We start from the raw sequence: 262,088 nt of genomic DNA on the forward strand, positions 1-262,088 counted from the left end.
CAGGGAGCCTGCTTCCCCCTCTCTCTCTGCCTGCCTCTCTGCCTACTTGTGATCTCTGTCTGTCAAATAAATAAATAAAATCTTTAAAAAAAAAAAATTGCCAAAAATAGTAAGATTCTGGCATTGCCTCTGTAACCAACCCCCAGGGCAGATGCAGCCTTGTGAGCTATGGGACATTGCTTCTCTAGGGGCAGAAGGAATCCAGCTTTTCCTCAAAGCTCACCTGTTCCTGCCTTCTGGGGAGGCTCTTACATTCTCTGGCCCATAGCAGGGGACTATCCAAGAGTGGCAATGTCCCACTGACCAGGCCTCACCTTCTGCTGGGACTGTGCAAAGTAGACCTCAGCAAATTTCAACACCAGCACGTAGTCCCCCTCTTCTTTAACGGGCACTTCATAGCCAAAAGTCTCCTCATTGTACCGCTCTGTTTGATACAGGATCTGGTCCTCCGGGTTGGAACGCAGGATTGGCAGTTTCATACCATAGTCAGAGGCTGGGGACAAAAAACAAAGAGAGACCACATCAGAGGCAAGGCACACAAAAAGAGCAGAGACCCCAGAACTGCCATTCCCAGGGCAATGCTAGTAACCCTCCCAGGGTAAAGGACCACCCCTTCTCTGCCTAGCTCTAAAGAGACCGGACACAAAGGCAAGAATCAGAGAGCCACTACCAAGGAAGAATAAAGTGAAAGAAACCAAACACTAATAATCCCAACAGCTCCCTAACCCTCAGAGCAGAACTTTTAAAAAACCTATTAAAATGACTTTCCTCAACTGCACAGAGTGACAGGAAAACTACAGGCGATAGCTACAGCTCCTGACTCCCTGAAAACAGGAGCTTCAGAGAAACCTCATAAAACAGGGGGGATGGCCAAGAACTCTGCAAGACGATTAAGTTCAAAAAATGGTTTGTTTGTTTTTTTTCAATTCAGAGAAGCGCAAGAGTCTACAACAGTTTATGTTAGGAAAGTCATTTCTGCATTGTTTTTACTGTAAGTAAGATACAAGGTTAGCCGCTTTTTATAATTTTCATTCACAGAGTTCCAAGGCTGGTAAAGAAAAACATGCTCATAAAAAGAAGGGTGTGATGTTAATTTCCTTTACGTGTAAGTACCTAACTTCTCACAAACTCAAAAATACTCAATGTCACCTATTCTCTCTTGCACATCCCTCCAGTTAAACCTTTGGTTTAAGTTAAAACTTTTGAAGGAAAAAAGTTCCTATTGTGTCCCCAGCACCTAACAAGGTGGCTGGCACATAAGCAGGAACCAGTATGATTTGCTGAACGAACAAACAACAACAAAGGAGGTACCTGCGGACCAGTGAAGCCACGCTATTCTCTGCACAGGGCTAGAGCCAGCCTAGCAAGAAAAAAATCTGCCAAGGTCCAATGGCACCTTTGGCCTAAGATGCCGAAGTCCTTGGGGAGCCACCTTTCCCATTTCAGAGACTGACAAGGCTTATTGCAGGGTAAAAGTAAAAAAAAATGCCTGGGTGGCGCAGCTGGTAGAGCATGCAGCTCTTGATCTCAGAGTCATGAATATTCAAGCCCCATTTTGGGGATAGAGTTTACACTAAAAGAAAAAAAAAAAAAAAAAGGTAAAAAGTTACATACCCTGGGTCAATCTCCCGCCCCGTAACAAAGTAGACTGGGGTCTTTCCTCAAACATAAGACACCAACCATACTCCAGCCCCAGAGATGAACAGTTATGTTTCCTCCTTCCAAAAGTAGCTTCTCTGATTCCTTTATCATGTAAGCACAATGAGGCTTTCCAGTGCTCCATAAATCTACTTTCCAACTACAGACTTTGCAGTGATTTTGGTACAGGCTCAGTCTCTCCTCCAGCCTGGAATTAAGATTTCAAGACCACCTTCCAGTCTCACACAGGGACTCTGAAGACATTTGGCACCTAGATCCTTTGGGAGATGTCCACGAGCAGTCATCCCTGGAGCTTTATTTTCTGAACCACCAAAACTCCAAGGGGATCTTTTATCTCCAAGGGAGGTAAAAGAGTAACTAAAAGAGCCAGTGACTAAGGTCAAGCCCTCAAAAAAATAAACATAACTGTTAGTTCCTGTAAGTGAACAGTTAGCCATGACATCAGATGGACCTGATGAGACAATGCAACAGGAAACTCCTTGCACTTTTGTCTTCAGACTTTTTCCTTCTTACTTCTTCTCAAGAAATCAAAGAAGGGTGCTAAGAAGCACTACAAAGAATGCACTGCCAACATGCCTCAGCTCTTTCCCAGGCTCAAACCATTACACAAGGGCACAAACCCATAAAGATTAAAAAACTGCTATTTCTCTTCCACTTGAGTTCTAAGAATTTCCTTCTTCCATGAGAACCATGATTTCTACAAATTTGAACATTAACCAGATTTGTTTTTTAGATACAAACAAAATGTTGTGCATGTGTGGGGAATCTTCTTTTTTTTTCCTGCCGAGTGGAAAAAGTGAAAAACTGACAGTAATGTAATCTGTAACAGCCTTAGTCTCACAACTAAGAAAACTCAGCCATGTGAGTAAAAACTACTTAACAATCATGGAATTACCTTTAAATATTTTCCCTTTAAAACCCAAGTCGCTTTCCCAGGAGATCTGCCACATGTAAAGTTGCATTTGCCTAAGTCCCAAGAGACACAGCGGCAAAAAGGACATTTTTCTTTCTTCCTTAGACTTTATGTATTCACAGCTAAACAGATTTCTCTAAAATACAGTGAAGTGTACATAATCACCATACTGCTGAAACTGGCCCAATAGAATTCAGCCAGTTAACCAGAAAGGAAGGAGGCCAAAGGGCCTACATTTTGTCTGCTCCTGCTTAGTTCAGGACAATGGAGGAGCCAGGCTGCGTGAAAAATTCAGCCTGTTTTCCTGTAAGACAGGCCTGGATCTGAATTCTGGCTCTGCCGCCTATGATGTGATCTGGAACAAAATTATTTTCTCCAGGTCTTTTATCACCTGTAAAATGGGGCATACCACCAATCTGAATTCTCTACCTATGAAATTCTGCTACTTGGAGGGCACTGCAGATGAAGCCTGCCTCTTAGGTGACAGTATAGGGAGAGAATTCTAAACAAATCCCAAGCCTTGAGCAAATCAGAAGGAGCAGTGACTCTCTCATCCACTTTTAAGTTCCATTCTCCCCAAAGCCAGATCCCTCCCCAGCCAAAAGGAAGGTTGCCCAGCAAAGGGTCTTCCTTAGGCTTGCTGAATTAGTAATCTGTTGGGCTCATGCTCTAAGCCACCCTTTTACTCCTCTGGAACTATGATGTCCCCTAGCTGTAACTTCATGTAAAAGGTCATCAAGCACAGAAAAGAGACACTTTAACCCAAAGGACAGTTTTCAGATGGGGGCCACTGACTTCTAAAACAATGGTAAGTTATACTAAAAAAAGAAAACAAAGCCCACAGAGGTAAATCATGTTTTTCAAGGTCATACAAATGACCAGCAGGTATCTTTCTATGAAGAGGAAACAGCCTCTCCTAAAACCAAGCCAAGTTCTATGCTCTCAGGCCAAATAATGAAGTCTTTTCCTCCTCACTCAGGAGGAACCCAGAATGAGCAAGTTGAAAAGAACCTAGAACGTTCAGCATGCCAAAAAACCCAAGTTGAGCACTGCCGAAGCATAGTGGTACTCCCATCTGGTGAAGCACACAAGTTGAAAAAGCCTTTCCCAGGCTATAAGTATCTCCGATGAGCACTAGCTATCCTCAAGGCAGAATGAAATTGAATAAATATTATGGAGTGTCTATGAAAGCAAAAGCCACTAGGTGCCCTAGGCCACTCACAGTTACAAGAATGCTGAACTACAAAGACACTACAGAGAAACACCAAGTTCAAAAGCAGGCCAAACCCTTATCTGGATTAACTTGGCAACAAATACCTGAATTCAGTCAACATAAAATGAACTTTCTTCAGCACGCTAGAAGCAATACCACAGGCATGTGGTAAAGGAAATAAAACAGCAGTCCCTCCTGCAACCAGTGTAAAAAGCCGCATGAAGCAAGGGTCTCCAAGAACGTGGCACACCCCTCCTAACCAGTGCCAGAGAAGGGAAGGCAGAGTGAACAGCTACCCTTCCTTGGTGGTGCCAACTCCTTAGCACAGAAACAAATTAGAGAGCTGCCTCCTGAGAGTGAAAGCTGAATCACATTTCAGGCCCAGATCTAAGGCCACCAAAAATTACTCTCAGGAACCCAGTAAGCACAACCTTGCAATAGGCTGGTCCAAGCTGCAGCTGACGACGAGCCTCTACTCCTTGTCTATCCTTTCCTACTGCTACAATTCACGGTCCACGTTTGCCATACTCTGATGGAGTGGAGCAAGGGACCTCTCTGTTTATAGAGTGCCCCAAAGGCCGGGGTCCAAGATAGGGCTCCGGTACACATGGGCTTGGGTAGGTCTCGTGTAATTTTACCTGCTACAATAAACTCCAAAGAGTGCAACCATGAACCAATAACCTCAAGAATGTAGAGCCTAGCCTCACTGAATGCTGACCAGCAACAGCACATCCCCCTTCCCACCCCCAAAATCACCTACACCAGCAAATTAAAACCAGGATTTCCGAATAAGAGAAGCTGGGAACTAAACCTGTATTCTCAGCTTTTTCCTCCACACAATAAACCTAACAGGATAATGTAACCTACGTGAAGCCTGGTATCTGTTAAGTGAAAGAAACCATCTGCACGCTGTCCTCACCACTGCTATCTCAAGAGGCAAAGTCCACAAACGGTCTCGAGTTTCCTCAAGGGCTCCTTCCTCCCTGCCCACACCCATGAAGAAAGAGGAAGGGTCCAGAATGGAGATAGTAATGACCTCCTGCTTCTGTGAAGTCTGGCTTTGGCTGCTGTTACAGCTTGCTAAAGATTGGAGCCCTGACTCAGCTGAACCCAGGCTACTGAGACCTACATGCCAGGGCTAACTAAATTCCAAGACAAACATAGAACTTCAGAAAACAGCCCTGTGTCCCAACACTCTCACATGTATGGAAGCAATAAACTCACTAATAGAACAAACTCCAAGACACTGCAATTATCTTGGAAGAACGAAGTTAAACCCTTTCCTAAAAGCAAGAGCCAAATCTGGGCATCGTGGAAAGAATGAGAGAAAGTCTGTCTCTTGGTTTTCTGGAGATGGCGTACTGCCAATCTGGCAGCCTCTGAACCCAGCATACAACATAAATCTCCTTCCAACACACGAAGCAAGGAGCTTCCCTCTTAAACTGTTGTCCAATCCCATTTACAGAAGATACAGAGTCTAGGGCAGATTTTTTCCCAAAGTCTGGTCTGGGGATGACCAACATCAAAAGCTCCTGGTGCAGAAACGTGGGTTTAATCTATCAGGCCCAGAATTTGCATTTTTAACCAGCTCCACCGGCTATTCTTATACTAGCTTTGAGAACTGCGCAGCTCTCTAAAAACTGCTGTTGCTCCTCAGTTGAGTCAAAATCATTTTTCCCATATACTGAAATCCTACCTTTCAAGGCCGCTCAGGACAGGATCTACACACTGTGGGACAAAATACTCAAGATCTTACACTGGCGGACTGGTTGACACACTTAATCAGCCTCACGTGCAGGATGGCTTCAATATAAACCACCCTCTGAGGGGCCTCAACTTCCACCTTTAAGCACACAGATTCCCAGCTCTAAAGGGGAGGGGGGCGCGGAGGAGACTACAATCAAACTCTCCTGGCCCATCCTCTTCGAAGATTCCTTTCTAGGCTAAGGATCAAGCCCCGCTCCTGCAGAAGGGGTAAGGAAAGTGGCTGGTTTCTGGGATGGCAGGAATCTACCAGGAACCGTCTTGATAGGAGAGCAAAACCATCCCAGCCTGGGACTCCGATAACCGACAACCCGTGAGGCCTCGAGGTAGCAGGAGGCCGCCCTCGACTTTACTTTCCCAGATAGGGTGGAAGTGAGGGGTTAAGAAAATGCAGGATGTGAGGTCCAAATATAACTTCTCGCCAACTCTGCCTCAATCGTTCTTCGCAGCTTCGAGTCAGCGCCAGGCTTTGAGCTCGGACCGGGTCCCTGAGCAAACTGCAGAGAGACTTGGCTCCAGAGACGTGGCCCCAGGGTCGAGGAAGGAGCTCAGGGCCCGCAGCCCTCAGCCGGCTGCGCCCAGCACGGCAGGCCCTGATCCCACGGCTCGGCTGAGGGGCTCTCACCTCGGCCCACCCGGCCTTCCAAAGGGTCCTTGCGGAAGTGGATCCCGTGCACGTCCACATGCGCCTCGCCGCCCGCGTTGACGGCCCAAATGACGCTCTCGGGGAGCCCGGCCCCTGCCGAGCCGACCACACCGAGCCCCGGCCCCGGGAGCGCCGGCAGCAGCAGCAGCAGTAGCAGTCGCAGGAGCGCCACGGCGGCTCCCTCAACCGCCCGGCCCCCCAGCATGGCGGCCACCACAGCGAGGGCAGCCTCCGCCGACCCTCGTCCTCAGCCGGCCGCCAGGCCGCCCCGACTCAGAAAGACAGCGCCACGAGCCGCTCTGCCTCAGCCGCCGGGGACATGTCGCTCTCAGGCCTCCTTCTCAGCCACGGGTGCCGCCTCCCACCTCAGGAACAACCTACCCCGTCGCCCAGCCCCCGGCCACGATCCTGCAGCCAATCAGCGCCCGACCCTCATTAATTACCCATCACCCCGCCGGGAAACGCCCGTCCATTGGCTGCCAGGCGAGGGGAAGGGCGTGGCTACTCCCAGGCGCCGGCCCAACCATCAGGCTCGAGAGAGAGCGCGCGCAGAGGTTGGGAGTTCGGTTGAAGCGGCGGTTCAATGCGGAAGTGGCGGGGTGCAGCGCCCAGGCGGCCCCGGAATCCCGCAGCTGAATAGGAAAGGTGGCCTAGGAGGGAAGGTTTAGAGTAGGGCGCACTGACACGTCGCCAACACTTCCGGTGCTCCAGATCTTGGGACCGAATGGGCTCCGGAGGGGGCGTTGCCGACTTTTACGCCCCCTCTTCCTTTCTCAGGGAGAGGAATGAACATAAGCTCTAGTAGGAGTAGCAGTGGACTCTCTTCCGACCTGAGCCTCGGTCTTTTTCTCCCTGTGAGGCAGAAAACCCATCCTCCCTAGAGAGAGAGGCCACAAGCACAGGTCTTCAGGGCACAGGTCCCACGAGGACAACACCCTGCCCCCACCCCTTAGCGGGCTCAGGGCCGGTGGTAGCGTCCAGGAGGCCGTCCAATCAGAAGGCTCCAACGCAGCGGAAATGCGTGGCCTTGTGGGGGAGGGGCTCTCCAGGCTACCAGTGTATCCATGGCGACAGCCTCGTGCCGGCCCCAGCGACTCAGGGGCGGGATCGGGGCTTTCCCCGCCTTGCTGTTGGGAGTCGTGCGCGGTGCCCAGTCCGGAGATGTATGCTCCACCAGAGCTCCTTCTCTGCTCTTTGGCAGTTCACCCAGCACTTTGCTGCATTGGCGATCCCTGCACTGTGGTCGCTGTCCGAACTCCCCCCTTTTCAGACAGAGAAAGCGAGGCCCAGAGAGGGTCGCAGCGCTGGCCAAACGGTCACACCACAAGTTTAGGGCACAGCCAGGGCAAATTCTGCAAACACTTCGCGATCCTACTACTATGCTTGGCAGGTTTAACAGATAAAATACAGGAAGTGCAGTTCAGTTTGAATTTTAGATGAACAAGCAGGACATAAAATAATTCGTATTTTGTTTAAAATCCAAATTTAACTGGGATTTTTGCATTTTCTGGGACAGCCTTACCTACTACGTGCCAGGCAATGAGTTTTGTGCGGCAGCGAACAAAACACACCCATGGTCCTGAGTGAGAATTGCAGACTTTGAACCACCCAGTGCTCAATTATTTAGTTAGAACAAAAAGGAACAAAATGCGATATCAAAATGGAGAGTATCAGTGAGGGATTTAAGTGCCCCATAATTCTTTCCCCAGCCCCTAGGGTCAGATCCTACAGGAGTAACTTTTGGAGTATCCCTTCTTGGTTCCACTTCCTCCCTGTATCCAGCAAGGATCTGGACTGGGTTCCTGCCACAGACATGTTTCACTCCTCAAGGCACCTCTGGAGTCCTGTACTAGGATGTCTTATCCTACTCCCCATTCTCAAAACTCTTTGGGGGAACCTGATAAGTCAGTACTTGACTAGCCCTCAGAGCAGGGTATGGCATTAATGGGGATCACAGGTACAAAGAGGTGATGGGGGCTTCCTCCCTCCCAGGCAGTTGACCTGCAGAGCCCATGTTCTAGCCACATACTACCTCCAGGAGCTCATGTTTATTTTATTCTTAAGCCAGCCTCGTCCAGGAGAAACTATCACAAAAATGGATTAAATCTTTGGGGATGCTTCAAAAGACCTAACCTTGGGCCTCCTCTTTGTTCCCCAGATCCTTGGTCACCCCACAAGATGAATAAGATACTTAGCTAATCCTCGGTTGGGCTCCTCAGATTCCATTCCTGGCTGGGTTACCTGTGGACAGAGGAGCCTGGCCCAGTTTTTTGAGACTCAGTAGCTGATGGATTATACTACCTCTTTAGTAAAACACAAGTTCAGAGACCCAGAGGCATGATAAGCATGGAATCTGAGTTAGATGGCCTGGGTTCCAAGCCCTGCTCCACCATTTACTCACTGTGTAGCCTTGGGCAAGTGAAATACACCTGAGTTTTAGTTTGCTCAAGGCAAAAGTAGTTAGTTCCTACTTTGAAGGTCAATCTGAGGCTTATAGAAGGTAATGAAACCCTTTGACCAAGCAAGTTCACTCCATTTCACCCAAAAAATGAAAACATGTGTCCACAGAAAAACTTGTATACAAATGTTCATAGCAGCAAAAGTGGAAGCAACCCAAGAGCCCATCAACTGATGAATGGATAAACAAAATGTGGTCTACCTATACAATAAATTATTGTTGAACCAGAAAAAGTAATGAAATACTAATATACTTACAACATGGGTGAACCTTGAAAACATTACACTGAATGAAAGAAGCTAAACATAAAAGGCCACAAACTGTATTACTGAACTTATATAAAATGTTCAGAATAGGTAGATCTATAGAGACAGAATTGACCTAAAGTTATTTTAATAATTTACTTGAAGCACCCTCTCAGGATGGAGAACTTGCCCTCCATGGAAGGACAGGAACTGAGATTTTGGAGTCAGACAGACCTGAGTTCAGTTCCTTTCTCAGTGGCTTCCCAACTAGATCTGTTACTCCTTTTCTCTGTAATCACCTCTCTTCTAAAATGCTTATAAGATAATCTACCTAACAGTTGTTGTAAGGATTAACAATATTTTAACTCTGAATTATCTGAAAAAGAAATAAAGAAATCAATTCTATTTGCAACAGCATCAAAAACAATAATGGAGCACCTGGGTGGCTCAGTCAGTTAAGCATCCGACTCTTAGTTTCAGCTCAGGTCATAATCTCAGGGTTCTGAGATACAGCCCTGCCTCTGGTCCTATGCTCAGGGGAAGTCTGCTTAGGATTCTTTCCCTCCGTCTCCCTCTGCTCCTCCTCCTTGTGCACACACATTCTCTCTTTCTCTCTCAAATAAATCAATCTTGGGGGAGAAAAATGAAATACTTGAGGATAAACTTAACTAAGTGAAAGATCTCTGAAAACTATTAAGTCATCAGTGAAAGAAATTGAAGAAGACACAAATAAATGGAAAGATATTCCATGTTCATGGATTGGAAGAACTAACATTGTTAAAATGTCAATACTACCAAAAGCCATCTTTTTCAATCAGTTCAATCCCTGTGAAAATTCCAACGGCATTTTTGTACAGAAGTAGAAAAAACACTCCTAAAATCACAAAAGATCCCAAATAGCCAAAGAAATCTTGAGAAAGAAGAATAAAACAGGAAGCATCACAATTCCTGATTTCAAGCTATCCTATAAAGCTATAGTCATTGAAAAAAAAAAATTGGTGTCCATCAATTAATTCCCACTAAAATTGGAAAAATACAAAAAAATTTTGGGGCGCCTGGGTGGCTCAGTGGGTTGAGGCCTCTGCCTTCGGCTCAGGTCATGATCCCGGCCAGGGTCCTGGGATCGAGCCCCACATCGGGCTCTCTGCTCAGCGGGGAACCTGCTTCCTCCTCTCTCTCTGCCTGCCTCTCTGCCTCCTTGTGATCTCTGTCTGTCAAATGAATAAATAAAATCTTTAAAAAAAAAAGAAAAAAGAAAAATACAAAAAATTTTTGTAGACTTTTTTTTTTTTAATTTGTGGAAGAAAAACACACTTTTTGTGGAAAATATAGACAACTCAGAAGGGAATTTTAAAAAGATAAAATTCATTATAATTCACCAAAAATGGGGTAAAGCCTGTGACCCCGGGCCCTGATAGACATTTTCTGTATAACCATTAGTTCCCACCCACTTATTCTCACAACCACCAAAAGAAGTTGGGAAAATAATGTCCAGCATTTTGCAGATGCAAAGCTAAATTTCAGAAGGGTTAGGTGACTTGCCCACACAGTGAGGGCCAAAATCTGTTTGTTTTGTTGTTGTTGTTGTTGTTGTTGTTTCTCATCTAGTACTAAGCCTCTGAACCAGGCTACCTCTCAGATACCACTTGGTGCAAATCACAGCTCTGCCATTAAATACTGTGTGACTTCGGGTAAATTAATTCACCTCTTTGAGCCTCAGTTTCCTCATCTGTGAAATGGATAGAATAATTGTACATAGCTTGTATAATTATGAAAACTAAGAAGACATGTTTTAAACAAGAAAAACAAAAGGGACATGCTTTACAAGCTAGCTTGGTGGGCCCTGGAAGTCCATAGTTAAATGCTCAATAAATATTAGTCATGGGTGTTTGGGGGCATATAGCCCTGGATTTGAAGCCTAGCTCTACTGTTTTAAAGCCATGTGGCCTCAGGAAAGTCATTTCTCCTCTCGGGCCTTGGTTGCCTTATCTGTACAATGGAAATAATTAGAAGAAGCACCATACTAGGGTGATAGGACCTCTTAACAGAATGCCTGGCCCATAGTAGGTCCTCAGTGCACAGTAGCTATTAATTACATTAGAAGAAATAATTATAACATATAATACTGGCAACTGAATAAATAGAAAAGGTCTTGGCTAAAAAGTTGGGAAAACCCCTCCCACACACAGGAGAGGGGAAAAACCAAAGGGAACCAGAGTTCAAAAGTGGAAAATGGAGCAGCTGCTGGTAAGCCCCCAGAGGCAGTTTCACCTTGACCCACAAAACCGAAAAGAGGTGTGTCTTCCTGAACAGATAAGGATCAGAAGAACAAAGCATGCTATTAATTAAGTCTTGCCTATTTTAAGTTTATGGAATATTCTTTCCCTTCAAGATAAGCTCACAATTAAAGTTCAAAAGGTAAACACAGAAAGGGGGTGGAGGCTAGTCGTGCCTTCTGCTCAGCACCCACTGCCAACCCTTGGATTCAGAAGTGGGTGGTCTGGTCCCAAAGCCAAGTTTCCTTACCCAGGGCCTCTAGCCATCAGACAGCAGGGGAACCAGATCTACCCAGAGAGCCTGGGAACCAATCCCTGGTGTCTCCTGGCCCTGGCTCCCAGCAAGCAACTAGAATTGAACTTCAGGGGAGGGAGAATGGACTCGGCTTTTCCTCACTTCCCCCAGGAGGATATGAGTCATGGGGAAGAAGCCAGGCAGGACTGGGGTTGCCTAGGATGTGGACAGAAAAAGCAAGCGCCTTCCCATCTGGGTGGCCTTGGGCAAGTCACTTCCCTCCTGTATCTGGGTTCCCTCACCTGTAAATGAGGTGATAACAACCTTCAGCCTCCTAAGGTTGGAATGAGCATTATAGAAAGTAAAATTCGAGAGAGTGACTTCCATGGCCATCGGAAGTGCTCCACATAACCTAAATGTTATTATCTCCCAAATTCTTTTTATTGTGTTGAGGACACAATTTATGGAGACAGGAACATCAGGGAGTATTTCCTGTCTACTCAGGTGTGAGCTTGGCAAGTCACATCCCCTCCTTGAACCTTAGTCCCCTCATCTGTAAAACGAGGTGATTGTAAAGATGGAGTGAATTGATGAATTAAAAAAAAAAAACTTAACCTATATCCAGCAATAACACATAAATAAATAAAGCCCTGCTTTTTCCTTTCTGTTCTCTCCCCCAGAGCTGGGCAAATTAGGGAGGCGATAAGAAATATGATAGCCAGTGCTCACACATTGGCTTGTAAGCAGCTAGTTTAGTTGTCAGCAATCCCTTTATATCAGAACTTTCTATCATGATGGAAATGTACTACATTTGCCCCATCTAGAACAGTAGCCACTAGCAACCTATGGCTACGGAACATCTGAAAAGTGGTTGGTTTATATGTGCAGTACTAAATTTTTTTAAGGGAATTTTTTTTTAAGGATTTTATTTATTTATCAGAGAGAGAGAGGGAGAGAGAGCGAGCACAGGCAGACAGAATGGCAGGCAGAGGCAGAGGGAGAAGCAGGCTCCCTGCTGAGCAAGGAGCCCGATGTGGGACTCGATCCCAGGACACTGGGACCATGACCCAAGCCGAAGGCAGCTGCTTAACCAACTGAGCCACCCAGGCGTCCCTAAGGGAATTTTTTTTTTTAAAGATTGTATTTATTTATTTGACAGACAGAGATCACAAGTAGGCACAAGAGAGGCAGGTGGCGGGGGGCGGGGGGGAGCAGACTCCCTGCTGAGCAGAGAGCCTGATGCAGGGCTCGATCCCAGGACCTTGGGATCATGACCTGAGCTGAAGGCAGAGGCTTTAACCCACTGAGCCATCCAGGTGCCCCGAATTAATTTAAATTTAAATAGCCACATGTAGCTAGTGACTACCATGCTGGACAGTACAGTTTGGATTGTAAGCACCATGAAACCAGTCACTAAATCTTTCTTTTTGTCTTTCTATCCCAAACACCCAACAGAGGACCTGGCACATAGTATACGCTCAGTGTATATTTGCTGACTGAAAGAATTACCAGAAATACACACACACACACACACACACACACACACACAATGGAATATTATGCAACCATCAAAAAACCCTCAAATCTTGCCATTTGCAGTGACATGGATAAAACTAGAAGATATTATGCTAAATGAAATAAGTCAATTAGAGAAAGACAATTATCATATGATCTCACTGATATGAGGAATTTGAGAAACAAGACAGAGGATCATAGGGGAAGGGAGAGAAAATTGAAACAAGATAAAACCAGAGAGGGAGACAAACCATAAGAGTCTCTTAATCTCAGGGAATAGACTGAGGGTTGCTGGAGAGGAGAAGGGTGGGAGGGATGAGGTGGCTGGGTGATGGACATGGGGTTAGGCTATGTGCTATAGTGAGTGCTGTGAATTGTGTAAGACTGATGAATCACAGCCCTGTGCCCTTGAAAAAATACATTATATGTTAATTAATTAAAAAAAAAAAAGAATTACCAGAAGCAGGAACTGACCAAAAAACATTCCAAGATTTGTTTCCTTCTTTCTGCAGTTTCCAAGACTTACCTGTAAAATGGGGATAATAGGAGTTTCTTTCTCCTAGAGTTATAATGAGAATTCACAAGTTAATATTTGTAAAGGGCTTGCTAGAACGTCAGCAACAGAGCTGGTGTTGTACAAGTGTTTGTTAATTAAAATAAAACCCAGGGACACCTGGGTTGCTCAGTGGGTTAAGCCGCTGCCTTCGGCTCAGGTCATGATTCCGGGGTCCTGGGATCGAGTCCCGCATCGGGCTCTCTGCTCAGCAGGGGGCCTGCTTCCCTTCCTCTCTCTCTGCCTGCCTCTCTGCCTACTTGTGATTTCCCTCTGTCAAATAAAAAAATAAATAAATTAAAAAAAACCATCTAGGGGTGCCTGAGTGGGCTCAGTGCCTGAGTTAAGCCTCCGACTCTTGATTTTGGCTCAGGTCCTGATGTCAGGGTAGTGAAATTGAGCAAGCCCGGAGTCCCAGCTTCGTGCTCAGCGGGTAGTCTGCTCTCCTTCACCCTCTGCCTCTGCCCTCCACACCCCTCCCCCCATCCCAGCTCATGTTCTCTCTCTCCCTCTCTCAAATAAATAAATCTTAAAAAAAAAAAAATCTAGCCCAAGTGAATTTGTCTTTTACAGAACGTATCCATTATATTTAAATGTGGTCGCAAATGAAAGAAACTTTCCAAGGGATAATGGCTTAAAAGACACCTTTTTTTTCCTCTGGTAAAGGGCTCTGGAGGGGGTCTCCTAAAAGTTGTCAGGGACTCAGCCTCCTTCTATATTGGTGTTGCACTGACTCCACCTCAGTATTGGCTTCTTCCTCATGGTCCAAGATGGCTGCTCAGGCTCCAAGCTTCGAGGCCACATTCTAGCTACCTTGGAGGAAGAAAGGCAAAGGAACCCACGTCTTCCTTTTAAGGACACTTCCTGGAAACTGCACACACTTCTATCCCATCAACCAGAATGTGGGCACAGGCCACAACAAGCTGCAAAGAAGGCTGGGAAATGTAGTCTTGATCCTGAACATCACAAAAATTGAGAGTTTTATTACTAAGGAAGATGTAGAGAACAATGTTGATGGACACCCAGCAGCATCCCCCCAGAATTTGAGTTTCACCCTAGGATTTGGTTTTCAATGGCTGTTTTCAGAAGCCTCTGTAGCTACTAATGTACATGTGTATGGGACTCTTCGACCCACATTGGGCTTTCATGCCTGCTACCTGATCTGACCACTAAAACCCTTCCAGGCAAACATGTTGTTATTGTTGCTATGGTTATTATTTGGAACAGATGAGAAAATGGAAGCCTCACCAACTAGCTCCAGGTCCCAGAGATTGTACAAGATAGGTCAAGGACAAGAATCTAGGTCTGTCCAGCTCCCAATCCTTGGTCTGCTTCCCATTCCACAACACATGCCTTCACAACTTCACTGCCCCCACAGCACAGGAAATGACCCCAAAAGACCCAACACTGGAGTAGATCAAGACCTGAGGTCGGGAGAATCACCGAGGATGGGGTCTGGAGCCCTTCCTGCATCTGAGGGCAGCAGTGACAAATGCCGCCCTCTGGACCCCACGCTTACATCCATCTGACAAGTATTTACTGGGCATGCAGTACGCACCTGGCCAAGTGTAAGGGGTTCAGGAGACCCAGTGAAGAATGGGTCAGATAAGATCGGGCACATTCGTCCCTCACACACCAGTCTGGGAAAACAGGTGATAGAGGAGCAAACAAATATATTTATTTATATATTCATGGATTTTGTCCATTTATTCAATAAATAATTGCTTAAATATCTCCTTGACTGGAGGTACTGCAGTGAACAAGGCACAAGTGGTCTCTGCCAGGACAGAGCATCCTTTCTCATGAAGGGTAAGGGGGTGTCACACAATAAGCAGAAAACAAAAAATGTGTTGTAATAAAATAAACATAATATGTCAGGCCATGAATTTCATCTCTCTCTAAATAGTATAAATGGGATATAGCCATGGCTTCCTACCTTCCTTCAATAGGGAAGTCAAGGAGATATTGAAGCACAGTTCTCCCCTCACCCAAACGAGAAGGACCCAGCTATTGGAAGAAGTGCAGGGAAAAGCATTCTAGGCAGAAAGAACAGCATGTGTGAGGGTCTTGAGCCAGGCCCACCACTGAACATTGTACAGGGATCGTCTCTTTACCACCACCCCACCAGGCACATGCAATTATTATTGTTAATAATAGATAATGAGGCTCAGAGAGGAAGACGGACTACTTGAAAACATACAACTCTTTTTTTTTTTTTTTAAGATTTTTATTTATTTATTTGACAGCACAAGCAGGCAGAGAGGCAGGCAGGGAGAGAAGGAGGGGAAGCCCACTGAGCAGAGAGCCTGAGCCCAAGACCGTGAGATCATGACCTGAGCTAAAAGCAAAGGCTTAACCCACTGAGCCACCCAGGCATCCTGAAAACATACAACTCTTAACTCCCTTACATGGTAAAGCTGGGTTGCAAACCCAGGTTCACGTTACCACTGAAGCCCATGCCTCCGTCATGAGACTCAGCTCCTCTGAACTCTCTCTAAGAAAGACGGGCATTAGAGAGCATGGGATGGGAGCAGGTGGCAAGCAGCTCCAGAGGGGGTGAAGAGATATTCTGGTTCTGCAGCCTCGGCCACAGGCCGAGGTCACTTGGCAGGACCACACTGTGCGGACAGTCACTCCCTGGTCATAGAGCCAGATCCCCAGTTTAAGCTGATTATCTCGTCACTGTCCACAAAGAGGCTCTGCCACAGCAGTTACAGAATACCATAGCTGGCTCTCTTTCCCCCTTTCCTTGAGAGAGAATCATAGAAGCATGAGGACATATGGGAGAGATGGGTAGGGAAATGGGGAATAACAATACAACAATAATAGCAAAAACTTTTATAATGCTTCTGGTGCTAGGTACTGTCCCAAGCGCTTCCTTTATGCTAACTTGCTTAATCTTAGAAATGAACCTCTAACACCATTTTACAGGTAAGGAAACTGAGGCCCAGAGGGTCTTACCACTTACCTAAGATGACACAGCTGATAAATGGCAGCGCAGGGATTTGAACCCAGGCGGCTGACTCTGGAACTCACACTTCCTTTAGCCTTTTTATTACAAAAGAAGACAAACAGAAAAACACACAAAACAAATGAATAACCTTGTGAATTCTTATAAGGCAAACACCCTTGTAAGCAGCAACACGGATCAAGAACTAGAACTTTGCCAGAAAGCCCAGAAGCCCATCTGTGCTCCCCTCCCAGGCACAGTCCCTCCCGGCCCCTCTCTAAAGTCAACCGTAATTGGGATCTTTATAGGAAGGTTTGTTGTTCTTTTGTTGTTTGGGTTTTTTAAGGAAGAATTCCCTGTGTTTCTCTACAGTTTTCTCGCCTGAGTGTATATCCCTAGCCACTGGTGGTTAGTCAGCCCCATCTTTTAATTTGGTACCTTTTAAGTCTCTTTCAATCTACATGTTCTCCCTGCATCCCTCTCTTTTTCTTGTAATTTATTTATGGCTGTGGAGTTTCCCAGCCTGGATTTTGCTGGTGGAATACTCACGGTACAACTCAGCACGTTACTCTGTCCTCTGAGTTTTCTGCCAACTGCCCGCTGGATCTAGAGGCATGCCAGACTCAGGTTCTATCCTTTCTGGCAAGGGGGGAGGGGTTCTATCCTTTCTGGCAAGGGGGGAGGCGGGGCAGGGCACGTATTCTTCCATCAGGGGCATGGAATGTCTCTTTTCCTCCGTCTTTGATCAAAGCCCATGCTATTAACCGCATTGCTATAGAGATGCTTCCCGGGTGTCCTCAGCTGCTCCGTGATTTACTCCACCCCCTGGACATATCTGTCTCCAAAAGCGAGCCTTTTATAGGCACCACTGATTCTGCTGCCATGGGGCTGGCTGACACTTGAAAGCAGCCCTTCAGAGGTCCCACCTGAGCTTCTCCACACTCCAGGGGCTGTGCTGGATGGGTCCCTGCCTCCCAGATGAGCGTCATCTCTGTCTGCTCCTCCCTCCAGCCCCGTTCACCAGGCAGATGGAATTCTACTTCCAAGAGACCCACGTTCTCCCTGACCGCTGGGCCTTTGCTGACGCTGTTGCCTCAACCAGAAACACTCTTCCCCTGCCCTCCTCTGACTGAGCACGGCTGATCCTTCTGGTCCCAGCACATCTGTCCTTCCCATTCTATCCCCACCCTGCCAGATTACCTTTTACACAGCCCCTCTTCTCCCCGGCTAACCTGGTAAGTAGCCTAGTAAGCGGCAACAGTAACATTACACTATACCTGCTTGTTTTCTTAACCGTTTTCCCTGCTAGAGGCAGGGACCCTCTAACATCACAGGACCTGGCATAGAGTAGGGGGCACAGTGAATGTCTGCCCAATGCATGCTTGCACCGATGAATCACATGGAGGCAAATCTAGGCTCCGACCGAAGAAGCCTTCAGACCCTGAGAGCCCTTCTAAGATGACACACACCTAGTATCCCCCTCCACCCACCCCCTGCCCAGGGCGGGTAGTTAAGCAGCTGTGCAGATCACAGAAAGAACTCTCACCTGGGTGGCTCAGTCAGTTAAACAACTGACTTCAGCTCAGGTCCTGATCCCAGGGTTCTGAGATTGAGCCCCATGTTGGCCTCCCTGTTTGGGGGGGGGAGTCTGTTTCTCTTTCCCATTCCTAGCTCCTGCTCTCTCTCTCAAATTAATAAAATCTTTTTTAAAAAAAAGAAAAAAGAATTCCCACCTGAGATAGAGTCCATCCAGAAAAATGAGTCTTGGTTCTTGGAACACAGAAGAATCTCCTCTTCAAACAATCTTACTAGGAACCACTAAATAAAAGACAAGTTCAAGAGGAGGAGTCTGCATTTCAGCACTGGAGGAGGCAGAGGCCCAGCCCCTGGGCTTTCCCTTGTCCTGAGAACTAGGGTTTCTCTGAACAGTGGCCTGGGTTTATTTTCAAGTCGCTTTACCGTAGCCACTGTGTCTGCAATTAGGAGGTTACCACACTGGGGAAAGACGCATCCCAGCTGACAGCCTAACTCCACCACAGGGGTTCATCCCATCAGCTGACGGGGTGCCCACGGAAGCCCTCTTTCTATGAAGTAAGTTCTCCTCTGGCCCTCCAAGACTATTGCATTTCTGAAACCATGTAGATCGGAGGGCTCTGGGCCAAGCCAAGCCAAGAGAGGAGCAGGCAGAGCTGCAGGCCTGCCTTTCGGGGCGCAGAGCCAAGGGCTTAGTCTCGGAATTGGATTATGAGAGTGAATTTGGAACTCCCAGGCCCCCTTCCGCCCCGCCTGGCCTCAGGACACAGGGATTACCCAGGCCTCTGGCCAGGGGTCCTCAGTCCTTCCCACATTCCCTGCCAAGTCTGAGAACAAGAATCCTGCCTCTGCACAGGGAGTTGTCTGCCCACCACCCACTTCCAGCCTTTAGCCCAAAGCCTCCCCCAACCCCCACCCTGCTCTGGGAGCACACCTGCCTCCCACGTGTCTGGGATGATTTGTGGTATTTAAATCGTAGCCCAGCAGTTAGAAGGACTCACTTCAGTGCCCTTTCCTAGGGATAAGGCTTTTGTTCCACGAGAATGTACCGCCTGCCTCTAGAGCCACGGCTGGGGAATTTAATGCTTTGGTGAAATTCATATTCTCTGTTCTCTGGCAAAACTATTCATTATGCTTATGTCATGGGCACTCTTGATTTGTTGAGGCTTTTAAAAACCAAAGTGTGGTCCTCGGCTGGCAGCAAGAACACCCCCTGGGATCCTGTTAGAGATGCAAGTTCTCGGGCCCTGAATCAGAATCAGAATCACTAGGGTGGGGCCCAGATCCAAGGTTGAACAAAAATCTCCAGGTGACTGTCACACGCTGAAGTTTGAGAGCCACAGGCTTGGAGTACACAGATCCGTCCTACACACCTGTCTGCTTTCACCTTAACCCTGTCAACAATTCTGGGCAACTTCTACCCACTAACATCTCCCTTAGACTCCTTCAACCCTTCACTGACGGGAATTAGTGACAGTGATGACAAACGGGTCCTCTTTGAGACTGCCTTGCCGGCCTGTTCTGTGAATGGCGGCCCTTGGAGAGGAGCAATGCGATGTCCTTCCCGGGGATTTTATTAGCCTTTATTATTCCCCTACTACACGTGGGCTCAGAGAGGGGACATGACTGGCCCAAAGTTACACAGCAAATAAACCCAGGGCCTAACCACTCTGCTCTCCTGCGCCCCACTCTGCCAAGCAGGGGGAGCTGTTAGGACATCTGTTTCACACACACCCTGGGATTTCCTCCGTGGCAAACACCTTGTCATGGCGTCATGGCTTCCTCTGCTGACCTCCCCAGAGGACGCCAGGCCTCCTTTTTAGAGCCAACCACAGGTCCCTGCATTTTTCCCTCAGAAAAGCATCACAATTTGACCCACGTATTGAAGTACTTCGTGTCTGTCTTCCCGCCAGGAAGACAGGAAGTGGGCAGACCCTGCTGGATGCTCACCCGGGATCTATTCTCCTTTTCTTAGAGAGCCTGACTTTGCTTGGGGCAGCTGGGTACCCAGGCTCCCCTCCAGTTAGAGAGGTACGGAGACTCTGGCTTCGGAGATGACAGTGGGTCCCTAACAGTGCTTAGTAAATGCACGTTGAATGCAGGACTACAGGCCGGCTCTGGGCTCAGAGTTGGCACTCAGGAAATACGCATCGTCTGACCAGACCCAAAAAGCAAAAGACCCCCACAGCTGCCCTTGCCTTGGAAATACTTTTATTGGTTCTGAGAGAACAGGGCTGTGGCGAGCTGGGACGGGCACAGAGCGAAGGAGGGCGGCGAAAGGCTTTGCCCCGGGGCGGACATGCTGTGTGGGGGCTGCTGGCGGGCTCCCTGGCCCGCCCCGCCAGCAGCGGCTGGGTCCATGGCACTTGGCACCCGGCGTCACCTCTGCTGGCTTGGCACAGTGGCCTCCTCGGCGGCGGGCGCCCCCCGTTTCCAGTTGCAGGAATTGTGAGTCTTTCACAGTGCGGAGGGGTGGGGGTCCGGGGTGGGCACCTCCCCGGGGTGCAGGCAGGCCCCGTCCGCCAGTCCATCCTGGGCTCTCGGCGGCTGCGGCGGAGTGAGGCGCGCTCCGGCTCCTCTTCTCCCACCGGGGAGCTTGGCAGTCCTGGAGGGGCCCCTGCGGCCTCAGCGGGACATCATCCGGACAAACTCTGCGAAGGCACAGGACCAGGTGGGGAGAAAATAGCAGAGTCAGGCCCAGCTCAGGCTGCCCCTTCCAAGTCTTCTCGGGATCTGAGCCCCCCAACCATCACCACTGCCCCGCTGGGCCCCTCCAGCCATTCGGCTTCTTCCAATCCATCTTGTGCACAGCAGCTGGCGGGGGCCTGTCTTATCTACCTGGCCCCTCTGAAACCTCTCAGGGCTCCCCGTGGGAAAATGTCCAATATCCTGTTGCTGGCCTCAAGGCCCTCCATGCTGTGGCCCCAGCTGATGTCTCTCTCTCACAGTTCATTCTCCCCCCCAACCCCCCACCCCTGCCCCGCGCTCCAACCACGCTGATCTCCCTGTCAGGGCAGCTGGCACACTCACTCTCCCTCTGCCTCTCAGCTTGCCTACAACCTGTCTCTTCTCTCTCCTTTTCCTTTTAACTAGACTTGATTATTTGGAACAGTTTTAGGTTCCCGGCAAAATGATGCAGAAAGTACAGAGTTCCCATTCACAGGGGGCATGCCCCACCCATGCACAGCCTCCCCTACCATCACCACCCCGCACCAGAGAGGGACATGTGTTACAATCAATGAACTGACACGGATGTGTCATTACCCAGAGGCCACAGTAACACTCAGCTTCCCCCTCAATGCTGTCCATTCTGTGGGCTGGGGCAAATGCCTAAGGATGCGTATCCACCACTACAGGGTCCTACAGAACGGCCTCACAGCCCTAAAACTCCTCTGTGCTCCACCAGCTCAGCCCTCCCTCCCCCTAAACCCCTGGCAACCACTGATCTTTTCATCGTCTATAGTTTTGTCTTTTCGAGAATGTCATACAGTTGGAATCACGCACGATGTAGCCCTTTCAGATTGGCTTCTTTCACTTAGTGATATGCACTTAAGATTTCTCTGTGTCTTTTCGTGGTTTGATAGCTCATTTCTTTTTAGTGTGGATAATACTCCATTGTCACAGTTTATTATCCACTCACCAGCTGAAGGACACCTTGGTTACTTCCAGGTTTTGGCAACTGTAAATAAAGCTGCTATAAACATCCATGTGCAGGTTTCCGTGTGGACGTAAGTTTCAGTTCATTTGGGTGAATATCCCTTCCTTCTTTTTCACCTGGTTGGTCCTACTCATCCCTTAGGGTTCTACTGATTTATAGCCCCCTCCAGGAAGCCTTCCTTAATTCCCCCACCAGTTTGGCACAGATGCCGCCTCTGTGCCCCACAGCTTGCTGTATTTCCCCCAAAACAGCATGCACTATACTGTTGGCTTCTGTTTTCCTTGCTGGTCTTGGGCTCCTCAAGGCGGATCTCGGCATATGGTAGGTGTACGATACAAGCTAGAAGAATAAACGGGGGATGCTGGGCTTGTACGGAAGGGCCATTGTCTGTGGGGGGGGCACTACCATGACACAGGGTGACCTGGAATTTTCAGATCTGGTGGCAGCAAAGCCTCCTTTCCATGTAGCCACACTGTCTTCAAACTTGGAATCTACCTGCTCCTCAAGAAAGACAGCCCAACTTTTGTGTTCTGGATATACTCACACTCCAGTGCATGCTTATCTTGACTTTCTGCTCAGAATGCCAGTTCCTGGAGTAGAGAGTCAATGTTTTACCATATTTTTGCCCTGCATCCCATAGTTGTCCTGAATGGTGTCACGCAGTGTGACATAGGTGGTGGTTGAGATTCCAGGCCTGGCATAAGATCCAGCTCTGCGTCTTAATAGTGAGGCAATCTCAAGCAAATCGTATGACTTCTCTGAGCCTTAGAGTCCTCCTCTGCATCATGAGGCAATAAGAGTGCAATCCAGAGAGTTGTTGTGAGAATAAAACAACTGGAAGTGTACTTAGTACAGTGACTGGTACATAACATGTATACAATAAATGATAGCTATTGGGGTTATTACTGATTTATTTAAAAAAAAAAAAAACACTTTTACTGAGCATTAACTACGGCCAGGTACTGAATTATGAGGAAATACAGAGATCAGAGATAAAATGTTCTTCTCCAGAAGTTCTGTCAAGAGGAGATACAGCTAGCACTTGAGGGACAGTGTGAAGAACGAGAGAGAGCCTAAGGTGTTATAAAAGCCCAGGAAAGAGGAATTCAGCCTAGAACCAGTGATGAAGTTCCAGAGGAAGACCCACTGCTGAGTCTTGAGGGGTTAAGAGAATTTAGTCCAGGCGAAGAACAGAATAAAAACATCCTGACCAAAAGGACAGAGCATCCAAACGAGAGCTTGGCAGGATCATGGACCACAAGTACTGGGGTTTGGCTTTAAGGTAGAGAGTGAGTGAAGAAACAGCAGGATCTGCGACTGGGGAGGTGAGCTGTGGCCAATCTCAGGGGGCCTGAGTGTCAGACTAAGGAAAGGGGTGTTCCGAAAGTAGCGTGGATGGAGGGAGGAGTGGACAGATAATGCGTAGAGATGGATGGGGTCAGTAGACACAGGATGGATGGATGGATCGATCGATCGATTGCTTGATCGATGAGAAGATGGATGTAGATGGGGAAATGACTACAGACAAATCAACAGAAGTGTGGGTAGAGGCATAGATGGATGGAGATACACGAACGTATGAACAGAGACGCAGAAGTATAGATGTATGGACAGACAGTACATGGGTGACTGGATACCCGGAACAATGTGCAGAAGAATGAACAGATGCATAGATAGATCTATAAATGCATGAATAAACAGTAGTATGGATAACTGTTTAGAGACAGATGAGTGGATAGACACCTAGACACACAAAGAGATGGATGAATGAACATATGGAGAGAGAGATTTGGCAAGATGGACAAATGGATGGGGGTAGGAATGAATGGGAAGGTGGATTACAGGGATTCGTGGATGGAGGAGTAAGAGAATGGAAGGGTAGGAGCATGGACAGTTGGAATCATGATGGATACACAGCTGGGAGTCTCCATGGATCATCACTACTGCTTTGGCTTCTCTTCCACATTCAAGCCCCACCTACCTTCAAAGTCTACTCGTCCATCCCCATTGAGGTCCACGTCTCGGATGATTTCCTCTATGTCTCGGTGTCCCACCTGATGACCCAGGAGTTTCCTCATGGCCTCTCGCAACTCACTGGTGCTTATCTCTCCATCACCATTGGTATCAAACTAGAGAGGGCAGAGAGGAGAGAGGAAGAGCTACAACGTGGGGAATGTAGCATCGGATCCCAATGTTGGGCTCCTTTTCCAGCCTCGTTGTCCCCCTTTCCCCCAAAGACCCTTCTCTGTCCAAGCTCCTTCCCCTAGAATGCGATCCAGGGCTTGGATTTCCCTTGAAGTAACCATGCTGGGGTCGGAATTCTAACAACCCCTGCACCCCTGCCTGTCCAGTGTCCATTACTCACCTCTCGGAAAGCATCTCGCAGTTCCTTCACTCCAATCATATCTGCTGTTTCTGCCAGGAGTTTAGGTCCCATTAATTCTACGAAGTCATCAAAATCCACATGGCCACCCACTAGAGACAGAGGAAAGGGCTAGGTTATCCATCCAACCACTCACCATGTCTAGGCAATGGAAGGCACTGTGAACCCCTCCTTGACCTATCTAGTGCCAAGTCCAGGGTACAACCAAAGGCCAGATGAGGACAGAGAGGTGACGATGGACAGGTGGTCTGTCAAAGAATGGCTCAGGGGAGTGGCCAGGGTTAGGCCAAGGAAACCAGCCAGGAGGTGGACAGAAGTAGATACAGATGAAAGAAACAAACACTTTTGTTTGTTTGGGGTAGAGAGATGGGCAAAGAATTTCAGAGACAGAGAGCCAAAGACACACAAACAGAAAGGCAGAGAAAGAAGTTAGGAGCACCTGGCTCACTTGTCCCAAGCTTTACTCTTGTTGTGCCAATGGAAAGTCAACTCCAAGACCCCCCAGCAGGTAGGAGTGCTAGAGAACTGACTCCCCTCCCCCCCCCACCCAAAACATCTTTCAGCTAATGACTTAATACCTGGCTGGGGAGGTGAGGGCCCTAAGTTCAGGGCGCACACGCTGCACGGACTCCGGGAGCTGCCTAGTAAATGAGACTCGGCACTCTCCGTGCTAGCTGGCTTGAAAGACCACTCCCTGTGGCCTCCATCTCTTCATGGTCTCACCTCCCTGCTCCCTCCTGACGCTTCCCTTCACCTTCACATAAACTGCTCACACTCAAACCCTTGCTTCTGGGAGAACCCACACTGAGACAGAGAGCAATATAGGAGAATAATAGAGGAATAATATGCCTTCTGCTTAACAATCCCCATGTGCCGCCCACGTGTGGGACTGTTTGGCAGATATTCCCTCACAGACTTCCTGTGCTCCTCTCATTTTACAGTTTACACCAGAGAAAAGAGGCTCAGAGAGGCTAAGTGGTTTGCCCCAGCTCACAGAGCCCAGAAGAGATGGGCCCAGAACCGAGCCATGGGGCCGTGTGACTGCAGAGGATGGGGGTGGCGGGGACGGGAAGGGAAGGAGGTGCACCGGGGAAGGACTCACGGTTCATGTTGATCTGCTGGGACAGCTCGATGAGCTCCATCTCGGTGGGCATGTAGCCCATGGTCCGCATGCAGTTGCCCAGGTCCCGACAGTTGATGTAGCCGTCCTTGTCCTTGTCAAATTCTCGGAAGGCCTCTCGGAGCTCTGAGGAAAAGAATAAAAATGGGCATGGTTGAATGAAAGAAGAAAGGTGGGATCCCACAGAGCCTACGGGCAGAGGTGGCCTGAGTGCCCACCGGCCAAGACAGCCAGACCCTGGAGCCGCTGGGACTGCCTTGCTCTGACCCCTGGCCCCATAGAGAATGCCCAGTCCTGGATCAGGCCATGTCCCCAGGAGGCCAAGATGTCTCTGCCTCTCTTCCCAGCAATCTCCCTTCCCTCACCTTTCTGGACTGCTGAGCAACACTTTCGCCTTAGGGGCTGGGTCTTACCTTCGATCTCCTCTGGCCGCAGTGATCTGTCCTGAAACAAAAGAACATGTTCTGTTAGCAGCTGTGAGGTGCCTGGACATCACAAAATGCCCAACCTGGGGACCATCCAAGCGACACCAACCACCGGGTGGGGAGAGTGCCTGGACCATGTCTTTGAGGGAGAAAGGTACAGCCCCACATCTCCCACAGACACAGGAGATAACCAGGGACCCCAGAGCCCCATCTGTGTCCCCATTCCAGACACAAGAATGTTGTCAGGGAACAGAGTTGGTCTGGAGGCAAAAACCTGTAAATAAAGCAGGGTGGGCGGGTTGTTGTGGTCACAAAAGAGAAAAAGTCTGCAAGATAACGGGAGAAGGGCTGGAGGGACAGAAAGCTGGGACCAGACAGGATGCCCAAGAGGGAAGAAGAGGAGGAGGAGCCATGGGTGTGGAGGCAGAATTAGGGCTGTGCCCTGCTTCTTGGGCATGGCCCACCTTCTCCAACCTGACCCCCATCCTATACCTTGCCCCGTACTGGGACACAGCATAGGACCCTGGGGGCTGCCAGGGCTGGTGGCTGCCGCCGGGGTCCAAAGCACACATCTCCAGCTTTGAGCCGTGCCTAGGTCTCCTTGGGGACTCCAGGAAGCCCTGGGTCTAGGCATCCGAACAGATGGCAGAAAAGTCTCCAAAGAGCAGCCCGGAGGATGCCCCGGGGTAGGCTCTGGCTGGTGAGGTGCCAGCTACCCCAGGCCTTCCCAGGAGGCAGGCAGACTAGCACGAACTGCATGCCTACCAGCAGGACCTGTTCTATAGGCTCCAAAACTGGTGCCCAGTGCTCATCCGTCCCATGCGTCACAGCTCTATGACTTTGGGTGGGAGGAACGTGGGGCAGGGTGTGCCCGGCTGAGGAAGCACCTGCCAGCTGGGGGCACACCTATCGTGAACACAGACACGCAGGCGGGCCCCAGCATCTCAGCTGTGCCTGAGGCATCTCAGCTGTGCACACAGGCAGACCCTGACCCAACAGGGTCAAGGCAGGCAAGAGACAACTTCTGCCCACCCATTGTAAACTGGCCCCAGAGCAAGAGATGCCAGCTCCAGAAACTCTCAGATCTTCTAGAAAGGGGCCACTGAGGGACGCCTGGGTGGCTAGGTCAGTTAAGCGTCTGCCTTTGGCTCGGGTCATGATCCCAGGGTCCTGGGATCAAGTCCTGCATGAGGCTCCTTGCTCAGTAGGGAGCCTGCTTCTCCCTCTGCCAGCTGCTCCCCCTGCTTGTTCTCTCCCTCTCTGACAAGTAAATAAAAAATTTTTTAAAGGCAGGGGGTGCTGATGAGCAACATCTTGGGTGGCCAGAAAGGATGGTTTTTGCAATGCCCCATACTCCCAGCAAGGGAAGTGAGCAAGTAGACCAGTGTATGTGTGCATACACCCTAGGACAAGTCATCAGACCTGAGTCCTTTCCCACCCTTCAAGCCTCAAGCCACCTCCCACTTCTCTAAGACCTGGCTCTGCAGGACTGGAGAAGAACAGGTGCTGCTGACCCCCACTGCAGCCCCCTCCCCTTCTTGCAGAGCCGGAGCCAGGGAGCAGGAAAGCATTGCTCCATGTGCCTCTGGCAGAGCTGCTCTGGTGGAGCCCAGGTGGCTGGCCCTTGGATCGCCCACTCCCCTCGTGGAGCAGTGGGGGTATGTGCAGTAGAGCTGGGGATGCCCATCAGTGTGACAGGGAAACCATGAGCACCATTCCCAGGGGTCAGATGGGAAGAGAGCACACGCACACTTCTTTCTCCCCAACATCTGTGGTCTGGGAGAAGAGGTTGACCTCTGGAGTCAAACACAAGCTCAAAGTCCAGATCTGATACTTCCTAGCTGTGGGGCCTTGAGCAAGTCACTTGACCTCTGTGAGCCACAGTCTCCTCATCTGTAAAATAGGTTAATGCCAGTACCCATGTCACAGGGCCTTTGAGAGCATCTCATCCCCTGAGACAAGATATGTAAAGCGTTTCACATGTGGCATTCAGTAAGTAGAACCTGCAAATATTTGTGTCTGTAACAACATCATTATTACCCTCCTCCCTGTGACTGTTCAGACATCTAGAAGAGGCTGCACGGACATAGTAGCCACGTGTGGCTATTGAGATTAGAACCAGAAAGCAATGAAATGAACAATTCACTCAAATTGCAATAGCCACATTTCAAGTGCTCAATAGCCATGTGTACCTGGTGGCTACTGTATTGGGCAACACAGATCATAGACTGTTTCCCCCACTGTAGGATGGGCAGGCCTGTGTACTCAGTACTGCTGTTAAGAGAACAGGAAGCCTTGGAGTCAGACTCCCCAGAGTCAGACCACCCACTAATTGTTATCTTGAGCATGTTTGCCTCTCCAACTCATTTTCCTCATCTGTAAAATGGGGATGATAATAGGACTTACCTCTCGGAGTTGCTCTGAATCTTACAAGAGGCGACGCAAAGCTCTTAGCACAGAGCCTCGCACAGTGTATGTGCTCAAAAAAACAAGCAAGCAAGAAAACAGAATGTCACCTGTTCATTACTTCTTGCCAGTGGACGTGGACTCACCACTGCTTTGCAACCATGGGTGGGAGATTTTGGGCGGGGGGGTCAGGTTCGCAAGTTGAGGGCTTAGGAACTATCCATGAGGGCACACGCTTTGTTGCGGACAGAGCCCCTCTTCTTCCCAGCACCTCCTCATGCCCTCTGAAGCCAAGCTCGCTTCGGCTCCATGGGGGCCAACTTACGTACAGGCTGTCTGTTCTCAGCGAAGCCCTTGCGCAGGAAAATGCAGGCAGGGCCCAGCAGGTTGTGCATAACGGCGCAGTTCTGGGCCAGCATCAGGAGTGGTCCCGGGAGCTCACTGCTGGCTGCAAGCCCCTCCTCACTGGTCTGCACCACCTCGTAGCTGCTCTTCTCCTCCTGGCGCATCTTCAGCCAGCACCCAGCGAATACAAAAGAGAGGCAGGGGTCATCACCCTCTCCCACTGGCCCTCCTGGCCTCAGCCTGGCTCTGGGTCCTAGAAGGTGCTCTCCTCAGGAAGAGACCCTTGAGAGTCAAACAGTGGGGTTCAGAGAGCTCTCAGGATACACGGCAGGAGTCAAATCGGTTCAACAGATGGAGTCTCATCCTTGACTGCCACAGACGCTCTGGGGAGAGCTGGGTGGGGGGGGAACACCCGCTGTGTGGCACATGGGCACACACATGCTCAGGACACACACACGCACAGGATCACACACTCACATGCACGTGGAAGCTTACAGAGAGAAGGAGGTGCAGGGGGGCTTCTGCTCCAGCCAATGGGAAGTGCTCACTCAGAGACTAAGGAGTACCCGCCTTGGCCAAGATGCTCTTAAACAGATTTGCTGCCCTGCCCCCGCTGGACCCTACTGGAAGACAGTGAGGACAGTCCGAGCTGGGACCACGCAGAGCAGACTCACGCAGGCTGCTGGACGAAAGGCGCCAACACAGGGGCCTCGCTGATGGAACCAAGCAGGCAGGGGAAGAGGGAAGCCTGGGGCAAAATGGAGGCTGTCAGTCCCCTCTGAAGGGGCAGCGCTATTTAACTCAGTCCAGTGTTTCCTTCTGATTTAAAGCACTGGCTGGGCCAGGCAAAGCCCATCTGTGGGTCACATTCTTCCCAGTTTGCAGCCTCAAGACTAGACACTGTCTGCCCCCAGCAGCTCTCCTTCTTCCCCCTCCCATCTGTCTCTGGCTCTCCGCCCAGCTTGCCCGACCTCTAGAGGCTGAGGCAGGGGCCCTCTCTGCTTACCGAATATAGCTGTGCTCCCAGGCCCTGGTCCTCCCCTCCTCCTCTGTGATGGTTCCCATGCAGCTATAAAAAGTCAGCACTGCCCACAGACCGTCCCCTTAGGACAACTGCAGCAACCAGACACAACATTCTATTCCACGCTGGCCTCCCTAGGATGCCCAAGGCCCCCCAGCATCTAGGACAGGGCACTTTGCCTTCAGTCCTGAGCTCGGATACCTCCCTTCAGTGTGAAGACTTGGAGGCAAAACTTCCCAAGAAGAAACAGAGCAGCTAAATCTTGGAGGGCTGTCTTTGTCCTTGAACCCCAGGGCTGCAGACCCTACCCTTCCATCCTGCTGCAGGATCCTCCAGCTCACAGAAGGTCATGCCCAGGAGAAGATCCTGTGACCGAGGGGGTACCCTGTCCTCCAAGGCTGAGAAGAAGAACCAGCTCCCTGCCAGCTTATCTCGTCCTCCCCCTCCTCTCATCCCTCTCCTCCTCAAAGACCCACACTCTGGGGCTTCAGACTAGACTCCCTTCCAGTTTCCCAAGCCTCTTTTAGGCCTAGAGAGGGAGGAGTAGTATCCTGGTTCAGACCCTAGGCGAAGGTCCTCAGTGCAAAGCCCGAGTTCGATGAATGCAATAAGGGTGGGTCTTCAGTGGTCTCAGAACCTTAGAGAGGTCAGAGAGACCAAGGGCCATTCTGGTTTGACGTCTAAAAGAGTTCAGAGCCTCGCTGACACTCGCACAGGCTTCCAGGACCCAGGCTGCTAGAGTGAGGGCAGAACCAGAGAGACTTTCCCACCTGGGAGGCTGGCTAGGAGGAAGCCCGGGAGTAGAGAGCGGCTGGACCCCAAGAGGCAATCTCCCAAGATGTGTGTAGAGAATCAGCCTTTTTGCTTTTGGCTGAGTCTCGCACACTTGGCTCAGAGCGAACACAAGGCAGGAGGGAGGAGGCAGCAGGCAGCAAAGAACTCTGAAAGGCCACTTAGTACACTGGTTTGGTCTCCAACAGTCTTGGGGACAAATTCTGGCTCTGCCGCTTCCTTGCTATGTGACCTTGGACAGGTAACTTCACCTCTCTGTGTTCTAGTTTCCTTCTCTGCCCAGCGGGGAACAATGTGGCCACTTGCGGGATTCTTGTGAGAAATAAGTGAGCTACTGCATAGTGCCTGGAGCCTGGTTAGAGCTGAACACATGGAGTTGCCATGGGAATGACAATGACGGTGATGACGATGGTGGAGATGCAACATGAAAGATGCTGGGAGCCAGAAGGCATTTACTGCTGGCTCCAGAGGAAGTGGGAGAATATTTGCCAATCAGAGAAGAACTGAAAAGGGATGGAGAAGAACGTGTTCCCACAAAGGAGGCACCAGTGGTGGCTGGGGAATTTCCACTGCGTCTCTTGATCATAATACTGCCTGGCACCAAGTTGCCCGGGGAGGCTGCTGTTCTTCCCCGGCCAGTGATGGCACCCGACAGCCTGGTCCTGCACTGTACAAAGCCCACAGCAGGCCACCTCTCCTCGTTCCTGGCTCCCCGGTTACCACACTCAGAAGCCAAGTGGGCAGCAGCCCACAGGCTGACAGTGTCTCCTGGCACCGAGGGGACATCTCCCGAGTGTAGCATGGCAACAAGAGGGGTCAGCTGGCCTCATGACCCAACAGCTTTCTAACAATGCAAGCCGGCCAGGAGAAGGGAGGTCAGAGCTCTCGCTCCCCAAAGGTATTCAAGGACGAGTTAAATGAATAAGGGCTTGGCAAAGTGGGAGAGGAAATCACTGCGGTGAGTGGGAATCCAGACGACTTGTAAGGTCAGATGCAGGAATCTATGAAAAACACTTCTGACAGCAGGAAAGAGAGAGACAGCCCCTTAGGGAGGTTAAAATACAAATCAAATACCAGCTATGGATTCACACGGACTAGCATTTCAAAACTCTCAACTCCGCGTCCACTGGACTGTGTGGCCTTAGGAAAGCTCCTTTCTGTATGAAATAGCCAAGAGAACTACTTGGTGGGAAAGAGCAAATGAGATCAGAGATGCTGGGTGTGTTAGAGCAGCCCGGAAGAAAGCAATTATTACTGTCACAAACAAACACAACATTGAGTGCCATGTGCTTTATTGTCTTCTACCTTATTCCACCGACTTAAACAAAACCTCTCCTATTTTCCTTTTTCCCTCCACCCCTTCTCCGAACACCCAGAGTGGAAAAATTAGGATCATGATGTCGGTAACACTAGCTCCATTTACTGAGGACTCTGTTCCTGGCACTGTGCACAGCGTTTTATTTGCTTCCACCCCCCCTAAGAGGTAAATAATAGTATTTCCACCTGGTGGTTGGGGGAACTGAGGCCCAGAGAGGTCAAGTAACTTGCCCAAGGCCACACAGCTGGAAAGGAAGGATCTGAAAAGTGCGGTTCTTAAGCACTCTGTGGGGTACGGGAGAGATGGGCGGGGTGGGGCAAAGGGACGCTGCCTGTTCAAGTTCACCTCTTTAAGCTCCGGACAGAACTCCAGGGGAAACGCTTTCCCCCTGGTCCTCTAGACTAATTCAGGTCAGTTCCTGCTTCTCTGCAACAGCATGGAGGCCACCTGTGGTGCTAAAGTCTCCCCTAAGATGACAGATGATGTGGGTTGTATGCACAGAAGAAGCAGTCAACCCTCCGAAGGATCCAAGGGACCCGTGAAGATTAAAGAGAATTTGATGTGAGCGGCTTAGCTAAACGAGGAAGACGATGAGCAGAAAAGCCCGGAATGTCCTAAATTAAAAAGACTATCGAACCGACTCAGGAGGTGGTACAGGGTTAGGGGCAGAGATGCCATTAGTTAACCTGAGACCTTGGGTAAGTCACTTTACTCCAGTGGTAATCAAATTCCTTGACTGGAAAACAACAGAACTAGAGGAAAACATTGCTATCTTTCCTTCTTCCTTTAAATAATATCCATGAGTTTCTTCTCCAGCTTGACTACAGAGGGCTAGAAACACAGGCAGAGCCTACTTGAAGCAAAACCGGATAGATGTAAGCCGAGCTTTGCATAAAAAATGTTTTGAGGTGGTAATTTGCTTTCCAAGAGGAATTCTTGCAAAAGCATATTATCCTGGTGTATAAGCAATAATTCCACATCAAAAAGCGACTTACAGACACCTTTGCTCAACATCCGATTTCTCAGTGAAAACAATCCGGGGTTCTGAACCAGCCTGATCCTAGTTGAGATTCTCTGACCGGATTCAGGAATTACTGAAGGTAGCAGGACATATCCCAGTAGCAATGGGATCTACTTCAAGACCCACAAATCAGAAGGCTTAGAGACCACCACAGAGAAGACCAGAGACTTTCAAAGAGATGAATGACACCCGCCCCTGCCCCCGCCCGCTGCTACCCTACAGTTGGGAAGGAGCGGCAGGGTCAAAAGCCCAGATCAACTGTCTTCCTTTCCAGCAGCCCCGAGGGGGTCCACCCACTCACATTCTATGGACCTGTGCTTGTCATCTTATGGCCCAGGAACTACCTGGTTTCTTTCCTAAATCGTGTGCTAATTTCCAAACACAGCCCCCCATGTAGCTTTAAGTCCCAACTTAAGCTCAGAGCCTGAGACACAGAAAACCGGGGGGATTGGAGGGAATCTGGAGGTGGGAACAGGGACACAGCTCTCAACAAAACCCGTAAAAAGGATAGCAAGCTTCAGATGCCCATCCCCTCCGTCCCCAACTCTGGGACAGATGGCAAGATGCCCCCTTCCCCTGCCCCTGTCTTGGGAACTCCAGAGACATACCTTCCTTGAGAGATTTCTCAGTGGAGACTTGACACAGTTGCCCATCCTAAGCTGAGGCAGCCCCTCTCAGGATCCCCCGGTCCATGAAGGAGGCTCCTGGGGACTAAGAGACCTTAGTCCCTGTCACGGCCAACCCCAGCCTCTCTCTGCCTGCGCAGCTCTTCCTCCTGGCCCGTTCTGAGCCCTCTCTCTTGCGCGCGTGCTCTCTTACTCGTCTGCCTGCTCCTGCTCTCTGATTTTTTTTTTTTTTGTGGATTGTGTGTGTGTTTGTGTGTCTGGGTTTAACTTTCTGGACACTTTCTTAAGGAGATGAAGGCAGGAGGGGAAGAGTGCAGGGCACAGAGAAAATCGCCTGGGGAGCTGATGGCAGAGGGCAGCAAGCTGGGGAAGGCTGCCGGATCATCTACATCAGATTAGAGCTCAGTCCTCTCTCCGGTTCATTTCCCTTCCCTCAGCCCCTCCTCTCCTGCTGCCAAATCTGCAGAGAGATTGGTTCAGGGAGGGGGGCCCAGAATGGCAGCTGCAGCTGGGAATGAGGCCAGCAGACCCAGAAGGGGAAGCAGGCTAGTTTGGGCCACCAAAGCCAGGTTGCCTTCCAGCTCCCAGCCTTGTGTGTGCATACACACACACACACACACACACACACACACACACATCTGCACACAAACATGCATAAGCAAGCACTCAGGGACAAACAGACATCCTAACTGCCCCCTGGCAATTGCAGCTGGATTGAGAGCAGGCAGTTCCAGTTGAGGGCCTGGAAGATCTTGTGACATCCCCATCACGCTCCATTTTTCACACTTGCTTCATCACTGAAATGGGATGAGGCTCCGGGGCTGGAAGAAGCACAAGCTGAGCCAACAGCGGCGAGCAGATCCTTCTGCTCCCTTTGCTACTCGGGGTCTCTCCAACCCAAGAGAAACCAAAAGATGGAGATGAGGGAGCCTGATGGAGGTAGTGCTGGTGTGACAGAGGGCTGCCAACCTTCAAACAATCCTCTGCCTAATCCTGAGCGAGGATCTTTCAAGGCTTCCTTGGGCCGCAAAGCTGAGAGACCGCCCTTTGCAAAGTGGTCTTCAAGGTCCTACGACTGGAACTTTTTAGGTGAGTGGCTCTTCTTCGTCCCTCTTGGTTCCAGGTCTCATGAGAACTCATCTTCAGCCTCAGGTGTCACACCCAAGACCTACAGCCAGAGCCAGATGACCCAAGAGCAGAGGTGTCCCTGTTTCCCGGCAGCCAGCTTCTCCCAGCAGGGGGCACCAGAGAGGACATGGGAAGCCAAACTCTCCCTGCCCCTGATGAAACAGTCTCTGCACGCAGCGCTGAAAGTGTTTTCACTACGGAGAGGCTGCTTTTCCACGGACTTTTTGTCCAGCTTCAGTGCCTGGTCAAAAGCCCCATTACGGGAGTGGGTGGGCGCTGCCCAGAAGGTGCCACAGGCTCCCCACTCCCAGAGAGCCGTGGGAGGAAGTCCCTGGATAGCTCTTGACGTCTGTGCTGTTGCTGACGATGGAACGGTTTCATCAGGGGAGTTACTCAGCAGCCTTGTTTGGACCAAACCTCCAGAGGAGGTGCGAGAAGGAGGGGCAGCCCCTGAGGACAGAGGGAGGAGCCTGGGGGTGTTGACGCCCAAAGGGCAGGAAAGACACTGGGGAGCTGAAACTGAAGAGTGAGCAGCTAACATAAGTGCCTTCTCCAAAGATGTGTTGCTCCACAAGGGAGCATGAACCAGACTCTCTGCGGGACCCGGGGGTCAGAGTCATTAGACTCAGGTGCGTGAGAAGGGACAGCAGGCCTGGGGTTGAATCCTGGCTCTGTCACCAGCTTCAGACTTCTCACATTCCAGAGCTTCTGTTTCCTTGCCTGGAAAAGGGGGTTTCCCCTTATCTTGCTTATAAAGCAAATGTGGGCATGTACCTGGCGCACGATAAATACTCATGAGTAATTCTTAAAATGGAAAATAGAACTATCGTTTGTCCAGTTATATATGGGCCAGGCACTGTGCCTGGCTCTGGGAATGCTGTGGGGAGCAAGATAGGCATGGCCCCGGCTTTCAGGGGGCTTACACTCCAGCAGGCAGGCAAGAGCTGTTAAAGAGTTATGAATGCACTTACTGAATCACGTTTCAGGTAAATGCTATGAAGGCGGAAGGAAACACAAAACCTCCAAGAACGTGAGACAGAAGAATGTGACTTAGTCTGTAGGGGATCGGAAAAGACTTGGAGGTCAAGCCCAGGAAACCAGCCATCTGCAGACTCTTGACAAGCTGGGACTCACCAGGGACCCCAGAGGGAAGTCAGGTTAGGTTCCAGATACAAACCCAATTCATATTAACTACCTGGGCAGACATATGTAAAAGCAGCACAGTGTCAAGCAGAGAGTCTCAGTGCCAGGGGCAGGTGACTCTGATATAATAGCTGCAGGTGAACTCTGGACAAGGGTGGTGGTTAGTGCTCTGGGTTATTCTAATCTGCAGCCAGTGTTGAGGACCACAGACATGGATGCTAAGAGCCTGCAATGCAGGGGTAGACAGACCTGGGTTCAAATCTTGCCCTGTTGTCTAGCAAGCTCTATGACCTTGAGGACTTGTGAATCTTTCTGTGCCTCAGTTTCTTTATTAAATGGGTACATTAATAACCTTTCCCTCCTAGGGATGTTTTGAGGAGTTAATGAGATAATACACACAAAGGGCTTGGGCACACTGCCAGCCACCTAGAAGGTGCCCCTTTCCGCCCAGCATTGATCTTACAGGGCCAGCTGCTCCCACCTCTCCATACTCAGCTGAACACCCACTCCGTCAGACCTGGTGACTCCTGCCCCCTGCAGGCCAGCCCCGATCACAGCACCCGCTTGCCGACCTTGGAATATGCCTGTCCTTGGAAGCAGGAGACAGGAAACAGCAAAAACAGAACCCCAGGGAAAAGTCATGCACTTTGAATAAATCCCACCCTTCTTTACAGGGAAGGATGCTGACCCCAGCTTGAGGCTGAAGGCAGCAAGGGACTCAGGGGTTCAAACTCAGAGCTTCCCTTAAACTGGGCAGGTCAGGCCGAGGTGGTCCTGAGTGACAGGGATAACTGCGATCTGGAAGAAACAGGTGGCTTGACCTTTAGCAGGCATTTTTAAAAAGGGCTGAATGGTAGTGGCTTCTCTAAGGAGCAAAGCACATCACATAGCCCCACCTTCCTGGCACTCATCAATGTGGCAGCAGCCCCTGGGCCTCCGGAAGCCTACACTTCAAGTTCTGGAATGGAATAATAGGATCAGAGGGATGAGAAGGATAAACCCGGTGCTGATTATTCCCGATTAGGAGGGAGGCTGGCCTCCAGCCCTGATCAGTTCTATCACCAGTCTTCAAACTTAGATGACGCCCAGGGTGAACACACTCAGGGAAAGCTGGGTCGTAACCTGAGAGGTGCTTTGTGGATGCTTCTGACAAATAGGAAACACTCTCAGGTGACTTCCCACCCAACTGGTTCTTTAGAGATCACAGTCGTGTCATTTACTTACTGTGTGGCCTTTAGACAAGCCACTTCCCCCCTCTTAATACTGTCTCCTCATCTCTAACGTGGAAGGTGAGAATGCCAACCTTCACGGGTGGCTAAGAAGATACTAGGGCAATTGTTCAATGAGGTCTCGTCTGAGGTCTCAAGCACCCTTTTTGCTTCCCCCACACAGCCAGAGGCGAACGCAGCTGTCCTGGAGGACTCTGCAAGATTGATATCAACCCCAAGCTGACCTCTTTCCCCTTCCCCAGGCCCCAGGGGAAAGGCAGTAGGTGCTTCTCACCCAAGTAGGGAGAGACTTGGCAAGGAAAGAGTGAATAATATACACAGCCCTCATCCTAGGAACAAAGGCTTAGTATGATAGAATCTATTAGGACCAAACCCATGGTCTTTCTCCCTCATCTAAGCTGTAGGAATTAATACACCTCTGCAGACCAGAGGTTAGAGACACTTGTCATTCATTGACCTATTAGATACTGCGATCGTGCTATGTGCAAAGCAGCTTGGAAATTGGGCTAGTCTATTCAAGTTGGGAGAGATGTCTCTAGAGCTAGAAAAAGGTGAAGGATGGGACAGAGATGTGGGTTTTATACACATATGCCTCTTCTACAGGGGCTGTTTCTTCTCTAGTTTAGAGTAAGGAGCAGAAAAACTGCTCTTAAAATAGTTTTACAAGTCCCAACGCCAAGAGTTGCCCCAAATCATGCTTATTCTGAGTTAATGTCTGATACCACATCGCTCTAGGCTGCTAGGTGACATGTCCTTAGCTGGCCATGCAGAGGGTACTAGGGAAGGTCCCTTGTCATTCAGCTCCTTCCTTTAATGGCCTTTCTCGCCTGGCTCAGAGACAGCTTTCAAAGTAACGTACACAGGTCCATATTCAGTCACTCTATTAATAGTGTGAATGAAGGCTGCCCTTTTTTCCAGAACCTACTGGACCCAGACCATTTGACATAGTTAATCTTGTGTGGCCCTCATCAATAGCTCTGCAAGGTAGTTTTTGTCAATCTCAATTCTGGATGAACAAACCCAGACCACAAAGAGAGAGAGAGGGAAGAGGCCCAAGGTCACAGCAATGGGAAATGACAGCACTGGGATTGGAACCTACAACTCTACTTTCTCCCAAGCTACCATGTTACGACTTCAACTCAACACCACACCATCTGCCTGCAGGCAGTAAGGGTGCTCTGGAAGGTCACTGAAAGGATCTTAATTCCTGTTCCCCCTAATATGGGAGTCTATCTTGGTCCCTTCAGTGTCACTTTGAGTACTAACTCTCCCTGACCACATTACAAATGGAAAGAAGGAGGTCCTGGACAGCACTTGGTAGTTAATCAACAATAACAATGATGACAACAACAACAATAATAATAACGAATATCGATGGAGCCCTTGCTCTGGACCATGCACTGGCCAAAATCTGTATATACCTCCATTTCCCATTTAATTCCCCCCAAAACCCAGTGAGGTACTATGATTTTCCCTATTTTGCAAATAAAGAAACAGAAGCTTAATGAGGTTAAGCAATTCACTTAAGATTTAAAAAAAAAAAAAAAGACCTTGGGAGACATGAGAAATAGACCTCTCCAGGACTACATTTTGCCTTAAACAGATTTCTATCTGATGTTTTCCGTATTCCTGATCCCATGTCCCTTCTCTTGGTCCTGGCCCAGTCTCTAAGAACAGAAATCTCAGCGCAGAGGAGGGAAGGAAAGACAAATTCCTCTCTGTCTCAGGAGACCAGAGACTTGACCCAAAAGTCTCAGGCTCGGTTCTGTTGTCATTGCTGTTCAACCAGATGCCTTAGAGCTGTCAGCAGGAAGCCCAAACCCAACGTGCTGAGCTTTACAGAAAAAGTCTGCAGCTCCAGAGACCAGAGCTTCCAGAGGGAGGTGGTAAATATTTGATGGGACCTTCCAGCTCTTCCTGACTCAGGTGACCCTGGTGACATTTCAGAACACTGGACTGGAGGACAGTCTTCATTAATGACTAAGAAAGCAGAAGGAGGAAGAAAACCAGGTAGCTGAAATGCTCTGAGCTCACAAAGAGCCCAGGCAGGCAAATTCTGTTAAGACTGGGAAAAGAAGAGCTCTTTCTCTAGGAACGCAGTCATGTCAGCAACAAAATGAATAACCAGAAAGTGAGTGATTCTGTGCGAGTGACTCCCCCCTCACAAACTGCTAGACTATAAGCTCCCAATAGCCAGAAGCCCATCTGTCTTTTTCACTGGTGTCTCCCTCATGTCCCGCAAATGCCTGGGCAAAGTAGATGCCCCCAAATATCTGATACACGTTTGACCAGATGTCACCAATTCCACAACCCAGACCCGCTCCACAGACCCCCGCCCAGATACCTGATGCCTCCTACCTCATACATAAGCCACCTCCGTGAACTTCCAGCACGACACATCACTGCGCTAACGCCCAAAGCTCTACCTCCACATCTCTACTCTGGAGAACGGCTTCCAGCTAACTCTACTAACGAGGGCTCCCCACAGGAACAAAGCCGCACACCACTGCCCTGTCACACCGCACAGCAGCCCCACGCAATCCAAATCCATGTGCAGCTCCTTCATGTCAGACCTCAACCGGCCTCTGCCACCATGGAGTAGTATTTTGAAAAGGGATGTGCAGATCTGAAGCAGAACACACATGGCCTCCTTGGAACCCTGACCCTGCATGGCGAGCCAGGAGCCTCAAACGGCTACCCTACACTACATCCTAGCACAGAAATGCTCAGGGTCCCCTCTTCCTCCACACACCATGCAAACTCTGCCATCAGATCTCTGCATTACTCCCTCCTCGGCTGCCGCAGAACGGCCTCAATGCTGTGCCAATGAGTCTGAATTAATTATGGGCTCAGAACTAGAGGCAACCCTGGTTTTGCTCAGGAGTTCACAGGTTCCTTTCTGCAAACCTCCCTCCCCAGCAGCACACCCCAAAGTGGATTAGACCTGGATGAGAGGACAGAAGCTCAGCTTTCCAGGACCCTTGAGAGAAAGGCCTAGAGGAAAGAGAGTAGCCACTGGTGACCCCTTAATGACTTTTCTGACCCTAGAATGCATATCGACTAAGGCGAGGCTGTTATTATTCCACGTCCTGCGACCTGACACCTGCCCAACCGCCATCCTAGTGACATCCTGGGAGTGACAACCTCCTTAAAACACCCCCGAAGTACTGCTTTGAGCCACAGCTCTGTGTAGCCCTTCCTTGCCTACCCAGACGTCTCTCATTTCTCATATTTTTGAGTCTCCATCTAGCTCTCCTAACTTTTCCCAGATCTCTGGGACCACCACAGCCCATGACTAGTGTCCCCCATCCCCAAGCAAGGCTGCGTGCCCTGAGGTAGTCATTCTTATGCCCCAGACTCCAAACCCCTTGCTCCTTTGGGTCGCTCACTGGCAGTCTTGACAAGAGACCAAATAAGTGGATTTGGCGCCACCTGCTCCGAGCGCTCCTGCTGACCCCTGCAAGTCTCCGGACGGTTTGCGGCGGTCGTTCCCTTCCAAGACTGGCCTGTTCTGACGGGTGGAGGGCGGCGAGACGCTGGTGCCTCGCCCAGAAGAGGCCGGGAGCGTGGACAGCGCACAGGGTGCTGAATCAGGCACGGGGGAGGAGGAGTGCCGGCCAGGGCGCAGGGCTGCGGAACGACTACAGGGAGCGTGACCGGGGGCCGCGGGCAGCGGGAGGAGGGCTGTGGGCGCGCAGCCGTGCCAGGGTCCCGAGCGCCTTTCCCGGGAGCGCGGGCGGGAGGCGCGGCCCTTACCTGGCCGAAGGCGGAGCTGAGCATGGGGCGCAGCTGGTGGAGGAACGGGTCTGCCTCGGACGCGGCGGCTGGAGCGGAGTCTCCGCGACCCGGGGCTCGCAGCGAGCCCCGGAGGCCAAGCGCCGGGGACAGCCCCCGTTCCTCCCCATCCCGCCCGCGGGCCGGCGGCAGCGGCGACGGCGGCGAAGGTCGGGACGCCGCGGCCGGCAGCGCCTCCCGGGGCCTGCAGTGCGCCTGGGGGAGCCCGCGCCTGCTCTCCCGCGCGCCCTCCTCTCGCGGTGCCGGCCGGCACAGGGGCCTCCGCGAACTGGGGTCCCCGGACGGCGGCGGCGTGCCCGGGCCCGTGCCGGGCAGCCGGCGGCCAGGCAGCCCTGGCTCCCGGGCAGGGCCGTGGCGGGGAACCCGGCTGCCCCCGCTCGCCGCCTTCAGCAGCGACGTCTTGGACTCGCTTTTGGCGATGTGCGAGCTCATCGCGGCGGGGCCCGCGCTCGCATGGCCCGGCGGGGGCGGCGCGGTGCGGCGCGGCGCGGGGCCCCCCGCGGGCAGAGAGCGGGGCGCCCGGCGGGAGCCAAGCCCGAGGACGCGCTGGAGGCGGGCGCCGTCCCCCGGCCGCTTAAATGCGGCCCCGTCGCCACCGCCCATGTGACAGCGCAGCCTCTACGCCCGGAGCCCCGAGCTTCCCGGCGGCTGGCGGTGCGGATCTGGGGGGGCCGCCGGCTGTCCCCGGAGAGCCCACCCCCGGCTCCTCGGCGGCCCAGGTACCGCTGCGCCCCGCCCCTTTCCCCGCCCCTTGCTCGAGGAGCCCCGCTTCCGGGCGGCCCCTGGTGGCGGAGGGGGCACTGCGGCGCCGCGCCGGGAGCGCTAGGGAAGGGGCTTGGCAAATGGCCCCAAAGATGCCCGGACCTTGGTGGCCGGCAGTGCCCCTTAACACGCCGGAGACTCCCACAGTGACCCGGTGCCGCCGGAATCTCCAGAAATGCGGGAGGGGTGCACTCGCCAGGGGGTACAAGTTGGCAAGGAGGAGGTGCGGTAAACTGGCGACCTAAGGAGGAGGAAGGCACTCTATGACGGCACTACGTGCAGACACGGGAGCCAGGATGGCGTGGAAGGACACTGCTGGAAGGAGTGTCTAGGGAGTACTTCACCCACTCCACACCGTGGAGTGGGACCAGGATGACCCTGGTACAACAGCCAGAGAATTCTGTTTTCAAAACAGAAGAGAAGCCAGGTGGCATCTGTATAACCTGGACTTTGCAGGGCCTGGTGATCACCGAGTTTCAGGTAGGACCCATTTGCTGCCCCTCCGGCTGTTGTCCCCCCACCCCTGCGCACCCCACCTCCTCCTCCTTCTAGATGTTAGAAAAATCCCTGCTCTCAGTGAGCCCGGGAGCCACACAGGCCTCAGATCCTAGCTCTGCCACTTACCATCTTGGTAAGTGTCATCAACCTCTCTGAACCTTGTTTTTCTCTTCTCTTAGATGCAGGTAACAACCCTAACTAACTCCTTGGTAACATCCAATGACACCATGCATGTAAAGGGCCCTGGACAAGGACTTGAAACAGAGTACACAGGGAGCTGGTTAGTTCCCTTCCCTCTGCACCTCCTGAGGCCCCATCTGCCACTCTTGTCTAGTAATGGGATACTTGAGATTTGACGGGAGGGGGGGGTGTGTGTCGAATGGGGTGTGAACCTCCCAGGCTCTCCCTGTTCTGGTCTCTGGTCCTGATGCCATCCATGCATGAGAATCGGGCAAATGTGGTCACCGCTTGGCCTCAAAAGGACTGATGGACAGATTGCCAATATGCTACACTTTGACCGTGCCAAGGGTGGCCACTGCTTGTTTCTTTTATATCTCCATATGCAAGGAATTAAGAACAACAAACAAAATGGGCCAGAAAAGCAACTGCCAGAGACCAAAGTGAACAAGAGAAGTGTGGCAAATCTTTCCCAGCTCACCCAGAACGGACGGAACTGCAGAATCAAAGCCACCTGAGTTTCTGAGGCACACACTAAGGCAGGCTGGGGTGCAGCAGCCGAGAAGCCCCACTGCAACATCCGCTCCAGTATGAAGGCTGTAGAGGGCCCACCCTCTCAGAGTTTGGGGTCAATGTCTTACCTGTTCCAGCCCTCAGAATAATAATCTGGGTTCAGTCAGCAAGTGTACATTCTGTATAAATCACAGGAAAGAAAATACCTTATCAGATTCCCTCAGGAGCTGACGGGAGGGCAAGTCTTTGGAATAACAACTCTTGGTTGTCTTTCTGAAATTCCCTAAGTATTCTTTTTTTTTTTTTTAAGATATTATTTATTTATTTGACAGACAGAGATTACAAGTAGGCAGAGAAGCAGGCAGAGAGAGAGGAGGAAGCAGACTCCCTGCCAAGCAGAGAGCCCGATGTGGGGCTTGATCCTAGGACCCTGGGATCATGACCTGAGCCGAAGGCAGAGGCTTTAACCCTCTGAGCCACCCAGGCGCCCCTCTTCTTTTTTTTTTTTTAAGATTTTATTAATTATTTATTTGACAGAGAGAGACACAATGAGGGACGGAACTTAGGCAGGGGGAGTGGGAGAGGGAGAAGCAGGTACCCCGCTGAGCCCAGAGCCCAGTGTGGGGCTTCATCCCAGGACCCTGGGATCTCAACCTAAGCAGAATGCAGATGCTTAATGACTGAGCCACTCAGATGCCCCCCACTCAAGTATTCTTTAAAAAAAAAAAAGATTTTATTTATTTGATAGATCACAAGAAGGCAGAGAGGCAGGCAGAGAGAGAGGTGGAAGCAGGCTCCCCACTTAGCAGAGAGCCCGATGCGGGGCTCGATCCCAGGATCCTGGGATCATGACCTGAGCCGAAGGCAGAGGCTTTAACCCACTGAGCCACCCAGGCACCCCCCCTCAAGTATTCTTGACCTCTGTCACCAAGCAATTTCTGAAAATGTGATAAACCCAGTTGCATCACCTATGATATTAAATAAAAGCAATCAAGCTAATGCTCGTAGAACAAATGGATGAAACACTTGCACTCAGATCCTGGATCATCCTGGATATATGCCAAGATTCCATTTCATTTGTAAAATGGACTAATTTGTTCATTCACTTAAGGATTTCTAGAACCAGGCACCACGTTAGTCACCTGGGACAGAAAGATTCATCCATTCATTCAACGAACACTTGAGTGCCTGCCATTTGCCAGGCACTGTTCTAGGTACCACAGACATGGTCAGAGAGTCTCTCTCCTCATTGACAAATGAACAACTACATAAATGCGTGGGAAATCAATGGTGACAAACTGGTGGCATTTAGTGCCATAAAGAGAAATAAAGCAGGTAAGATAGGAGGGCGTAATGCAGGGTGATTAAGGAGGACTTCCCTGGGGACAGGACATCTGAGCAGGGACAACAGCGGGGTAATCAACAAGCCATGCATGCATCCAGGGGAAGAGCTTTCCTGGCAGAGGGGAGATGGTTCCTGAGCCCCAAGGAGAAAACAGCTTGGCATCGTCAAGGAGAAGCAAAGAGACAAATGGGGCTGGAGTGAGCAAGGGGGCGAGTGGTACAGATGAAATCAGAGGGGAAGCAGAGGCCAGACAGCCGGCAGCTTTGGGTTTTTTCTAAGTGTGAAGGAAAGCTGCTAGTGGGTTTGTGGTAGAGGAGGGGCATATGGTTGTTTACCTTGTTAAGAGATCACTGGCTGTTTTGCAGCGCGTCCTCTGTTGGACAGCAGTGTGGCAACGTGGATCCCGTCAGGTGCTGTCACATGGAACAGGTGGGACAGGATGGAGGCTTAACTAGAACGACTGGGGGGGAGGTGGTAGGAAGTGGTCAGATTCGGGAGATATTTAAAGAATGACAGTGCGATTCAGTCCCTGCTCTCAAGGAATTCACAGAAAAATCAAAAAAGGATGAAAGCCACTGTAATGTAATGGGAGACAGGCAATAAGGGAATGCCAAGCTGGGTATGAGAGCACCAAAACAGAACCTTTAGGGGAGCTGGGGAAGGCGTTGGAGAGGGTGACATTTGAGCTGTGTCTGGAGAAGTGAAATTCCACCAGGTGAATAAGGAAGGTAAAAGGAAGGTCATTCCAGGCAGAGGGAACAGCTTCAGTGAAGGTCTGGGAACATGGGCCTCCACGGTGTGTTTGGGAATCATTTGGGGACTGAGGGTGGGGGTGTGTGTTGAGGGCAGTGGACAAGGGCTAGAAGACTAGCCTGGAAAGGTGCTTGGAACTAAACTGCGAAGGAATTTGAATGTGACATTCAGGTGTGTGTCCTTTATTCTATCAACAATAGAGTCTTTGAAGGTTTTGCAAGTATATACAGGACACAGGCAGAACTGTGTTCTGATGCATCGTGGAGTGGACTAAAAGGACCTGAGCGAATTAGCATTGTCTTCACAAAAATGAGTGAGTGCCCGCACCGCCATGTGCCCTGTGAGCATCAGGAAGAGAGCCGTAGATAAATGGCCATTGTGCCTTTCTTTATGCATTTTAAGTCTGGCCGGGGAGGTAATAAGGACTAAATGTAGAGGCAGGGTCAGATTCAGGAAATGTTTTAGAAAATATTTCCCTGTCTTTAGAAAAGACAGGGAAAGTTCTGGGGGCACCTGGGTGGCTCAGTGGGTTGGACCTCTGCCTTCAGCTCAGGTCATGATCTCAGGGTCCTGGGATGGAGCCCACATCAGGCTCTCTGCTCAGCTGGGAGCCTGCTTCCCCCTCTCTCTGCCTGCCTTTCTGCCTACTTGTGATCTCTCTGTCTCTCTCTCTGTTAAATAAATAAATAAAATAAAATAAAATAAAATAAAAACAAGACAGGGAAAGTTCTGGATGTGGAAAAGAAGAACAGCCTGCCTTTCTGATTGTGAGATACAATGGGAATACAATTACGGCAAAGTATCCTGTCTCAGAGAAATAATTTTTAAATAACCCATATGGGTTATATACACCTTTAGTGCTTCAAGAACCTTTTCACATAAAACGTCTCACTTGCCCTTAAGTGTTATACAAATGGTAATGATTAAATAATTATATGTTGTAATATTATTTGACTGCATAAACCTTGGTCAAAGCGATGCAAAAGAAAAGCTGTGTTTGGAACACTAGAAAGACATCCCGGCATACGAGGGCGGTTAATTCGAGAAGATGGGTCTGAGACTGTGGCAGCCGTGTAGAGGGCACAGTGTGTTTAGCTGTCTGCATGTCTTATTTCTAAAAGAGGCCATTCAGAAGGAGTAAGGCAGGGTAAAGGCAAAATTCTGAAAAATGTACATGGGTCTCTGCTTTAATACGTCCCGCCCTGATAATGTCACGTCCCTGTAGCAAACTCCTCTCAAAAAAACTGTGCTTCCCTGACCAGGACTGTGTGTCATATTCAGAGTCCAGAAAAGGTTGTGGAGCGTTTGCACAGTGGTGTCTGAATTAATTCTCCGTGACGTTTCTTGTCTAGCTCGTTCCTTTCTGCTGTTGTCAGAATCAAATTCCGCACTTAATCTCTCCCTTGTTTTCAGATGACAAAATCACTGTTAGGTTTCAGAAAGCTGGGATTACAAAATGTTCTTATGGCTTTAAGTCCTCTGTGGTGATTAGGGAACTCAGGAAAGGATTGGATGAGAATTTTTTGTTGTTGTTTTTCACAGAGAAGGGGCAGCCGGTGGACTGAATAGGGGATCCCTTTCCAGAAATCTGCCTTTGGACCCAAATGTTCATCACTTAAGAGGATTCCAAGACTTTTAAAATAAAATGAAAAGGGATGTGGGTTACAGGAATATATGCATATGTCAAAGCTGAACTATACAAGTAAGACTGTACATCTCACCATGTATAAATCATAACTCAATAAAAAGATAAGGGACGCCTGGATGGCTCAGTCGTTGAGTGTCTGCCTTCAGCTCAGGTCATGATCTCAGGGTCCTGGGATCGAGCCCCACATCAGGCTCCCTGTTCAGCAGGAAGCCTACTTCTCCCACTCCCCCTGCTTGTGTTCCTGCTCTTGCTGTGTCTCTCTCTGTCAAATAAATAAATAAAATCTTAAAAATAAATAAAAAATCAATAACAAATCAATAAAAAGTTCAATCAAACAAGCAAGAATAGAGCAAAAATCACTAATACTGCCAAGTAGAACCAACTACTGGACTGTTGGAGGGATGTCAATTACGATATTCAAAATCGTAGCAACTGAACTCCGTTGGTTAAGAGCCTCTGACAGCGAGGTCAAGGTTGTCATGAGCTGATTCCTATGTAGGCCATTAGCTCTCCACGGTTTTGTGGGTGCAATTTGTACCACTCATCCTATCTAGCAAATTCTGTTTCCTGGTTTCAAGGACAAAGGAGAGAGAGAAAGTACAGAGGAAGGAAGTTCTGTCTGCTTCACAGGACTGGTCAGAAGTTACCATCTATGTTGTTGTTGTTGTTGTTGAAGTATAGTTGACCCCCAATGCTACGTGAGTTTCCAGCGTACAACAAAGTGATTTGACAAGTCCGTGGGTCATGCTGTGCTCACCACTCATGTAGCTACCTGCTACCCCAGACAAGGCCACTGCAGTGCCACTGACTATATTCTGTATGCTGTGCCTTTCATCTCTGTGACTGAATTCATTCCATGACTGGTTACCATCCTCTAAGAACAGTATATCTGATCTCCAAATGTTAGAACACATCAGGACCATCGGTTTCATGCAGAATAGTCCTCCCTTTCCTTCCTTTATCTAGAGCATTTCTCAGTCTCTCTGAGCTCTTGAGTGGAGGGAGGCAGGAGTCATGACCCCCCCCACCCCCATGCCTTACTCTTCTAACACGGTACCACACGGACTGTCCACATACAACACACCGGAAGTCACCATTACAACCGTGCAGTTTCCATGAGCTGAAATGCAACCCATGTTCGGGTGGCCTGACAGTGCTCCGAGCATGGTGGCCTCCTATATTACCCATCTCCCCCACCAGACTGTGTGCTCCATGAAAGCAGAGACAGGCCTGTTTCAGTCACTAACGGTTATTTAGCACCCAACGTAGTGACTGACACATCGTAGATGTTCACCTAATATTTAGTGCATGAGTAACAAATCAAAAGCAGCAAAACATTACTGTTTGTACAGAGATGAGTCCCCTGTGCTTGGACTTGGCCGTGGGTGGGGGTGGGAGCGATGGAATTGAAAGATGATTCGACACGGTTTGGTCTGGTTTTTCCCTTCAGAGAGATTGTTTCTGTGGTCTGTGTCTACAACCTGGATCCCGAGTGACCGGCCAGCAGGAAAGTTCACGTGACCTTTAGGGACCAGGTCTGTTTTTGCCACAGGCAGAAGGGTTCTATGCTCTAATTGCCTGGAGGTTTCATCCAAAACCAGAGTCAGCCAACAGTGCAGACTGTGAGCAGGGTGGTTACATCTGTGGCACTTGGAATTGTGCCTGGCCCTACGGCAAGGAGACCTCCTGGTACCATGGGGTTGGAAACAAGGTGGGTTCAGCAAAGGAAACGCAACACCGCCGCAGGAAATGGCAGCCCCACTCATGACTTCGCCCAAAGTGAGACCCTGTGGTCTGTACACTTAAGTAGTAGCAGAGGGATGGGAGGCCTCGGGAGCTCAAAGATAGAACTATTTGCCAACTCATGTGGAAGTATGTCGGTATTTCACGATCAAAAGGCCATACCAAGCACATATCTGCTGACTTTCAGTCCCCAGTATCGGCAGATACATCCCCCAGCACGGGATGTCTGAGAAGCCCCTCCTAACTCGGAAGCTGCAAGCTCCCCGTGTTCAGAGGAGATGGATATGCAGTGTCTCTGCCTGGACATGTAAACACTACGGCACTGGCTGACAGGACCTTGAGGGAAGGCTCCTCACCTTACAGAGTCCGAGATAATTTTCCTTTGGCAAGGCTGACATCATTGGCCTGAAGGTGGATTCTAGGCAACTGCCCTATCTGGAGAATAATCATTCCTGCTGGTGTATGAGTCACCGTGAGAGAAAAAGAAATTCAGAGACCTTCTGAAGCACATCTCTGCTCCCCCAGCACTGACAGCCAGCCAGCCCTGTCCCTGGGCTATGTGTAACCCAGCAACAAAGACGGGGACAGGGACTGGGCTTGGATGAGGAAGTCGAAGGTCTGGAGCTAAAACCCCGAAGACACTCAGCCATTAATGGAGGAGGGCTTTTAGAAAAGATCTGGCAAATTCTCTGCCCTTTCAACTTCACTTTCTGTTCTCTTTTTATCTGCTTTCGGCATTTCCAATTAATCTTGGAATGAGAGCCCAGGGCAAGAAGCCAGTGGTGCCTGAGGAATGCTAAAGAGCAAACTGATCCAGGGAAACAAATGCCAGCGAGGGACCCCACAGCAAAGAGACAGCCTCTGTGAGCAACTCTCCCGTTACCATGAGGCTTGCGAGGCGTGCGCGCGCGGGTCTCCGCATTGGCACCATCTGCCAATTCCTCAGGAGGACAGAACAAACCAGCGAGGCATGAAGATTAGATTATGTAATGCTGGAGGATTGCTGTTTTCAAAGAGGAAACAAATGGAACGAATTGATTTGCTTGTCAGAGCCCTGTCAGGAAAGGAGACCGCTCCCTCCTCCTCCAAGAGGACCTCATTAAAGAGGGGCATGATTTCACAGATTCAGAACATGTGAGACCACAATCAACTCCATTCATAAGAGCAAGTCCAGCTTCCAGAGCAGCACTGATATAACTCCTACTCTGTTCCCCTTGCCTGAAAATGACTGTTCACTATGACCTAGTAGCTACCCACATGGCAAGGAACACAACGGCCAGGAGCCTCCCCAGAGATTCAGAACCTGCCCGCTTTGCCTGAACTGACCTCATTTGCTTCTGGGGGAGCAGTATCTAATTTTGAGACCAGTGGGGTCATGTTTACTATTCAGAGCTCTGAACAGGTGCTTTGATAGAGTGGGGATGTGTTCTTAAAAATACATGCATCAGTGACACTGTATGGTGACAGATGGTGACTACACTCATCCTGGTGAGAGCTGAGTAATGTACGGAATTGTTGAATCACTGTGCTGTGCACCTGAAGCTAATAGAATATTGTATATCAACTATACTTTGATAATAAGTTTTTTTTTTTTTACAAACATGCATCAAGAAGGAAAATGCATTGCATGTCTGGGATTCTTCTGCCATTGCTGGATTTCTCGCAAAATGCCCAGCACAATGCTTATTATGGTATTTTTATGGTAGAAGAATGAACAAGTGAATGATAACCTTGAACCCACTACTATCTATAATGCTGTTCCTAAAGGTTTTTTTCTTACTAAAATACCAAGATTTAAATGTCAAGTCTTTTTTTTTTTTTTAAAGATTTTATTTATTTATTTGACAGAGAGAAATCACAAGTAGACTGAGAGGCAGGCAGAGAGAGAGAGAGAGGGAAGCAGACTTCCTGCTGAGCAGAGAGCCCGATGCGGGACTCGATCCCAGGACCCTGAGATCATGACCTGAGCCGAAGGCAGCGGCTTAACCCCCTGAGCCACCCAGGCGCCCCTAAATGTCAAGTCTTTACTCAAGAAGGAAATGAAGTCTTCTCTACCGGATATTTTCCATTTGCCCCTTCAGATCCACTTTTCTACCCATCCTGCTGTTTGCCCTGGGGTGCTCAGCTTTCTAAACTACATCAGTGCAAGGTGCAAGGTGCCTGGGTGGCTCAGTGGGTTAAGTATCTGCCTTTGGCTCAGGTCATGATCCCAGGGTCCTGGGATCAAGTTCAGGATCAGGCTCCTTGCTCAGTGGGGAGTCTGCTGCTCCCTCTCCCTCTGTGCTTTTTCTCTCAAATAAATACATAAATATGTTTTTAAAATCTACATCAACTCACTCCTTTGTCCTCTTAGCTTCCATTTGGGCACAGCAGAAGACTGGAGGGCAGAAGGAAGGTAAGGTCAAAGGGTCCTCCCACCCTACCCGCTGCAGTTCCCCCATACCAGATCACCTCGGGATCAGATAAGATTGTTTGTATCTATGGGGCGCCTGGGTGGCTCAGTGGGTTAAGCCGCTGCCTTCAGCTCAGGTCATGATCTCAGGGTCCTGGGATCGAGTCCCGCATCGGGCTCTCTGCTCAGCAGGGAGCCTGCTTCCCTCTCTCTCTCTCTGCCTGCCTCTCCGACTACTTGTGATTTCTCTCTGTCAAATAAATAAATAAAATCTTTAAAAAAAAAAAAAAAAGATTGTTTGTATCTATCAACAGCACATCACCACTCCTCCTCAAGGGGGTCCTCTTTCTGGGTTCCATCATTTCTCCCCCCTTTCAATATTCAGATCGAGAAGTGATAAAGACCAATGCTATGGCGAGCCTCCTGGTTACTGCATTATCTTTACGGTTTCCTGACACCCTACTGACCTTTGTACATAGTCTATTAAATCCTCCCCTAATTATCTAATTTGAGAGTGCCATCTGTTTCTTACAGACCCTGACTGATAAACCTACCATTGGTGTCAGTCTGTCCTAGGCCCTGCATGCAGTGTTTTTAAAAGGAGCGAAATTAATAATACAATATGCTACTACTTTATACTTATTCTCAACGTTCACCTTCTCACAAGGCTATAATAACAACTTAAAGATAAAACCTAATTCCTCTTTACAACATAATTGTGCAGTAGAGTTTGTATGAGCTAAATATAATTCAGAGAACAAGCTTTCTCATGTCATCAAAATTCATGTTAACAACTATAAAGCAAGAACCGCAGAACTGAGGCCCCCAACTTGAGATTTAGCAGAAAACATATTCCAGTATTTAAACCTATCACACAAATATTCAAAAGCCTATGATGTGGCCAGAAAAGCGGTGATCTTAGTAAAAAACAACAAAGAGGTGGGTTCTCACTTTGTGCAATTTGATCTCATTTTACGGGATAAATCTGCTCCTAAAGAAGTTCAATATGAATTTTATTTCCATAAATCAAAACACAGGTTGTACAATTGGGGCACGCTTAATATTTGAATAATCATTTGGAAAAATAATCACCTTTTGATCTTTTGAACCAAATCCAGATTTTTCATCCACCTGGGATACTTCAAATGAAATTTATCGTCCGTCTGCAGGGAGGATCGGTCTCCTTCCGTGCTCCTGGAATAGAAGTTGTGGAATGGAATTTAGAGGAAAGATAAGGGAACTACCATTTATAGAGCACATATAGAATGCTAAGCAGTTTGCATCTGTTAGCACATTTAATTCTGGAGGTATATATGTAGTCCATTGTTCTCTTATTCTCTACTTCTCAAAAAAAAAAAAAAATATTAGAATAGCAGGTGTGGAATTCAAAAATCCTTTTTTTTTTTTTTTTTTTTTTTTTTTGGAATGAGAAGGAAAGGCAAAGTATTCAATGCAGGACTATAAAGATCACATTATTCCGCAGCTTTAATGACTTCCCACTGGTTAGGATCAAGTCCAAAATTCTTCACGTGGCCACCATCCCTGCCTCAGGACTCTCGACCAGCCAGGCTTCTTCCCACTTGAAGGCCTTTGGCCTTTCTGTCCCTAGGACTGTCTGCAACCACTTCTCCCTTCTTTCCTCAGACTAACTCAGACTCTTCCCTCTGCTTTCCGCTCAGTTTACACTTCCCAGGGAATGTCTGTCTCCCCAGCTGGGCCTATGTCACTGTATCCCTAGTGCTGAAAAACAGACAAAGGCTGAACACTCACGGGTGCCTCTTCCTCCGAACGAGGAAGGGTCGCCCAGCAGGGCTGGCGGGCTTCACGGCGGCCCTATCTCCAACTCCCCTAGCAGGGGTTTGCCTTGGCCCCAGGAACAGGGCAAAGTCTCCCTCAAAAATAGAAAGGCCAAAAGAACTTCGCCTAGAAAGTCTTTGCTTTCTCTCTCTCAATCAAGCGCACTTCCAAGACCTGGAGTTCCAGCCGAGACGAGAACATAATAGTCCCATGTCGCCCAGCGGGAGCATGGCTTCCCTCCTGCCTCGCACCTGCGCACTTGTGTGGCACCGGCCACGTGATGTGGAAGGTGCGCGTGCGTGGGGAACTGTTCGTCATGTGATCTCTTTGCCCTAGCCCGGATGTTGGGGTATTTCAACCTGGTCTGCTGGAGGGATGAAGGAACTGGGAGAGGGGTTTGCGAGGTTACTTGGGAGGTCAGAGTGGGCATGGGATGTACTGAACCTCGACCGGCACCAGGCATTGGGCTGAAATATCTCAGTGAACACTGCCAGTGGCTCTGTGTAGTCTTAAGGGTTGATGTGACCGTTTTACAGATGGAGAAACTGAGACTTGTGTAGTAAAAACCAGGAACTTGTCTGAAAGCACAGTTAATGGCCCTCCTAGGATTTGAGCTCAATTTTCTCTGTCTCCCAAATATCCAAACCCTCTGACACCCTGGCTCATCCTTTGAAAGCCAAATTTTCCCAAAGTGGGCAGGAGTACTCTCTCTCCTTCCCTGTTAAACCTGAGCCAGCTGTCTGCCAGGATTCATGTCCTGGCTGTGTGACTTTGGGCAAGTCATGTCACTGCTTAGCCTCTGTTTCATCTGTAAAATGACAATATTGCCTTCTGCCCATTACTTATGAAGATTAACTTTCCAACAAAAATGTAGCAGTACCTACCAGATGACAGGTACTGTGCTAGGTAGGCCTGGGGTGTGCCAAAGCAGAAGAGATCGTGTAATTATGGGATAGTGTGTGAATATACCCTAATGCCCACCAATAATCTATACAGTGTGTTAGTTAATGGCAAGTGTCATGAAGAAAAATTGAGCAGGGTAGGGAGTAAGGAACGTATTGCACGGGTGCAGTTTTAGGCAGAATGGTCAGGGAAGGTCTCATGAAAAGTTGGCATTTGAGCAGAGACCTGAGGAGATGAAGGAGGAAGACCTGCCAGGGATTATTCTAGAAACCTGGGGAAGTTTGGACCCATCTCCCATTAAGAACAGATGAGATCTAAAAATGGGCCTGGCATCCCCATTGAAGCTCGCAGTTCTGCGGGCTTCCCTTATTGGAAGGTGGGCAGCTCTAGTGTGGGTTCCTCACAGCTGGTCCTGAGGAAGCGGAAACAGCCTGTTACAGGTATGGGGATTCACAGCCAACAAGCTCTTTCCTTGCATCTCCAGAGAAGTGAGTGTTTCCATTAGTTCATTTGAGAAGGGTCTGCCATGCCCTTGGAAATTTCTACTTTTTGCTTCGTTGGAAACAAAAAGAAGCAGGAAGACAGAATTAGGACCTGTGTTGACATTTTGCTGGAATGCCCTATCTCTACCAGGTTCCCAAATACATGTTGAGGCTTGCTTCACACAAATGCATCTGCTCAAAGCCCCTCACAGATACGAGAGTGCTGGCACATGCCCGCTCACAGGCTTGAACACTTTGCACAGAGCAGTCTAGTCTGGGAGAAAAATATCAAGCCGGGCCTTGGCCAGTTCCCCTTCTAGCAAGTATTCATTCTGAAAAAAAAAAAAAAAAAAAAAAAAAAAAAACAACAACTCAGGAGCTGGGCTGAAGGGAGAGAGCCCTCGGATTGTCCAGACTGAAAGGCCACAGAGTCCATAACAGACTGAGGCCCAGAGAGGTGAAGTGAGCTGTCCAAGCTTACACAGCAAGTCCACGAAAATCTCTGTGAACTCATGCAGTCTACAAATGTTCTGAGCTCTGTATAACCGCCAGGCACTGTGCTTGGCACTAGGGATACAGCAGTGGGCAAAAGAGACAGCAACTCCTGTTCTCTGGAACCGACATTCTAATAGAAGGAGACAGACAATAAAAAGGAGATATTAGTAATATATGTACTATAATAGATAATGGCAACTGTCATGGGGAAAAAACTGAGTAGGGAAACAGAATAAGGAGTGTATTGCATAGAAGCAGGGGTTTTTTTTGTTGTTGCTGTTCTTGTTTTGAGAGAGAGAGAGCGAGCGAGTACACATGCGGGTGCGCATGCACACGCTGGGGTGGGGTGGAGAGGCCGAGGCCGAGGGAGAGAAAGAATCTTAAGCAGGCTCCGCACTGAGCAGGGAGTCCAATGCAGGGCTCATGAACCTGAGTTCATGACCTAAGCCAAAATCAAGAGTTGGACACTAACCGACTTTGTCATCTAGGCATCCCTGCGTGGGCGCAGTTTGAAGCAGAATGGTCAGGGAAGGCCTCATGAGAAGGGGGCATTTGTGAAGAGACCCGAAGGAGGTAAGAGAGAAAACATGCCAGTATCTGGGGGAAGAGCGTCCCAAGAGGAGGAAACAGAGCAGCGGCCCCAAGGCAGGAACACACTAGTATGTTCCCAAGAGCAGCAAAGAGGCCTCTAGAGTGAAGTAGGCAGGAGGGAGGTGAGGAAGTCAGAAGATGCAGGGTCCAGATTGTGTATGAGTTTCTTAGGCCACTAATGAGGGCTTTGGCTTTTACTCCAAATGAGATGAAAAAGTACTGGAGAGTTTGGGGCAGAGAAATGATGTGATCTGACCCAATTAAAAAAAAAAAAAAAACACCCTGCAGGGGTGCCTGAGTGGCTCAGTCAGCTAAGCCTCTTCCTTCAACTCAGGTCATGATCCCGGGGTCCTGGGATCGAGTCCCGCATCAGGCTCCCTGTTCAGTGGGGCAGTCTGTTTCTCCTTCTGCTTCTCCCCTCTTCTCCCTCTGCTCCTCCTCTGCATGTGCTCTCTTGCTCTCTCGTTCTGCTGTCTCTCTCTCTCTCTAATTAATTGAATAATTAAAAAACAAAAACAAGAAGCCTGGAGCTGCTGCTCTTCATTCATTCAGTCATTCAAGCGTCTTAGGTGCCGGGCACTCTGCTGATGACAAGTGAGCCACGGGTCACTCACTCACTGGGATGTGCCTTTTGTGCTGATCGGAGCATCCAGACCAAGGAGAAAGGAGGCTCAGCGGGTGGCCTTCCCTCCACATGCCTTCCCCTCCTTGCCACACAGCCCTGGGAGAAGGGCCCCAGGTACCTGCAAGGCTCCATGCTCCAGAGGCTGCTAGAACCTGCAGGTTATAAATAGCATCCCCTGTGGCTGGGAATCAAGCTGCTCTGAGTGAGTCAGAGGCTCAGAGCCACAGCCCCTCAACCTGCAGCATCACTCCCTAACCCCACCACCCCCCACTCCCTCACAGACCTCTTCATGAAGGTCAGGCCTCTGCTTCTCACCATGACCCTCTGTGGCCCTGTCACTCCCCATTTGTCCCAGGCTCTACCTCTCATAGCTCCAGAAAAGCCCACTGATTCCCTAGTCCTCAGAGGCAGAATGGCATACTGTTGAAAAGCCCAAGATCTTGATGTGAGTCTACCTGGATTTCAGACCCAGGGCTGCTCCTTCTGGGCTGTGTGACCTTGGGCAAGTCACTTCCCCCTTGCACGCCACCTTTTCCTCACCCATAATAATAATAGTAAGATGATAATAATATGCTATTATGATAGTATTATGAAGACAATGATAATAGTCTACTTCCTGGAAATGGTATGGGGATGCAACACGATACCCCACCTAGAGTGTTTAGCCCAGAACCTGGGATATAGTAGTTATTCAGTTAACGGAGGGATGGTCTCTGTGAGTAATTAGATTAGAACTCAGAGAAAGGTAATAATAAATAAGAAAATGGCAGTTTTCACCTGTTCTGCTGAGCATCTACCACGGGTTTGAAGTTCAGGTTCCTGGCATGTAATGCTGCATCCCTAATCTTCATAACCAAGCAAACGTCACCATCTCCATCTTACAGGGGAAGAAATGAGATTCGGAGAGAGCCGTGACTTGTCCAAGCCACACAGTACCTGTGAGGCAGAACCTGACGTCAGCAGAAAAGGCACAGCCACCTCCCCTCAGGCCCCGGGGGCATGTGCAACTGCTTGTTCCTAGCCCACCCCCACGTGACAAAGCACTGGGAGTAGAGCGGTGGGGAGAAGGGGAGCAGGTGGGTGGGAGTGCAAAATATCTCTGCTTCCCCTGGCATCCCTTCCACTTCCTGAGATGAGAAGTTTTCTGCCACTCCCCAAAGCACAGATCAGCTCTCCTTTGGGTGCTATTGAGTAAAACTCTCTGCCTAACGGCTCCCAAAAAGATCTGCATAACAATTTTTCTGTGTCACACACATCGTTTAAAGATGAAGGTGATGGGGACAATTTGGCTTCATTGGCACCCCTACTTTGATCCTCCAGGGTTGTGTCTGGTCATCGCCCCAGGTCCCCAGGTTCCAGAGACACCCCCTCAAGTCCCCTCTTCCACCATGCTCAAGACATAAAATAGTAGAGGGGCGCCTGGGTGGCTCCATCAGTTAAGCATCTGCCTTCTGCTCAGGTCATGATCCCAGCCCCTGCTCAGGTCATGATCCCAGCCCCTGCTCAGCGAGGAGCCTGCTTCTCCCTCTGCTTGCTTTTCCCCCTGCTTGACCTTTCTCTCTCTCTGATAAATAAATAAATAAAATCTTCAAAAATATATCTTTAAAATAGTAGAAAGGGCATGTGCTTGGGAGTCAGACAAATCTGGGCTCCCTTCTGGCTTTGTCATTCCTAGCTGTGTGACCTTGAGCAAGTCACTTTACCTCTCTGAGCCTCATTCACTTATCCATTCATTCTAGTGAATGCATATTCAGCAACATCTATCATGTGCCAGGCTCTGCTGTAGACCCTGGTCCCATAGCAGGGGATTAGGGAGACAGAACCTCTGCCTTCGTGGGGCTTTCCTTTTGGTGGACGCAGAAGAGAGACATAAGCAAATAATTTCAGAAGTGATATGTGAGGGCACCTGGGTGTCTCAGTCGGTTAAACATCTGCCTTCGGGTCAGATTATGATCCCGGAGTCTTGGGATCGAGGTCCCGCATCAGGCTCCCTACTGAGTAGGGAGTCTGCTTCTCCCTTTACCCCACGCTTGTGATCTCACTCTCTCAAGCTCTCTTTCTCTTTCAAATAAATAATAAAATCTCTTTTTTTAAGATTTTATTTATTTATTTCACAGACAGAGATCACAAGTAGGCAGAGAGGCAGACAGAGAGAGAGGGAAGCAGGCTCCCTGCTGAGCAGGGAGCCCGATATGGGGCTCGATCCCAGGACCCTGGGATCATGACCTGAGCTGAAGGCAGAGGCTTAAACCACTGAGCCACCCAGGTGCCCCAAATAAATAATAAAATCTTAAGAAAAAAAAAAAAAGAAGAAGTGTTATGTGAATGAAGAAAATGAACCAAGGCAGCGTGCTCCTAACTGGGGTAGGTGTGAGGGTGAACTCTCAGACAAGGTGGTCAGGAAAATGTGGCGTCCCTTCTTCTGAACCTTGGGAAGGAGCCGGCCATGAGACCTTGAGGCAGAGGGAAGTGCAGGCACGTGGGCCTTGAGAGGGGAATGAGTTTGGTGTTGGAGCTGGCATGGTGGGAGTGAAGTGAGCCAGGGGGAGAGAGTGAGGAGATGAGGTCAGAGAGGTAGGTAGGGGCTAGATCGCAGAGCACCCAATGACGAGCATCCCAGCTTCTCTGCGTTTGTGCGCACTTGCTGAGATGATGCGTACATCTAGCCCAGGACCTGGCGTACAGCGGCTGCTCGATATGCAGTGGCTGTTATGATTATGAGCCTTCCTTGTCCTTCTCTTCCTCCTCCTCCCGGGGACCCTCATGTCCCTCCCCTGCCTCTCAGGCCCCTTCTGCCCCACCGTCTCTCTCTGGTCCCAGGAAAAGGACAAGGACACTGGCAAGGATCACAGCAGGAAGGAGGAAGCACTTCCCACCCTCTCACTCACCCCCTTCCTCCTCCAAACCCTCCCACTGCAGCCCAGTGATTTTCCTGCCTCTCACAGGCGATTTTATTAAACATCTCGAAAAAATATTCTCTCACTCCCTCTCTCTTTATTTATAAAAATCAACTTAACACCCTGCTCCTTTGTTCTATTTGGAAACTGGAACAGCCTGGTTTATATTTAGCCAAAATCCTGCTCCTTTCCCCACAGACTCCAGCACAGCCCGATGAGCTAGAGGGGCTAAGGAAGGAGGAGTAGGGAGGCTGGGGGAGGAAAGGGTGCTGCGAAGGACAGAGGATGCCCCAGAGGCCCAGGTCTCAGCAGAGTCCAAAGGACCTGGCAGGGTAGGAGCTGAAGAGTCCTTCCCAAGACGCGGGGTGCCCCAATCCAGGCTTTGCCCTTCGTTCTGTCACCCTCTAGTCCCATCCAGATGTCCCCAGAAGCAGAAAGACAGGGGAGATAGAATACAGAAAAGAAAAAACCCCAACCCCAGTCTGGAGTGAAGCTTAGAAAGGCAGTCAGTACAAGGCGGTCCTTCCAGGAGTGGGTCCTGGTTCAAATCCAAACTTTCCTCTGCCCCTCAGTAGCTGGCTGACCCTGGAAAGTTAACACATGCATTACAATATGTGGCACATGGCATGAGTCTGATAAACAATGGTTATTAATCACTGTGGGCTCAAGGAGAATGCTCACCTCCTCGAACCTCAAGGCTCCACTCAAAAGTTGCTTCCTCCATGAAGCCTACCCAGATTAACACCTATCTGAACAGTGAGCTAAACACTGGTGCGCTATGAGCAGGAATGTACAGGGCCTTCAGTGTGACCAGGAATGGAAACACACGATCGCCAGAAAGCATACTAAGTTCCAGAAGAGACTTCGGCTCCACTTGGGCAGGGCTAATTCTTTGTTTTCTGTTGTCCCTGGAGAGCTAATGACAACACCAGGCACGTGGAAAGACATCATAGAATAATGGTTAAGAATACAGAGGGGTAGGAGCACCTGGGTGGCTCAGTGGGTTAAGCATCTGCCTTAGGTTCAGGTCATGGTCTCAGGGTCCTGGGATCGAGCCCCACATGGAGGGTCTCTGTTCATCAGGGAGCCTGTTTCCCTCTCTCTCTCTCTCTGCCTGCCTCTCTGCCTACTTGTGATCTCTGTCTGTCAAATAAATAAAATCTTAAAAAAAAAAAAAAAAGAATACAGCTGGGTTAAGAAATTGTGGTGTTTCCATATAATGAGATACTATTCAGCCATAAAAAAGGAATCACATACTTCCACATGCCACAGTGTCAACCAGTCTCAAAAATGTTATGCTAAGTCAAAGAAGCCAGACATGAGAGGTCACATATTGCACAACCCCATTTATACAAAGTGTCCAGAATAGGTAAATCCATAGAGATGGAACGCAAATTGATGGTTGCCAGGAGCTGTGAGGAGGGAGAATGAGGGGTAACTTCTTAATGGGGACAGGGTTTCCTTGTGGGGTGAGAAAAGTGTTTGGGAACTGGGTAGAGGCAGTGGTTAGGCAATGCCACGGAACCACTCACTTTAAAAACGGCTAATTATATGTTAGGTGAATCTCACCTCAATTTTTTTTTTTTTAAAGGATGTATCTGGGGCCATTTCATGATCATGCCAATTGATGTGAGAAAACATTTGATAAAATCAACACCCATTCATGATTTAAAAACAAAAACACACTTGAGCAGGGCCAAAATAAAGAGAATTTCTTTAACCAGCTGAAGGGCAGGTTCAGAATACCTACAGATGGGGCACTTCGCTGGCTCCATCAGTAGATCAGGCAACTCCTGATCTCTAGGTCATGAGTTCAAGCCCCACGAAGAGATTACTTAAAATAAATTTTTGTAGGGGCACCGAAGTGACTCGGTTCGGTGTCCGACTCTTGGTTTCAACTGGGTTCAGGATCTCATGGGTCATGGGATCAAGCCCCGTGACATGCTCAGCGAGAATTCAGCTTAAAGATTCTCCCCCTCTGCCCCTCCCTTCACTCACTCTCTCTTTCTCTCTCTCAAACAGATAAATAAAATCTTTTTAAAATTAATAAAAAAGAGGGACACCTGGGTGGCTCTGTCAGTTAAGCGTCTGCCTTCAGCTCAGGTCATGATCCCAGGAGCCTGGGATCAAGTCCTATAGAGGGCTCCCTGCTCAGCGGGAAGCATTCTTCTCCCTCTGCCTGCTTCTCCTCCTGCTTGTGCCCTCTCTCTCTGACAAACAAATAAGATCTGAAATAAATAAGGAAATAAGAATTTTTCTTAAAATTTTCAATCTTTAAAACAAAATACCTGTAAGCCAGCATATGCTGAAAGTCTAAACACTTTTACCCCATGACTGGGAACAAGGCAAGAATATCTGCTCTATTTCTTTCTTTCTTTTTCTTGAGATTTATTTATTGATTTATTGATTTATTTGACAGACAGAGATCACAAGTAGGTGGGGGGCGGTAGGAAGCAGGCTCCTTGCTGAGCAGAGAGCCCAATGCGGGGCTCAGTCACAGAACCCTGAGACCAAGACCTGAGCCGAAGGCAGAGGCTTAACCCACTGAGCCACCCAGGCACCCCTATATGCTCTATTTCTATGCAACAGTGGACTGAAGGTCCTACCCAGGACAACAAGGGAAGAAAAAAAATGGGGAAAGGATGAAGTTAAATTGTGTTTATTTGCATGGGGTGCCTGGGTGGCTCAGTGGGTTAAAGCCTCTGCTTTCAGCTTGGGTCATGATCCCGGGGTCTTGGGATCGAGCCCCGCATCCGGCTCTCTGCAGGAGAGCCTGCTTCCTCCTCTCTCTCTCTCTGCCTGCATGTCTTCTACTTGTGATCTCTGTCTGTCAAATAAATAAATAAAATCTTAAAAAAAATTGTGTTTATTTGCAGATGGCATAGTTACACACATAGAACATCCTAGGAATTTATGAAACAAAACTATAAGAACTTTGTTTAACAAAATGAAAGGGTACAAGATAATATATAAAAATGCACTTCTCGGGAGCCTGGGTGGCTCAGTTGGTTAAGCAACTGTCTTCGGCTCAGGTCAGGATCCCGGAGTCCCAGGATCAAGTCCCACATCAGGCTCCCAGCTCCATGGGGAGTCTGCTTCTCCCTCTGACCTTCTCACCTCTCATGCTCTCTCTCACTGTCTCTCTCTCAGATAAATAAATAAAATCTTTTTTTTTTAAAATGCATTTCTCTATACCAGCAATGAATAATTGGGAAGTTAAATGCATGAAAACATCTCCATTAGCATCAAAAAAATATAAAATATTTAGGGATACAATTATAAAATATGCAAGATCTGTACACTGAAAACTATAAAATCTGAGAGAAATAAAAGACCTAAATAAATGGAGATATACCACATTCACCTATAAAGTTTCACTTCATCCCATAGTGAGTCTATAGATTCAGTACAATCCTGATCAAAATTTCAGCAGCTTTTTTTGTTGTGGTGGTAGAAATGATCAAGTAGATTCTAAAATGTATGTGGAAATGCAGACAAACTAGAAGAGCCAAAACAATTTTGAAAAATAGGAACAAAGTTACAACACCTGAGGCTACTTGATTTCAAAAATTGCTATAAGTCTGCAGTAATCAAGACAATGTGGTATTAGCCTAAAGACAGACATATAGATCAGTGAAACAGAATGAAGTCCAAAAATCCATACACATCCAATCAACTGATTTTGCCAAAGGTGTCAAGATGATTCAGTGGGGAAAAGAAGCTAGCACTAGAATAAACCTGTGCCAAAGCAGAAATGAACTGTGACCCCTACCTCACACCATATAAAAAACTCACTCTGAATGGATCAGAGACCTAAATGCAAAAACCCAAACCATAAAACTTCTAGAGAAAAGCATAAAAAAATCTTTGTGGCCTAGGGGTAGACAAAAATTTCTTAGGACACACAAAAGCACAAATAACAAAAGCGATTAATTGATAAATAGAACTTCATCAAAATTTTATACTGCTGTTCTTCAAAATATACTATTAAAAAATGAAACTGTAAGTCACAAGCTTACAGAAAATGTTCATTTTATGTGTGTGTATGTGTGTTGTGTGTGTATATCTCGCAAAGAAATTATGTCCACAATAAAGAGCTCTCAAAACTATATAATGAGAAAACAAATAACCCAGTAAAACAGAGGCAAAAGAATCAAACATATACTTCCCAAAAAAGAACATACAAATGGCCAGTATGTGCATGAAAATATGCTCAATATCTTTAGTTGACAGGGAAGTACAAATTAAAATTACAATAAGATATACACAGCTTAGGGGTGCCTGGGTGGCTCAGTCGGTTAAGTGTGCATATTTAGCTCAGGTCATGATCTCAGGGTCCTAGGATCGAGCCCCACATTGGGGTCCCAGCTCAATGGGGAGCCTGCTTCTCCCTCTCCCTCCACCACTCATGCTTTCTCTGACGCACCCTCTCTCTGTCTCTAGAATAAATTAAATTAAAATAAATTAGAAAGATATAAATAGATTAGAATGGCTAAAATTAACAGGACCGATGAAACAAAATATTGGTGAGGATATGAAACAACCGGAACCCACATACTCTGCTGGTGGGAGTATAAACTGGCACAATTACACTAGGAAAGTTTGGCAGTTTCTTATGAAGGTAAATATACACTGACCATTTGATCTAGCAGTTCCACTAGCTCTTTACTTGAGATAAATGAAACACAAGTCCATACAAAGAACATGAAGTCTGTGGCGCCTGGGTGGCTCAGTGGGTTAAAGCCTCTGCCTTCGGCTCAGGTCATGATCTCAGGGTCCTCGATCAAGCCCCGAATCGGGTTCTCTGCTCACCGGGGAGCCTGCTTCCCCCCCTCTCTCTGCCTGCCTCTCTGCCTCCTTGTGATCTCTTTCTCTGTCAAATAAATAAACAAAATCTTTAAAAAGAAGAAGAAGAACATGAAGTCCATATCAGCTTTATTCAGAATAGCCCCAAACTGGAAACAACCCAAGTGACATTGAACAGGAAACTAGTCAGGGACTTCTCTTATATCAATGCAGAATATTACTCAGCAATAAAAAAAGAAAATATTACCAATGCATGTAACAATATACTCGAACCTTGCAAACATTTTTGTTCAACAAAAGCAGCCAGTCACAAATGGAAATATACTGTGTGGTTTCATTTATATGAAGTTCGAAACAGACAAGACCATCTGTAGAGACAGAAAGCAGATCAGTGATTGGCTGCAGCAGAGCCCAGGAGGAATGGCCACAAAGGGGCATGAGGAAAAATTTGGGGGGTGGGTAGAAAAATGTTCTATAACTCCATTAGCATTTTTTACTGTATGTGAATTATACCCCAATAAAATTGATTTTTCTAAAAAAGACCACCTGTTGGTTAAGTATCCAACTCTTGGTTTTGGCTCAGGTTGTGATCTCCAGGTCGTGAGATAGAGCCCCGGCTCGGGCTCCACACTCAGCACAGAGTCAGCCTCAGACTCTCCCTCTACCTCTGGCCCTCTCCACTGTGCTCTCTCTCTTTCCCCCTCTCTAAAATAAATAAATCTTTAAAAAAAAATTTTTTTTTAAGACCACCTGGGTTGAGTTCCCGGCTTTGCTACTAACTAGCTGCATAATCTTGGGCACGTTATTTCATTTTTCTGTGCCTCTATTTTCCCAAAAGAAAAGTGACAATAGTAGTAACAATAATACTTATCTCATAGGATTTGTTTTGTTTTTTTGTTTGTTTATTGTTTTTTAAGTAGGCTCCATGTCCCCCAAACTCATGACCTTGAGAACAAGAGTCAGAGGCTCCACCATCTGAGCCCTCCAGTTGCCCCATGTTTGTTAGGTTTTTGTTTTGTTTCATTTTGTTTCATTAGATAAGCCCATAGGATTATTGAAAGGATTAAATGAGCAACAGTATTATGAACTGTGGGCGCCAACCTCTAAGAAGGACTCCGAGGGCTCCTGCCCCCATGGAGCCAATAGACCAACCTGTGTAACCCCTAGGATGTTTTCAAAATGATGGTCTGTGGTTTTGGAGACTAGGTCAGAAAACTCATTGAGACTTCTGCTCCTGGCTCACTCTTTCTGGAGGAAGCCAGCCGCCAAGTCATGAGGATTTTCAAGCAGCCCTGCAGAGAGGTCTGGATGGCAAGGAACTGAGGGCTTCTGCCAACAGCCAGTGCCAGCTCGCCAGCCATGGAAGGGAGCCAGCTGGATCCTGCACTCCCAGTTCAGCCTTCAGATGGCTGGCCACCAGCTTGACCGCAGCCTCAGGAGGGACCATGAGTCACAACCACACAGCTCAGCTGCTCCCGATTCTTGAACCCCAGAAACTGGGTGAGGTAAGAAATATTCATAAGCTTTTAAAACCGCTGAGTCCGGGGGTGACTTGTCATGCACCAGTGAACAACTAATATAAGCACTAATGGTAAGAGCTGACATTTTTGAGCACTTATCCATGTGACCTACGATGCCTACTAGGAGGGAAGAAACAGAGTATCTTCCATGCACCTGTCTAGAACCACTCTTCACCCTCTTCCACCCGGCTCTGTGCCTGTGGAGACTGACCTGTTCAGACTCAACAGTCTCCTCTGTCCTTTGGCTTTTCATCAGGTTTGGCCGATGGGGAGCCCCAGGGAGATATGCAAGGGCAAGGGAAGAGTGAGGTCGGAATAGTTCTTCCTGGGCTCCCTCACTGCAGGCCACCTCAGGCTGGCTCTGGTCCTCAGCAAAAGGTCACAGCTTCTCCCTCAAGGTGGTTCTTTCCATACAACCCCTCTGAGCTGGGGACTGCTCCCTTGGCAGCCAGGCTTCAGCAGGCAGGAGCTCTTGCACTGTAACTAGCCCGGGAACACACGATCCCTTGTGAATCCCCGACACCCCGCTGACGCCTAACTAGTCCCTTGATTCAGCCTCCCTCAATTATCCAATTTGAACGTGCCATCTGTTTCCTTCTGGGACTGACTGGCCACTGTAGTTAAAATCCCCTTACTTTAGAGAACAAAGCAGAAATTCGAAGAGGACCAAGGAGATAACTCAGAAACACATGGAAAAGCAACAGAGGCCACTCAGAGGTGTGCTCTGTAGGCAATGGTCACTGAAGACGCTTGTTGAATGAATGAATGAATGAATGAGTGAATAAATGAAATGACTTGGGGGGGTACCGGGAGGGTCTCACTTGTCCCACTTCCTTGAAGGCCATCGGTACTAAAACAGGATGTCAGCAGCTGAATCTTCAGCCAAGCAACTGATAGCTCCCCAGCCCAGCCCAGAGTTGGCTTCAGGAAGTCTTGCGTTGGAAGGATTAACACACAGCCTGGGACACCAAGGAAGCAGCCCCCCACCTCAGTGAGACTCAAGAGTTATTTTTGAAAAGCAAGCAAGGCCTGCGGGCGGCCCTGGCAGAGCACAGAGCTGGAAGAAAAAGCCAGAAGCAGAGAGAACAGACAGATACAGCGGAGCCCACGCCCCGTCCCTGTGACGTCAGCCCCACGCCCTGTGACATAACATGGCGGCAGCGGCAAGGAGGTGTCCTGCATCCCCTTGGAAATTTTTCTTATTAGCTGTGACAAGACCTGCATCCCATAAAATGTTTCCTTGGGAATTTTCGAGCCACTCCTACCCAGGCTGAATGACACAAGGGAATGCATTCCAACAGGAACAGGGAGTCAGATCACCAGCCAAAAATATTTGTGTCCAAATGGTGTGTGAGATTTTGCTCAAGTCTGGAAAAATCCTAAAACTGAAGGGAGGGTCACTGCGACGAGGCAGAGTCAGGGGCCAAGGAGTAGGAAAGAGTCGGAGTCAGGGGCCAAGGAGTAGGAAAGAGTCGGCATCCTTCACCCGGACAAAACGGTGGGAAGGCGGGACCAGCTGTGGGTCAGGGGAGGAGAGGAGCGGAGAGCAGGTGCTGCTGGCTGGAGTCTGAGCTGAGAGCTGCAGGGGGCCGAGAGCAAGCAGCCCGAACAGTAGCTAATGAACCCTGCAGTCGATGGGAGAGGGGTCTGCACTGGGGGAGTGGGGGGAGGTGGGAGGTCAGAGGCAGCCAGAGGGAGCCATCAAGACCCCAAAATAACTCCTGCTTCCGCTGGGAGGCTCTGGAACTAATCAAGATGGAGATAATCTGAAAATCCATCAGACAGAGGGTGCTGAGAGGGCTTGTGTCTCCAAGCAGCGATTGGAGGGCGAGGGAAATAAAGAAAAAAGATGTGGTTTGCAGTGAGGAGCCGTTGTCCTAGAAGACGGCGCTGACGGGAAAGCAAGGTCTTCCCAGGGTCCCCATCTGTGGAGTGCCTACTGCGTCCCCAGCGCTGTAACATCTGGCTAAGGATGGGAGCCCCAAAATCAGCCTGCCCGGGTATGAATCCCTGCTCTAGTTCTTGCTGGCTGTGGAATGTTGGGCAAGTCACTTCTTCCCCCATTCTGAGTCCTCCTCCTTACCTGGTAAATGGGGATAAAATTCATACCTGCCCTATAGAGTAAGAGAGAATCAGGATGTATGAGAACGTTGGATGGATGTATGAGAATGTTTAATAGGAATCTTTCCAGCAACCCTGAGGAGGCAGGGTGGTAGGCTTCCATCTCCTCATCTTACCAGGGGGTAAACTGAGGCTCAGAGAGCCCAAAGCTACATGGTTAATAAGTACAAGTGTCAAGAGCCTGATTCAGGTAAGTCAGAAGCGTGTTGATTCACTGGGCCCAGCTTCCCTGCTCCTGCCTAGTCCGCTAGCCCACAGACAGGGCCCAGCCCCCACCCACTACCTCTCTCCAGGCCCCCTCGAGGAAGGCAGATCCAGCATGGGTGCTGGAAACAACCTCCAGGTGAGACATGCAGGGTCCACTGGGGAGAACATAGCCTTCAACTCACTATATGACCTTGGCTGAGTCCTTTCCCTTCTCTGGGCCTCTGACTCAGCTGCTGAACAAGGGGCTGGAAGCAGGTGGTTGTAGACCGGGAGAGGCTAGGTTCTCGTTTGCTGTTCTCTCCCAGTGCCTGGTACAAGAGGCAGTGAAGAGGAGAGTAAGAAAGAGACTTGGGCGGGAGTGCCTGGGTGGCTCAGTCGATTAACCATCCAACTCTTGATTTTTCGGCTCAGGTCATAATCTTAGAGTTGTGCTCAGCTGCGAGTCTGTTTGAGATTCTCTCTCTCTCTCCCTCTGCCTCCTCCCCTGCTCGCTCATATGCACACATGCATGCTCTCTCTCTCAAATAAATAAATAAAATCTTAAAAAAAAGAAAAAGAAAGAAAGAAAAGAGACCCGGGCAGCCACAAAGCAGTGTTTCCTTCATGTTCCCTTCCCTTCATCTGGGGAATGGGTCTAGGCACAGAGAACAGCAGATGCAAAGGGCCGGAGTTGAGAGCAGTCATGGCATGTCTGGAGGTCTGCAAGCAGGATAATCTAGGAGCCCCATTAAATCATCCACTTAGTGATTCAACCAATTTCATTACTGTGAGGCAGACTTTGTTCCAAGTACTGGAGACAAGGCAGCGAACAACACGATGAAACCGTCTTTAGGGAGCTCACATTCTAATTGGGGGAAATGGGAAAAACCAAGTAAACACCCCCAACCAGGATAATTTCAGGATGGGACATGTGCTCTATGCATGATAGAAAATATCTGTAAAGCACCTAATAGGGACCAAGCACTGTGAGCAGGTGTTAAATAATGTCATCTTTACTATAGTCCTATGAGGTGTGTGCGATTATCTCTGTCCCCATTTTACAGCTAAGGAAGCTGGCGCTTAACTTGCCCAGTGCCCCACCGCTAGGAGGTGCAGAACTGAGATTTAAACCTAGGCCATCTGGCTCCCGTGTGCTGGCTCGCGGGGGACAGAGTTAAATAGGGCAACTCATTCAGGGAGGAGCACGCTAAAGAGGTAAAATTTGAGCTGAGACACCTGATAAGACACCAGCCATGGGAGTCCAGGAGGCAGAAGGTTCCAGATGGAGGCAACACTGACTGCAAAGGCCCTGAGGCAGCTAGGAGCTTAACAGGTTGGAAGAGGAGGAAGGAGGTCAGTTTCAGAGGGAGCGGACGGACAGAACAGGTCAGAGCGGTGCAGGCCGACGCGGGGAGGGAGGGAGGAGACACAGGAGATGTCCTGGGAGAGAAGCACAGTCTAAAGGGGCTGGCGGGGCACCGTCCTTTCCTCGCTTCAGCACCGTCCTTTCCTCGCTTCAGACCGATTTGGTCGAGGCAGAGCTGAGCTTTCCCCCAGGGTCTCTTGCTGGGAAAGAATTTCAGCTGGGCTGCCTGCCTGCTGTTCATCTGTTGCGGCACCTCCCCTAAGCGGCCACCTCCAAGACCGATGGGGACCAGAAGGACTCCTCTCATTTCTCACCACCCTTCCTAAATCCACACCCTCCCCAATGCCCCTGGCCTTGGGCTCCCCACAGATCCACCCTTGAGGGCCTCCTGTCCTCCAGCAGAGGCTAGACTGCCTTGCCCTTGCCCTCAGGGATCCCCTAGGCCTGAGTCTAGTCCAAGCCAAGTGAGAGTGTGGACTATTCCTCGGCCTGGCCTAGTCCTATAGGCCAGAGTTAGAATCCACATGGTGGTCTTGGGCAAGTGGCTTCTCCTCTCTCTATAAGCCTCAGTATCCTCATCCAAAAAATGGGAATAATGCTTCACAGGGTCACTGTGAGAATTAAATATAATGGGCCCAAGAGGGAGCTTTCTGGGGACTGGAAATGTTCTATAGTCTTACCTGGGAGGTGGTATATATATAATTTGATGAACTGTGTACTTTGGGTTTGTTCATTTTATACTATGACCATTAGAGCTCAGTTTTCTTTAATAAGTGTTAAGTGTCTGGCCCATGGTTAGCACGACATGAATGCTACCAATGTCAGTACTAGGTGTCCCGTAACTATCTGTTGGATGGATGAAAACTTTAGTATCCTTCCATATTTCATTTATCATGTATGCGATCTCCAGTGCTCTCAGTGCTTAGATGCTAAGGAGCTCACGCTTGACATGTCCAGGACTGAGTTCTTCCCTTCACCTAAGTCTTCCTCATCTGCTCAGATCAGAAACGTGGATGTCATTCCGCATGCCTTCTTCTCTTCCCTCCTTCCACAACCCCTCACAGCCAACCCATCCCCAGAACTGTCTCCAAGGAGAAACCCCAACAATTCCTTCCCCTCTCTGAAAGGTCATGCTGACCTCCAGCCAAGACATAGAGCTTAACCACATGCAAAAGAAGGAAGTTGGACCCTTACTTAGCTCACTCCATAGACAAAAGTTGACTCAATGGATCAATGACCTAAATATAAGAGCTAAAATGACAAAACAGAAGAAAACATAAGGGTAAATATTCATGACCTCAGATTTGGCCATGGGTTCTTAGATTTGACACCAAAAGCACAAGCAACAAAAGAAAAATAGATAAATGGGATGAAAAGCAAAAATTTGTGTGCATCAAAAGACATTATCAAGAAAGTCAAAGGGGGCTCCTCGCTGACTCAGTTGGCAGAGAATGTGACTCTCAATCTTAGGGTCATGAGTTCAAGCCCCCCATTGAGCATGAAGCTTACTTAAATTTTAAAACTTCCTTAAACTTTAAAAGAAAAAGTGAGTGGCACCTGGATGGCTCAGTGAGTTAAGTGTCTGACCCTTGATCTCAGCTCAGGTCTTGATCTCAGGGTCGTGAGTTCAGCCCCAGAGCCTAGCTCCATGCCGGGTGGCAGCCTACTTAAAAAAACAAGGGTACCTGGGTGGCTCAGTCAATTAAGCAACTGCCTTCAGCTCAGGTCATTTTGGGGTCCTGGTTTCGAGTCCCACATCAGACTCCTTGCTCAGCAGGGAGTCAGCTTCTCCTTCTCCCTCTGCCCCTCCTGCCTCCTAGTTCATGTTTTCTCTCTCTCTCTCAAATAAACAAATAAAATCTTTTTTTTTAAAGATTTTATTTGTTTATTTGACAGACAGAGATCACAAGTAGACAGAGAGGCAGGCAGAGAGCAAGAGAGGGAAGCAGGCTCCCTGCTGAGCAGAGAGCCCAATGTGGGACTCAATCCCAGGACCCTGAGATCATGACCTGAGCCAAAGGCAGCGGCTTAACCCACTGAGCCACCCAGGCGCCCTATAAATAAAATCTTTAAAAACAAAAACAAAAACAAAAAAACAATGAAAAGACAGCTACAGAATGGAAGGGAATGTTTGCAAATCATGTATCTGAGAAGGGTTTAGTATCCAGAACACATAAAAAGATAACAACCAAAGACAAACAACCCAAGTAAGAGAATGACAAAGAAGATATACAAAAGGCCAAAAAGCACATGAAAAAAAATGTTGCACATCATGGGTAACTAAGCAAATGCAAATCGAAACCATAAAGAGATTACTACCTCACATCTACTAGAATGGCTTCAATAAAAATAAAAATAAAGTTAGGTTATGGGCATTGGGGAGGGTACGTGCTAAATGTGTAAGCCTGATGATTCACGGACCTGTAGCCCTGGGGCAAATAATACATTATATGTTAATAAAAATAATTAGAAATAATTAAATAAATAAAATAAAGAGAAAACAGTAAGTGTGAGCAAGGATGTGGGGACATAGGAACCCTTATACATGCCAGTGGAAATGTAAAATGTTCAGCCACCGTGGAAAACAGCTTGGTAGTTCCTCGAAAAGTTAAAATAGAGCGACTGCATGACCCAGCAATTCCATTTCTAGGCATATACCTGAAAGATATTTATTTACTGACGTTCGCAGCTGCATGATTCACATTATGGTAGAAACAACCCAAACGTCTATCAACAGATGAATGAATAAATGAATTACGGTCTATGCATACAACAGGAAATTATTTGGCCATAAACAGGAATGAGCACCCATGGGTGCAATTTGGATGAACCTTGGAAACATGATGCTGGGTCAAAGAAGCCAGACACAAAGGTCTCATTTATAGGATTTCTTTTGCAGGAAATGTCTGGAAAAGGCAAATCCAGAGGGACAGAAAGCAGGTTGCCAGAGACCTGTGAACAGGAGATGGGGAGTAATGGCGTAACGGGGATCGAGTGTTCTTAGGAGGTGATTAGCCAGTGGAAATTAGGGAGAGATGTTGGTTGCAAAACGTCGTGAATGCCCTAAATCCCATTAAACTGTACAGAAGGAGGAGAAGGAAAAGGAGAAGCAGGAGCAGGAAAAGGAGGAGGAGGAGGAAGGCGGGGGAAGAGGAGGAGGAGAGGAAGGAGTGATGCTCCCCTAACCCTGAAATCAGGCTGGTCTTAGGGCTGGGTTTCACCCATCGGACGCAGCAGAAGTAATGTTTCTGAGACTTTTGAGCCCAGGCCTTAAGAAGCCTGGCTCAGAAGCCACCTGCTACTCTGTGAGAAGCATGAGCCTGCGTGGAGGTGAACTGCGTGGAGGTGAACTGAGGACCCCCCCCCCAGCCAACAGCCCCCGCTGAACTCCCAGCTGGCAGCCAGCAAGCCCTCCAGTCACCCCAGTGCCCCCAGCTGACACCACATGAAACAGAACAGCCCCATCACCCCCAGAGAATCCTAAAAAAATAAGTCTTTGCTTTAAGCCACCAAGTTTGGGGGTGATTTATTACACAGCGATATATAACCAATTCTGTCTAAAAACTTCACAAAGCTACCCCTGGCTCTCCACGCCCACCCCCAGCGCCCTAGGCCAGCTCTCTCGTCTCTCTCCAGGCAGCTGCCGCCTCCTCGCTGGCTCCCCTCCTTCAGTTCAGTCTCTTGAGGTTCCCCCTCCTCCAAAGCCGGAGGGAAACTTCTAGCCTTCCAGATAGCAGCCAAGCCCGTTCGTGTGGGCTGCAAGGCCCCAGATGCCCCGAGCCATCCATCTGTGCAGTCCTGGAGCCCTTCAGCCACACCTTCAGCCCCTACCACTCAGATTTCCTATAACCCAGCACTACCACAGCTGTCTCTATCTAGAACACTCTTTCCTACTCCCCTTCTCTTCTCTGGGCTCTCTTTTGCCTCTGGGCCTCAGCTCAGACATCACCACCTCCAGGAAGCCTTCTCTGATCTCCCAGACTGAGTTAGATACCTCCTCAGCGTACCTTGCCCCCTTTCTAACCCTCATGGGAGTAGCTGCCTCCGAATTGCTGGTGACATTTTAACAACCTGTCTTTTGCTGCACGGTGAGCAATTTCAGGGCAAGGACAAAGTTGTCTTTGTGTTCTCAGAGCCTAGTACAGGCCTGGCACATAGCAAGTACCCAAGGAAACCCAGGGGAATTAGGAAGTGCAGGCTGGGGACCACCGCACGTCTCATACAGGACTGTCTTGGGGCCTGGGTAACGACCATCAAGGCTGAGAGAGCAGAGCCCTCCCGCGTGCGCCCAACGCCTGACTGTGCCAATGGGAACGACTTGTCTGACTCGTCTGTCTCCCCAGTAAAGAGACAGTGACATGCAGTGGCTCTCTGAATGAGCTACACAGGCAGGCAGCTCGGGTTTCAAATCCTGATGGCTACCTCCTGGCTGTGTGGCCCTGAAGAAGTGACTTCACCTCTCTGAGCACATTCCCCTCATCCATGACATACAGCACGGTAATGGCTCCTCACAGAGAGGTATCGACAAGACGATATGGGTAAAAACGCTCAGCGCAGTAACTGGCACACGGGAGGCTCCCTGAAACGGCAGCTGGTCTCTTCTTCCACATGCTGAGCTGTAGGATCGGGGCCCAGCACTGTGCCTGGCACACGGCAGGCATTCAGCCAATGCCTTAGGAATGAATGAGGAAGGGATCTGGAGACAAAACAATAATCATCACAACAGTACACAAGTATGAACTCGTCCAGTCTTCGCGACCACTAAAGGAGGGGCCACTATCATGACGTGAATTTTACATGTAATAAGATTGAGGCCCAAGGGCACGCAGGGCTTCAGGAACGGAGGCTCGATTTGGACCCACAAAGTCTGAGCCGTTTCACCCTCCAGCCACCACCCAGACTGCCTCCCAACACCTCTCAAGGCCTGCTTCTCCTGTCAGCTTGGCTTCTAAGCAGCTTTGTGGTCTCAAACACGTGAGTTTCTCTCTGGGCCTCAGTTTCCCCACCTGCCAAGAAAGAACTGTAGGAGCCAGTGGGGAAGGCCACTTCCTATTGGCCTTAAGATCCAGGCTCCAGCCACTGTCTGGCCGAGGCTGGGGGCCTGCTGACCAGCCCGCCCTGGCCAAGGCCATACTTTCCATGGGCTGGACTGTCACAGGAGGTCTCTGGGATACTGACCACTGGGTTATCTCCCCACATGGGGAGGCGTCTGGCCTCTGCTTTTTCCTGTCCCCCTCCCCAGGGCCCCTGAGGAAAGCTGAGGCGGCCACCCCCAGATGTCTATTCCTGTCCCTGGCCTAGCGCCGTGCTGGGGAAGCAACAGCTATTTCGAGGCCTTTCTCCCTCCAAGCATAAGTGGTGGGAAGGCGCTGGGAACATCCCGAACTAGGAGGCCGCCCGTCGCCGCCTCACCCTGGATCTGGGCCACACCAGCCCTGCGGCTCTGCCCCTTCTTCCAGCTCTTGGCGACAAGTGATCAGTTCTGATCACGGCCACCACGAGGGGATAATCCAGGAGAACCAATTCCCAAGGACTTCTGCTAGAGGCTGGAGCACAGGGCAGCTGGGCCTGGCCCTTTCCAGAAAGGACCAAAGCAGCCACAGCTGGACACACCAGCTGCAAGGAGGACGGCTCTGAGCTTGAAACCGTGGGAGACAGTGTTCGGGGCAATGATATAAAAATACCTCACATTTCTTGAGAGCTTGTGAGGAGACAGGCCCTGTTCCAAGCACTTGACATGGAGGTAAGTCATTTAATCCTCACAGAGAGGAAAACTTCTCTGAGGTTCAGAGAGGGTGAATGACTCGCTCAAGGTCACACAGATGGTGAGTGGCTGAGTCGGGACTTGAGCACAGGCAAGCTGGCCCCAGCGTCCATGCTTTTAACGCTCTGAACCTTGCTTTTCTTCCCTCTGAAACTTGCAAGCCCGGGGGGCTAATATAAATTAGGGGAATGAGCACTGGCTTGAGAGTCAAGCCCCCTTGTCATTCCCAGTCATGCAGCTGGCCAGCGCATGCAGCGAGTTCGACTTCCTCGCCTACCAAATGCGGATGATACTACCCACTCCCAGGGTTGAGGTAAGGGTTAGCAATACCACACTTTGGCGACTCGGAGACTCCTCTAAATCAAGAAACCAACACTGGCACCTGGTAAAACAGTACGGTACAAAAGGGAACCCAGAAAAAGGGAGTTCCCCTCCTTCTGCACACCTTCAATTCTTCTCCCCAGAGGCACCTTCCATCAGTTGCTTTGGGGTCACTTTTTGGAAATTCTCCATGCACACGAAGACAGAGAAGTTATATTCGCATAGGGATTTAGAATCTGGGCTGCCAGGTACGGCTGCTTACTCTCTATGTGAAGCTTGGTCCAGTTACTGGTTCCCTCTGGACCTCCGTGTCCTCACCTGTCAATGAGTTACTGAAATTAAAATATCTCATGTAAAGGTAGCTGTGAGGGTTAAATGAGTCAATCCATGTAAAGTGCTTAGAACATTCTCTGGCCCACGGCTGTCCGATAAAGACTCACACACAGCGGATCCTTTCCGACAGACATCAAAATGGCCTTGTGCTATGAGAGACAATACTGCAAGACACATCCTCACTCACCTGTCATTTGGCACAAGTGCAAGAATCTCCGTGGGATAAATTCCTGGCGGAGAAATTGCTGGGTCAAACCGTAGTGCCCTTGTAATTTCAATTAATTTTTGGATGAGTGAACCCTCGCAGCAGGCAGGGCAGGGAGAGTGAGTATGGACGAGGAAGGAGTGCAATGCAATGTTCTGTCTCTGAGGCCCAGAGAGGGCCATGTCTGCACCCCCCCCCCCGCCCAAACCTGAAGGACGCAGCAGCTCCCTAAGCTCCAGGCCAAGCAGATGGAGAGTTGAATTTTATACAGATTGTTCCCATAAAGGTTTTACAGGGAATTGGTTGATTGGATTAGAGCGGCAGGAGCCCCTAATGACAGCAGCTGCTTAACAAAATGTTGAAGCGATACAATTTTCCTTTACCACCATCCACGATGGCAGCATCCACACCCTGGTAGGGACCCGCGAATGCCCAGGTCAACTCAGAATGACACCCCAATAGTCGGGTTCGCCTTCTCCCAACATCCATCTAGGTCCCCGACCTAGGTAGAGAGCAAGGGGTTAAGAGCACAGGTGTGTGGGGGGAGACAGAAAAGGTCTTTTGTCTGCTAAATTACTATGTGACCTTGGGCAAGTCATTTGCTCCCTGGCCTCTCAGAAGAATGGGACCTACTCTCCAGGGGTCGTCCTGAATGAAGTCAAACACGAAGTGCTTGCACAGTGCCCAGCACAGACAGCCTAATACATGGAAGCCCTGAAGATACAGATGAAGAAAAAAGGCAGCTACTGGGGGCACCACCCAAGAAAGGCCTGGGGACAAGGCACACGGTGCTAGCTCCCCAGCCCCATCTGAAGAGAACGATTTAGCAGTTGCCCCAACCACGTCCTAGGGAACGTTCCAAATGTCCCAGTCTGGAAAACGGGATGTGTGACTTAGGTTGCCAAGTAAGTTTTAAAGGCCTTGCCCAAGCTAGTATTCCATTTTGTGTCTGATCCCAAAGGGCAAATGGGAACTCCCGGGTGAGAGAGAGGCACCGGAAGGAAGTTTCCCAAGCACCCCCATCTTCCCGTCCTTGATCTGATCTGGGATCTACCCTTTCAGAGAAGTCCCAGGAGTAACAGCAGCAAATACCCCCACCCATCCAGGAAGAAGCTGAATCAGGGACGTGCCCAGCTTCGGAGTCAGATCACGATTAGCCTATCCCCGCCTGAGTTTTGTGCCTTTGAGTCCGAGCCTCAGCTGCCTTGCTCACTGCAAGGTGGAGACAACACGGGCGCAGTGGGAGAGGTTGGAGGAGCGACTGCCGGGCAGCGTCCTGCCCCGCGCCCGCATCCCGGGGACCCGCACCGCAGAGGCACAGGCGCGTCGCCGCCCAGCGCGTCCACGCCTCCACGGGCGGGTCCCCCCGCGGCCTCCCGCGCCGCGCGGCGGGGACCCGGGTGATTGCAAACAGCCGCCGGCCTCATTAGGAGACGTGTAATTAGCGGCTGGCGGAGCCGGAGCCTGCACCGGCTAATTACCGCGGGGAGCGGGCTGCGCCGCCCACGCCGCCGCCCGGGCCGCCGGGCCACCGCGGGTGTCTGGACCCCCCGTGTGGCCCGCGGGGGAGCCGGGCCCCGAGTGTTTGCTCCCGGGGCTACGCCCGGGGCGGGGAGCGGGGCGGGAGGGAGGAGCAGATCATTCACACAAACGGCGTGTACTCTGCACTCCCCGAGCCAGGCGTTTCGTCCCCGCTATCTCGTTTATCCCCTATTCACTCGTGAGCGCGGAGCCACCGTCATCCTGTTGCACAGCTGAGGAAACTCAGGTCTGGGGGCGTGAATTAACCTCCTCGGCGGCAAGTGGCTGGGAAACAGAGAAGGGACAGGCAAAACCGTGCACAAGGCCGCAGCCGCGTTGGCGACAGTAAGGACCCGAGCCGGAGGGCCCTGGGTTCGAATTCTAATCCAGCTCCTTTCTGGATGTGACTTTGGTCGGAGCCCCAACTACATCAATAAAATGGACGCGGTGTTGGGATTAAATGACTTGAAAGCTAGGAAATGTTGGAGTTATTTTAGGGACGGGAGGCGGAGGAAGGGGTGCTCTGAGGCTCGGGCTCTTCTCCGCGCACAATGGGCCTCTGACGCCCCCTTCTGGCCAACGGGGGGACACTAGCGAGTCCGTTTTGGTTAAACAGGTGGTTTTAGGTTAAGGAGAAACAGCGTAGACCGAGGTCTCTCAGCAGAGCTACTGCCCTCCCGCCACCCCGCCACCCCGCCACCCCGCCTCCCCCTCACCCCTTCCTTCCTCAGCATCCCTTCTTTAAGGTGGCAAAGAGCTGAGAGATGGGAAAATTGAGGATTCATTCCAGATTTTGCAAATACTTGGCCTCCCTTCATGGACCTCACAGGGCCAGCCAATTACACACTTCCACAAGTAGGGATGGATATAAAGATCAAGTTACAGGGGCGCCTGGGTGGCTCAGTGGGTTAGGCCTCTGCCTTGCGCTCAGGTCATGGCCTCAGGGTCTTGGGATCTGCACCATCGGGCTCTCTGCTCATTGGGGAGACTGCTTCCCCCTCTCTGCCTGCCTCTGCCTACTTGTGATCTCTCTGTCAAATAAATGGATAAAATCTTGAAGAAAAAAAAATAGATCAAGTTACAAACCTGTGCACCTGCGTGCTGGGTATAACAAAAAATTTGTAACTAATCTGAATGTCTATCATGGGAACATTGACTAATTTAACAGTGTTATATCCAAACAGTTCGATACTGTGCAGCTGAAAAATAACATTGCAGAATGGTTGGCATGAAAACACAATCAAACAAGAATGAATCTTAGAGCGTTATCATGAGTAAAAGGAGACACACACATACACACAGACAGAACCATATTGTTGGATTTTTATAAAAAGTTCAAAAACAGGAGTGCCTGGGTAGCTCAGTTAGTTAAGGGGCTGCCTTCAGCTCAGGTCATGATTCCAGGGTTCTAGGATGGAGCCCAGCCCCAAACAGGGCTCCCTGCTCAGTGGGGAGTCTGCTTCTTCCTCTCCCTCTGCCCCTCCTCCCTGCTTGTGCTCTCTCCCACTCTCTTTCTCAAATAAATTTTTTAAAATAATATCTTAAAATAAAATCTTTAAGGGGTACCCGTGTGGCTCAGCCATTAAACGTCTGCCTTGGGCTCAGGTCACGATTCGAGGGTCCTGGGATCGTGACCCGCATAAGGCTCCTGGCTCTGCTTGGAAGCCTGCTTCTCCCTCTCCCACACCCCCTGCTTGTGTTCCCTCTCTTGATGTTTCTCTGTCAAATAAATAAAATATTTTTTAAAATATATTTTAAAATAAATAAAGTTCAAGAACAGGCAAACCTGATCTTATCTTGATAAAGGTCAAACAGAGGCCACTTCTAGGAAGGTTTTGACTGGGAAGAAAGCAAGGAACCTTCTTGAGTGTGGAAATGCTCCCTCTTAATCTGGGTGGTAGTTACAAGAGTCTACACATATGTAAAAATTCACTGAGCCTTACACTTAATATGTACTTTATGCATAGTACACCTCAATAATTCAGTTGTTTTAAAAAAAGGATACTCGGGGCGCCTGGGTGGCTCAGTGGGTTAAAGCCTCTGCCTTTGGCTCAGGTCATGATCTCAGGGTCCTGGGATCAAGCCCGCATCAGGCTCTCTGCTCAGCAGGGAGCCTGCTTCCTCCTCTCTCTCTGCCTGCCTCTCTGCCTAGTTGTGATCTCTCTGTCAAATAAATAAATAAAACCTTAAAAAAAAAAAAAAGGATACTCAAGCAAAATAAAGTGCTAAGCAGTTTGATCCTATTCTTAATAAGGAAAAAAAAAAAAAAAAGAAAGATGTAATTTAACACGGGGCAGCAGTTCTAAGATTTTTATCTCAGGACCCCTGTATGTGCTTAAATTATTGAGGATCCCAAAGAGCTTTTGTTTTTATAGGATATATTGATACTTATCATGGATATTAAAACTGAGAAATGCAAAGATTCCAAGTAAATATAACAAAATTAAGTGTTTAGGACACAATGCAAAATCCCATCAGCCATCAGTGATAATATCAGCACATGTCACATAGTCTCCGGAAAACTGTCCACTCTGAGAAAATGAAAAAGGCAATTAACATCTTAGTATTATAATGGAAGTTATTTGACATTAGGGAAACCTGGAAAGAATCTCAGAAAACCCAGCGGTCCCTGGACTTCACTTTGAGGCCCTATGGCACAAGGGGAAAGAAAAGGAAGTAAATACACTACATGATAAATTAGTTTCTCTCGGTGTTGAGATTATTTTTATTTCCTTCTTTGTACTTTTCTATTTAAAAAAAAAAGTAAAATATAACAATCACGGATTGTTTTTGCCAACAAAAGCCGAGGCAATACTCCGGTTACCATAAGATTGTTGAAAGACCCAAATAGTAATAATATATTTGGCTGTACGAAAAAATTAAACCGATCTCCAACCTGAAACTAAAGGCCCGATTTTCCGTGTCAATCCCGGGCGTGTAAATGCAGGGTTTCGCCCTCAAAAGTCCCGCCGTCTAGCTTAGGGAGCGAATATAAGCGCATACACTACTTGATTGCAAGGTAATAGAGAGTACATATCCCGAGAGCCCCAAATGCAGCGGATGCACCTGCAAAGAACTGCAAACTTCGACCTGCTGCAGAAACACCCATCGCAACCACACGCCCTTAGATCGCGGAACCCCACTCCCAAACACCTAACTCAGCAAGGCGGTCAGCAAGGACGCATGCGCTCTACAAACGTAGAGGGAGGTAGGGCTTAAGGGAGACTGGCACGGGGATCTGCCTCCCAACCCTCTAGCCCCGCCTTCTTACCCTGCTTCCTCTCTGACTGGTTGCAAGACTGCGGAGGGTAATTTCCCATTGGCCACCAGCAAAACCGCAGATATCCGGTTTGGGAGCTGGGCCGCGGCGCGCGGAGGCCGCCATGGTGCGGTTTAAGCACAGGTAAGGGTCCCTTGCCTGCCCAACATCTCCTCCCCTACCGGGTCCCCCGCGGCCTTGGCCGCGCGCTCACTTTTCTGCTGCCCGCCGCAGGTACCTGCTCTGCGAGGTGGTTTCTGATGACCCCCGTTGCCGCCTGAGTCTGGAGGACCGAGTGCTGGGCGGCCTCATACGGGACACGATCGCCCGCGTGCACGGGACTTTCGGCGCAGCCTCCTGCTCCATCGGCTTCGCGGGTACGTGAGTGCTGCGGAACTAGGCGAACGGCGGGATTGGGAGGGAACGGGGGCCGGAAGAGGGAGAAAGAAAGAGTACGGGACACGGCAGGAGCTTCCAAACCCGATACACAGTCCTCACTGTACAGTATGTCCTCTTGAGGCCAATCGGAGTCTGAGCCCGAGTCTGCGTGAGTTCGAGGTTAGGCGGAGAGCTAAAAGCAGAAGGCGGTGGCACTTTGGGAAAGAATCGGCTTTATCAATTTCACGTGTGTATACTAGGATTGTGATTGAGCAAGATAATGAATTAAATGGGGGAGGACGGGTATAGTTCCGAGTTAAGTTACTTGGTTACACTAACATCCCATGGGGGGAAAATTGTCAAAATTACCTTTTTAAAAAAACCCTTAATACAGCAGATGAAATACAGAACCCACCATCGTATGTAGATGAGAGAGGGGATTCTTCTGACAAGGACGCTGTTTAGATATTTATTGGAGACAAATAGCGAGAGCGCAGCAGCAGGGAGGAGTGGGAGGAGCAGGCTCCATTCCAAGATCCTGGTATAAAGACCTGAGCTGAAGGCAGAGGTTTAACCGACTGTGCCACCCAAACTCCCCAGCCACGCTATTTAATGTTTAAATTCATTACATGTTTTAACCTTTGCTTAAAACTGAATACCGGAGAATTCATGCACATAGGCCCAGTTCATTTACATTGGGTCATTCGCAACCTCTTCAAGACCTACAGAATCCAGGGCGCCTGGGTGGCTCAGTGGGTTAAGCCTCTGCCTTCGGCTCAGGTCATGATCTCAGGGTCCTAGGATCGAGGTCTGCATTGGGCTCTCTGCTCAGCAGGGAGCCTGCTTCCCCCTCTCTCTCTGCCTGCCTCTCTGTCTACTTGTGATCTCTCTCTGTCAAATAAATAAATAAAATCTTAAAAAACAAAAAAAAGACCTACAGAACCCAGTTGCAATAGAACCTGTTTTTCAGGGGGCACCTGGCTCAGTCACCTAAGCATCTGCCTTTGGCTCTCATCTTGATCCCACAGTCCTTGAGTCCCTGCTCAAGGGGAACCTGCTTCTCCCTCTCCCTGCCATTCCCCCTGCTTGTGCTGTCAAACAAAATCTTAAAAAAATAACTTTTTTTAGCCAAGATTTCCCCTGAGGAAGATGGATCTCTGCCAGTCCCAGCCCCACTTATCAGCTAATCAGTGAATTAGAAGAGCATTTAAAATTCCAAATTCATTCTGATTGGTGTGCAAAGCCCTGGTGTGGTTTGTCCCTTTTTCATAAATAAATGTGTGTCCTAAGGGTTTGTTTCCTTCGGAAATATTTTACGCACTGATGCATCCCAAGTGCCACTGCCTGGCACATAGTAGAAGTTCAGTTACTCTAAGATTTTTAAATGAATCCAGAGTTTCCCAAAATATTTTTTTTTCCCCTGCTGTAGTGCGATACCTCAATGCCTATACTGGAGTAGTGCTACTTCGATGCCGGAAAGAATTCTACCACCTCGTGTGCTCAGCTCTTCCTTTCATCACATACTTGGAGAACAAAGGACACCGTTACCCGTGTTTTCTCAATACCTTACACGTGGGAGGTAGGGGTGCATGTGGTATGGCCACTGATTTTCAATAGTAACAGGTCCAGGGTTCAGTCTTGACAGGCAGGTAGGTCTTCCTGCTCTCCTGCCAAGAACAGGAGGCTTTCACCCAGCTCAGAAAGTCTTTGAGACAGACACCTTTCATGAGCTGTTGACCACAGAGTTCTTTCATGTGACAGGTACAATTAGAACATGCCAGAAGTTCCTGATTCATTACAACAGGAGACAGCTGTTGATCTTATTGCAGAACTGCACTGACGAAGGTAAGCAATGTTGGCCAGTGCCCACTGAGCAGTAACTAGCCTGGCTGAAAAGAGGGGACTCCCAAAGACCTCTTTCATCCCTGCTCTGCCTGCCTTTCCAGGAGAACGACAAGCTATCCAGAAGTCTGTCACCAGAAGCTGTTTACTAGAGGAGAGGTCAGATGAGGAGTTTTCGGAGAGTGGTGAGGAGGAGGCTGCTGAAGCAGTGGAGTGAACCTCTGCACGCTGTGCTGGGCCCGAGATTCAGGGCCCAGTTGTTGGAACAGAACATTCTGGGAGGCAGCAGCATCTGCTACAATTTTGGCAAAGTGGATGACTGCTCACCAGAGGCCAAGGTATCAGCTCAAAGTAGAGGACTTGTTCACTTAAACTGAAGTCACATTTACCTAGCGCTGCCGGGTTAAGTGGTCCTGCAGGTGGTGAACCCCCAGCAGTTACAGACATATCTGTGTCTAATTGCCTGGCTGAGTAGGTTTAATAAATGTACTTGGCAGGGCACCAGGGCTCAGTCGGTTAAGCATCCGACTCTTGGTTTTGGCTCAGGTCATGATCTCACAATTGTGGGCCTGAGCCCCAAGTTGGGCTTTGTGCTCAGCATGGAGTCCTTCGGATTCTCTCTCTTCCCTCTCTCCCTCTCCCCATCTCCTGCTCTATTTCAAATAAAATTTAAAAAATAAATACACTCACTTCTATAGCAGCCTTTTAGTATACTTAAGAAGTTTCATTTGGGGGGCACCTGGATGGCTCAGTGGGTTAAAGCATCTGCGTTCAGCTTAGGTCATGATCCCAGGGTCCTGGGATGGAGCCCTGCATGATCCCAGGGTCCTGGGATGGTTCTCTGCTCAGCAGGGAACCTGCTTCCTCCTCTCTGCCTGCCTCTCTGCCTACTTGTGATCTCTGTCAAATAAATAAATAAAATCTTTTAAAAAAAAATCTTTGGCTCCCACTTTGGCTGGGAGGTCTCCTTCCCCCGCTATCCCTGGCCTCAGTGGGAAGACTGGCTCCCTGTGATGCTAGATGTATAGCCTCCCACTTGAGGTCTTGTGGATGAACCCCTAAGCAGTCCAGGTTATTAGAGTAAAAGTATTAGTGAGACATGGCAGCTAAACTGGCACAAATCTATAGCTGGTTTCCATACTGACCTTAAAAATACCAGATTCCTTACCAATCCTTAATCAGGTAACAGGATAACAAACATGGTTCTTGCATTTTTCTTACCAGAGGGGGTGGTGGGGGTAGGGAGGAGGTGTGTGACAAAACCTGGCCTTGCCTGACATTACAAAGCCAAGCAGCAGCTGCCAACTTCTAGTAGTTTTCTGCAGTTCGCCCTTCCCTGTTGTCTCACCCCTGCTGGGCCACCTGAAACCAAGTAACACTTCCTCACTCACAGAGGTTAGGAGGGTTTGGATCCACTACTTACCAATGACATTTCTAGGATCTTTTATCTTGTATAATAAAACAGATGTTATTCAAAGTCCCTTACACATTTAACAGAAAGATCTGTAATGTTTGCTTCAACATGTCCCCTTATCTTCAGGGCTGAAACACGCTCATGCACCCAGGGCGGTTCCTGTCCCAGGATTTATGAACCTCTTTAAGAATGACAGGTAAAGCTAAGCCCAACTCAAGAACCCCTTAGTCCTGACACTAGGAAAGACACCGAGACCCTGTGACACCAGAGTGCTCAAGCTCACAGTAGCTGTTACTTTACCCTATTTAAGAAGTATGTCTAGCTAACCTGTAATGAACTTTAAAAACCCAGAAAGCTCACATTGCTTGTGCAGGTGATTTATTGCAACTATTTGCCTTCACATACCTAGAGGTCACTTTATTAAGCAGCAAAATTCACATCACTCAAATTCCACTCCAACCAAGGCACAGACTGCTCTAGACAACAGGGGGGCAGTGCACAGCACCACTGCTTTCAAACCTGTTCAGCTCTGCCTCCAGCTGTGCCAGATTCCTCTGCTCCTACAACTCAGGCCACTGTCACTCAAAATAAAGCTTCATCTAACAGTTGGCAGGTTCCAGGGCTGCTTTAGTGACAATTCCAGCTTTCCCTGCCAAATGAGCCACATACAAGTTGTAAAACCTTCTAGCACCTAGGTAAGCAGCCGCATCCTGGCCATTTCTCAGAAGAAAAACCAGTTCAAGCTGGGTGTCCTAAATCCATTTTATTCCCATCCTCTGTTTCTTTAACAAGAGGAAAACTAGACAGGAAAGGCTCTATTTTTAAAAGACGTGCTGAGTGGTATGTTGAAACCGTGACGCCCTGACATGTCAGCAGAGCAGTGGGCTGTGGGCTGCTCCAAGGAGTGGTGAAGGGACTCAAACTTACTTGGGTTGAGAAAAACCAATTATACATAGGTCCAAAACAATAACCCTGGTAACAAACTAAAAATCTAGGCAGGAAGAGATCTCTTGAGAGTGTCAATACTTTATTTTGGTGTAAAGACGGGAAGCTGGAAAATACACTGTATTTAAAATTTTCTTGGTTCCCCCTCACGCTGTGGAAACCCCCTCCCCCCAAGAGCTAATCTGTTCAAACTCAAATACTTAAAAATTACAGCAGCAAAACAGAAGCACAGAAGAAAGAAAACCAGATGGAGAAGGTAACCGGCCGGTAGTGTCACTTGGTGTGGACGACTGAGGTGCTGAACAGGAGCTTTTGTTTCTGTTTTTTTCTTTTCTTTCCTCCTTTGTCTTCTAAATGGAAACAAGAAAGAGCTTAGCTTTGAACGTTATCCCCCTGCCTCCAGCTTTAGTGACAATTACAGCCAGTTTTCACTCCTGAGAGTCCAGAGCGGCAGCGAAGGTTCTAGGGTGAGGACTGCCTGGATCCGGACACCAGTCCCCGCATGCTGCACTATTTGTCTGGGCAAGTCCCTTTACGTCCCTAGACCCATTTCTTCATCTGCTCTACCTGTGACAGTTCTACCCATTTAATATAGTTGTCGGGAGAATAAAATGAGCACAATGCCAAGCACAGAGAAGACACACCCTAAATGCTAATGTTCTTGTCTCACTGAATAGCCAGAGTGGTGTGGCCTTCAAGCCTGACTTCTCCAACTATTAGCCACCCTCTACCAAACAGGATTCTAAAATCTCCTCCACTATGTCTTAGAAGGGTAAAAATAAAGACCTTCTCAGAATTTCACATCCAGGCCTCAAGAATTTATGTGGGGTGGCGAAAAGGTCCTACCTGACATAGGAAGGGACTGTTAGCTGACACTACTAGCATGTGACCCTACAGGCTCAGAGGAAAAAGCCTAATCAGTGATGTCCACCACTAGATGCAGGTGGGAATGACAGCCCTGTACTGAGCACACATTTCTTTGCCTTTACCAGACAGGGGATCTGAAGAAGCTGGTGTGTCCAGTTTCATGAAGGCGGCTTCAATAGCTTGGCTGAAGGAGTTTTGGAAACTGGGCACAGGAACACGGTCTGAGTTATCACTCTCCCCATCACTGTCCACAGGAGCAGGAGGAACTAAGCTGTTTTCATCTATAAAATACCAGTGTTAGAATTTTAGAGAGGATTCTAGAGACTTTAACTTTCTGAAAGGGACCAAATTCCCCTCCACCAGAAGGTCATTCTCACCTTTTTTGGGAGTAGTTTTGGGCCACACATCTGCTTTTGCTTTTCCAACCCTCAGCATCTGCCAAGAGGGAAAGAAGAGAGACAAGAATTTAAGTAACCAGTCCAATTTCTCTTCTAGACTTGTGTCTCGACACTAACTAGCTAGAAGGTCAAAGAACTATCACCTTTGGGAAAAAAGGATTTTCCAGATACTTCTTTCCTCAATGCACTATTTTGGTCATGTTCTCTATAACCTGACCAGCAGATAGCAGTGAAATTCCCAAGGTGGAAGACCAAAGCCTGTTTTATTCCTTAGAAAAAGGTTGAAGAATAGTGCATAACAGCACAATAGGTTCTTACTCAGACTCTCAAGTTGACAATCCTGACTTTTGTGTGATTCTCTTGTTCTGGTAAGTTTTCCCGCTCTTCTTGGGACTCCTAAAAACATAAACCTCCTGGAATAAGCAGTGTGCAGTACCCTCCAGATTTCAAAATGAACCACCTGGCTATAGAATTCCAGTTACTAAAGGCCAAGAAAACCAGTTCAATAAGTTTAACTTTATCCTGCAACTGCCTTAATTACCCTTCAGTCTTTGCTTTTCCAACAGCTCCTTAATTATAAAATTTTAGATCCAGCCTCTATGTACAGTAAAATCAGAACAATCCCTCCTGCCCCTGAATGAGGAACTCTTTCATCTGGTCTGGCCAAGGCCAGTTTCTTAATTATCAAGGGCCAGTGTGAATCCCATCTGCAACACATGCTATGCTCAAAGCAGGGGGAATTGGGGTTTTTTTTTAAGCTTTTATTTATTTATTTGACAGAGGTCACAAGAACTTAATGCGGGCCTCAATCCCAGAACCCTGAGATCATGACCTGAGCAGAAGGCAGAGGCTTAACCCGCTGAGCCACCCAGGCACCCAAAGCAAGGGGAATTTTATTCCTGGAAAAATACCAGGAGACAAGCCCCACAAGATTCAAATAGGAATGTCTTGTCCTAAAGTGTGTGTCCCAAAGTGAGGTACAGTATTATTCAAACGGAGTTGGACTTGCAGAGGTTGATTTCCCTGAATAACATTTCTTTATCATGTACCACTTCGATGATCTTTTCCCTGGGAGTTCAGAGTCCAAATAGTAAGACATCTGAACCACCTTACTCTTAAAAGGTCATTAAAATACCTACCACCTATGTTTTATTCTTGCCAGAAATGTTTAAATGTTTAACCTGAACCCACTTATGAAAAAAGAAACCAACAAATCCAAACTCTAGACTCTATATACAACAGCTGGCCTGGATGCTTCAAAAATATCCATGCCATAGGAAGAAAATCAAACAAAACAAAAGAGAGAGGCTAGAGAAACTGTTACAGATCAAAGGACACTAAAGAGACTTGACAAATACATGCAATGAGCAATCTTTGGACATGACTGAAAACAATATAGGACCCTTGAGACATACGCAATGAGATATTCAGTTAGCTGAATTTCTTTGATGTGGTCATGACAACTGTGCTTATAAAGAAGAATGTCATTTGTGGGGCCACTTATATTTGGTAGTAAACTGTCATTCATGAGGTCTGTAACTGATTTTCAACATAAAAAGAGAAAGCAAACACAGCAAAATGCTAACAACTGGTGAACACAGATGAAAGGTAAAAGCGTTCATTATGCTATTCCTTCAACACATTGAAGTTTGAAGTTGTTCACCATTTAATTCTGAAAAAAAGCAAAAGCAATAAAACCTAGTTAAAAAAAAAAAACTAAAAACAACAACAACAAACTTAAGCATTTGACATAACTCCTGGGAGCCACTTGCATAATTATCACTTCTGAAGCCTACCAGTTAATGTTCAGGATTGCTCTCAATTATTTCTTTCTCCTTGACTTCAGGACTCTCCTAACCAAAGTCCAATTCCTGCTTATTTCTCAACACGCACTGCCATTTGTTGTGAGAAACATCCATTATCACCTGCTCTAAAGAACTGTTAAGCTAATGATTCCAAACTAGCCCCAAAAAAGTTAATACTAACTTCTAATGGGGGTGCTTGGCAAGCAATCCATCCATCTGAACTTAGTTATCTCAATGCAGGAATGCAGAGTGTTGGTTTGTGTTTTAAAGATTAAAAAAGTCATCTGACTCATTTTGTCTCATTGCATCTGAGAGAGCAAGCTGTGTCTGCTCAAACCCACTTGGTCTGAGATCCGGAAGTAGGGTTTCATGTATGTGCCACCAGTGTTTCCATCAGTATGGGAAGGATACAGGCTTCAGTAAATTGGATTCAGTGAACTTTCTTGAATGGGTCCTCCAAAAGACCTATCTTGATGTTAACTCATTGTACATAAAATAAAAATACTTCAATTACTGGGGGGAGAAAAAAAGATCTGACAACAAGTGTCACTAGCCTAGTGTTCCTCTAACCCACCTGCCTAAGAAAGCTGGTCTGGCTAGTTATAGGATAACCACAACCTCTCCTTTCCCAAAGTAAAGAGGAATGGTTTACTATATGTAATAGATACACACTACCTAAATCCAAGGTCCTAGAACTAGGGACCAGCTAAAATTGATTGATGTCTCCCCAGCCCCTACAACAGTGCTCATTACCCAAGTATCTAATGATTTGTTAAATAACTGAAGCTCTGATTCTCCCTAGCTACTCTTGATCTCTTTCCTTGGTAAGTCTATACAGTAACATCGGAGACTAAATCCAATAGATTTCCTCTTAAAGTTTTCCATGACTATTACCATTCATGCAACATTAACCTGTAAGTCTCCTCCTCCAACAGAAAGGATTTCCAGAAAGAACAAGCAGAGTTCATGTTAGATATCCTTGGGCTGTTTTACAATACAAGCAAAAGATTTACCTGGGCAAAGGAAGGGAAAGGAGAGTCTTCTTCCAGACTCCCAACGCAGAATGAAGGACTGCCCTGACTGGCAGTAGGTGACAGAGGGGTCAGCAAAAAGTCTGAAAGGAAACCAGAGACCTGATTATGTAAGTTAAGCTCCAAAGAGCTAGTCTATTCTTAACAAGAGAGAAAAGATGAACCCTGAATCGGGTCTGGATAATTACCAGCCCCACCTCTAAAAGCGAACCTGATCCAATTACCACTCTGCCGTCTTCTTATAAAGTCAAGAACATGGCCCCACTATTCACACTAGTGATCCACGGAGAAAAAAGTGGAGTACTCACAGTAATACTAGAAAGCATGGCAGCATCTGTTCCCACACTAAGAAAAACCCTTTCCAAAGCAGCTGACTCTCCAGGCCTAGGTATTGGGGACTATTATGGACTAGTTTTATGTGAATGAAAAAGTTCCAAGGAAAAGATAAAATGTAATCAGGTCAGCCTTTATGGTCCAGCCAGATGTCTCTGACCTGGGAATATTCAGTTAGAATCCAAAATACACATACACGAACAAAATCCAGTATGAAGATCCAAGCTTTTCCTTGATAAGCCCTAGATAATAGTCTTCTCCATCCTTATTGACCTCAAGGTGAGCAATTCCCACAGGTCTACCCACTGTCCTGATCATTGCTGGGAGGGAAGGGCCTAGTCACTCTCCAGGTGGCAGGCCGTCCCGCAGTCAGCCAGGGCTATTCAGTACGCTCATTCCTAGCACCATCCAACTGCTCTTCCTCAGGACATTAAAGTCCGTTCCTCAGAAAGGCTCGTATGATGAAAGCACATACACAAACACAATTTTTGTATCACAGATGATGTGGTCAATGTTCTGCCATAGTGCTCTGTATAGCAGCTCTCAAACTAAAGAGCATAATGGTCACAATGCAGGTTTCTGTCACATTCCTGTCACTAAGCCCCTGCCTTAGCCTCACGCTTCTCATCTGCAAAGTGATGACAGGCAAATGATCACAAGAGAATCACCAAGAGCTTTAAATATTCTGCTTTGGACATTTTATTAAAATGGCTGGCAAGAAATGTATTTTAATTATCAAAAACTACCATCCAGGAGGACGCTCAGAAAAGATAGCTCTTTGAAACAAAATTATGATTAACTCTTAAATGTTTAGCTTGATAATACATTAATACATTCTCTCTTTAAAAAAGTATTTTTAAAAGGCAAAAGCCTCTGAACAACCTCTAAATACTGACCTCACTCCCTAGAGTAAAACACCATTACCTGTTTGATTAGGTAATCATCTCAGTATTTTTCTACACATTCAGATATATGAACCCATAACGAAATGCTGTTTTTATGTTCTTTTTTTAAAATCCACAAATGTGGGGTGCCTGGCTAGCTCAGTTGGAAGAGTATACAACTATATCTCAGGGTCATGAGTTCAAACCCCACATCAGGCATGGAGCCTACTTAAAAAAAATAAGGAAAAAAAAAGTAAAACCCACCAGTGGTATCATATTTCGTCTTATTTGACGATGTCCTTTCATCTTAAAGGTCCACGCATTAGTTCATGAAGACGGCTACTCCCCTCTTCAATAGGTATAAAGTATTTCACAGTAGAGTATAAATGCTCTACAATTCAGCCATTACCTTAACAGCAGATTTCATAGGCTTCCCCCCTCCCCATTATAAGCAATGCTACAACAGAGACATGTACAAAGATGCTTAAGCATACAAGGGGATTATATCACAGGTACAAACTAGAAATAAAACAGATGGGTCACAGGGAAGAATCTAAGTTTAACTGTCCCGCCCTATGAACTACCTTGAGGTCTTGACATTTTCAGAAGACAGCGGGGTAAAAAGCAGTCAGTACAGCAAACACAAAACGTGGATCAAATAGTAAAATCTGACATATCTCAGAAATATATTAACTACTTAAAGTAATGTTAGTCACCTAAAGATCCCACCATGCTGAGTAGGTCAGAGTTGTACATTCAGATACCAGGACTTTGCTTTAAAGTCTGTGGCTGATGGCCAACTTTATTCTTTAAACCCCAACTCATTTACCTGCTTGGGAACCTGGACTTCTGCTAAGAGGAGAAAGGGAGAGGGCACCATGGCCCTCGGTGCTGGTGGGACCCAAAGCAGAATCAGAGGTGCAGGTATAGGAATTGAAGGCAGGAAACTGCTGTAGATTCTCTAGGGGAATGTGGACTTCTGGGTCTGCAAAGAAAAGAGGAGAATGGTAGACCCATTTAGAATATTCCTCAAATATTTTCCAACAGTTGAGGACAGTCAGAATGAATCCCCCAAGAGTCTTTTAAAAAAAGGGATGTAAAAAAAAAAAAAAAAAAAGGGGGGATGTAGGGGCACCTCGGTGGCTCAGTGGGTTAAAGCCTCTGCTTTCAGCTCAGGTCATGATCCCAGGGTCCTGGGATCGAGCCCCACATGGGGCTCTCTGCCCAGCAGGGAGCCTGCTTCCATTCCTGTCTCTCTGCCTGCCTCTCTGCCTACTTGTGATCTCTGTCTGTCAAATAAATAAATAAAATCTTTAAAAAAAAAAAAAAGGGGGATGTAAACACAGCTTTAAAACCAAAATTTTGGGACACCTAGGTGGTTCAGAGGCTTAACCATCTGACTCTTGATTTTAGCTCAGGTCTTAATCGTGTGGGTCCTGAGATCAAGACCCCCTGTGGGCTCTCCCCTCATAGGGGAGAGTCTGCTTGGGGACTCTCTCCCTCTGCCCTGTCCCCTCTATCTCCCCTTCCTCTCCCCTGCCCCACTTTCCTGTGCATGTACTCCTCTCTCACTGAAATACGTAAATCTTTTTTAAAAATTTTTAAATAAAAATAAATAAAATCTTTGTTCTAACTATTCCTATCTGAAGCCAGGTAATAGACATACAGCTTAACCACATTACTCTATATACTTGTCTCTGAATATTTCCATAATTTAAAAAAAAGCAAACCAAAAAAAGCTCATTCCTGAAACACCAGTTTTTCAAACATTTGGGAAATGTGCCAAACAGCTATATAACACTGGAACCCCAGTGTTATCCTAGTTATCCAAGTTTAAGAAGTAAAAAAGGGAAAGTAAAAAAATTTTTAAGATTTTTCTTAATTTGTTCATTTGAGACAGAGAGAACATGAACAGGGGAGAGAGGGAGAGGGAGAAGCAGACACCCCACCAAGCAGGGAGCCCGAAGTGACACTCAATCCCAGGACCCCAAGATCATGAACTAAGCTGAAGGCAGACACTTAACCGAGCCACCCAGGTGCCTCAAAGAAGTAAAATGTGTGTTTACCATACTGAATGTAGTCAAAAACAGTGAAGTCCTTTCCTGAGCTGAGGACTCAGTTCTTTGCTTCCTGGAGGATAAGCAGGCCCTCATGTCACACTACTCTCCTGGGTCCAATGAAGCTTACGTTGGAGTGGCAGATCAAAAGGCTCTGCACTTACTGGTGTGAAAATCTAACCTCCTGCATGTATTTCCTAGTTTGTCAAGGTTTCTACTCTGTCAGACTCCTTGGGAGACATGCTAAGCTAGGTATAGATGTCCCTTTAATACAAAGGTGGGATTAATGTTCCATCTAGAGTGCACAGGAGATAATTATCCACCAAATTCAGATTCCAATTCTCTTCCCAGAACATATTTTTTCACCCACTATGCCAAGGATGAATTTAATCTCATCCCTTATTAAGAGCTATGAGCTTTGACTAGAATTAACCCACTTAATTCTCAAATAGGCCTATGAAGGGGGTACCCTCATGATTCAGATTTAAGAGCTGAAAACATGTGGCAGGACTAAGATGTGAACCAAGCAGTCTGGGTCCTGGGCCCAAGCACTGAGTCTCTCTCCGATGATGCACAGCTGTACTAGTCAACCATGGGAGCTCCTGAACTTACACTTGCCCTGTTTCTTGTTCTCCTCCATCTCAATCCTGCGCTCCCGGCGCCGTTCCTCCCGAGCCTTCTTCTGGCGCTGACGCTTCCTCTTCTCAATGTCATCTGTGGGTTGGTCAGATGGTGAGGAGGTAGAACGAAGAAAATCTGGCCATTAACTCCTCCCAGGTGACTAGTAGATAAGGCCACATAAAGAGACAGCCAACTGGATGAATGGATGGAGTGTTTCTGGAGGTACGGAGGCTCATGATGGAGCTCCTTAATTCCTCCCACCCCGGGTTTCCAGTCAGAAGAACCCCTGAACTCCACTCTGAAAAGAAGCAGAGTGGGTGCATTCTTACCTGAAAATATCTCTAGGGTTTCCTTGGAGACCACAGGAGGCTGCAGAGCCAATTCACAGATACTGAACTCACAGGTGAGCGGCAGGTGAGAAAGGTATCTATGGCGCTGTCGAACATCCTACCATGCAAAAGGGACCAAAACTCAACTGACAGCGAGCCAGACTCAGAGCAGAGGTTCCCACCCCAGACAGCCAACAGTACGCCCACTCACACACAGCACTGGGGTTCAAAGAGCAGTACTCAAGTTATCACCATTTGACAAAGCCAAACAGAAACTGTCAGTCAACATTCAGTGAGGTAGAATGAGCAACCAAAAGCAGTGTTTAGGTTTGTGCTGCAAATGAATAAACTGAGCCTGGTAATAAATAATCTAAAGCTGATCAGCTATTTCTGATTTTCTGGGGCCTACAATTAAGCAGGGGGGGGGGTGGGGAGAACAAGGGGAGTTAAAGAGTATTGGATGGCAAAAAACCTAGAATCCATGGACAGAATTAATGGTAACTGGGAAGGCAAATAAAGCAGATTTCCCTACTAATAAAGATTGGCCTGAAATAGTAAAAAATTGAAGACCATTAATTTTTCTTTTCATTTTCTGCATGTTTATTTTTATTTACTTATTTGACAGAGATCACAAGTAGGCAGAGAGGCAGGCAGAGAGAGAGAGGAGGAAGCAGGCTTCCTGCTGAGCAGAGAGCCCAATGCGGGGCTCAATCCCAGGACCCTGGGATCATGACCTAAGCCGAAGGCAGAGGCTTTAACCCACTGAGCCACCCAGGCACCCCCATTTTCTGCATGTTTGATGTAAAGTTTATGGTACTCAATGAGTCTCTTATTTTGAGGCTTGTAACAAATTTTGTGATCAACACAGGGGTAACTCTCAAAGGGTAAAAACACGTATGTAAATTATCAGACAATAATTAACAGCTGTCTGCTAAGCCAAAAATGTGTTTCAAGGGGCGCCTAGGTGGCTCAGTGGGTTAAAGCCTCTGCCTTCAGCTCAGGTCATGATCCCAGGGTCCTGGGATCGAGCCCCGCATCTGGCTCTCTGCTCAGCAGGGGAGCCTGCTTCCTCCTCTCTCTTTCTCTCTCTGCCTGCCTCTCTGCCTACTTATGATCTATGTCAAATAAATAAAAAATTTTTAAATATCTTAAAAAAGAAATGTGTTTCAAGCTTGTATAACCTAGTGTAGAGCTTCCAAGAACTTTTCGATTCCTTGGACATTTTTCCCAAGCCATAAGGAAAAAGATAAAAACACTCATTTTGAATGAAAGTGAGAGACATCTGTACTCCCAAACCACAATAAATGAAACTGTTGAGCAGAGAGCAGTGGTGACTACCAGAAACCCAACATGGTAAGGGAGCACCGTTTAATCTCTTAGAACTTTGGGGGGACAATTATCAGTGACAAAAATGGACAAATACAAAAGCTATGATCCTTGAAGGATTGGGTGCATGGGCTGGCTAGGCCCATGTCAAAGAGATCATTCTGATGGCACCCCAGAACCGTAACCCTCGGGGCAGGTAGGACCTTACCTCGGACATGGAGTAGCCGGCAATCTCCACCACTACTGCCGAGATCTTCTCCGGGCTCTGCTCCAGGCTGCCGTACTCCCTCACAAGGCAGCGCACATTCACAGGATGCAGGAACATGTGCTGCCCGTCCTCCGCTGAAGACAAGCGGCTCTCTCACACAGCAATCTTGGCGGGTCCTCAAGCGAGGGCCCCCCACACAGCTAGGCCTGCCTCTCCCTCCCCAAAGCCAAAGGCACAACAGACCCAAGCCCATCTAGCAGCAATACCTCCTTCTGCTAAGAGGACAGGTCACCTCGCTGAAACCTCTCCATGGCAACCCAGCCCTCCTCTCAGGGACACTCACCTTGATAAAAGTAGTAACAAGGAGAGCTGCTCAGATGTGTAAAGCCTGGCTTGGTGATGGGTTCCTGCTGGCTGGACTCAGTACAAATGGTCCCCTCTCCCAGACTGTCATCTACTAACTCTGAGTCATCACAGGCCTCGGGCTCTGGTTCAGACACTGCTTCCTCTTCCTCCACCAGAGGGAGAGCAAGAGGATGAGGAGAGCCCAGAGAACAAACTTCGGTGGTCTCTTCATCAAAAGCAGACAGATACTCTAGCACACCCTGTTGGGACAAATTCTATATCAAAAGAAAGTTTATGTGGCAAGGTAGGCACGGGAACCAAGTTCTCCGGATGTCTTCCTTAGCTGTCACTGACTGAACATCCCTGGGTAAAGAACTAATAAGCACACAGAAAATACTCACAGCCCCCCCCCCCCCCAAAGTCCAGCACCTGCCACCTAAACAGCAACATTGAAGAACAGCAGCCATTTAGCCTCTAAGAAGGACACACTAACCTTCCTGGGTTGAAAAACGGACTCCTTCACCAAGGGAGCCATCAGCACCAGTTGTTCCAGAGCAGGCACAACACCAGGGACCTCCCTTCCGCTTTCGGTCAATCCTGACAGAGCTTCTTCCCGAGTCTTAGACCACCAGAGAGAAGACCAGAGAAATCAAAGTTTCCAGAAACACTGAGTTTAGCAAGGGCTTACAACGGACTCTCCCAACAGGAGCGTAAGTTAAAAGGCAACAAGACCCAATGGGAATTGTGCTCCCATTGCTCCCATCCCCGCTGTGGCTTTTTCTCCACACCATTCCTTTCATCTAGTCCTATATATTTTGATTATTTTGACTATTTTCAATCTTGGTCGTAAAACATAATTGCCAGGGGTGCCTGGTTTTCTAGTACTTAAAATCCTCATTCTTCAAAGGAAACAGGAAGCAAAAAGCACTTGGTACCCAAATGGGATGGTATTCTGCTTAGAATCTGTGGCAGTCACACTGACAACACAACACAAAAGCTTCCAGAACAAAAATCCAAGAACAGAGAACTAGTCTTCTTGTGTTTACAAGCTACGCTTCAAAAGCCCCAGTGCTAAAGGCAGGGGTATGGCCAACTCCCACCTAAACCTGGACTGCTCTACTTCTATATAGCTTTTCTTCTCTGAAATGCATTGGAACAAATACTCTGCATTATAGGGGGAAAAAACCCAAATGAAATACAGAGTACCCTGCTAAAGGAGGACTCAGGAAAGACAGGAATTCCAGCTTCGCCTCTTTTTAGTTATATGTCCTCAAGTAAATTACCTTGCTTAACCCATGACTCCATTTCCTCATCTATGAAAGGGGACAGCCATATCTATCACACCAGGAAATGACACTTAAGTGAGATAAATGTAAATACAGTACCATTGCATAGGGCCTGTCACATGCCAATCACTCAGTAAACAAGGGCTTTCACTGGTCTAATTTAAGATCTGCAATTCTCAAAATATGGTCTGAGGATGAACAAAATCAAAAACACCCTGGAACTCATGATAATGCAAATTATTAAGCCTACTTAGCCCAGACTTGACAGACTCCACCTCTCAGGGTGGAGCCCAACAACCAGGGATTCTGATGCCTATTAAAGGGTACAGAGCTTAGGAAATTCTGTTTCTGGGGAATTCCTGTTGCTCCAAATCCTCAGCAGGCACTCCTAAGCCCTGCTACATAGGCCATCCTACTTTCTGCAAAATGTCCCTCAAATAAAACATCTCTAAAAATAAATCCAAGTGTTTTTTTAGGGGAAAAAAAAAGCCTACCTTGCTTAACTCAGAAGGTAGTTAATCAAAGAGACTTCAGTGGCTCAATTAACTCCAAGATCATTTTAACTTCTTTCTTTCAGCTCCAGAGAGCATTTTACAAACCACTAGGTACCGGGTACCTGGGTGGCTCAGTTGGTTAAGCAACTGCTTTCAGTTCAGGTCATGACCCTGGAATCCCAGGATAAGTCCCACAATGGTCTCCCTGCTCAGTGGGGAATCTGCTTCTTCCTCTAACCCTCTCGCCTCTCATACTCTCTCTCCCCCTAATAAATAAAATCTTTAAAAAAAAAAAAAAAATACTAGGTAGCACCCCAAAAAAACACACAAAAAATACCCACTACGTCACCACTTCCCTCCCATTACCAAATCCCAGAGCAAACTGTCTTTTTTAGCCTTTCCCTGTTCATTATCATAAATGTGGGGCTAAGGTAACCTATCCCCACCACCCTACCTTGTTTCCAGGGCATTGGCTTACCTTGAGCTCCTGGATAGCTGCCTCAATAAAGCAGGACTCGGGAGTGTGCTTCTCCTCTGCCAGCTGCTGCTCTAGAGCTACCTTCTCTTCCTGAACCACCCGGTGCAGCACCTGCTCCTTAGAGGCCAGCAGTAACTTGGAGTACTGGCTGTGCTGTTCATCTACAGGAAAACCAGCAAGATCACAAAAATGCAACATTCAAAGCTTTGCAACCACCTGGCTACACAGCAACTTTTACACATACCTTTGTTGTAAAGATGGAAGTAATTTAGCATAATTTTCTAAAAACAATTTAATAATGACCTTAATACAAGGTTTCTAACTCTGACCCCATTTTATAAGTAATCTAAGAAAACAAAATATGCAGTTAAAAAAAATTTAGCCAAACAATATTCAATAATTACATCATCTATAATACCAAAAATACAACCAACCAGTATGTCCAATAATACAGAAATAGTTAATGACATGATGGCATATTCACTAAAGGGAATTTTGCAGACATTAAAAATGGTTTTCTGGGAGCATCTGGCTGGCTCAATTGGGAGAGCACACGACTCAATCTCCCGGTCGTGCTTTCGAGCCCCATGTTGGATACAGAGATTACTTAAAAATAAGCTTTAAAAAAATTTTTTTAAATAAAAATGGTTTTCTGAGGACATTTATTAACATGTAGAAATACTCACATTACATGAATAAAATGCAGACACCAAACTAGAAAATTTAATCCTAATCTTGCAGAAGTATACATGCACAGAAAAAAAAAATCTAGAATTTTGGGGTACCTCTGCATAAAAGGATCATGGAGGATTTATTTCCTTAACTTCCCTCTCCCATATTTTCTGTACTTTTTCAAAAGTTTTAAGATAATATTATCTTTTGAGAAACCCTTGAAATACCATTTCCCCACCCTCCCATCCTAGTACCCACCCAGAGATAACCATTTGCAAATTTCAATACGTAGTCATCAAATCTTTTTCTATACATTTATACCCATGTTCATTTATTTTTTTTTAAGATTTTATTTATTTATTTGACAGAGATCACACGTAGGCAGAGAGGCAGACGTTGGGGGGGGGGAGCAGGCTCCCTGCTGAGCAGAGAGCCCGATGGGAGACTCGATCCCAGGACCCTGGGATCATGACCTGAGCCAAAGGCAGAGGCTTTAACCCACTGAGCCACCCAGGTGCCCCACAGAGACCTAATTTTTGCCTTCTGTATTGTGTTCCACAGAATAATACACTCTACTTTGAGTAAATTCCTCATGGAATATTTAGCTTATTATCAACTTATATTACATTGGAATAAAAAAATCCTTATACATGCTCCTTGGTGCGAATAATTTCCTTATGATATTTAAGTATAAATGCTGGATCAAAGGTTGTGGGTTTGGTTTGTTTTTGTTTTTTTTTAATTTAAGTAATCTCTACACCCCCAAATTCACAATTGTAGCCACGTTCCTCCAGCTGAGTCAGCCAAGTGCCCCTGTGCACTTTAAATACTATCAAACTTTAAATACTATCACTTTAAATACTTTAAATACTATCAAATTTTAAATACTATCAAACTTCTCCCATCAAAAGACCACCAAGAACTCATTTGCCTTCCCCACCCATCCCACCCCGCTTTGAAACCTGGTGTTCCCAATGTTTTTTTCTCTTTTTCATGTGTGTCAATCTGATAGCCATTTTGATTTGCATAACTCTTAGCAAAATTAAATCTCTTATAATTCTTGGGAAGGATTCCAATATCCCTTTCTGGGAAATGCTTTGTACATGCTTAGCCTAGCTTGTTAATAAAATTCATAGAATACTTGCTCTCCCTCACTGACAATAAAATCTTTAAACTAATTAGTTAATTTAAAAATGTGTAAATCTTCCCTTAATTTTTCATCAGTTGACTTTAAGGAATCTTGTCAGATTTCATTCTTATAAAATCACATTTATTTAGCTTTTCTTTTATAACATCTATACAGTTTTATCCTGGTTCAAAAATTCATCCATACCTGAGGATTTATAAAGATACTGTCCCATATTTTTTCTTAAAAATTTTAAATTTTGGGGATGCCTGGGTGGCTAAGTTGGTTAAGCAACTGCCTTCAGCTCAGGTCATGATCCCAGCGTCCCGGGGCTCCTTGCTCAGTGGGAAGCCTGCTTCTCCCTCTGCCTCTGCCTGCCATTCTGTCTGCCTGTGCTCACTCTCTCTCCCTCTCTCTCTCTGACAAATAAATAAATAAAATCTTTAAAAAAATTTTTTTTAATTTTTAAAAATTCGATTACTTAATCCATGAGAAGTTGATTTTTATGAATGGTATAAGACAGGGATCTATTTTTTTTTTACTGTTTGAATACTATTTATTGAGAAGTATCTTTAGCCCAGATACTGAAATGCCACTTTAATCAATACTCATTTCTAGGGGCGCCTGGGTGGCTCAGTGGGTTAAGCCTCTGCCTTCGGCTCAGGTCATGGTCCTGGGATCGAGTCTCCCATCTGGCTCTCTGCTCGGCAGGGAGCCTGCTTTCCCCTCTCTCTCTGCCTGCCTCTCTGCCTACTGTGATCTCTCTCTCTGTCAAATAAATAAATAAAATCTTAAAAAAAAAAAAATACTAATTTCTGCATGGAATGCAGGACATAAAACCCTGTGCACATTCCCCACTGTGAGTACTTCTCACATTCTATTCTAATTGCTTGGCCACCATATGTCTCTTCTACTAGACTACTGAGTTCCTGGACAACAGGTGCGCAGACTGCTGACTGTGGAATCCTCAGGACCAGCCACTATTTCAACAAAATGAAAAACTGAGGGCCTTTGGTTGGCTCAGTCAGTTAAGCAGCTGCCTTCAGGTCAGGTCATGATCCTGGAGTCTCAGGACTGAGCCCTGTACTGGGCTCTCTGCTCAGTGGACAGCCTGCTTCTCCTCATGCTCTCTCCTGCTCTCTCAAATAAATGAATAAATCTTTAAAAAAATTAAAATATATAACTGAGCCATACTTGAAACTTGCAGAGAGTTAAGCCACTCTGCAAACTCCCCTCTAACCTACCAGAATCCTAAAACTGATGTGGAAATGCTAGAAATGGCCTGCTCAAAGGCTCAATTTCTAATGGAAAGATATACTCACAATAGCCTTGAAGGATGTACCCAAAATTATTTGCCCCCTAAATTAACAGAACTCACCTCCTAGATGAATAGGATGGTCTACATTCATCCATTTGGATTTGGGCAAAGCCAACAACACCCCTTTCTCCCTCTTCATCAGCTGCATTGTAATGGTATCACCAACAACATACTGCCGTGACTCTGTGGCAACAACACTGTAACATGGACATTTAGATGGAAAAGAGCAAGGAGTCAGCAGAAGGGGGATCTAATCTATTAAATGTCTCCATCTCACCTCTTGAGATCCTTCTTATGCACAGAACTGTAACAGATGGGACATTTACTCCAGGTCTTCTCACTCAGGGAAAGGTAGTGCAGAATGCATGCCCAGCAGAAGATGTGTCCACAACGGGTTATCTTGGCTGCAGTAGGTGGATATAGGCATATTGGGCAAGATGGCACTTCATGGCTACAAATACGCTGAAACAAAATAACGCCACAAGTTACACTGCTTTCAAACTGACATGGGGCTGTCAAAGTTAAAATCTTTCTCTCCAGGGCTCAGTGGCTGGAGCCTGGGTGGCTCAGTGGTTTAAGCCACTGCCTTCGGCTCAGGTCATGATCTCAGGGTCCTGGGATCGAGCCCCGCATCAGGCTCTCTGCTCAGTGGGGAGCCTGCTTCCCCCTCTCTCTCTCTGCCTGCCTCTCTGCCTATACTTGTGATCTCTCTCTCTGTCAAATAAGTAAATAAAATCTTTTTCTAAAAATGCACATACATGTATATGAATATAAATATAAATATAAACATAAATATAAAAAAGTAGATATATAATAACACTTTATATCATTAAGGAACCCATAATAATGGTTTAATATAATAACAAGGGGCACCTGGGTGGTTCAGTCAGTTACGCATCCTTTTTTTTTTTTAAAGACTGTATTTATTTATTTGAAAGAGAGAATGAGAAAGAGAAAGCACATAGCAGGGGAGGGTCAGAGGCAAGAGCAGACTCCCCACTGAGCAGGCAGCCTGATGCAGAACTCGGGGATCCCAGGACTCCAGGATCACGACCCAATCCAAAGCAGTCACTTAACCAACTGAGCCACCCCATAAGCACCCCACTCTTGATTTCAACTCAGGTTATGATTTCAGTATTCTGGGATCAAGCCCTATTTATCAAGCTCCCCACTCAGCATTGAGTCTGCTTGTCTCCTTCTCCCTAACCGCTCCATGCCATGTGCACACATGTGTGCATGCTTTCTCTCAGTAAGTAAATCTTATTTTTTTAAGATTTATTTATTTGACAAAGATCTCAAGTAGGTGGAGGGGCAGGAAGAGAGAAAGAGAGAGGAGGAAGCAGGCTCCCCAATGAGCAGAGAACCTGATGCGGGACTTGATCCCAGAATCCTGGGACTATGATCTGAGCCGATTGCAGAGGCTTTAACCCACTGAGCCACCCAGGCGCCCCAGTAAGTAAATCTTAAAAAATATATGTATGTACACACACACACACACACACACACAAACATATATAATAAGTACACAAGTATTTTAGGGGTTCCACAAAGGGAAAAAGTGACAGAAATCAATATAAGATCCCACTTTCTTTAAAAGATTTTATTTACTTATTAGAGAGAGAGAGAACACAAGCAGGGGGAAGAGGAAGAGGCAGGCTCCCCACTGAGCAGGGAGCCCGATGTCAGACTCAGTCCCAGGATCCTGGGATCGTGACCTGAGCTGAAGGCAAACCCTTAACTGAGGCACCCAGGCACCCCTATGATCCCATTTATAAAAAAAGATATACACACATACACAAAGGCATACAGAAGATCAAGAAGTAAGGTACCAGTAATTTTCCAACAGAGAAGTCAATGAGATTTTCACTTTCTATGCCTCTCTCTCTTTTTTTTTTTTAACCAATGTATATAAAACTTAGGCTTCACAGGACGAGTCATTTCTTTTCTTTTTTTTTTTTTTTTAAGATTTTTATTTATTTATTTGACAAAGAGATAGGGAGAGAGGGAACACAAGCAGGAGGAGCTGGAGAGGGAGAAGCAGGCTCCCCGCCAAGCAGGGAGCCCAACATGGGGCTCGATCCCAGAACGCCAGGATCATGACCCCAGCCGAAAGCAGACGCCCAACGACTGAGCCACCAAGATGCCCCTGGACTCATCATTTTCTGATGATTTTATGAATTTTCATACTTAATGGGAAGCCAGGCTTTGAGGCCTTTAGATTTTTTTGTTTTTTTAAAAATTTTATTTATTTATTTGACAGACAGAGATCACAAGTACGCAGAGAAGCAGGTAGAGAGAGAGGAAGGGAAGCAGGCTCCCAGCTGAGCAGAGAGCCCAATGCGGGGCTCGATCCCAGAACCCTGGGATCATGACCTAAGCCAAAGGCAGAGGCTTTAACCCACTGTGCCACACAGGCGCCCCAAGGCCTTTAGTTTTGAAAAGTATTCTATATCTCTATAAGCTAAGAGCAGCAAGAGAATACCTAAAGCTCCCAATTTAAACAGAAAACAAAATGCAGCAGTGGCTTAGATAGCAGTGCAGCTAGTGGCTCATTCACCCGTCACAAGACTGAGGCCTAACAGATTACTACAAATGGCTACCAATGAAGCCATATCCATGAGCCCATTCTAGGTCAGGAGGGTAACCAGAGTTCTTCATCTATTTCCCTAGTTACTTCTTCCCAGGAGAGGTTGTAGATAGCACTGCTTTTATATACCTTTTAGATGAGAGTCCTCTAATTTCCCAATCCTGCAGGCCAGCCAATAGGAGTGCACAAAACGAACTCCAGGAGAAACCAGCACTGATCTCTGGGGAATGTCTACAGTGCGGCCATGCAGAAAAACATATCAACAGTGAAACCAGCCAACAGCTGCTGTGTCACATGGTCCATTTCTTTAGTTCTCTCCCCCACATAGCTGAACTACTCACCACTTGTTCCACAAAGTCCCAGTTGACTAAGGTATCAGGATCAGCAAAATGAACTGTGTAGTCTTGGTCTTCAGACACTACAAATTGGCAGCTGGAAACAGGGATAGAGACAAGGAAAAGGCAGACTGTCAGAATCCACCGACCTGCCATCACCAAAAAGTCATTTACTTCCTTCACTTAGTAATCAAATACAGGCCATTAGCAGCCATGGTTTGTGAAGCACAGAACTAGGAGTTCAGCCTCAGTTTTTAGCCCTGGCTCTGGAGGGAATCCAGAGCTTGGCAAGAAGAAAGGAGTCTAAATCCATGAACTCTGTTTCTTCTGCTCCCAAGCCCAGCCAAGCTGCTGTAGGCCTCCCTTGGGCTAAAATTAACCCAGACTATGGCTCCATCAATCAGGAGGAAGCCAGATTTCCTTTGGCCCTGTGAGAAACCCCAGCGAACAGCTAATCTTCCATGCAGTAGAAAGCCTATTCGCACTCAATCATTTGATTACCAATTTACATAAAGTACTAACCAGTTACTTGAGTCTAGATCCAAGGTCAAATCTTACATTATAACTAATGACACACAAAAGGAAACAAAAGGCAATCAGTATTTGAGCAAATATATGCCAAACACTCCAACCTGTCATTCATTTTCCTCCTTTATAGAAGGAAGCAGAGTCTCAAAAGTGGCTAAACAAATTACCTAATTACCAAAATAAAATTTTGTACAAATTACCAAAATAAAATTTAAATCTGGGTCCAATTCAAAAGAAAATTTTTACTACATCATGACACGAAAGCATTATTTAATTTTAGCATTTATTAATATATTTAAGTAATATATTCTTCTAAGCACCAATAACATCTGCTTGAAAAGTTGTTTTTCAACACTTGCCACCCCCCTCACAAAGAGAGAGAGAGGAGAAAAAGAACCAAATCAAATCCTTTTCTACCACTCTCCCACAGCAATTTAAAAGAAGCTTCTGCTGGGGCACCTGGGCAGCTCAATCAGCTGAGCGTCTGCCTTTGGCTCAGGTCATGATCCCAGGGTTCTAGGATGGAGCCCTGTGTCAGACTCCCTGCTCAGAGGGGAGGTCTGCTTCTCCTTCTGTCCCTCACCCTGCTCTCTCTCTCTCTCAAATAAATAAATAAATTTTTACATGAAATAATATAAAAGAAGCTGCTTCTAAAGAAATAAAAGCTGCTTCTCAGCTCCAGCAATTGCCCAGAGGCTCAACTGCACTTTCCTCCTAAGAGCTGACATACTTACTTGGCCTGTAAAAAGAGTTCCTTGTTAAAAGGCTTATGCCCCCACTTGTTCCTTTTTCCCCAGCTGCCATGTCCACCGCCTTCAAAGTGACCCGCCTGGCCACGGGGTTCAAAAGTGAAATTCAACAAGTGGTTCAAATTGATCTTCTTCGGACCAGAGAACTGGGCAGGGCTAAACTCTGCCCTTTGAGCCTCTGCTACCTAGAACAAAAAAGAATCAAGCATTTCAGATTATTACTGACTTCTAGCAGAAACTAGCACAATCCCTCCTTCTACATAGCTTAAAATGCTAACTAAATGAAACACAGGCTTAAAGTAAACAATCTTCCTAGGAGAGAGTAATACAGAAAGTCCACCAAAATGTGGGTGGGAGTGAAGAGGGGGAACAGAGTCTTTAACATACAATGACTTAAACTGCTCAGCCTGCCCTGTGAAAAGGCAATTAACCATTAAGTGACAAAACCCAACAGAACTCCTCTAGCTCTCTTGAAGCACAAAGATTTATTTACTGGATTAGTCTTTTGACAGTCCCATAGGACTCCGACACCTTCACTCTTATTAGCTACCTGTTCTTTGGTTTGTTTCTGGCAAAAGTGAGTCTGTGGAACTATACTCTGGAGGCGGCTCGCAGGCAGCTAACTGCCATGGGCTTCAGGATCCTGCCAGAGCCCTCCTGTCTAAGACACACCCTGCTATTCGTTGTTAATTAAAACTGACAGAATTAGAACATGTAGGCAGACTACCTCTGTGTCCAGAAATAAACCCAATCGGCAGATTCAGAAGAAGTTTAGAAAGTGGCAAGAAACCACATGGGAGAAATACCACTGCACACAAAGATGGAAGAAATCATGCTGGGCTTTTTCAGTTTGTTTTTGTTTTCGGGTTTTTTTTTTGTTTGTTTTTAAAGATTTTATTTATTTATTTGACAGACAGAGATCACAAGTAGGCAGAGAGGCAGGCAGAGAGGAGGAAGCAGCCTCCCCGCTGAGCAGAGAGCCTGATGCGGGGCTCGATCCCAGGACCCTGGGATCATGACCTGAGCCGAAGGCAGAGGCTTTAACCCACTGAGCTACCCAGGTGACCCTGTTTTTGTTTTTTAAGATTTTCTTTATTGGGCACCTGGGTGGCTCAGTGGGTTAAAGCCTCTGCCTTCGGCTCAGGTCATGATCCCAGGGTTCTGGGATCGAGTCCCCTATCAGGCTCCCTGCTCAGCAGAGCCTGCTTCTCCCTCTCCCTCTGCCTGCTGCTCTATCTACTTGTGCTCTCTCTCTCTCAAATAAATAAATAAAATCTTTTCTTTTTTTAAAGAAGATAAATTTAAAAAACAAGATAAATAAATTTTTTTAAAAGGTTTCATTTATTTTTTTAACCGAGAGCAAGCAAGAACAGCAGGGGAAGCAGTAGGCAAAGGGAGAGGGAAACATAGGGTCCCCACCGAGCAAGGAGCCTGATGTGGGGCTCAATCCCAGGACCCTGGGATCATGACCTGAGCTGCAGAAAGACGCTTAGCCAACTGAGCCATCCAAGTGCCCCCTTTTTTTGGTTCTCTTAACATTACCAAACTGAAATGGAAGATACCTGTTTATATAAGTCAGCTAGTGCATTCCTTTTTTTTTTTTTTTTTTTTAAGATTTTACTTATTTATCTGACAGAGACACAGCAAGAGATGGAACACAAGCAAGGGGAGTGGGAGAGGGAGAAGCAGGCTTCCCACAGAGCAGGGAGCCCGATGCGGGGCTCGATCCCAGGACCCTTGGGATCATGACCTGAGCCAAAGGCAGACACTTAACAACAGAGCCACCCTGATGCCCCAGCTAGTCCATTTCCTAATCCAGTATCTTATCTGATGTTAAAAACACTTTGCCACGTCAGTCATATTAGCATATAGTCACTTTAAATGACTATATAGCACTACATCATAGAAGTATACTATAATGCCCCATGAAGGACACACTGTTCATAGTTTCTCCTCTGTAACAAAATGTTATGATAAACCTGTTTTTGGATAGATCTTTGTGCACAAATATTTGTCCACGTACAATTATTTCTTCTGAATGTATAGTAGGAATTACTAGGTCAAAGGAAAAGCAAATTTAAGGCGTTTGTTACTTAGTCTAATTTAGAGATTAGTAAACAGCACCTACACTTCATGAAGAATACAGGTGTGCCCAGGTGGCTCAGTCAGTTAAGCATCCAATTCCTGATTTTGGCTCAGGTTATTATCTCAGGGTTGTGAGATAGAGCCCCACTCAGGCTCCACATTCGGCACACAGTCTGCTTGAAACTCTCTCTCCCTCTCCCTCTTCTCCTCCCCCTGGCTCATGCTCGCTCTCTAAATAAATAAAATCATTAAAAAAGAAAATCTAAAGAGTACAGAAAGGGATATGGTGAAAAATACCTTACACTGCAGAGGCAACCAATATGGCCTGACATATCCAATGCGTATAAACCATAGTACAGGACCCTTGTAATTAAGTGGCAAACCATAAACAATTTCCTTTCATCTCAACAAAAGATCCCAGGAGACCACACCTCCCACTGTTTATGTAACTCACCACAGGAAGCTCAGGACTTCCAGTCATCTGTTTGTCTCTCATCCCCTGGATGCTCATTTCCATGTGGCTCTTCTATCCCCCTCATCAGTCTTCTACCCTCAATGCCCCAACCCTACATAAGAGCTTGTGCTCACTCAGCAAAATCCTCTGCACCTTCAACCTTCAATCATCACCTTGTTATCCTAGTTGGCCCACTGCCACGCTCTCCAATATTGCCCATCAAAATTCCTGATAAATTATCCTTCCAGGGGCACCTGGGTGGCTCAGTGGTTTAATGCCTCTGCCTTCGGCTCAGGTCATGATCCTGGGATCGAGCCCCACATCGGGCTCTCTGCTCAGTGGTCCTCTCTCTCTGCCTGCCTCTCTGCCTACTTGTGATCTCTGTCAAATAAATCAATAAAATCTTTAAAAAAAAAAAATTTATCCTTCCAAAACACTGACTGCTCAGTTCTTTGGTCCTCAACTCCTCCAATTAGCTTGCCCTCCACTCCACCTCATGCACTCAGTTCCCAAGACATACCATCTAGATCTGTGCCATCCTATACAGCAACCACTACTTGCCAGTGCCACACATGAAATACCATTTTAGCTATACTTGGTAAAAACATAAAAATTAATTTTACCATTTCTTTACTTTTTTAATGTGGCAACTAGAAAAGTTTCAATTATTTATGTGGCCTGCATTTCTACTGGACAGCACTGCTCTACATCTAGACCATTAAGGATAACAATCACATCTCTTCCAACATCCAAGCAGCAACTGCCTCCTTTCCTAGCTTGTTCCCTTCAGGCCTGAATCCACAACTCTTCAGCCCCACTAGGATCTCCAAAACAGTGATCCAACCCACCCCTACAATTTTGTTTCCTTACTTGGAGTAGATCCTATGGTCCATTTACCCCCTTCTCTTTGTCATCTGTACTTACCTGGCAAAAACCTTCCCGATTAATCCAACTCTGCTTATGTATTTCCATACCAGCACCAGAGAGTTATACACAAGAACACAACCACACCACACCAACCAGTCTCACTGAAGTAGGCTCTTAGGCTGCCTGGCAATATTACCACAACCAAATGACAATTCTGTACCCACTTAATTCCCTAGTCACCCAGACAATCCATTCCTCAAGGCTTCCAAGGCTCCTCTCTCAGCTCACCTTCCATATTTCACCAAGACAGTAAGAACAATCAAAAAAGAATTCCTGGGACGCCTGGGTGGCTCAGTTGGTTAAGCAGCTGCCTTCGGCTCAGGTCATGATCCCAGCGTCCTGGGATCGAGTCCCACATCGGGCTCCTTGCTCCGCAGGGAGCCTGCTTCTCCCTCTGACTCTGCCTTCCACTCTGTCTGCCTGTGCTCGCTCTCGCTCACTCTCTCTCTGACAAATAAATAAATAAAATCTTTAAAAAAAAAAAAAAAAAAAAAGAATTCCTAAATCCTCCTACCAGGTACTCTGTCCTCCTCCTGTGTACTGAGGATGAACAGGCAAAGCTCCTATCTAAGCCACTTGTACACAAAATCCCAACTCCTCAAGGACTCAAGGACACTGTTAAAGCAATTCTCCCCCTGTTCTCTGCATCATGTTCCCCCCTCACAGAACAATCCCATTACCAGAGATATGATGTAATTTCTCTAACTTTAAAACCTCTGGACTTCACACTCCCTCAAGCTACTGCCTCACCTCTGCTCCCCTTTAGAGCAAAGCCACCAGAAAGTACTGTCTAAACTTGCTATTCCTTCCTCCCTGTCTTTCATTTTCTCTAAATCTATGCCAATCAGGTTTTTATCCTTACCACTCCACCAAAGCAGCTCAAGGCCAACAACCTACCTTCCTATTATCAAATCTACTAGTCAACCAACTTACCTTCCTATTTATGAAATCTACTGGTCCACTTTCAGTCCTCATTTTCTGCCTATCCGCATAGGGCAAAACTAACTACTTTCTCCAAATGGCTTTCAGTTCTCTTCCTCCCTTTTTGCTGATCCCTCATGATCCTGACTCAAGCCTCAGTCCTTAAATCTCTTCCCTTTCTGCAGCACTCACTCCTTAATGACCCCACTTAGTTCCACAGGTGCAAACACCAAATGCACACAGACACCTAGCTCTAGCCTGGGTCTCTTCCTTCAAGTCCAAATCCCATTAACTGCCTATCTCTACTTAGAAATCCAGTAAACTGGGGCGCCTGGGTAGCTCAATGGGTTAAGCCTCTGCCTTCAGTTCAGGCCATGATCTCTGGGTCCTGGGGTCGAGCCCTGCATCCGGCTTTCTGCTCAGCAGGGAGCCTGCTTCCCCCCCACCCCTGCCTGCCTCTGCCTACTTGTGATCACTGTCAAATAAATAAATAAAATCTTAAAAAAAAAAAAAAAAAAAAAGGAAAAAAGAAATCCAGTAAACCTCTTCACATAAATGTATTTCCAAAACGAAGTTCTTTATCTCAACTCCCCTTCCCACCCCACAACCCCCAAACCCTGTACTTCTCTGGAAATCTTCCACACTTCAGCATATGGTATCTGAATTGAACTCCTGCCAAAAACATTCATTTTTTTACTCTGCTCAGACCCCATATCTAACATAATAAAAAAGTCATGTTGGCTCTACCTTCAAACATTAGCCTAAAGGGCACACCTCTCACCAACTACCGCTGTTTCAAAGTTTCCATCACTCTCACCAGAAACATCTTAACAGCCTCCTAACTAACCTCCTTGGTTCCACACTCCCCTTTAAAATTCCAAGTCAGATTACAGCACTTCTCTTCCTAAACCCCATATGGCTTCCCATCTCTCTGAACAAAAGGCAAAGTCCTGCAAGGCCCCACATGATCCGACCCCTCCTTCCCATTCTTTAGCTTCATTCCCTACTCCTCCTCCCAGGGAAGCCTACTTGTTTTACCTCAAACAAGCCAAAAACATTACCACCTCTAATCCCTTACTGCTTGTGCACTTGTTATTCCTTCTGGCTAAGACAATCTTCCTCAAAACTGTATGATGTGCTCCCATGCTCTTTCAGGACTCTACTCAAACTTCACCTCCTCGAGAGCAGCTTTCCTTAAGCACCTTCTAAAACCGTACCCTTGGGGAGCCTGGATGTCTCAGTTAGTTAACCGTGTGCCTTCAGCTCAGGTCATGATCCCAGGGTCCTGAGATAGAGCCCCACATCATGCTCCCCGCTCAGTGGGGGGAGTCTGCCTCTCCCTCTCCCAAACCCACACACACTCATGCATGCTCTCTCAAATAAATCTTTTTTTTTTTTTTTTCAAGATTCTATTTATTTGACAGAGAGAGACACAACGAGAAAGGGAACACAAGCAGGGGGAGAAGGAGAGAGAGAAGCAGGCTCCCTGCTGAGCAGGGAGCCAATGTGGGGCTTAATCCCGGAACTCCGGGATCTTGACTTGAACCAAAGACAGAGGCCCAACAACTGAGCCACCGAGTCGTCCTCAAATAAGTAAACTCTTTAAAAAAATAAAAAATAAAACTGTATTCTTTGTTATTCTCTATCCTAACTCTCTCATTCTACTTTTTGTCAATTCAATAAGCACGTACCTTCAGATTTACTATACAGAGGACCCCTCAACAATGCAGGCATTAGGAGCACCGACTGCCTGCACAATCAAAAACCCATGTATGACTGTTGACTCCCTCAAAACCTTAACTGCTAATAACATACTGTTGACTGGAAGCCTTACCAATAACAAACACTCAACGCATGTTTTATATATCATAGGCATTATATGTTGTATTTTTAAAATAAAGCTAGAGAAAAGGAAATGTCATTAAGAAAATCAAAACAAGGGGAGCCTGGGTGGCTCAATGGGTTAAACCCTCTGCCTTCAGCTCAGGTCATGATCCTTGGTTCCTGGGATCGAGCCCCGCATCACACTCTCTGCTTGGCAGGAAGCCTGCTTCCCCCCACCCCGCCAACCTCTCTGCCTACTTGTGATCTCTGTTTGTCAAATAAATAAAATCTTTAAAAAAAAAGGGGGGGGCGCCTGGGTGGCACAGTGGGTTAAAGCCTCTGCCTTCGGCTCAGGTCATGATCTCAGGGTCCTGGGATCGAGCCCCACATCGGGCTCTCTGCTCGGCAGGGAGCCTGCTTTCTCCTCTCTCTCTCTGGCTGCCTCTCTGCCTACTTGTGATTTCTGTCAAATAAATAAATAAAATCTTAAAAAAAAAAAAAAAGAAGGACACCTGGGTGACTCAGTGGGTTAAGCCGCTGCCCTCGGCTCGGGTCATGATCCCAGGGTCCTGGGATAGAGTCCCACATCGGGCTCCTTGCTCAGCGGGGAGCATGCTTCTCTCTCTGCCTCTGCCTCCTTGTGCTCTCTCTCTCTCTGACAAATAAATAAATAAAATCTTTTTTAAAAAATTTAAAATAAATAAATAAAATGTACTTAAAAAAAAAAAAAGAAAGAAAGAAAATCAAAACAAAGACACCTGGGTGGCTCAGTCAGTTAAGCGTCCAACTCTGGATTTGGATCATCAGCTCATGATCTCAGGGTTATAGGATCAAGCCCCACGTCATGCTCCATGCTCAGCATGGAGTCTGCATGAGATTCTCCCTCTGCCCCTCTCCCTAATCACACATTCTCTCAGTAAACAAAATCTTAAAAAGGTAGAGAAAATCAAATCACATTTACAGTACTGTATTATATTTATTAAAAAAAAAAAAAATCCACATAAGTGGACCCATGCAGTAGTCCAAACCTGTGTTTTTCAAGGTTCAAGTGTATAATCATTTATTATCTCCCTGAACTAGAATATAAGCTCCTGAGGGACAATATTCCACTCAGTATTGTATTCCAAACTGAATAGTATCTGATACACAGCAGAGGAGAACTAAATTCTTGGTGAATGAATGAATTCTTCTATAAATACATTAAATGTGTCTTATTCTATAATGGTTACATAATATGGAACATTCAAACAGGAAGACAATTTAACCAGTCCCTTGCTAATTAAAGTTGTTTCCTAGATCTTCTAACTACCAACAATGCTACAATTAACTTCCTTGTAAGGAAGTCTTTATGGACTTACAAAAGGATACCTAAGAAACTCCTAAAATCAGAGTACCTGGGACTAAGGATATAGCATGTGCATTCTGCTAGAAACAGGGCAAATGTCATTAATTAACTGAAGTCACAGGCGCCTGGGTGGCTCAGTGGGTTAAACTGCTGCCTTCGGCTCAGGTCATGATCTCAGGGTCATAGGACTGAGTCCCGCATCCGGCTCTCTGCTTAGCAGGGAGCCTGCTTCCCCCTCTCTCTCTGCCTGCCTGTCTGCCTACTTGTGATCTCTTGTCTATCAGATAAATAAATAAAATCTTTAAAAAAAAAAAAAATTAACTGAAGTCACTTTATTACTTAAATATTTAAGAGGTACCTCTAATTCAGGAGTGATGACAGAAGGATTATACAATGTAAGGTACCCCAAATTTGCTGCAATTTCTCACAATCCAGGATAATGATGTCTTCTTCCACCAAGGAAATCTCCCTAACTTTCAAGGGAAAAAAAGAGGCAAAGTTCCAAACCTAGTTAATCCTCAACTATTCAAGACTGCTTTGGTTATTTACTTTGTCATGTTTCTCTCCTCACCAACTGCTGAAAGACCTGGAGGAGGGGGGTGGAATCAGAACTCATGCATCTTATTTTAGAAAGACCATTCTTAAATTCCATACCTCATCTCGTCTTCCACCATTAAAAGAAGAGCTAAAGACTTTGCTGCTGCCGCCGCCCCTCTGTGGAGGCATCTTGTTAAAAGTTTTGCTTTTCTGTGAATTGGAGCGACGGGACTGGTTGCTAAAATTTTCATTTTTGGGATAGGAAGGTTCACGTTTGCGATTAAAACGCTTGGATCCACTTGAGTTCTTTCCATCTGAAAGCAAGAAATGCAAAGAATTAGTTAAGAAATGATACACAGGGCTCCTGGAGGATCAGTTGGAAGAGCATGTGATGCTTTATCTTGGGGTTGTAGGTTCAAGCATCCCCATCAGGTAGACACTACCTAAAAAAAAAATCTTTTAAAATAAACTAACAGGGATACCCGGCTGGCTCAGTCAGAAGAGCCTGGAACTCTTGATCTTAGGGTTTTAGGAAAATAAAATCTTTAAAAATAAAAATAAAAATAAAGGTAAGTAGACCCTTCCACAATCTCTAATAAGAAACCTCGGTTTGGGGGCGCCTGGGTGGCTCAGTGGTTTGGGCTGCTGCCTTTGGCTCGGGTCATGATCTCAGGGTCCTGGGATCGAGCCCCGCATCGGGCTCCCTGCTCCGCAGGAAGCCTGCTTCCCTCTCTCTCTCTCTCTGCCTGCCTCTCTGCCTACTTGTGATCTCCGTCTTTCAAATAAATAAATAAAATTAAAAAAAAAAAAAAAAAAAAAAAAAGAAACCTCGGTTTGGACCAGAGCTTTGGGCAAGACAATTCACAGTAAGGTAGTTTTTACTTTGGCTCTTTATTTTTGTTACAGATTGTATTTACTTATTTATTTGAGAGAGTGATCAAGTGAGAGAGAGAGAAAACGCGTGAGGAAGCATGAGCAGGGGAGAGGGAGAAGCAGAGGCGGACTGCCCACTGAGCAAGAAGCCCAATGCGGCGGCTCCATCCCAGAACCCCAGGATCACAACCCCAGCAGAAGGCAGATGCTCAACCCACTGAGCCACCCAGGTGTCCCAACTTTTTTTTTTAATTTATTTATTACAGAGATCACATGTAGTCAGAGAGGCAGGCAGAGAGCCCGATGTGGGACCCGATCCCAGGACCCTGGGATCATGACCAGAGCTGAAGGTAGAGGCTTTAACCCACTGAGCCACCCAGGTGCCCCCCAACTTTTTTTTTTTAAATGCCAAAGCCTGAAGGGTCCCTCCTTCAAGAGGGATACAAATGCAAATGAAACCACAGAGATTTTTAGTTCACAATATCTCTCTTTTTTACAGGGTTTAACAACTGCCCTTACAAAAGTCCACTTAGATGAAGTGATTAAAAAGTGCCTGGGGCACTCAGGCTGGCTCAGTCCACAGGGCATGCAACTCTTGATCTCAGGGTCCTAAGTTTGGGAGCACCACATTGGCCATACACCCTACTTTAAAAAAATTTTTTTTAATTAAAAAAAAAAGAAAAGAAAAAGAAAAAGGAGTCAGCCTATATCTGTTAGGAAAAAGTATTTTACCTGGAAGCAGGATAGAAGACATTATTCTCCTTAAATTACTACAACTTAGCGAGATTCTATAGTGCAAAGGCTTGGGCTAGGCTCTAGCAGGTACATTAGAAAGGCACAAAAAAAAATAGTATTTACATATACACTAGACATCAAACTGAGAAGCCATTAAATTGACAAAACAAAATTAAGTTGAGTTCTAAAAACATATTAGATCAGCATGAGTCATATTCTTTTAAAAAACATTTCTAGGAGCGCCTAGGTGGTTCAATCAAGCATCCGACTCTTGGTTTCCACTCAGGTCATAATCTCAGGGTTGTCAGACTGATCCCTGCAGCTCCGTATGGAGTGTGCTTAAGATTCTCTCTCCTTCTCTCTTTGCCCTCCCCCTGGCTCACTCTTTCTTCCCCCTCTCAAGTAAAATCTGAGAAAAAAATTTTTAAATATATTTCTTGCTTTTTTCCTCCAGTCATAAGAACACATGTTCAATTTTGAAATCTGGAAGAATAATTTAAATTTGCCCCTATCCACAGAATACCAACTTAGACACAGTGCATAATTTCCTTCCACTCTCCATTTCATCCACTTGCCACATCTCTCACAAAATGACAGACTTACAAAATATACTGTCTTCTATTACTCCATGAGCATTTTCATGCACCTCTAGTCTTCAAAGAATAATTAACAGCTGCACAGTCTACATATACTTACAATAGAATATAACCAATCTCCTACTGCTATATATTTAGGTGGTTTCTAGTTAACTAGTTAGCATTGGGAGCGTCTTTATATAGAGGACTGTGCGTACGATCACGTCAAATTCTCAAAATGAAATCAGCAGATTAAGTATGATCACTAAAGTCTTTTATGCATTCTCAAGTTTCTTTCTAAAACCATTGTACCGGGCGCCTGGGTGGTTCAGTGGGTCAAGCCTCTGCCTTCAGCTCAGGTCATGATCTCAGGGTCCTGGGATCGAGTCCCACATCGGGCTCTCTGCTTAGCAGGGAGCCTGCTTCCTCCTCTCTCTCTGCCTGCCTCTCTGGCTACTTGTGATCTCTATCAAATAAATAAATAAAATCTTTAAAAAAAAAAAAGTAAAACCATTGTACCTATTTATTTACATTTTAACAACATTGTAACAGAGAAAAGTCTAGGTCACTACATTATTGACAATGCCAAGTCGAATAAACTTTGTTAAACTGAAGGGTTTAAATTCTTGTTTTAAATTTTATTTTCTCTGACGAGTAGCAACAAATACTTTTTCAATCTGTTGACCATTTGTATTTTGTATAAAGAACACTTGTTTTGGGGGCGCCTGGGTGGCTCAGTGGGTTAAGCCCCTGACTTCAGCTCAGGTCATGATCTCAGGGTCCTGGGTTCAAGCCCCACATCACATCCCATTGGGCTTTCTGCTCAGCAGGGAGCCTGCTTCCCCCTCTCTGTCTGCTGCTCTGCCTCTGCCTACTTGTGATCTCTCTCTCTCTCTCTCTCTCTCTGTGTCAAATAAAATCTTAACCAAAAAAGAAAGAACACTTGTTTTTATTCTTTGCCCCATATTTTCTACTTGGGAGTCAAACTGCATAGATTGTTTAGTCCGCAATTGAAAGAAGAATCCTGACAAGACACATTTAACATGTGCCAAAGTTTATAAGCAAAAAAAAGGGAAAATGAAACCTATCTGAAGACCATATAAACCTAAATAACTAAATGTAGAAAAGGTCCCCAAATTAGTCTTTGGGCAAAAAAAGACTACTTTATCTTTCTTCTCCCTCTGCCCATTCCATGTTGTCTTTTTTTTTAATCTCGGAATAAAATTTATTTGTTAAAGGTTTTATTTATTTGAGAGACAACAAATGAGGGGGCGTGCAGAGGGAGAGGGAGAAGCAGACTCCCCACTGAGTAGGGAGCCCGATGTGGGGATGTGGCACTCGATCCCAGGACCCTGGGATCATAACCTGGGCTGAAGGAAGACGCTTGGCTGACTAAGCCATCCAGGCGCCTTCAGAATAAAATTTCTTTTATTTTAAAAAGATTTCTGTCCTGTGACGTGGATGGAACTAGAGGGTATCATGCTTAGTGAAATAACTCAATCGGAGAAAGACAACTATCATATGATCTCCCTGATATGAGAAAGTGGAGATGCAACATGGGGGGTTTAGGGGGTAGGAAAAGAATAAATGAAACAAGATGGGATTGGGAGGGAGACAAACCATAAGTGACTCTTAATATCACAAAACAAACTGAGGGTTGCTGGGGGGAAGGGGGTTGGGAGAAGGGGGTGGGGTTATGGACACTGGGGAGGGTATGTGCTATGGTGAGTGCTGTGAAGTGTGTAAACCTGGCGATTCACAGACCTGTACCCCTGGGGATAAAAATACATTATATGTTTACAAAAAAAATTTTTTTAATTAAATTTAAAAAAAAGATTTCCATCCTGTCTTAGATTTGTCTATATTCACTACATATCTTATTTCAACATGGAAATCTGACCAAATCAAGGCTGCATATTAATTTAATGGCTTTCATTTCAGCAGAAACTTAGAATGGAAGTTGGGGGACTCTTAATGAAGAAATCATTAGGCTTACGCTCAAACTTTAAGGAGGTGGTGCTTTAAAAATCAAGAGGATTCCACCATGAGCCTCAGAAACTACAAAGTTTCTCCCCCCAAATATAGCTTAATCCTGTTATATTAAAAATTAAAAATATGTAATTCAAGGGCACTTCTCCCTCTCTCTTTGCTGCTCCCCTGCTTGTGTTCTCTCTCTGTGTCAAATAAAAAAATCTTTAAAAAAAGAAAAGAATATATTGGGGCGCCTGGGTGGCTCAGTGGGTTAAAGCCTCTGCCTTAGGCTCAGGTCATGATCCCAGGGTCCTGGGATCAAGCCCCAAATTGGGCTCTCTGTTCAGCAGAGAGCCTGCTTCCCCCTCTCTCTGCCTGCCTCTCTCCCTACTTATGACCTCTGTCTGTCAAATAAATAAACAAAATCTTAAAAAAAAAAGAAGTGTGTGTGTGTGTCTGTATATATATATACACGTGTGTGTGTATATATAGATATATACACACACACGTAGAAAAATAGAGGGAGACATACACATACACACCAAGAAATAGACTCTTAACTAAGGTGAACAAACTGATGGTTACCAGAGGGGAAGTGGGGGTGGGGGTGAAATAGGTGAAGGGGATTAAAGAGTACACTTATCATGATAAGCACTGAGTAATAGATACAACTACTGAACCACTATATTGTACACCTGAAACTAATATATGTTAACTATACTGGAATTAAAAGTAAAATCTTAATTTAAAAAATTTTTTCTAGGGGCACATATATATCTGTGTGTGTTTGTATATATATAAATATATATATAGAAACAGGTCTGGAGGGGCACCTGGGTGGCTCAGTTAGTTAAGCGGCTGCCCTTGCCTCAGGTCATGATCCTGGGGTCCTGAGATCAAGTCCTTCATTGGGCTCCCTACTCAGCAGGGAGCCTGCTTCTCCCTCTCTCTGCCGCTCACCATGCTTGAGTGCTCTCTCTCTTTCTGTCAAATAAATAAATAAAATCTTAATAAAAGAAAAAAGAGGGGTGCCTGGGTGGCTCAGTGGGTTGAGCCTCTGCTTCTGGCTTGGGTCATGATCTCAGGGTCCTGGGATCGAGCCCCGCATCGGGCTCTCTGCCTGGCGGGGAACCTACTTCCCGCCCTCCTCTCCGCCAGCCTCTCTGCCTACCTGTGAGGCCTCTCTCTGTCATATAAATAAATGAAATCTTTTTTAAAAAGAAACAGAGCTGGAGGAGCACCTGGGTGGCTCAGTGAGTTAAAGCCTTTGCCTTCAGCTCAGGTCATGATCCCAGGGTCCTGGGATCAAGCCCCAGATCGGGCTCTCTCCTCCACAGGGAGCCTGCTTCCTCCTCTCTCTCTCTCTCTGCCTGCCTCTCTGCCTACTTATGATCTCTGTCAAATAAATAAATAAAATCTTAAAAAAAAAAAAAAAAAAGAAAGAAAGAAAGAAACAGATCTGGAAAGGCAATGTGCAGGCTGTTAAGACAGTTACCTTCGGAAAATACAGCTTCACTTTTACCTAATCAAGTGGTTTCCAATCCTGCCAGTTTGAAGGAATCACCCAGATAAGCTTTTAGGGGATCCCTATGCTCAGGTCTCACCCTCTTAAGATTCTGACTTAAGTATACAAAAAGTTCTGTATACTTACCGTTTGGGTAATTTTGAAAACTACTAAGTCCCTAGAAAAAATTATTTCTAGGTAAGATGACCAACTTATTTTATAGCAGACTAATAAATCCTAAGTAAAGATACCCTCAAAAAAAGAAAAGGAGGGGCACCTGGGTGGCTCAGTGGGTTAAGCCTCTGCCTTCAGCTCAGGTCATGATCTCGGGGTCCTGGGATTGAGCCCCGCATCAGGCTCCCTGCTCATCAGGGAGGCTGCTTCCTGGCCCCCACCAGCCTGCTGCTCTGTCTACCTGTGCGCTCGCTCGCTCTCTCTCTCTCTTCCCCCGTCAAAAAAAAGAAAATCTTAAAAAAAAAAAAAGAAAGAAAGAAAGAAAAGAAAAAGAAGAAGAAAGAAAGAAAAGGAAGCACAAGTTGATAAAATCAAAGTCTGAATTTTGAAATCAACCACTTCACACTTCCCTGTCACCAGCATGGCTTAAATGAGAGGTATGCCATCCTCTCCAAACCTGACCAAATCACAACCTGGGAGTTAACAGTCACAGGCGATGGCAGCAATGCAGAGAGCAGATGGTCACAGAAACTCTGCCAGGCTAGGTTTACTCCTACCAATCACCTTTCAATCCCAGGTAGGGAAACTGACCAGAATTTAACCTGAAGTTAGAACTTAAGAACTACACTTTTACCTACTATTTCAGTCAGCCACAGTTACTAACCAACACAGCATCACTGGTAACAGAAAGTGAAGCTTTAGTTCTCTCGCAAATGTTCTTAATTGTGGAGTTGATAATAAGATTTCAAATAAGTAGAAAATTCAGAGGAATAGGGGGTCCAAGCTAACTTCACCATGAGAACAAATGAGGGCTTATGAAAACAGGCAGGTACAGAAAACATGGATTTTCCAAACCTCATTACCGAAGACTGTTTCAGATGATACTGCATTTGACCCTAATACTTTCAATACAAGCACCTAATAGTTACATAGATTTAGGTAAAGCCAGATTCTACATTTGAACAAGAAAGTTCTATTTTTATTTCTTCACTTATTACCACACAGGCAAGGAAAGTTTCATCACATTTACAGAACTGCTCTCTGATGGACAGGGAACTGCTCATTTCTAAAACAGATTACAAAATGACCACATATGTATCACGATTTTAGCTGCTCAAACAAACTCCATCATCTTGTCTTCCAGTCGCCTAAAAGTATGAAGTTAGATAACTGAAGTTAGAGTCTGGCTTTATCTCCAGACCCAGGCAACAGGCAGCTAAAGACTGAAGGTACAGTCAGGCCTGTGACCCAGAGATAAAATTCGGAGTACGGTTTTTGGTATATCTCATAGACAACTTGTCAGGACACACATATGAATAACATGGGGGGTAGAATCTGTCCTCTTTTCTCTGAAAGCAGACAGCAATAAAGATGATCTGCTTCAGATTTTGGAAAAAGTCAAGTTCCTGGCAGAAACATATTCTCCACTATAAGTTTTAAATTTCCAAGTGGTGGTTCTCAGTCCTGGCTGCACAGAAGACTCACTTGCGAGACTTTTAAAACTGGATGCCAGGGCCCAAGGACCCAATCTAGACCTAAAAAATCAGAAAGAGGGGCGCCTGGGTGGTTCAGTTGTTGAGTGTCTGCTTTTGGCTCAGGTTGTGATCCCAGGGTCCTGGGAGCAGGGAAGCCTGCTTCTCTTTCTCCCATTCCCCCTGCTTCTGTTTCCTCTCTTGCTGTGCCTCTCTCTGTCATATAAACAAATAAAATATTTTTTAAAAAATCAGAAAGAATCCCTAGGGAAGAGTTCCACACATCCCTATTAAATAAATAAATAAATAAAATAAAAAAGAGCCTCAAGAAATTCTGATGCACAAGCCAGAGCTGAGAACTACAGAGGACGACTATCAAGACACATTCTCAAAGGGACAAGACTGTTGGTTAAATGACTCAAATCCAGAACTCAGGATCACAGAGTCAACAAGAGACTTGAAACCTTAATCCATGTCTCAGTTCTTCCACATCTCCCTAACAGAAAGGTCTCTACCAAATAACACATCTCAGTCTTTCCCTCCATTGCCAAATTAAAGGCCAAAATCTTTCCACAGTTAAATAATTTGGCATCATCAACATTTCTAGCTCTAGTTCTAACAGGTGGCACAACCTAGAGGTCAGAAAACCAGCCAGGAAGTTTCTGCTGCTGATTCATGCTGTAATCACAAGCAAGTTGCTTACCCATCACTCGGAGTAGTTGACAAGCACCCCTGGAGGGGCAACATATGGCCTTACAATAGAAACAACTGACAACGAATTAAATCCAGCTGAAATTAGTAATTCTTAATGAAAGAAAGAGAGAAGTGGTATAAAAAATGACACGTGCCAGGGCACCTGGGCGGTTCGGTGGGTTAAACCTCTGCCTTCGGCTCAGGTCATGGTCTCAGGGTCCTCAGATTGAGCCCCGAATCGGGAATCTCTGCTCAGCAGGGAGCCTGCTTCCCCCTCTCTCTCTGCCTGCTTGTGATCTCTGTCAAATAAATAAATAAAACCTTAAAAAAAAAAAATGACACATGCCAACAAACTGAGGGTTGCTGGGGGTGGGAGGGGAGAGAAGGGACAGGGTGTTGAGTGATGAACATTGGGGAGGATGTGTGTTATGGTGAGTGCTGTGAATTGTATAAGATTGATGATTCACAGACCTGTAACCCTGAAGCAAATAATACATTATATGTTAATAAAATTTAAAAATTTAAAAAATATATAATAAACCATATCTTATGTTAAAAAAGAATGGCAAGTGCCAAGTTACCTGCATACAAAGGGCAATTTATAAATACTGCCTAGAACTTTTTTTTTAAAGATTTTATTTATTTATCTGACAGAGACAGAGCATAAGCAGGGGGAGCAGCAAAGGGCGAGGGAAAACCTGGCTCCCTGCTCAGGACCCTGAGATTATGACCTGAGCCACAGGCAGACACTTAACCTGACTGAGCTACCCGGGTGCCCCTGCCTCAGACCTCCTAAGAATTCACTTGAGAGACACCTGCGTGGGTCAGTAGGTGAAACATCTGACTCCTGATTTCAGCTCAGGTCATGATCTCAGGGGTGTTATCGAGCCCCATGTAGAGCTCCACACTGGGCACAGAGCCTGCTAAGGATTCTCTCTCTCAGGGTGCCTGTTCCCTCTCTCGCTTTGTCTGCCAAATAAAGAAATTCTTTTTAAAAAGAAGGAAAGAAGGAAGTATGGATGGATTTAAAAAAAAAAAAGAAGAAAAGAAAAGAAAGAAAAAGAAAAAACCCTCGGGCGCCTGGGTGGCTCAGTTGGTCAAGCAACTGCCTTCAGCTCAGGTCATGATCCCAGAGTCCTGGGATCAAGTCTCACATTAGGCTCCCAGATCCATGGAGAGTCTGCTTCTCCCTCTGACCTTTTCTCTCTCTCTCTCACTATCTCTCTCTCAAATAAATAAATAAAATCTTAAAAAAAAATTCTCTCTCCCTCTGCTCTCCCCCCAGCCCTCCCCATCTCTCCCTCTCTTAAAAAAAACAAAAAACACTTGAACAAATCACTCTCACCCCCCTCTAAAGCCTCAGTTTTCTTGTCCATGATCTGAGGCTTATCCTCTACCCCACCTCCTCATAATGTCATGAAGATTAAGGGAAAACTTCTGTAAAATGCCTACCACAATGGTTAGCACAAAGTTACCATTATTATTTGGAAGACTACTATTATTAATATATCTAAATCATTCTTGTCAAAAGCACCCCCTAGACTTCCAACAAAGCCATATAAAACCAAGGACTTCAGCCAAAAGGCCCGGAAATTCTTATGACTTCTCTAAGTGGTTTTTATTAAAGGCTTAAGTCACCTCAATTTTCAAAGCCATCAAAAATCTCCAGGTCCATTTACAGCCCAGAAGCATTCTTCAAGGCAGATTACCACTAGTAATCTGGCTCCTAGTACCGGAATAAGAGGAAGTGTGTCAGGATAGTGCTTCGTATCACCAACCTCAAAATAACTGCTTCATAATACCTGACCTTCCCTTAACCTCCATGGTAGTATATCCCCCACCCAGGGGAATGGGGCAAGAGCCTGGTTCTGGGCCAGGATCCACTGTTTGTCCATAAACTGTGTAACCTCTCCTGCCTCTTTTTACTTTCTTTGCTCCTTCTAAATGACTTTCTCCAAACCCTAAACCACCTTTCTCCTCTGGGCCATATTCCTAGGCTATTCACTGTTAAGTGTTCTTAGAATTGTATCTTAGAACTATTGGAACAAAACTGTAGGAATATACCTAAGAAAAGGAGTGTTATGTGAATGTTTGAAGCAATTAGCCAAAGCAAAGAAACTGTGGTATGCCACTATGGCAGAAAAGATCAAGTAAATCCCAGGAGCCAAATTTACCTATTTCCGGCGTGCGTGAACTTAAGCCAACTGCAGGAACAAAGACTCAAGTGTATTAAACATGTAACTAGGAAGCAAATGACCATTTCTGTCATGCAGTTTAGAAAATAGAACAGACAGGGGTTTTTTCACCTGAAGTAGGGAAAGGAGAGAGGAAATGGGAATTAAATATTTAAAATCTGAACAATCCTTATTCTTGTTACTTTGACAAAAGAAGGCAAGTTATGTATTTTCACCTTACTTCCCCTTTCTTTCTTCAACTCAGTACTCTGAAACTCAAGAGGTCCTTTCAACAGTTTCCAGCAGAATCGAGTACATGAAGTGTTGGGTCAACTTCTGAAATACTACAGAAACCTCTTATGGAATTATGCTGAATTTGGGCCTACCGTTTTGTTAGAGCAACTCCCTAGAATCACTGTGTTAAGAGGTCCTAAATGATGTCTGCTGCCATGGTCTTAGCTGTAATGTTCTTAATGGAGCTTAGGCTATTCTTCAATTCAACCTTAAAAGTTAGCTAATATCCAGCGTTTCCTAAGCCATTTTTAATATCTACTTATTCTGCCTTTGATCTGTTCCTAAATGCATGCAGTGGATTATGGCTGATCAACTACAAACCTATCCTACCTATTTGCTAAAGGTACACAGCAGTAGCCAGGAAAGTAGGCACTGGCAATGGCAAACATGCACAAGTTTTCTAACATACTAAACAAAACCTAATGCTACCAGAGGGCACACTATATTTTATAAAACTTAGCAAAAAATCCTTTACAGGAGTTTTTACTTCCTTCCTCAGAAGCTTTATTTTTTTTTTTTTAAAGATTTTATTTATTTATTTGATAGACAGAGATCATGAGTAGGCAGAGAGGCAGGCAGAGAGAGAGAGAGGAGGAAGCAGGCTCCCTGCTGAGCAGAGAGCCCGATGTGGGACTCGATCCCAGGACCCTGAGATCATGACCCGGAGCCGAAGGCAGTGGCTTAACCCACTGAGCCACCCAGGCGCCCCCTCAGAAGCTTTAAATTAAGAAGGTGAACAAGTGTTTTAAGAGCATTCTACAGTATTTGTCATAAAAAAAAAAATCACTTTAGTCAGAATGAATCCAACAATAAGTATTCTATTAAGTTTATCTGAAACATTAACCCTGACAAGTATTTTCTGGTCAAACTATAACAGAAGTGTCTATCAACCTCTTGGGTAATCAGTTAGTTCTTTTTATTTTTTTTTTTTTTTAAGATTTTATTTATTTATTGACAGAGAGAAATCACAAGTAGATGGAGAGGCAGGCAGAGAGAGAGAGAGAGAGGGAAGCAGGCTCCCTGCTGAGCAGAGAGCCCGATGCGGGACTCGATCCCAGGACTCTGAGATCATGACCTGAGCCGAAGGCAGCGGCTTAACCCACTGAGCCACCCAGGCGCCTGGTAATCAGTTAGTTCTAATCAACAAATACAAAGTCAGGGACAAAGTAAAATGCTTTAAAATACTTCAGTTTTCTTGTTTGGATTGTCACAAACTTTCACTACTGCCTCACTTGAGAATAAACTCAAGGCATTTACTGCAAGCCCAGAAAAATTAGTTGACAATCTAGATAGCTAGAAAATCACCATCTTTATCTTTACATCTGGGAATAGAGTGCAAAAGCAGTTATTTATCAACCACACTGAGAAATACTCAGACCACACAAAACCAGCAGTTTTGGCCAAGAGGGCCAGCTACCCTCTATCTCTAGAGGGATCTGTGATAAAGCTACACAAGTACAAAACCCCCAAATTAATCTACATAATACTGCCTGAAAGTCCACACTAATCCCTGCTTAGATATTTAAAGCATTCTCTTACGATAAGACAACTGGACTCCACCTGGAATTCCACAATTAGTTTCTAGAAGCACTCAGCGTACCACGTAAAAAAGTTTGCTATATCCAACAGATCAATTCTGAACTCAAGTCAGCCTTACAGGTGTTTTTCCTCTTTGCATTTAAGCCTTATAGTTTTTAAATCTTAAAAAGTTTTAAACTGGACCTCCACATTTGGAGACTTCAAATCTTCACCTGTCTGCCACATATCTCCACTTCCACTGAAAACATCTTCCTACTCCTGCTGATATAATCACAGCACAAAATAGCAGAGATTTGTACACAGGCTTTGAAGTAAGATGGAGAACATTCGATTCCAGACTCTGCGAACACCTAAACTCCTGGCCTCTTGGCTTTTTCCTTCTTTAGAAATGAACAATTCCGGGGTGCCTGGGTGACTCAGTGTGTTAAGCCTCTGCCTTCAGCTCAGGTCATGATCGAGCCCCCCATCAGGCTCTCTGCTCAGCAGGGAGCCTGCTTTCCCCTCTCTGCCTGCCTCTCTACTTGTGATCTCTCTCTCTCAAATAAATAAAATTAAATTAAGAAAAAAAGAACAATTCCACCATACTGGACAGGTTAATAACTGTAGTATAAATAACAGAGGCATAAACCTACCCCACTCGCTGGCACATGGTAAGCCCTCAATAAATGGTAGCTATCATCACCATTATGGTCATAATACTGAGAAACATAACTACAAAAATGACAAAATCTTCCCTGTAAAAGGCCTCTAACCTACACAGCGAAATAGGCATGATGTGTATTTGGTGGATAATAGGTGTCAGGTATTCTTCTAAGCTCTTAGTTCATTTGCTCCCTAAGTTAATTTATTTAATTCTAATCATCTCCACATTTACAGAAAAGGAAACTTGGAAGCTCAAGGTCTGGCAGATCTAAAAAGACTGAAACAGAGCCCATGCTCTTAACCACTACTCCACAGGGAACAAAGCCATCTGAGGACGAATCCTGTTCAACAGAGAGATGGATCTGAAACCAGATTATTAAATATGAAATTTGAGTTTGAAAAGTCCTTGGGCCCCACCCTCCACTGTTTAAACTTGAATGCCATCCAATGCTAATTCAACATTAAAGGGTAGAACAAGTTGGTGGTTTAGGAGCTTGGACTGGTGAGTCAGACAACCAGGTCTTAAGGCCCGCCGTGAGGCACATACTGGCTGAGTGACCTTACCTTTTCTGAACCTCAGTTTCCTCATCCGCAAAATGGGGATAAGAGTAGCACCTACTTCACCCATCTGTTTCGTGTGTTAATGCAAGGTTAATGCAAGGATTCACGTAAACGACGCTGTACAGTGCCCATTAAGTTTTAATTTTCAAATAATTGGAGCCACGGAAAAGGGGACAAAGGTAGGAAACGATAATAGAAAGTGGGCTGTCCTTGTGACCCAGCAGACACCAGAGCGAGGATCCTCCCCAGCCGCAGGGGCAGTCGCCCCCCTCCCTCCCACCGCCCTTACCGCTCTTGGGTTTAGACTCGCCGGCCGGCCCCGCCGAGGCGGAGCGGGGCGGCTGTTGCCCTTTGCTGCTGCCCGAAGAGGCGGAGGAGCTGCTGGAGCCGCTGTTCTTGTCCATGTCGGAAGCGGTGGCGGCGGCGTTGGGGGAGCTCTGCGGCATCAACAGGGGCCTCGGCGGCGGCGGCGGTCGGAGCGGAGCGGGCGCGGCGGGGACCCAGGCTCATGGCGTTCGGGGCCGGCGGGGGTCGGCGGCGGCAGCGGTTCTCGGCCTTCATGGCGACATTTTTTCCCTGTTTCCTTCCTCGGCTTCTCAAACTGTAAAGAGAAGCGGCGGGCGGGGCTGTCGAGCCCAGCGGCGGCGGTGGTGACAGAGAAGGAGGAGGAGGCCGGGGCTCGGAGGTCCGGGCCGGGCCTGGCGGGGCGGAGGCTGCGGGGGAAGGGGAGGCGAGGGAGGGTGCGCGAGCCCCGCCGGCCGGCCGGACACGCTCTCCCGCCGCGGGGCAGGGGAGAGGGCTGGCTGTCTTGGTGTCGGGGACGTGTGTCTCCGACACAGCGACCGACACTCGCCTCTAGGCCGAGGCCGAGGTGCTCCGGGAATGGCGACGAGTCGCCAAACAGCATCTCGAAGAACCCGGATGGACTATATATATAGTGGCGATGTGGGAGTGACGCCTTCTGGGAAACGTAGTTTTCTATCTACATCCGGACCCAGTTATCCTGGGGCCGGGTTCCCCCCGCCCCGCCTTTGAAAGAATGATGGGACTTGTAGTTCAGGTTTTATAACGAGTATGCTAATGTGCATAATAATAAAATATGCACCAGTCATAATAATATAAAATGCACCAGTACTAATAACGAATCCAAACATTGGAATGCCTGTGGAATTTTTTTATTTGGTTCATTTATAGTTCTTATTCTAGTATCAATATCAAGGTATTTATGGCTCTTATTTTATCTCCCAATAAGAATAAGGGTAAAAATAATGACAAAACCCTACATTTAATATAACTTTACAGCACTTCTTCATACAGCACTTCATTTCATTGTTAATAAGTCATTTATTAATATAAGCCATCGTCAGTGCACCTGGGTGACTCAGTGGGTTTAGCAACTGACTCTTGGTTTCCCCGCACATCATGATTTCAGGGTTGTGAGATGGAGCCCCACCTCAGTCTCCAGGCTTGCAGAGCCTCCTTAAGATTCTATCTCCTTGTCACTCTGCTCCTCCCCTCCCCCACTTGCACGTGCTTTCTCTCTCTCTCAAGAAAAAATATATATGTCGTTGTTAATATTTCATCGTTAATAGGATTATCATTGAATGCTTATCATTAGCAGGCATTGCCGTGTGGGTTATATGGATTACCACACTTAATCCTCACATTAACTCAAATTTAAAGACAAGGAAACTGGTTCCAAAAGCTTAAATCAGTTACCCACCATCACATAGTGAATATGTGGTGTTCTCAGCAACCTATGAGATAAGCAGTTCTTCATTTTACAAATACGGACATTGAAACTTAGGAAATCTCACCACAGCCATCTGTACTTTAGAAAATTATTAATGATTCCTTTCAACCATAGCAGTTTGAGATTTGTAGGATCACATACACACATTGTTAAAGAGAGGAACAAGTAATTTTTCAGACTAACCACAGCTCGTTAGAAACCTATTATATGCCAGGCACTGCGCTGAGCACAAGGAAACCCCAAAATATATTCAGATTGAGGCCTTTAATAAACTCATTGTTTCCTAAGTGAATTAAGCAAATAAGAAACTACAGTGGTTAGGCAGTGCTCACCAAAGAGAGAGGCCATGTTCCGTTTAAGCCAAAATATCACGAAACCAATGGCTACAGAAGAGTCTAGCATCTCCTAAGCTCTCCTTCAGCTGCAAATGAACTCAAAACTCAAGGCCCAGCTAAGGGAGTTGAATATAACAACAGACAAGGAAACTTAAGTTGGTGATCAGAAAGCTACTATAATTTTTGTTCCCATTCCTCAATTGAAATCTTTCCAGAAAATCCAAGTCCAGATATTTCATAAACTGGAGAAAAAGTTCAGTGGGAAGTGCGATGTCTTTATTGCCCAGAGTTGCCTGAGCCAACTCAAAAAAGCTGTGAAAAAAAAAAAAAAGCAAGTGTTCAACTCTGACAGCTGTGCATGATACAATCCTGGAGGGCTGGGGCGCCTGGGTGACTCAGTGTGTTGGGGCCTCTACCTTCAGCTTGGGTCATGATCCTGGGGTCCTGGGATCCAGCCCTGCATCAGGCTCTCTGCTCAGCGGGGATCCTGCTTCCCCCTCTCTCTCTGCCTGCCTCTCTGCCTACTTGTGATCTCTGTCAAATAAATTTAAAAATCTTTTTTGATAAATAAATGAACAAACAAACAATCCTGGAGGGCTTAGTCTTCCCAAGTAAAACTATGGGCAAGAGAATCCATGTGAAACTGGATGGCAGCCAACTCACAAAAGTTCATTTGGATAAAACATAGCGGAACAATGTGGAACACAAGGGTGAAACTTTTCCTGCTGTCTGTAACAAGCTCACTAGCAAGGATGTTAATTTTGAATCCCCAGAGTTTCACTTGTAAACAAAAACATATCATTCACCCAAAAGAAAGGAAAGGAGAGAGGGAGGGAGAGAGTAGGGAAGAAAACTACAAAGGAAGATGGTAACAAGAGCTATAATAAAATTAACACAAAATGTTGACTATAGCAAAAGCTCCAAGGAGAGGTATACAAACAGCTGGGGGTGAGAGGGTAGAGGAGGGCTTCTCAGAGAGGTGTCGCTTGAACTGAGCATAGAAGAAGGATCAGTGGAATTTCAGCAGTCCTATATGAAAAAATAAATAGACAAAATCCTGGGCGCCTGGGTGGCTCAGTGGATTGAGCCGCTGCCTTCGGCTCGGGTCATGATCTCAGGGTCCTGGGATCGAGTCCCACATCGGGCTCTCTGCTCAGCAGGGAGCCTGCTTCCTCCTCTCTCTCTGCCTGCCTCTCTGCCTACTTGTGATCTCTGTCTGTCAAATAAATAAATAAAATATTTGAAAAAAAAATAGACAAAATCTTAGAATTCCCCTAATTGAGTCCTTTTCAGCTCCGTATCCATCATTGCATGCAATACAAAACATTAATAAGTAATGTATGTATAAGTCAGTTTCTTGAAATTAACAGTTTTAACTGGAATAAGGAAAATTAGATACTAATTTCACATTTTTAAATTTCCTTAAAATGGCCTTCATCATTCCTTGCCCTGCTTCACCTCTTGCAGGTTTTTCCTCCACAAGTCATATTGAAATGAGAACAAATACATAATGTTGGTTTGGAACCTAACTTTGATGTCTAGAAGGAACAGCCCCAAAGCCTGAGGTCCATTCTTATGTATGACTAGATATGGAAGACATACTAAGTTTCCTTGATGAATTTTTTTTAAAGATTTTATTTATCTATTTGACAGAGAGAAATCACAAGTAGATGGAGAGGCAGGCAGAGAGAAAGAGAGGGAAGCAAGCTCCCTGCCGAGCAGAGAGCCCGATGCGGAACTCGATCCCAGGACCCTGAGATCATGACCTGAGCCGAAGGCAGCGGCTTAACCCACTGAGCCACCCAGGTGCCCCTCCTTGATGAATTTTTATTTCCCTTAACAATGATGTGAGAACTCTACGTGAATGAATCATTCCTTCTTTCTATCACTTTTAAAAATAAAAGAGAGGGAAAGAAGAAAAACTCATGTAGCTCTTCCAAAAAGAAAGCAGTAGGTGTCCATCTGTCAGACTACACATTAAGCCAGGAAGAGATTTTTCATTTTTAAAATAGTTTCTTAGGGTCCTTGGCGCTTTCTCCTTGTGAAATATTTACAGGCAACATATATTTAAAAGGAGAATCAAAGCAGAAACATATAGAAATCCAAGCAAAACTTACCACCTCCATCCTCTTTTGCGCAAGATGGTCTACATTACCCTTTCCATAAAAAAAAAAAAAAAAAAAAAAACCATGAAAATCTGGGGTTGAAGTAAATATACATGCTATGCCAGTTGGCACTAGAAGTGTAGCTTTGTGACAGCAGAAGAGGGAGGGTGAGTGGTGATTGGGTCTGACTCACTAAATAGACACTAGAGCTTTCCTTTCCATTTATAAACTTCTTAGGTACATAAAATATAAAGACCAAAGAACAGCCTTTTGTACATTTATTTTTTTTTAAGATTTTATTTATTTATTTGTTAGAGAGAGAGATCACAAGTAGGCAAGAGGCAGGCAATGAGAGAGGAAGGGAAGCAGGCTCCCTGCTGAGCAGAGAGCCCGATGCGGGACTCGATCCCATGACCCTGAGATCATGACCTGAGCCGAAGGCAGCGGCTCAACCCACTGAGCCACCCAGGCGCCCTGAACATTTATTTTTCAGAGTCATCTAGCACATGTTTCTCAAGAATGGTCTGCAAATTCCTTGCATCAGGATCACCACATAAGTCTGTGGATCTCCTGGGTGGCTCAGTGGGTTGAGCATTCCACTCCTGGTTTTGGCTCAGGTCATGATCTCATGGTCCTGAGATTCACCCCTTTATGGGACTCTGCCCTGGGTGTGGAGCCTGCTTTGGATTCTTTCTCTCCCTCTCCCTGTGCCTATCCCCCAAGATATAAATCTTGAGGGGTGGGGGGAGGAAGAAAAGAAAGAATGAATGAATGAATCACCACAAAAGTTTGTTCAATGAAGATTCCCAATGCCCATCTCTAATGTATGGATTCAAAATCTCTTGATATTTGGCCCAGAAACCTGCTTTTTTTCTTTTCTTTTCGAGAGAAGAGAGAGAGAGACAAAATCCCAAGCAGACTCTATGTCCAGCATGGAGCCCTATGGGGGCTTGATCCTCCGACCCTAATATCATGACTTGAGCGAAATCAAAAGTCAAAGGTTTAATCCACTGAGCCAACCTGGCGGCCACCAAATCTGCATTTTAAAGCTCAAACCAGTGATTCTTAGGCCCATCAAAGTTTAAGAGAATCGACCTTGTTATTTCTGCCTTGTAACCACACCATATACTTCAGTTTCCTACTTCTGCACCAGAAAGCAAGAGTTACAGGATATCTTGCGAGTTAGCTTTCATACGGCTGGTTGAAAATATTCAGGGATATGGCCGCTGGGAAGTGATTGTGGCCTTATCATAAGGACCCTTCATTCTGGCGGATTCTAGATTCAAAGCGGGAAGAGGGAGAAGAAGGGATTTCCAGTACTCAAAAACTAAGCAGCCTCCAGATCCCAGAGGTCACACACATAGCTCCTTAAGAAAGGGTTTCAGGACGCGTTCGGCTAATAATGTCTCCTACCGGCCGCCGTTGGCCCTCTAGTGATGCAACTCTACGTACTGTCCGGGCGCTGTCACCCTACTGCCAAGATGGCGACCCACAGGAGCTACGCTCTGTGGAGCTACTGCGGTCTTAGATGGTCGCGGGTGATGCGGTGCTGCCCGCTCCCCGGGTTTCGTAGCTCCTGGCCTAGGGGCCCGCTGGGTGTGCGGCACTTGTCCCAAGAGAAGCAGGCAACGGAAACACATTTCGGGTTTGAGACTGTGTCGGAGGAGGAGAAGGGGGACAAAGGTGAAAGGGGCGAGAGGGCGGATGGAGGGATCTGTCTGCGATCGAGTTTCTTCTGCTCAGCTAGGAGTTGAATTAACGTCCTGTTGACTCGGATGACGTAAGCTGTGCAGTCCTGACCTCCAGAGAGCACCCCCGCCACCCCCCCTCCCAGCCTGACCCCGCAGAGCTTAGATGCCACTTATGGTTAAACACAGTAATTATCACTAAATTCCAAAAATTGGGTGTTTATGATGTGCCAGGCACCATGCAGATATTATTCCCAATTCTCATTTCAGCCTCCAAACAATGGTATTGTTATCTCCAAGCTACACAGGAGGGAATTGAGACTTCGAGATTAAACGAGAAGTTGCCCAATTTAATATTGTAAGTGGCGGAACCGGTATTCCAAAACTGTGACTGCAGAGCTCATGTTCTTCACCTCTTGCCAAGGGGTAGGACCATTTTCTTTTTAAAGATTTTATTTATTTATTTGACAGAGAGAAAGATCACAGGTAGGCAGAGAGAGGGGGGGGGAAGCAGGGTCCCTGCTGAGCAGAGAGCCCAATGCAGGGCTCAATCCCAGGACCCTGAGATCATGACCTGAGCCGAAAGCAGAGGCTTAACCCACTGAGCCGCCCAGGCATCCCAAGGGTAGGACCATTTTTTAATAGAAAGGAAGGAGGAAACCTTTGCTGTGCCTCAGCCTCCAAATTGTTTAAGTAGGAATAATAGTAATCTTTCTTAGATATAATGAGGATTAGATTACTTAATATATTAAAATATTTTAAACAATGCCTGGCACTTCGTAATTGCCCAGTAAAGGTTAGATATTGTTGAGCAGTTGCTTTGTGCCCAGCATTGTGCTATAGGCATGGGAAAGGAAAGGACTGTTTTAAAATTCCAATTGTACCATTCATAATGTAGTAGGTTTTAAGCCCATTTAACAAGTGGATATGGTGAGGCTCTGAGAGTTTCCTTCACTTGGCCTGTGGTCACCCAGGAAATAAAGAGAAAGAATTTACAGTGGAATATCCCACCCTCTTAAAGGCTACTCACGTTGTCTTATGTCTTACCTCAGCCTTACTAAATACATAGCTCTACTGGAACTCTTCGAATATTGATTTTAAAATAACATCTAGGGGCGTCTGGGTGGCTCAGTTGGTTGAGCTACTGCCTTCGGCTCAGGTCATGATCCTGGACTTCCAGGATTGAGTCCCACATCGGGCTCCCAGCTCCTTCGGGAGTCTGCTTCTCCCTCTGATCTTCTCCTCTCTCATGTTCTCTCTCACTCATTCTCTCTCAAATAAATGAATAAAATCTTTTTAAAAAATAAAATAACATCTATTTCACTGGGCTGTGAATCCCCGGAATGCTAGAATGGTGGCTCATTGATGTCTAGATCTTCAGCGCCTGATGCACATTAAAAGCTTAATAACTGCTTGTGAAATAAGAAAATCCAAGTAAAATGATAGTAAACTTCTATTAAGAACTTGAAACTTTTTTTTTTTTAGATTATATTTATTTATTTGACAGAGATCACAAGTAGGCAGAGAGGCAGGCAGAGAGAGAGGGGGAAGCAGGCTCCCCGGTGAGGAGAGCTCGATGTGGGGCTAGATCCCAGGACCCTGGGATCATGACCTGAGCCAAAGGAAGAGGCTTTAACCCACTGAGCCACCCAGGCGCCCCAAGGACTTGAAACTTTTTGGAATACTTTTCATTAATTCTTTTAAATACAACCTTATGGGGCGCCTGGGTGGCTCAGCGGGTTAAAGCCTCTGCCTTTGGCTCAGGTCATGATCCCAGGGTCCTGGGATCTAGCCCCACATCGGGCTCTCTGCTAGGCAGGGAGCCTGCTTCCCTTCCTCTCTCTCTGCCTACTTGTGGTCTCTCTCTGTCAAATAAATAAATAAATCTTAAAAAAAAAAAAAATACAACCTTATAAGGTAGAGACTAGTAGCCTGATATCATAGATGAAGAAACTGTTGAAACAGAGATGGTAAGTCACTTGCTGAAGATTCTACTAGTAAGTGGTAGAGCTGGGGATTTGAGTCCAGGTGGGTTGCTTCCAAAATGATAATAATGCTTAACCTCTGTGTTGTACTTTACAGAATATAATGACATTTCACACACATAAGCAAGGAAGAGGTACCCACCATGAACTAAATATGTATCTCCCAGATGGGACCCAACATTGAAGTACAGGCAGTCTTTCCTCTGCTCAGTAGTGCAGGACTGTAAAAATGGCCATGTGCACTGAAATCATGCACAATGATATTAATAATCAATGGGAAAAATAACAACTGTTCTATGACCTCTAAAAATTATTGAACATAGTGGGTGGCTGGGTGGCTCAGTCAGTGGAGCATGTGACTCTTGATCTCAGGGTCATGAGTTTAAGCCCTGCTTTGGGCAGAGAGTTTACTTTAAAAAAATTTAAAAATTATTGAACATCAAAAACTTTCTTACTCTTAGTTATAAATGTATAGAGAAATGAAATAAGTAGTAAAGTTAATATTTATTTAACAAACTATAAAATTAAGATTTAATTTTAACTTAATGTAATTAGAATTTTTAAATTTTAAGGTTTTTTTTTTCTTAAATATTTTATTTATTTATTTGGCAGAGACAGAGAGAGAAGGAATGCAAGCAGGGGGAGTGGGAGAGGGAGAGGAAGGAGCAGGCTTCCTGCTGAGCAGGGAGCCCAATGTGGGGCTCGATCCCAGGACCCTGGGATTATGACCTGAGCCAAAGGCAGATGCTTAACGACTGAGCCACCCAGGAGATGCCCCTTAAGTTTGTTTTTTTTTGTTTTGTTTTTTTTTGTTTTTTTTGTTTTTTAAAGATTTTATTTATTTATTTATTTGACAGACAGAAATCACAAGTAGACGGAGAGGCAGGCAGAGAGAGAGGAGGAAGCAGGCTCCCTGCCGAGCAGAGAGCCCGATGCGGGACTCGATCCCAGGACGCTGGGATCATGACCTGAGCCAAAGGCAGCGGCTTAACCCACTGAGCCACCCAGGCGCCCTTAAGTTTGTTTTTTTAATTAAATTAAAATTCGAATAAAAAACTAGAAACATTAAGTTGTTTTATTCCTTCCTAAAAAAATGTACCAAAAGTAGTTTGAACAGCGTTTGCTACCTTCTGGTCATATAATTTACAATAGGGAGCAAGCATCTTATCTGTGTCTTGGCAAATTGCCGTACTCCTTTCTAAATTTCAATCTGCTTGTAACATTTTATGCCTTCACTGTCATGAAATATCTCTAAGAATTCCTCTAGCGTGAGATTTTTTTTGCTGGCATCATTTCCTCTGGGACATATTCAACCTTTTCATCACTACCACATCCTCATTTTTTTTTTTAAAGATTTTATTTATTTATTTGACAGACAGAGATCTCAAGTAGGCAGAGATGCAGGAAGAGAGAGAGAGGAAGGGAAGCAGCTCTCTGCTGAGCAGAGAGCCCGATGCGGGGCTCAATCCCAGGACCCTGGGATCCTGACCCAAGCCAAAGGCAGAGGCTTTAACCCATTGAGCCACCCAGGCGCCCCCACATCCTCATCGTTGTCCGTAAGTTCATCTTCACATAGTTCTTCCAGCTGCATATCTAGAGTCTCTCCAGCATCACGTTGCCACAGTCAGCTGTTTCCCCTATAACCCCATGGTCGTTTCACTTACAGAATTACCACTTTTCATTGCTTTGCAGTGCTTTCATTTTTGTTGAAAAATATCAACAGTTATCTAGTTTTGTAAAATATCACGTATTCACAACTGAGAGATAAGGAGGTAACACAACTACATGCTTTGCTGTCTGTGTGTGAACTGAATGACTGATGTGTAGTGACCTACCAAGTGCTAACCAAAAGAAGTGATATGATTGGTTACTGACCATGATGCATGTCGATTATTTACGGAGTGATTTATGGGCTGAAGAACTACCAGAGAAGTTTGTGCTTTATGCACTTACTTCACAGTTAATACACCATTGCACATGAATGATGTTGGGGGATTGGTGTTACCTAACTAAACCACAGTCCCTGAAATTCATGTATATCAGAACCATGCAAAGCAAAGATTCCTTATACTCAGTAGGTTGAGCTATAGTGTCCATGAATACCCCCAAAACAAAACAAAAAAGCAAGCTTGGAGATCCCGGGGTTGAGACAGGCATTCAAGATTGAGTTCAGAAAGAGCTCTGTAGTGCTAAATCAGCAGAGGATAATGATGTTTTAGATCTATGCAGCAGATTACATCTGAGAAACTCAAGGCATCTCCCCTTCATTACCTAATTCAGCCTTATGGCAGGGTGATCGGGAGCTGGCACTGAGCTTTTCATCTTATGGGCGGAGAAGCAGGTGTAAAGAAGTTAAATGTAGCCTGTGCTTTAAAATGCCTTATATAGTAAATTCCTTCTCCCACTAGGCCAGATTCCACATTCTCTCTTGATCCTCTGAGATTTACAAGGGCCCTCTGCAGTGTGGCTTGGCCCTCACTCACATCTTACCACTCATCTGCCCACCAAATTGTACCTGAGGTTTTTCTCTGTGATCCAGGGAGGGATGAGTTGACGCCTTCCCATCCATTAGTCATGTATTTCTAATGATTTTATTGTTTTCTATTATAATAACAGCAAAATAAAATAAAAATTCCATACCTCCCCCATCCTCTAAGAAATGGAAACCTAACTTAGTGCCAAGCAGGTGCATGGCATTATTATGGGGTAGTGGTCCTAGATAAAGGTAACTAAGACAGCAGAAAAGAGGTTGGTTTCTTAGATGAAGTAACTTAAGCCTTTATTAAAAAGAAATTAAGGGGTAGATTTGGGCATCAAGCAGTCTAGCTTAACTACACCTGACAAAGACCAGCAACTTCAGGGGAGAAAAGTTTCATCCCCTTTCATTTAGGACTTCCTAAGTTAATCTTGTTAATAGCACAATTGTGTTGTATTTCTCCTGTGTCAGTCTATCATGTGTTTGAAAGTGTGGCCAAGAAGTATGACGTAATGAATGATATGATGAGTCTTGGTATCCATCGTATTTGGAAGGATATGCTGGTCTGGAAGATGCACCCATTTCCTGGGACCCAGCTGCTCGATGTTGCTGGAGGCACAGGTAATGTCCAGTCGAGTATCCTTGAATATCACTGAGCACCTTTTGTAGAAATCAAGTGTCTCTTGTTGGAATGAGCTAGTTTATCTACCATTAGGCTGAAGATGGTAATTCAAAGTCAGTACACTTCTAAGAAAGGTTTACTCTTTCTAACCAAATGTCACTCAAAAAGCATAACATATCAGCTTTATGCCCATCATTTTTCTAAAATGCACAGGGCTACAAAGTAAAGAGTTCACTCTTTTACTCCAGGGACATTTCGCCATGTGAATGAATTTATTTTTCTGTTTAACCTTTAATCCACTTTCCCCCTTTCTTTGGGTAGGGGGAGAATATGCCCATTCTCATATTCCATAAGCTTTCTAGGCAAACTTTTCTGCCTAATCCACAATCATATCAGAAATCCAAAGCTTAGTTGTTTATCCACGGTCCTTTGTTACTTGATGCACACTAGGTATCTGGGGAGAAAAACATCATGGGTTTCACTCACGCATCTTAGTGATGTACATGGCTAATGTACATGTACATGTTACATTACATTAGAATAATGGGTCATGTAATTACGTGATAATCTATACCAATAGGATAATATAGAATAAGAAATGACAGTAGAACCATCTGCATGTGTGAAACATGTTTATGTGTGACTTTGTTGATGTGGTCCTCTCCCTGGTGGAAACTGGGAAGGTGGTAAGACACCTTGCTCAGTGAAGGACCATTTAACAGAATCTGTTAAAATCTAAAATCTTTATAGTCTAGGATCCCACAATTCCAATTCTCCATATCTAGTCTTTAGAAAAAGAAAAAGAAAAACCTTGCACCAAGATATAGCTTCAGAAAGGGTTTGGTCAGACCTGCCTACATCTGTGCCTTCACCTACATGATTACTGCATGCTGCCAACTGCCCGTTTAGAAAATCTACTTGGAAGGTAATCCCATATATTTAAAAAGACATTTTAAAAATATGTAGCTACAGATATGCTCACTGCATCATTTTTAGTAGTAGTGAAAACTGGGAAATAACCTATTTCTGCCTCAGTAAAGAAATTGTTTTAAATTAAGATACATCCATTCTATGAACTATCCTGTAGCTATTTAAAAGAATGTGGAAAACCTATAAATACTGATGGAAAGTTTTCAAAGACATATTCAGTGGGAAGAGAAAGAAAAGTTGTACAACTATGTGTCTAATATGATCCTTGTATATGTTTTTAAGTCATTTCATATAAAATATTTAAACATATAGGAAAGGGACTGGAGAATAACTAATTGGTTGGAGAGAGTAGAAGAACTTAAGGGTATATTTCTTACAACTAGTCTAAGAGAAACAAAGACAAACAACATTATAAGAAAGGCAGTGTGCTCCTAGAAAGTACTGTCTTGGCCCAAATAGTATTTACCTGATTACAGTAACATACACACTTTTTCAGCTTTTAGACTCCAACCAACAAAGCACAGAAGTAATTATAGCCTCAGAACAAACAGTGTGTTATCAGTTGGTCTTGACGGTATAAAAGTGCTCACAGTAGAAGGTTGAAAGGAGTCAAGAGGTACCGTTTGTAATTGACGAAATAGAAATAAGAGTGTTACTCTAGTTTACAAAGGAATCTATGAGGGACTATGAAATGTGATCTAAACATATTAGGAAGATAGAGCCAAGCAGACAGGATGGGCAAGATATCATAAATTTGGTAAATAAAGAACGAGCTGGAACCAACATAAGACACAGCTGAGAGGGTTGAGAAAGACAGTGTCTGGAGGACTGAACTAGGCATGGGAAGTGGTGGGGGAGGGGATCCTTCCTTGCTGGTAACTGTACCCTCGTGTTGCTTTCTCAACAATTCTTAGACAAAGACTAGAAGGGCTGAGCACTAGCACTTAACACTGCTTAACTCTGGAGAGGGTTTGGAGAGAGAAGCCAACGTTTCTGTTTTAGTTTAAATATTTGGGTGTGTCTTTTATAGCAAGAATGTGTCCATGCATTACACAATTTTTTAAAGGATTTTTAAGAATATTTTAAGTTAACAGGGCACCTGTCTGGCTCAATCAGTGTAACATGGGACTCTTGATCTTGAGGTCATGAGTTTGAGTCCCACATTGGGTAGAGAGATTACTTAAAAATAAAATCTTTTTTAAAAAAGAGAAGTTAAAAAAAATTGCTGTTTTTTTTTTCCCGTTTAATTTACCAGAGAAATGAAGAGAAACTTCAATTTTTGTACACTGTCAAGTCCTGTACCTTTGTTGCTCTGTTTGGGTTTTGGAAATGTTGGGGTTTTGCTTTGTTTGTGTATGTGTTTGCATCTCTCCTCCTGTTGGCTTCCCACAGGTGACATTGCATTCCGTTTCCTTAATTATGTCGAGGCACAGCACAAGGGAAAGCTGAAGCGGCAGTTACGGGCCCAGCAAAATTTATCATGGGAAGAAATTGCTAGAAAGTACCAAAATGAAGAGGACCCCTTGGGCGGTTCCCGGGTAGTGGTCTGTGACATCAACAAGGAGATGCTAAAGGTTGGAAAACAGAAAGCCCGTGCTCAAGGACACAAAGCTGGTAAGTTTTGTGAGAAGTAGACACAGTGGAAATGTTTGTGTGTTTATGAAATAAGATGGGATATATAAATGTTGAAGGGCTTTATTTTCAAAAACATGTAGCTAGGCTGGAGTCGAAGATAATTTGTGTGCCTGAATCCAGTTTGCAGGGTGTTATGTACGTTGTTGTTGTTGTTGTTGTTGTTTTACGATTTTATTTATTTGACAGACAGCAGGCAAGGGGCAGGCAGAGAGAGAGTGGGGGCCCAGGAAGCAGACTCTTTGCTGAGCAGAGAGCCCGATGTGGGGGTTTGATCCCAGGATCCCGAGACCATGACCTGAGCCGAAGGCAGAGGTTTAACCCACTGAGCCACCCAGACATGATTACCAGCCCCATGTGACAGGGCCGATAACCAAAGCCCCAAGTGCTGCTTGAGTAAAGTGCCTTTGTCCAAGTAACACAACTCTTAAGTGGCAGATCCCAAATTGGAGTTGAGTCTTGGGATCTTAGCTCTTTGACCCTGAGATGGAAGTTTTGCCTTCAGTTCCCAGCAACTCTCTGCTGACCCCAGTGTCCTGTAAATGAACAATTTACAGCCTGAAAATGAACAATTTGTGCCCTAGCTTAAAGATGTAGATTTCACATTTTGCTGTTTGTTTTCACCCTTTTAAAAAAAAAAAAATATATTATTTATTTATTTATTTGACTGACAGAGATCACACAAGTAGGCAGAGAGGCAGGCAGAGAGGCTGAGCAGAGAGCCTGATTCGGGGCTCGATCCCAGGACTCTGGGATCACAACCTGAGCTGAAGGCAGAGGCTTTAACCCACTGAGCCATGCAGGCGCCCCTGTTTTCACCCTTTAAAATATTTTCCCCCCAACTTTCTCAAGTAGAAGTCAGGATGTGGCAGCTGCGCCAGCTTTCCAAAGCCGCTGCACTGCCCTCTTCCCAGCTGGCCAAGCACTGCAGGCAGCTACCATGAGGCAGTGGTCTGGGACAAAGAAAATAAGAGTCCCTCGGGTCAACATCAGCGTTCCTGTGCTTCCCCCTCCCCCACCAGAAGTGACTATGGTTATTTCAGTTCAATTCTTCCTCCTCCACCCCCCACTCCTAGCTGAACTGCCTAGACGGACCACCACCCACTTGGCCTCCAAGATGAAGGGCTCTTTTGTTAACCATTAGTGCTGATCCAAAAGCAGACAGCCCCTAGTGTTTTTAGACAAAGGCACTATGTTTCCTTACTCCTGCTGAAAAACGTGTTTCCCTTCCCTCTGGTGCTCAGCCATAAAGAATGGAGAACAAAGATCGAAGTGATAGGCAGTGTTCCATTTCTGGAATCATCCCTTCCATAGCATAGCTTGCCCTTCAGCCTCTCCTCACTGCCAAGACAAAACCACTGGCAAATGAATTATTAAGTGCTGCATAGGCCCGTTTTCCTTATCTTTCCTCCTTGCTTTATCAGTGTCCAACAATGATGTCTTTGTAAAAATTATACCATGAAAAGAGTTGATACTAAGAAGAATCCTAGAAATTAATTTGGGAGAGTAAGTTAATGAGAAAGACATATTTATGTGTAGCACTCTTGTGTGTTTGATTTACATCTTCTGTGGAGCACTTCCTCCCCAAATGGGAAGTTCTGAGGGCAGGAGCTTTAAAAAAAGTTATCTGAGGGACGCCTGGTTAAGCGTCTACCTTCAGCTCAGGTCATGATCCTGGGGTCCTGGATGGACTTCCAGCCTCAGCCCTGCCTCTGGCTTCCTGCTCAGTGGGGAGCCTGCTTCTCCCTCTCCCTCTGCCACCCCCCCTGCTTGTGCTCTCATGTATGCACACACTCTCTCTCAAATAAGAAAATAAATATATTTTTTAAATTATTTGATAGGTTATAAAAGTGATAGATTTGAGAGAAATTTTGGATTTTGCAAAGGTATTAAGAGGAAAGTAAATGTTACCTATAATTCCAACATCAAGTAATGCTCCTAGTATTTTAATGTATATCCTTCCTAGCTTTTCCTAATAATTTCCTTTTTATAAAATTGAAGACTTCCTGTATATACAATTTAATATCCTGCCCTAACTCAGTATTGTATCATGAGATCTTTCCATGTCATTAAAAATTCCTTAAAATCCTTCTTTATGATTTTCTCTCGTATGGATGTGAATGACAAAGATTCACATCACCAGTTTACATAACCAGCAACCCCAATTGATCCTTTACTTTTTTCTAAAGCTCTTGCTTAAAAAGCACAGCATTGGGGCGCCTGGGTGGCTCAGTGGGTTAAAGCCTCTGCCTTCAGCTCAGGTCATGATTCCAGAAGTCCTGGGATCCAGCCCCGCATCCCATCGGGCTCTCTGCTCAGCAGGGAGCCTGCTTCCCCCTCTCTCTCTGCCTGCTGCTCTGCCTACTTGTGATCTCTCTCTCTGTCAAATAAATAAATAAAATCTTTAAAAAAAAAAAAAAGCACAGCGTTGTGACATCTTTATTTGTAAATTTTTGCATGCATTTGTTCATTTTTCCCTTTTACATAACCTCAGACAAGTGTTTAAACTCTCCAGATCTCAATTCCCTTATCTATAAAATGGGAGAATAAAAACCATATTAGGAGGTAATATACCACAGCTATTGAAAACACAAGCTCGGGGTGCCTAGGTGGCTCAGTGGGTTAAGCCTCTGCCATTGGCTCAGGTCACAATCTCAGGGTCCTGGGAAGGAGCCCCGCATCAGGCTGTCTGCTCAGCAGGGAGCTTGCTCCCCCTCCTCTCTCTCTGCCTGCCTCTCTGCCTACTTGCAATTTCTGTGTGTCAAATAAATAAATAGATAGATAATAAAAAATAAATAGATAAGAAGGAAACACAGGCTCTGGGATAAAACAACCTGAGTTCCAATCCATCTGGGTGACCTTGGACAAGCTGCCTAATACTCAACTTGGCTCTCCTAAAACATGATGATGATAATAAGAGCTATTCCATGGCGGTAGTATGAGAATGTGATAAGATAATGTGTGTGAAGAGATAGTATAGACCCTGCCATCAGACAGTTGCCCTGAGGATGATATCAGGGTCATCCTCCTAAAAATCAAAGAGCTGGTTCAAAGGATATGGTGTTGTTTTTTTTTTTTTTTTTTTAAGATTCATTTATTTATTTGAGAGAGAGAGTGTGTGTGTTTTGAGCTAGGGGAAGGGCAAAGGGAAAGGGAGAGAGATGGAACACGGAGTCCCACGCGGGGCTGGATCTCTAGACCTCCACGATCTCCAGATCACGACCTAAGCCAAAACTAAGAGTCCAACGCTTAACCAACTGGTGAGCCACCCAGGCACCCCAGTGTATGGTTATTTTTAAGGGTTTTGTTAAATACCGCCACTTTGCTTTTCCAGGGAGGTTTTCATTTACTTTCCTCTATAGAGCCTTCCGTCTATATTGCATTTTATGTCTAATTTGCTGCAAGCTGACTAATCTTAAAGCTGAATCAGGATCCTTTAGTGGACATAGCTACCCTGTTATAGGGTTCCCTTGGGTGTTTTCTGAATTTGTGACCAGACAAAAATTGTCTAGACACTTTGATTCTTCAGTAGAACCAGCATAACTAGGCTAAATTCCATACTTAGAATACTCCAGTCAAGGCACCTGGGTGGCTCAGTCGGTTAAGCATCTGCCTTCGGCTCAGGTCATGATCTCAGAGTCCTGGAATCGAGTTCCATGTTGGCTCCCTGCTCAGCTGGGAGCCTGCTTCTCCCTCTGCCTCTCCCCCTGCTTGTGCTCTGTCTCTCTCTCAAATGAATAAATAAAATTAAAAAAAAAAAAAAAAGAGGGGCAACTGAAAGTGGCTCAGTGGGCTAAAAGCCTCTGCCTTCGGCTCAGGTCATGATTTCAGGGTCCTGGGATCGAGCCCCACATTGGGCTCTCTGCTCAGCAGGGAGCCTGCTTCCCCCTCTCTCTCTGCCTGCCTCTCTGCCTACTTATGATCTCTGTCTGTCAAATAAATAAATAAAATCTTAAAAAAAAATACTTCCAATCGCCCTCTGAAGTTAGTACTATTATTAACTCCATCTTACAGATGAGGAAACCAAGGCAAAGTAGTTTATTCGAGATGATACAGCTAATAAATGGTGATGCTAGAATTAAAGCTCTGGCAGTTTAAACCCCAGACCTGGGATCCTAACCATAGTACTTTACACAAAACAGTTAGTTGGGTAAAAATTGCTTCAGGGTGGGCATAACTAAATATTCATTGGGTTCTACCCTGAGACCCCTGGGGAAAGAGCTTCCTGCTAAACTTGAAGAAATTCAGATTCTCAGGCCAAGACGGCACCTCAAAGACAGCGGCCAGGAACCCAGTGATGAAAGCAGGCATGTGATGGTTTCCAATACCACACATATGGTATTTGCCCAGCGCCAGACTGCTCTCCAGTTCTCCCACACCAAGTAGGTGTCCAACAATTCAGTTCAATTCTGACACTGACTCCCAGAATCAGTCACAGGTTGCACAGACGGCCCCCACTTGAGAAGTCAGCCATGAGTGGGGTGTGCAGGCTGCCCACACTTCTGCCTGGCTGACTCCAAATCCGGGGATTCCCACAATGCCCTCCTCAGGTTTGACAGTTCACTGGGTGCAATTGAGCAGCCCATGCTGAGCCCAGAAATGATTTTCTCTTTCAGGACTTGCTTGGGTATTGGGAGATGCTGAAGAACTGCCCTTTGATGATGACAAGTTTGATGTTTACACTATCGCCTTTGGGATCCGGAATGTCACACACATTAATCAGGTATATATGGCTGCGTCTTTAGCTTGTGTGACTCTTGTGCTATTCGATCTCTTAGAGCAGCCCCACAGAAAATGAGAAAAGAGGGAGAGACTCTTCTCTCCACCAGCTTTTGAATGGAATGACTTTTTCAGGCTTGGGGGCTTCATTCCTTGAAGTTGCCAATTTTCCTTGTCACAAAAATGAAGGGGAAAAAAAAACAAACCACAGAGCAGATCCCCATAGAAGCATTTGTTGCTTGGGTTGGTATTCACATCTTTGAGCTGTCAGTCATGCTCTGACTTTCCATCTGTTTCCGCTCACTTGTGAAGTTGTCTGACCCAGTGAGTTTGCAGATCAGAGGCATTTCCAAGGCCAACACAGAAGGCACTCGAACACTTATTTTGGCAGAAGATATCTAGAGTCATGGGTTCCTCTACAGGGAGAAGGGAACATTTAGCTCTTAATCTGATGCAGCTGTTCTTTTTTTTTAAAGATTTTATCTTTAAGTAATCTCTGCACACAACGTGGGATTCCAACTCACAACCCTGAGATCAAATGTATCTACCGACTGATCCGGCCAGACACTCCCTGATGCAGCTCTTCATTTCTCCTTCAGTATTCTATCCCAGAGCATTTGAAGACCATGTGCAAGGCACCACGTTTTGTTTTTGTAATCACGGGCTCCAGTTACCTGGTTCCTCTGCTTTCAGTGAGACATCTTTATGGTGCACTTGAGCTTGGTTTTTGTGACTTGCCCCTTGTATGCAGCCAGTTTATTATTTCTTCTAATTAAAAAAAAATTTTGAATAGGTTCAAAGTACAAAAGGGCATGTCAGGGACACCTGGGTGGCTCAGTGGGTTAAAGCCTCTGCCTTCACCTCAGGCCTTGACCTCAGGGTCCCTGAGATCGTCGGGCGCTCTGCTCAGCGGGGAGCCTGCTTCCCCCTCTCTGTCTGCCTCTCTGCCTACTTGTGATCTCTGTCAAATAAATAAAATCTTTTTAAAAAAAAAGGACATGTCAGTGAAAGTATGCCTCCCACCGATGTGTACCAACTATGCAGTGCCTCTTCTCCCTCCTCCAATCACCAGTTTCTTATATACCTTTGCAAAGAAGTTTTGTGAATAATAAACGTTTTTCTTTTTCTTCTTCTTTTGTATAAATATTAGCATATGATACATTTTGCCCATTGCTTTTTTTTTTCCCCTTAAAAATATATCTTGGGGGATTTTTCCATGTCAGTACTTGAAGAGCCCTGGCTTTTCCTTTTTCTAAATAGCTGCATAGATTCCATTTATATAGACATTCCATAATTTAGTCTCTCAATAATTAAGATGCTTCTAATCTTGTGCTGTTCAAACAGCGCTGCAGGTAATAACGTGTGTGCATGTCATCTCTACAATAGATGCATTTCTTTTTCCTTTTTTCTTCTTTGGATGGTGGGAAGGGTCAGAGGAGGAATCTTAAGCAGGTTCCACACCCAGCACAGAGACCGATCTTATGATCTGAGCTGAGCCAAAATCAAAAGTCAGATGCTTAATGGACTGAGCCACCCAGGTGCCCCTACAACAGATGCATTTCCGTGAGAGAGGTTCCTTGAAGTAAAATTCCTAGATCAAAGAGGATATCCATTGTGATTTACATAAGTAATTGTAGGGGCACCTGGCTGACTCACCAGTAAAGGGTGCAACTCTTGATTTCCGGGTTGTTTTTTTTTTTTTTTAAGAATTTATTTATTTGACAGAGAGAGAGATCACAAATGGGCAGAGAGACAGACAGAGAGAGAGAGATGAGGAGAAGCAGGCTCCCTGCTGAGCAGAGAACCCAATGCGGGACTCGATCCCAGGCCCCTGGGATCATGACCTGAGCCGAAGGCAGAGGCTTAACCCACTGAGCCACCCAGGCGCCCCTGATTTCCGGGTTTTAAGTTCAAATCCCATGTTGGGTAAAGAGTTTACTTAAAAAAATAAAGAAAGAAAAAAAAGAAAATCCTGAAATAAGATTTTAATAAATGACAGTTTGTGAAATTGGCCGTCATATGGTCCCAATCTGAGTACTCCAATTGGCCGTCATGTGGTCCCAATCTAAGTACTCCAAGTAACATTCTCTTCACGGGCAGCAGAATGCCTGTAAAATTTAGGATATTGTCGGGTTATCTCTGCTGCTACAGCTTACCCACTGAGAATGCACAAGGGATCTATGTGCATGCTATAGGAAATGCTAACTTTTATAATGCCCATCAAAGTTAAAGCTGTTTTGGCCTCATGGAATTGAGTTCTGCTGAGGAATGTGTTCTCTTGTTCCTTGTCTTGCTCAGGCACTCCAGGAAGCCCATCGAGTCCTGAAACCAGGAGGACGATTTCTCTGTCTGGAGTTTAGTCAAGTGAACAATCCCCTCGTATCCAGGTTGGTACTGTTAACAGGGCTTTATTCTCATTGTCTAGCCAAGGGTTTTCCATCCCCAAACTGGACAGAAACAGCCAGTAAGTGATAACCATGAAGCTCACAGTTCAGAGTCTCTAAGGCACACAATAGCCCTATCTATGGCCAGTGCCACCTCAGAAGTCAGCCAGTTCTGAATACCTAAGCCAAAAAAGTTTCAAACCAGCAACCAGAAGCTCAAGTTGGCCCACGGATGTATTTTGTATTTTAAGAAATTGACTTAGGGGCACCTGGGTAGCTAGTGGGTTGAGCCTCTGCTTTCAGCTTGGGTTGCGGTCTTGGGGTCCTGGGATAGAGCCGGAGCCAGCTTCCCTCTCTCGGCCTGCCTGCTCGTGATCTCTCTCTCTCTGTGTTGAATAAAAAAAACAAAACAAAACAAAAAACCCTTTAAAAAAAGATTGACTTAGGGCGCCTGGGTGGCTCAGTGGGTTAAGCCGCTGCCTTCGGCTCAGGTCATGATCTCAGAGTCCTGGGATCGAGTCCCGCATCGGGCTCTCTGCTCAGCAGGGAGCCTGCTTCCCTCTCTCTCTCTCTGCCTGCCTCTCCATCTACTTGTGATTTCTCTCTGTCAAATAAATAAATAAAATCTTAAAAAAAAAAAAAAAAGATTGACTTAGATGTTCATATTTAAAAATGAGGAAGTTTCACATAAAAATGTGAGTTTCCAGCTTCACTTGAGGAATCACATAGGGCAACGCTGAGCACTTATTCCCACATGGCAGTAGTCGGAGCTGAGTAGTACCTGCCCCTTCTCCACTTTTATGCTATTTTCTAACTGTACCTGTCACCACCTCCTCACTAGTCCCTACTGGCCTTGCACTTGGCCCACATTACTTTCAGGTACTTGACCCCTATAGGCATTTGAATTTATAACTTCAGGCTTAAACCTTCTTGCTTCTTATCAGGGGGCATGTTCTAATCTTACTCTTTTGCCTTTGTGTTTAGGCTTTATGATCTATATAGCTTCCAGGTCATTCCTGTCCTGGGAGAGGTCATTGCAGGAGATTGGAAGTCCTACCAATATCTTGTAGAAAGTATCCGACAGTTCCCATCTCAGGTACAAAACCTTGATATTTTACAACAAAGGCCCTAGAGTTTAAATCCAGGTGATCCTTGCTGTATCTTTGCGTTTTAGGAGGAGTTCAAAGAGATGATACAAGATGCAGGTTTTGAAAAAGTGACTTATGAAAGTCTCACATCAGGCATCGTGGCTATTCATTCTGGCTTCAAACTGTAACTCCTTTACCATTCTGGAGTGTGAACAGTCACATCCTGTCAAAAGCCTGGAACTGGAGAATAATCTGGCTAGTGAGACTGGCAGCAGAACGTCCCCTCTTAAGGACGTGTGCCTTAGGCTCATGCTCTGACGTGACCAGTCCCAACGTGGAAGAAACAGATTCTACTGCACATTTCACTAGAAGCTGCTTCAGGGCTTCTCCCAGAGGTATTTGCTCTGTATTTTTTGCTCAGCTCCTAATTTTTATTGACTGCGTGATGTGTGGTTAAGGTAAAAACCAGCAGTACTTCTCCTTTTGGAAGTGTTTGTAGCTTCTCTGCTGGTGCTGCCTTCCACAGGGATGAGGACTCATTTGAACCCAATGATGATTTGAACCAAAACGTGTCCTAGCTGTACCTGAGTCAGCCTCTCAGGACTAAGTCTGGGGCCAAAAACGAAGGCCCACGTCGGAGTGCTAACAATCACAATTAGAATTATGAACTGAACCACTGAATGAGTTTACAATTTGTGTATTTGTTATTTCTTCTTGGGACAGGGGGAGTGTGAGGGAAATACATTTTTGTCATCACTCAGTCCTCTTCTACCGAAAACTACTATTGGATCCTCAGTGCCTGTCACGAAGAAAACAAACCTTTGGTGAAAGAATAAATAAATGTTCCAGGAAACTCCTGCTTTGGTGTTTTGTTTTTTGTTGTTGTTGTTTTTTAAAGATTTTATTTATTTATTTGACAGAGAGAGAGACAGAGAGGGAACACAAGCAGGGGGAGTGAAGAGGGAGAAGCAGGCTTCCTGCCGAGCAGGGAGCCCGATGTGGGGCTCGATCCCAAGATTCTGGGATCATGACCTGAGCCAAAGGCAGACGCTTAACGACTGAGCCACCCAGGCACCCCCTGCTTTCGTGTTTTATATGAAGAACTCCTTTATCAGAATACATTTGGAGGGTTTTGTAGCACCCCCCCCCCAAAAAAAAGTTTGAAAATGATCTAGCCTAACCCTTTTGTTTTCCTTGGTACTAAGTGGTAGAGCTGGGCAGAGCTCGTCTCCTTAATACAGTCCAACGTTTGATGCTAAAATGAGGCCTAAGAGGGCACCTGGGCGGCTCAGTATTTAAGCGTCTGCCTTCAGCTCAGGTCAAGATCCCAGTGTCCTGGGATGGAGCCCTGCACTGGGCTACCTGCTTAGCTGGAAGTCCACTTCTCCTTCTCCCACTCCCCCTGCTTGTGTTCCCTCTCTCGCCGTCTCTGTCAAATAAAATCTTTAAAATAAAAAAAAAAAAAACAGGTGTGCCTGGGAAGCTCAGTCGGTTAAATGGCTCGCTTCAGTTCAGGTCCTGATCCCAGGGTCCTGGGATCAAGCCCTACATTCAGCTACTTGCTTGGCAGACAGCCTGCTTCTCCCTCTCCCTCTGCCTGCTGCTCTGCCTACTGTGCTCTCTTAAGTAAATAAATAAAACCTTTAAATAAAAATAAATAAATAAAATGAGGCCCCAAATGTTCTGAATGTGGATTAAGCCCATGGTTTTTAAGGGACTTTGCTAAGACATTGCAGAAAGCAACTTCTGACTTGGCTGGCCATTTGGTAATTGTGGGTAACTTAGTTCAAGTCTATTTCAAAAGCCTTTAGACGTGCTGCCTCTAGGGCCAGCAGAGTAGGGGTCATTTATGTACCTTCACTCACAAGATCTTCCTTGCTCTGTCATTGAAAAGCTTTCAGACAGTTATCTATATACAACCATCTCAAAGAAGAGAAAAGAGCATTTGACAAAGTGCTAAACCTTAAAAAAAATTAGCTTACTTTTTTTCAGCCAGCTGGAGCCTACTGGTCTTTGAAATTAGAATTAACAAGGAGCAGACGCTCAGGGAATTTCATAAACCATCAACCCAATTCTATCTCCCTGGCAAAGTGGTTTTTTTTTCGTATCTGAATTTTAAAAAATTAAATAGTTAAAAGCTGCCACTTCCAGGCAGTAGATACAGGTCTGATCAAATTAATACCCCCAAGGCCCAGCCACTGTGGACTTACGTCAACTCTAGGGTCTACTGCCAGAAGACTATCTGGAAGTAGGGCTAATGGAACAAGAAAGATCCAGCTTTGGGGGGCTTCAAATAGAACTATAGCTAAGTCACTAAAAAGGGAAAGGAGCTAGAAAAAAGATGAATTATGGGAACATCTTCAGTATGTTCATATAAATAGAAACCTAAATCACCTCAGTTATACTCCCGTTCCACAGAACCTCATCCTTCTTTCCTACAAAAAGCAGGGGGAAAATTTTTCTCCCATTTTAATTGCCACCAATAAACATTTTTTTGCCTCTCTACTCTGAAACGCTCCCACTCCTAACCTAGCTCAACTTCACTACGATTCCTAAAACCCCAAGTTCTAGTAGTAATAATCTCCCCAAAATGTTACAACCTAATGCTGTCCTTAAGATGGAGTCATTTCAACTACTATCCTCCCCTTATGTAGCAGCAGCTTGGCTGCTCAGAAATCCTAATTGCATCTCAGAGATCCAAAGTTTAAAACGAAAAGCGTTAACTCCTGTGAACACTCAAAACATGGTTAGAATGCCAGGACCTTCCTTGCATCTTCCCAAGAGGAGCGTGGGTTGTTCCAGCCTCTGGCGTTATTTCCTTTATGCCTACAAAAGCCAAGTCTGCTGTATTTGCTTTTCGTCATAGAAGAGCCTTTAAGTCTTCTTAAATTTGATAGCAGGAAACCTTTAATGAAGGTTACTTGTCCACAGCTTTAAATTGGGTCTTTTAATGAAAGCTTCAATTCACATTTAATTGTTAATGGGGTTTCTAAGCACAGCTAGTTAAAGCAAAGCACAGCAGGCTTACACGTTTAAATTCCTGCAAAGACTTTATTGGAATCACATGGAGGGCTGCTGCTCAAAAACTTTCATTTTCCCTTTTAAAACCACTTTTAATCTTTGAGTGTCCTTTTGGGACAGGGCAGGAAAAGGGGGCAGGGGCAGACGGCCTAGACTAGCCCAGCAATTTCTCATTAGTGCAACTTTGTTATTGGTCTATTTTACAACCAAAGAGAACTTTGATAAAGTTCTACACATTCATCAATACCACCTGAGGCCCCAAGTCCAGAACAGCATCTTTTAACAAAATGAGCACTTAAGGATAGTTATTTTTCAGATTAGTACCGAGATTTAACTGAAAAGTTTCTCCGCCATGCATTTCTCAACATGCACTTCTGAGCAGTAGTCTTCCATGCACGACAGCTGCAGGATGGGACAGATCAAAGACTCAAGAGCACTATGAATAGGCTAGTCTATTACATCCCACAGAAACTCACTTTAAGGCCTGACCCCCAATAACCTATCAAGTAATAGGCCATTTTCAACCCTAGATTTGAACAAATCGTAACTAACACACACTTCTCCAACAGATTTATTTGAAAGGAATGGATTTTGAGGAGAAAAAACATGGGGCAGAGGTATGGAATAGAAAATAAATACAAATGTAAGCTGTTTTGCTAATTGTTTTATAACCACAACAAATTTGTACAGAGAATACCCTGCACAAAACAACACAATAAAGGTTCAAAGATCGAGGTGTTCCCCTAGGCAAGGCTGAAGATTTCAGTCTCTGGTATTTGGAATTTAGGCTGCAGTCCTTGGTTTTGGATGGATCACTGGGTGTGTGACACAGTCCATGCGTTTAACCAGATTTGAACAGAAGAATGGCCACTTGGCCCAGGTAGAAGTAGATGAAGTGTTTGGTTTCATGTGTCACGTAACTACCGAAGTTCCTCCCCACGATGCAGTGCCAGGTGGGGTTGTACTTCTTGTCAAACTCCTGGTGGGGGTGGGGGGAGGGGGGGGAAAGAAAAAGAACACTAGAATTTCAGTGCTAAACCAGAGGTCAGAATTTGCCTCCTAGATAAGCAGAGCCTGTAGGGGCAAAAAGGAGGAACGTTAGCATCTGCAAATTCTTAACATGAAAGAATGTTCCCCAGCTCCAAGTCGCCTACATAGTGCATTAATGCATACATACTTGCAGTCTGAGCTAAGCTGAGAATGGGGGCTGGGGAACTAAAAGGCAGAAAGGGCAGCCTCAAAGACAGGGGCACTTTGTTATCATGGTAATTTCACCTTCATAGCTCCTAGGATAGACTCCTTAATAGAGAGCAGGTGATAACAGTTCTAGTTTATCATGTTACGTGTAAACAAAACAAACGAAATTATTCTCCTGTTAAGTCATGCACCACAACATCCAAAATGGTAAATATTTAGTCCCAAATACCCCATTCCCTAACTGCACTCCAGTATCACTGAAAACAAATGATGTCCGAAGGGCAAAGCCTCAATTCGCATCTCAACCACTGTGGAAGGGCACAAGATACTCTGCAATCCACTGGTCCTACGAAAAGAACGCTAGAAGCAGAATCTGACAGTCACTTAGTCAGATTTTATCCTTAATTTCAATACCGCTCTCTTCCACATCTACCGTGATGGTGCTAATCTATCACCTGGTATACAAAGATAGCAAATTGCAGGAACAGCTTTCCCTATTTTCCTCAGCCAAAGGGGCTCTGAGAACTAGAACATCCTCAGTAGGTGACTGTAGGGCAGGGGCCAAGGCCAATCTTTCTCTGTAGAATTCTTACAAGTCTTGGTGAGGAGTTACACAAAATTCGGCTCTCACCCTATGCAGCATGAACATCTTTTACATCTACATCTACTGGAATAACATTCTTACAAGCTAGAGGAACCCACTGCTGCGTTTGTCAAAAAAGGTATTTCTGTTCCATCTTAAGTCTTTCATCTCCCCATTCTCAACTGGGAACCCTCCCACGGATTAGGCTGCCAGCTTCCTTCCCTTGCAGAAAACACAGCTCGGAGAAATTGGCAGTCCTGCCAGCTTTCTACAGACTGCCATTTACCAAGCCCTCACCCCAGCCCCCTAACCACCACTACCACCCACTTTCCTTCAACTGCCGACTAACTCCCCACTGAAGGCTGGCAAGAGCTCCCTCCGGCCGGGCTGGAAACACCCACGCAGCTCCCCCTCCCCCCTCAGAACACCCAGATGGATCCTCCGCACAGGAATCAAGCAGAAGAGGGGGAACCGCTGCTCCCTGATCCTAGAAACCGTTGCTAGGTGGCGCTTTCCCCCTACGGAGCTGGGTAATAAAAAAACTTCGGGCGCGGAGGGTCTGGTCTTCTCATCAGGAGCGCAAAATTCATCTGCGTCCTTTCTGGAAACCTCTACACCCGAGGTGCCCTGCGTACCTCCAACGATGTCTGCCACGCGTTCTGGGAGTGCGGGATCGGGAAGAAGGACTAAGTTGTGACTCGCCCCAGCTGCGCGCAAGCGGCCCGAGCCCCCCGCCCGTAGGCCCCGTCCTCACCTTTTTAATATGGGCCGCAATGTCCTTCTCTATGTTATATTTCTCCAACGCCTGAGTTGCACACTCCACCGAGTCCTGTTGCATCTCCTCCGACATGTCGGCGTTTTTGATCACGGCCTTTCGGTCACACATGGTTACCTGGAGGGCGAGGCCCGGGCAAGGGGTGATGAGTTGGGTTGTAGGCTGCGCCTGCGAGGTGCCAGCTCCCCCAGCCCGCTCCTCCCGCCCCCCACCCCACTTCTCAGAAAGCGCGGGCCGCGCGGACCGAACAGCGGGAGAAGTCCGGCGGGAGATGTAACTAGGCAGCGAAGCCCCCCGGAGTCCCCGCAGTCTCTCACCGAGAAGCAGGGGGCGACCAACTGCAACGGTCTCCTGGGGGAGGGGCTGGCGACACTCACACCCGGCAGGAGCTACGGTCGCTACCGAAGCCGTGGCGCATCTAAGGAGCCCCACACCAGCCGCCGCCGCCTAGTGCCTAGGCCCCGCCCTGCTCCAGCCGGCCCCGCCCCCAAGGACCGTCCCCATTGGCTTGACGCAGCCCCCGGGACTCTCCCATTGGTCCGTGCAGTCAATGGTTCCCTCAGGATCTTTCTCCAGCATTTTGTTGCAGACCACAATGCATCTGTCGCGGCGTCGGTTGCCCCGGCAATGGGCCGCACGCGGTGAGGCCCACACACCCCGAAGGTGGAGCTGGGGCAGGGTTGCGAGGACCACCCAGAAGACTAGAGGGGTGCGAGGGGACTTTGTGCCCAAGCCAAGAGAAGTGGCTTCAGATTTCCGAAGGTTGTCTGCCCCAGGGTGTGTTCTCGAATATCTCGGGAAGTTGTGTGTGCTACGTACCTGCCATATCCACCCCATGTCCAAAGATTTTAAGGATTCTGGCTGAGGTAGCCAGTCCTTTAACTTAAACGGCATCTCTGAAGCAGCGCTGGCTTTATGGGCGAGTAAGCAGGGCAGTCTCAGAAGACGGGTCCCATGGCTTGGTTTAATGCTCTAATCTCCCATTCTTGAAATTCTTTTTTTTTTTTTTTTTTTAAAGCACGGGAACCCACATTTTCATTTTGCATTGGGCCCCGCAAATTATGAACCTGGTCCTCTCTGAAATTTGGGGGGTGGGGGAAAGGTCTTCAGGAATGGGAGAGGTTTCCTTATCCTGGCTGGGCAGCGAAGACTTCTCTAAGGGGCGAGGATTACATCTGGGTGGATTTGGGAGTGCTGATCCCAAGGTGTGTGTGTCCAGGGTGGGGCTTCTTGCTCAATGAGGCAGTCTTTCCTGTGTGGGAGTTTCTGGGTTAGGGATTTAACTCTCGGGCGGAAGTACCCTTCTAGCGTGTCCCTCAGAGGTATTTTCCTCTGGCTTTGGGGGACTAACCACTAAGTGGTTAAAAAAAAGCTAGGTCTTGGGAGTTTGGGGAGCAGGGTCAGATCAGGATTTAAATCCCAGCACTGTCATTTACTAGCTGTTTGAATCTCAGTTTTCTTATCCACGAAGGAGAACTAAATATAAAAGAAAACCACTTCTTGGCATGTTGAAAATATTAAAAGCACTGATGCTCTTGACGTTCTTCAGCACAAGGTGTGGTATTGTAGTAAGGGCTCAATGCATCTTATCAAAAACTATCAGCTTATGGAACTGTCCCAAGAGTCACAGCAAGATTTTGACCAATCCTTACATGCCTATGATGTGTTTTTGTACTTCCATAAACAAGTTCAGATTCATCATGCAAACAGAAGCTTTCCATTTACATTTCTGCCTTTTCCTTCTTGACCATTACGCTTGTTATCCCAGAACCCCTTATAGCAACTGGACAAGACAGGAACACAATTCCAAAGAGAAACAGATGGGAATAATGAGAAGAGGTTCAGGTACAACATATGCATATCAGTTAAATAAAATTAAGAGGCTTTTCCCAGCTCCAGGTTTCCCCTGGAGGGATTATGGGTTACAGGAGGTAAAATAGTTCTGTATGGAGGAAGAAGTTGGGTTGGCAACAGGGGCGAGGCTGGGTTAGTGCTTCTACCTGACTTGGGTTATGATTCAGAGCTGTGGAATCTTCTTATGAAGATTCTTATGAGGTCAGAGCCTAAATTTTTCTTGGGGGCCTTTTTATGAATATGTTTACATTTACTTTTTGAAAAAAAGAATGAGAGAGAAAGAGAGGCTCAGGAGCAGGAGGGGTGGGGGTGGGGGTGGGAAGGGAGAGGAAGAGGGAGAGGGAATCTCAGTCTCGCAACCCTGAGACATGACCTGAGCCAAAACCAAGAGTCGGACACACAACTAACTGTGCCACTCAGATGCCCCTATATTTATTTTTCATGTTTTTTTTTTCATATATATTTATCCTTCTGGTCTATGGCTTGTCCAGCTTCTCCTCATTTGAATAGAAGGACCTGAGAGTAAAGCATGTGCCATAATAAGAACAGCAGCTGTTTACTGAGTGGTTGTTTAGCACCAAGTGCTTTCACTCAGTTATTCCTCACAACAGCTGGGCCTGGGATCCCTTTCCTCTGGTTTCCCTTTTGGCCTAGCTGTCTGCTCATTTAGATTTCAGCTCAAACGCCACCTTCCCTGAGCTCCTATCTCTACTTGCCACTAACCATCACCCATTAGTGACTTTCTACAACACTTATATTTCCTCCATTGTACCTGCTTCATTTAGTCCTTCAGAAGAATTGTATTTATTTGCTTGGTTATTGTCTCTCTGTCCTTGTCCTGCACCTTCAGCATCTAATTCAGTGTCTGCATTGACTCTATGTATTGCATTAAATATGCATTGAATTAAAATTACCAGGTCTTCTATCGCCATTTTACAGGTTAGGACGTTGACTTTCTCAAGGTCACATTGTTTTTTCTTTAAGATTTTATTTATTTTTTATTTATTTAAGAGAGAGAGTGAGAGAGCACAAGTGGCAGCAGTGGAGGGGGGTAACAGAGGGGGTGGCAGAGGGAGCAGCAGAGGGATTGGCAGAGGAAGAGACAGAAGCAAGATCCCTGCTGAGCAGGGAGCCTGATGCAGGGCTTGATCCCAGGACCCTGGGATCATGACCTGAGCTGAGGACAGACCCTTAACCGACTGAGCCACCCAGGTGCCCCTCAAGTTTACATTGTTAATAAATGAATAAGTTCCAGGTCTGGATAATCCTAAAAATCTATTCTCTTTCTCTCTCTTTTCTTTTCTTTCTTTTTTTTTTTTTTTTTAAGATTTTATTTACTGGGGCGCCTGGGTGGCTCAGTGGGTTAAGCCACTGCCTTCGGCTCAGGTCATGATCTCAGGGTCCTGGGATCGAGTCCCACATCGGGCTCTCTGCTCAGCAGGGGGCCTGCTTCCCTTCCTCTCTTTCTGTGATCTCTTCCCTTCCTCTCTCCTACTGTGATCTCTCTCTGTCAGAGGAAGATCACAAGTAGGCAGAGAGGCAGGCAGAGAGAGAGGGGGAAGCAGGCTCCCTGCTGAGTAGAGAGCCTGATGTGGGGGCTTGATCCCAGCAACCTGAGATCACGACCTGAGCTGAAGGCAGAGGCTTAACCCACTGAGCCACCCAGGCGCCCCATCTCTCTTTATTTTTAATTGATTTGAGAGAGAGAAAGAGAGAGAGAAGGGGAGAGCATCAGCAGTAGGTGGGGCCAGAGGGAGAGGGAGAACCAGACTCAGCAGGGAGCCCAACACAGGGCTAGATCTCAGGATCCTGGATTGTGACAGAGCCAAAGGCAGGCGCTTAACCAACCGAACCACCCAGGGGCCCCTGAATCTAATTTTTCAAGAGGATGGGAGATCTGGGTTATTTTTGAGAGAAATATAATTTTTAAATGCTGGTCATAAATTGATTTTTGAAATACAGTGCAATCAAAAAAAAATATGGTGCAGTCTAGATACAGCATATGGTCCTCTCATTCAGCTGAATACTCTCTTTTTGCAACCAGAAGACAGATTCAGAGAAGGTTTAATATAATAATATATATATTAATATAATAATATATATATATATTTGGTTTTTGTCTAGAATTCTTGACACAGAGCTCTAAATATCCTTGGAGTGTTTTCTGGAATCTGCTTTTGTTATTCATAATGAGCCTCCATTAACTACTGGTACCTGAGTTTATGCCAGTGAGGTGACTTTTTGTGGGAATGGGGCTGGATAGCTTGAGATATCTAGAAAGCTAGTCCCCAAAGAAACCGACCTTGTGATTAGAGGTTTAAAACTTTCCAACCCCCTTCCTCAGCCACATCCCTGACCCTGACCCTCTCTATCTCCTCACCTTTTTTTTTTTTTTTAAAGATTTATTTATTTGACAGAGAGAAATCACAAGTAGACAGAGAGGCAGCCAGAGAGAGAGAGAGAGGGAAGCAAGCTCCCTGCCGAGCAGAGAGCTCGAGCAGAGAGCTCGATGCGGGACCCTATCCCAGGACCCTGAGATCATGACCTGAGCCGAAGGCAGCGGCTTAATCCACTGAGCCACCCAGGCGCCCCGTCTATCTCCTCACCTTTAGTGAGCAGAGAGGGGTTGGAGAAGAAATCCAACCTCCAGTGACAGTGCCTGTGTAATGAGATCTCCATAAAAACTCCCCAGCCATGAGCCATGAACCATGGCACCCCTGGAGAGGGCATGTAAACTCTGCAACCTCTCCCAATATGCATCTCTCCCATTTGGCTGTTCCTCAGTTGTCCTTTATAATAAATCTGTAATAGTAAGTAGAGTATGTTCTTGAGTTCTGTGAGTTGTTCTACAGAATTATCAAAGCTGAGGAGGTCCTCATGGGAACCCCCCAAATTTTTAGTCTGCTGGGCAAAGTGAAGGCAGCCTGGGCACCCCATTTGCAGGGACACCTGAAGTGGGGGCAGTCTTCTTTTTTTTAAAAGAATTTATTTATTTACTTATTTTGACAGAGGCTGGGGGGAGGAGCAGAGGGCAAGAGTGTTCCAAGCAGACTTTCCACTGGGTACGGAGCCAGATGTGGGGCTTGAACTCAGGACCCTGAGATCATGACATGAGCCAAAACCAAGAGTCAGCTGCTCAACTAACTGTGCCACCCAGGCACCCCCGAAGTGGAGGCAGTCTTATGGGACTGAGCCTTAGCCAGTGGAGCTTGTGCTAACCCTGAGAGTCAGTGTCAGAATTGAATTGAATTGTTGGATACCCAGTTGATTTGGAGAATTGAAAAATCTGTATGGAAAAATAAGTGCTTGGTGTTGGGGGGAGATAGAGGAAAAACAAACAAACAAACAAACAAACAGTGATGGAAGTAGTGTCAGAAAAAAGACGCTACAGAAGGAAAAGGACCTGCATGGGGTTACACAGAGTTATAAAACCTGGTCTGACTCCACATCTGGTACTCTGTCACATCAGACAGACTGGCTGATCCTTGGGTGCTGGGATTTTATACTTTCTAGGAGTGAATGGAGTGTGTTCTATGCTCACTAATTGGCACATAATGTTTGTGGAATGAATGCAGAATAAATGAATGGATATAGCACCAAAATGCCTACACTTAGAGTGGCACACAGACAATACCTGGTGTAGTTCTGACTGGCAGCAGAGGGGGGACAACTCATCATAGGTACTACGGGATTCTCTGGGAAAGGGAGAAAGTAGAGACTCAACCTCATTCTTTGTTGATGAGAACCATCTGATCAGATTTACAAAGCCCAAGAATAGCTCATTTCCAAGGTCTTCTGGGAGTTCAGATGGCACTAAAGTAAACCCACTATGACTCCACCAAGTAGAAACTCCAGAGAAGTTTCCCAAATCATCTTCATAATTTTTGCCATACCTGCATCCTACCTCCTACTACTATTTATTCAATATTTTTCTTTAATTAAGGTCCCTTTTTTGTTTTATTTTTAATTTTTTTTTAAATTTTTTATTTTTTATAAACATATATTTTTATCTTCAGGGGTACAGGTCTGTGAATCACCAGGTTTACACACTTCACAGCACTCACCAAAGCACATACCCTCCCCAATGTCCATAATCCCACTCCCTTCTCCCAAACCCCCTCCCCCCAGCAACCCTCAGTTTTTATTTTTAAAATTTTAAAAACTATATTTATTTATTTATTTACTTATTTATTTGACACAGAGAGAGAGAGAGAGAGTGCACAAGCAGGGTGAGTGGCAGGCAGAGGGAGAGGGAGAAGCAGGCTCCCTGCAGAGAAAGGAGCCCAGTGGATGCAGGGCTCCATCCCAGAATCCTGGGATCATGACCTGAGCTAAAGGCAGATGCTTAACTGACTGAGCCACCCAGGGGCCCCCAAAATAAGTGTATTTTTAAAACGCAAATGTAGGGGCCCCTGAGTGGCTCACGTCATGATCCCAGAGTCCTGGGATAGAGCCCTGCATCGGGCTCTCTGTTCACCGGGAAGCCTGCTTCTCCTTCTTCCACTCCCCCTGTTTGTGTTCCCTCTCTCTCTATCAAATAAATAAATAAAATCCTAAAAAATAAAAAAATAGGGTGCCTGGGTAGCTCAGTTGGTTAAGAGACTGCCTTCAGCTCAGGTCATGATCCTGGAGTCCCAGGATGGAGTCCCACATCGTTCTCCCTGCTCGGCAGGGAGTCTGCTTCTCCCACTGTCCTCTCTTCTCTCATGCTTTCTCTCTTTATCTCTCTCTCTCAAATAAATAAATAAAATATTTAAAAAAATAAATTTTTTAAAAAGACATATATATATATAATATGTTTTTAAAAGATTTTATTTATTTGATAGAGATCACAAGTAGGCAGAGAGGCAGGCAGAGAGAGAGAGAGGAGGAAGCGGGCTCCCTGCAGAGCAGAGAGCCTGATGTGGGGCTCAATCCCAGGATCCTGGGATCATGACCTGAGCCGAAGGCAGAGGCTTTAACCCACTGAACCACCCAGGCGCCCAGTTCCTGATTTTTAAATGGAAATAATACCTTCATTATAAGGTGGTGGGAAGGGTTACATTAAATAATGCATCTAAAGACTTAACCAAGGTCCCCCAAAATGGTGACTATTGCTGTTATGTATTGACAACTTACTATATGCCAGGCATTTGGGACACACTGTCTCATTGACTTCTCACAACTCTAAGGGGTGGATATCAAGAACTGCCGATCTCTTCATTTCACAGAAAAGGAAAATAAGGTTCAATGAAGTGAAGTTCCTTGCCTAAAGTCACACTGCTCAGAAATGACAGAGCTGGGTCTGACTCTGCAGTCACATGCAGTAGGCGGAACCTCTGAGCTGTCCACCTCCCCAGACAGAGAGAGATGATGCATGTTCCTGGAGACTGTAGGTATCCCTGGCTCCTGGCAGAAGCCTGCTACATATATGTTGGATGGATGGATGGATGGATGGGTGGGTGGAAAGAAGGAAGGAAGGATGGAAGGATGGATATTTCAAACTAATTCAACATTGCTTCCTCTCACACTTGACCCTAGACTGGCTCTTGACTCTCTTGATCTTCCCTGGAGAAACTACCTTGTATTTTAGCCACCACACTTTCCCAGGGCCTTCAGAAAGCCCTTTGGGAATGTCCATATGCAGGCTCGAGGGCTCACAGCTCTACCCTCCAACAAACAGGCTAGAGAAGACCACCTTCTCCATCTCCACTCGCCACTGGTCCAGGATTATACTGTTCCCAGCCATGTCCAGCAATCACTTTTCAAGGTTTTCTGGGACGTCAAGCCCTTTCTTGGACCAGTTCTGTCATCAACCTAGCAGCCCTAGCCCTCCCTTACCTGAAAGGACATGTGAGATGATGTGACCCTGCAGCTCCCAGAATTGATTCAAGGACTCTTGCCCAGAAAGGATGGGTTCCATGGGAGAGTGCATAATGCCTAGGTCTGAATCCAGAAGCTTCCTCATGGAGAAGGGCTGGCACTTGCCTGGGGCTGGCAGGGCGACTGAGGTTTAGAGCCAAGCGCTGTGCTGCAGTGCAGGGAGAGTGAGGACAGATAGGTTGGGACAACTCAGGGAAGAAAAATCTCCTCTCTGGCCAATAGCCAAGTCTTGCCTGAGTGGACAGACCCCTCTGAAGCCTCACTGCTCAGCCTCCTGTCCATAGGGGGCAGCAGATGAATTCAGACACATCCAGAGAGGCCTAATCAGCCCCCCATCAGCTTCCAATGAGTGGTCAGAGCCACCCAGAGCAGAGGCTAAAAGCACAGACTCTGAGGCCATGCAGGCTCGGGTACACATCCTGACTCTACCCCACCTAAGGTGTGGGGTCCACCTCTCTGAGCCTCAGTTTTCTTATTTGTAAAATGGGGACTGCCGTAGTCCTCGTTTCTCAGGGACAATTTGGAGATTGAGATGGTCGTGTAAAGTATATAGTGCAAGACTTGGCACGTGGCAAAAGTCAACGATGCCAGCTTCCAATTATTATTAATATTACCCTAAACCAGGATTTTTCCACCTTGGCACTAACATTTTGGACCAGAAAGTTTTTTGCTAGGAGGGAAACCATCCTGTGCTTTGGAGGATGTTCTCAGCATCCACACCCTCTACCTACTAGACGCCAATCGCATTTCATGCCCACTTATCAACCAACAATGTCTGCAGACAGCACCAAATGTCCCCTGGAGGGTGAAATGGCCCCAGTTGAGAATGACTGCTGTAAACAATCAAGACTTGAGTCCAAATGTCATGAGTCCCAAACTCACAGCCCCAGTGAACGACCACAAGGCAGGCAGGCGTACTACAGATGAAGGGATGGGACGTCCTGCAATTATAGAACAGGTTCCCCCCAGTGTGTGCTAAGAATCTGGACTTGCACTTGCTCTGGGAGCTAACAGCCCCCGTTTGACTCACTAGTGATCTCAGTGTCACTCTTTAATTATATGCACAAATGGCCCCCAGTTAAATCTCGATTATTCTAGGGCCCAAAGGGACGAGTCATGGGTATCTGATTTCTGGCATCTGCATTCTTTTTCACTGACGGGGAGAAAACTTGACTCTCCAGAACTCAAGAGTTCATTCAGAAATTTACTCATGACTGCTGAGAGATTTAAAAAAGAAAGATTTTATTTATTTGACAGAGATCACAAGTAGGCAGAGAGGCAGGCAGAGAGAGAGAGAGAGGAGGAAGCAGGTTCCCTGCTAAGCAGAGAGCCCGATGCAGGGCTCTATCCCAGGACCTTGAGATCGTGACCTGAGCTGAAGGCAGAGGCCTAACCCACTAAGCCACCCAGGTGTCCTGATTTTTTTTTTTTTTTTTAAGATTTTAGGGACTTTTGGGAGATTTTTGAGAGAGAACTAGGTGTCAGTCAGTGTGCTGGGTGCGGAGGATTGTGATATTGTGACTTTAATGAGAAATATATATTTGATCTCCATTCAGGTTCCTGGCTCAGAGTTCCCAAAACCTTGGAATTTTCTGAGCAGTTAAGAGAAATGGCAGCATGTTTTTTTCTTATATTTTAGTATTTTATTTATTTATTTGACAGAGAGAGCGCGCGCACACACAAGCAGGGGGAGCAGCAGGCAGAGGAGTAGGAAGAAGCAGGCTCCCCACTGAAGCCCCAGGCAGGACTTGGACCTAGGACCCTGGGATCATGACCTGAACCAAAGGCAAACGCTTAACCAACTGAGCCACCAAGGTGCCTTCCGGCCCTTCCCCCCTATCTTTTTAAACACATCTCAGCTATTATCATTTTATTTGTAAATAGTTTGTGTCTCTATGGTGCATCTTTTGTCATAATATTTGGTCTCTAGTTTCAGTTCCTGAATCAGGTGAAATGGGTGAATTGGAGGTCTTGTTATCATAACAAGTCTTTCTCTACTATGTTTATGTTAATGTTAATAAGGTTTATGTTAATGAAGTGACTTTTGGAAAGTACCCAGGGAAGAAGCTGATTGCTAGTGGAGCCAACCATTAGAAGGTTGGAATATTCAGCCCCACCCTTGACCTCCAAGTTGGGGGGTGAGGGGCTGGAGGTTGAGTTCAATAACTAACAACTAATGCCAATGACTTAGTCAATCATCCCTATGTTTTGAGGCCTCCATAAAGACCCAAAAGGACAAGGTTTGGAAAGCTTCTGGGTTGGTGAACATGTGGAGATGCAGGGAGAGTGGCATGCCGGGAGCTCTGAGCTCTCTTTCCATACTTTGTCTTACACGTATCTTCCTGAGTTCTATCCCTTCATAATAAACTGGTGATCCAGTAAATAAAGTGTTTCTCTGAGTTCTGTGAGTTCTATCAAATTAATCAAACCCAAGGAGAGGGTCATGAATACCTCTGATTTATAGCCAGTTGGTCAGAAGTATATGTAACACACACACACACACACACACACACACAGCAGCAGCAGCAGCAGCAGTCGTACAGGCAACAACCTGGGCTTGTGACTGGTTTCTGCAGTGGAATGGGTGGGGCAGTCTTGCAGGACTGGGCCCTTAACCTGTGGATTCTAATGCTATCTCCAGGCAGAGAGTGTCAGAATTGAGGTGAATTGTAGGAAACCCAGGTGGTGTCCAGACAATGCTTGTTGGTATGAGGGAAACCCCCTGCCCCATATAGAGTAATTGGTGATCAAAACCCTACTAGGAATGTCTAAGAGGGTTGCCTGGATGGCTCAGTTGGTTAAGCATCCCTTGATTTCGCTCAGGTCATGATATCAGGGTCATGAGATGGAGCCCCCGCATCCTCTTCCACACTGGGCGTGGGGCCTGCTGGGATTCTCCCTCTCTCTCCGCTGCTCCCCTCACTCACACACACGCATACGGTTTCTCTCTCTCCCTAATAAAAAAAAATCTTTTAAAGGAATGTACAGGGGCGCCTGGGTGGCTCAGTGGGTTAAGCCGCTGCCTTGGGGTCAGGTCATGATCTCAGGGTCCGGGGATCGAGTCCCGCATGGGGCTCTCTGCTCAGCAGGGAGCCTGCTTCCTCCTCTCTCTCTCTGCCTGCCTCTCTGCCTACTTGTGATTTCTCTCTGTCAAATAAATAAATAAAATCTTAAAAAAAAAATTAAAAAAAAAATTAAGGAATGTACAAAAGAACAAAATGGGCAACGTCCCATCTTCACGGAACCTACATTCTAATAGGAGAATAAAGACAATAAATAAGCAAAAATATGTCATGCCCTGGGGCTCCTGGGTGGCTCAGTGGGTTAAAGCCTCTGCCTTCAGCTCAGGTCATGATCTCAGGGTCCTGGGATCGAGCCCCGCATTGGGCTCTCTGCTCAGCAGGGAGTCTGCATCCCCCTTTCTCTCTGCCTGTCTCTCTGCCTCCTTGTGATCTCTGTCTGTCAAATAAATAAATAAAATCTTTTTTAAAAAATGTCATGCCCTGATAAGTGAAATGAGTAAAAATAAAGTAGAACAAGAGAACCAAAGGTGATAGGATGAGGAGTCTTGATTTTAATAGAGGTTTCTGGGAAGGACTCTTCAAGAAGGCGCCATTTGAGCCAAGATTTGATGACTGGGTGGAGGATGGGGTGTGGAGAAGTCTGTGGAAGCAGAGAGGCCAGGCAGAGGTAGGAATAGAGCTGGCTGGATTTGAGATATATTCTGAGGGCAGAGCTGGCAGATTTGATTAATTGAATGCAAGGTGTGAGGGTATAGAGTCAAACATGACTCCAAAACTTGCGTCCTGAACAATGAGAAGAATAGATTGGGTTGGGGAAGGCTGACCAAAACAGAAACAAAAAGTTGCTTTGGCCACGTTAAGTTTAAGATGCTTATTCCAGGGCGCCTGGGTGGCAATGGGTTAAAGCCTCTCTGGTCATGGTCCCAGAGTCCTGGGATCGAGCCCTGCATGGGGCTCTCTGCTCGGCGGGGAGCCTGCTTCCTCCTCTCTCTCTCTGCCTGCCTCTCTGCCTACTTGTGATCTCTGTCTGTCAAATAAATAAATAAAAATCTAAAAAAAAAAAAAAGAAAAAAAGAAAGATGCTTATTTCAAGTGGAGGTGTCAAATAAGTAGTTGGATATATGAGTTCTGGGAAGAGGTCCAGACCAGTGCTATAATTTGGGGAGTCATCAGTTTATAAGTGACATTTAAAGCTATGAGACTGAATGAGGTCATCATAGAGGGAGGAGTGTGTGAAGATGGAAGAGGTAATGCTTATTCAGCTAACAACATTCTCCGAGCTTTTAACATGGGCCAGGCCCCAAGGTAGGTGCTAGGTACAGAGATGTATATCCTTAGGCACCTGCCCAAGAGACGCTCCATTACTTATTTAATTTTTCCTGTCTAAATGCTTTGGCTACTTAGAGGATAAACATCGGGAGTTCCTGCCATGCCTCTTAGTCACTTATTTTTTTCCAACAGATACTTACTGAGCACCTACTTGTACAAGGCCCCTGTTTAGGCACTGGGGTCATGAAAGGAAATAAGTCAGATAAGGCTTCATACTAATGGTATTTACATTTTATATGTGGAAGAGGTGGGCATTGAAAAGATGCATACGTTGATGTGATTACAGTTGTGACAAATGCAATGACAGAGAATGTAGGGTAATAGGAGAGCTGTTAATGAGGCCTGTGCCCTAGTCTGGGAGGCAGGAAGGCTCTCCTGAGAAGTCACATTTGAGTAGCAATCTAAAGGAAGCTGTACTTGCAGAAGGGGACATGCAGAAGTTTCTCGGGTGAAAGGAATAGCACAGGTCAAAGATCTGAAGGCTCGAAGGAGGCTGACAACTGAGGAAGGCCAACTTGGCTACATAGAAGTGATCTGGGGGAACTGGAGAGATGAAGCTGGGGGTGCAGGACTGGGCAACAGCCAGACCTTCAGGGCCTTGTGAGCCTAGCTAAGACCACATCACTGACCCCAAAAGGCTATAGGTTGCATTTCATGTGATCATAGGGTCACTAAGAAGGGTAGATCAGGGGAGGGAGCCAATGTGGTAGCCAAGTCATCACAGAAGAAGTATTTGACTGTTGTCCCTTTGCCTCAGCCTCTTGCTTGACCCATTTTAGGCATCTGTTTGCAGAGCCCCAGTTCTCTCCAGGGCAGGAGGGATGTCCTCTCTCAGAGGAGTAGAACCCCTGGTGCCCCCAAACTTGGCATCTGGGGATCTCAAAGCCAGAGTTTAAGGCCACATATAAAAGTCTTCTTCTTCTTCTAGGAGCCACTCTAGAGATACTACAGAAAGTCCCTGGCTTAGGATGGTTAGACTTAAGATTTTTTGACTTTACAACGGTGCAAAAGTGATACACAAACCATACTTTGAATTTTGATTTTGGATCTTTTCCTAGGCTGGCGATGTGCGGTACTCTACGCTCTCGCCCACAGCTTCCCGCCAGCCATGCAGTCGCAAGGGTAGAAGACAGATACACTTACAGCCATTCTGCTTCTCACTTTCAGTACAGTGTTCAATAAATTACATGAGCTAGTCAACATTTTATTATAAAATATGGTTTGTGTTGGATGATTTTGATCATCTATAAGCTAATGTAACTGTTCTGAGTACTTTTAAGGTAGGCCAGGCTAAGCTATGCTTTTCAGTAAGTTAGGTATACTAAATGCATTTCCGACAGGATATTTTCAACTTATGATGGGTTTATTGGAATAAACCCATTGAAAGCTGGAGATCTGTATTTCATTAAGCACAAGTTCCAGGTTGTTCTGGCCAGAGCCTCTGTGACTCTCTTCTCTATGATTATTTTCTATCTGAGCTCACATAAATTAGATTCCTGGATTTATGGGCCCTTTACCATTGGGCTATAAAGTAAAATAATTAATTAGTGCAGCCAATTGCAACTGTTCTGTCTCGATGTCACAGCCATCACAGGTGTGAAATATTTAGAGAACCAGTTTTCTTTCCTGACATCCATTTTTTATTAAAGATTATAAAAATAATAAATGTGCAAAGTAAAAGATGCAGGACACAAAGAATTAAATTGTAATGATTAACTGTATAAAGAGGAACACTCTTAATATTTTGCCCTAAAAATCACTTTTTCAGGGCGCCTGGGTGGCTCAGTGGGTTAAGCTGCTGCCTTCTGCTCAGGTCATGATCTCAGGGTCCTGGGATCGAGTCCCGCATCGGGCTCTCTGCTCAGCAGGGATCCTGCTTCCTCCTCTCTCTCTGCCTGCCTCTATGCCTACTTGTGATCTCTCTCTGTCAAATAAATAAATAAAACCTTTAAAAAAAAAATCACTTTTTCAGGGCACCTGGGTGGCTCAGTGGGTTAAAGCCTCTGCCTTCCGCTCAGGTCATGATTCCAGAGTCCTAGGATCCAGCCCTGCATCCGGCTCTCTGCTCAGCAGGGAGCCTGCTTCTTCCTCTCTCTCTCTGCCTGCCTCTCTGTCTACTTGTAACCTCTGTCTGTCAAATAAATAAATCTTTTTTAAAAATCATTTTTTCAATATATATATACATATGTATTGTAGGTAGGTAGGATACCTACCACACTGTAAATATCATTTTTTAAAAAAGATTTTATTTATTTATTTAAGAGAGAGAAGGACAGCATGAGCAGGGTAGAGGGTGTGGCAGAAGGAGAGTGAGAAGCAGACTCCCTGCTGAGCAGGGAGCCCAATATGGGCTTGATCCCAGGACCCCAGGATCTTGACATGAGCCAAAGGCAGACACTTACCTGCCTGAGCCATCCAGGTGCCCCTGTAAATATCATTTTCGTTATATGCTTTTCCACATCCTTAAAAGCCTTCTACAACATTATTTTTCTTTAAAAAGAAAAAGATTTTATTTATTTATCTGAGAGAGAGATCAAGAGAGAGAGAGAGAGCATAGGAGGGGAGAGAGGCAGAGGGAGAAGCAGACTCCCTGCTGAGCAGGGAGCCCAACTCTGGGCTCGATTCCAGGACCTGGGGATCACGACCTGAGCTGAAGGCAGTTGCTTCACCAACTGAGACACCCAGGTACCCCAGCATAATCTTTCAATAGCTTCTTAATAGTCCATCCATAACTATTTCCATCCATCACTTTTTGAAACAATCCCTTATTATTGGGCACTTGGGTTGTTTCCAGTTTTTCAGTATTGTAACAACACTTTGTTCTGATGAACATCCTTCAAAGTTAAAAATAATCTTTGTTTTATTCTACTTTCAGAAGTAATAGGTACTCATTGTATAAAAGTCAAACACTGCAGCAATTTAGAATCTGGAAAAGAACGTTCCCGGTAATCTCACAACTCAAAGATAACAACTGTTAAAATTAGATTTTTTAAAAATGCGTAGAATAGTCTTTCTTCTTTCTTTTTACCAAAACAGGATGATTCTGAGTTTTCCATGTCACGACATATACATCTGCTTCATTCTTTTGATAATCTTCCTGACATCCCCCCTACCTTCGCTATCTGCCCACACACATCTGTAAGCACACACTGCCTCCCCTCCACGTCCCAGGCATGAACCACAAGTGCTCCTATCTAAGGCCATCTTCTTGGCCCTGAGTCCATCTCCTCTTGTTTCTCTGATATCCAGTGTGTCAAATCCTGCATCATTAATTTCCCGCATCTCCTGGATTATTCCCATCAGTGTACAAACATCCTGCAACACTCTCCACCTTCAACAAATGCCTTCCGTACCTCTACATTCTCCTCTAGTTACCAACCCATTCAGCTCTCCTCCAAAGAGCTGTCTATGCAGTTAGCCCCCCCTCATCTGTGGATAGCCCCCCCCATCATACGTTCCAAGACGCCCTGGGGATGCCTGAACCCACAGATACACAGAATTTTCCGTATACATGTTTTTCCTGTACAGACATACCTGTGATAACATTTAATTTATGAATCAGGCACAGTAAGAAATGGACAACAATAGCTATACTAACAATTAATAATTAACCATTAGTAATAACTAACAATAAAATGGAACAAGTATAAGTGTAGAACAATTATAGAACTGTCAGAGAAGTTGTGTGAATATGATCTCTCTCTCCCAAAATATCTCATTGTGCTGACCTTCCCCTTCTTGTGATGCTCTGAGATGATAAAATGCCTGTACGATGAGACAAAGCAAGGTGAATGTCAGGCATTGTGACATAGCATTAGGGCTACTCTTGACTTTCTGAGGATAGTCAGGAGGATGCTCTGCTTCCAGACTGAAGCTGGAACCGGGGGAAGTGAAACCATGGACAAGGGCGGGAGTGGGGGTGGGGGGAGGGGAACTATCTCAATGTCTCTGATTCAGAACCATGAGAAACGAATTTTTGGTTGTTTAAAAGCCGCCCAGGGGGCGCCAGGGTGGCTCAGTGGGTTAAAGCCTCTACCTTCCGCTCAGGTCATATCTCAGGGTCCTGGGATAGAGTCCTGCATGGGGCGGGAGTGGGGGGTGGAGGGGGTGGGGGGTGGTCTCTGCTCAGCGGGGAGCCTGCTTTCCTTCCTCTCTCTGCCTACTTGTGATCTCTGTTGAATAAATAAACAAAATCTTTTTTTTTTTTTAAGATTTATTTATTTATTTGACAGAGAGAGAGATCACAAGTAGGCAGAGAGGCAGGCAGAGAGAGAGAGGAAGGGAAGCAGGCTCCCTGCTGAGCAGAGAGCCCGATGTGGGACTCGATCCCAGGACCCTGAGGATCATGACCCAAGCCGAAGGCAGCGGCTTAACCCACTGAGCCACCCAGGCGCCCCAATAAACAAAATCTTAAAAAAAAAAAAAAATCCACCCAGTCAGTGGTATTTTGTTACAGCAGCCAGAACAGACTGAGACACAGCCCATTGCCAATTGTCTCCTCCATTCACTGCACCAAAACAGCTTATCAAGGTGACCAGTGACTGCCACATGCTAACTCCAGTGATCAGTTCTCAGCACTTCCATGGATGAACTCATCACAATTCACTTTCTTCTCTTCTGAAACTCATTCTTTGCTTGGGTTCCAGGATCCCTGAGACTCTCAGAGCTCTCCTCTCTCCCTGGTTGCTCCTCCTCGGCTTCAGCTGCGTGTCCACATTTTCTCCCTGACCTCTGAAGAAGGGAGTGTCCCAGGCCTCACTCTTTGGGCCACTTCTCATAGTCTCTATTTTCACGGCTCTAAACACCACCTCTATGCCCAGGACTCCTATTTTAGTCCACTGGGGCTGCTATAACAGAATGTCATAGACTGAGGGGCTTAGAAACAACCAAAATTCATGTCCATGGTTTTGGAGGCTGGAAATCCAAGATCAGGGTGCTGACCTGGTTGGGTTCTGGTGAGAGCCCTCTTCCTGCGTTATAGCCAGCTGTCTTCTTCCTGTGTCCTCACATGCTAGAAGGAGCAAGGGACTTTCTGAGGTCTCTTTTATTATAAGGGCCCTAGTCCTATTCTTAAAAGTTCTATCCTTACGGCCGAATACTTCCCCAAAGCCCTACCTCCCCATCCTATCACACATATGTTGCAACATATGAATTTTGGGGGTGCATAAACATTCAGTCTGCAGGAAGCCCCAAATTTGTAGTCAGCCAGGAAAAAACTGGGTATACTGGGAATCCCATTTGTGGCCCTTGGCTAAAGTAGGGATGAGTCTTGCAGGACTGAGCCTTTAACCCATGGGGTTCAGTATGAACTCTGGGTAGTGTCAGAATTAAATTGAATTGGGGTGTTTGGGTGGGTTAGCTGGATAAGTGTCTGACTTTGGCTCAGGTCATTATCTCAGGGCCCTGGGATTGGGCTCTGCACTCAGCAGGGAGTCTGCTTGTCCCTCTCCCCCTCTCATTGTCCCCCTGACCCGGCTCATGCTCTCTCTCTCCCTCTCAAATAAAGAAATAAAAACTTTTTTAAAAAAGATTTTATTTATTTATTTGACAGACAGAGATCACAAGTAGGCAGAGAGGCAGGCAGAGAGAGGAGGGGAAGCAGGTTTCCTGCCAAGCAGAGAGTTCCATGCGGGACTCAATCCCAGGACCCTGGGGTCATGACCTGAGCTGAAGGCAGAGGCTTTAACCCACTGAGCCACCCAGGCACTCCAAGAAATAAAATATTAAAAAAAAAAAGAAGAAAGAAAGAAAGAAAGAAAAGGAATTGAATTATTGAACACAGAGTTGGTGTTGGAGAATTGGAGAACTGAGATGGAAAAATGACACATTAAATGTCCAAAAAACAAAAACCAAAAAACACCAGAGGTAGTCACTGGGTATTAGGACAGTGCTGGATACACAGACTTCAATAGATATAAAAATTATAGGCCACAAACAGAAGAAAAGGAAAGATGTGAATAAATGGAAAGTAACATCAAGGTTCTGGATGGGAAAGCCAAATATAGCAAGAATGAAAAAATTTTCCACATGTAAATTTATAGATTTAACACCATTCTAATTAAGATACTAACAAGATATTGTACAGAACTTGACAGAAAGATGTTAGATTATGCTTAGATAAATTATGGGGTGCCTCGGTGGCTCAGTTGGCTAAGCATCCCACTCTTGATTTCAGCTCAGGTTGAAAGACCCCTGCCCTGGAAAGTCCCCTCCCCTAGAAGATAGATAGGATAACTAACCGCTTGTTTGCTTTTCTGTGAACCGCTGGCTTTTAGGTATAAGATTAGGTTATTAATTGTGTGATTAATTGCTCTCTTGCCCTTCTGTAACTGCTTGGCTTATAGAAATAATAGGGACGCCATGATGGCATTCCTACCTTCCCCCTTCTTGTTCCCCTTTCCCGCCTCTCTCCTCCCTCGAGGGGGCCCTCAGAACCAATCAGCTTGTTCCCCCTTCCCGCCTCTCTCTTCGCGCACGGGCCCTCGGAACCAATCCGCAAACTCCAAGTATGCCTTTTTTAAAGTTTAAACTATCAACCAATCAGTTGCGCCCCACCCAAAACTTGTTTGTACCTTCCTATAAAAGACCCTGCTTCACTCCGGTCGCTGCCGAACACCCGCTGGTACCTGCGTGACAATAAACCTCTTGCTGTTTGCATCCAGTGGCAGTGTTGGATTCTTGGGTAAGGGGATCCGCGGGTCTTTCAAGGTCATGATCTCAGGTTTGTGAGGCTGAGCCCCAGGTCGGGCTTTGCCTTTGCGTGGGGCATGGAGCCTGCTTAAGATCCTCTCTCTTCTGGGTCGCCTAAGTGGCTCAGTTCGTTAGGCATCTGACTCATGACTTTTGCTCAGGTTACCATCAGGCTCCCAGCATGGAGCTCTGCGTTCATTGGGCAGTCTGCTTAATACTCTTTCTTTCCCTCTCTCTGCCCCCCTCCCCACAAAAAAGTCTGCAAATAATCAACACAACTAAGCCTTTCAGAGGTACAAATTAGGAGGAAAGTTCTAGACTGGGCTCATACAGTTCTTGCTACCACTGAATACCAAAACTCACCAAGTCAGGGATCTGGTGGCCACGGAGAGTTTGGTCAAGCAAAAGACTGGGGAGGCAGAGGTGGAGAAATCAATGTTCCAAGAAGGAGCAGCCCCTGTGAGGATCAAGCACAGGCTTTCAGACACAGAGAAGCTGGCTGAGGAGTAGTGAGAGATGAGGAGAATCTGGGGGAGGCACATGATGAAGAGCCAAGATAAGGGTGTGGAGATGGGGCTCTCTCCAGGAGGCACTTTGTCTCTCCTCCACTGCTGAGTCCCTAGTTTTTAGCCCAGAGCACCCAACAGATGTTCTGTATCTTGGAGATCTTTTCGTACCTGTGAATATGGACTTGGTTTTTGTCACATCTGCATAGTGTTCAGGCCTCTACATTTTCCCTGTGACAGGTCCCCACCGGATGGACCTGGAGGTTGCTTCCAGTTATTATTAGGGAATCACAGTCATTATTAATAAACATCCTAGCTTTTCCAATACAGCTCCTTCTGTGGCCCTTCTTCCCAAGGGCCAGGAGGGATCTTTGGATTTTTATTTGGTCCAGTTTTGCTCTCCTGGTTCCCAAACAAGCACCCTTTTTCTATTCATAGTCCCCTTAGAGACTGTGAGACTATAGTCCCCTCAGGCCTTCCCCTCCCCCCAGCCTACTCCCCTTTACAATCATCCTATTCAGAGATGATACACAGTAAACATTTGTATGGTAAAGGCAACTCAAGCTGATTTCTACTGAGCCCCTGAAATACTCAGGTCTTACATGTGGGCTCTGATTTACATTAGGGCTTCTCACTATAAGTCACCTGTGGTTCTAGAGGGAGAAAGAACATCCCTCACCCCCAACTCAGACCAACTTGTGCTGAACTACCGAGCTTTCCCCAGAGCACCAAGCTCTTTTTGGCCCTCCCAGCTTTCTTTGCACAAGGTCTTCCTTCTCTCCTCAGGACCTAGTGAACACCAGCTGGTTCTTCAGGTCTCACAAGCCACCCCCTCCAGGAAGCCTTTCCTGAATACCCACTCCAGCCTGGGTGAAGAGCCGCAGACGCACCCCATTATTTCTTGTAGCACATATCCCACTTTGATACACTTCTTTTTTAGTTCTCTGGAATAGCGTGAGGGCTGACTTTGGGTCTTGTTCACTGTTTTGTCCCTGGTGCCCACCACAGAGCCAGGCGGTTCTGTGGCTCAATACATATCTGTTGAATGAATGAACAAATGTGAAGTGCACAAGGAGGGGGGAAGCCACTAGAGTCCCAGATGCCACATACACTACCGTGGTCTCTTACAGCTGGGGAAGAAGCATTCTCTAAGGGACAAAAACCTGGCTTCCTGCAGATACCTTTAAGGAGTCTGTCACAAGACAACTGGTAACCCAAGGGAAAGGATGGAATAACAAAAGAAACTGGTCTCCAGCTGCCTCGCTCCAGGGAATGTTTGTCAGTGTGACATTCACAGAAACCCTGCACTGGGCTGACTGAGGGGGAGAGCCTGCCTCTGCCAGACAGAAGGGAGTTCAGCTACTGTGCACGTGTTAGCACTGAGCAACGTGTGGCTTAGAAACTTCTTGGCTCTGCGTTCATTTTCTTTTTTTTAACTTAAAATAATCTCTGGATATTTAATATTTATATATACATTTTTTTTTTGCCTTTAAGAAATGTTTTTATTTTTCAGGTGCTGTTACCAAATTATATTGATAGAGTTCATTAAAAATCTGCTTAGTACAAAATTGATTTGATCCAAAAACATTAGGATTCTAATAAATAAGTGCATCTTCTTGCTGCATAAAATATATATATTTTTTATGCAGCTATATATATATGTGTGTATGTATATATATATATATATATACATATATATATATATATAATTAGCACTGTCATAATCAATTCACACTGCTTCAACCCTTTGCTTGTGTTTCTGGTTTACTCTGCCATAAAATGAGTTTCAAAGGTATGTGATAGGGTGGGGACATGTTTAAGGAATAGTTCTGGGTTGAGGGTAAGGAATTTGGGGCTGAGAAAATAAAACATGGTGAACTCAAGGAGCCCATCTGCCATTTTGTACCTCAGTTAACCTTTTCTGGAGCTAGAATAACTCTTTTTTAAGTACTAGTTAATAAAGTCAACAGGTGATTAAGCACTGCTTTTTTGTTTGTTTGTTAAGTTTTTTTTTTCTTACTTTTATTTGACAGACAGAGATCACAAGTAGGCAGAGAGGCAGGCGATGCAGGCTCCTACCAAACAGAGAGCCCGATGCAGGACTCGATCCCAGGACCCTGAGATCATGACCTGAGTTGAAGGCAGAGGCTTTAACCCACTGAGCCACCCAGGTGCCCCATTAAGCACTGTTAAAAAGAAAACTACAGGGAGCCTGCTCCCCCCAACCCCCGCCTTCCTCTGCCTACTTGTGATCTCTGTCTGTCAAATAAATAAATAAAATCTTTTAAAAGAAAGGAAGAACAAAAAAAACCCACAGGCTCAAAATGGTGTCACTGAGGTTAAGACCCCAAGTCGGTAAAGCAGGACTTCTAACCCAACGGCAATTTCAACAACCACCACCCCCCCACTGAAATGTAATATTTAACCAGTAATATTTAACATGTAATATTTAACAGGGGAATTTTCTGGTTAACACTAGGAAATTTACTGATAAGCCCCTTCAGTTCCCCTCGGGAGGGTGACTTTGCCTAAAACAATGGATTCTTAGCTAATCATTTGCTTTTATCCGTTCCCTCTCTACCTTTAAAAACCTTTCCTTTTCTGTAGCCTTTTGATCTCTTATTTGCTTGCTAGACTGGATGCTGCCTGATTCAAAAATCAATTAATAAAGCCAATTAGAGAGATTGACTGACTGGCTCAGTCAGAGGTGCATGTGACTCTTGACCTCAGGGTCGAGAGTTCAACCCACAATGGTGTAGAGATTACTAGAAATAAATAAATAAATAAACAAACAAACTTAAAAAAAATAAAGCCAATTAGATCTTTAAAATTTAAATTTTTTATTTTTATTTCATAGCACCTACTATGTGCCAACATAACATGGCTGTAAAGAGAAGTGCTTCTTAATCTTTTCTGGGGGGGATGTTTTACAGATCATTGTGAATGATGAACAGCATTGCCCTATATGGTAGCCACTGGCCACATCTGGCTATTTATTTTTTTATTTTTTATTTTTTTTAAAGATTTTATTTATTTATTTGACAGAGAGAGATCACAAGTAGGCAGAGAGGCAGGCAGAGAGAGAGGAAGGGAATCAGGCTCCCCGCTGAGAAGAGAGCCCAACGCAGGACTCGATCCCAGGACCCTGAGATCATGACCTGAGCCGAAGGCAGCGGCTTAACCCACTGAGCCACCCAGGCGCCCCACACATCTGGCTATTTAAAATAATATTAACCGGGCTCGGTGGGGCAGGGGGTGGGGGTGTGGTGCTCAGTCAGTTAAGCATCTGACTCTCGATTTCGGCTCAGGTCATCATCTCATGGGCTGTGAGATCAAGCCCTGTGTTGTGGCCCCGTGTCGTGGGGCCCCACGCTCATCATGGAGTCTGCTTGAGATTCTCTCTCTCCCTCTGCCCCTTCCCCAACTCTTCGTGCTTCTCTCTCTCTAAGGAACTAAATCTTTATAAAGTAATAAAGTAATATGAAGTAATTACAATTAAATACAATTAAAAGTTCAGTATCTCAGTTGCAGTCAGTTGCAGTAGTCACATTTTGAGAGCTTGACACTCACATGGTGCTAATGACTATCACATAGAACTCAGCCACAGAATGTTTCCAGCATCACAAGAAGTTCTATTGGACAGCACTACATATATATTCTCCCTAGAATAAAGACTTTTCTCTTCACATGCAATACTTTGCATCCAACTTTAGAACCTTCACAATTTTGCAGGGTTGGGGTGGGGGTTATTCACTTGTCCCTAAGGCCCCAGAATCCAAGAAAAAGAAGCCCTTATATGACAAGCAATGTGAAGACTCCATCTCAGCATATAGCAAGTTGGGGAGCCTGGGTGGCTCAGTGGGTTAAGCCTCTGCCTTCGGCTCAGGTCATGATCTCAGGGTCCTGGGATTGAGCCCCGAATGGGGCTCTCTGCTCAGCGGGGAGCCTGCTCCCCCCCACCCTGCCTGCCTCTCTGCCTACTTGTGATCTCTGTTAAATAAATAAAATATATTTTTTTTAATTTTTAAAAAGATTTTATTTATTATTTATTTGACAGAGAGAGAGAGAGAGATACCACAAGTAGGCAGAGGCAGGCAGAGAGAGAGGGGGAAGCAGGCTCCCTGGCAAACAGAGAGCCCGATGCAGGGCTTGATCCCAGGACCCTAGGACCATGACCTGAGCCAAAGGCAGAGGCTTAACCCACTGAGCCACCTAAATAACCCACAGATGCCCCTAAATAAATAAAATCTTAAAAAAAAAAAAAAAGAATATAGCAAGTTGACAAAAATACAACAAAGCTACTACAAATTCAGTAAGGTCACTGCTTTAATTTTACCTCCTCACGTAAAAGAGGAGGTGCCTAGCTTCTGGCCACATTCAAAAAAACATCAGCTTAGGGATCCCTGGGAGGCTCAGCCATTAAGTGTCTGCCTTCAGTTCAGATAATGATCCTAAGGTCCCGGGATCCAGCCCCACACCGTGCTTCCTGCTGAGCAGGGAGCCTACTTCTCCCACTCTCTCTGCCACTCTATCTCTCTCTCAAATAAATAAATAAAATCTTAAAAACAACAATGGCAGGGGCGCCTGGGTGGCTCAGTCGGTTAAGCATCTGCCTTCTGCTCAGGTCATGATCCCAGGGTCCTCACATCAGGCTCCTCCCTCAGCAGGGATCCTGCTTCACCATCTCCCTGTATTCCTCCCCATGCTTGTGTTCTCTGTCAAATAAATAAATAAATCTTTAAAAAACAAAAAAACCAAAAAAACCAAAAAAAACAAACCACCCCATCCCAATAGCAACAACAACAATACAGCTTATTATCCAAAAATAACTGAAAAACAATGTTAAGGATTTTCTGCAGTCTCTGAAGGAGACACCAAAGAGGATTAACATTCACAACACACTGTAAATCTTCTTCAATTATCTCTCCTATCTTTTTCCTCTTCTCATCCTCCCACACATGGCACTTGCTTCCTGAAAGCTCTCTGCATCCAAACCCCCTCCAAACCTAGTCTGCTGCCGCTTCTCCCCTTCCTCCCCTGCACAGCAAAGTTCTCTGTTATGTAGCTCTGCAGAATATGTTTTATTTTACTCCATCACACGAATACAGTGCAAAGAGTTACAAAGAGAAAGCTCCCAGGGTGATGTGACCAGGCACACACTCCCCAGTGATCCAACCCTACATCTCTCCTTGGCACCCTGGACCAGTTTCTCTGAGATGACTCATTTTCCCACCAGTGGTTTACCTCCCACATCACTTCCTCTTCGGTCCACTGCTCCCAAGGACCAGAGTCTGGGAGAAACTCATGACTGAGCCTGACCCAGAAGAGAACATTTTGCTGGGATGCCAGAGGGAACTGATGTCATAGGGAAAGGGAGAAAACCGGATGGGCCAGTTCATAGAATGTTTTATCCCCAGTGTTAATTGTTTTCCTATTACTTTTTATTGGGCACTGCCCTACTCCCTAGTGAATGGCTTGCCTGCCGTGGGAAATACATTAACTCTTAACACTCTGCCAAGGTTAAAGGCTTCTTTTCAATCTGAAGATAAGCCCAACAGTGCCATTCTTATCTTCATATTAGGAATGATCAATGTTCTGGAGCTCCCATGTATTTTAGGTGAAAGCTTATCCCTGTAGAAAGGGCAGTCCTAGCCCATGTATCTGAGAACTCTGCCCATCCACCATCATCAAGTCATGCAACTGAAATTAGTGAAGGCACTAGATGTGACAGCTCACACTTCTTCTCACACTTCTTTTTTTTTTTTTTTTTAAAGATTTTATTTATTTGACAGAGAGAAATCACAGGTAGATGGAGAGGCAGGCAGAGAGAAGAGAGAGGGAAGCAGTCTCCCTGCTGAGCAGAGAGCCCGATGTGGGACTCGATCCCAGGACCCTGTGATCATGACTTGAGCCGGCTTAACCCACTGAGCCACCCAGGCGCCTCGACAGCTCACACTTCTTATCCTTCCTTATGTTCTCCACATACAACTGAACTCATCATCATTGTCCATTCCTTGTAGATTACTTTCTTCTGCTTTCCTCCCCACCTCAGAATGCTACCCATACATAAACAGTTCCGTAAGCCAAGAACTTGGAAATCAACCTGGGCTCCTCCTCACTCAGCCCCCACACCCAGTCTATCCCATGTCCTATGATGTCGTCTCCTTGGGATAACTCACCTCCTTAAGTTTCAATCTCTATTACCTTACGTCAGGCCACTGACATCTCTTGATTGGAAGAGTGCAGTGTCTACCAGCTGGGGTCTCCCTGCATTACTTCCCCATGTAACCTACTAGTCAACAGGCCATTTGGAGCTATCTCTGTTCTATTTATTTATTTATTTATTTAACAAAGAGAGAGAGCGCGTGCACAAGTAGGGGGAGTGGCAGGCAGAGGAAGAGGGAGAAGCAGACTCCTCGCTGAGCACAGAGCCCGACATAGGACTTGATTTCAGGACCCAGGATCATGACCTAATTCAAAGGCAGACATTTAACCAACTGAGCCTTCCAGGTACCTCTAACCCCTGTTCTTACCTATATGCACTTGTAGGCCCATCTGACTACACTATCATATCTTTCCAGAACAGTAAGAATCCATTGCAAAATCACAAATGAATAATGTAGTTTTTTTTTTTTAAAGATTTTTATTTATTTGACAGAGAGAAATCACAAGTAGATGGAGAGGCAGGCAGAGAGAGGGGGAAGCAGGCTCCCCGCTGAGCAGAGAGCCTGATGCAGGACTCGACCCCAGGACCTTGAGATCATGACCCAAGCCGAAGGCAGCGGCTTAACCCAATGCACCACCCAGGCGCCCTGAATAATGTAGTTTTAAATAAAGGACTCTACAAAGTCCCAGGGAGGGGCTTACAGGGCAATACACAGCAATTCTTCCTACACAGCCCCTTTGTCTCCCCCTGCCACCCACCACCCCCGCCTCATTAAGGCAGGTATTGCCACACCCGTCCCTCATTCCTTGCTTCAGCAGCGGCACTCTAGTCTAATTAGCTTTCGGTCTCCTCCTCCCTATCTCTTACTCCGTATCTCTAATCCTTTCAGCTGCCACTTCCTTCTGAAATTATCTCATCCCACCATAATGCTTTAGAGTCCTTCCTTCATGGTTACTCACTGCTCTCAGTGGAGTCCACACTCCATAATGTGGTCTACTAGGCTTTGCAAGCCCCAGACCCAGCTCCTCCTCCATCTTCCCCACTTGAACCTTCTGCCCCAGCCATACTGTAGGGCAGTAAGGATCGCCCCTGGTCTGGTGTGCTCTCTTCTATGTGGGATCTGTCATACTCCTCTTTTTCTCTATGATTAACTCCTACTGGTCTTTCAGGGCTCAACCTCAACATCTCCTCCTGGAAGCGTTCCTTATAGTCTCTTAAGATTGTATTAGGTGTTCTCTTAGAGATTTACCCTTATCATAAATGTGCCCTCTATAGCTGTTTGAATAGCAGCTTGAATACACACTTTGAGAACAAAATTGTATTACTACATGCCATGGGTCTCTTATATGGCCTAAAATTTAGCCATAATGCTGAACAGATAAGCAAAAGCTCAAAAGCATGTTCCTGCCTAGAGTCTTAGTAGCGAATGGAACCCATGAGCCCCTTAAGCATTAAGCCATAATTCTGGCCTTATTTGTGTTCTGACCTGCAAAGGTTAGTACCTGGGTTCAAAGGAAAACAAACAAACAAAAATCCACCTTTAGGGTTCCATGGATGGCCATGAATGCCCCCTAGCAATTTAGCTGTGTTCCTTCCAATTCTACACTTGACCCTCTCTCCACATCAGGGCACAACATTTTCATGTCTATGAACGCCTCTGGTGATTGCATGCTGTGAGAGCACAACATAAGCTGCATCGTTACTGTTCATAAGCAATCTTCCACCTTGAGTCCAAGTAGGCTACTTGGTTGACTACTTCTCACCCTAGGAGATGACCAAATTATCTCCAACAAGCATTTTTTGTGGGGGTGGGGAGGCTGATCTTTCCAGGCAACAATTATGTAGAAGTGGTAGGAGTCAGATAGTGGTATTAACACACCTAAACACACCCCAAAAATGGGGAGGCATCTGGGCTTCTGGATGCCTTTAGGATACGTAAGCTCCTAAAAGTCTTTGTACTTTGATTCAAGATCATATTTGGCCAGGACTCTTTCCTGCTTGATTTCTGAAGGCTAACAAAGAACAACTAGAAGCTTTACATCATCCAGAATACAACAGATGGTTCTGTTTTATTTTAGAAATAATTTATTGTGCTTTATTCCAATTATAAAAGTAGTACATGCTAATTACAGACAATTTGATAAATACAGAACAGCATAAATAAAAATATAGAAATCACTTCCAACAAGAGATATCTTCACAAACATTTGGAAAGGTATTTTGTTCTATGCTCCTCTGTTACAAGGAATGAATGTGTGTGTGTGTGTGTGTGTGTGTGTGTATTTTTTTTTTAAGGAACCTCCAATGTGTGTGTGTGTTCCCTTGAATAGAACTGGATAGTACTGCTTAATTTTTTTTTTTTTTTCAGAATATAAAAAAACTGCATACAGTTGCAGTAACTATTTTCAACTTTACAGAACTATATGAGTTCTAAAGTGAAAGTTCCCACAACTGCATTCTTTGGAGACAACTGGTGTCAACCAATTTAATAGATTCCTTGAGAACATATACTTATATGTGTATAATGTACTTATTTTTTAAAATATTTTATTTATTTGACAGACAGAGATCACAAGTAGGCAGAGAGGCAGGCAGAGAGAGAGGAAGGGAAGCAGCCTCCCTGAGCAGAGGGCCCGATGTGGGGCTCAACCCCAGGACCCTGAGACCATGACCTGAGCATGAGAAGGCAGAGGCTTAACCCACTGAGCCACCCAGGTGCCCCTATAATGTACTTATTAAACAATATATCTTTTTAAGCAGACTCCACACCCATCGCAGAATCCAACATGGGCCCAAACACAACTGTGAGATCAAGACCTGAGCCAAGATTGAGTCAGCAGCTCAACCAACTGAAGCCATCCAGGTGGTCCTTAAATAACATTTTAAATTCATTTTAGGGGTGCCTGGGTGGTTCAGTGGGTTAAAGCCTGATCTCAGGGTCAAACCCCACATCGAGCTCTGCATCGGGCTCTCTGCTCATCGGGGAGCTGCCTCCCCGCCTCTCTCTGCCTGCCTCTTGGCCTACTTGTGATCTTTTGTCTGTCGAATAAAGAAAGAAAAATCTGGGATGCCTGGGTGGCTCAGTTGGTTAAACAGCTGCCTTCAGCTCAGCTTATAATCGCAGCGTCCTAGAATCGAGTCTCACATCAGGCTCCTTGCTTGGCGGGGAGCCTGCTTCTCCCTCTGCCTCTGCCTGCCACTCTGTCTGCCTGTGCTCGCTCTTGCTCCTCTCTCTCTGACAAATAAATAAAATCTTTAAAAAAAAAAAAGAAAGAAAAAAAATCTTTATTTATTTATTTTTTAAAGATTTTATTTATTTATTTGACAGAGAGAGAGATCACAAGTAGGCAGAGAGGCAGGCAGAGAGAGAGGAGGAAGCAGGCCCCCTGCTGAGCAGAGAGCCCGATGTGGGACTGGATCCCAGGACCCTGAGATCATGACCTGAGCCGAAGGCAGCAGCTTAACCCACTGAGCCACCCAGGCGCCCCTGAAAGAAAAATCTTTAAAAAATCATTTTAATTATAACTAAATTAGCATGACCTTAATATCCTCCAAAATATCATTTAATAATCGTAACATTCAAAATTATGTTGAACCACTCTTATCAGGGGTTCAATTTTTTTTTTATAATTGCACAGAATGCAATGAACATACATAATTTATTGTGAGGATTTCTTATTTCCTAATAAATAAAATAAATAAAATAAATAAAATTCTACAATTGAAATTACTGGACCAAAAGCTATATGTATATATATTATCAGGACCTGATGTATACCATCGCTCTACCTTCCAAAAAGGATATACACTCAGTAGTTATGCATGGGTGCCTAATTTTTGTTTTTATTTTAAAAGGCTCACAGGCAGGGCCATCTGAGTGGCTCAGTCGGTTGAGTCTGAGACTTGATCTCAGTTAGGTCTTCACCCCAGGGTCCTGAGTTCAAGCCCCACCTTAGATTCCACGCTGGGCTTGAGTCTACTCAAAAAAAAAAAAAAAAAAGAAAAGAAAACAACGACAACCTCAGAGGTGGTTTAACTACAAATCAACTACTGTACCTTCAGATTAAATGTGTGGTTTTATTCTCTTGCTATTGCTAGTATTAATGGAGTTCTTGTTTTTTTTAAAACACTCAACGTGGGGCCCAAACTCACAACCGGGAGATCTAAGAGTCACCCACGACTGAGCCAGCCAGGTGACCCTAGAGTATGTTTTTAAAGAGTTTCAGGAGTGCCTTGGTGGCTCAGTGGGTTAAAGCCTCTGCCTTAGGCTCAGGTCATGATCTCAGGGTCCTGGGATCCATCCCCACATTGGACTCTCTGCTCAGTGGGGAGCCTGCTTCCCCCTTTCTCTCTGCCTGCCTCTCTGACTACTTGTGATTTCTCTCTGTCAAGTAAATAAATAAAATCTTTAAAAATAAATAAATAAATATTTTTAAAAAATAAATAAAATTTAGGAAAAAAAGCTTCCATACCTGCCCCCCAACATTTATTATAAAGATTTCCAGATATAAAAAAGGTTGAAAGAATGGCACACTGAGGGGCGCCTGGGTGGCTCAGTGGGTTAAAGCCTCCGCCTTCGGCTGGGGTCATGGTCTCAGGGTCCTGGGATCCAGCTCCACAGCCGGCTCTCTGCTCAGCAGGGAGTCTGCTTCCCTTTCTCTCTTTCTCTGTCTGCCTCTCTGCCTACTTGTGATTTCTCGCTGTCAAATAAATAAATAAAATCTTAAAAAAAAAGAAAAGAAAAGAATGGTACACTGAACACACTGAACGCACCCGCCGTCTAGATTCTAGTTATCATTCGGCTGCATTTGCTTTTGCGCACCTGCCCATGCATCAGTTCAGAGATTTCATTTTTAATACACAAGTTCTTTTTAGATGTCTATTTTTGTAACGTCCCCAAGTTCAGTGCCCTGAACAATGGGTGGTAAATGTGAAAAAGTGCCAAAAAATGGCAATCTACCCGAGCTCCTGAGAGGCCCGCCCCACAGGCTGGGAGCTCGGCTTCGGGTTCGAATCCCGGCTCCACCAGGAGACCTCAGTTTTCTCACCTGTCAACATCGGAATCCCACCATCTTCGGGGAGGATTAAAAGCACAAATAGTGGGAGTTACTCTGTAGCGACAGCTGAGATAGCTGAGACTCTTTCACACCCTGCTAGCCTCCCCGAATGTCAAGGCCAAGTTCTGGAGTCCATCTCCAGCCCCTCACACTCATCTTTAGTCCATTTGAGGCCCTCAGTTCCAAGCGATTGTAAAATGGGGGCAGGCTCGCCCAGCGGGCTACTGACCTGAGTTTGATGGCCGCGAAGGCCCCACCCAGGCCACCGTCCGGGACTCCTTCAGGCCGCAGCAGGGTCAGCCTGCGGCCCGGGCCTGGCTCCCTCCCTCCGGCGCCCCGCACACAGAGTGACTGCCCGCGCGCGGGCCCCACACGGGCCGCTACCCGCGTCACCTCAAGGAGTGCTCTCACAAAAGCCTGTGAGGTAGCGCTACAGAGGCAGAAAACTGAGGCCCAGGCACTTGCCCCTGTCCCGGCCACTTGTCCATGAATCCGGCGAGGGAGTTGCCTTCAGAGAATTCGGAAAATCGAACCCAATTCGCCAGACTCCAAGCTCTCCCTCACTTTGCTCCCGGGCCCGCCAGCACCTACAGGGGGCGCCGGCCTGCGCGCAAGCGCAGTTATCGCAGCCGCGTCCCCTTTAAGACGATTTCTTTTGCTTCCTCCGACCCCTCCGCTTCCGCTCCGCCGTTCCCACAATGCAGTGCGGCTGAGCGCCTCCGAGCCCGCGGGGACGCTGCGGGGGAACCCCGGCTGAGGCGGCGGCGGCGGCGGCGGCGACGTGGGCTGCGGCGGGCCCGCGGCGTCGGGCGGTGCGGATGTCGGGCTGGGCGGACGAGCGCGGCGGCGAGGGAGACGGGCGCATCTACGTGGGGAACCTTCCGACCGACGTGCGCGAGAAGGACCTGGAGGACCTGTTCTACAAGTACGGCCGCATCCGCGAGATCGAGCTCAAGAACCGGCACGGCCTCGTGCCCTTCGCCTTCGTGCGCTTCGAGGACCCCCGGTGAGGCCCCGCTCCACCCGCCCGCCTGAGGCCTCGGGCCCCTGCCTTCTTTCCTCCCCCTCCCCTCCGGGACCTCCCCTCCCCCTTCCGCGCAGACCCCTCACGGCGCCCCCGGGTGGAGGATGAGGCCTCCTCTCACAGCAGGCTCCGGCCGTCCTTTGCTTCGTCGTCACTTCCTCTAGGATTATTATTATTTTTTTTTTTTACTTTACTTAAAAACACAAAAGCTGGGCGTTTGGAGGGCCCCGGCCCGCCCAGACCGGCGTCGGGGATGGTACACACGACCAATCTCTCCCTCACCGCTGGAGAGGCACCCTTCAGGGGAAGCGGCCCGGAACTAGCCGGGAGAGGACTTCGTGAACAGAAGTGGCCACTCGCCCTCCCTGTCCACCCCTCCCCCCAGCCAGAACTCGCCGTTACGGGGGAACAGACTGCGGGGATGTGGTCGTCTTTGGAGGTCGTAAAGGGGTGTCTGTGATAGAATAGATCTCCATCCTCGCGCGCCCCGGCGGGCCATGGTCTAGTCCTTACAAAAGCTCCAGGGATTTGGGAAAAACTAAAATAGTCTGAGGGGAGGACTCTGATTTCACTCCACTTCTCTGATGAGGGAGGCACTGCTGGATGCTTAGGACCCCAAGCATTGGGAAGTTCTTGATCCCTAAACAGACTCAAAGGGGTCTTTGTGATTTTGCAAACTTTGTCGGCCTCCTGGCCAAAAAAGACCGGGGAACTTTCAAAACTGATGGTTCTTAGGAGCCACCGCATGGACTGGTCACTGCACTTGGGGTAAATAAGAGCCCGCTCAAGAGCCCGCTCAGCTTCCCAGCAGTGACCCAGGCAGTGCTTTCATCTAGTCTGCACCTGGCAGGCTTCACTACAAGGACTATCCATAGGGTGTCTTGCATCCCTGGTGTGATGGTATAGGGCAAGGAGGCTATCTGAGGACAGGGAGGTAGGAAGCACCCTGAGGCTTTGATGACTGACAGAGCTCATTCTTAAGCGCCTTGCCATTTGCCTCAGAAAACGGAAGTAGGTATTTTTACGCCTAAACTGGAGAAGGTTGCACCTCTGTAACACTTTGTGTGTTTTTTGAACAGTTACCATGTATCAAATACCACTTCAGCATTTTCAATAACCTATAAAAGAGGTAGTGTTAGGCACATTTTACAATGTTAAAAAACACGGAGGATTTAGAGTTGCTGATAAAAGAGAATGCTAGTAAGTGATCAGGGTAGCATTTGAACCCCCTATGCTGTTACGCTGTTCTTTAAAACACAGACTTACTGTATGATATGCTACATTGTCATCTCTTTTCTCCTTCCTTCCATAATAGAAAAGCTGTCTTTTGATATCACTAGATGCCAAGTTTCTAGCAAAGCACTGCACACATAGTATCTTATTTAATTCTTACAATAACCCTGTGAAATAGGCATATTACATTTAAGAGACGTGAAAACTTGATATAGGCATTTATCCAAAGAGAGATACTAGCAAGTAGCAGAAGAATGATTTGAACTTGTCAGTCGGTATTCAGAATCTGCTCTTCAACCTTAGCAGTTCTGCCTCTCCTTCACTTTGAAGAAGTTATCATTCAGTTGTCACAGGCACGTAACTTCTTCATTAGTGTATCTTTGGTTTTGCTTGTCCATCCAAACTCTGAGGCCATTCTTTCTCTAGTCCAATACTGGAGAACCAACTTGGTTCCCCTAGAGACCTAGGGAAGACTGAAAGTAACTTCATTGAATATTTACCTCTTTTGGCAAAGCTGTACCCAGCTTTGGTCTTTACAACTTAATTTTCCAAACCACACTGAAAAGGTACACATGAGAGTTATATATTTCTTACAAAACACAAAGCATCTGTCTTTTGAGCCTCCTTTCTTTTTAAATGAATTTTTCTTTCTATAGACTTGATTTTACTAGGCCTTGTTGAAGAATAAAGGACTAGTGTGTGGTGGGCATTCTGAGAAACTGCTCACAGGGTTAGAGAAATCTATTGAAATCATCTGTCAAGCTGATCCGAATTAGTCTTCTTATAATTCATGTTTGCCCCATTATTATCATTCCATACTTAGAAAACCCCGTGACAGTTGTAAAGTTTAATTTTAATATTATGAAAGGTCTTCACACGAATGCAGTATCGCATCAAGATTGTTTTGTTTTTCTGGTTCATTTCCCTTTTATACTTGTTACTCAAACCCTTCACTGGGAAGTAAGTCAGCCTCCTGAGCAGCACTAACTCCTAACTTTTCTTTGCAGAGATGCTGAAGATGCAATTTATGGAAGGAATGGTTATGATTATGGCCAGTGTCGGCTTCGTGTGGAGTTCCCTAGGACTTACGGCAGTCGGGGTGGGTGGCCCCGTGGTGGGAGGAATGGACCTCCTACAAGAAGATCTGATTTCCGAGTTCTTGTTTCAGGTATGTTCCTTTAAAACTGAATGAGATGATGCATGTAAAATTCTTAGCACATAGTCTGACCTCCAAGAAATGTTAGCTTTTACTCTTCAGTGCATGGGACACATGGGGCTTTCTTTTCAATAGCCTTTGCACAGTCTGAAGCCCTGCCTCTTGCCGCTGAGGCAGGTACCTTGCAAATGAAACTGCATTGGTAGTGTAGTCTTGGTAGAACATCAGCTTGCTTCTTATAAAGAAGTTTTCTGGTGTTGAAAGGGAAGATAGTAGCAAAACCCTGTGAGCTAGAATTCTGTAGAGATGCTTTCTTTTGTAATGTACTGGGTATCAGACTTGCTGGACATTCCAGGAACTAGATTTGAACTACTGCCCAGCTTTGGATGCTGAAAAAGGCCAGCTTTTGGTGGTGGCTCTGGAATTATATAAAAAAGAAAACAAAAGAACTTGGAGTTTTAGGGGTCGTATTGCAGAACGTAGAATGAAATGTCTAGTGTTGACAAGTGATGAAATGCCAAGTTCAGGGGTGTATTCTTTTCAAAATACTAAAGCCCTGGTAAAGACTTGGGCCTTCTGCACACTGCAGGGGCATTTTAGGACCATGGTGGAGTGAATGTATTGAGAAACCTGGCACTTTTCTTATATGTAAATGTCACACAGTTACAGCAGACTTAAGAGCAGTCCTCTCAGTATCTGCCTATCTTGTGTCCCTTTGTAATTTTTTAACCCCAGAACTATTCCCTCCTTCAGGATGTCATACATATTTTTTTTTCTCTCCATGCTGCTCTGAAATCCTGCTTAGAAAACTATTAGGAAATGGCTGCAGTCCTGAGCTGTGAGCGGTAAACACAGCCTTTGAGAGCAGGAGCACATTTCCCTTTCATGATATCAGGTAGGGTTGTATAATTCCCGACTAGTTATAGCGTCTGAGTCTTACCTTTCCCCCCCTGTATAGAAGAATGTTGGTGATCTTTTGAAAGGTACCTTGTTTAGTTTGTTAGTCATTCACACCTTCAGGAAAACAAACTTGAGATTTTTGTTGTGTTGTCACCTTCAGCTATGCCTTGGTTATTATTTCATTGGATACTTTCAAAATTCCCATGTCCTGAGAACCAAGTCAAGCAAGAGATAATTGGTACTGATAAGTTTCATAATGGAGAAAATGAGAACTCAAAATCTTGGGAATTTTTCTTAAATATGAAGGATAAAGAAAGAAAGGCTGTGAATTCTCAGAGATACTAAACTGTATGGGGTGTTCTTACTCTGTTGGAAGGGCTTGGTCTCTGGAAGATTAGCCTAGAACCAACTTTTTTTTTTTTTTTAAAGATTTTATTTATTTATTTGACAGAGAGAGATCACAAGTAGATGGAGAGGCAGGTAGAGAGAGGGGGGGGGAGCAGGCTCTCTGCCGAGCAGAGACTCGATCCCAGGAACCTGAGATCATGACCTGAGCCGAAGGCAGCGGCTTAACCCACTGAGCCACCCAGGCGCCCCTAGATCCAACTTTTAATGGTTATTTACCACACATACTTTAGTACTTACTGCTGGTTTTATGCCCTTTATGACTTGTCATTGAATTTGAATTTGAAAGTAGCGATGGACAAAAAAGGGACCCTAGGTACTGCTGGCTCTTAACAGGTCAGTTAATGTGGCTGAAGGATATGGCCTTTTCTCTTCTGTTGTCCACGCATAGGACTTCCACCATCAGGTAGCTGGCAGGACCTGAAGGATCATATGCGAGAAGCTGGGGACGTCTGTTATGCAGATGTGCAGAAGGATGGAATGGGGATGGTTGAGTATCTCAGAAAAGAAGACATGGAATACGCCCTGCGTAAACTGGATGACACCAAATTCCGCTCTCATGAGGTGGGTTTTCAACTTTTTTTTTTTGTTGGTTCCCAACTTTTTTGAGCTTGCTCCTAAGCCACTCCACCTGAAACTGACTTAGCAGAAGTAGCAGCAGGCCATGCACTTGCCATTTGATAACCTCATAGTACCATTAAAGATCTAAAGTGGTTAAAGCCAGGGAATTAATTCATCATGCCCAAACCCTTCGGGGTCATAACAAAGAAGTTTGCAGTCATAGTATTTTTAACATGGAGAGAATACTGGTGCAGTCTGTCATCATGTGGTGAACTATTCTGTCATACCATCCCTTTCACAACTGGCTTAATCTGCAGTGTACCTCTGTGAACCTAATTATTATGGTTGTCCCTCTGGGTCTAGTCTGTGCTCTGCAAGCCAACTTCATCATCTCAGCTCTTCTAAGGTTCTCACCTTATTTTTCCCTTCTGAAGAGTAATGCATGCAGATTGTCACCTTGGCATTTTCTTGTAATAACCTTAGTTCTCAGGACTTAGTTCTTGGTCTTACAGGAAGGCTGCTGCTGCTTTGGATCTCTCAGTTTGATTCATATGTTGACTATCCCTTTGATATCGCTGAGATAAAACAGCAGACCTAAGTGGACATTGCTTTTTCTGGTTATCTTGTCTTAACTGTGGAGTTAAGTTATCTTGTCTTAACTGTGGGTCCATTTCTTTTTCTAAGGATTCATATAGTTCCTCGATTTTATGACTTGGAAAATGCATGGCTTAACAGTGCTTTTGCTCAGACTGAATTTGGAGCAGAAACAAAACAGGACCTGGGGGCACCTGGGTGGCTCAGTTAGTTAAGTGACTGCCTGTGGCTCAGGGAGTCCCACGTAGGGCTCCTTGCACAGCAGGGAGTCTGCTTCCTCTGACCACCCCCCCCATGCACACTCATTCTCTCTCTCTCGAATAAATAAATAAATAAATAAAATCTTATTAAAAAAAAAAAAAAACCAGTATCTGGTCCTCAGTTATACTGCAAAACAGGGCCTCAGTAATGATAAATCCAATTACTGACTTTACCTAGGGAATTCTGCATCCAGCTTCTTTCATCTTAGCATTTTTAGATTCTCTGAGTGTTGGCTGAGGGGAAAGGGCATACGCTAGCCTGGACATGACTCCTCTGCCACTTAATAATTTCTCTTGGTTTTTGTTTTTGTTTAAGATTTTACTTACTTATTTGATAGAGAGAGAGAGAGAGATCACAAGTAGGCAGATAGGCAGGCAGAGAGAGGGGGAAGCAGGCTCCCTGCTGAGCAGAGAATCCCGGTGCAGAGCTCAATCCTAGGACCCTGAGACCAAGACCCGAGCTGAAGGCAGAGGCTTAACCCACTGAGCCACTCAGGCACCCCTCACTTAGTAATTTCCTAGCTGAGCTATGCTCTGAACCCTGGTTTCAGGAACAATAATAGCACTTTCTCATAAGAGTTGCCAGGAATCTAACTTATGAGGATAACTGCATCTAACCCAGGTCCTGGCACGTGAGAGGTGTTGAATACAGGTTAGCTTCTGCCATAGGCATCTATCCAAAGATGCATATATGAGGTGGCAGGGGACTGAATTGTATGACCTCTGAGATCCTTTCTAGTTCTTAGATTTAGGGGTCAGTGGCAGTAATTCAGTTGTATTAACAGTAGTAGCTAGTATTTGAGCATTTACCACATGTGAAGCTGCTGTTTATTATTTGTGTCACCCTGGAACAGATAAGAATGTTGTTTTCCTCATTCTTGAAATGAGCTGTTAAGCATACCTACCTCATAGCATTATTGTGAGGGTTTAATGAGATAACATCATGCCAGACAAACAGTAAGTGTTCAATACTTAACTATTGTTAGGCAGCCATGTTAGGTATTAGTGTGCTGTATTCTTCTGGGTCTTATTTTTTCCTGTATTCTTTTTGTTTAAATTTCAGGGTGAAACTTCCTACATCCGAGTTTATCCAGAGAGAAGCACCAGCTATGGCTACTCACGGTCTCGGTCTGGCTCAAGGGGCCGTGACTCTCCATACCAAAGCAGGGGTTCCCCACACTACTTCTCTCCTTTCAGGCCCTACTGAGACAGGTGATGGGAAATTTTTCTTTATTTTTTAGGTGAACTGAGCTGCTTTGTGCTCAGAATCTACATTCCAGATTGATGATTTAGTGTCTTAGGAAATTTTTTTAATTTTTTTTTTAAGGAAATAAAATACATAATTTCTACCAGGGCCATATTGGCAGTGAAGCATTTTAAACTGCAGAAATTGTGGTTTTGGTTCAGAAATAAGTTGTATATTTTTCACCCCTGATTATGGGAAAAAAATCAGTGCTGTGTCTTTGTGGGTTGCTCTACTATGGAGATCAGCAGTTACTGTGACTGAGTCGGCCCATTCTGTTTAGAAATATATTTTAAACGTTTAGTAATTGACATGTGTGGTTGTCCTTGATTAAGTTAACAGATTTCACCAAACAGGCTCACTGATTAAAAAGAAAGTCATTGAGTTGTAGCAGCAGCTTGTACCCAACTGGTAAGGAGAAGTGGGTAACTTTATTTGGGGACAAAGGTAGTTGCTATGTTGGTGGCTTGAGAATTTCAATTTCAAGAGTTTCTTCAGGATTACCTTACAATTCAAGGCCAAACTTATAAAAGAAGCTGCCTTAAAGAAGGGAGTGTTTAAGATAGGGCAAAGGAATGAAAAGAATAAAACAGACTTTTTAAACTTGGTAGCAGCATAAAGATGACTGAAGATTCTTAAAACCAACTGTGGCAGTTTGGAGGGGAAGGAAAAAAATCTTTAAATTTTGGTTCTGTCACTTTTGCCCCTAAATCTGTTTCATTTATTCTTGGTATCTGAGCTTTCTTAAAACACAAAACAAACCAAAAACCTCCACTATCTTGGATTCAGTAATCATGGTGGGGGTGGGTAAGTTACTTTGTTTCAGGCCTGGGGCTGTTTTTTAAAAAGCCACTTTATTGAAGTAAGATAGATATGTAAAAAGTTGTACTTAATGTATACAACTCACTGAATTAGGGGTTAAGTGTTTATCCATGAAAGCGTCACCACCATCGAGACTGTAAACATATCCATCACCTCCCAAAGTCTCTTCTCTACTTCTTTAAGATTTACTTGTGGTAAGAGCATTTCATATAAGATCTACCCTGTTGGCAAATTTTTAGTATACAGTACAGCACTGTTAGCTATTTTTGTCATAGGTTCTTTTCAGAAAAACTAGCTGTGGCTAGCATCCCTTTTGCATGTAATCACTTTGTGGGATAGTGGATGACTGCAAGTTAAGCGTTCACAAGCTGTAGAGTCTACTTTGAGTACTCTTCAGACCTTAGGAGAAAGCCTTCTGCTGGGAATGAAGTGGGTACCCAGGAACAAAATGGAGTTTGGTAAAGATACGAGGTTTCTTGGGCTGATAGAAACAGCAACTAAAAAGTGCAACACAGGTTATCACAGAGTGATCAGATGCATGGTCTAATAGTTACATCAATAGAAAAATTTACTCAAGTGCCCTTTGGTAGACAGTCTTTCTGAAGGAGATAAAGGAGGATAACATCTTTATATACTGAACAGCCTGTGAATAAATACTTGATCCATTTCCTCAGAAAGTAACAATATCTCTTACTTCCAGTAGCAGCAGGAATTCATTGCCTTGTTTTGGGTAGGTTATTTCCCAATTCTGTCTTCAGAGAGTTAGTTATTAAAAAATACTTAACCATCAGTTTTTTTTCAGGTGACTGAAGTGGGGCCATTAGTGTTCATAACAAAATACTGTCTTTGGGCTTCCACGTGTTCACAGGGTACCCCTTCCCAGAATTGCTACTCAGTTGTCTGAAAAAGGCTCTTGTTCATCCTGCTTTGGCAAAGAGATATTACCTGTTTGAAAATAGTAACAAGAAAGAATGTTAAAGCTGAATCTGCTTCCAAACTGGTTGTACTGAGCTAACTTATCACTTGGTTTGTCATGAAGAATAAGCAATGCAGATAAGTGTAGTTTCTGTTCTGTTTTTTTGAGTGTCTGAAAGAACAACAGTTGTAACTGAAGCCTAATAAGTGCATGCTTTTCAGTAAGGAGCAGAGACAGTTGCCAGTTATATGCATATGGGAGTGGAAGGAAAGACTAGTGATTGTGAATTCACTTTGTCTCAAGAAGTCTGACACAGAATTCTTTTTGGAGAAACAGCATATATGATGAATGGAGAGGTCTGCTAAAATAGTGACAACTATCAGATTCTGAGATTATAAAATCTTTTTTTCTCTTCAGTTAATTTGAGGTGGTTTAGTGAATCAAAGGTATGATTAAGAGCCGAGTCCACAATTTTCTAAGCTTGCTTTCTCATTCTTGCTTCAAGCAAAGCTTTCCTTTAATTGGCTGGTCTTGATCAAAGAGAGAACCCCTGAGCTGGGGGACTGATGTTTGTCTCTGAGGCTAGTTAGAATGGTTCTCTGAGATGATCTCCTGAACCTGTAACCCGCACTTGGAAAACCATCTACCTGAGCACTTAAGTTCGTCCCATTCCCAAACATTCAGAAAGGTGCGGCAGTTCAGAAGACCCATCTGTCTGCTGAGCAGATTAAAAAGTCCAACCCAACCAAGATTCTGGATTTTAGTATTAGCCCAGAGTCATTTTTAAGTTTTCATTTAAAATAGTCACAGTAAATTTTAAAGATGCAAATTTCAACAACAAGGTTGCAAACTGATGGCTCACAGGATGCATATGGCTTGCAGGTATGTTTTATTTACATGGTATTTTATTTTTTAAAAAAAATCTTGGAATTAGTTCCCATACTTAAAATTTGGGAACTAACATACACACATGAAAATGCCGTATGTCCAGGTTCTCAGGGAAAATGGGCTCCCAGTACTGTCTGGCACGGAATGAGAAGCAGTGAGTGCTAGTTGCGCCTTTACGCAGAGCTTGAGCTTCAGATTTGATACCATGTACATACACACCTCCCCGCCCCAGTCCCCATTTTGCTCATTCCTATTACAGACTGGCCCTTAGGGGTGAATGTGACCCCTACACTCTACTGCCACCTAACTTTTTTTTCCCCACTGTTAATATATGTGGGGTTTTTCATTCCATTTTATTGGGATAGAATCGACACACAACATTATCTAAGTTCTACAACACAATGATTTTATATATAGATATAATACATATATATTATATATATATCAAGATGATTACCAGAACAAGAGTATTTAATACCTATCATCTCACATTAGTTTTGTGCATGTGATAAGAACTTTTAAGATCTACTCTCTTAGCAACTTTCAAGTACAGAATACAGTATTATTAAGTATAATCATTCTACTGTATGTTGAAGTTTGTACCTTTTGACCACCTTCACTTAATTCCCACTCTATACTTTTTTTTTTTTTTTAAAGATTTTATTTATTTATTTGACAGACAGAAATCACAAGTAGGCATAGAGGCAGGCAGAGAGAGAGGAAGGGAAGCAGGCTCCCTGCTGAGCAGAGAGCCCGATGCGGGACTCGATCCCAGGACCCTGAGATGATGACCTGAGCTGAAGGCAGTGGCTTAACCCACTGAGCCACCCAGGCGCCCCCCCACTCTATACTTCTTAAAGTACTTTTATGTAGCAAATTTGGACCTCACAGCTCCCTCTATATTCTTAGTTCACTGAGGGACAATCTGTTAACCCACTTTGGGGAACACATACCTGGGGGCGCCACAAAATACTCCTCCACAACTTGATGGGCATTTTGTAGTAGTTCTTCAGCACAGTTACCTTCTACCACACTGTCAGATCTCAAGTACAGACATCTACAAAACCAGAAGCTCAAGGTTACCTTCTCAGAGAATAGGCTTCTATGGCATGGGTGAAGAGGGTTGAGAATGGGAGGAAACAGCAGCATATTCTTAAGGTATGGTCACTACTCAAAGATGGAGGAGCGCATGGTTAGTAGTTGACCAAATAACTATCGGCAGTTTATAGATTCTCAACCACTCAGTGAGGTAAGTGGTAATCATTCTTCAGGACTGATACATTCAATAAATATTCCTGTATCATTACTATGGGTAAGCTGCATTTGGTGGATACTGGTAAGGCAATTACAAGGTTTTAAGTCTAATAGGTAAGCAAAGCTTGCCAAGGGAGTAGAAAGGGGGCACCTAAACCAGCCTGGGTAAGGAACAGGTACTCAGAGTAGGTGATGTCACTGCTAAAGGATGGGTAAGAAACTGCTGCATGGGAAGTGGACTTCCAGGCAGGTGAAGAAACTTGCTCAAGAGTGGCTATAAGTGACTTAGATATTAGGTCCCAAGTGACAGGACTGGAATGAGCACAGTTCTTGTACCCCAAAGATGAGCTGTTTTTCACTGCAGCCACCTTCATGGACATGGAAGTGCCTGCCCTTGCACAGCTGATGAATATTTCATTGTTCTCTGGGCCTACTGGCTTCATTAAAGTGTCCAGATGGCAAACCAGTGAAACCAAACAGGAGTTGAACATATCAATGGAGCTTCACTGCTGTTTCAAGGCTTAAAAGTGAAAAAAAAAAAAAAAAAAGGCTGAGCCTGCTTTCAGATATTTGAGCTGAAAAATGAGCAGTCTCCTCAGTCACTGATATAGAGTAGCCAAGCTCTTTCTGCTTTGGGCCAGACATAGACTGAGGGCTAAACCTAATGGGACAAAAGGGCAAGGATGAACATCCAGGCAATGGCTGCAGAGGGTGAAGTTGTCATGGTTAAGATTCTCTTAGGAAAGGACATTTTTCTGTTTCTTCTGTGGCACCCACCCTAGGGCCAGACACAATAAGCACTCATGATACAGACTGTAGAGAGCTGCAGTCTATTCCAGGATAGACTCTGTGGCCTTGGACAAGTATGGATCTTTCCAGACCTTAACTTTCTTGCCAAAAAAGCAAAGGTTGCATTTAATTTTTTTTCCCCTAACCATATAGAGGCTTATGAAAACTTGGGAGAACAAAATAAAAATCCTTTGTAAAGGTGAACATTGGACCTTCTGGAGTTTGCATTTCTGCTGGGTGATAAAACAGAATGGCTAAGACCTTGGGCTCCTGAGTCACAGATAAATTCAAATCTTAGGACCATACACAGCACATGTACAGGACCATACACAGCACATGTACAAGCTACTTATCCTCTCCGTGTACCTGTTCCCTTATTTGTGGAATGCTTCACAGAACTGCTGGGAAGATGAAATCTTAAAGATCTGATAATTGGGGCCTGTGTTCTCAATGCAGTAAGAGGTGGGTGTGCTGATCAGCCCCTCCTCCTCTCAGGGTGAGCGTACCTGGGCACACCTCAGTCCCCAGGCCTCATTCAGAGTATACCTCTGCCCTTAACCTGCTGGGATCACACATTACCTGCCTAGCCCCTAGCGGAGGCTGCTAACTGTTCCTGGGCACTTGGAGTTTGATGAAGTGAGACTCTACTACCACCAATAGGTGGTTAGAAGCTATTGCTTCTCCACAGTAGATGTAATAGCAATTGATTTATTCACTCATTGGACAGTCGGTTTCCTGTTTAATGTTTCCAGAAAAAATTCACTCCTTAAAATACCACACATTTTCATCTAATTACTGTTTATGATGGAGTTGTTTCCAGAAGAAATCAACACCTTCCTATTTTCATAATCATAGGCTGCTGAACTCAGGGTCTCTGTGAGGGTGGCACATCAATTGTTCATTTGGCAAGCTGCTTAACTTTTTCTTTCCCTTTTTTTTTTTTTTTAAAGATTTATCTATTTGTCGGAGAAAGAGCACAAGCAGGGGAAATGGCAGGCAGAAAAAGAGGGAGAAGCAGGCTCCCAGCTGCGCAGAGAGCCCAATGCAGGACTTGATCCCAGGACCGTGGGGTCATGACATGATCCAAAGGCAGACATTTAACCAACTGAGCCACAAAGGTCCTGCTTAACTTTTCTTGATCTCATAATCATGCATAAAACTCCCAAACAGGGCCAGGTACCTATCAATTACTGATTGACTAAATGTCTATCTCACTTCTCTTTCTCAGGGTTCTACAAGAGAACTGTAGCCCAAATACTATAGGACACCCATTTTGATAATAAATCAACTGTGGGCTAAAATTAATTATATACTATCCTGGGAAGCACTAAAAAAGAATTACTTGAATCTTACGTGTTCTGGTTCAGATGAAATCCTGGTTGAGAAAGACTCACAGACAAAGCACTTCAACCAGTAACTGTGGGAAATGCTAATAAAAAGTAATTTAATGGAAAGCACTACAGCAGCACTGGAGAAGAAATGCCTTTATTGGCCAATGGACTGACCAGACAGGAGTGCTCTGCTGCTGGTGTCAGGCTGCCAGGAGTCATTTTTTTCTGGGCACAATTCTGTTTCCATCATCTACAATCCTTTTCCCTCCTTCCTAATTAATTTCTAGTTTGATTTTGACTGGAATGAGTTAATCAATTTGGCTAAGAATTTTTGGTTCAGATAAGATCCTGAGGGACATCTGAAGCACTGAAGTATTTGGCTGCAGTCAGAGATGTCATCATCTGAGTCAGTCTCTCGAGATGGGAGAAAATAAAAGTTCTAGGGGTTGACTTTTTATTTTTTAAAAAAGATTTTTATTTATTTATTTGACACACAGAGAGAGATCACCAGTAGGCAGAGAGGCAGGCAGAGAGAGGGGAAGTGGGCTCTCTGCTGAGCAGACAGCCCAATGTGGGACTCCATCCCAGGACCCTGAGATCATGACCTGAGCTGAAGACAGAGGCTTAGCCCACTGAGGCACTCAGGCACCTAGGGGTTGACTTTTTAGATGGCATATCTAGAATAGTATTTGAGAGCTGAAGCTCTGAATTTCAAGTTCTGCATTCTCTTACTACACTGCGAAACCCTGGGGCATATTACACTAGCTTTCTGTGCCTCAGTTTCTTCATCTATAAAGGAGATACTAGGGTTTACCTTCCAGAGTTGTATGTGATAATTGAGACAATGCATATAAAATCTTAGCACCTGGCACGTAAGGACACTAAATGCTTTTTAACTAAAACCAAAGGTTAGGTATTAATATGACAAGAGATTTCTTATAGCCAGTCAGTGCTTTTACACCTAGTGTGGCCTAGAACAGTTGAACACTTGTCTTCATTGGGTTCCATTTCAAACATTAGGCAATATGTTCAAAAAAACAGGTCCTGGTCGGGGCGCCTGGATGGCTCAGTGGGTTAAGCCGCTGCCTTCGGCTCAGGTCATGATCTCAGGGTCCTGGGATCGAGTCCCGCATCGGGCTCTCTGCTCAGCAGGGAGCCTGCTTCCTCCTCTCTCTCTCTCTCTCTGCCTACTTGTGATCTCTCTCTGTCAAATAAATAAATAAAATCTTTAAAAAAAAAAAAAAAAAAAACAGGTCCTGGGATCGAGCCCCACATCAGGCTCCCTGCTCAGCGAGAAGCCTGCTTCTCCCTCTCCACTCCCCCTGCTTGTGTTCCCTCTCTTGCTGTCTCTCTCTGTCAAATAAATAAAAATAAAATCTTTAAAAACAAAAAAGTGTCCTATAAGTGCTACATCTCTAAAATGGAATAATTAACTCAAACTGGTTTCCAGGTTGATGGCAAGACTGCAGATCACTGAATATGAAGTCACTATTCCAGCTACCAGATACAAATCTCTCTTCATCTTTTTCACAAACTCTTCCTTGAGTAATAGTTGCATTTCTTTATAGTTTCCCTCTACATGGTCTGGGAAATTCTGTCTCCTCTTTGTGCTTCTATGCCCTCCTTTCCCAAAGATACTAATAAAGAACAGACAGCGGGGGACCTCGGTGGCACAGTTGGCTAATTTTCTGACTTTTGGTTTCAGCTCAGGTCGTAATCTGAGTGTCATGAGATACAGGCCCCCACTGGGCTCTATGCTCAGTGCGGAGTCTGCTTGAGACAGTTGCTCCCTCTTGCTCTGGACTGCTTCTGCCTCTCAAAATCTTTAAAGAACATTCAACAGGGGCGCCTGGGTGGCTCAGTGGGATAAAGCCTCTGCCTTTGGCTTCCTCCTCTCTCTCTGCCTGACTCTCTGCCTACTTGTGATCTCTGTCTGTCAAATAAATAAAATCTTAAAAAAAAAAAAAAAACCATCAAGGGGGAGCCTGGGTGGCTCAGTTGGGTGTCTGCTCTTGGTTTCAGCTCAGATCATGATCTCAGGGTCCTGGGATCGAGCAGAGAATCAGGTTCCCTGCTCAGCGAGGAACCTACTGATTTCCCTCCCTCTCTGATCCTTCCCCCACACACCACACTGCACTCTAAAATAAATAAATCTTTTTAAAAAAATCCCATCAAGAAAAGGGTAGGACAGAGTTGTAGACTGCCTCTGTCTTTATGAGCTACATACCCATTCACCCAAGAAACTGCAGTCCCAACCAGCAAACAAGTCTGCTTTTCAGAAAAGAGCATTTTCTTTAAAAATGTATTAAGATATAGCAAAATTTGGTAGAAGTGTGGAGAGACTGCATCCTTTTAGTATAATATTCACAAAATGCTTTGTCAAAGACCTGTCCCTCCCTATTACACTATACTATATCACTTCTTGTGTTATTACTCTGCTCCTTTAGGCATTTGTGTTTTGGCCCTCACTATAAGATGAAAAGTTAGAATTTTCCTCTGCATTTCCACTTTCTTTAAAACTATTATTACAGTTCCTTGCATGCTCTGAGAGAACAAAACAAAAGTTAATGGATATACCAGAATATGTCAAATAAAGGACACATTAAAGTACTGATAATCCCACACACAATGTTCTGAACTTTACCTTTTTCACTAAATATATCTTTTCATATCAGTATAGTTGCATTATTGCATTATTTTTTTTAAGATTTATTTATTTATTTGACAGAGATCACAAATAGGCAGAGAAGCAGGCAGAGAGAGGGAAAAGCAGGCTCCCCGCGGAGCAGAGAGCCCAAGGTGGGGCTCGATCCCAGGACCCTGGGATCATGACCTGAGCCGAAGGCAGAGGCTTTAACCCACTGAGCCACCCAGGCGCCCCCCATTGCATTATTTTTAAACTACTGTCAATACTCCATTCCATGATGATGTATTTAGCAGGGAAGGTACTTAGGCTGTTTCTGTTTTTTGTTGCTCAGGGTTCAAAAAATGTTTTAAATTAAGTAAACTCTACCCCCAACTGGGGCTCAAACTCATGACCTGGAAATCAGAGCATGCTCTGCAGACAGAGCTGGCCAGGTGCCCCCTGTTGGGAACTTTTTGTTGTTTTTTGTTTTGTACTATAAACAGATCTGGAAGCCCTGAATACTGGTGCATACACATCTTGCTGCATTTTTACAGATGTTTCCACAGGAACCACTAGGTCAGAGGATATGTACAAGGCCATATTTTGGGACAGGAATCTAACAAGTAAGCAAGTCAAACAGGAGCTCACATTCTATTAACAAGAGACAGATCAACAAAAATAAGATAATCAATAAATTGGAGAAAATCCAACAGGATCAGGGGTTCGGTGATTGTTAAGGGAGAGGATATTTGGAGAGGCCTTACGACCTGCCAAGGAAATAGGCTGCCCAAGGAAAGGGGAATAGCAAATGCAAAGATTCTAGACAAGAAACAAATTTGCCATGTTGGAGAAATAGTAAGAAAGCTAATGCAGATGCAATAAAAAGAGCAGTACGCCCGAGCTACTGCAGGCAAGGAGTCTGAGAAGTAGGGCCTCAAAGGCGATGATTAGCAGTTCGGTCATGGTTCCTAGCTACACTGGGAGGCCTCGAGGACTTTAAACGCCAGTGATAGGACCCATAATGAACAAAGGAAACCATAAAACTTACCACGGGGAGACCGTGGACAAGTTCTTCCATCTCGCTAAAGCTCTTTTCCCTTCTGTGAAAGGACACACTAATGATCGCCACCTCAAATGTCTGCGAAGGCGCCACAGGCAAGGCTTCAGGGTCAGGGTCAGACAGGTCTTTGACAAAGCCGCGAGTGTTTACCTGTCCTCCAGTACGGATTCCATGGGCTCCACCCCGTCGGTGTCCACCGCGCAGAGCCGGTCGGCAAAGGCGATGGCTTTCTCCAACCGTGCCACGGCCTCTTGGCTGCCGAAGTCCACAAGCGCTAGACGCTCCAGGTGTTCGATCACCTCGGCCGTAACCCGGCCACTACCCTGGAGGGATGAGGCGGAGAACAGGGGTCACGGGTGGGGCCTGCTCCGCCACCCGCTTGACGCCCCCGGCCTTTACCTGAGGATCCGCCTTGGAGGTGAAGCCCCGGCGCCAGCCCAACCAGGACCGAAGGCCCAGCCTCGTCGCCAGGGGCCACATTTCTCTCTTCAGCCGCCGTAGTGCGTCTCCACGTAAAGCCGAGCGACGCACTCAAGAGTGACGACATCAGAGCGCGCCGCTACTGCCGCCGCCGCCATGAATAGCGTAGGGGAGGCCTGCACCGACATGAAGCGCGAGTACGACCAGTGCTTCAATCGCTGGTTTGCCGAGAAGTTCCTCAAGGGGGACGGCTCCGGAGACCCGTGCACCGACCTCTTCAAGCGCTATCAGCAGTGTGTTCAGGTGAGCCCTTAGGTGGCCAGAGCCCTTTCGTGTCTACCCCCCTGGTTATCTCTGCGGTGTCCCCGGCCACACGGGTAGTAATTAGCGGAGGTTGGGATGGGAACGGTGAAGAAAAGCTTCAGTGAGAACAGTAGCAGGAGCTCTCTCCCCATTATCACCACCAAGGCCGCCCGGTATCTCTCTGAATGACAAAGTTAAATATTTTTACAATGTGTGTTACATTACAGAGCACAGGGATATTCTTTGGTTCATTTGGTGCTCGTCCTAAACTCGCAAAGTGCGCATAGTTGTTCGTATTTTATACATGGAATGTTCCCCAAATACGAAGTGATTATTAGTTCATGTTCACCAGAATCGTTTCCTTGATTTTTGCGGTGGTGCGCTATTTCACTATTAGTGTTGGGGGTTGAAGAGGGGTGTTAGAATCTGGCCTGTTAGACATGAGGATCTCATTTTGTTGTTGTAATTCCTTCTTTGGCCTGTTAAATCTCTCAACCCGCTAGGAAATTTTCATTCTAGTTCAGTGAATGTGAAACTGCTTTGGATTTTAAGAACCTCAGTGGGCACAACATTCCCAGTTAGTCAACTTAAATGATCCTCAGGGTAGTTGCAAGTTGCTATCTTTATCCCATTTATAGACAGGAAAATGAGGCTTGCCCAAAGTCACATAGCCGCTGTCCTGGAACTCAGATTTGAATTTTGTTGTCTGTCATAACGGAGTGGAGATCCTTTTTAAATTCCACATCTGAAACGTTGATGGTTCCTCACAACTCCTTTCCAGTCGCTCTCTGGTCTTACATCTAATTTCTCCATAATCGCACTCAGGTTAAAAAAAAAAAGTACAGGTCTTTAATCATCGTTGGGTGTTGTCTTGGTCCCATGTGATTTACTTTTGCACCATCATATTTACAAAGTTTGGTCCTCAAGCTTCTTACAGACCTGTGTCATGTGTTTTCTCCTCCATCAGAAAGCAATAAAGGAGAAGGAGATTCCCATTGAAGGACTGGAATTTATGGGCCATAGCAAAGAAAAGCCTGAAAGCTCTTCTTGACCTTGACAGTCCCCTTGAAAATAGACTCCTCCAATCAGGAAATTGAGGACACTGGATTTCGTCAATTAAGCCACGGATTTGATGAGTTTAGGAGGCAGTAGTCTTCTTTCCTCATTGATTTCCTCACTTGTAAAAGATGATGAACCATCACTCTTTGCTTTGAGATTTCTCACTTGCTCTGGCATCGTACATGAACTCCATGTGCTTAAACTGAATGATTGCTTAGGACTATGGTTGCAATACTTGGTGTGGGATCAGCTTTAAATATCCTTTTTTTATGTAAATACTGATAAACTTGTCAGGATGATCAGGGTTGCCTGACTTCTTGAGTTTTGCTGGGAAGGACATTAGGTACATTGTACTAGGGTTATTATTCATGGAAGCAATTTGTTAGGATCTCTCTTTCCTCTCAGGGAGCTAAGGCTCTGAAAAGGGATCCCAGCACAACGGTTTTAATCAATGCTTGGGAGCACGATTTTACTTTTATAATAACTTTTAAGATTGCTCGTGGACTGAGTTAGCCAAAAGGAAGACAGCTTTAAGAGTTCCCTGCCTTAAGAAGAGATGTCAGATTTCTGATTAAGATGTGAAAGCTTGAAGAATGTTACAGTACACACCATTTCGGAACTCCTAGTGTAGTTTAGGAATGAAGATTATTGGAATAACAATGAAGGAAGATCTTAAATTGCCAAGATTTGCTTTTGCCAGCTTTTAGCCCAAGTCAATTAATTAAGCCATCCTGTATTATCATAAAACTGCCAAAATGCTGCATCTCGTTAAATGGGAGAAATTTGTCCTATTTGCTTTGTGTACCCACCCTGCCCTATAATGTCTGTAATCATGAAGATGGAATAAATTGTAATACTTAGTTTCATTATTTGCCCCTGGAGAACTCAGTGCACTTTACGGAACAAGTATTATACTGCAACCTCACATATCCCATATGTACACTGGAGAGTTTTGTTTTATAATTTAAAGGTGAAGAAAAAGTGAAAATTTATCTAAGGTCAATAGTGTGCTAAAACAATGAGAAACCTCACTGATTTCTAAAATTTATTTCCACAATAAGTTACACAACTTAATATGCTTCTGTACCTGCACACAAAATGTCAGGATCAGGTGGGCACTTAACACACTTTGAAATGTCAAGTAGTCACCAAAATTGTAGGTCTTGAGTAATCTGGTTCAATTATATATACCCAATATAGTATGAAACAACTTACAGAAAGTAGAAATTGTATTAGCCTCGCTCCAGTTTATGTGACTGCTTCATATTTAACATGACTAGTCCTGAATGTCATTTCAATACATTCTGCATTTATGTTTTGACTGGTTATGGTCTATTATACAAGAATTATAAAAGTTACTTGAAGTCCAGCTGAGGGAGGCCAGGCAGCAAGCCAAAGTCAAGTCCTGAACTCAGACTCAGCAAAGTAAAACGGTTCTATGGAGACTTGGAAGCACAAGCACAGGCTGTGGTTAGATCACAAAATGGAAAAGATAGCAGGGATCCTTTTCTCCCTTACTATAAAAGGCTTTCACACCCTGTGTTTCCATATGCCTCACCTTTGCAGTACCAGTATACTTTAAGTACTATGCAATGCCAAAACCTGGTAGCTTCTTGAATCTTCTTACAAAAGTGTCTGGTTGAGCCAAGCCAACCATGTTCTTTCATTGTAACTGCTACTGAGGGAATAATAAAGAGGGAGAGAAGACAGAGAATCTAGGGAGGCTCCACACAGCATGGGGCCTGATGCAGGTCTCAATCTCACCACCTTGCAATCATGACCTCAGCCACAATCAAAAGTCAGACACTTAACCAACTAAGCCACCCAGGCGCCCAATTGTTCTTCATTCTATTTTGACTTTATAGTGACTTCATCTATCTCAGCTACTTCAAGGACTTTAAATTTTGAGAAGTTAAATGCTCTGTAAGGGTGACTTTGTTACTGTTGTTATTATTTCTCCCTAATTCTTAATGCTATGGAGAGGTTTTAATTCTAGAAACAAATAAAGCTAATGCTATATGCAAAAATGTGTAAAACTGCCTTTATTTTATTTTTTCAAGATTTTGTTTATTTGTCAGAGAGAACACACAAGCAGGGAGAAGAGCAGGCAGAGGGAGAAGCACTCCCAGCTGAGCAGGGAGACTGATGCTGGACTCTGGTATCATGACCTGAGCCGAAAGCAGACCTTTCATCGACTGAACCACCCAGGACTCCCCATACTGCCTTTATTTCTCCAAAAGTTTCTGACCCTTCCAGTCTTCAAGGTGCTAAGAGATGACCCCAAAATGAGAACTTGACACTTGTGGAGACAATTATCTGACTACAGGGAATATTCTTCAGCAAATGCTGGTGGAATGGAATAAGAGAAAGCCAGGACAAAGACTAAGCACTTCCTCTGGAGAATCAAAAGATACCTCTTTGAGATGTAAACTGCCACTCATTCTACTGGCCACTCAGTATCTTTGCCACCCAAAGTCTGTCAGGACCCAATCTTGATACTTAAATTAGTTCCACTTACGGTTGCTTTGCTTTACCTACCCCAGGTATAAGAAACCAAGGACAAGACTGTTACAAACACTGTGATCCAGAGGCCTGTACACAGGAGCCATAAACCTTCATTATAGAAACAAAAATAATGCTGATTTCGGAGGAAAAACACCAAAAAATGCAACTCTCAGATCATTGACCAATCTAAGTTATTTATTTAAGCCATCTCCTGCCACAAGCAAAGGGATGGAAGATCAGTATACTGGTCATCATTTGATACAAGTAAGGAAGGTGAGCTTATGGTCCCATAGACTTTTCTGGTCCGTGTGCAGAGCCATGGTCCAAACCAATGCTGTGGTCCCCACTGGGTGGTGGTCCAGGTTCTATTCATCTTCATAGCCGGTTGGAAGTGGATTCACGTGAGAGTTATGGAATAGAGTATGATTACCATCTCCCCAGGGAAAGGGCTGTGGAGTGAAGATGTCAATTAGGCAATTCCAGAAAAGAATTCAGAATAGCACTGCCATGAACTGCTTCAGATATCGGTAAGTGACAGACTATACATAAAAACAAAATGATACTCCTCCTCTCTCTCTGCCTGCTTCTCTGCCTACTTGTGATCTCTGTCAAAAACAAAAATGATAATTAGTCCTTTAACTATTGGGGTATTTCAGCCTTCCCATAATTTATGGGAGCTCTTTTAACTTTCAGGAGAGCTTTTAAAGTAGACAACAGGAAAGGCAAACTCAAGTTCATTATTCATAAGCCTCTCTCTGGCACTGCGGTGTTTGTGGAAGTGTAATCTTCACATCATCCTATCTGTATGGTAGAGGTAAACAAGAGAAGATGCTTATTTATTTATTTATTTATTTATTTATTAAGATTTTATTTATTTATTTATTTGACAGACAGAGATCACAAGGAGGCAGAGAGGCAGGCAGAGAGAGAGGAGGAAGCCGGCTCCCTGCCGAGCAGAGAACCCCAATGCAGGGCTCGATCCCAGGACCCTGGGATCATGACCTGAGCTGAAGGCAGAGGCTTTAACCCACTGAGCCACCCAGGCGCCCCTAGAAGATGCTTATTTAAATGTAGATTTGGTCTTCGTTCCAGATCTAAAACAAACCTCTGGATTGGAAACTGCAACCTACCCTCAATTTTTTGTATGCTGCCTTTGAAAAAACATTGCTCTAGGGCAGTGGTTTCCAAACCTGGATGATTTTGCCCCTCCAAGGACATGGGGCAATATTTAGAGACATCTGGGAGAGGGCATCCAGTGGGTAAAGGTCAAGGATGCTGTTAAATATCCTAGGACTCCAAGGATAGCCCCTTGCCACAACAAGAATTATGCAGACCCAAATGTCAATAGTACTGAGGTTAAAAACTATGATTAAGTGACTTCTGCATCTTTGTACAAGGGTGGGAGTGGGGCTCAGACTCAAAAATTCTTTCTGAATCTAAGAATCTAGCTTAAGTTTCTGTTAAGGCCAGTCCTATCTTGGCTAAATGATGTTATAGTTATTAAAGAGCCAGCAGGGCATCTTGTTAAGAATACTTACAAAAAGCAATGAAAAACAAATGATTACATCTACACCAATAGCAAAGGATAAAACAGTTGTGAAAATAACTAGCAGAGGTAGGAACAGGAGAAGCTTTTAGTCTCTTCATCATGCAGCTAGTACCTGTCAGATGCCCAGGTCATAGAAGGGTGAATCACCTTCAGATTTTGCCGCTCTAAGGGAGATTCCCTAATCTCTAAGTCTCATACAAGGGACAACCTTTTCAGAAGAGTATGAGAAGGCAGAGGGCGGATGGGTCAGAAAAAAAAAAAAAAAAGAAATCTGAAGGGCACTTACTGTATGACCTTGAAAAAGAAAACAGATGTGACTCCCCCCAAGTCTGTTACATTTCCATAAAACCGGAGAAAATAAAAATTTGTAAAAATTAAATGAAAAATTTCGCACGATTTTAGAGAATGAAGAACTTAGACTAGGCATTTGTAATAAAACGGGAATTGATGCTGGAAGAGGCTACAAAGGCCTACCTTGGACCTGATGCGGAGATGAGGGTAGGCGACGAACTCGGGTCTCTCATGCTCTCCATGTTGCGACTTCAGGAAGACATTCAGCATGCTCACAGCCACGCCGGGGAGCGCTACGAAGTAGGTGAGAGCCTTCCACATGCGTGCTGCAAAGGAGGCACAACCGCTCAGGCCTGATGGGGACCCCGTCCGGGTCTCACCCCGCCTCCCCCAAGACCTCAAGCCAAGGTCACAGTCCTGCCCCGCCTCGCTCGAGTGGGACTGAGGCCCGCCCCGCGAACCGCAGCTCCAGTACCTGAGCCCTCCTCGCCGTGGGCGCCACTGGACATGGGCCGCTGCAGCTGTGCCCCGGACCGACCTAGCAGCCCAGACAACCGCAACAGAGGAGACGCCGCCGCCGCCATTTTCAAGCTGGACAGCCTCAGCGCCGGAAGCGGAAGTAGAAATTGGGCTGGGGGCGGGACCACAACCTCAAAAGCAAACTCCTACTGGGCGGATCTTTCCCACTCGCCTTAAGGCGAGGAGCGTGCGTACTCTCCTCCAGACGGTCGGAGTTCTAGTTAAAATCCCCAGAGCCACGCATCTCGAGGGAGCATGCGCTCTCCACCCACCGTGTGCACGCCCCTCTCCGCACAGTCCCCACCCCGGTGCGGCTAGGCGAGGCTAAGCGCGAAAGAGAGGTTTATTGGGGCGGGGCAAGCTGGCCTTCGGAAGTGCTGTCTCAGTTGGAGTCCGCGGACAGCGACTAACTGGAAGTTCTGAGCTCAGAACACCCCATCTAAAATGCCATTCCTGTTCCTCCCCGTTCTGTGACGCTGTTTTTCTTTGCACTTGACGTAATAATCGTCATCATTATTATGTCTGCCTCCCCTACTAGAATATAAACTCTTTGATGCTGGAGTTTTCCACAGCACCATTCCCAGAGTCTGGAATTGTACCTGGCACAGAGCAGGTACTCGGTACAAATGAATGAGTGAGTGAATGAATGAATGAATGAATGAAAACAACGGGAACCAGAAGGAGCCCTGGAATTGGTACCAGAAGATCTGGATATTAATCCTGCCTCAACATCTTTTTTTTTTTTTTTTTTTTACAAGATTTTATTTGACAGACAGAGATCACAACTAGGCAGAGAAGCAGACAGAGAGAGAGGGAGAAGCAAGCTTCCCGCTGAGCAGAGAGCCCGACGCGGGGCTCCATCCGAGGACCCCAAGATCATGGCCTGAGCCGAAGGCAGAGGCTTAACCCACTGAGCCACCCAGGCGCCCCTGCCTCAACATCTTTAACTTTCGGCTTTTTTCGTCACGTTAGCCTTCTCTTGAAATTCTGGAAACAAAAATTAGCATGTTTTGCCTCTTCAGTCCTCTTCCCCTAGTTCTTTTGTCTTTCTTCTCATCTAAAAATAGTTTTAATAATAAAATATGGGGGCGCTTGGGTGGCTTAGTCGTTTAAGCGTCTGCCTCTGGCTCAGGTCATGATCCCAGCTTCCTGGGATTGAGTTCCGCACCTGGCTCCCAGCTCAGCAGGGAGTCTGCTTCTCCTTCTCCTTCAACCCCTCCCCCTTGCTTGTGCTGTCTCTCAAATAAATAAAATCTTTAAAAATTTTTTTAATTAAAATAATAATAATAATAGAGAAGGCAATGTTATGACTGAGGTAGAGATTGGAGTGATGTGGCCACAAGACAAGCTGGAAGAGACACGGTATGGGTTTTCCCGAGAGGCCATTCAGAGGGAACATGGTCCTGCTAACACCTTGATTTTGGACTTCTAGCCTCCAGAACTCTGAGAGAATAAATTTGAGGGTTTTTTGAAGCCCCCCAAAAAATTCATAAGAGAGGGGGCGCCTGAGTGGCTCAGTGGGTTAAGCCACCGCCTTCGGCTCAGGTCATGATCTCAGGGTCATGGGATCGAGTCCCACATTGGGCTCCCTGCTCAGCGGGGAGCCTGCTTCCCCCTCTCTCTCTCTGCCAGCCTCTCTGCCTACCTGTGATCTCTCTCTCAAATAAATAAATAAAATCTTAAAAAAAAAATTCATAAGAGAAAATGTAAGGAAACTTTTGGATCATAGGCCTCTTTGAGAATGTAATGAAAAGCTATGAACCCCTTCCCCAAAAAATGCACCTGCTCCTAAGCACACAATGTTGTAGGAAGAATGTACCATAAAGTACATCCAGAGACACCCCCCTCAAGAGTCCTTGTACCCCACGTTAAAAATCTAAGTAGGAGAACAAATAGGACACTGGTGTGGGAAGACTGGATTCACATTCTGTTTCCATCCTTTACACCCTGCGCAACCTAAGCTATGCAGTTTCATGAAGACAAAAATTTAGGATCATGTGGGGCGCCTGGGTGGCTCAGTGGGTTAAAGCCTCTGCCTTCAGCTCAGGTCATGATCCCAGGGGCCTGAGATCGAGCCCCGCATTGGGCTGTCTGCTCCGTGGAGAGCCTGCTTCCTCCTCTCTCTCTCTCTCTGCCTGCCTCTCTGCCTACTTGTGATCTCTGTCTGTCAAATAAATAAATAAAATCTTTTAAAAAAATTTAGGATCATGTTACTAGAGCATCACAATCTGATCTTGCATTAGCTCGCTCTTTCTCTTAGTAGCCAGGGCTTTTTTACATAGTATGCTGTCAGGATCATCAGGATCATCAAATTCCTAGGCGTCCTCAAACACAGCCAAAGGGCCACATTATGAAGCTCCACAGTGTGGCCATGGAAAGGGTCCACACTCAAGGATCAGGATATCCTGGGTTCAGTTCTTTGGTCTGCCACCACCTGGTTCCTCTTCTCCAAAATGAGAATGTAATACCCATTTATTCATCCCTCTATCAAATAAATATTTATCAGAACCCAGCTCCACCTTCGGATGTTACTCAGCCTCCATCTATAATCATGAGATTTCATTCCATAAATATTAACCAAGGTGCCTGCTATGTTCCAGGCATGTGTGGTAGTACACAGTAGGTGTAAGATGTCTCTCATGTAACTCACATTCTAGTGGTGGGGAAAAGAATCAATGAAAAATGTCTGAAATATATTAAAAACTCTACAGATACTCATTTTCTCATAGGCCTTTTGTACACTTTGTAGGGTGGTACTGCTAAGTAAACATTCTATCATGTGCTTGGCTCACAACAAACATATTAAGCATGATGCTTATGGTGTTTTTCTCGGGTATGTTCATCATTCCCAGAACCTCAGGTGACTGAGTTTGGATAGCTCGGGACACCAAAATCAAAAACACAAAGAATATCTAATATTTATTGGGCATTTATTTATTTTGTGCCCACATCCATGGTGAGCACTTCATACAAACTGTCTTCCCCACCTCACTAAGTGACTATTTCATTCCTCAAGTTAAACACTTTGGAGTCATCTTTGACTCAACACTCACTCTCTCTCTCTCTCATGTACACACACACACAAACACACATACACATACACTTTATATCCAATCCATCAGCCAAATCCTGCCAGCTCTTCCTTCAGGCACATCCAGAATCTGACCATTTCCTACTGCCTGGTGCTACCATTTTGATCAAAGGTGTTCTCATCTCTCTCCTGGACAACAATAACAGCCTTCTGACTGGTCTTCCTGCTACCTGGTTCCCCTCCAGTCCATTTTCTACATGCCAGTCAGAAGGATCCTTTAAAATCTGTCAGATTGGGGCACCTGGGTGGCTCAGTCATTGAGTGTCTGCCTTCAGCTCAGGTCATGGTCCCAGGGTCCTGGGATCAAGTCCCGCATCAGGATCCCTGCTTGACAGGAAACCTGCTTCTCCCTCTCCCACTCCCCCTACTTATATCCCCTCTCTCATTGTCTCTCTCTGTGTCAAATAAATAAATAAGTAAATCTTAAGTAAATAAAATCTGTCAGATCATCTATTTTGGCTCAAAATCTTCCTATGGTTCCCATCTCACTCAGAGTAAATATCAAAGTTCTTAGAGTAGGGTACTGAGTTGTCCACTCAGTCCCTAGTCACCCTAGGAGAGTCCCTAGTTACCTAGGAGGTGCCCCCAGTCACCTCTCTCACATCATCCTTTCTCCCTGCCCCCTTGCCCATTTCACTCCAGCTACATTGGCCTTCTTGACTTTCCTTGGACGTTCCACCCATGTTCCTGCCTCAGGACTGTTGCACTTGCTCATTTCTCTACCTGGAAGAGTTTTCTCCGGATGGCCCCATGAATTGCATCCTCATTTCCCTCAGGAGTCTGCTCAGAAGTCCTCTGTTCAGAAAGTCCTTCCCAGACCACCCAGAAGTGAAATAACTCCTCCCTACCCTGACACTCTATCCTCCTTACTGTGCCTTATCTATCTTCATAGCACTTACCACCATCTGTTGTATTAAATATTTATTGGTTTATTGTCTGCTTTCCTTCACCAAACACCAGGGGGCACGGACTGTTTTGTTCACTGGTATGAACCCCACACTTGGCACACAATAGGCATTCACTGAATATACATTAATCCCAACCAAGATCCTGTGAATCAGATACTATTCTACCCAATTTTCATATAAGAAAACTGAGACTCTGGGAGGTGTAGGAAATTGACCACAGTCAGAATCTTTACACAGGTGCTTTAGACCCAGACAGTCTGGGACTCAAGCCAGTTCTTTTAACCTCAAAGCCATACAGGGTTTGCTTTAGGTAGAATGATACCAAGCCTAAGAGGTCACCTTGTCAAGTTCATGCTGATCTGAGGCTCTGAAAAGAAAAGGAATAGCTATCTAATTTCTGACATCAGTGGGTTTTGGAAAGAAAAATATTTCAAGTCGTGGGGTCCTTGAGAATGGACAGAACCATCAAATGTGTCCTCAGGGTACTGAGGTGGCAGTCGCCAGCTTGTGCTGCCTCTCACAGTGACCCCCAGCACCAAGCCACTCTGTGCAGGGAGCCTCCCCAAGGCCACAGCCAGCCAGGCCTGGATTTGACGTCATCCTCTCTGGCAGCTGGCGATGTTTATGCTCATGCTGAAGCCACTAAGGTCTCTGGTGCTCTATTTCCTTGAAACAGGGAGCTGGCAGGTGGACATCGCAATACTAGGGGCAGCTGATGAGGGGAGGCATGGTTGTTAAGACTGGGGGAGGCTTCCTGCCAAGGACAGGGCTTGCTTAGGGGAAAGCTTATCTAGGTACTGCTTGCTATTCCTAATATGCCTTTTCCCAATAAGAGCACCTTCAATTCCTGGACTAATAAATATTTGTCTGCTAACAGACTAATCCTAGGAACAGACACTGAAACTTTTTTCAAAGCATACTGCAGGGGAAGCCAGGGTGTTACGACCAGCACCTCCAACCTCTGAATAACTTATCTGAGCTGTTCAGCATCATTAGCTCCTTAAAAAAAAAAAAAAAGATTTTATGTATTTATTTTGACAGAGAGAAATCACAAGTAGATGGAGAGGCAGGCAGAGAGAGAGAGAGAAAAACAGGCTCCCTGCTGAGCAGAGAGCCCGGTGCTGGACTTGATCCCAGGACCCCGAGTTCATGACCTGAGCCGAAGGCAGCGGCTTAACCCACTGAGCCACCCAGGCACCCCATTAGCTCCTTTAATTAGGGAATCAACTGTGTCCCTGGATTGGGGTGGCAGAAATGATCCTCAATGGAACACCCAGTCTAGAGGGAGAGACTGACAAATAAACAGTTATTACAACCCATGTGACGGGTTCTACAATGGGAGGCAGTGCAGTATAGCATGCACCTTGGTGTCAAGTTCAAGTCCCAGGTCTGTTCCTTACCTATGTAATCAAGGGGAAGTCAAGTTACCTCTTAGATTTTCCACCTGTGAATTAGAGTCATTACAAGGACTTAACAGAATAAAAGTTATTAGCTAACATTCATTAAGCACTTACCGTCAGGGTGCCTGGGTGGCTCCGTCGGTCAAGTGTCTGCCCTCGGCTCAGGTCCTGGGATCAAGTCCCACATTGGGCTCCTTGCTCAGCAGGGAGTCTGCTTCTCTCTCTCCAATTCCCCCTGCTTGTGCTGTGTGTGTGTGTGTGTGTGTGTGTGTGTGTGAAATATATAAATCTTTAAAAATATATTTTTTAAAAAACCCACTTAGCATGTCCTGGGCCCTTCACAGCTACAACAGTCCTATAAGATAGGTGCTATTCTTATCCCCATTTTACAGAAGAGGCAACTGAGGTACAATGGGAGATTAAGCCATTTGCCTAAATTTCACAGCTGAGTGTGAAAGTGACTGAGCCAGGATTCAAATCCAGAAAATCTGGTCTTAAAACTTGCATGTTTAGGGGTGCCTGGGTGGCTCAGTGGGTTAAAGCCTTTGCTCAGGTCATGATCGTGGGGTCCTGGGATCAAGCCCCACATCGGGCTCTCTGCTCAGCGGGGAGCCTGCTTCCTCCTCTCTCTCTCTCTCTCTCTCTCTCTCTGCCTGCCTCTCTGCCTACTTGTTATTTCTGTCAAATAAATAAATAAAATATTTTTTTAAACTTGCATGTTTAATTACTGTGTGATACTGCTTCAACAACTCAAGTAATGTTAGCACAAAGTGGAATGCTCAAAAATTGTAAACTATTATTATTATTGCCATAATTAAGAGGAGGTGTATAAGGTCTTGGAAGCAGAGCATAACGGCCTGGATTATAGAGGGGCAATACAGGAAGTCTTTCTGTAGGAGGTGACATCTAAGTCATGGCTCCTTCCCAAATAAATATAAATGAGTCAGGGACAAATTTGAATTGGGAGGGAGATAAAAAAGAGTTTTCCAGGCAGAGAGAAAAGATAAGGGTACTATATCTGGAATTCCAAACAGTGCCTTAAGGCTGGAGGTGTGAAGGCATGGAAGGAGCAAGAACTTAAAGGGTCCTGCAGGTGGTACTGAGTTAAGATTTTATCTGAAGGGTACCGAGAAGGCTTGGTTTTAAGCTAGGAGAGAGATGATCAGCTTTGCAATTTACAAAGATCCCTGGCTGTAATACACCTGAAGGTTTGCGCAGGGGGCTGGCTGTGAAAGTCTGTTTCTTTGGGGGCAGTTAGGGCAGGCAGAATAGTGTAGCTTGCCAGTTAGAGCACCAGATTCAGACCCTGAGCCTCCTCAGTTGACTCTCTTGGCCCTAGCCCTCCCTACTCAGGGACCTACAGCAAGGCACTTATTTCTCTGATACTCCTTTCTTCATTTATAAAGAGGCCAACAACTGGCAATCTTGACAATCTGTTGTGAAGTTAAACGTGATAGTTAAATGGAATGTGGGATGTGCACAGTGAAGGTAACTATTATTTATTTCCATGGTTCCCCCACCCCTCTGAGTAGTTTTTGGTGAGCAGACCACAGGTGTCATCCATCTCTTTATTCCCATAGAACTTGGGACTCAATTATTTCCCCCTACTGGTCCCTGTTTGTGCTCATACACATGTCTGCACCTGAAGCTTCTCTGAGGCTGGCCCCTCCTGGCTAGAAGTGCTCTTCCCACCCTGTTGTCCATCCACACACACACCCAGTCCTCTCCTACAAGCAACCTTTCCTGAGTAAATCAGGGCTCCCTGTTGTGGTCCCTCAGTGATGTTTAAGCTCACTGTACTGTGTATGAAGAACATTCTACGCCCTCATTTACACTCTGAGCTCCAGGACAGCCTCTCCCCTTTTCCCCCCTGATTCTTCTGAATTCCATACAGCACAGAGCAGGCATAACAAAATAGTTAAGAACTCATGTTATTGGGGCACCTGGATGGCTCAGTCAGTTAAGCGTCTGTCTTCGGCTCAGATCATGATCCTGGGGTCCTGGGATCCGCTCTCAGCTCAGCAGGAAGTCGGCTTCTCTCTCTCCCTCTGGCCCTCCCCCTGCTTGTGTGTGAGCTCTCTCTCTCTCTCTTTCAAATAAATAAATTCTTTTTTAAAAAAGATTGTATTGGGACACCTGGGTGGCTCAGTTGGTTAAGCAGCTGCCTTCGGCTCAGGTCATGATCCCACATCAGGCTCCTTGCTCCGCCTGCTTCTCCCTCTGACTCTGCCTTCCACTCTGTCTGCCTGTGCTCGCTCTCGCTCTCTCTCTGACAAATAAATAAATAAAATCTTAAAAAAAAAAAAAAGATTGTATTTATTTATTTATTTATCAGAGAGAAAGAGAGAGCACAGCAGGCAGAGTGGCAGGCAGAGGCAGAGAGAAAAGCAGGCTTCCCGCTGAGCAAGGAACCAGTTCAGGTCTTGATCCCAGGACCCCAGGATCATGACCGGAGCTGAAGGCAGCTGCTTAACTAACTGAGCCACCCAGGCGTCCCTCAAATAAATAAATTCTTTAAAACATAAAAAAAGAAATCATGTTCAGAGAGCATTCAACTTTTGATCTCAGGGTCGTGAGTTTGAGCCCCATGTTGAATATAAAGATTACTTTTTTAAAAATTACCTTCTTAGACAAGGCTGAATAAAAATCCTGGCTCTGCTACTTTTACTGGACAACCCCCTCCCCACGTTTGTTAGGCATGTTATTTCTATGTCCAGCATGGGGCTCGATCTCACAACCTCATCAAGAATTGCATGCTCCACTGACTGAGCCAGCCAGGTGCGTCTCACTTTCCTTTTCTATGTCTCAGTTTCTTCATCTCAGAAGGAGGAAGATACTAGTGCCTATGTCCTACAGTTTTGGGGAGGACTGAATGTGATGATGTGCGTGAAAAATCTCAGCACCTTGTTCAACAAATAGCAATTTGCACTGCATTCTTAAAGAATTTTTTTTAAAGATTTTATTTATTTATTTGACAGAGAGAAATCACAAGTAGATGGAGAGGCAGGCAGAGAGAGAGAGGGAAGCAGGCTCCCTGCTAAGCAGAGAGCCCGATGCGGGACTCGATCCCAGGACCCTGAGATCATGACCTGAGCCGAAGGCAGCGGCTCAACCCACTGAGCCACCCAGGCGCCCTGCACTGCATTCTTATTAACCTTCCACTGTTAAGTTAAAAGCAAGGCTGGTGTATGTTATGTGAAATATATCTCAATAAAGCTGTTAAACACAACAAAGCAGGCTACAGAATGTTATGAAATGCATGTTTCCACTTTTTATAAAATGTACCAAGAAATACTGTAAAGACTATACTCACATATTAACAGAAGTAATGTCTCGGCATTAATTTTCGTTTGAAATTTACTGCAATGAATGTATATCACTTGTGTTATAAGAACAAGGGCTTTTCAGGGGCGCCTAGGTGACGCAGTCGGTTAAAAGCCCAACTCTTGGTATAGGTTCCGATCCTGATCTCATGGTCATGGGATTGAGCCCCCACCTCTGGCTCTGAGCTCAAGGTGGAGTCTGCTTGACATTCTGTCTCCCTCTCCATCTGCTCCCGCAACTCATGGTCTCTCTTTAAAATAAATCTCAAAAAGAAAAAAAAAAAAAAAAAAAACACGGCTTTCACCAAAAAGCAGATTATGAAGTTGCTGCTATTCTTCCCATGAGACCATAAGCCCCATGAGGACAGAGACCCCTTCGCCTAGCGCAGGAAAGACGCTGAACAAACATTGACGCAAGGACTCCTTGGGGGTGTCTCTGGGACCCGCGCCTGCAGTACCGCTCTCTCCCTGTGGGTGGCAGGCTCCGCATGTGCGGGCACCGCCCACAAGTCTGGACGGAGAACAGTACTGTCTGCGACCTTCAACGTGGCTGTCCGACCTCCGGATCCCTGAAGGTGAATGGGAGGTGGAACCTGCGAGAGGGATAGAGGGAGCCCGACTCGGGCCTCAGACTCCTCCTCAATGCCTTGCCTCTGAAATTTTTCCTGCATCTTCCTTGGATTGGAACAAAAAAGAGAAAACTCCACTTCCTGGAGAATGTCCCCACCTCCAACTCACCCCTGAGTGGGAGGCAGACAGGAGAGACTTGACAGGCCCCCTGGATTGGAGGTGGAGGTGTGGGTGGTGGGAGAGAGAGAAAGAAAGATCATCCTGAAAATCTTCGCCTTCCTTACTCATAACTCACAGGGCACTGCACTTGGCATTGAATAACCGTCCCCACCCAGTAGCTCTTTGATCTTAGGTAGAAGGTGTGTTGGCATCTTCATTTGCAGAGGAAGGCCGTTGTGGCTTAGAGAGGTAGTCCTCACTTAGACGGAACTCATCTGTGTTTGATTCCAAATCTCTTCCCTTGACCCTCCCCTGTGTGTCAAACTGAGATTATCCTTGAAGGGGGTGTGTGCCCATCTAACTTAACATTAAATTATTAATATTAATAGCATCTATCTACCCTATCCTTACTGCAGTACAGGCATTCTACATATATTATCTCATTTAATTTTTCCAACAACCCATGAAGTAAAAAGTACTATTATTCTCATTTTACAGATGAGGAAACTGGGCCTTGGAGAAGCAAAAATTGACACAGCTAGAGATAAGCTTTGACAGAGGCAAGATGCAATGCACAGCTCTCTGACTCCAGTCTTTTTTTTTTTTTTTTTACACTCTACATCTAGCGTGGGGTTTGAACTCATGACCTGGAGATTAAGAGTCACATGCCTCCTCTCCTCCTCTCTCTCCCTGCTTGCCTCTCTGCCTACTTGTGATCTCTTGTCTATCAAATATATAAATAAAACCTTTAAAGAAAAAAAAAAAACAACTGTTTAAGGGGCACCTGGTAGGCTCAGTGGGTTAAAGCCTCTGCCTTCGGCTCATGTCATGACCCCAGGGTCCTGGGATCAAGCCCCAGATCAGGCTCTCTGCTCAGCAGGAAGCCTGCTTGCCCTCCTCTCTCTGCCTGCCTCTCTGCCTACTTGGGATCTCTGTCTGTCAAATAAATAAATAAAATCTTAAAAAAAAAAAAAAAAAGAGTCACACACCCCACTGACTGAGCCAGCCAGATGCCCCCAGTACCTGCTTTTTTCTTTTTTTTTTTTTTTTAAGATTTTATTTATTCATTTGACAGACAGAGATCACAAGTAGGCAGAGAGGCAGACAGAGAGAGAGGAAGGGAAGCAGGCTCCCCGCGGAGCAGAGAGCCCAACGCGGGGCTCGATCCCACCTGGGATCATGACCTGAGCTGAAGGCAGAGGCTTTAACCCACTGAGCCACCCAGGCGCCCCTACCTGCTTTTTTTCTTAATAATTATCTAAGTATTGGAGTATCGAATAGGTAATACATCTACATAGTTCAAATCACCAAAAAATAAAAATAAAGAAAATAAATAAATAAATAAATAAATAAACGAAAAATCACCTCCCATCCCTGTCCTCCAACCACAGTCTTATTGCAAAGAAGGTCACCGTACTAGAGATTTCTAATGAATCTTCCCAAGATATTCTGCGTGTAGACGACTACCTCTTACACACTCACCACTGAGTTTCTAAAACACAGGAAGGACCAAGTCCTTTTCTAGAACTGAGTATGAGTTCTCCTCACTGACTCTTCAGACGGCCAGAGGTATGGCCTCCTGGGAGAACCTCTAGGCACTTTATGTCTCAACCACGTAGGTCTTCTCCAAGCTCTATATCATGTGTCATCTTCCCAGCCTCCTGTCTCCAGCTTCTCTCCAACTGTTCCAACTGTTGTGATCTCTTTGCCCTTTGAGGCTCCCCAGTCAGAACCCATCTCCCCTCCCTCTTTGCCCCCAGAGGCCCTACCACCATCTCTCTTCTTGCACATTTCATTATCCTGTGTGTGATGGATGGTTGTCTCCCTGTCTGGCTCTCCTGCTAGATTATCAATTTCAGGCATCTCTTGTCAGTGGTTAGGTGGCCTGAAAACAGCACTACCATCCATGCAGTCCCCACACTAACAAACTAGGGATGGGTCTTTCTCGTTGTCTTCTTCCCCTTCATCCCTGCATCTGGTCAACCACCAACTGGATTTTACCTTAGAAATGTCTCTCCTGGGGCAACTGGGTGGCTTAGTCAGTTAAGCATCTGACTTTTTTTTTTTTTTTAATATTTTATTTATTTATTTGACAGAGCTTACAGGTAGACAGAGAGGCAAGCAGAGAGAGGAAAGGAAGTAGGCTCCCTGCTGAGCAGGGAGCCCAACACGGGGCTCGATCCCAGGACCCTGGGACCATGACCTGAGCTGAAGGCAGAGGCTTTAACCCACTGAGCCACCCAGGCGCCCCAAGTATCTGACTCTTGATCTCAGCTCAGGTCTCAATCTCAAGGTTGTGAGTTCAATCCCCACATGGAGTTCAAGCTCCATGCTAAAAAAGAAGAAAATGTCTCTCTCATCTTCTCCATCTCTGCTTTAGTTATGGCCACTGTTCTCTCTCCCTTGGGTGACCCTTCTAAAGCACAATTCTTCAATGGCTTCACAACCCTTCAATGGCTTCCTGTTCCCTTAGACAAATCCCTTATTCTGACCTCCACCATCCTGAAGGATACAATCACTGCTTCTCTCCACTATTTTCACCAATGACACATCCCCTGAGTTAGCCTTCTTTCTGTTTCTGTTTCTATTTTTATTTCCAACCTCAGGGGCTTTGTTCATGCTGTTCCCTCTGCCAGGAGTGCTCCTTCTGCTCCTCAGCTCCCTAATGTCTAAGTAACTTGGGAGCTCCGTGACAGCAGGGACCTTGTCTGCTTTGCTCACTCTTATATCCCAACACCAAACACACTGCTTAGTCAATATATTTTATTTTTAAAAATTCTTTATGTTTCTTTTTAAATTTTATTTTATTTGCTTATTTGGCAGACAGAAATCACAAGTAGGCAGAGAGGCAGGCAGAGAGAGAGAGAGAGAGAGGGAGGAGGAAGCAGGCTCCCTGCCTAGCAGAGAGCCCAATGTGGGGCTCGATCCCAGGACCCTGGGATCACGACCCCAGCCGAAGGCAGAGGCTTTAACCCACTGAGCCATCCTGGTGCCCCATAGTCAATGTTTTTTAAAAGGTGATTCTGCTTCTTTATTTTTAAGAAGATTTTATTTATTTATTTGAGAAAGAGAGAGCATGAGCAGGGGTAAGGGCAGATGGAGAAACAGACTCCCAGCTGAATGGAGAACCCTATGCGGGACTCCATCCCAGGACCCTGAGATCATGAATCAAGCTGAAATCAACAGTCAGACACTTAACAGACTAAACCACCCAGGTGCCCCCAAATTCTGCTTCTTTAAATTTTGACGCAACTAGGGAACCTGGCTGGCTCAATTGCTAAACTTCTGCCTTCGACTGGGGTGGTGATCCCAGGGTCTTGGGATCAAGCTCCACATCAGTCTCCTTGCTCGGCAGGAGGCTGGCTTCTCCCTCTCCCACTCCCCCTGCTTGTGTTCCCTCTCTTGCTGTGTCTCTCTCTGTCGAATAAATAAATAAAATCTTAAAAAAAATTTTTTTTTGACACAACTTTGAGACTCTATCAAGCAATATAACATATCTTCTGTTTTTATCTGACAACATTCAGCACTGTAGGGCTAGAGCCTAAACTCCACCCAGGTAATCTCCACACCCCCATGTCTGTGTCTCCTGTGACAGGTAGTACACTAACAAATACTAATTCTTCTTTAAAAAAAAAAAAAAAAACATTTTTTTTACCTTGAAAATTTTTATTATTATTTTGCTCTTGTTGTTCTTCTAATGACAAAAGAAAATATGCCTATTGTAAAACTTCAGACAGGAGTAAATTAGAATGTAAAAGTCCCCTGTGGACCCACCCTATAGAGTTATCCTTTGATTTAAATGGCACCTTTAACCATGTTTCTATTTGTAGACTTTGCAGGAGAGGAAGAGAAGAGAACCTGGCCTGCCCATCGTCAGTTCCTCCCCTTAATTCCTATGCCCCATCTCCTCCCTGGTTAAGCACACAGCATCGTTACTGACATTATACATTATCCGTATTGAAGTTGGCAGACATTGGCACAAATGGCTCTGATGGGAGAGGAGGTCTATTTAAACCTCACCTGTGATGAAGGCCACTCTGACACTTCAGTCAGACTCTAGGTCTCCATTCAAGTTTGAGAACATGAAATGAACTTGAACCCTGCTGCAAATTGGTGCAATTAAAACACGTGATGAAATTCCTGGTCAAACTGAACCCAGGTTCATATCTTGCCTTCATCACTTCCTGTGTCACAATTTCTGATCCTTGAACAAGCCAACCTCATTCCCACTTCAGGGCCTTTGCCATTGCTGGGCCCTCTGCCTGGAACCCTCTCCCTCGGCTTGTCATGTAGTGTGCCTCGCCTTCCAGGAGAGATCTTATCTGGTCACTTTCTCCAAAGGTGAAAAGGTGATACTTGTCTTTATCGCAAGGATCATTTTTTAAAATAATTTTTTAAAGTTTATTTATTAAATAATCTCTACACCCAGGGTACCTGGGTGACTCTGTCGGGAAAGAGTCTGCTTTCAGCTCAGGTCATGATCCCGTGTTCCAGGAATCAAGCCCCTCAGGCTTCCTGCTCCCAGGGGAGCCTGCTTCTCCATCTACATCTGCAACTCCCCAGTTTGTGCTTGCATGTGTGTTTGCTCTCTCTCAAATAAATAAATAAAATCTTTTAAAAAAAAATAATCTGTACACCCAGTCTCAGACTCATGATACTGAGATCAAGAGCCACAAGCTTTTCTGACTGGGCCAGCCAGGAGCCATGCAAATGTCATTTATTTTTATTTTTTAAAGATTTTATTTATTTATTTGCCTGAGAGAGAGAGAGAGGGAGAGCACAAGCAGGGAGAGCAGCAGGTAGAGGGAGAAGCAGGCTCCCTGTTGAGCAAGGAGCCTGATATGGGACTCCATCCCAGGACCCTGGGATCATGACCTGAGCTGAAGGAAGATGCTTAACCAACTGAGCCACCCAAGCATCCCACAGGTATCATTTTTAAAAAGAAATATTTTATTTGTTTATTTGACAGAGATCACAAGTAGGCAGAGAGGCAGGCAGAGAAAGAGGGGGAAGCAGGCTCCCCACCAAGCAGAGAGCCCGATGTGGAGCTCGATCCCAGAACCCCAGGATCACGACCTGAGCCGAAGGCAGAGGCTTCAACCCACTGAGTCACCCAGGTGCCCCAATTTTTTTAAAAAAGATTTATTTCTTTATTTGGGGGGGAAGGGGCAGAGGGAGAGGAAAAGCCTCAGTCAGACTCCACGCTGAGTGCAGAACCTGATACAGGGATCAGCTCACTATCCTGAGATCAAGACATTAGGTAGAACCAAGAGTTGGAGGCCCAGTCTCCACCCAGGTGTCCCAAGCATCACTTTCTTTAGTAGCACAATTCATAACCTCTGTTTTTTTTTTTTTTTAAAGATTTTATTTATTTATTTGTCAGAGAGAGAGAGAGAGTGAGAGCGAGCACAGGCAGACAGAGTGGAAGGCAGAGGCAGAGGGAGAAGCAGGCTCCCTGCGGAGCAAGGAGCCCGATGTGGGACTCGATCCCAGGACGCTGGGATCATGACCTGAGCCGAAGGCAGCTGCTTAACCAACTGAGCCACCCAGGTGTCCCATAACCTCTGTTTGTTTTGTTTTGTTTTTTAGTTTGGTTTGTTCTTCATCTCTTCCATTAGAATGTGAGTTCTTTTTTTCTTTTTTTTAAGATTTTTACTTATTTATGTGAGAGAGAGAACGTGAGCGGAGAGAGGGACGGGCGGGGGGGGGGGAGACGCAGACTCCCCACTGAGCAGGGAGCCAGACGTGGGACTCAAACCTAGGACCCTGGGATCACAACCTGAGCCCAAGCCAGGTGCTTAACGAACTGAGCCACCCAGGCACCCCTAGAGTGTGAGTTCTTTGAAGGCATTTAATTTGTTTGTTGTTGTTGTGTCTCCAACACTTTGTGCTGTTCCTGGCGCCTGAATGCTAACACCCAACATTTTCTGTGGTCCTGCTATGTGTTAAACACTCTTCCTAGCATTTTGTAGAAAAAGTCAGTCTATTCTTTAAAAACATAGCAAAACAAAATCCACAAACGAACAAACAAATCTCTTTGGAGATTGTAGGTATTATTATTAGCCTCCTCTGCCAGAGGAGGTAATTGAAGTCTTGGAAAGTCAAGTCACATGTGTCCCAGGACAAGTAACTAGAAAGTGGCCCAGGGCAGACTGGAACCCAGGCTAGCCCGCTCCAGGATCCTATCTCCCACCTCAATATGAGTTATCAGTGGGGACCACAAGAGTCATTCCAGCTGGGACAAGATCCCGCAATTGCTCTGTAATAGAGCGGTCCAAGGAGCAGGTGTGCTCCGGAGCCCTTTACAAAGGAATTCTCCTCGACTTATTCAAATATCACCGCTTGCTGCTGGGTGCTATGACTCTAGATAGAAGGCCTTAGTTCAAACAAACAAAGGCTTAGCATTAACAATGGAGGTGAAAACAGCATCCAAATTAAAGGATGATCGGTTTCCGCCCACCATTAGGCTGATAAGAGAAACCTCCAAAGTCCTGGGAGACCACACCAGCCCCCCCCCTCCCCCCGCTGACCAGCCGGATTCCCTTCCACGCCCATTTTCTTCTTCCAGAATGGGATGAAGCAGATGCTTCTATCTGAGAAAGCATTGGAAAGCAGTCATTTCCTCTGCAAAGTCCTTCTGATCACCTCAGGCTAAGCCAGCTGCCTCTTCCCCCAGGCGCCTGGTCTCATCCTTCTGCTAGGTTCTATCTTTTTCTCCAGGTTTTCCTGACTGTGGTGGCTTCCCTAAAGGCAGAGAAGGGCTTCTTCATTGCTCTTTAATTCCTTCCTCTTGGCTGGTTCACTCCTACTCACTCCTCAGATTTCATCTTAAAGACCACCTCCTCCAAGAAGCCTTCCCTGGCAACCCCCACACTCTGTATAGAAAACTTCTCTGTGCAATGATCACTTGTTTGCTTATCTAGGTCGCCCCGCCCTCCACCCAAGGGTTCCCACACCTCAGCATCTAGGACTCGCCTGGGGGAGCTAGTAAGATGCAGATTCCCAGGCTCCAACCTCAGAGAGTGATTCCAGAGACTGGAGTGGGGCCTGAGAATTTACCTTGTAACCACTCACACAGTGATTCTGGTGTGAGGGTCATCAGAGGAATCATGCAATAAACAATTGCATGCTTGAGGGCGGGGGACCGTCATCTTCGTGAACCCCCAAGAGCCAGTCTGAGCCTGGCACATAAGAGGTGTTCATACATGATGGTTGAATGAACGCTTGAATGAATGAATGGCTACCAGCCTTATAATACCTTCTCCAGATACAGCAACTTGAGTTTGACCTTGAAACAGCCACATGAAGGTCATAGGTTTATACTCTGCTGGAACAGGGGTGGGAAAGTGTTGAGACTCGTGTCCACAGGGCTAAATTGGGAACTAAGGATGCTTCTTCTTGACTTGCAACATGAGCAACTTATTTGCTCTCTAAGCTTCAGTGTCTTCATCTGCAGAACAGAGATGGTAATATTAATAACAATCATACTTGCCTCACAGAGTTTTGGAGAGATGAAATGAGGTAAAGTTCTTAGCACAGTGCCTGGCCCAGAGGTGGTGTCCAAAAACTTCTGGATCCTATTATTATGGGTGTTGTTATCATTACAACTATTTTTTAAAAATATTTTATTTATTGGGGCACCTGGGTGGCTCGGTGGGTTAAGGTCTCCACCTTCGGCTCAGGTCATGATCCCAGGGTCCTGGGATGGAGCCCCATATCGGCCTCTCTGCTCGGCAGGGAGCCTGCTTCCTCCTCTCTCTCTGCCTGCCTCTCTGCCTACTTGTGATCTCTGTCAAATAAATAAATGAAATCTTTAAAAAATATTTTATTTATTTATATGAGAGAGAGAAGGAGAAAATGAACTGGGGTGGGGGTGAGGGGCAAAGAGGGAGAGCGAGGGACAAGCAGACTCCCACGCTGAGCACAGAGCCGTATGCAGGGCTGGATCTCAGGACCCTAAGATCATGACTGAGCCAAAACCAAGAGTCAGCTGCTCAACCGCCCCCGCCCCCTAGGCGCCCCATCATTACAACTTTTAGCATCAGAGCTAGAAGCGTTCTCAGATCCTCCAATTCAAGAGCTTCCTGCTCAAGTTTCCATGGATTCCTCTCCTTCCCCAGGCAATCTATAGCGAGGCTCCAGAAGGGTGTTCTATGAACATTCAGAAATAGAGGACACAATTGTGTCTGTTCACATTTCCTAAGAGAACCCTAACTTCTAAGTTAAAGATGGAGAGACTGACACCAGAGAGAGAGAAGGGGCTTTGCTCCAAGTTTCTTCATTCATTTGTTTGTTCATTCATTTATTCACTCTTCATTTCTTCGACCAAGCATTGAACATTTCCCGGAAGGCCTTCTATGTGCCAGGATCCAGAGGTGAACCAGACACAGTCTCTATTCCTTAACCCCTACCTCACACCTGGAGGCCTCTTGGCCTCAATTGTTAAAAGCTCAGTACTTGTATTCTGATTCCTTTGTTCATGCAATGCCCTAGGGGTAAGTTAGGCACTTAGATTAAGTCTAAATTCTTGCCCCAGGTTGAAAGCCCTGTTTTACTTTGAAGCCTTTATTTCCCTTCTCCAAACCTCCTTTTCCCCACCTGTAGAAAGGGGGTAATAACGTCTGCAGCCCAGAGTAGTTGTGAGAGATAGATAGGACTTGTAAGTGTTTTTTTTTTTTTTTAAGATTTTATTTATTTATTTGACAGACAGAGATCACAAGTAGGCAGAGAAGCAGGCAGAGAGAGGGGGGAACGCCCCGCTGAGAGAGCCCAATGCGGGGCTCGATCCCAGGACCCTGGGGTCATGACCCAAGCTGAAGGCAGAGGCTTTAACCCACTGAGCCACCCAGGCGCCCCTTGTAAGTGTTTTATAAACTGTAACGTGCTGTGCCAATATTAGATATTACTGGCTGGAGAGAGATGAAATAGAAATCAATAAATAATTAAGAACTGCAAAACCCCCTTCCTCTTTTTTTTTTCCCCAAATAAAATATTCTGTAGTAGGAGCTCTTATGTAATCTGATCAGATGAGTGGTTGGTAAGTTTATTGAAAAAGCCCATCGAAACAGGAAATGGTAAAAGTAATACTTACAACCCTTAAATATTCTATTTTAATGTAAAAATCTATTGCTATATATTCATTCGCCGGTCTTTTGATGTAGGTCCAAAGTCTTGTCTTTGAGCCTGATCTGAGCCAGCTGGTTGGAGTTTTCCCACATCCTTCTTACGGGAACCACTCCCCTGAGCTTCTTAAGAGTTCATGTAGATCTGAAGGCCCTCGTTGTCCAGATTTTTAGAATTCCACCTCCAACCCCATCCTAGAGTCTCTCATTGTCTACACCACACCTGACCCAACTAACTTCCCCTACAATCAGTGTCTTATGACAAAATTTTATTTTTTGGTCATCCTATATAACCATAGTGGATCAGGCTGGGGCTTTGCTTCTTTCTTTTCTTATTTCTCATCTTTTTTCTCTTATTGATTTTGGTTTGGAGAGAAGGTTTAATTTACAGCAATTATTAGCAAAAGATACAGAGCTGTCTCATACGCTCCCCATCCCAGCCCATGCATAGCCTCTCCTGCTATCAAAAATACATTTATTGGAACTGATGAGCCCACATTGACAGATACATCATCACCCAAAGTCCAGAGTTTACATTAGGCTGCATTCTCAGGGTAGTGCGCTCTATAGGTCTGGACAATTGCATAATGACACGTAGCAACTAACTTTTAAAGAATCTTTCCAGAGCATTCGACTGGGTTTATGGAAACAAGTTTTCTTTTCCAACTTCCATGTTATCAATTTGCCACATACAATGACATGATTTAGTAACAAGAGTAACTGACAGAAGAACTAACCAAGCTGACTCTTTGGAGGCTCACAGTCACGTCGCTAAGTTATCAGGAGGGGTTACTGGCTGATCATACTAGGAATGAGTCCTCCAGCCGCTGTGGGCATGACATCGTTCTGGGTTTTGCAGGAGGCAAGATGCGTGTTGGTTAATCTGGGGAGTCAGCTTCAGGGAGTTCTTAATCCAGTGAGCTAGTTAATCCAGAAAGCTTCTACTATACCACCTCCTATAATGAAAAGTCATTCTCTGAGTAATTTGCAAGACCAAAGCAGATTCTGCCCTTCCTTCTTATATTTTTTAGTGTTGTTTTTTTTTTGCACCTTTAAAATGGGTGAAAGCGTTTTTTTTTTTTTTTTTTTAAGCTAATTAAGAATATACAGTCACATATGCCAAGTGCTGGGTGAATATACTAGACTTCAAATTCTTTGAATCTAGCCCATTGTAATAGGATAGGCTGGACGTGACATAACATGCCGGAGTGGGATAATGACAGTGGAGAGATCCTGGTATTAGGCAGTGGTTCTCAAAGTGCGCTACAGGACCGAAGCAGCAACATCACCTGGGAACTTTTTAGAAATGCAAATTCTCTAGCTCCACCCCGGACCTGCCGCATCAGAAATTCAGGGGTGGGGCTCAGCAATCTGTGTTTGAACAAGCCCTTCAGGAGATTCCGGTGCTCCCTCAAGTGAACAGATGTTTCCCCTCCCAGGCTTATCATTTGGATGCTGTGTGATCTCAGACAAGTCACTGCACCTCTCTGAGCCGTTTCCTCCCTGGAGGATAAGAATGATAGCAAAACTACCTTACAAAGAGATTGTGAAGATTAAGTGAGATAATACATGTAAAATGCAAAGTACTGTGCCTGACCCACAGCAGGAACTCAACATTAGGAAGAGCTGATGTTATCGTTAGATGTTCACAAGGGGTGGCTCTAATTAGGGGTCAAAACATTTGAGAGAAACAAGAAATGGTGTGAGATGTTTTTAAATGTTTCTGAGCAGCTACAGGAAAGCAAACACTTTGACCTCATTCTGTCCCTTTGCCTTTCTAATAAACTTGTTGAAATAGGTATAATTATACTCTCCCCACTACCCAGATGTGGAGACTGAGGCTTGGTGAGGCTGAAGGACAGCTAAGAAGAAGAGCTAGAAGCTGACCACATCCATGTGCCCCATGTGTCCCAACCCAACCTCTGTCCCAACAGATGCAGGCAGACTGGCAGGTCCCAGGACCAGCCCCCACCCCTCCAAACCACCTGCCCTCCAGAGTCCAGCTGTTCTCCTCCCACACCCCCTGCCCCGTGCAGGAGAAGACTTGAATTTTCTGCAGGAGTCATGGCAGGATTTGTTTCTAGGTTCTCTAGAAGTCAAAACTTTCAGCTAATCGCTGCTGCACCAGCATTTCCTGGTTCAGTACCCTGGTCCATTTCTGCTGCTTCGGACCCTCCCCCAGCTTCAGCCAACACCAGCATGGAACAGTTTTGAACCTCAGACCAGAACTAATAAATCATTAGTTCATCGGATATTCCACCAGTGGTGTTCCAGGCACTGGGAGGCACAGAGATGAGCCAAACAGACCAGGGCCCTACTACGGAGAACCTGAATATTCAAATGAAGGACACACAGAAGCAGACAAATACTACACGATAGGGTCAGTACAGACACGGGAAAACCACCTGGCTCTGTGAGAGCCCAGAACAGGCTCCTGATCCAGTTCAGAAGTGGGAGGGGAATCCCGGAAGGCTTCCTGGAGGAGGTGACCTCTACGTTGCTCGAGAGGTGTTCGCCTTAGTGTTTCAGCAATTTCTCTTTTTGTGAATGGAAAAATGAGTCCAGAAGAAATTATTTGGCTCATTCATTCATTAAAGCAAGCAAATATTTCCCCAGTATCTCCATTTCCCCAGTACCAGGCCCCGAGCCTGAAGATACAGAGGGGAATGAAGAAACAGCCCTGCTAGAAGCCCCAGACACCCAGAGGACCACACCCACTCAAAGCCTATTAGCGTCTTTGGGGGGGGGGGGGTTGTACTAGTTTTTGTTTTTTCTTTTTTAATTCTATCATTTTTTAAAAAAGATTTTATTTATTTATTTGACAGACAGAGATCACAAGTAGGCAGAGAGGCAGGCAGAGAGAAAGGAGGAAGCCGGCTCCCCGCCGAGCAGAGAGCCTAATGCAGGGCTCAATCCCAGGACCCTGGGATCATGACCTGAGCCGAAGGCAGAGGCTTTAACCCACTGAGCCACCGAGGAGCCCCTAATTCTATCATTTAAAAGTCGGGTTATTGCAGTATGTTGCAGGTAGAGTAAAATTCTCCCTTTCCAGTTGTAGAGTCCTGTGAGTTTTGACAAATACACATGGTGCTGGGACCACTATCCCGATGAAGAAAGAGAACATCGTTTGCAGCTTATCCGACTTCCTGGGTCCAAGCTTACCGCCCCATAAACCGCGGAACCCGGAGCAGGCCCTCCCCTCCCTGACCCTCAGTTTCACCATCTGTAAAATAGGGACCGTCAAGTCTCTGTCACATGGATAATGGGAAGATGCCGGGCACACAGTAAGCACTCAATAAATACCCGTTGTCACTGGGATGTCCCTCTTCTTCTTCCCCGGTCTAGCTCTCCCAAGCTCTCCCTCACCTTCTGGGTCTCTGTCTCTGTCTCTAAAACACGCGCGCGCACACGCACATACACACGCGCGCGCGCGCACACACACACACACACACACACACACACACACAGACACACAAAGACATTTTTGAAGCCTCTTGTTTCTCAAAGAGGTTTTATTTATAGGCCGCGCCTCATTGTGAATGTGAAAAGGAGAAAGCCCAGGCCCTGCGTAGACCTTTCATGTGTAAATCAGCCCGGGCCAGGAGCACCGGGGTCACCGGGAGGAGGATTTCACTCTTAATTACTCCCGGAGAAAGCGGGCGGGAGCGCGGCCCGGGCGCAGACTCCACCCTCGTCCGAGGGAGGCCTCGCTGGGAGCCCCGCGCCTGCCCGGTCTGGGCCCCTCGCTCCGCAGGCTGGGGAGCGCCTGCTCGCCGGGCCCGGGTCGGGCGCTTCCTGGGCCTGGCCTTGATTTCTGCTGAACCCCGGCCAAGGCAAAGGCGCAGGTGCCTCCGGGGAGCAGGGCCCCAAGTGGGTTTCTTTGACTCCAAGACGTTTGGACGTGGAAAGAGGGCAAACAGCTTTGGCAGAGTGGGAGGTAGGGAGCGATGGTCTGCGAAAGGGGAGGCCTTCCATTTAAAAAAAAAAAAAAAAAAATTCCCCCAAAGGTCTTTTATTCATTCTTTCTGTTCCTGTGTAAAAATAGCATGCTCTAGAAAAAAGAAGTCTGGAAGTATTCTTACCGGGCCCTGAATGTTGTTTACTTCTGGGAACGAATTTGGGAGATGAGGAGAAGGACATTATTAACATTTTTAATAACATATTTCTTTATTTTTTGGCTTGGTACAACAACTGTGTGTTGCCTTTCGTAATTAAAAAAGAGATACTTTTCATAATATCTGTGATATGGTTTTCTCATGAGAAAAGAAATTCATAACTAGTGTAAAACACTGAGAAAAATGAAGTATAAAAACCACCTCTGATCCCACCCAAAGAAAGTCACTTTTAATATTTTAAGTATAAGGCCTTTGATGATTTATTTCTACTCCAGGTTTTTCGGTTTTATTTTTGTGTGTTTGTTTTGCATACTTAACACTGCTCACTTTTGGCACAACTTAACACATTGAGGGTTTTTTCCCATTTGTCTTTTCATGCGTCTTACATGTATTTATGTTGTTGGATGGCAATATCTTGAAATTTAAAAATACACAAACCCTTGGGCCCCAACAATTTCACATCTATGCTATTCTTCAGATATACTCAGAGGGGTGGGAAAAGGTAAATAGTACAAATGAGTATGTTCATTGTCCCAGTGTTTATAGAAGCATAAGCTAGCAACAACGTTCATGTTCACCATCAACATCTATGGTCATGAGTAGGGGATTAATTAAATTATCATGTGACATTAGAGTAAAATGTTTTGTAGCCCTTATAAGAGAATATCATACATGTCAACATAACCTCAGATTTATACTGCAAGTCTCAGAATAATTTATACTTATAATATATGTATTCAGAATAATATGTGTATGTGATCTATATATAAATGGATAATCATACCTAAGAGTGTATGCACAGAAAATGGAAAATTTCTGGAAGAACACACGTGAAACTGGTAACAGTTACCCTTTGGGGAAGGAGACTAAGGGGTAAAGAGAGGTCAAGAACTTTTACTTTTCACCTTACATTTTTGTGTACTGGTTGAATTTTTCTCTTAATGTAAGCATACATTTGTAATCTTAAAAAAACTAATAAAAATGTAGCCTGGCTATATATAATTCTAATATATGTTTATTAAAGAAAGTACGATTTTCACTGAATAAACACCAAGTTCATTGAAGAAACACAGCATTGATCAAAGAAAATACAATCCCCTATACCATCCAAAGACAAGTGCTGTTAACATTTTGGTTTATTTCCTTCTAGTTTTATTTCTAAATATATTTTGTTAACTTTAAAAAATATACTTAATGGAAAATATACACAAACGATGCATTTGTACAAAAGTTAGAAAATAAATACCATCAAACCCTGCTATTCAGAAATAACCACTGTTTACATTTTAAAGTATAAACTTTGAATGCTTCCCTGCAGCGTTTTCTTTGGGGAGTTGATTTTGTTTCTGCTTTTTTTTTTTTTTACACGATTCCCTCTATATATGTAAATTTGTGTTTTCCTTTTATTCATTCGTGTATTTTTATATCCTTTTCCATGTTAATATAAGTGATTCACAAATATAATTTTAATAGAAAATATCCCAGCCATAAACAAAGAGTCCTTCACTCAAACATTCCCTTTTAATGATCGCTAAGTTGTTTCCAAGTTTTTGTGATTATAAACAACTCGGATGAATGCTTTATACTTACATCTTTTCCTCTAAGTCAAATAATGTCTTCATATCTCAGCAGTAGAGTTACTAGGCTAAAGGGTATGTGTATTTTTTAGGCTCACTCTCTTTATTTTAAGATTTTATTTTTGAGGGGCTGCCTGGGTGGCTCAGTTGGTTAAGCGACTGCCTTCGGCTCAGGTCGTGATTCTGTAGTCCCAGAACTGAGTCCAGCATCAGGCTCCCAGCTCAGCGGGGAGTCTCCGTCTCCCTCTGACCCTTTTCCCTCTCATGCTCTCTCTTACTCTCTCCCTCTCTCAAACAATAAATAAAAGCTTTAGAAATTTTTTTTATTTTTAGGTAAGCTCTACACCCAGTGTGGGGCTCAAACTCACAACCCCCAGATCAAGAGTGACATGCTCTACTGACAGAGCCAGTCAAGCACTCCTATTTTTCAGGCTCTTAACAAGCATTGTGCAGTTGTTTCTTGAATATATGACAGACAGAGATGTTCTAGAGGGGGAGAAAAGATGGGAAGGGGAGGGTTCAGCTGGCCAAGATTGAGTGGGAACACCTGGAATTTCTATTTCTCTGCCTGTCTGTTGTGGCTTTCTGCTTTCTCTCCTAACACTGGAGCAACTACCCCCAACTGCTGAGCCTTTACTTTGTGCTTTGCACTTTACATTTGCTTCTCATAAGAACCCTAAAAGGTGGGTGGTCTCATCATCCCCACTTCACAGATGAAGAAACCGAGGCGTAAAGACAGAACTGTACTTCCTAAGGACACGTAGCTGGTAAGCGGCATGGCTGAGATTTGAACCAAGCAGTTGGATTCCTTTTGCATGAATTTATAGATGGACCAAACTCTCATTTTATAGGTAGAAAAACTGAAGCAAGAAAGGGGATGGGAACTGCCCAGAGAAATAGTCTAGCTCAGATTGCTGGACACTTTCCCACTATGCTCCATTGTCTGCTCACAGGGCGCTAATCCAGGGAGTCGGGACTGAAGGCACTCCAAAATTCTTTGTCTTAAGAGAATCTTTCTGTGGGGCTTCTAAGTTCCAACAAAACTTAGAGTCTCTCAGAACCACAGCTCCAGCTGTGTGTCTCCCCTCCAGGGCTGGGTGCAGCCTGTCCATCGTTTAAAGAAAAAAAGAAAGAGAGAAAGCAAAAAAAAAAAAAAGGAAATAGCAGTTACGCACCCACATGCCCAGGCAGGGAAGAAATTGGGCAGTCCCAATGCATGTTCAGCCATGGCCATTCCATGGTTAGAAGTATGAAGTATTAAGATGAACAGAAAAGAGATGAGTGAAGAGAAGGAAAGTGCCCAAAGAAGGAGTGAAGACCACAAAAAAAGACAGTGGAGGAGATGATGTCTGGAAGAAGTGATTTGGAGTCTGCTGTCCCCTCAGGTAAGCAAGAACTCAATACCCTGGGCTAAGTTCCCACTTCAAAGAATTGTAGGGAGTCTGGCCTAGAAGTTCCAGCCACTGCATTTCACAGATGAGGCCTCTGTGTCAGAGAGAAAGAGAGAGAGAGGAAGAGAGGGAGGAAGAGAGAGAAAGACTCTCCCCAGGCCACAGAGCCGGCAAGTGTGGGGTTCTGCCATTGCCTCTGACATTGCCTTCTGTCAAATTGTCCCATCATCTCTTGGCTGGAGGTCAGAGCCCCAGGAGGTGAAGATCTAGATGGGTCTTCCTTGCTGAGGGCTGGGATATGCTCCCTGCTTGTGTGGATTCAGATGCTCTGATGTCAAGGATGGAGAGGCAACTAGTGGGATGGAAAATTCCAGGAAGGCCAGGACAGTATCCATCCTTCCTTTCTTCCTTCCTTCCTTCCTTCCTTCCTTCCATCTGTCCATCCATTCATTCATGCATTCATATATCTATTGATTTGTCTGTTCAATTGTCAGTCCTTCTCCTCATCCATTTGTCTACCTTTTGCCATCCATGGGACATCCATGGGTATCCATCATCCATGAGGGGGCACTAACCAGTAGTCACAGGAATATCTTGGTTAAGAGTGAATTCTGGAACCAGACTCTCTGAATCCTGGCTCCACCACATACAAACTCTGTGTGACATCAGGCAAACTACCTAGCTTCTCTGTGTCTTGGTTCCTTCATCTATGAAGTGCAGATAACAATATCATACCAACCTCATAGTGTTGTTGTTGTTGTAAGTGTTAAACGAGTCAATCCACTTAAAGGACTTAGCTGGTTCATAACACTGGTTATTACTATTCAAGGATGTGCAAAATGGGATCCTGGGTTTGACCCTGGGTGTGGCAGAATACAGAGGCAAATACAAAGAGTTTGGTTTGAGGGCCAACTCAGGGAAAGTTGAGGTTCTGCTCCTTGATTCACTGCTTTCAGGGTCCTCGTTTGGAGCCCAGTGATGAGACGAGGTCAGAGGGGACCCCTTTGGCTGTGGTTTGTGAACTACACTGGTCCCCCTTTGGGACAGAGGCATGTATGTCCCTAGCGGCAGGAGGCGTAGGTCGCTGATGGCTCACAGGTGAGTCCCTCTCTGCCGCTTGCCCATAGTTGAGAGGCGCTGTCACGCTGAGGTCAAGCCCCCCTGTCAGGGCAGCTCATGTCCTTAGACTGCTCAACACAGGTGTAAATCCTCAGCCCGTCATGGCAGCTTGGGGCAGCTCTGATGGCTCATCTCAGCTTCTCCTCTCTTCCAGTGCGGAGGCTGAGGGCTCCCTGGAGACCACATCACAGCCTCTATCTACTCTCGCTTCCTGCCCTGCACAGCCCCACCGGGGTTAACCCAAGAACACCTTCTAATAAAGTTCTGCCTGCTAATCTCCATCTCTGAGTCTGCTTCTCAGGAAACTGACCTGTTGGAGAAGAACACAGCATCATTTAGGGGCTGTTCACTGGGTGTAATATACACAGAATTCCTGGCAACGCACTCAGGAAGTAGGTACTTTTTATTACTCCCATTCGCAGATGGGGAAGTTGAGGTACACAAAGGAGCAAGGGTCTGCCTAAAGTCACAGAGCTGGTGTATGGCAGAACTAGGATTCAAACACAGCAGTCAGGAGCTAGAGTGTATGCACTTGACCTCTAGGCTACGCTTCCTAATGAGGTTCTTTTAAAAAAAATATTATTTATTATCTTTTTTAAAATATTATTTATCATCTTTTTAAAATATTATTTATTTATGGGGCACCTGGATAGCTCAGTGGGTTAAGCCTCTGCCTTCAGCTCGGGTCATGATCTCAGTGTCCTGGGATCAAGCCCTGCATCACATCAGGCTCTCTGCTCGGCAGGGAGCCTGCTTCCTCCCCACTCCTCTCTGCCTACTTGTGATCTCTCTCTGTCAAATACATAAATAAAATCTTTAAAAAATATATTATTTATGTATTTGACACAGAGAGAGCGAGCGAGCGAGAGAGAGCAAGCACAAGCAGGGGGAACAGAAGGCAGAGGGAGAAGCTGTCTCCCTGTTGAGCAAGGAGCCCGATGTGGGACTCAATCCCAGGGCCCTGGGACCATGACCCAAGCTGAAGACAGACGCTTAACCGACTGAGCCACCCAGGCACCCCTTCTAATGAGGTTCTGACCGAGCACAGGAATTCAACAGGGGGTAAGGTGGGTGGAGATGTGAGTGTGTGAATGGAGGGGATGCATGTATTTTGGGGGTCACAAGTGCACACATGTACCTGTGTGATTGCATGGGTGCGTGCTCTGCTGGCATGAGGATGACTGAGCAAGGCGTGTGGGAATGTTATGTGCACAAGGAGTCCCCCATTCATGATCCCACAGGACTCATCTCCCAGGTTTCTCCTCTTTTGTGTTGGTACACAAGAGGCACGAGTGTGTGCATATCATGGTGGGGGCTGGGAGCGGTGCAGGATTTGGATTCCAAAGCCAAATTTCCATTTCCTTATTCCCACCATGCCTCTCGACATTAGGTTAGGTCTAGACCGTTGGAACATCAAGCTCTGTGGAGTAGAGTTGATAAGAGAGACAGGGAAGTCAGAATGATGTGATTGGCATCAAAGGCAGCCACCCCAGCCTTTGGTCCTGCCCCGCCTCCAGTGAGGGTGGCTGGTGTCTTTTACCTCAATTGGGGCCATCTAGCGATGAGTGGGAGAAGGCTGTGGAGTGAAACCTTTGGGTTTGAGTCCCAGTTTTGTCTTTTGGTGTGTGACTTCGGCAACTTACCTCCTCTCCCTGATCCTCACTTCTCCTTTAGAATGGGAGTCTGATAATAGTAGCTACATCACAGGGTTTGTTATAAGGCTGAACACCTCTTGAAATAAAACTGAGCCCATAGTAAGTCTTCAATAAGTGCTACCTTTATTATGATTTTGAACTCATGCCAGGCAAGTAAAGGGCAAAGGAAAGTGCCTGAACTGAAGGCAGGTGCTTAATGGACTGAGCCACCTAGGCACCCCTCATGCCCATTTTGTAGATGAGGAAACCGAGGCTTAGCAAATGAAGTAACTTACCCCAGGTCACACAGCCAATGAGTGACAAACCAGATATCAAAAGTGGATCTCAACTCAGTTCCAATGTTCTACCCAGCACAACACAGCTGCCTTCTTGTTTGGCCTAGAAGTTTCTGGGTTGTGACAACTTACCTTGGAAACTCTGTTCAACACAGATATTTTGCTGCCTACATGTTTTTCTCTCATGTTGCCTACTCATAAGAGAATATGTAGGGATTTGCAAGTGGTCAGATTTTAGGGGGAAAAAAAAGTAGACATTTCTCTTTGGGCAGATGGAAATACAAGCGAGACAGTTGAGACAGTCGAGTGGGGAGCTCTTAGAGGAAAATGGGAGGTTCAAAAGGCAATTAATGCTTCTGTCTGAAACTGTAAACAGATAGTTACCGGCTCTGACACCACCAGCACACAGACAAAAGGCAGACAGAAACAGCGCACCACAAGGAAGCTGGGATAGACTACGCCCAGAGTGGAAATTAAATGTTTTCCTGAAAGCAGAAAGGAAAACCATGGTTAAAGCCAAGCCATGACTCTAAGTCTGTGACTCCATGGCAGTATAAGTTTAGTGAGTTAAAGGCCCATAATTTGTACCTAGGTGTTGTGAATCTTAAAGTCTTACTCGACATTCTCTCTTGACCTAAGTTTGTAAAACAAAAGTAATAATTAGAACTGAGTCTTCAACACACACTGTCATTTTAATCATATATATATGTATGTATATGTCTATATGTGTATATATGTGTGTGTGTCTATATATACATATATGTATGTGTGTGTGTATATGTATATATGGAGGGAGAGAGAGGAAAGTAAGGAGAGAGAGAGAATCACTGACATATTTAGTTAGAACTTGTGGTTGTTAGCAACAGAGAACTGAAACAGATGAGAACAAAAAACAGTTAATTTTTTTTAAAGATTTTATTTATTTATTTGACAGAGAGAGATCACAAGTAGGCAGAGAGACAGGGAGAGAGAGAGGAGGAAGCAGGCTCCCTGCCAAGCAGAGAGCCCAATGCGGGACTCGATCCCAGGACCCTGAGATCATGACCCGAGCTGAAGGCAGAAGCTTAAACCCACTGAGCCACCCAAGTGCCCCAACAGTTAACAATTAAAAAAAAAAGATTTTATTTATTTTTTTGAGAGGGAGAGAGAGCAAGCACACAGGAGGAGGGGGAGCGGCAGAGGGAGAAGCAGACCTCTCCTTGAGCAGGGAACCCAATGCAGGACTCGATCCCAAGATGTGGAGATTGTGACCTGGGCTGAAGGCAGATACTCAGCTGATTGAGCCACCCAGGCACCCCCCAAAATAGTTAATAATTATTATTATTAATGGCTCACAACTGGATCGAGGCATTCAAAGATTTCAGTTAGTGTCATTGCCATGTCTTGGCTCTGCTTTCTTCTGTGGTTTTGTTCCAGGCACACAACCTCCTCCCCAGGATGATAAGATGGCCCTCAGAAGCTCCAGGCTTGCTTTCTACCCTTGGTGGAAAAGAGTTTGCCTGCTTCCAGCTAAAATCTCAGGGTTCCCTCTGATTGGCTGTCCTGGGATCACATGCCCATCTTTCAACCAATCCTTTGGTCAGGCTGAATCACCAGGGTGAAATAAGTCCCATCCAAGGTCCAGAGACTGATATTGGCAGAGAGAGCTCCCCAGAGAAATTGGGGTGCTTTTTCCAGTAGACAACACATGTTCACCATCTGGTAGTTCCTGCCTCTCTGTTAACCAAGCCTAAGGAGAGGCTGTCAACAGGAATAATAATAATAATTAATAATAATAATAATAATAGCTATTTCTTACTGAGTACTCATGATGTGCCAGGTATTATGCTAAATCCTTTCAGACATTATCATTTCAGACATTATCATTTTTACTCTTCACGTTATCATAGTTACTCCTCATATTTATTCCTTATCATCACCTAACTTCATCAATGAGTGAACTGATGCTGAGAAGATTTTCGGAACTCGTCCAAGTTCATACGGATCGTAAGGAGTGGAAACAGGCAGGCCTTTTCCCAATCCTGTGCTTTTAGCTTCTCTGGGAACCACATTCAGAACTGGTCTGTCTCTCAGAATTGCCAGCTTCCTCCCAAGAGGAAGTTCCAAGGCTTCTAAAGGGCTACCTTGCACAGGCGACCCGACCGGTGTGGGAGGGCAGATAGCATCCTGATGCTCTCTTGGAGTCGTTCTTGATTCTCAGAGAGCTTGTCCTGGAGCCGCGCCACAGACCTAAGTGCCACGGGCACGGGGTACAGAGAGATTCGACAACAAGAGAAGTCCGATCCAAGGCTTATGGTGGGTTTAAGGGCCTGGATTCCTTGGTGCCCTTGTCGTCCTACCCACCAGGAGTGTAGGGAAAAAGAATGTGCGAAGGAGGGGCTGTGTTAGGTTTGATCCCCCGTTCTGCCACTAACCACTAACTAATGGTAAAAATTCCATTAACCTCGCTGAGCCTCCGTTTCCGAATCCATAAAATGAGCATAACCGCTTCCTCAGAGGGTTGTGAGGATTACATTGCATGCGAGGTAATGCCTGCTTGTCACCCCACTGGTGTCCCATGAAGTTAGTTCTCTCTGCATTATCCCTCTTGCCCGCCCCTTGTGAGATTTAGCAAGGGACACACAGCAAGGAGAGGAAGGAAAGCACCTTCCAACTCTCCTGGCCCCCCTCCTGGCCTCTCCCCTTCTCCTCCTCCTCCTGGTTTTGAATCCCAGCTCAGTTGTCCTCTTCCCAGCTTTGTGACCTTGGGTAAGTCCCCGTCACCCCCCTCCACTGAAGAACACACCTCCCTCATGAAAACTCACTCTGTACATTTGCCTGGCACATGGCTTGTTTATTCTCCGAGTCTGAAAGGGTGAAAGGGACAGAGGCGGGTGGTTTAGGCTGCTTTGGGCAGGGCCTGAGATGTCTGGTCAGCAGAGGGGCCCTCTCCACTCCACTTCCCATCTCCTGAATAATTCATGACAAACAAAATGGCTGGCCCAGACTTGGGTCCTCCCTCCTCCCCGGTCTGGGGAAGGGAGAAAAGTTTCTAATTACAGGTCAGCCGCCTGCACACCCCCCCCCCCCCCCCCCCCCCCCGCTCCTGGGCGCTGCACACAGGGGGTATTTATGGGAAGAGAGGGAGGGGAGGGGCTCAGTCCCAGCCCCTTTCCAGAAGGAACTCCTTTTGAAATTGCAGCCTGGGCCTGCTAAGGCCCAGGGATAGACTATACTGGAGTGGGGAGGTGGCCGGGGGCAGTGTGTGTGGGTGGGGGGTGGTCGGCACTTAGAATCAGCAGGAAGGGAAAATCTCACTGAGGAGTCAGAGTGATGTGTCCAGAAAAATGGCAGGTCAAGGAGGGGAAGACCTGGCACATTTGCCCAAGTCCCATGGAGAATATGGCCAGGTTGAACTTCAAAAGGAGGATATCCCAACCCCAAAACCATAGCCTCTCAGCTGTCTTTCAGTTTCTTCACATGTAAAATGGGAAGAAACATAGAACCTACTTGACAGAGTGGTTGGGGAACGGCATGAGAATATATATGTGTAGTGTTCAGCCCACTGAGAGACATACAAACTCAAAAAAATATGCTGCCTCTGGGACGCCTGGGTAGCTCAGTTGGTTGAGCAGCTGCCTTCAGCTCAGGTCATGATCCCAGCATCCTCGGATTGAGTCCCACATTGGGCTCCTTGCTCAGCGGGGAGCCTGCCTTTCCCTCTGCCTCTGCTGCCACTCAGCCTGCCTGTGCTCCCTCACTCTCTCTCTTTGGCAAATAAATAAATAAAATCTTAAAAAAAAAAAAAAATGCTGCCTCCGAGGGGAGGTCAGTAAAGGACGAGAGTGATAGAGAAGGTTCAGGTCGTGGGAGGAAAGAAAAATCACTGATCAGGGAGTTTAGTATAGTGATTGAGAGCAAGGACGCCATATATTTTCAATTAAAAAACAAAACAAAGGGCGCCTGGGTGGCTCAGTGGGTTAAAGCCTCTGCTTTCGGCTGAGGTCATGATCCCAGAGTCCTGGGATTGAGCCCCACATCAGGCTCTCTGCTCAGCGGGGAGCCTGCTTCCCCATCTCTCTCTGCCTGCCTCTCTGCCTACTTGTGATGTCTCTCTGTCAAATAAATAAAATCTTTAAAAAAAACACAAAAAACAAAAACAAAAAACCACTAAGGACCCCAGGACTAGGCTGCCTGTGTTCAATTCTGACTGTGCCTCTACAAAGCTGTGTGATCTTGGGCAAGTTGCTGTACCTCTCTGAGCCTCTGGATCCACTCTCTGTAATTCCATTGGTGGAGAGTGGGTGGATAAAATTCCAGTCCTCACAGAGCTTACAGCTAGAAAGATGCTCCTAACCAAGTGCATTTACTGAATGCCTACTGTATGCAGCTCTGGCCCGCCCCTACTATATCACGGAACTCATAGTCTACTAGAAAAGCCACACTAATCTAGAACACAGTACCATGTGTCCACCAGGTACAGGTCCTGTGTACCATGCAGACGTTCCCTCCCCTCAACTTCCCAGCATTCACCCCCATTTTATATATGAAAAGGCTGAAGCTCAGAGGTCAGGAACAGAGAAGGGATTTGACGCTAAAGTGGGGATCATTTGACAGCACGGATGAACCTCCAAACGGCATGTTAAGGGAAAAAAGCCAGACACCAAAGAGTATACATTGTATGATTTCATTTACATGAAATTCTAGAAAAATGCAAACTAACCTATGGTGACAGAAAGCAGATCAGTGGTTGCCTGGGAACAGGGAGTGGGGGCTGGCGGGGGACGGGGGGGGGGGTGAGGGCAGGCATTGACTGCAAAGGGGCACAGGGGATCCTTTTGGGGAGATGGAAATGTTTTACATTTGACAGTAATACTAGTTCCATGGGTGTAATCATTTGTCAGTGCTCATTGAACTGGACACTGAAAATGGGTGCATTTCACTGCATGTAAATGCTATCTCAATGAATCTGATTTTTAAAAAAAAAAGAAGAGGGGGGAAACAACTGCATCGGACCTCAGAGCCCTGCACCCTTTCTTGTATTATTTGAATGTCTGATTTCCAATTCATTTGTGGGCAGAAACTAACAGCTTTAGAATGTAGCAAAATGTTCACAAACCCACTAGTTCAGATCAACAGATAGACCTTGGGCACCTTCCTTGTGCTGGGCACAGAGCAATCAGCCCAGTGGGGAAAACAGAAGAAAATGGGCAAAGAGGCACAGTGCGCTGCAGTATATGTTCTGATGGGGTAGGGGAGACATCAAAGGTGCACCTACTGGGCCGTAGTGATGGCTACTGCCCCAAGACTGGGCCTTGGGATAGTGAGGACCCCAGGCTCTGGGATCTAATGCCTGGGTTCAAATCCCCACTCTGCTTCTTGACCATCTTATTAACATAGAACGCTTCAGTTTCCACCTCTGGAAAATGGGGAGACAAATAGCTCCAACCTGAAGGGCTGTATGAGAATGAAGGAAGACAGAGGATATCTCATGCTTGATACAGTGTGCACTGTAAATGTCCAATAATTGTTAGCTGTTCCTATCATAAATGAAGAGTCAGGAGCTGGAGGGTGTACAGAGAGAGAATGGGACTCCCTACTCGACCTGGAGGTGGGAGAGGGGTCAGGGATGCTCTCCCAGAGAGGTGATGCCTGAGGATGAGTTGGCCAGTTTAAGTGGCCACAGGGGCAGGAGGGAGTGGGGAACCGCTCAGAGCAAATGCTCAATAAATATTTGCTCAATAAACAAAAAATAAAATAAAGACTGTGCAAGGTCTGCCTGTAACCAGGGGGATAGAAAAGCCTGCCAGGGCAGACTGGGGGGTCCTCAGGAGGCCGGATCTGGGTGGCTGGCCCCACTGGCAGGCTTTAGAGTTTTCTGGAACACAGGACACTCCTTGGCCTGACCCAGCACCGCCCCGTGTGCCCCGCCCAGTGCTCCAGAGGGGATGTAGACACCCCCAGACCTCAGACCTGGAGCCCGCGGGAGGGGGAACGTTGGGGTGGGCCGGCGGGGCGGGGGTCCTCCGGGGCCTTCTCCCCCTAGCGAGAATGGCCAAGTCCCTGCGAGGCGCCTCCCGCGTCCCCGTTGTCCGAGCCACAAAGGGCCCGGATCAATGGAAGGCGGGAGCGGCCGAGGGGCCTCCTCTTTGTGCGGCTGTCTCAGGCCTGTTTGCACCGCCGTCTCCGCGCCCCCATTGATCAGGCATGTGGAAAGATTCCGCCTCCCGGGCTCCCTTTGTGGCCGCGTTGCCAGGCTGCGCCCGGCGTGACTGCACCGCGCTGGGCGCTCCCGCCTGCGGTGGGCACCGGGCTGCGAGACGGGGCGGGGTCCCAGGAGGGCCGGCTTGCCAGATTCAGCAAATAGGAACACCGGACGCCCGGTTAAATTCGAATTTCTGATAAACAACGAGTAAGAGCAAAAATGAAAAACTAAAAAAAACAAAACCGAATGCATTTATTTTAGTGTAAGTATGTCCCAAATATTGCATGGGACATACTTTTACTAAAACAGTATTTCTTTGGGCAACCCTCTGGGGTCCCCTCCGTCTTTGGGAGCTTGGTACTCTATCATTCTATAAACTTTACTATCAAATAAATAAATAATATTTGTCTGAAAATCAAACTTACTTAGGCATCCTGTATGTTACCCGGCGTCTATGAAAGGGGAAGCCGACTACAACTGCACTGCCCAGCATTTATGCTGATACCTCTCCTGCCTTCAGTCTCTGGAGTTTGTTTGCTGTTGCTTTTTGACCATAGTGTCGTAACTGCTGAACTACCCGTCAGAGACGACCTTCCTTTACATGGATTTTTTTTTTAATTTGAAAATTATTAACAGTAATTTCCTGATGCATAGTCTACATGCGTTAATTTAAACAAATATTAAGTGTATCTCCGGGTGCATTTTTACCGAGGCAGACCCCCACGTGACTGCATCCAGATCAGGATATAATGAATCCCATCACCCCAGAAGGTTCTCTTGGATATTGCTTCCTATCCAGACCGTCCCCTGTTGGCAGCCACTATTCTGACTTCCGTCACCATCGATGAGTTTTAGTTGTTCTGGAACTTCATATAAATAGAGTCCTTTAGGATGTACTCTCTTGAGTTTGGCTTTTTTCACTCAAATTATATTTGTGAGATTGTCCTGTGTTGTGGCTTGGATCAGCAGCTTGTTCCTTTTCTCTGCCGGCTGGGGAGGGTTCCATTGTATGGCTGGACCACGGCTGGTTCGACCGTTCTCTCCTTGATGGATGTCTCAGCTGTTTCCAGGTTTTGGCTACTCTGAATAAAGCTGCTATGAGCAGACTTGTACTAGTCATTGTATGGACTTAAATATATTTAACCTAAACAATACTATCTGTGAATTCATAGCCTTGGAATGCTAGTTTCATTTTTTACCCCTGCACATTGAATATATAACTATTCCACATGTTTATGTGAGCATATTTATTTATTTTTTAAAAGATTTTATTTATTTATTTGAGGAAGCAAGAGAGAGCACAAGCAGGGGGAGCTGCAGAGGAAGAGAGAGAAGCAGGCTCCCCACTGAGAAGGGAGCCCCACTCAGGACTGGATCTCAAGATCCTGGGACCTTGACCTGAGCCGAAGGCAGCCGCTTAATCAACTGAGACACCCAGGAGCCCTTATGTGAGCATTTTTATACCAACCAAGCTCACCTTGTGCACCGTCATTGGCCAATGCCGACCTACAGAATCAAGGTTAAGAGAACAGACCGGCTCAGGGTGGATCCTAGGGAAATGAGTTAGCTCCTTTGAGCCTCAGTTTCATCATCTGTGAAATGGGTCATCTGTGGTAATGCCAATTGCCTCACAGGACAGTTGAAAGGTAAAATGGGCTAATGCCATATAAAAGGGCTCAGCACAGGGCTGGCATGTAGTGGTGCTACGTTAGAGTCCCTATCAAACTTTGAATTGATGCCTGCCTTCATTCCACTCTCCCTTCAATCCTTTGAGGCAGGTACTATGATTATCAATCTATTTTACAGATGAGGAAACCGAGGCTTGGGAGACAACTATGCCATCACTTGCCCGTGATGGCATAGTTAGCAAGAGACAAAGCTACCACCCAGTGTGGTTTCCAGACCTGGGGAAACGGGGAGCAAGGAAGGATGAGTCTCAGCGCCTGGAAAAGAGAGCTCAGTGCCTGGTACCTTCTCCTTCCTGCCTCTGTGTCCTCTAACAGCAGCCAAACTGAAGCAAGTGGCTGTGGGGCCTGGTTTCCCTTTGGAGACTGGAGAGAGCTGGGTTGGACATTTCCAGGAGAGGCCAAGCCTCCTAGCCACAGGGCAGGTGGGAGGACAGGCAGGGCGAGTCTGACAGGGTAGGGGGGCGGGCAGAGGAAGCAGGAAGCAGGAGGAAAAGCCCAACCCTCTAGCAGAGCTGCAGCCACAGCCGCTGGGCAGAGCCAGGCATCAGCTACCTGCCATCTGAAGGGCACGGGAACTGCTGATCTCAGGCGATTAGCATAACAATCCCCGATCTAGCGTCCTCGGGGCCCAAAGCTGGGTCTGCACAATCCCATTTCAAGCCAGCTCTTTCTTTAGCTGGCTAATTATGGGGGGGGGGTGGTAAGTGAGGGGGGGAGCCACGATCTTCTTAAAGGGCCCCTACACCCAGGGCCCAGGCTGGGGCTTGGAGCAGGGCAAGGTCCCAACAATACCTTCAGCTCTGGCAAAGTGTGGATGCCAGCACCTTGGGCCATAGGAAAAATGACTATCCTCACTAGGGATTTCCTGTTTCGACCCTTCTTGGCCCCATTAGTGCACAACTCTTGGGTATATCCTGTTCACAGCTGTATCCTGGCGCTTGGCACAGAGTAGGTGTTCAAATAAGCCTCCAGCACAGAGCCTATGGCTCCAGAACTCAAGATTCTACTTACTGATATAATGAGGCCCCATGCTGGGTGCTGATGGAGAGCACTGAGACAGCCTCACCTTTGCAGGTTCCTGAGGGTCTTCCTTCTGCCCATTCCCACCCTCAGGGTCCTGACACCCCCCCACCCCACCCCTTGACCCTCCAGCCTCCTGGCAACAGAAGTCAAAGAGCCACCTGGGTTAGATCAGGCAGAACACAGAGATAGATCTGCGTTTGTCTTTTTTTAAAGATTTTATTTACTTATTTGACAGACAGAGATCACAAGTAGGCGAAGAGGCAGGCAGAGAGAGAGAAAGAGGAGGAAGCAGGCTCCCTGCTGAGCAGAGAGCCCTACGCAGGGCTCAATGCTAGGACCCTGGGATCATGACCTGAGCCGAAGGCAGAGGTTTTAACCCACTGAGCCACCCAGGTGCCCCAAGATAGATCTGCGTTTGAATGCTAACTCTGCCACTTATCACCAGTGTAATCTCAGGCAAATATTAACCTCTGAGGCTCAGTTTTTCTCATCCATAAAATGGGGACAACCAAAATTTGCTTCAAACATTGTTTATAATCATTCAGTAAAATACCTCATGGGAGGGACACCTGGGTGGCTCAGTTGGTTAAGCAGCTGCCTTCGGCTCAGGTCATGATCCCAGCGTCCTGGGATCAAGTCCCACATCGGGCTCCTTGCTCCGCAGGGAGTCTGACTCTGCCTTCCACTCTGTCTGCCTGTGCTCGCTCTCGTTCGCTCTCTCTCTGACAAATAAATAAATAAAATCTTTAAAAAAAAAAAATACCTCATGGGAGTGCCTGTCACATGGGTGGGGCTCAGAAAATGGGAACCCTTCTCCGCCTCTCATAGAACACCCGCTGTGTTACTTGTTACCAATGTGGCTATAGTTTATCGGGTGCCCATCATATACGTAAATTCTCTCTTCGACCCATGAAACGCCTCTGCGAGGTGAGTTCTACGCTGTTTGAAGAAAGAGGAAAATGAACTCAGAGAGGCAAAGTGACTTGCCCAAGCCCACTCAGCTAGAAAGTTTCAAAAGGAGGCATGAGCTCAGCTGACCCCCAAAACAATGGCTCTTGGGGGAGGCGTGGAGGGTGATGAGAATTATTGGAGCCACTACCCCTTTTCCATTCAGCCAGCCAGTGACTCTCAGTTCTTTTGTTGTGTGTTAAGCTTTGTGCTAAGAACTGAGGATAGAGCTGAGTGCAAGATGGACATATTCAGTCATGCTGCTCCCCTAGAGTTGATATGTGACAACAATCAAGTAATTTCTGTGAGTGACAAGGGCCTTGAAGAGAGTAAAATGAAATGATTGCTAGACTCATGGGGGTCCAAGAAGGCTTCTCTTGAAGTGCTACTTGAACTTTAGGATAACCTTTGGAAGATGGGAAGAGGGCAGGAGAGGGTACCTGAGGAGCGAGTGCAAAGACCCTGGGGCAGGGTGGGGCTTTAAGTGTCTCAGGCACTGAAAGGCAGCTCTGTGGTTGGAGCACAAGAAGAGAGAGTAAGAGTGGGGTGTGAGGAAACGGGGGAAGGAGGAAGGGCCCTAACAGGGCTGGGCTTATGGGACTCAGTAAGAAATGTGGATTCCCTTCCCTTCCCTTCCCTTCCCTTCCCTTCCCTTCCCTTCCCTCCTAGCCTACTATTTTCCAGGCACTGGGCCAGGGGCTGAGGGCCTCTGAATTTCTGCAGGCTTCTCCCTCTCTCCCCATCTCCCCTTCTCTCCCTTCCCCCTCCTCTTCTGAACAGCTGCCCCACCCCCACTGGTCCAGCCCCCCCCCACCCCATCCCATCCCCTCCCCCTGACAATGAGAACGAACCCTGAGCTCAGCTCTCCATAGCATCGTCCCTTTAAGGAATCCCTAAATCTGGACACCCCTCTCCTCCCCCACCTGAGAACCAATTAGGGTTCCCGAATTCAAGTAGAGGCTTTTGTGTGTCACGTGTTTAGGGAACAAAGCCCTCTCCGGCAGGAATAAAAGCTTCTATTCAGGACCCGGTTTGTTCTCATTCTAATCGTTTCCACTTCAGCCTAGCCTCCTTCGCGGGTTCCCAGGGCCGCCCAGCTTGGCCTCACCTTCCCGCCTCAGCACCCCGCGTTAGAGCCCTACCCAAAGGCAGGTGGCCACAGACCCGGGGCTCAGCCCACCTTTTCTTCCTGAAAGATCATATGATGCCAGCCAGCTCTGAGCTGGGCCCTGCGCTCAGGGCTCCCCATGCTTCCTCCTGCAGGACGGATACTATCTTCAATGCACCAGAAGAAACCGAGGTGCAGAGGGGGTAGGGAACTTGTCTGAGGTCACACAGCTCGTAAGAGGCGGAGTCTAGCCTCTCCAGCATTATGCTTCCGTACCTTCAGCTGGTCCTAGAGTCACAGAGTAAGGGAGAAGAGAGCCATCATTTTCACAAAGCCCCCGGGGCCAGGCACCTGCTGAATATTAGCGACTCCTCACAATGCCGTGGGAAGAAGCAACAATGGAGGTCAAAGTCACAGAGGAGTGTCTGGCAGGAGGGGAGGTGGAATTCAGGACTCTGAAGATGGAGAGATGGGGAGAGTAGGGGACTTTCAGACAATGGAGCCATTAAGAAAAATGTATTGATATGGAATTGTCATTGATATATTGCCAAGAGAAGAAAGGCAATATGCTGAGTATAACATAATCCCATTTGTGTAAAAGAGAAAGGAAATATCTGCACATAGATACCCACATACACATACTGCATGTCCCTATATGTATATAGAAAACATTTGAAGAAGAATACATACTAAACTGTAGTATCTGTTTTCATTTCCTTTGGGGGAGTACAAATGGGAAGCGGGACAGACGTCATTTAGTACCATTCTGTGCTGTTTAAAAAAATATATTCTCGGGGCGCCTGGGTGGCTCAGTGGGTTAAAGCCTCTGCCTCCGGCTCAGGTCGTGATCCCAGGGTTCTGGGATTGAGCCCCGCATTGGGCTCTCTGCTCGGTGGGGAGCCTGCTTCCCTTCCTCTCGCTCTCTCTGTGTGCCTCTCTGCCTACTCGTGATCTCTGTCTATCAAATAAATTTTTAAAAGTCTTAAAAGTTTTTTTAAAAATATATTCTCTTATCATGATCATGTATTTCTTCCATTATTTTTGTTTCATTGAGGTTAACTTCATCATTTTAAAGTGCACAACTCAGGGGCTTCTGGTCAGTTAAGCATCTGCCTTCAGCTCACTCAGGTCATGGTCCCAGGGTCTTGGGATGGAGCCCGGCATCGATCTCCTAGCTTAGTGGAAAGCCTGGTTCTCCCTCTCGCTCTCCCTACTGTTCCCCCTGCTTATGCTCTCTCTCTCTCTGTGTGTCAAATATATAGATGAATAAATAAAGTGTACAATTCCGTTGCATTTAGTGTATTTACAATGTTGTGCAACAATTCCTTCTATCTACTTCCAGACCATTTTCATCACTCCCAAGTCAAAGCCCACCCTCATGGAAGAATCAACCCCCTCATTCCACCCTCCCCCAACCGCCCCACAACCACTGACCTGTTTTCTGTCTCTATGGATTTATCTATTCTGGATATTTCATATAAATGGAATCATAAAATATGTGACCTTTGGTATCTGGCTTTTTTCACTTAGAAAAATGTTTTTGAGGTTCATCTGTGTTGTAAAAGGTGTCAGCGCTCCTTTCCTTTTTATGGTTGAATTATATTTCATTGTATGGATATGCCACAATTCCTTTACCCGTTCATCCCCCTACACACTTTTTTAAAAAAAGATTTTATTCATTTGACACAGAGAAAGAAATCACAAGTAGGCAGAGAGGCAGGTAGAGAGAGAGGGGGAAGCAGGCTCCCCAGAGCAGAAAGCCCCATGTGGGGCTCGATCCCAGGACCCTGACATCATGACCTGAGCAGAAGGCAGAGGCTTAACCTACTGAGCCACCCAGGCGCCCCTACCCATTCACTCCTTGAAGAGAGTTTGGATAACTTCCCACTTTTGGCTACCTTGAAGGGTGTTGCTAGAATCATTTACGTACAAGATTTTGTTTGAATACCTGTTTTCAATTCTCTCAGATATATGGCTAGTAAATGGGTCAGAGATAATTCCATGTTAAATTTTTGAGAATCCACCTTAGTGTTTTCCATAGCACCGCACCATTTTACATACCCATCATGTACAGAAGCTTTCAACTTCTCCACATTCTTGCCAACTCTTGTAATTTTCCTCAAGTTTATTTATTTATTTTTAAAAGATTTTATTTATTTAACAGAGAGAACAAGAGATCACAAGCAGGGGAAGAAGCAGAGGGAGAGAGAGAAGCAGGTTACCCGCTGAGCAGGGAGCCTGATGCGGGGCTCCATCCCAGGACCCTGGGATCATGACCTAAGCCTAAGGGAGATGCTTAACTGACTGAGCCACCCCTTAAGTTTTATTTTGTCTTTTTTTTTTTTTTAATTATAGCCATCTTAGTGGGTATGAAGCGGTATCTTATTGTGGCTTTGATTTGTGTTTCCCTTATGATTAATGATATTGAGCATCTTTTCCTTCCTTCTTTCTATTTTTTAAAGATTTTATTTGCATATTTGTTTGTTTGTTTGTTTGTTTTAAAGATTTTATTTATATTTTAGTGTAATATCTACCTCCCCATGTAGGGTTCGAACGCATAAACCCTGAGGTCAAGAGTCCATGCTCTACTGACTGAGCCAGCCAGGTTCATTTTAAAATGAGCCCCCAATACATAAATCTTTAAAAAAAGATTTAAATGGGTGGCTCATTCTTCAAGCATCTGCCTGCGGCTCAGGTCATGATCCCAGGGTCCTGGGATCAAACCCTGAATCAGGCTCCCTGCTCAGCAGGAAGCCTGCTTATCCCTCTCCTGCTCCCCCTGCTTGTGTCTCTTTGGCTGTCTCTCTCTTTCTATGCGTCAAATAAATAAATAAATAAATAAAAACTGTTACAATATTATCAACTATATTCCCTATGTTGTACATTACATCCCATGTCTTATTAATTTATTATTAATTTGATAACTGGAAAATTGTACCTCTTAATCCCCTTTACCCATTTTGTCCAACCCCTGCTTCCTTCAGACAACCATCAGTTTATTACAAACATTTTTTTTACTTGCTCTTTGGCCATTTACGTATCCTCTTGGGAGAAATATGTAGCAACTCTTTTGCTCATTTATTTATTTATTTTTGAGTGGGGCTCAGTGTGGGGCTCAGTGTGGGGCTCAAACTCATGAGACCAGGGCGCCTGGCTGGCTCAGTCACTACGGGACTCTTGATCTCAGGTCCATTGAGTTCAAGCGGCACATTGGGTGCGGAGCCTACTTTAAAATTAATTAATTAATTAATCAAAATGGGTTGTCTTTCTATTTTTTTTACAGATTTTATTTATTTATTTGACAGACAGAGATCTCAAGTAGGCAGAGAGGCAGGCAGAGAGAGAGGGGGAAGCAGGCTCCCAATGGAGCAGAGAGCCCGACGCAAGGCTCGATCCCAGGACCCTGGAATCAGGACCTGAATCGAAGGCAGAGCCTTACTTAACCCAGGTTGTCTTTTTATTACTGAGTTGTAAGAGGTTTTGTTTTGTTTTGTTTTTTTAAGATTTTGTGTATTTATTTGTCAGAGAGAGAGAGGAGTGCACAAGCAGAGGAAGGGCAGGCAGAGGGAGAAGCAGGCTCCCAGCTGAGCAGGGAGCGGGATGAACCACTCCATCCTAGCACCCCGTGATCATGACCTAAGCTGAAGGCAGATGCTAAGCTGACCGAGCCACCCAGGAATTCTATAAGAATTCTTTATATATATTCTGGATACTAGACCCTTATCAGATATAAAACTTGCAAATATTTCTTCCCATTCTGTAGGTTGTCTTTTCACTTTCTTGATTACGTCCTTTGATGCACAATCAAAGGATGTTTAATTCTGATGAGGTCCAATTTTTCTTTTGTTGCTTCTGCTTTCAGCACATAACTAAGAATCCATTGATAAACCCAAGATCATGAAGGTTTACCCCTATGTTTTCTGCTAAGAGTTTTAGTTAGTTTTAGACCTTTGATCCATTTTGCATTCATTTTTTAATATGGTGTGAGGTAGGGGCCTAACAGCATTCTTTTATAGGTAGATATTCTATATAATTATTTTAACCCTTGTCTTTTCTGTCTTAACCAATGACCCGCAAATTTTTGTGATTATACATTCCTAACAGGAAACAATCTTTGAGCCCATATTGCTAATATATGTAGATTTACCAATTCATACGAAGGTGTCCAATTATGCTGTGATCATAACTATGTTATAAAGCATACACAAAATGAATTTTTAAAAGATGAAATAGATAAAAATACATCTAGAAGGCCTGGACTTTTCTTGGTGTATTATTTTGAGTTCTGCCAAGGCGCTCAACCCTTTCTGGCACCTGCTGGTCCTGATGACAGAGTGCGGTCAGCAGTCCTTCTAAAGGGGCAGCCGGAACTGCTGTGGTGTAGGGGGGGAAGGAACCCTCCAGAGTGGACCTGTCTTCCCTCTTCTAGGTCAGTAAGTCTGATAACAGAAGGACAAGTGCGGGAACCCTGGCTCTATTTCCTAGTTGTCTAACCTCAGGTGAGGAGCTTTGCCTTCCTGAGCCTCAGATAATAGTCCTCACTTCATAGTGTGGCTGTGAAAGCTCTGCGAGGGTATATGAAGGAATGCAGGGTCTCACACTTGGTCACTGCTCAGTTAACCTTGATCATTATTGACTCTATCAAGGAGCCAGATTCTGACAGACCTTCTGTCCTCTTCTTCCAGCTAAAGAATTCAAGGCAGGGGGCGCCTGGGTGGCTCAGTGGGTTAAAGTCTCTGCCTTTGGCTCAGGTCATGATCCCAGGGTCCTGGGATCGAGCCCCACATTGGGCTCTCTGCTCCACAGGGAACCTGCTTCCCTCCCTCTCTCTCTGCCTGCCTCTCTGCCTACTTGTGATCTCTGCCTGATAAATAAATAAAAACTTAAAAAAAAAAAAAGAATTCAAGGCAGGAACCCCTTAGCGGAGGAACTGAAGGAAGAGACAGGAGAGGGAAGCAGGATATAAGGGCCTGACCCCGCTCTCCCAGAGGCAGTGTGCCATAGCCGCTGAGTCATACCTGTAGAGGAGGGCCTGGTTGAAACCATGTGATCTTGGCCAAGTGGTGACACCTCTCTGAACCTCAGTGTCCTCATCTGTCACATAGAGATAATAATAATTATATCTGCATCATATTTATCGGAGTTCATGCAGTAGCATATGAAAGTGCTTACCCAGAAATAAGAGCTCGATAAACAACGGTGATTACTATTATCACAGTGCCCCCTCCCTTATCTGCAGGGGATACATTCCAAGAACCCCCAGAAGATGCCTGAAATGGCAGATATCACCAAACACTAGGTACCCTGTGCTTTTCCTATACATACCTACCTATGATAAACCTTAATTATAAATTAGGCACATGGAGTGATAAACAACAAGAATTAATAATAAAATAGAACAATTATAGGGGCGCCCGGGTGGCTCAGTGGGTTAAAGCCTTTGCCTTCGGCTCAGGTCATGATCTCAGGGTCCTGGGATCGAGCCCCGCATCAGGCTCTCTGCTCAGCGGGGAGCCTGCTTCCCTTCCTCTCTCTCTGCCTACTTGTGATCTCTGTCAAACAAATAAACTCTTTAAAAATAAATAAAATAAAATAGAACAATTCTAACAATATACTGAAATAAAAGTTATGGCAATGTGGTTTCTTTTTTTTTTTTTTAAATATTTATTTGAGAGAGAGAAAGTGAGACAGAGCATGAGCAAGGAGAAGGTCAGAGAGAGAAGCAGACTCCCCGTGGAACTGAGAGCCCGATGTGGGACTCGATCCCGGGACTCCAGGATCATGACCTGAGCCGAAGGCAGTCGTCCAACCAACTGAGCCACCCAGGCGTCCCAGCAATGTGGTTTCTTTGTCTCTCAAAATGACTTATTGTATTAAACTCACCCTTGTTCTTGTGAGGATGGGAGATGATCACATGCTTCTGTGTTGGGATGCTGAGGTGCGTGATGTAGGGTTAGGCTACTATGACTTTCAGAGGATCCTCTGCTTCCAGACCCACATTGGATGGCAGGGAACTGAAACCGCGCAAAGCCAAATGGAGGATAAAGGGAGGGAGGAACAACTGTGCTTGAAGCTTAAGGAGGGTAACTGGTCTACCACAGTATTTCCTTATTTGTTCATTCTGCGAAGATTTATAGAGTGCCTACTGTGTGCCAGGCAAATGATGGGGAATAGGAAAACAGTCCTTAATTTCAAGGAGCTTAGGACCTAGGGATTCACAGACATTAACCAAGCAGTCCACACACACAAATGCACACGATGACAGGTACTACAAGGGAAAAAGTGGGGAAAAGGCGTAGGAATAAGAGATCAGAGAAGTGATCAGGCAACGTCTCATGAGAAAGGGCCTTTTTTCTTTCTTTCTTTTTGAGAAAGTGACATTTATGCCCAAATCTGAAAGATGGAAAGGAAGTAACCAAGCGGGGAAGGGAGAGAGAGGTGTTCCAGAGGTGGAGGGGTGGGGGGACCACGATCAGGCTGGGGTGGGGGGGTCCTGGCTAAGATGAAGGTGCTCCAGGCTAAGCCAGGACCGCAGGCTGGGCAAATGGCAGGGTGCTCTAGGCAGAGGGCAGGGCGCTCAGCAGAAGAAAGTGCTCCAAGCTGAAAGATGGGTGGTCCAGGCTGGAGGAAGCCTGTTCACAGACCCCCAATTGAGAAAGAGCTTGGGGATCCCAGGCTCTGAAAGTCCAATTGACCCGAAGGTGGAAGGGAGGTAGGATGTGGGGGACCTGAAACTGTAGAGAGAGGTGGGAGCCAGACTGTATGGGGCTTTGTGCACCTGTAAGAGTTTGGATTGCATTCCAGCAGTGCAGGGGAGCCACTGGAGCTGGGACCAAGGACAACAGCTGCTGCTTCTGCTTCTTCTTCTTTTTAAGATTTTATTTATTAATTTGACAGACAGAGATCACAAGCAGGCAGAGAGGCAGGCAGAGAGAAAGATAAACAGGCTGAGCAGAGAGCCTGATATGGGACTCGATCCCAGGACCCTAAGATCAATGACCTGAGCCGAAGGCAGAAGCTTAACCCACTGAGCCACCCAGGCGCCCCAACAGCAGCTTCTGGATGATCGGAGATGTTATTACAGACACCTTGCTGAAGAAGTAGTGCCTAGACTTGCATGGTGAACAAGAAGATGGGTAGAAGTGACTGAATTCAAGAGCGGTTTACGGGGCTCTGGCTGACTCGGTAGAGCATGAGACTCATGATCTTGGGTCATGAGATCAAACCCCACATTGGTGGCAGAGTTTACATAAAAAGAAAAGGTGGGGTGCCTGGGTAGCTCCATTGGTTGAGTGTCCAACTCTTGATTTTTGGGTCAGGTCAGGATCTCCGGGTCGTAGGAGCAAGCCCTGCTCCAGCTCTGTGCTCAGCACAAAGTCTGCTTCTCCCTGGCCCTCTGTTCCTCCCCGCACTTGTGCTCTCTCTCTAGCTCTAGCTCTAAAATAAACACAATTAAAAAAAAAAAAAAGAATAGTTTGGAACCTGCTTGTACTCAAATTCCACCATCTTATATCTTTGCTCTCTGTACCTCAGTCTGGGCTGGGACGTGGAGGCGGGGATACTAAATGAGTCAATTAAGGTAAATTTTTAGCAGAGGGAAAGGGAGAAGCAGGCTCCCCCTTGAGCAGGGAGGCTGATGCGGAGCTTGATCCCAGGATCCCAAGATCATGACCTGAGCTGAAGGCAGACACTTAACCAACTGAGCCACCCAGGTGCCCCCTGATGAGCCTTAGTGTAGACCCAGCACCATGACGGACAGTAGAAGCCGCGCAATATTTGGGCAGACGGGAAATAAGCAATTCGCCCAACACAGGCACCCCGTGGCTCTCCTTTGGCGATTACCCACTCCTCTATTTCTGCCTTCCTGATCCAGCACACACACTAACCTTCCCTTTCCCCTCCAACCCCATATATTCTCTCTCTCCCCTGTGCCTCCAAAGCTCTCTTAAGTTCCTCATATTTTGCTTGATATAATTAGTCCCTTTAGGACTCATTCAGGAATGTTTATTTTTATCTATCTATCTATCTATCATCTATTTTTCTAAACTCTTACACTCAACATGGGACTCAAACTCATGACCCCAAGATCAAGAGTCACATGCTCTACCAACTTAGCCAGACAGATACCCCAAGAATGTTTAGATAATGGGGCACCTGGATGGTTCAATCAGAGGAGCATGGGACTCTTGACCTTGGGGTCATGAGTTCAAGCCCCACGTGAGGTGTAGAGATTACTTAAACAAATAAAACTTAAAAAAAAAAAAAAGAGACACCTCTAAAGTAAGTGACCCAGTGGAAAAGGCATATTTAATTTGTTCAATGAAAGTGAAGTTGGAAAGATGGAGCCCAAAGTACGACCTGTGTGACCTTGGGCAAGACATGTCTATCTGATCTCTAAGTTTCTCTATCCGTAGAACAAGAAGGGGACATCAGATGTTCTCCATGGTAGCTGTTCTCAACCTTTTGAAATTGGGGCACTCCTGATGAATGGATTCCCATGTGACACTCGCTTCCATGGGCATTCAGATAAGAATGCCCAAGGCTCTATGTAACCCACCTCTTTCTTTTACCCTCAAGAGAGCACGTCTGAAGGCCTGGGAGCAAGGGTGATATTATTTATAGGCATAACCTTGAGTCCCCTCTTCTGCATCTGCTTACTTCTTTTCCTTCTTCATTTACTTAGTTATCTGTTATAAACCAAGTAAAGCATTTTCAGCCTTCAGTAGAGAAAATGGTTAAAAATACCAGATCCGGGGCGCCTGGGTGGCTCAGTGGTTAAGCCGCTGCCTTCGGCTCAGGTCATGATCTCAGGGTCCTGGGATCGAGTCCCGCATCGGGCTCTCTGCTCGGCAGGGAGCCTGCTTCCTCCTCTCTCTCTCTCTCTGCCTGCCTCTCTGCCTACTTGTGATTTCTCTCTGTCAAATAAATAAATAAAATCTTAAAAAAAAAAAAAAAAAAAACAGACCCGAAGCTAGGGAGACCTGTGTCGAAATCCCCTCTTTGCCACTTCTGAGTGAAGTGACCTTGGGCAAATTGTTGAGCCTTGGTTTCCTGGTCTGTAAAATGGGAGGCTCCAAAGGGCAATCAACCTCAGTAGGGCTGTGAAGAGGCTTAAATGAGATCATGCCAGAAAGTTCTTAGCACCATCCTAAGCATTTGACAAGGGCTCAGTAAAGTTGTCAGTACCTACTTCTGTTATTAGTTGCAAGTTACATGTAACATACTAGAAAATCAGGATACAATACTATAGATGGAAGACCAAGCTTTTTTTTCCTTTTTTTTTTTTTTTTTTTTTTTAGTAAGAGAGATGGGGAGGGACAGAGGAAGAGGGAGAGAAAGAATCTCAAGCAGGCTCCACACTCAGCGCAGAGCACAAGGCAGAGCTGGATCTTACAGCCCTAAGATCATGACCTGAGCCCAAATCCAGAGCCAGATGCTTAATTGACGAAGCCACCCAGGCACCCGTGAAGACCAAGCTCTTCATTAGATTCCACCAACTAATCTTTTGTGGTTTTCTAACCCAGTCTTGGGGATCCTGAGTGCTGGTGGATTTTCCTGCTAAGATGAGAAACAGGTTTATGGATATCACCCATTCTTTCTTTTCCCGGTTACTCTATCCTTACTCTCTCATTTTAGCACATTATTATTATTATTATTATTATTTTAAGTCAGCTCTACACCCAACCTGGGGCTTAAACTCATGACCCCAAGATCAAGGCTGCATGCTGTACTAACTGAGCCAAGCAGGTTGGCTCCCAACTTTAGCCCCCTTTTAAATTTTAAAATTTTGCCATTTCAGTAAAGTTTCATTTCCCTTTTACCGAGCTATAATTTTCACAAAATAAAGTGCACAAATTTCAAGATTATAATTTTTTTAAAGAGATGTGGAATTTGCATTCATGCATCTTTTTTTTTTTTTTTTAAGATTTTATTTATTTATTTGACAGACAGAGAACACGAGTAGACAGAGGCAGGCAGATAGAGAGGAAGGGATGCAGGCCCCCTGCTGAGCAGAGAGCCCGATGTGGGACTCGATCCCAGGACCCTGAGATCATGACCCGAGCCAAAGGCAGCGGCTTAACCCACTGAGCCACCCAGGCGCCCTCAAGATTATAATTTGATAATTTTTTATATATAACCACAACTCAGATTAAGATACAGAGCTGTGTTGCCTACTACAGTGACCATTTAGCACATGGGGCAACTCGATACTTGAAATGCAGCTGGTCTGACCTAAAAAGTCCCATAAGCGCAATATATACATTGGATATAGAAGACTATAAAAAATGAATGTAAAATATAACATTGATAATTTTATTGTATATTTACTATATATTATATATTTATTATATATTATATGCTGAAATGCAATGCTTTGAATATATTATAAAGGTAATTTTACCTGTTTCCTTTTACTTTTTATTATTTATTTATTTAAAAGATTTTATTTATTTATTTGACAGACAGAGATCATAAGCAGGCAGACAGAGAGAGAGGAAGCAGGCTCCCTGCTGAGCAGAGAGCCCGATGCAGGGCTCAATGCTAGGACCCTGGCATCATGACCCGAGCCAAAGGCAGAGGCTTCAACCCACTGAGCCACCCAGGCGCCCCTCCTTTTACTTTTTTTTTTTTTTAAGATTTTATTTACTTATTTGACAGAGAGAGCTCGCAAGTAGACAGAGAGGGAGGCAGAGAGAAAGGGGGAAAAGCAGGCTCCCCACTGAGCAGAGAGCCCCATGTGGGGCTCAATCCCAGGACCCTGGGATCATGACCTAAGCTGGAGGCAGAGGCTTAACCCACTGAGCCACCCAGGTGCCCACCTTTTACTTTTTAAATAAGGCTACTAGAAAATTTTAAATTACATATGTGATTCACAGCTGTGAATTGCAATTTATTTTATTTATTTGTTTATTTAGCTATCTATTTAGGGTGAGAACACAAGTGTGGGGTGGGGCAGAGGAAGAGGGAGATTGAGAATCTCAAGCAGACACTGCACAGTGTCTGACACTGAGCACAGAGCCTGTTGGGCTTGATTTCACAACCCTGAGATTACAACCCTGAGACCTGAGCCGAAATCAAGAGCCAATGCTCAACTGACTGAACCACCCAGGCACCGTGTCTTATTTCTATCAGGCAACACTGGTATAGAAAGATTTCATCCTCCAGAAAATTCTCTCTTACTTACCAGTCAGTATCTGCTTCTTTTCTGTTCTGACTTTCTCTCCATAGGCTCAGTTTGCCTGTTCTAGAACTTTATGTGGATGGAATCATACAGTAGGTATTTTGTGTGTACTGGCAGTTTTTGATTAACACATTTTTAAAAAAAATTTTATTAACATATAATGTATTAACACACATTTTTGAAATTCATCCATATACCATTCATTTGTTCCTTTTAATTTTTTGCGTCATATTCCATTGTATGTGTATATCATGGTTCATTCATTCTCCTACTGATGGACATTTGGATTGTTTCCAAATTCTGATTGTTGTAAATAATGCTGCTATTACTGTTCTTGGAAAAAATCTTTAAATAGTCTCTTTCAAATTATTTTTACTATGTTTTTTATTTTTATTTATTTCTTTTTTATTTGACAGAGAGAGGGAGATCACAAGTAGGCAGAGAGGCAGGCAGAGAGAGAGGGGGAAGCAGGCTCCCTGCCGAGCAGAGAGCCCGATGCGGGACTCAATCCCAGGACCCTGAGATCATGACCTGAGCCGAAGGCAGAGGCTTAACCCACTGAGCCACTCAGGCGCCCCTACTATGTTTTATATTTTAAAATAAATCCATATTCAAAGAAAAAGTCCATATACATAGCAACATGCAATATATACACCACCCTCTTGTTAATGATTTGATGTTAATGGTTTATGGTTTGATGTAAATCCTTTCAGACCTTTTCTTCCACATTTAGAATCATATACTATTGCCATTAACAAAATTGTCATTTGGTGGTTTGTTTGGTTTTTTTTAGATTTTATTTATTTATTTGACAGAGAGAGATCACAAGTAGGCAGAGAGGCAGGCAAAGAGAGAGAGAGAGAGAGAGAGAGAGAAGCAGGCTCCCTGCTGAGCAGAGAGCCTCATGCGGGGCTCGATCCCAGGACTCTGAGATCATGACCTGGGCTGAAGGCAGAGGCTTAACCCACTGAGCCACCCAGGCGCCCCTATTTTTAAATTTTTTTATTAACATATAATGCATTTTGGTGGATCTTGTCTTGGCTGCCTCACCCCTGGAGATGACTGCATAGCTCTTGATCTCTGCCCCTCTTGTTCTAAAGTTTATAGACCAAAACTGGAAAAGATGTAGGAAGAGCCTAGGGAAGACAAATATATGGTGCTCCTTCCACTATTCCCTGATTACCTGTATCCACAGCAGACATTGCTAATCAATCATAGCTTTCTGTCTTTGCCCAGCCCTAGCCACTACTAATCAATAGAAAAACTGAAACCAATTTCCCATCTCTGAAATAATCTGGCCACCTTCCATTTTGCTGATGAATAAACTAGGTAGGACTTAGAGAGGGGAAGAGCCTGCTTCAAGGTCAGAAAGGAGCCCCAGCCTCCTAACTCCCTGTCTAATGTTTTTTCCTAATACACTCGTGGACTTCAAAAACTAAATCCCTGGGATCCTGAAAACCCAGTCTCTAGGGAGAGGACATTTTGTTCCCCAGGCAGAGCTCCTAAATGGAACCGTCCTCCAGCCAGCCCCTCACCTTTATGCCCTGAGTGTAATCAGAAGCCTCTGCCAACAGGCTGGCATCCCCTCCCCCCACAGTCACCACTGACAGACCTGCGGTTTCTGTTCTCCAGGTCTGCAGTTTAGTTTCCCAAAATAAACATTTAAAAAAAAATAAAGGAGGCATGCTCTTAGCATCTTTGCTTTCAGCCCCAGAGTTGTGGAATTATTAACTGACCAGACTAAATCAAATAGTTAATTACAGCAGAGACGCGACTTCAGATGCTGAAACCATAAAACTCCAAAAGCATCCCCCCCTTTCACCAACACATCAAACCGACTCTGGCTGTCATTGGAAGCGACAGTGAGAAAGTGGGAGAGTCAGCAGGTCTGGACAGAGTGTGGGTGTTCTCAGCTGCACAAGCAGAATAGTTTATTTAATTCTCTCCCTGCCTAGGCAAGGGGGAAAAGTCAGAGGGAAAAATAGGGACAGAAGGTAACATCATGTTTGAGTCAGGTAGAGCTGGGTTCTTAAGACTGCCCCCCCCCACACTTGCTAGCTGCGTGACCTTGGTCATGTCACTTCAAGTGTCTGAGTCTCAGTTTCTCCATCTGTAAGACAAGTATATTAATAGAACCTACTTTGTTGGATTATTGCACCGATGAAAATGACTTGGTTAAAAAGATATATGGACAACTCTTGTGAATATGAGTCTCTTGATTGTGAGCTCTGTGAGAGTGGGAATAGCTGTCTGTCTTCTTCACCATCGCGTCCTCTAACCCTCGCATGATAACTAGTTCTAGGCAAGTAATTAATAAGCAATTATTAAGCCCCCAGTATAAGGTATGGTCTTGAGGTTGGGGATGATCATGGAAGAGATTGCAAAAAGGCTTACCAAAGGGGCGCTGCCCTTGAGTAGCCCTCATTCCAGCATAACAGACAGTCCAGTTCTAGTAAGTGGATTGTTATGCATCGAATACTTAGTTAATATAATGTAGTAGTGTCTGGTAGAGATTCTTTTTTTTTTTTAAGATTTTATTTATTTATTTGACAGATAGAGGTCACAAGTAGGCAGAGAGGCAGGCAGAGAGAGAAGGGGAAGCAGGCTCCCTGCTGGGCAGAGAGCCCAACGCGGGGCTGGATCCCAGGACACTGGGATCATGACCCGAGCCGAAGTCAGAGGCTTTAACCCACTGAGCCACCCAGGCGCCCCTCTGGTAGAGATTCTAACATCAGACTTGAGTTCAAATCTCAGCTCTCCCACTTGCCACCATTCTGATCTTTATTGGCAAGTTTACCTGTCAAATCTTCTGGTTTTGCATTTGTAAATAAGGGCCTACTTTATAGGGTTATTGTAAGGATCAAAGGAGTTTCCTGAAGTGCTTAGTACCATGCCTAGAACATAGTAATTGCTCAACAAATCTTAACTGCTTTTCTCATCTACTAGGTGACTTTGGACAAATTACTTAACTTCTCTAAGACTTGTTTTCCTGCTCAGTAAAATAAAAATACAACAGTTCCTACTTTGAAGAATTGATGGGAGAATGAAATGAGAAAATCCCTGAAACGTGCTTAGTATGGCATCTGGCATAGAGAAAGTAGTGAATAATTTCTAAATGATGATGATGATGATAAAAACCAGGTGCTGTGGGAGAACAGAGTAAATTCATCTTAATGGATAAGCACTGAGATAAGAGAAAGGTTTATAATAGGTAAGTGATTGGGGGTAACAATTTCATTGAGATAAAATTCACATAAAATGCAATTTACACATTTAAAGGTGTATTTCAACTTTTTAGCACATTCACCAAATTGTGCAACTATCACTATAATCAATTTTAGAATGTTTTCATTGCTCCAAATAGGAAACTATACCCATTCACTGTAACTCACTTTCTATTTTCATTCCCCATAGAGCTCCCCCTGACCCTCCCAAGCTCTAGACAACCACCAGCTCCCTTCCCATTTCTGTGGATTTGCCTACTATAGACATCTTGTATAAATAGAACCACACAATTTGTGAACTTTTGTTTCCGGCTTCTTTCAGTTAGCATAATGTGTTCAAGGTTCATCCGTGTTGAAGCGTGGATCAGTAGTACATTCTCTTTTTTTTTAAGATTTCATTTATTTATTTATTTTATTTATTTTTTAAAAAATATTTTATTTATTTATTTGACAGTGAGAGATCACAAGTAGGCAGAGAGGAGGGCAGAGAGAGAGGAAGGGAAGCAGGCTACCTGCTGAGCAGAAAGCCCGATGTGGGGCTTGATCCCAGGACCCTGAGATCATGACCTGAACCGAAGGCAGCGGCTTAACCCACTGAGCCACCCAGGTGCTCCTTCATTTATTTATTTGACAGAGATCACAAGTAGGCAGAGAGGCAGGCAGAGAGGGAGAAGGAAGCGGGCTCCCTGCTGAGCAGAGAGCCCAATGTGGGGCTTGATCCCAGGACCCTGGGCTCATGACCTGAGCCCAAGGCAGAGGCTTTAACCCACTGAGCCACTCAGGCGCCCCATCAGTAGTACATTCTTTTTTATGGTTGAGTAATGTTCCATTGCAGAGAGTTGATAGATATTTGGGTTGTTTCCACTTTTTTGGCTATTATAAAATAACGCTGCTTTCATGTACAAGATTTGTGTGGATAATATTTCCATTTCTCGGAGGGTGTACACCTAGGAGTGGAATTACTGGATTATAGGGTGAGTCTATGTTTAAATGAGCATCTGCTTTTCTAGACTGTCATATCCTATACTGTTTTATGTTTCCACCAGCAATGTACAAAGGTTCCAATTTCTCCACATCTTTGCCAACACTTGTCATCTATCATTTTGATTATAGCCATCCTGGTGTTTGTGTGGTGGTATCTCATCATAGTTTTGATCTGTTGTTGTTGTTGTTGTTGTTTTTGATTTGTATTTTCTGATGACGAATGATGTTGAGCATCTTTTCAAGAGCTTATGAGCCACTTATAGACCTTCTTTGGGGCGATGTCTATTCAGATCCTTTGCCCGTTTTTTTAAAGTTTATTTATTTATTTAAGTCCTCTTTACACCTGACATAGGGCTCCTGATCTTGAGAATGAGAGTCCCATTCTCCTCCCCTGAGCCAGCCAGGTGCCTCTCCTCTGCCTATTTTGTTTCAAAAGATTTTATTTATTTATTTATTTTATTTATTTATTTATTTATTTATTTATTTATTTATTTGACAAGCAAGG

General features: G+C 45.8%; 10 protein-coding genes, 2 long non-coding RNA genes and 1 pseudogene across 22 annotated transcripts in view; 7 read left to right on the top strand and 6 right to left on the bottom strand.

Moving 5' to 3' along the window:
* Positions 1-7,110, bottom strand: part of MLEC (malectin) — a 14,640-nt gene extending 7,530 nt beyond the window's left edge. Inside the window, exons 1-2 of one of the 2 annotated variants that reach the window (XM_082699682.1) lie at positions 6,175-7,110; positions 315-493 (exon numbers count right to left, since the gene is read on the bottom strand). In XM_082699682.1, coding sequence (XP_082555808.1) covers positions 315-493; positions 6,175-6,400 — 405 coding nt within the window. In that variant the 5' untranslated portion in view covers positions 6,401-7,110. The remainder of the gene's footprint in view (positions 1-314; positions 494-6,174) is intronic. The other variant, XM_082699683.1, reaches the window with a different exon arrangement.
* Positions 7,111-20,415: 13,305 nt separating this feature from the next.
* Positions 20,416-41,121, bottom strand: CABP1 (calcium binding protein 1). Of its 3 annotated transcripts, none has more exons than XM_082699062.1 (7): positions 40,332-41,121; positions 28,282-28,461; positions 25,535-25,565; positions 25,104-25,247; positions 23,984-24,093; positions 23,600-23,747; positions 20,416-20,611 (listed from the first exon to the last, which is right to left on the bottom strand). In XM_082699062.1, exons 1-7 carry the CDS (start codon positions 40,971-40,973, stop codon positions 20,586-20,588), a joined length of 1,281 nt encoding a protein of 426 aa, XP_082555188.1. In that variant the 5' UTR covers positions 40,974-41,121; the 3' UTR covers positions 20,416-20,585. The 3 variants fall into 3 exon arrangements, with proteins under 3 accessions (XP_082555188.1, XP_082555187.1, XP_082555186.1); XM_082699061.1 differs by lacking the exon at positions 40,332-41,121 and adding an exon at positions 33,058-34,798; XM_082699060.1 differs by lacking the exon at positions 28,282-28,461 and having other exon boundaries at positions 40,332-41,119.
* A 38,292-nt stretch (positions 41,122-79,413) lies between these two features.
* POP5 (POP5 homolog, ribonuclease P/MRP subunit) lies at positions 79,414-82,298 on the top strand. Its single transcript, XM_082699725.1, has 5 exons — positions 79,414-79,537; positions 79,628-79,770; positions 81,201-81,350; positions 81,533-81,616; positions 81,718-82,298. The coding sequence occupies exons 1-5, from the start codon at positions 79,518-79,520 to the stop codon at positions 81,828-81,830; spliced, it is 510 nt and encodes a 169-aa protein (XP_082555851.1). The 5' UTR covers positions 79,414-79,517; the 3' UTR covers positions 81,831-82,298.
* A 1,739-nt stretch (positions 82,299-84,037) lies between these two features.
* On the bottom strand, positions 84,038-125,986 carry RNF10 (ring finger protein 10). 5 transcript variants are annotated; one of them, XM_082699689.1, is made up of 17 exons: positions 125,339-125,986; positions 111,960-112,156; positions 103,735-103,934; positions 102,479-102,569; positions 99,828-100,012; positions 99,611-99,747; positions 96,435-96,595; positions 94,670-94,795; positions 94,175-94,436; positions 93,832-93,965; positions 92,298-92,415; positions 91,960-92,061; positions 90,120-90,275; positions 88,056-88,156; positions 85,217-85,274; positions 84,962-85,120; positions 84,038-84,319 (listed from the first exon to the last, which is right to left on the bottom strand). In XM_082699689.1, the coding sequence occupies exons 1-17, from the start codon at positions 125,493-125,495 to the stop codon at positions 84,246-84,248; spliced, it is 2,418 nt and encodes an 805-aa protein (XP_082555815.1). In that variant the 5' UTR covers positions 125,496-125,986; the 3' UTR covers positions 84,038-84,245. The 5 variants fall into 5 exon arrangements, with proteins under 5 accessions (XP_082555815.1, XP_082555814.1, XP_082555813.1 ...); XM_082699688.1 differs by having other exon boundaries at positions 84,038-84,322; XM_082699687.1 differs by having other exon boundaries at positions 94,175-94,451.
* Positions 125,987-127,181: 1,195 nt separating this feature from the next.
* Positions 127,182-127,924, top strand: LOC309847622 (small ribosomal subunit protein eS7 pseudogene; annotated as a pseudogene). The gene is made up of 2 exons: positions 127,182-127,512; positions 127,733-127,924. The product of its transcript is annotated as a small ribosomal subunit protein eS7 pseudogene (transcript).
* A 2,758-nt stretch (positions 127,925-130,682) lies between these two features.
* COQ5 (coenzyme Q5, methyltransferase) lies at positions 130,683-147,625 on the top strand. The gene is made up of 7 exons (XM_082699716.1): positions 130,683-130,925; positions 135,863-136,012; positions 138,336-138,557; positions 143,192-143,298; positions 145,593-145,681; positions 146,663-146,774; positions 146,853-147,625. The coding sequence occupies exons 1-7, from the start codon at positions 130,724-130,726 to the stop codon at positions 146,952-146,954; spliced, it is 984 nt and encodes a 327-aa protein (XP_082555842.1). The 5' UTR covers positions 130,683-130,723; the 3' UTR covers positions 146,955-147,625.
* Positions 147,626-150,342: 2,717 nt separating this feature from the next.
* DYNLL1 (dynein light chain LC8-type 1) lies at positions 150,343-183,466 on the bottom strand. 2 transcript variants are annotated; one of them, XM_082699729.1, is made up of 4 exons: positions 183,059-183,466; positions 171,464-171,557; positions 152,322-152,459; positions 150,343-150,766 (listed from the first exon to the last, which is right to left on the bottom strand). In XM_082699729.1, exons 3-4 carry the CDS (start codon positions 152,451-152,453, stop codon positions 150,629-150,631), a joined length of 270 nt encoding a protein of 89 aa, XP_082555855.1. In that variant the 5' UTR covers positions 152,454-152,459; positions 171,464-171,557; positions 183,059-183,466; the 3' UTR covers positions 150,343-150,628. The 2 variants fall into 2 exon arrangements, with proteins under 2 accessions (XP_082555855.1, XP_082555854.1); XM_082699728.1 differs by lacking the exons at positions 171,464-171,557; positions 183,059-183,466 and adding an exon at positions 152,660-152,820.
* A 65-nt stretch (positions 183,467-183,531) lies between these two features.
* SRSF9 (serine and arginine rich splicing factor 9) lies at positions 183,532-190,516 on the top strand. Its single transcript, XM_082699723.1, has 4 exons — positions 183,532-183,835; positions 186,094-186,254; positions 187,939-188,111; positions 190,026-190,516. Exons 1-4 carry the CDS (start codon positions 183,648-183,650, stop codon positions 190,167-190,169), a joined length of 666 nt encoding a protein of 221 aa, XP_082555849.1. The 5' UTR covers positions 183,532-183,647; the 3' UTR covers positions 190,170-190,516.
* A 1,055-nt stretch (positions 190,517-191,571) lies between these two features.
* GATC (glutamyl-tRNA amidotransferase subunit C) lies at positions 191,572-200,375 on the bottom strand. The gene is made up of 4 exons (XM_082699726.1): positions 200,291-200,375; positions 200,042-200,214; positions 193,785-193,888; positions 191,572-191,972 (listed from the first exon to the last, which is right to left on the bottom strand). Exons 1-4 carry the CDS (start codon positions 200,369-200,371, stop codon positions 191,920-191,922), a joined length of 411 nt encoding a protein of 136 aa, XP_082555852.1. The 5' UTR covers positions 200,372-200,375; the 3' UTR covers positions 191,572-191,919.
* Positions 195,199-198,176, top strand: LOC309848306. Its single transcript, XR_014302949.1, has 2 exons — positions 195,199-197,246; positions 197,459-198,176. It is a non-coding gene; the product is annotated as an uncharacterized lncRNA (long non-coding RNA).
* Positions 200,376-200,427: 52 nt separating the features above from the next.
* TRIAP1 (TP53 regulated inhibitor of apoptosis 1) lies at positions 200,428-205,783 on the top strand. 2 transcript variants are annotated; one of them, XR_014302943.1, is made up of 3 exons: positions 200,428-200,614; positions 201,582-201,735; positions 205,772-205,783. XR_014302943.1 is itself a non-coding variant. In XM_082699730.1 (2 exons), exons 1-2 carry the CDS (start codon positions 200,468-200,470, stop codon positions 201,663-201,665), a joined length of 231 nt encoding a protein of 76 aa, XP_082555856.1. In that variant the 5' UTR covers positions 200,440-200,467; the 3' UTR covers positions 201,666-203,709. The 2 variants fall into 2 exon arrangements, 1 of the variants encoding a protein (XP_082555856.1); XM_082699730.1 differs by lacking the exon at positions 205,772-205,783 and having other exon boundaries at positions 200,440-200,614; positions 201,582-203,709.
* Positions 204,353-206,988, bottom strand: COX6A1 (cytochrome c oxidase subunit 6A1). The gene is made up of 3 exons (XM_082699727.1): positions 206,494-206,988; positions 206,202-206,344; positions 204,353-204,627 (listed from the first exon to the last, which is right to left on the bottom strand). Exons 1-3 carry the CDS (start codon positions 206,600-206,602, stop codon positions 204,544-204,546), a joined length of 336 nt encoding a protein of 111 aa, XP_082555853.1. The 5' UTR covers positions 206,603-206,988; the 3' UTR covers positions 204,353-204,543.
* A 25,057-nt stretch (positions 206,989-232,045) lies between these two features.
* Positions 232,046-233,587, top strand: LOC309848307. The gene is made up of 2 exons (XR_014302950.1): positions 232,046-232,187; positions 233,467-233,587. It is a non-coding gene; the product is annotated as an uncharacterized lncRNA (long non-coding RNA).
* Positions 233,588-262,088: the final 28,501 nt, after the last annotated feature.

Source organism: Mustela nivalis (assembly GCF_964662115.1).
Source record: "Mustela nivalis genome assembly, chromosome: 14".
Lineage (NCBI taxonomy): Eukaryota > Metazoa > Chordata > Mammalia > Carnivora > Mustelidae > Mustela > Mustela nivalis.

Excerpts from the sequence above, each read along its gene's own strand:
- CABP1 (XM_082699062.1), bottom strand. The coding sequence starts at position 40,973 with ATGGGCGGTGGCGACGGGGCCGCATTTAAGCGGCCGGGGGACGGCGCC. Across the intron at positions 25,566-28,281 it reads TCGCTGAGAACAGACAGCCT|GACAGATCACTGCGGCCAGA; the intron begins GTACGTAAGTTG and ends CTTTTGTTTCAG. Across the intron at positions 23,748-23,983 it reads TGCGAGATGCTTTCCGAGAG|TTTGATACCAATGGTGATGG; the intron begins GTGAGTAATGGA and ends TGCCCTCTCTAG.
- POP5 (XM_082699725.1), top strand. The coding sequence starts at position 79,518 with ATGGTGCGGTTTAAGCACAG. Across the intron at positions 79,771-81,200 it reads CTGCTCCATCGGCTTCGCGG|TGCGATACCTCAATGCCTAT; the intron begins GTACGTGAGTGC and ends CCCCTGCTGTAG. Across the intron at positions 81,617-81,717 it reads GCAGAACTGCACTGACGAAG|GAGAACGACAAGCTATCCAG; the intron begins GTAAGCAATGTT and ends CTGCCTTTCCAG.
- RNF10 (XM_082699686.1), bottom strand. The coding sequence starts at position 125,495 with ATGCCGCAGAGCTCCCCCAACGCCGCCGCCACCGCTTCCGACATGGAC. Across the intron at positions 102,570-103,734 it reads GAACTCTTTTTACAGGCCAA|CTGCCAATTTGTAGTGTCTG; the intron begins GTAAGTATGTCA and ends CCCTGTTTCCAG. Across the intron at positions 93,966-94,174 it reads TTGTTACTACTTTTATCAAG|CGGAGGACGGGCAGCACATG; the intron begins GTGAGTGTCCCT and ends GCTTGTCTTCAG.
- COQ5 (XM_082699716.1), top strand. The coding sequence starts at position 130,724 with ATGGCGACCCACAGGAGCTACGCTCTGTGGAGCTACTGCGGTCTTAGA. Across the intron at positions 136,013-138,335 it reads CGATGTTGCTGGAGGCACAG|GTGACATTGCATTCCGTTTC; the intron begins GTAATGTCCAGT and ends GGCTTCCCACAG. Across the intron at positions 145,682-146,662 it reads AACAATCCCCTCGTATCCAG|GCTTTATGATCTATATAGCT; the intron begins GTTGGTACTGTT and ends CTTTGTGTTTAG.
- DYNLL1 (XM_082699729.1), bottom strand. The coding sequence starts at position 152,453 with ATGTGTGACCGAAAGGCCGTGATCAAAAACGCCGACATGTCGGAGGAG. Across the intron at positions 150,767-152,321 it reads TTGCGGCCCATATTAAAAAG|GAGTTTGACAAGAAGTACAA; the intron begins GTGAGGACGGGG and ends CACCCCCACCAG.
- SRSF9 (XM_082699723.1), top strand. The coding sequence starts at position 183,648 with ATGTCGGGCTGGGCGGACGAGCGCGGCGGCGAGGGAGACGGGCGCATC. Across the intron at positions 183,836-186,093 it reads GTGCGCTTCGAGGACCCCCG|AGATGCTGAAGATGCAATTT; the intron begins GTGAGGCCCCGC and ends TTTTCTTTGCAG. Across the intron at positions 188,112-190,025 it reads CCAAATTCCGCTCTCATGAG|GGTGAAACTTCCTACATCCG; the intron begins GTGGGTTTTCAA and ends TTTAAATTTCAG.
- GATC (XM_082699726.1), bottom strand. The coding sequence starts at position 200,371 with ATGTGGCCCCTGGCGACGAGGCTGGGCCTTCGGTCCTGGTTGGGCTGG. Across the intron at positions 200,215-200,290 it reads CCTCCAAGGCGGATCCTCAG|GGTAGTGGCCGGGTTACGGC; the intron begins GTAAAGGCCGGG and ends TCATCCCTCCAG. Across the intron at positions 191,973-193,784 it reads GTATTTTGTGGCGCCCCCAG|GTAATATCTCTTTGCCAAAG; the intron begins GTATGTGTTCCC and ends ATTTTCAAACAG.
- TRIAP1 (XM_082699730.1), top strand. The coding sequence starts at position 200,468 with ATGAATAGCGTAGGGGAGGCCTGCACCGACATGAAGCGCGAGTACGAC. Across the intron at positions 200,615-201,581 it reads GCTATCAGCAGTGTGTTCAG|AAAGCAATAAAGGAGAAGGA; the intron begins GTGAGCCCTTAG and ends CTCCTCCATCAG.
- COX6A1 (XM_082699727.1), bottom strand. The coding sequence starts at position 206,602 with ATGGCGGCGGCGGCGTCTCCTCTGTTGCGGTTGTCTGGGCTGCTAGGT. Across the intron at positions 206,345-206,493 it reads CCACGGCGAGGAGGGCTCAG|CACGCATGTGGAAGGCTCTC; the intron begins GTACTGGAGCTG and ends CCTCCTTTGCAG. Across the intron at positions 204,628-206,201 it reads ATCTCCGCATCAGGTCCAAG|CCCTTTCCCTGGGGAGATGG; the intron begins GTAGGCCTTTGT and ends TTCACTCCACAG.